At 37.4% G+C, this 288,358-nt stretch overlaps 1 protein-coding gene across 2 annotated transcripts; it reads right to left on the bottom strand.

Annotated features, from left to right (window-relative positions):
* Nucleotides 1–103,706: 103,706 nt before the first annotated feature.
* On the bottom strand, nucleotides 103,707–236,676 carry ADGRG6 (adhesion G protein-coupled receptor G6). Of its 2 annotated transcripts, none has more exons than XM_069487628.1 (25): nucleotides 235,851–235,883; nucleotides 229,002–229,102; nucleotides 172,990–173,331; nucleotides 170,086–170,709; nucleotides 160,359–160,427; nucleotides 157,742–157,825; nucleotides 151,197–151,282; nucleotides 149,057–149,109; nucleotides 147,844–147,906; nucleotides 143,870–144,012; nucleotides 141,330–141,441; nucleotides 140,203–140,267; nucleotides 139,060–139,270; nucleotides 137,723–137,894; nucleotides 136,181–136,321; nucleotides 133,944–134,063; nucleotides 132,423–132,468; nucleotides 130,888–130,994; nucleotides 127,454–127,581; nucleotides 126,476–126,744; nucleotides 124,992–125,088; nucleotides 122,542–122,825; nucleotides 111,753–111,854; nucleotides 110,856–111,008; nucleotides 103,707–106,223 (listed from the first exon to the last, which is right to left on the bottom strand). In XM_069487628.1, exons 2-25 carry the CDS (start codon nucleotides 229,099–229,101, stop codon nucleotides 106,045–106,047), a joined length of 3,750 nt encoding a protein of 1,249 aa, XP_069343729.1. In that variant the 5' UTR covers nucleotide 229,102; nucleotides 235,851–235,883; the 3' UTR covers nucleotides 103,707–106,044. The 2 variants fall into 2 exon arrangements, with proteins under 2 accessions (XP_069343729.1, XP_069343730.1); XM_069487629.1 differs by lacking the exons at nucleotides 157,742–157,825; nucleotides 235,851–235,883 and adding exons at nucleotides 108,602–108,647; nucleotides 236,263–236,676 and having other exon boundaries at nucleotides 106,167–106,223.
* Nucleotides 236,677–288,358: the final 51,682 nt, after the last annotated feature.

The raw sequence follows: 288,358 nt of genomic DNA, 5'->3' as shown, positions 1-288,358 counted from the left end.
CCACTTCTGGGAGATTGTCAATCTTCCAACCTTCAGTGATTCTCCCTTTGCCAAGTAAAACAAAATAGCTACCTCTTTGGACCTTTAATTTCCTTTCTATCTCTTTTATATTCTACCATGTTTTTTGATATTGGTGTACTTTTTTTTTACCCTTTTAGTAAATTATAAGTTTCTGGAAAAAAGGATGCATGTCTGATTTATCTTGTTATGGCCTAAGAAATGGGAAAGAGGGAACCAATATTTCTCACCCGTACTCCTGCTCAGGGCTTTTACACTTTCTATTCTTGTGCCTCAAATATTCCTACCCCAATATCCTTGTGGCTCTTTCCCTTAGTTTAAGTCTTTTCTCAAGTATCACCTCTCAGAGAAATCTTATTCCTGTTCTTATTCTATTGCCTTACTTTATTTTTCTTGACATATATATGCATATATTTCAAGTAGCTCAGATTAAAATTATTTATTGAATGAATGAATAATGAATTTAACTCCTAAAGCTTCAATCACTGAATCACTGAATCTTTAATGTATAGACAATTAGACCTACCTGTAAGAAGTTTGGGAAAACAAATTAGGTGACAGAAATACATCACACAGCACAGCATCTGACACAATGTAGCAGAAAGTAACTGAAAACTATTATTATCATTACCATTATTATTTCATTAATATATATTGTTTTGCCCTTTCTTCCTATTAGACTTTAAGATATCTGAGTGCAATGACTTTGGATAATTGACTTTTGTACATCAAAAAGTGGTATCCAGTAAATAATTGCTGAATGCATGACCTCAGTACATCATGTAGCCTATCTGATTGCAGATTCTTCATGTGTGAAACAAGCGAATTAGTCCCCCAAGTCCTATTCAGCAGTGACTTTTCACTAAACAGCTTATTAAAAACTGCATGATCTGATAGTTTGGGGACAGAGATTAGTGTATACAGACTATGCTCCTTTAGTAGTATATTCTTACTTCAAATCTTTACATTATCTTTAGTGAAAGATGGACACATTCCTCTTGGATTTGATGTTTACCAAAGGCCCTAAATATCCTCTCCTTCCTTTCTATATAAAAATACATGTGTATAATTTTCTCCATTTCCTCTTGATTGAACACAGTTCTTCTTTCTGCCTTTCTGGCTTCCACTCTCAATGCATTTGTATGATAAGTCAACCAACTTTTCATAAACCACTGAAATCTTGGTGTCATTTGGTATGGATTGTGTTGCACAGTGTTTCTGAGAAGCTATGTGACAACTGAGGTTCATTACAGCATTCTAAATTAGGTATCCTGAGTGTGAGAACATAAACAATTGTTCTCAGAGCTGGGCTTAGAATTCTGTCTTTGCTAGATCTAAATCTCTGCATGTCTCTTTAGCAAGCATGTGCTCCTCTCTGCTGTAATTTTAGTGAACTTTTTGCCAGTTCCTGCGGATTCTACATTCTGTCTGGCTGACTAATGATGTCGTCCCTTTTTTCTCGAGCCATTCTATGATTTCATCATATAAATGGTAGCTTGGTTTTTTTCCTTGGAATGTTACCTTTTATTTGGATTGCCACAAACACCAATAGAATGGGCTGTGAGTTGTCATTTATTTGACTTGTCTGAGGACGGAAAAGCACAGGCACATTTCTGATGAGTAGGTTTTGCTTCTTGGAAAATGAGTTATTCTAAGACTAACTACAAACATCATTGCTTCCGAATGACACAAAGGGTCAGAGATGCAACACCAAATGCCTATTTAGGTCAGGTAAGTAATAGGAAATTAGAGGAGAGGGCTGAGAGGAGGATATGGTCAAATGCACTGAAAGGGCTAATTGTGTTCGGCTTTGGACAATTATTGCCATGCTGAACCACACATACTTGTATTGCTAACACTTCTGATTTTTCAAGGGAAAGTAGAAATGTGGATTTTAATATGAATTTTTCTGATTTTCAAGGATTGACAATGAATTAAATTGAAAACAGCAATATTCTAGTGCTGAACGAAATAGGTCTGTGGCCAAAGCTATTAGTTTATAATCTCTGGTCTGTATATTCTAATAGTTTTTTTTAAATGAAGGTATTAAATAGAATATTACCATTGTCCCTTAAGAGTTCATGGAGAAATGCATCCCTTAGGATGATAGAATGTTCTCCAAAGATATTTCCATTTTCTTTGGAATCTTTCTTCAAAAGACTTGCATCAGTTGCCTATTATGTTCAACACAGTATAGGGGATACAAAGCTAAGACATTGTCTTCCCCTTTTTTCAATGAACTCATTATCGACAACAATGGCATTTTTAGACAGTAGTCTCCATCATCCTCATTTGCCAGAAAATTAATAAATCTCTTTTTCTGTTTCCTCAAACCACTTGGCCTCATTCTGATGTGGCCTCAAGGACAAGTGCCAAACTTTTGGTAACAGAATTTGGTGTCCCTGGTGTAATGGCACCCTGCAACTGCTGGAGGAAGCAGGGAGCAGCCCCAGGTAAAAGCTGTGGGTCTTTGAAGGTATGAGCACCTTCTCCTTGAGGTGAGAGAGCAAGGGAGGGCCCCAGCAGCTGTCAGAGCCTCTTCTAGTTCTGGGAAACTCCCATCTCTTTCTTCCCAAGTTAGACCAGCTCCCCACAACCTGAACTGAGTTGAGGAGAAGGAAACAGATTTGAGAAGCATGTGACAGCCACAGCCATTTGTAAATAAAGTTCCCTGGGGCTCCAAGGTCCTGTTTCCACCCATGTGGGGGGCGCTTTTCAGACCTCTCTGTTGGATTTGTTTTGAGGGTTCCAATTTGGGGTTGGAAGTCAAGAGGTCGAGTGGAACTAGGAAACCTGGTTTGGATTGAGCTTATTTGTGGTTCCCAGGGACCCAGGGGGAATTGGGAGTTGTTGATTCTTTTATCTGAGAGAATTTGGTTCTCAGTTTGTCCTCTTTTGCATTAGGAAATGCTGATTCTCAACTCAGAATTCAGCTCTCATGTTCTGGTTCCCATTGGGTCAACTGTGGCATTTTGTATTGGGGACTCCCTGTATTGTCTGTGTTTGTTTGACTATAAAGTTTGGTTGCAACATAGGAAAGCTCCATCTCAAAGTCCCTTGGGAAAAACTTTGGCTGAATGGTTAGTTTATAGCTAGCAACCTGTGTGTAAAGAGAATGGTGTTATTGTGATCCAATGTATGTGCTGGAGTATGGGAAGAAGTGCATGTTAAAAGAAAATTACCACTTGATTGATAGGCTTTGGCATTTTAGATTGTTTCTGTTGGGAATTCCCTATATTGTTTGTGTTTGATTGTGAGTTTTTGTCTGGTGAGTTTTTGCACCTATATCTAGAGATTATTGTGATACCACTTGTCTGGAGTATGAGGAAACATGGTGGTTGATGGTCTGTGGTTTATTCTGAGCTGTTTGTTCTTTTAAAATTCAAAGCTCAAATGGTCGACCTACCACTATAGAGTTAAAATGTTGAGTCTCAAGCTCTCTGCTTGAGATAACTCATTGTTTATGGAATACAAAATGATCTATGTTTGTATGATTTTTGATAAATGAGGTCCTCCTGTCTCCACTGGAACCACCATAGCCGGCCAGGGCAAGGTGCTAGGTGGGGCCACAGCCCAGGGGTGGACCTGGCAGGAGGGAGGAGCAGCACACAGCAAGGGGGAAGGAATGCCTGATGCTGCTGCCATCTTGGCACCATGGGAGGGGCTGGGGAGTTTAACAACTGAACTAATTGTTCAATCCCATGCCCAGTAAATTATAACTTGGGGTTTAGAATGGCCTCTCCCAGCAGCAAACTCAATTTGTGCCAGAGAGAACCCATAGGCAGGGTGGGCAATTTGTGGCAATATAAGATGGGAGCTTGAATGTGCAAGAACAACTGGCAGGGTCCTTTGAGACAGTCAATGGGTGAAAAGAGCCACCCCAGACTGACTTTTTATAAAGAAGAAGGACCTTGAAAGGAACATTGCCCAAAAGTTGCAAAAGCCTCCAGGTATCTTCTAGTCCTAGAATAGAAATTGCATGCATCCTGGAATTAATACAGGAAACCCATCTAAAGTGGGATGAGATATTGCCACTTGCCCTCCTCTGGATAAGGGTAGCCCTTCAGAAGCAGGCTTAAGTTAACCCCCTACGAAATAGTTCATGAGAGACCCTTCCTAGCACCCTGAGGTAAGTATGGTAATATAACTATGAGTAAAAGAAAAACAATATGTCAAATGAGTGGGTCAAGTGCTAACCGCTACACACGACTTTGCCTCCTTCAGGTCCCTGCCCCAGTTGGAAGCAGAGAAGTGGAGGAAACCCTATGAAGTGCCTCTAACAACTCACACCTCATTAAAATTGTCAGAAGTGAAACCTTGGGTCCCTAATACCAGAATAAAGAGAAATAAAGAGGTGTAGCCCCCAGTGGAAGGGCCGGCCTTTAGGCAATCTAAAGTATCTGTTTGAGAAAAAGAAAGAAAAATGAAAATGTTCATATTTTTGCTAAAGAAAAGGAACTCATTATTTAGTTAGGAGAAAGACAATACACTTTCCTCCTCATAAAGTGCAACTCCTTCAAAACATGACAAATTAAAATGGCAGGGAAGTATTTGTAAACATTATAATTATTTTTAGGAATTTGAAGTAAGGTGTGGAATATAAATATAATTCCATGTTGACCAGAGTAGACCTTATGAAGCAGAAAGCATTGATTAGATATAGATAAGAAGATAGGAGAGAAGAATTCCAGGTAGGGAGCAAAACTACAAAGATGGGGCTGCATATGATGTCATTTGTGAGTAAATAAGAAAACCAGTCTGTTGGTAGTTATAAGTTCATGCTGAGAAGTAAAGTGGGTGAAAATTTGCATTTTAAATCTGGCAAAAAAAAAAGAAAAAAAAACCCAAAACCTTGGGAAAATTTAAAATATGAAACCAAAGAATTTGGGTTGTCCAGTCCTGGCTATGAAGAGCCTTCTTAGGCCATTGCTGCCTAATACTTTAATCTGAAGTAAGTCTTTTTGTTTAAACTCTGTGCTCACCATGCAATTCTCTGACTCTTGTTTGACATTCCTGTGAGATTGGCCATAATAGATAATACTTGGGTCGCAGAAACTTTTGATTCTATTGTTTTCACTTAGCTGATTTTGCTCTTTTCTCCAAGGATGTTGACACAATTAATTACACACATATATAATATCTAATTACATTTTATATATAATATGTAATTACATTAATATATATAACATAAATAAAATACATATGTGCATATAAATATATAGTTAATGATAAACTTTTGCTAAAATATTATATTCTAGATAAAAATCCATTAAGCTAATTTATTTCATTGTTCAATTCTCTCTAGAGAGTAGTCAAACTGTTTTGAATTCTTATCTTTTTTTTGGTCTTACTAAAATTATTTTCAGTAGGATCAATTAATTTTACTATGGATTTTATTTGATAACTTTTGAAATCCAGATTAAGTTTTATCAAATATAAGTTCTTCCATTTAGAATCTTCCCTTTTATGGTTATGATTTCTGCCAAGTCTTATTTTCTGAGGTCAAAATTTGCCTCCCTAAATTTTAAGATGTTTTATTTTTCTATAAATCTTTCAAAAATAGCAAAATTTATAGGTTAGTCTGTTTATATTTTTATTTTATGTTATCTCCATTAAATCTTTTTGGATTCGATATTATTTGTTATGAATTGAACAAGAGACTATTAGCTATGTTTATTTCTTAGTATATCTATGACATAATGGTGAACGGTTTCCTTCAGACTCTCTTTTTATAAAAATTTAAAAATTCTATTATTAATCAATTTCTTCTATGAGCTTCTGATTACATGTATACCATGTAATCATTGTCCTTGACATTGGTGGAAGAAAGAACAAACAATGGGATCAACGTAGTAGGATTGAAGTGTACTGCTTTATGTCTAGCCACCTTAGACTTCCCGATGACTTTCTGATTTTATGTGATTGTCTTTCAAGCTTGGGCTCATTTGTTCAGCAAGTGTTTATTGAGAACTGATAGATGTCACACACAACACTTTGCAAATACAGGAGTGAGCATGTTCTCACAAGCCCTGTGCCCAGTCCAGTGGGGAAGACAATAGAGTGATTAATTACCATAATGTATGGGAATATCATGATAAGAAAAATGCTAAGTGCAATGGGAGTTTGTAACCTAACCTGAGAGTTAGGGAGTGCCTTCTAAAAGAATGATATTGGGGCTGAGGCCTGGATGATGAACAGCAGCCAGCCACAGGAAAAGAAAAGGGGATGTAGAGGAGGGAAATAGCGTTACATCAAGTTCAGTCCCTAGAGTGTGGAATGGGAAGAAAGTGTGTCAGGAGGTGAGGTAAGACAGAAAGGGAAAGATCAGATCATATAGAGTTTTATAAGCTATTTTAGAGTTTGAAATTCATTTAAAAAATCCTATGAATCCATTAAAATATTTTTAGAAGAAGAGTGACATGAGGAATTCCAGGAACAGTATGGGGAATTGGCTAAAGGTCTCAGACTGGAAGCAGAAGCCAGTGAAGGTTGGCTGCTATTGTGATGAGGAGAGAAATGATGTGGAAAGAGCAGTGAAGGTGAGGAGGGAGGGAGGTTTCTTGATTTGAGTAATACTTAAAAGGTAAACTTGATTTGGCAGTTGATTGGATGCAATGGGGAATGAGTGAAGGAAGGAAGAAGTCAAGAGTTGAGTTCCAGGTGTTTGCCTTGCACAATGGAAAACTGAGTGGAGTATTTGCTAATGTAGAAATCTCTAGAAATATCAGGTTTGGGGAATAATATAATATGTTCAGATTTAGAGATGCTTAACTTCCAATTTCTATAAGATAAGAGTATACAATTGGTAGATAATTGGAAATAAGGCTGTGGAACTCTTGAGGGAGAACTAGGCTGGAGATTTTGAGATTACTGCATAGGATTGGTAATTACAGCCATGGGTATAGATAAAGACACCCTCAGACAGTAAGTAGAGTAGGAAAGGCATTGGTCTCATGGCAGAACCCTGAGGATCACCAGTACTTGAAGTTCAGGTAGAAGAAAATGACTCTACAAAGGATAATGAAGTGTGTGAACAGAGGTAGAGAGAAAACCAGAGGAGAGTGATGTCAGGGAAACCAAAGAACAATAAAAGTATCCAATTCTACTGAAAGGTCAAGCAAAGTTGACGTCTAAGAGAAGATGTTCCTTTGATTTAATGATATGTTGTTGATAATGGATTTTGGCAGAGCAGGAAACCAGACTGAGGAGTGAATGGAATACGTGGAAGTAAAAACAATGAATTCAAGAAGTTTGCTTGAAAAGAAGCAGGCAAGAAATAGAGCTGTAGTTGAAGGACAGCTGTAGGGCAGAGGTGAAGATGTTTGTTGTTGAAAGATACATGAATATATTTAAATGATGATGCAAAGAAGTCAGTGGAGATGGAAGGATGAAGTTACAGAAGGGAAAGAGTAAGAGGTGAGACTCAGGGACCTGCAGAAAATGTTCAGAACCAGGGCACAGATGTAGGGTAACTCTTACATTGCAAACAAACAAACAAGTAAATAAATCCTTGCAAGTTTTCTTCACTGCCCCTGAAACCCAACTTGGAATTTTTTCTTGGTCTCTGTGCTTAGAAATTCCTAACCCTATTTTTTCTTTATTTTGAAAATACTGAAAATTCTGACTACTGCCTCCTCTCTCCGTTTGCATTTGTCATTTTTTCTCTTAAATTTGGTCTCCTCTTCCCCCATAAACATGTCACATCTATATATTTCTTATTAAAAAGAAGAATAGATGCTGGAGTCAAATGGCTGTGAGTTTAATACTGATGCCATCACTCATTTTTGTAGTTTCACTTTGGACAATAAGCCAACCTGTTTGAGCTCTGGGTTTTTTATCCTTAAATATGGATATTTTTCTGAAAATTAAATGAGAGAGATTATGGAGTTTTCAAAATGGCTGACTAGGCAGCTGAAGTTCATCTCTTCTTCAGAGAGAAATCAGGATATTCATCAAATACCCATACATCGAAGAGATCATCAGAGAAAGGAGCTCAAACAGCCAAAGCATCCTAAGCAAAAGGAACAGATCCGGTGGCATCACGTTATCAGACTTTAAATTATACTACAAGCCTATAGTAACCAAAACAGCATGGTACTGGTATAAAAGTAGACACAAAGATCAATGGAACAAAAATAGAGAACCCAGAAATAAAACCATACACATACAACCAACTGATCTTCAACAAAGCAGACAAAAACATACACTGGAGAAAGGATACCCTATTTAATAAATGGTCCTGGGAAAATTGAACAACCACATGCAGAAGATTGAAACTGGATCCCTATCTTTAACCATATGCAAAAATCAATTCAAGATGGATTAAGGACTTAAATGTAAAATCTGAAACCATAAAAATTCTAGAAGAAAACTTAATAAAAACTCTTTTGGACATTGGCTTAGGCAAAGAATTTATGACTAAGACAAAAGCAAGTACAATAAAAACAAAAACAAATAAGTGAGACTTAAACTAAAAAGTTTCTGCATAGCAAAGGAAATAATCAACAAAGTAAATAGATCATTTATTACAGAATGGGAGAAAGTATTCATGAGCTATATATCTGATGAAGGACTAATATTCAGAATCTACAAGGAACTCAAGCACATCAGCAAGAAAAAAACAAACAACTCCATTAAAAAGTGGGCAGATGGCCGGGCGTGGTGGCTCACGCCTGTAATCCTAGCACTCTGGGAGGCCGAGGTGGGTGGATCGTTTGAGCTCAGGAGTTCGAGACCAGCCTGAGCAAGAGTGAGACCCCATCTCTACTAAAAATAGAAAGAAATTATATGGACAGCTAAAAATATATATAGAAAAAATTAGCCGGGCATGGTGGCGCATGCCTGTAGTCCCAGCTACTCGGGAGGCTGAGACAGGAGGATCCCTTGAGCTCAGGAGTTTGAGGTTGCTGTGAGCTAGGCTGACACCACGGCACTCACTCTAGCCTGGGCAACAGAGTGAGACTCTGTCTCAAAAAAAAAAAAAAAAAAAAAGTGGGCAGAAGACATGAACAGACATTTTTCAAAAGAAGATAGGCAAATGGCCAAACATTAATAATCAGAGAAATGCAAATTAAAACCACAATGAGATACCACTCTACCCCTGTCAGAATGACCATTATTAAAAAGTCAAAAAACAATATATGTTGGCTTGGGTGAGGTGAAAAGGAAACACATACATTTTGGTGGGAATGTAAATTAGTGCAACCTCTATGGAAAACAGTATGGGGATTCTTGAAAGTAGATCAACCGTCCAATCTAGCAATCCTACTACTTGGTGTCTACCAAAAGGAAAAGAAGTCATTATATCAAAAAGATACCTGCACTGATACGTTTATTGTAACACAATTCACAATTGCAAACATACAGAATCAATCTAAGTGTCCATCAACTGCTGAGTGGATTCAGAAAATGTGTTATATATACGATGGAATACTATTCAGCCATAAAAAAGAACAAAATAATATCTTTTGCCATAACTGGGATGGAACTGGAGACCATTATCATAAATGAAGTATTTCAGGAATGGAAAAATAAATACCATGTGTTCTCACTTATAAGTGGGAGCTAAATGATGAGTATACGTGGTCATACAGAGTGGTATAATGGACATTGGAGACTCAGAAGGGAGGAGGTTGGGAAGGGGGTAAGGGATGAAAAATTATGTACTTGGTACAATGTATACTATTCAGGTGACAGATACACTAAAAACCCTGACTTCACCACTGTAAATTTGTCTATGCAACAAAAAACCACTTGTACTCCCTAAATCTATTGAAATAAAAACATAATAAATGAGAGAACACTGTAGGGTCTTAAGTGTGTTCATTTTCCATCCATTTCCTTATAAGAAGAGTTTCTTCTTTCAATTGGCAATCACCTGTGGGGTTTACAGAAGCATCTCTAAGGTTCTCATTCAGTTCTCATTCTTATTTTATCCTAATGTTTTTTTCTTCACAATACTGGTCATCTTAAAAGTCTCAACCATGTGGACCATCTGTTGCCATTCTTAAAATCAAACTTTTTGGAGCAGGAGGGAAGAAATGTTTGGGTGGGGAGGAAAGAATTAGGGCCAAGTTGTTTCTCAACTTTAATCTATACTCTTAAAACACAGCAAAGAATCAGAAAATAGCATAGTTCAGACACAAAACAGAAACTCTCAATCCTGATTTCAATACTGGAAGACATATTGACCATCTTAAATGATATTGTTCAATTCCATTGTTATTTTACAAAACAAATACGGTGAGTCTTTAACAAGGATTAGAGGGACTAGTGAATTAAAAAAAACTGTTGGAATAATAATTGTGAACCCATGATAAATTTGTTTCTGTGCAAAATATGTTGATTAAAACTTGGGAGTAGCCAAGGACCTGTTTGCATAAACAAATATCTCAGAGAAAACCATTTGTTTGTCATGTGGTCTAAATCAAATCCTCTTGTTTTTAATAGGAGTTTGCCTTGTGGTGGGAATTTTATACATGACAGTGAGCTTCCAGACAGTAAAAGCTGCATATAAATCATGTCTTCAAAAATGATTTTACAGGCAACAGAATTGACCACTCCTCCTCACTTAAAAAACCTTGGCTCATTTATACATGTACCAGATCATTATATCAATATTAACCTCAGTCCATAATACTTCTTTTTGGTCATTAAACCATGTTTCCATATAACTTAAAAAAGAGATCTTCAATAGCATTTTATGTGATATTTCGACTGCTATGCTATGGGATAAGCACTTGTGTGTTCATTACAAAGGTCTCTACTGAATTAGAAGCAAAATACAAAGCCTTGACTATTCCTCTGACCATTTTGTTGGTGACCATTGAAATGCCAGAGGGCTCCTTCTTTCTGGCCCTTTTATTAAGAGGAGTAACTATTCTGACTCTAGATAAATATAAAGTTGGAGATGGAAGGGAGAAATTAAACCTTGGGAAATCAGAAAAGAAAATATAGGAAAAGAAGCTGTAGTGCGTGACACTACAGAGCGCATCAAGCTGTTTTTGTTTTAAATAACACGCAAAATGCAACTTAAAAAAATATGTAGGTGTTGAAAAGCATTTCCTTTTTGGGGTGGGGGTGGTTGGCTTCTATTCGTTCCCTTCAGAGCTGTGAACTCTCTAACTTGGAGACTAGTCTCCTCTCGCTACATCTCATTTCCAAACTTCATGAAAAACGAGGTGTCAGACACTGAAGTGATTTCAATTTGGCTAACAGTTCAAGAAACTAAACTACCAATTGCTTTGTAAGTCTCTGTCATGAACAGAGCGATTGAACACTATGCCACTATTCATTTCAGAATAGAAAATTTAATCAGTGGCTTTAAAAGTAATTGTAAAGCCCTCAAATTGGCCAAACTCCATGCCGGTTACTTTTCTTATTGTCCTGCACACATTGCCATGTGAGATTGTTTCAGGATACCCAAGCTCTATTTCCCATTTCAGCTCTGATTTGTACTTGCAAACATGTTCTCTCTTTTCCTCTCATTTTTTTCCACACCTATTTACTTGAAGAGCTATCAATTCCTTCTGGATGAAAATGATGGAAAAGTGATCTTTGTAAGACAAAGAAGCTGCAAAAGGGCTGAGAGACTTTGCAAGGTAACTGAAAACAGGTATTCTTTAAAAAATGCAATTTTAGGGAAAGAGGGGGCAGACTTGTGGTCCAGATGTCAACTTGGGATTTTCATCTCTCAAGGTCTGGATAAATTTGTCCTGAATGTCCTCCCAAGATTTACGAGGGGGAATCTGTGCCATCTCACAATGACTCTCTCATTTGGACTTTTTGCCTCTACTGAATTATGATTCTCAGCTTTGCATCGTACAGTTTTTGTTTATCTCCATTTTGATGTCTCCCAGAGGTGCATGCAGCCATTGTTCTTTTTTTTTTTTTTTTGAGACAGAGTCTCACTCTGTTGCCCAGGCTAGAGTGAGTGCCGTGGCGTCAGCCTAGCTCACAGCAACCTCAAACTCCTGAGCTCAAGCGATCCTCCTGTCTCAGCCTCCCGAGTAGCTGGGACTACAGGCATGCGCCACCATGCCCGGCTAATTTTTTCTATATATATTTTTAGCTGTCCATATAATTTCTTTCTATTTTTAGTAGAGGTGGGGTCTCGCTCTTGCTCAGGCTGGTCTCGAACTCCTGAGCTCAAACGATCCGCCCACCTCGGCCTCCCAGAGTGCTAGGATTACAGGCGTGAGCCACCGCGCCCGGCCCATTGTTCTTTATTTCTACAACAAATCTATTCACAAAGGGCCTTCTTATACACAACAAACTTTGCTAGAAGTTAGAGATTTAAATTTTAGGAGCAGAAAAACACGACATAGACTGTTAGACATCTTTGTTCTTAAAGATCCTATAGCAAATCTCTTGTGTTTCTTGATCATTTCTTCTCCCTTCTTGCCACCCTCCCCTCACCTTTTGACTCTTTTCTGTTCCTTCTTTCTAAGGAGAAAAAAAAAAATCCTTCCATTTTAGGTATTTCCAGCCTTCATTCCTACATGCATGTGCCCTTTTGCATATCTAACTATTCAGCTGAATATTTAAAATTTCCAATTGGTTTTTAGACAAGATATCATCCTTTTCCCAGGTACTTAGTGGGAAACAGGATGGGAAGTAGGTTTGGGAGAGTGGAGACCTGCACATCTTCTTGTCTCTAATAACTGGGGACGTTGTGTTAGTAATGATATGGTGTGGTCTTTTGTCACCCTTCCCCAAACTCTCTAGACTCCAGCCACATTGGCTTTCTTCACATCCTTTATACTCACGGTGGTAGGCAGAGTCATGGCCCCAGAAGATGCCCACATCCTAATCCCCAAACCCTGTGAATATGTTGTGTTACATGGCAAAGGGGAATGAAAGCTGCAGATGGAATTAAAGTTTCTTATCAGTTGACCATAACAGGGAGATTAACATGGATTATCCAGATAGGCTCAGTGTAATCACAAGGATCTTTGATGAGGAGGAGATTATGCAGCAGAGCAGAGCAAAGTCATGTAGTTTGATAAGGATTTGACTCACCAGTTGCCGATTTGGAAAATGGGGGAAGCAGAAAGTGGGCAGCCTCTAGCAACTGGAAATGGAAAGGCAATGAATTCCCCCCTAGGAGGGAAAACAGTGCTGGCAATGCCTTGATTTCAGCCCAGCAAGAACTATTGTAGACCTCTGACCTTGAGAACTGTGAGATAATAAATCCATGATGTTTAAATCCACTACATTTGTGGTCATTTTTTAGCATAGATCCATGATTTTCTAACTCTGTGACTGCTTACGTATTGATTAGTTGGCTGAAAAGTCCAAGGTCAAGGGGCCACATCTGGTGAGAGTCTTGTTGTTAGTGGAGACTCTCTGAAGTGTCCTAAAGTGGTGTAGGGCATCACATGGTACGGGGCTGAGCATGCTAGCGTGCTCAGGTCTCTCTTCCTCTTCTTACAAAGCCACCAGTCTCACTTCTGTGATAATCCATTAATCCACAAATGGGTTAATCCATTAATCCATGAACAGATCAATCCATTAATCCATAAATGGATTGATCCATTCACGAAGGCAGCATGACCCAATCACCTCTTAAAGGCCCCACCCCTTAATACTGCTACATTGGGAACTAAATTTCAACAGGAGTTTTGGAGGGGACAAATATTCAAACCATAGCATATATATATGTGGCTTGGTGAAAAAAAAATTATATTTTGCTTTATCTTATGTAATTTTGATAAGCAAAATAGAATATCTAGATTCTAAAATAAAATAAATGCTGATTTGGTATAATATTTCTAAACTTAAAATATTTCCAAAATATTTTTAATGAGCATTTGAATTTACTTAGCTTTTATTCTCTGGAATTATATATACATGTAATTCTAACCAAGACTTTTTAAGGATATTTTCTTCCAATAATTTACCACTACCATTGACCAATAAACTTTGTTTACACAAATAGATAAAACAAATTTAAAATTTTCAAAACAGCCACTCAGAATTTTACAACACTTATAATTATATTTAATGAAACTAACAATTCTGTCTTCTATTTCCCAGACAAATGCATTCTAGACATAAATTGTGATAAAGCAAATGGGCTTATATGTAATTAAAGTTTTTCTATGCACATTTAAGACAACAATAGAGCTCTAATTTGCAGTTTGTATATACATGTTTAGAACAGTCACGTTGCTGCTGGCCACTGGCTTGAAAAGCACATCAACCTTAAAGGCACGGAAGTATCCTAAATATATGACAACAGAGATTTAGGGCTGCTTCCTAGGCATATTCCTGCTCATCTTCCCTAACTTTCAGCCACAGTCTTAGCTGCACAACTTACTCCTTGGGCACCACTACATGAACTCTTTAGCAGCTGCATGCATGGGCCTTTGCCTATGACAGGCAGCAGCAGATCACTTTTCAGGTGGCTACTGAGTCAGACGTCCATGTGGTAGAGCATTTCTTCCACCACGCTCAGTGTATTATGGCAGGGAGAAGAGAGTCAGATGTTACTATTGTATTCATTGATGCAAGAATTGTGGGCCATGCTGTCAGATTCCCCTCGTCTGGCTGTTCTCTGATGAGTCCCAGAAAAAGTTGCTCAAGGCTGGAGGTGACCCACCTGAATGTTCCAGCAACCCCAAACTCCATGAATGACCCAGGGCTTAGGAGATCCTAAGGCTCAAGGGTGCTTGTTGGTTGGGAGACTATTCTAAATACAGAAGTAGATAGAAGATTATTACTTCTATCGGCAGAAACTTGTGTTTAGGTTTTGGTTAATTATTCTCTAATTGTCTAAAATTTTTGCTTTCTGTATTTTGACGCTATATCTTTGGGCATGTAAATATTCTCATTGCTTTACTTTTGCTATTGATTACAACTTTCTTCAATTTATGAAAAGATTCCATCTCTCACTGTAATTGTAATTTCACTTTATATGGATAGAAATACTATAAACCTAGTCTCTTTTATATTTAACATTTGCCTAATATTCTTTATTTACACTTTTATGTTTACTATTTCTTTATAATTTTGATTTATATATTAGAAGCCTGGTGGCCCAGGTGGCTTTATGTTTACCCTGGGTATTTGCCCTTTGGAAAGGAATTTTTTCCTGTTTACTTTTCTTAGTGTTCTAACTAATTTACTTGCTTTTTCTTCTGCTATTTTGTTTTATGCTACTCCTTTTTGACCTTTCTTGATATTTACCTTGTTTTATTAAATCTTTGGCTTCTGTTTTATTCCTGCCAGTCACATATCTTTTTCTGGAACATATATTATTTTATGACTCACTTTCCTTGGCCCTCCACATTGATCATCAATCATCTTCACTCTCAATCATTTAAACTCTTTTATTTTGCACTTGCTACTCAGGGAGATACTTAAGGAGATACTCCACAGGCCCAATTCATTTTGTGCATTGTCAGTTCTATTCTCTAGTGCCTCCAATTCACATATTAATTTTGGTTCTCCATTAGAAGCTTTTTTACATTTTTAATTTAAGTATGCTTCCTTTTTATCTGTCTTCAACTTAATGAATTTTCTCCTTGTAATTTCCTGTTCTTCTTTCACAGTTGCCAAGCAGTCTTGCTTCTCTTAATGACATCAAGAAAATGTCATCAATAATTTTTCTTCTTCCTGGTTTAAACTTATTTTTCAAAGACAAGTGTTTTCTCTGAATCTTTGGAAATACGTTTACTTTCTCTTGTAATTCAGTATTGTTTCTCCAGATATTTGTCTGTTTGCTTACATATTCTTGCATGTGATCTATCCATGTTTGATCTATCCAAATCTAGGATTTGCCCACAAACATAAAACAGGTATCTTTAGTTCTACTTAGAGCTCACCTGAGAGTTGACAGTTTACCCACTTTATTAATATTTAATCTAAAAGACAGATCTCCACTAGAAATGCCTGAAAACACAAATGAAAGGCATTAATCAGGGAAGGTTTATCAGTGTAAATATTTGAGGTTAAGGGAATGAAGTAGGAAATGACTCAGGAACTCATCCATCCCCCAAATTCCTTAAACCTTCCTTCTTGCTCTAATTTACCAATAGACTTGTCCCCTCTCTAACACCAACCTGGTGAGTTCCAAGCACATAGAACAGCGTGTGCCTTTGACTAGCGGCTCTGTGGAAAATGCTGTTTGTTTGAACTGGATGACATCATTTCCTGGAGAATTCAAGGAATCAAAGTTTTTTAAAAAAATTTTCTTCTCTAACACTTTCAAAATGAGCAAGAATTTTTTTTTGCATCATTCTTTGCTTTGGGATTAGCACTGCTAAGACAGCTGCAATAGCAACAGAAATTTAAACCCCAACAAACCACAAAGTTAAATACCAGCTTTCTACTTTTCAAAACTCAGGGGAAAACTATGCACAAGTCACAGCTTGCCATGTGCTGCAATAACCGGAATGTAGTGAGGTGAATTTCAGGTAAGCATCCCACGGAAACAAGGTCAGATTTTAGGCTTCCATCAGTGTACTTAAGCTTAAATGAAGATCAATGGGATTGACAACATTTATCATAAGGCGATTTGTTTCCGGGGTGCTAAAATAAGAAACCTGGTAAAATAGACCCTGCATTTTAAATTTCCTTGGAAAGAGACTCCCCGCCCCCCCCCCCATTTTAATTTTTCCTCTCTGTTGTGTGAGGCTCTAAACTTGCAAACTGCTCATCCTGCATGAGAGTAGGTGTTTCTGGGGAGGGTGAATCAAGAGAAGCATGGATGTGGTTTGGGAAAAGAATAGGATGTGAATTTCAGAACAGCAAAATGACTGTCTAAACCCACTTCAGAGAGAAGGAAGTGGCTCAGTGACAAACATCTCAGGTGTGGGAAGTGAGCTGAAATGCCTTTGATTCCGTAGTGTGCAGAGAACAAAAGGGTTCTTTGCTTATCATTCAGCTGCTCAAACTCCACCCTTTCCCTCTTCCTGCCTCCCTCTCAGGTTCTGTAAGCGTGGTCCTTTACAAAGCAAAACCTTGCTGTTCCAGCATTTAACGTCATGCCATTGCTCAGCAACGATCGGGATCAGAAAAAAATATCTCATCAGCAATTTAGATATTAATCACAGGTTTTTGAAATTTAACTAGATACTTGAACTCTGAGGCAAATCTTGAGTTAGATAAATAAGAATGCGCACAAGAGGTTTCAGTCGTCGTTCAAAGGCTCCCTGTTTATTTGGTCTCTGAGGCTGTGCAGCCTGTCAGAAGGAAGGAATTCTTTGCATGTTGCTACTTCTGGGTAAAGGCAGGTTGCGAAGAATATGTAAGGTAACAGCTCATTATGCAGCTTCTGTGAATGTCAGGAAAATGTGATGTTGGTTTGATCCGTCTTCATCTCTCCTTCTGCAGCCCTAATTCACAGCCATGGATGAGTCAGAAGCGGACTCTCAGAAAAGAGAAATAAAGTGGTAGCCCAGAAGTGTTATTTAGTGTTGTGTGTTACTCTTATTAAAGAAGCTATAGTGCATTTTCTGAACTAAAAAGAAGACTACAATGTGATTGGCTAGAAACGAAGATAAAATGTTTCTCAGAAGGTAGGAGGCAAACTCTCAGCATTTCCTCACTGTTGCTAAATTATATAAGGAACAAGATCATAATCAGAATGTTTCTTTGGTGAGCATAGAGCTTAATTTAAGAAGGAATTTAGATGATCTCATAAAGAGTCCTTTAGCTGAAAGAGAAATAGCCTTACCCATGGATAAGGCATTTACAGCTCCAGTGAGCAAGAGTCCTCGTGCTGCCTTGTGCCGAATATACTCCACCCGAGTCCTACGTGCTATGCAGGTTATCTGTTGGCTATAAATCTTATTTGCTTTATAAACTCAAAATGTCATAGGCTCTTGAGCAAAGACATACTTCCACAATTTGATTTGATTTGTACAAACAAAGGAATACTCCCCAAAACCAGAACACAAAAAAAAATATCTTTTCAGAATTTTTTTCAGGAACTTAACTGTACTCAGTGTTAGATAAATGAATTCAGATTAGGTATCTAAGGAGCCTATAATGATGTAGGAAGGAGTTGAGAATGATGCCGGGTGACAGAGAAATTTACAGGGAAGGATAACTTGGTCGGAATCCACAAGAATTGATGGAGGTGCCCTCCAGCCTCCCCTACACACACAGTGCTATGCTGTACTGTGTCCCCATTCACGTGGTGCTCTCATGCTACCAGCGGCCTGGGAATGGCAGGATGTTCCAGGCATGATCTTTTCAATAGTGGAGGTAGATTTGAGCTACCCTTACCCTCTTGTTTGGTCCTCCTTGTGGCCTTTGCATAGGATTTCTGAATATCTAGGGCATAGCCATGGAGCAGCGTTAGACTAAGAAGTGTTCAAAGTCTTGTTTTTGGCCTCCATGGTGAGGGGATGCATCTAGCTGAGAGAAAGGCTGTACAGATAAAGTAGGTTTGGCAGGCAGGAGCCCAGCCTTTAGCGCAGAGGTTCTCAACCTTCAATGTGTATCACTGCCCCGAGGAGGGTATTCAAAGTACAGATATCTTGTCCCGACTCCTAGAGATTATGACTTAGAAAGTTGGCTACTGGGCCCAGAAGTTTGCATTTTTAAGCAGCAATCCAAGTGATAGCGAAGCAGGTGGTCTTCTCTGCGAAACTCTGGAAGTTCAGTTGCTTTTTGCCTCTCTTCCTTGGCTCAGGTCCTTTGAATTAAGCTCATTTACATTTTTTATCAGCTTTTATTTTGATGAAGCTGGTTTTAGAATCATAAATTCACTTCTAGAATGCCCTTGCTGTTAATCAAAATAGCATCATCTGGCGAAGTGGAAATGACTTTGAGAAGAAGGAACACAAGAAGCATTGAAAAGAAAACCAGATCCTACGATGGCCTGTTAAGCAGCGAGAATAGATGCAACTTTGCAGCTACAGAGAAGTTCAGCAAATGGGCTCAGTGAGGAAATGACTAATGGAGATTTTGGGAGCCAAGGGAAATGGGGAGAGAGTTGTACTCCTGTCAGTAGTTGGATCAAGAGTGTTTGTTCTGCTAGGAGACCTCGTGACATGGGGAGAGCCAGGTGACTGGGAGTTTAGTGTTCACATCACAGACTTTTATTCACTTATGTAGAAACCATTCCAGTTGAATTCTGGTTTCCAAGGCTGTGAAGAACATCCAGGAAAAATGTTGCCTGGATTTATAGGAAGTCTAAAAACCTTGGCAGCAGCGTGAGTGTTTGGATCTGAGGTGGGAACAGCTGAGAGATCGATTTGTGTTCCCCAGTATGAGAAGAACCCAGGGTGGTTAATTATCTACGGTGGGTCGTGGATGGAAACGGGCTGAGACGAGCACGTGGGAGCTGGTGAATAATTTGGAAAGAGCAACATGCAGGTACAGAGGCATTTGCCCTTCTTTCTCCACGGTGATCGTTTTCGTGAGAACAGAACAAAACAAACAAAACACACTCACGTAACTTGACAGTTGACCAATGGATGCCAAGAAGCACATTGACTAGCAGCAAAAGCAGTGGAAAACGCTTTGGTGTCGACGGTCACCATAGAGAGTGAGCACTAATACATAATAATAAAATTAAGGGGGAAAAAAAGTGACTGAGGCAGGCAGCCTGAGCCAGCTGTTGGTAACATCTGGAAAGAGGAAATTTTCCTTTTGGTAACCAGGGCCCAGGCTGCCAGTGTCTCTAGCCTGCTCTCTTGTGGTCACTGCTGATACTGCATGGCCTTTTCCAGGCCTCTGTACAGAAGGTTCAGCTGGGCCCTGGGGAAACAGACTGCTCTGCGCCCATTGCGGTCCTGCCCTGCTCTCTGTTAAATCTGACACGCCAGCGGTTTTCAAATACTTTTAGGCATGGTCTCTTTTCTTCAAATAGCATCTCATGCAGAAGCCAAATACACAAAACAGAAGACACAGAGAGAGAGCTGTCTAGCGTGCAGGGGTGACGCCTGTAGCCGTATCCATTTGGCCTCCACCTGGAGGCAGCCCCATGCAACACAGTGGGGCGACCGCTGTGATAAGCTCACTGTGCCCATAGGCTTGTGTTAGTCATCTTAAGGGATGTATTTGCGTTTAAACAGAGCCATCTTGAAAATAATAGACATTCATCAGAACTCTTTAGGTTAGAATCGACAGACACCTAACTCAAGCTAATTAAAGCAAAACTGAGAATCCTTTGCTTAGGAGTATTGAAGATGCAAGAATAGCAATATACATAACCTAAACTTTTGTACCCCCATAATAAGTGAAATAAAAAAAAAAAAAGAATGTGATCTGAAATAGGACCAGATGCAGATTCTCAGAGGATGTAAACAGAAATTGTCTCTTTTTTTCCATCTCTCAGGTGTTTGCTGTAATTTGTGGGCTTTATCTCCTGTAAGATCTCTCCACAAAGTTGGGAAAGACGACAGCCAGGTCTGTGTGGTAGATGTAGCTGGACTCTCACAAAAAGAAAGAACATCATCTTTTCACCTTTGGCCGGATCTCTGTCCCTTCCCATTGCCCCAAGTAAAAGGACACTGAGTGGCTCTGGTCAGGACCTGGACCCGTCCCAGCCTTGGGTACTGAGGTTCTGTATTCACTCCCAGAGCACTGAGTCCCATGTGGAATGAGTGGATCAGTAAAGCTCCCTATTATAAAACATTCAGCTCTTTTTCTTCTTTTTTCTTAAAAGGATCAGATCATCTACAGTGAAAGCCAAGGGGGGATCTGGAGGCCCACATTGTCATTAGAGCTGTAGCCCCATTTCTCTGGTGTCGGTTCTGCCATCCTCCTGTCTGCTCTGTCCTCATACTGACTTCACCCCGGCCAGTAACATGGCTGCGAGGTGCTCCCAGGGCTACGTGCTCTCTGATTTGTGTTATCCAGCAGAAGACCTGGCTTCAACTGAGCGAATATGTACAGATCAGCTGAGCGAATGTGCACAGCCCTGAGTTGGTCACTGCTGCAAGGGGCCAGGAAACCACTGACTGACAGCTTGGCCAGCATCTACTCCTGTAGCCAGGGAAGGCTCAATGGATGGGACAGTTCGGCTTCGGGAATACAGAGATGAGGGAAATGCATGTCCTGCCCCACACGCCAGGGAGGGAGTCAACTCTCCGTAAAGAACTGTCTCAACCAGTGTGTCACCAGAAAAGCAGTTACTGGGATTTAGATATCCAAGAGGATAGATTTTTTTATTCCCACATTGTGAATAAGGAAACCGAGTTTAGAGGAGTTGAGTGATTTACCCAAGGTGGCTAGAAAATCAAAGAACAAAGATTCCAACCCAGATCTCTTCGGCGGCAGATGCCATGAGAGCCCCATCCGTTATGCCATTGAGCCACACCCTGTCACCCTGGCTGTTCCCATCGCAGAGGGCCCACCACGAAGGCCCCTCCTCTCATGCCCTTCTGTGCACATTCTTGATCAAGCCCCACCATGCTCTCAGTGCCTTGACAAAAGCCAAGCCTTGAGCTCCCTGTATAGGAGACAATTTTAAGCACCTTTTTACATTTGTTGTGTTGACTTTTGAGGAGTATCCATAAGCCTAGAGAGCCTTGGGAGCCTTGGCCAGTTTTTGAGTGGACGAGCTGGGTAATAAACCTGGGAACTTTAGGAGCAGATCTTCCCTGCAGTTTTTCCCTTGGATCGGAGTGGGGAGCATTACCAAAGGGAAGAGGACAGAGGAGACCGATGCAAAATATTAGCAAGACCCCTGAATATCCGAAAGGGATACCTGGATTGGCAAGACAGCAAGAGGGACCTGCAGGTGAGACAGCAGCTGCCAGACTGAGGGAATTAGGAGTCCCCCAGGAAGCTGCAATTCTCCCGACACTGGGGCGCTCGCCAGTGCATCTGTGTCTGCCTTCGGCTTCTCCCCTCCATCCTTCATGGCTGGATTCGCCCTTCAGGTGGTTCTCCAGCTTCCTGGGGATTATTTATGCATAATTACTTGGTGATCCAAATAGTTGATTAGAGACCATGCCGTTAGTCCTTTCTTTGTCAACATGTTATCCTGGCTGCTGCCAAATACAACAGATTTTTTAAATTAAAATGTTTGCAATGGTAGCATCTAAAATAAATTTCAGGGCTGTGATAGTCACATAATGAGAAAGACATGTTTCTATGTGGGAAAGCGTTACCACATTGACGGCCCCTCTGTCCCCAAAGGCTCTTATTAGTTGGTTCCCTAAGTGTAAAGCTGCACAGAAGACCCTGAAGGATTCCGGGGACTGATGAGAGTGTGAGTGTACATGTGTGTGTGTGTGCACGTGTGTAGGACAGCCACTGCCCTGTGTCCCTGTCACTCTATATCCACTCTCCTTCAACTCCAGAGATTCGTCAAATGCAGAATCCGCACAGTACATGCTATGATCTGAATGTTTATGTACCCCCAAAATTCATATGATGAAATCCTCGCCACCCCCCTCCCCGAAGTGATGGTATTAGGACATGAGGCCTTTGAAAGGTGATTAGATCATGGGGGTAGAACCCTTATGAGGGAGGGCAGTGCCTTTATGAAAGAGACCCCTGAGAGACCCCTTGTCCCATGCGAGGTGAGAGTGAGGAGACAGCTGTCTGTGAGGACGCAGGCCCTCACCAGATACCAGATCTGCCAGGGCCTTGATTTTGGACTTTGCAGCCTCCAGAACTGTGAGAAATAAATTTCTGTTATTTATAAGCTACCCAATCTGTGGCATTTTGTTATGGCAGCCTGAACGGGCTCAGACAGCCCATATTACTATATCGGAAACCTTTCTAAGTAACCCTTTGGTATTTGAGAGAGCTCATGTTGCTCTCTATGAGCAACTCCATGATGGCATGGTAAACATTATTTCTAATTACATAAAGAGTCGCAGAGAGACTACCTAAAGAAAATTAAACAGAAAAATAGGCTGTTGCTCATTTAAAAAAAAATTTTTTTTTCCTGCCAAAAGAAATCTTGATCAAGGTAAGTTGATTCACAGACAGTAATCTATCTTTTCCAGATTTTATCTGTTCCACCTGGAGACAAAAACTAATGACTGGTCATAAATGGTTAGCTGATGCTTCTGTATTGACTTGTGGTTTGCAGCAATCTGACTTCCTTTGCTTTGTGACATCATTTTCCTGTTCATTTCCCACAGTTGCATATGTGGGTTTATGTGATGCACACTAACCCAGCAAATGGAAGAAATTATGTAGCATGTCCGAGAGCTTTCAGGAGTAGAATTTGGAACAAAAGGGTCCATACTTGAAGTAAAAAGGGTGATGAGATAACTGATGCAGAACGCTTCCTAGCCTGAGATGAAGGAATGCTGCTCACTGAATGTTCTGGATGAAGGGGGTGGGGGTTCTCTCCATCCCCCATGGTCTTCATGCTCCCTAGTGCACACTTTGAGGCTAGTGAGCATGCTGGGGTGCTGGACAGGAGTTTATCCCACCATGTCCGAAGCGTTGATCAAGATTGAATAGCCACCAGGGAGAGTCATTTCCATCAACAGGGGAGAAGAGGGCTTCTTTGAGGTCGTGCAGTTGGGGTGAGCTACAAGAAATCCAGGAACTTTAAGACACTGGTGCAATTCCCACGAAGGGAGAAAAGACGGTTTGGGATGTTCCATTGTGCCAAAAAGGCTTCACACTGGAAGCTGCTTCTCAAGGTACCATAGCTTTAGCTCACTATGAAATTCTCTAATCACTAACCCTAACAACGTTCCTCCCCCATGACTCTAGGAGCAGCTTAGAATTTCAAGGGAATGTCAGAAGTACTCCTTGAGTGACAGCTCTTGCCCTAAAGGAAGATACCATGCACTGTCCTTTGGCTGAATTTTTCTGTTATGAGGAGCACCTCTGGTAATTGATCACTCAAATTCTCTGCCATATTGTTGCCGTTTCAGCTTGACGGTCAAAAAATAAGGTACTCTGCAAGGTTTCATTGCTGTGTGATGTCTGTTCCTTTCTCATGTTCTCCACGTATGACACGCTGCCCTTGCAGCGACAGGAAACACTTACCTGACGAGCTAACCACTTACACCAAGCTGATTATCCAAGCAATTTTTACCCAGAGCTTACCTGACTGTAGAGAGGGGAACCTCTTTTGAGGAGTCTGAATTATATTCTCAAAATGGTATCTGAAGTAAGTCATTTTGCTATAACATGACATCCACAGAGACTCAGGGAAACATTAGAGTCACATGGTGTGCAGTGATGTTTGATCATGGAACAATCCCAGTTGTCAGCAAAGCCATCATTATACTCTAGGAGGACAGCAGCAAAAATGTGAAAACTAAAGATTTAGGCCCGAAGCTACTGGTATACCTATTTTCAGCAGACTCGGTTTCCCAGTGTTTGTGACAGTGCCTGGCATATAGAAAGTGCTCAGTAAATATCTGCTGCATGGATGCCTATGTGAATGGTTAGCTGGGCAGAGCCGGGGAGGACTCTTTACATCGGGGGCTGTTTTACTCCTGCCTATGACAGCAGACACCCCAGCAACTGTTAAAACAGATGCTGCTCCCACAGAAAGAGAGAGGAGCTAGATGTAGGGAAGAACGGCTTTGTGGTTACGCTGACCTAGCTTTTGAATATGGACTTTCAGAGCTTTGGCTTCCTATCAAATGGGATAGGAAGTCATGCAAGACCAACGTAAGTACTAAACAGGATCACTATAATTGTGAAAGCATCTAGTATACTGCTTAACACCACCTGCGGATATTCTATATACAATTTTGGACACTTGGACAAAGATCAATGTATCTTCATCATTTGGATCATTTGGGGGTGAACGATTCCAAGGGAAGAAAATAAATATTTACTGAGTACTTAATATGTATGCTAGGAGTGTCAAATGTTATCTCATCTCCTGTTTACAGTAACTGTGAGATAATAGTCTGTGACATATAGATTAGTTGAGCCTTAAAATACTTAAATAACATATCCAGCTAGGAAATGATGAAGCCGTAATTTAAATCCATGTCTGTCTGATTCCCCAGTTTATACTCTGTTCTCTGCAGGATGCTGCCTCCCTATGGTTAGTGCAAATTGGGTGAAGAGAGTTCGGAAGTGTTGAGTTTTCTACTTTTAGCATTCAGTTGATGTAACATAATTCTCTGCTTATTTTCAAGAACCTCATATGTAAAAAGGGCCTGGGTGAGCCTTGTACCTAATGTCTAGTAGACTGCACAAATTAATTTAAAGTCTATTCTTGTCTTCAAGAAGTTAAGTAACAACTAACGTTTATAATTCACAAACACAATTTTTCTCTGGTTTTAGTAAATTTCTACTTTAAAACATGGTTGCAATTGAATTTCATTTTTTTCTTTTTTGCACTATTTTCTTTTAAGTTTACATGTCTCTCTTTTTCCAGAGGATGTCTCTTCTCATGTTTTAGGGATGAATGTACCATCTATGGATAAATATACATGTATGTGTGTATATATGGAGGTTAAGGAGCTTATTTATATGACTCTCTTCTTGTTGTAGATGAAATGATGAACTCTGTGTGTGTGAGTGTGTGTGTGTATATGATATATGTATATATATAGTATTAGTCAGGGTTCTTCAGAGAAACAGAACCAATAGGATACATATACACAGAGAGAGAGAGAGAGAGAGAGAGAGATTATAAGAAATTGGCTCACTCACATGATTATGGAGGCCAAGAAGTCCTACAATCTGTCATCTGAAGCTGGAGAACCAGGAAAGCCGGAGGCATTTCAGTTTGAGTTCAGAGGCCTGAAAATCAGGGATACTGATGATGTGACTTCCAGTACTAGTCTGAGTGCCTGAGAATCAGAAGTGCTGATGGCCAAGGGCGGGAGGAGATGGATGTCCCAGCTCAGACAGGGAGAGTGAGTTCTCTTTCTTCTGCCTTTTTGTTCTATTCAGACCCTCAATGGATTGGAGGATGCCTGCCCACATTGGTGAGGGCAGATAGTCTTTACTCAGTCTGCCGATTCAAATACTTACCTCTTCTGGAAACACCCACACAGACACACTGAGAAATAATGGGGTTTTTTTTGCTTTTATTATTGTTTTAGATTGAGACATAATAGCTGTACATATTTATGGGGTCCATGTGATGTTTCCATACATGTATACAATGTGTAATGATCAAATCAGGACAATTAGCATATCTATCACTCAAACACATCATTTCTTTGTGTTGGGAACATTACAAATCTGCTCAGAAGAGGTATTTGAAAACATACAATAAATTGATATTAGTCAAAGTTACCCTACAGTGCCATGCAACACTAGAACTTACTCCTCTTATCTTGCTGTAATTTTGTATCTGTTAACTAGCTTGTGGCTATCACCACTCACCCACCTTTTTCAGTCTCCACTAACCACTATTCTACTCTCTGCTTCTATGAGATCAACTTTTTTAGATTCCATATATGCATGAGAACACATGGTATTTGCCTTTCTGTGCCTGGCTTATTCCACTTAACATAATGTCCTCTAGAGTCATCCATGATACCACAAATGATAGGATTTCATTCTTTTTATGGCTGACTAGTATTCCATTGTGCATATATACCACATTTTCTGTGTACATTCATCTGTTGATGGACATTTAGGTTGATTACATATCTTGTCTATTGTGAATAATGCTGCAATAAACATGGGAATACAGATCTCTTCCACACACTGATTTCCTTTACTTTGGATGTATAACCAGTAGTGGGATTGCTATAATATGTAGTATTTCTGTTTTTTTAGTTTTTTGAGGAACTTCCGTATTGTTTTCCATAATAGCTCTACTGATTTATATTCCCACCAACAGTGTGCAAGAGTTCCTCTTTCTCTGTATCCTCACCAGCATTTGTTACTTTTTGTCTTTTTGATAATAACCATTCTAACCCATAAGAGGTAATATCTCATTGTGGTTTTAATTTTCATTTCCCTGATCATTAGTGATGTTGAGCATCTTTTTCACATACCTGTTGGCTATTTGTATGTTTTCTCTTGAGAAATGTCTATTAATCTCTTTTACCCATTTTTAATGGAATTGTTATTATTTTTTTGCCATTGAGTTATTTGAGTTCCTTATTAATCCCTTGTTAGATGAATAGTTTGCAAATATTTTCTCCCATTCTGCTGGTTGTCTCTTGTTTGTGTTGCTTGTTTCCTTTGTTGTGCAGAAGCTTTTTAGTTTGATATAATCCCATTTGCCTATTTTTGCTTTCGTTGCCTGTGCTTTTGAGGTCTTCTTCATAAAAATCTTTGCACAACACAATGTCCTAAAATGTTTCCTCTGTGTTTACTTCTAGTAGTTTCATAGTTTCAGATCTTACATTTAAGTATTTAACCCATTTTGAGCTGATTTTTGTATATGGTGAGAGATAGGCATCTAGTTCCATTCTTCCACCATGTGATACCCAGTTTTCCCAAAACCATTTATAAGAGAGACTTTCCTTTCCCCAAGGAATGTTTGTGGCAGATACTTTTGTCAAAAATCAGTTGGCTGTAAATATATGGATTTCTGAGTTCCTAGAAACAATGTTTTATGAGCTTTCTGAGTAATTCTTAGCCCAGTTGAGTTGACATAAAAAATTAACCATCACAGTGTATATGTGCACATATAATATGTATATATATCAAGTATATGTATATGCACATATATCATACATATGATATATATGTAGATTATTTTCATATGTTCTACATATGCACATTCTATATGCATTGTGAACAGGATCAATGTGAAACAAACCATTATTTTTAAAACATTGATTTGCCTCCTGATTTCCACCACTTTTGTAACCACCCAACATAGTGTTTTTCTTTTCATTCTCTTTCATATTCATGAAAACTTCCTGAGAAATTGCTTTTAAGTATCAATTGTCATCTCACAACATGAATCATCTATAGGCTTCAACCCCAGAAAAATTCCTATATGTTGTTACCTTTAAAGACCTAGGAAAACATCCTCCTTAACTCTAGAGCTTTATAGTGTACAAATCTTTATCTTTTAAAAAAACATGGGTTCATCCATTTGTTAACACCACATCTGTCTCCAGGCAATATGCAAGCAGACTGCTGAGCCAGTGTTCTGGTTGTAGGTCTGTTGGGTGACTCTTTGCATCCTGGGTCAGTGACCCCTTATTTCAAAGGCAGGACAGGCTCTGCCAAACAAGTTGAGGAAGAGAACTGCTAGTTCTGATCTGTTTGACTGGGTACAACTCCTCAATCTGAAATGAAGAACACATGGGTGAAGATTGGCATAAAGGGGCTCAGATGAGGTAGCTTCTGTGTGCACAGTCACCCATTGTTCCTTATACTTGTGCCCCCTCTACAGCAAATGAATGCCATTCGTCCAGAGCTTCAGTGTGAGGGAGGGCGGTGACAACTGTGACATGCCAGCAGTGTCATTTTTGGGGTTTGACTGTTCAGTGGGCCTTCTATTCTCTGTCAAGGGCTCTAGAGGCTGTCACAGGGCCGTGATCACCAGCACTAACACATGACTACACTGAACGGTACCACTGCTTTTCCTCACTGGCCCTTATTCACTATCATCTCTGGAAGGATTTTGACAGCTGATTTTCCCATTGGATCATTAAGCCTAAGCTTTGACACTGCATCAGCTCAAGTTTATATGAACATTACCCCTTTCCACATTGTATATTTTTCTAAATTTTTTATCTGATTATTCATGAGTCAAAATAAATCAAAGTTGTCTTCTTATGGCAGGAATTTTTTTTCCAGTTGCTTCTGCTAGAAATAGAACAAGTTGGGGTGGTTTTGAGGCACATGGAACAGTAAGGAGTGGACTGCAGCTGATTCAGCTCCTCTGTCCAGATGAGTCTGTGGGTCTCAGTGTGAAGTCCAGACTTCATCACCATCATCATCAGACACAATTTGTCAGCACTGTTTGCATATGGTTGGGATGAGTGGCCATAAGGCTCAGCTCAGTGCTTCTGAGAGCTATTTTGGGTCATGGGGGTTGGCCTGCATCTTGCCTTAGGTCCAGCACAATGCAAGGTCAAGGATAGATTGGTCAGATGTATTAACAAGCTTATAGTACACAGTGAGGCTTCCTAAACTTTTTCAAGTCATGCAAACTTAGAAAATAATATCTTATGGCATTTGGATAAATGGATAAGATGCTGTGAGCATGAGGGCCCTGGCCCAGAACTATTGCAACTCCAGATCCCACGTGGCTGCCAGAAGGGCTGAAGAAAGCACACCTATGGCACACTCATGGCACAGTAGTGCACCATTGCCTGCCAGTTGAGAAGCACTAATCCAAATTCCTTATATTGATGAACTATCAATACAAATGTACCTGCTGACAAAATCCTCTGCCTATACAATGTTTGAAATATCCTCCAAATTAATGAGTGATTTAAATATTCGGCAAATGCTAAATTCCATTGCTCGTTCCTCTGTGAGTTCTAGCAGCTCAGTTGAACCTAAAGACACATAGACACTACAGGGTAGTGGAGAATCTGTCACAAAACGTGCCCAGGTTTTATGAGTACCAGATGTCTCAAACCATGGACCCACTTTTTTCAGAGTAACCAGAAATTTGGTAAGACTAGTTCTACTAAATTACTTCCAATGAGATAAATCCCAGTAAAGTCAAAAAGTAAATCAAATGGTCCATTGGACATGGTGGCATGGTAAGAGATTTGGGGAAAGGTAATTAGAGGTGTTGTCCAGGGGTTTAACGTCAGATTATAACGGCACTTAATAATTGTTTTAAATGGTTATTAAATAATAGACTCAAGCCCACCCTCTAAGAGAGTATTACACAAGGATTTTTTTCAGGAGAAGTATAATATCTTAGTCAATTGGTGCTGCTATAACAAAATACCATTAACTGAATGGCTTATAAACAACAGAAATTTATTTCTCACAGTTCTACAGGCTGGGGAGTCCAAGGTCGGGATACCAGCATGGTTGGGTTCTGGTGAGGGCCCTCTTTTGGGTTGTAGAGTGCCAAATTCTCACTGTGCCCTCACATGGTAGAAAGAGGCAAGTAAGCTCTCCTGGGCCTCTTTTCTAAGAGTGCTAATCCCTTTCATAAGGGCTCTGCCCTTGTGACCAAATTATCTCCCAAAGATCCTACCTCTTGATACCAGCATCTTGGGGGGTAGAATTTCAACCTAGGGATTTTGGGAGGACAGAAACACTCAAATCATATCATGTAATGTACTTGTCCTTTAAGATACAAATCTGGAGCCACTTTCTCCCCATACTTTTCTGTTATGCTCCCCCAAGATCCCCCTTCTCAAGGAAATGTCTTGTTCTTCCTTTTATCTCAGCCCTTCATTCATCAGATGGCAATTGCTTTCTTGGAATATGCACTCCTTAAGACCTGGTATTATAGAAAACTAAGTACTCATCCATGAGGCCAAACCAGAACAAGGACAAGTGGTTTGGGGAGGAGGAAAGAGAAGTTTTATTATTTTGCTGGCAAAGGGGAAAAAATGGTAGACCTCATCTCAAAGTCCAAATTTCCTGAACATAGGCAGAAATACAGAGCTTTTAAAGGGAGGGCTCCTCAGTTCTAGGCTACTGTAGTTAACTATCCCAATGGTCCAATCTTTGCCAAAGACAAAACCTATGAACTCCACCAGCCACCCACCTGGGGGGCTGGCACCTCTTGGGCTCTTTTAACAAAGGACTTAACCTGCTTCAGGGATGCAGGCCAGGCTGCAGTACCCAAAAAAAAGAGTGGGGGAAGTTTTAAAGGACAGAAAATATATTTTTTCCCTCAGGACCTTCCTTCTGTTCCACTAGGACCGTGTCTTACGCACTTCTGAATCCACAGCATCTAGCAAGTACCCAATAAACTCATCAAATACAATAAACAAGTGATAGATGATGTTGAATATGAAATTTGGGGAATGATTCTGCTTGATTATATGTATTTTATTCACTACAGGTGATAAGCCGGTATGTTATAGACCAGATGCAGGCTGTCCCGAATTTACAAACATTGCTTCCCAAAAGTTTATTTTATTAAGTCACTTGTAGAAAACTTGGAAAGGGTTTCTTGGAGAAACATTCTTATATGTGGCGAGTAGGTCCCCACCCAAGCTATAAAAGTTAGTGTAACTGAGAATGCCACCAAATCTTAAGATTCACATAACAAGCCTAAAATCTGGACCTGGGGAGTCTGAGTCTCAGAATGCAGAAATAAGGCAAAGGATCTGTCTGCTCCCACTGTGTGGGGTTGGCCCTTGGAAGTATTTTGGCAAAAGGAGTATTTGAAACTCTCCCATTTATCTTAGAACATTATTTGGCCTCATCCTATATCTGTCTTATTTTCTAAAATGCTGCACTTTAAAAAAATATCCCCTGTAACCTCAATCATAAGACAGATTTTCTTACTGAACAAGATCTCAAGTATGCAAAAGACAAGCTGATCAAAACGAATCCCACAAAAGTGAATGACTTATTCATGAGATGCTTGCTTTAAGTGGCGATTGAGGTTAATCCTCTAAACTGGTCTTCATTTCCACAGATTTTGCCTGGCTTTGAGGATCCACAGACTCTCTCCATGTTCTGTTATTTCATTCTGACTTTCCTGGAAACAGAAACACGAGTGCTGCCTTTAGCCTGGCAGGAGGGACCCTGTGTGTCACTCCTGGATCTTTTATTTATACACTGGGAATGGGCTAGTCTGGTACTGCCTGTGCTCAGGAAGGCTGACTAACGTTCCCTGCCCCCAAGGCAGCACTGGAATGTGGATTCTCTAAACCTCCAGAAAGCAGCTCCTGCCACGCCTTCGAACAGCCCCAGGGACCTGGGAGCCACCCTGGGGTTTGGAGGCTTGAGTTAATGACACACAACCGCCTGGCTGCAGTTACAGGCTGCTTTGCCAAGGTTGTACAGCTGGTTGCCTGTGTGTTGGAAGATGCTGATGTCTCCTGCTGTACCCTGGGTTGCCAGGGGGAGCAGTTCCAATGGGTTTTAAAGAGAGCACAATTTATCTTTTCTCTGAGACACTCTTGTTGCTTTGCTTCTGGCAGGTCCTGCTCAGCTCAGGTTGTGGTTATGTAAGTATTACATACTGAGCCGTCTGTCCTCCCCAGGGGCAAGGCTGATTTATAAGGGAGGTTATAGACAGTGGTTGGCCCAGGCATGGCTTGGATTTTGCTTCAGACTTGAACCTCCAGAATATTCTGGACTGTGTTTACTTCCTTGCATGGGGCAAGCATTCTGTGTATTTTTTTTTTCCCCTTTCCTTATTCCCTGGAGTGTTTGTTTACCATACAGTTGTATAGTACCATAGGCATTTCCTTAACTCTCTTAATCTCCTCAAATTAAGATTGTTTTTGCCTTCTATTCAGCTTTTCTCTCTACAGCTGCCAGAAGTTCTTCAAATTTATGCTTTTATTAAATATTTAAGAATGTATTTTCAGGGATGGAACATATTCGCTACTCAGAGCTGTGCCAGCAGATGTATCTCTTCCACCAGCGGGGAGCTGAGTTTGTGACAGGCTTGTGCAGTGACCTCACATAGTCAGTAGGAGAGAGATGCACAAGGCTTTATTTTATGTGACGCTTCAGACCAGCCCGTATTGCTGGAAGACACTTGGTACACAGCAGCATTGCAGGGTTATGAAATTCCAGGGTCAGCACCACAGAATTAAAGTGAAATGAATAATGCATGGTGATTTAAAGTAAAATGTGTACCTCCCAAAAGAAAATGGTAACATTGAAATTCTTGCAACCCAGGCAAAAATCTTTTATTCAGTGAACAGGCTCCCGCAAGTTGAGTTTGCAAATGAGAACACCTTTAACATTTGTGTGGAATGGTCTGACACCTGCCATGTGCTCAGCCTGGTGTGTGTGGGGGGTGGTTCTGCTGGTTTCAGAATAGCATGGAGAATGGCCTCTGTGATTTGGCCAGAACATTGAGGGCTGAATCCAAGCCTGTTAGGGCACTGTAGCTTTTATTCTGAACCCTGCCCTTTCTCCATACACAACTTCCAGAGTAAATGGTGTTTCCTTTTAAAAAGGAAAGTACAGCACAGAAGGTGTATTAGTCAGGGTTTTCCAGAGAAACAGAATCAAAAGGAGATCTCATACACACACACACACACACACACACACACACACGAGTTGACCCTTGAATAACATGGGTTTGAACTGAATGGGTGTATTTATATATAATTCTTTTTCAATAAATATATTGGAGATTTTTTTGGAGATTTGTGACAATTTGCAAAAACTTGCAGATATACTGTGTAGCCTAGAAATGTCCAAAAAATTAAGAAAAAGTTAGGTATGTCATGAATGCATAAAATATATGTTTATGCTAGTCTGTTTGTGTGCTGATGGACTGTTTATGTCATCAGTTAGCCTTCCAGGCAACAGTAGGCTGTTAGTACTTCAGTTTTGGGGGAGTCAAAAGTTATAAGCAGATTTTCAACTGTGCAGGGGATTGTCATCCCTAACTCATGGGTCATTCAAAAGTCAACTGTATGTGTGTGTGTACTAAGGTATTTGTCATATATTGAGCCATCTCATGATCAAGTATTGGCTTACACAATTATGGAGGCTGAGAAGTCCCATGATCTGCTACCTCCAAGCAGGAGACCCAGGAAAGCTGGTGATATAGTTGGAAGGCCTGGGAACCAGAGCCAGATTGTATAGATTCCAACCCAAGTCTGAAGTCCTCAGGACCAGGAGTGCTGAGGGCAAGAGAAGATCCATGCCCCGGCTCAACTGGCAGGCAGAGAGCAAACTCACACTGCCTCTTTTTGCTCTACTCAGGCCTTTGACAGACTGGATCATGTCCATCCACATTGGGGACACCATCTGCTTTACTCCATCCACCAATCCACACACTAACCTTTTTTTAAAAGACCGTTGCAGGGACACCCAGAATTAATGTTTAACCAGCTATCTGGGCATCCTGTAGCCCAGCTGAGTTTGACACATAAAATTACCCAGTACAAAAGAAAGACAGGTGATTTGGTGTCAAATGAGTAAGAAACCCCTGAGGAAATACCAGGTTACACATAGCAAGAAAAAGAGATATTAGATATAATTTACTTAATCAGTCTTATATGTGTCATGCATTAAAACTATTTAAAGGTAAATCAAAAGAGGTGGTCATGCTAATTGTCTTTGCAGCCTTCCTGCCCCTGTGCTGCTCTACTTTCTCATTACCTGAAGGTTTCCCCTTCTTCCTGGTCTGAGAGCCTTTAGCCAGTGGTTTAGTCCTCCAGTTACAGCTCTAAGCCTAACCTTGTGTTCCAGAAAAGAGTAAGCAGACACCTGCCTTGATCCTTATACCCAGTTTCTCTGGGACCAGCTTCCTGCTTGCCCCTTCTGGCGCCTTGAACAGCTATTTCTGGCCACTTAGCTCCCCTCCCATAAATAGGTACCCGGGACTTGCCCCCACACCTTCCTCAAGTTGCCTCTCAGCCAACCCGTCTGCCACCTCCACCTGTCATTACACTTCTTGGTACCGCTCTGCCTCCCTGACTTTATTTTCTCCCATTTTCTACCACTGGTTTTCACCCTCGGGCCTCTCACCACCCCCCTACCACACACCCCACAACCAAACCGGGCCCGCCATATGTTGTCCCTCTTTAAGCTATGTGATAACTTACCTTTGACCTAAATTCTCTCTTTGCCCCTGACTATTATGTTATTTTTCTAATTTTTCAGTCTTCTATTCTAAATGATTAAAATCTCTATGAAAATTACAAATTAATATTGCTTAGAATCCAAATGCCTTCTATCCCACTGTTTTGCCTATATTTTGTATTTCAAAGCAGTCAGTTGCCTCTTCTTGGAAGAATCTAAAAAAATCTTTCTAGACCAAAACTGCTACTCTCAAGTTATGGTTTCTCCTCCTGGAGCAGCCTCCCTTGCTGTAAGCTTCTTGCTCTTGCATGTGGCCACCCCTCCAAAATTCTGAGAGGGTTTTACGTACCCCAAGCCTGTGCTGACCAGCTTCCTATGACTTCAGTCTTGCAAATCTTCAGGTTTGTTACTAGGTGAATGATTTAATCACTTAGCATCTTTCAAAAAGAGCAGAATTAGTTTTATGCACAACATATGTTGAAACAAATTTAATCTCACACGTAGCTATATATATTTAAAAAAAAAAAAACTTCTCCTCACAGTCCCTGATGACAGTCTACTTGAGGAGACAAGACTAGCAAATGTATATTAATTCTGGAACAATATAAGGGTGCTAAGCTAGGTGCTAATTCACATGGTATTGTCAATAAGAAACCAAGGACTGCAGGGAAATATTAGACAAAGGAGATTGACTGAAGTCATAAGCAGCTGGTCAGCTTAGGCATCGTGTACAGAAGACTACCCTAGAATTTTCTGAGTTTTTCTCTGGACTGTGAAGAGATGATCTTTGAGGACTAGAAGCATTTAATTAGAAGGAAAGAATGGAGGGCATGTAGGGAGAGAGAACAACCAAATAGAGGCAAAAACCAGAAAGCAGGGATGTGTCTTATTTAGGGGGAGAGAGACATGTAGGAGATTGGCAGGAAGTGATGGAAAATAGGTTTGAATAAGTAGGGTGAGTTCCCGGTATGAAGGGCCTTAACAACCATACATCAGGACATGAACTTTAGATGCTAGGGCACAGGCCTTATGTGCTGAAAATGTTTATGAAAAACTGAATCTGAAGAACCTGAATTCAGGGGTTGGGACAGTTGGGAGGTTATTTTAATTGCAGATTTACAAGACAATAAGACTCTTTTCCAATGGTTTATTTTTCTTTAATAAAAGGTTTGAGAATATTTTTTGTCTCCTATAATTCCTCTTGATTGATATTAAATGTAGGGTATAGATATAATTGGAATAAGCTTTTTTAAAAAAGAGACCAATAAGGGGTCATTTACATAGGTACAAAGAAATCATGTTTATCCTCTGCCAGTTTTCACCAGAGGCAGGGTGGTTAGGGTAATGACAGGTTAGAGTTGCCATTTAGCTATCTAGAACCACAAAGCATGGATATTAAAATTCCGCTTCCTCCTCTTGTTCCTTCCTCCTACATTTCCCCAGTAGTATGGACCATAAAGTGAGCTGACCTCACAGAAAAGCTGAAAGAAGTGAAATGAATTTGCAGAATGGCTAAGAGAAACCATTGTCAAACATAACAATTCTTCAGAAATATGTAAGGAGATATAAAACCTTAATAAATATTCATTTGAAATTATTTTATTTTATCAATATGTCACATGCATATATTATTGTTCTGGCAGCTGGTATTTATTTTGAAAAGGTTCTGGAATGCTGTTCTTGACAGTTTTCAGAGTGGCATTCTACCTCATTGCCTCTTAAAAATGGCAGTCTTCTCGTAACTTTTGTTAGCAATAATATGGTAGATATTTTGAAGAACGTTTTGTCAGTTAGAATGTAAGGACCAGTAAATCATTAGATATGTAGATGAAAGGCAGGAATATGAAAGAGTCAGCACATCTTGGATGATGAAGACAATGAAGATTTCTATGAGAATAAGGAAATTGAGGAGAGAAATTATATTTTGAATAATGGATTTGGTCTTGATTACATGGAGTCAGCAGCAATGTCAGGAAACCCAAGCAAGTGTTCAGGATGCATACTCAGGACCCTAGAGAGACCAATTTTGATTTGTGCCCTGCTATTCCTGCGTGTGAAAGGGTCTCTCTTTCCATGTTGGATTGTTCTTATGAAGTAAGTGGTGAACTCTATTTACTTGAGTGATAAATGTCATGAGATATTTGGACTGGTCATTAGCACACATATCTGTATTAGTTTATTTATTTGTTTGTAAGGGAATATACCCATATTAAAAATAACTGGCAAACTTACTAGCTCTACTGTGTATATTTGTCAATAGCGAATATGCATACAATCAACACTTTCAGTACTACATTGGTGAGCCAACAACAGATTTCTGCTATCTTTTCTTTTTTAAGTTTTCTACTATCTTATCTACAAATCTTGATTCAGTGGACATGGAACTAGTATCAAATGGAAAATTTCGTTCCTGAAATCCTTCATGGAGCATGTAAGTAATGTCAGGGAGAAGGCCAGTAAGTGACAGGCTGCCAGAGTCTCCCTCTGTCCCCTAGGGTCCCCAGTTGGATTTAACTGTCATTAATGAAGGAAACCAATGACCAAGTCATTGCATAGAATATTGCACAGAATATTGGAGCTTCTGAGAATTTTGTCAGAGTGCAATGTGGAAATGCAGAAGGAATCAAAGATAAGAAGTTTGGAGATCCACATTTTCCAGCAGTAAGGGGGCTTAGTAACGAGGAGGGCTTCACTAATAGAGTTCCTCTAAATGTATCTGTGTAGGGAGAAATTAATACCAAAAATCTGAAGATTGAAGGACACTTGATCTGGTGAAAAGGATACACTAGATTAAATACCAATATGAGAAGATTGGAGTTTAGGCATCTCTAAAATAAGAAATGCTGAATTTACATTTTTGCATTATGCTTAGGTGGATTTGAGGCTTATAATTTAGAGGCAATTCTTGTCCATTCAAGAAATAATTTAAAGAATAGGAATTTAGCTTATTTATTCTAGAAAAATAAGCAAAAGTTTATTATCTATTTAAATATTTTAAATTATAGGGATCAAAACATGTGTTTTAGTAGCTATGAGGTAGAGTAGGGAACCCAATGATTAAGAAGCTAGTCTTTGAATGCAGGGAAGTGAATTCTTAGCAGAATATAGGACAATAGCATTATATCATAGAAACTTACCTTCTAATCTCCTTTCTCTAAAACTAATTTGTGAAAAGTGGCATAGCTATTAAGAGTGGAATCTAAACCCAGATTTTCTGATTCTGAAATATCAATATTAATTTTGGGGCTCTTGCTTGCACTTTGCTTCCATCTGTAGATCACATTGAAACAATCTGCTTCTGAACTATTCTATCATTGCTTGATCATCTTTCAAAGCAGAACTTGAGGTGTTTAATATTCCCTGCATGTATCTGTTTACGTCATTCAGAACAGCTATACTTGCTCAAATTTGTGACTTCAAATTCAATGATGTGTACCTGCCTTAAATTAATAATTGTCTTTTTAATCTTCTTCGAAGGCATGCTAATGCAGACACACAAATAAATAAGCTTCATTCCCAGCGTCTAGGGGCTAAGAGAAAGTGAGGAAATAGCATCATAGGAAGTGCAGCAGCTAGCCTGGGGGATCTCAGGCAGGTTAAATGAAATACCATATGGTTGGCCCCACCTTTTCCTTACACCTGAGTGGGTTCCTAGCATGTTCTGTATCTATAAGTGATGAATGGATTTAGTTCCCAATGAGTGGTTTATCTTCCATTCTAGATTCTGAGAAGGTATATATAAAGAATCAGGCCTTAGATTATGCTAAAGGACCAGTGTTTGTCCCAGATGAACACAGATAATTCATTCAAAGAGGGAATTAAAGTGAATATCACAAAGGAATTGGCAGGATTAATGAAAAACAACATGTTCTGAAGCATGCTGGCATGATCTCACCAATCCTAGGCCTAAGGGGCAAAGGGTTTAGGAGAAAAGTTCACTAAAGAAAATGCAATAGTAGTAACTGAGGTTTGCCTGGCAGGAGCTGCAGCCTTCAGCTAACAAACAAATGAAAAAGAAAAGAAAAAACTCAAGCAACACTAGTGATGACCCAGCAGTGACAGAGCCAGGCAAACATATCCTGAACTTACTCTCCTTCCTCACTCTGATCTCCTGCCAGCGCCTCCCATAGCGGAACCCAACCAGAAGCCAGGTGACAAGGGAGTCTCTGATGCAGACACGGAAGAGGTCAGTCTCTCAGGGAACCCAGGGCAGTCGAGGAGACTGGATCCGAGAGGTAAACAGAAAGGGCCTGGAGCAGAGGATGATTGTGAGTGTGTTAAGACAAAGTCATCTTTTTGTGGACTAGAGCTGGTTATATAGCTGATTGACAAATCTTTGATAATTATTCCCTAAAGTGAAGGTTCTTGGGAGGAGAGACCTGCTGTTAATAATACACTAAGAACCTGAACAGTAAACATCACCACCTTGAATCTGGAGTTCGAGCTGGGACCATTCTCATCATGGCTTAGACACAAACAGCCCTGGGCCCACACTGGTAGGGCACTCAGAGGGGAGACCAACAGGGGGTCCACAGCTTTTGCTTTCCTACAGAAATATTGAGGGGGGTGAAATAGATGAAATCATCCAAGAAAGAGAGGTTCTTTCACGTTCAAGCTTCTTCTAGGGTGTTGGAAACAAGAGTGAGCTCAAGAGTTCTTTTAGTTTTTATTTTTTTTTTTTTGCAAATGAGCTGGCAAAGTTTCTTTAAAGCCAATTAAACATACCTCAGATTGAAAGTGATTGTGAACAGTGGTTTTCTCATTTCAAATCAGTGGTTTAAGGTTCATTTGTGAGAAATCAATGTAACCACATCTATCCTTGGCCTAGTATTGAAAAAAAATATAGTTACAGTAAAATGATTTTAGTCTTTTGAAACTGTGGGTAACATGAGTGATTCTGACAGAATGGAAATTTCAGGCTAAGTGTATGAAATTGCAATTCAATAATGATGTGGAATTTTTTTGGAAGGTGCGTTTAATCTAAGGACATGTAGGTAATTTATGTGCAAAAAAAAAATGTAAATGTGTTCCAGTAAATGATGTGACCCTGAAATTTTCATGGGGTGGGCTTGATCACATTTTCACAACCCAGCACATTTTCAGCACTAGTTAAATCCTTGCAGAGGGAGAAGGACCGTGTTGTTGACAGCGAGCCCTGCGGAAACCAGCCCCAGCACAGCATTCCCCTTCTGTTTTCCTCCTTTCCAGAAAGGGCGTCAAGTGTTCATTTGAAATTTGTCTCTTAATCTGTTTTCCATTGATGGCAGCAACTGAGAAAAGTTTTCAGCCGGGAAAAGTCAAGTTAAGTCAAACCAGTTTTGTGTGCAACAAGCATACAAATTGGCTATTTTTTTTAAAAAAATCAGAACTTAAACATATGCTTTGAATTTAGAAGTGGGATCACAGACTAAAAGGCTGCGTTATCCTTAAATCACCCTGTGAGTGTGTGTGTGTGTGTGTGTGTGTGTGTGTAGGACTATTCTGTCAGCACCCTGCCTCACAGATGACCCTCACACGGGGACAGTGTGACAACTACCACATACTCCTCTACAATTTTCCACAAATATCATCTCTTAAGAACACGCGAACAGGCTCACTCTAATTATGCTCCGAGAGAATATGTAGCGTCCTATAACCACATAGACTTCAATAAAGCATCTTTAATAAGTAACACTTGAATAAATATGTTCTTTTAAAATAAAAGTATGAGGTTAGAATAGTATATCTAGAATCTTAATAGATTCACCATCAACTACTGACTGTGTTGGAGAAAAATGTTCTACAGACTAGAAATGAATGCAAGAAAAAGAATAAAGGGAGGTCTCCCCAGACACCTCTCAAACTGGTTGTAAGATTGGCTGGATTCAAAATACCTCTAGAAGTGACTGCTTTGTAATCTCAACCCCAGGAAGAGTTATACACAAGCTGAAGTTTTACTCCCCCCACCTGACCCGTAGCAGTGTGTGTATATAGTAATACATGGCACGAGCCCCGGCGTCCTTCCTGGAGTTAGAGCCCAGAAGCGTGTGGCTGTCCTTTTCACCTCAGTGAGCCCTGACTCTAGCAAGAGGCAAGCATGTTGCTGCCCCTTTGGTGTATTTTTTCAGATGTCAGAAGAGAGGCATATAGAGAACACACTCATTGGGATGTTGAAGGTGCCAGTCAACCTGTGCTGTTACCCTATTTTGTAACCTGGACTGTGGGGAGGAAAAGTGGTGTGCTATCTGACACCCCTGTCCCAAATTCTACCTTGTTTTTTGGAGGCCACTTACTTCTCAGTGCTCACAGGCCCTGGGAACCATCACATATTACCCTTAAAATGCAGGTGTGCTCTTTGCTCAATTTCATACACATGTTATAGGTAAGTGAATTACCTATAACCTGTCCTGAACCTGTTGTTTAACCCTGAGGCAGAAACATGTGCACCAAAGTTTCTGGTCTGGGTTTGCCTTTCCTGTCTGTAGGGTCTCAGCTGGCATTGCTGTCTGAAGGCTTAGAGAGTGACTGATCCATCAACATGGCATCTCACATAACATTCCAGCAACCCGAATAACCCACTTTACAGGAATGGAGGTGCCAGAGTAGACAAGTGAACTTATGCTCCACTGGTCCTATCACATACTGCACCATCCAGAAGCTGCCACACAAGCAGAGTGATGGAAAGGCCTGTTGAAGGCACAGCTGAGGGTCCAGCTTGGTGACATTACTTTGCAAGGATGGAACACCACCCTCCCAGATGTAATATACACACCAAATTAACAATGATTATATTATATGATGCTGCATTCTCAAGAGGTAAACTATATGATGCTGCATTCTCAAGAGGTAAACTATAGGGCACCTAAGGGGTGGAAGCAGTAATAGCCTTGCTTACTGTCAACACTGTTGACCCACTTGGGGAATTTGTGCCTAGGCTCTGTGGGTTTAGAGGTGCTGGTGCCCACCTCTAAAGCGCATTTAGAGATGCGCTTCCACCAGGGAATACAACATGCATCCAGTTTATTAGGAGGCTAAAGCTGCCGTCTGGAAGCATCGGGTTTCTAATACCAAGAGACCAGCAGGCAAGAAGAGGAATCTCCACCCCATGAGGGGTAATCAACCCTGATCATCAGAAGGAGCTGGGACTGCTCTTCCACACTGGCAGTAAAGAGGAATATGTTCAGCACCCAGCTAATTTGCTTAGAATTCCCTTGCCCAATTTTGATGATGAATGGACAAGTTCAACAGCCTCTGCCCAATAAAGGCATGACGATGAGGGGCTTAGACTCCTCACAAGTGAGAATCTAGGTCGCCCCACCAGCCTACTGGACCAGCAGAAGTGCCAGCAAGGATAGGGGAATCTAGAACACAAAGGAAAGATAGAAGATGATAAGTAACAGTTGTGACCCCAAGACCAACTGAATTGAAGGCGTATACCCACTGGCTTTCTTCTTAAAAGTTTTCTCTGGGCAGAAAAGACAATAGGAACCCTGGTGAAGCTGCTCCCTAACATACAGGAAGAAGTGGATGCCAGCAGCACCACAGGTAAGCTGTCGTGGAAGCTGCACTACACTGCCCACGTTCCTCGTCAGGACTGAAGGACCCAGTCCCCGCAGGCTGAAGACATTGCTTCACCCAATTCCATCCCCTCTTACTTGAGCAGCCTGCATCCAACAACTTGTCCGCATAGGGGATAAAGACCTCACTGCCCCCCTTGCCTAAATGAGGCAACTCCGAATGTACATCCCAGTTTCAAAGCTCCCAGGCACTTCAGGTTGACCCAGCCTCTTCCTCTGCCCTGTCTTGCTTCCTTCCCTTGCTTCCTGCAGGCTTTGATCCCAAGAGCACTCCCTGAGGAACCTCATGCCCACCAGTCTCCACCCTGGAGTCTGCTTCCTGGGATCCACACCTGGGACAGGTCAATTTACAAAGACAGAGGAAGGGTTTAGGAAAGCGAAAGGGTTTCTGTTACAACTTCTAGGCTTGAAGGGACAAGAAGAGGAACTTGGAACAAGAGCTTTATAGGAAAAATAACCCAACAATTTATAGGAATTCTGGCAGAAGCACAAGGCCATGCCCTGGCACTCCCCACATTGTATGGGTAAGTATAAAGTAGCTCTTGAGGTAAGTATAAATCACCATGCATTGAATTGTGTTCCTCCAAAATTCATATGTTGAAGTCCTAACTCCCAGTATTTCTGAATGTGAACTTTTTTAAAAATAGGGTAGCTGCAGATATAATTAGTTAAGATGGGCTCATACTGGAATACGGGAAACCCCTAATTTGATCTGACTGGTATCCCTATAAAAAGGGGAAATACGGACAAAGACACGCACACAGAGAGATAACCATGTGAAGATGGAGGCAGAGATCAGGGTGATGTAGAAGAAGCCAAGGAATGCCAAAGATTACCACCAAACCACCAGAAGCTCGGAGAGAGGTGTGAAACATAGCCTCCCTCACAGTTCCCAGAAGGAATCAAACCTACCAACACCTTAATCTTGGACTTCTAGCCTCCCGAACTGTGAGACAATAAATTCCTGTTGTTTAAAGCCACCATGTTTTTGGTACTTTGTTATGGCAGCCCTAGCAAACTGATACAATTACTTTCTCCACCTTATAGCTGAAGAAATTTAAGTTCAGATAGACGAAGTAACACGCTCATCAGATACTAAACAGAGTCAAGATTTGAACTCACATCAGTCTTATCCACAGCCAAGGTTCTTTTCACCAACCACACATCACTAATTCTGCACTGTTGCACCACTGGGTAATGTATGTGCACCACAGGAAAGTTCTTGCTTCATGGACTGTTGTCTGTGGAGCTCAAATGGGAACTCTGGGCTATGGATTCTGGTTTCTTATTAAGCAGCTGCAGTGTTGTTAGGATATACTTTTTTCTCTTTAGTATAGAAAATAATTCTGGATTTCTCAGGGGAGCACTTGTAACATGAGAGTTTATTCTAGCCAGGGGAGCAAAGAAAATTTCTTATTTTGGTTGATGTGTCAGCATCAGAATATATACAAGCTGCAAAGACAAACAGATGTAGCTGCAAACGCCAAGATTGGCATCAAAATATCTCACCCAATCTTCCAAAGGAATGGCCTCTCTGGCTGGAAATTTGAAAATGGCCAGAAATTCTGCAACCCTTTGACCCAGAAGAGAGGTTGTAAATTGAAAGCTATAGACATTGCAGATGGGCCTTTCTTAGTCTTTATCGTGTCTTCTAAAATATTTTCACTTATTTGACACCTTTTAAAAGTCATGGCTTTGAGATGCAAATCGGGGTCTACACTTTGCCGTAGACCATTTCCCAGTGATTTACACTGGCCTTGCCATACTCATTCAAGATCTGTGGACGTTTGATTTTATGACCCCTGGTCTACATCTTTCCTATAATAATTTCTTACAGTGTTCTGAGTTTCATGACTTCATGGCTCGAGTGCTCAATGTCCAAATGATTCCAATGCAAAAGCTCTTTCATTTACTTCTCCTTTTTAGAAAACAAAAAAGAAGACAGTCAAGGCTTAAGTCTATACTATATTTACACTTAACTCAAATGGGTTAATAATATTGCAGACTAAGAATATATCTGGAAAAAAATAGTTTTGTGATTAACTAGAGTGCAAATTTTACCTAGTAAAAGGTTTTAGATATTCATCCTCAGAGAACACCTACTTCTCTGCCTTGAGTGGTGCTATATGCCATTCAAACCGAAGGAAGTAGATGTGAGGATAATATTTAATTCATTCTTCTCATTTGCATGTCTTTGGGGCTTTTGCTCTAACACTTAGCTGTGATGCCAACAAACACTGACTTTGAAGATTCTAAAGGTTTTCTCTCTCTCTCTCTCTCTCTCTCTCTCTCTTCAAAACATCCCTCTTCCTTTTGCACATTTAAAAAATAAACCTGAAGCTAGCACTTCAAACTTCCTTTAGCAAGAGCCCTGCTTCTTTTTTAATAATGTGGCTTGTTTTAACTAAGCCTCTAGAGCTTGCCAGCTGTCTTCCTTTACTGGATTTGAGGTGGGAGGAAAGGGGATTCAGCAAATTGGTGATTGATGTGATCTTGTGGGGATGGCAGAAAATATTTCCAATTTTAATTTATTGGGTTCATATTGACAAAGAAACCATAACCTCTTAAAAGCTTACTTCATTCACATATTTTTTGGCCAATAAAAGTTTCACTGTTGCCAAGTAAAAATGCTTCCTTTATTTCTCTCACTTCTGCTGACATATAAATTTTTGGGGAAGACTTAATTAGAATCAGCAAGCAGCTGATCCAGCCAGAACTGTTGATGGAGACAAGGTGTTTGGTAGCTGGATCTTGCTTTTTGTTATTATTATTATTATTTTATTCCCCTGGTTTTGCTATAGACAGGAGTGAGGAGGCCTAGTCTTTGGCACCAAAGAACTCCCCTCACACTGGAGTCTTTCACTATTGGGGAAAAAGGAAAACTAGAGCTGTATGTGCTGTTCCTGCCAATATGGATATTGCTGACCTTGGAGGTTTCAAAAGAATAAATCTTGTTTTATGATTTCTGGAATAGCTGCTGCAGTGAATAAAAAGATTTGAATTCCTGATTAATCCTTTAGAAAAATGATTTTTGCAATCTGTTCATCTCTGTACTTGTATCCAGAAGTGAAAGAGTTAAAGATGCTGAGAAAATAAATACCTCCTATAATCATGAGTTTGGGGAAGAAGTGGGTGTATCTATTTGACGCTTGCCAACTCTTGCCTTTCTGTTTACTTCCCTCTTGTGTAATCCTTGTTCATGATGCTCTTGTTGATGTTAACATTTAATGAGTGCCAAAAATATGCTAAGCCCTCCATGGTACATAGAATGAGCAAGCCCCTTTCTCTGAGGACTCACATTAAAACACAAAAGGGGTAGAAAAATAATAGATTAAAATAGAATACATAACAACAGAATTATAAACCGAATTCCACCAACCATTGTCAAACAACACAAATACCAGCCCTCCCCAAATGTAAAACAAACCATCACACTTAATGAAGCTCATTAATTGATATTCAGACCATATATACTTAAAGATATAGAAAACGTATTTTTAATGGATATATATTCATTAATTTATTCTTTTATCCCCTCACTCAACAAATATTTAGGCTTTATTGTTAAGTCCTAGGATAGGCCTTGTGTGGGACGTGTTTTCATAATGTTACTGATCTCAAGAAATTTCTGATATAGTAAGAAAAATAAAGATAAAAATATACACAAGATATCTGTTGACTAGATAACCCTCACATACTCAGTAGTGGGAACTCAGTGACTCCTCCTACCCAAATGCATCTATTTCTCTTCATCCCCAAACCTTAATTTGGTCCATATCATGTCCTGACTGGTCTCCAGCTGTCAGTCTTGCTTTCTCTCACCCACTGTTTATTTAGTCACTGGTAGGGCTTTTCTCATCCAGATAAGGCATGAAGAACATGTAGGACTTTGATGCCAGAAAGGAAATAGGAATGTTATGGAAATTCACACATGAAGCAAGAAAGTCAAAGAAATAACAGTACATTTGAGGGAAGGAAACATGTTTCTGGGCCTGAATGATGGGTTATGAAAAGGAGGGAGTGGGGAGAGATGAGAGGAGACTTAGGCAGGGACTTATAGGTTACGGAAAGAGCTTCTGTTTTCTCTAATATGAAAATAATTGAAGGCATGGAAGAGTTTGGAGAGGTACAGGGTGTGCCTCCACAATTTCTACTTTCCACATCTCTCTGCCTTTTTGTGTCCATGGGACATTGCACTCTCTCTTCATAGCAGGCTGTTGTGATTTCCTTTCTATGGCTGTAAATGAGAATGAGATTTCAGGCTCTAGAGAAATATGGCAGATAGAATCAAGGCAGATATCTTTCCTCTTAGATACACTGGTCTGTGCTGGATAAAATATTTAAACAAAATTACAAATTATACTGTAAAAAGTCAGCCTCAGGGAAAAAGGAAACCCTCAAGGACCGGGAATAAAGTGGGATTTCAAAATCAAAGCGGTGAGTGTCTAAGCCAATGCCAAGGGGTATCTAACCCAGAAAAAAGCTCTAAAGGCTAACAAATGAAATTTTAATGTCCTCACTGGAAATCCCAAGCCAGGACTGTCTTAGTTTCCTAGGGTGTCATAACACAGCACCACAAACTGAGCAGCTTAAAACAATGGAAATTTATTCTGTCATAGTTCTGGAGGCCAAAAGTCTAAAATCAAAGTGTTGGCAGGATTTGTTCCTTCTGGAGGCTCTGAGGGAGGAGTCTCTCTCCTGGCTTCTGGTGGTGGCTGGCGATCCTTGGTGTTCCTTGGCTTGTAGCTGCATCACTCCCACCCCCACCTCCATCATCACAGGCCTTCTTCACTCTGTCCCTCTGTGTCTCCTTATTAAAATCTCCCTCTCTTTCCTCCTGTAAAGACACCACTCATTGGAATCAGAACAGCCCCGATCCTACATAACCGTATTTTAACTTGATTTTACCTGCAAAGACCCTATTTCCAAATAGGGTCACATTCACAGGTGCTAGGAGTTATGAATTGAACATACCATTTTGGAGGACACAGTTCAACCCACAACAAGGACATGAATATAAAATTTGGTCCCAGAGTAGTAAAATACCTAAATTGCCACATAAAAGCAAACATAAAATTTCTCACTAGAAAAATCTTCACCAATCAAGGCACATGGGACTTCCCCCTAAAGACAAGCTCAGAGTAAAAAATTTACAGAGCATACGGGGAAATCATCTATCATGAGAAAGAAGTAACAAGTTTAACAATAAGGAACAATAATTTGAAATAATAAGAAATATCACAAAGGTTTGAGATGATGAAAATAGCCCTCTAAAGTAGTTTGAAGTGTTTAAGACATAAAAGAAGAAACAGAAAATAAAATGAAAATATGGGAAAGGAATAATGTGGACTTGGAAAAGAGGAACTAGATATCCTATAAATTAAAAATGTAGTTATTAAAGCCAACACACTTAATAAATTGGTTAAGCAATAGATTAGACACAGCTAAAGAAAAGAATCAGTATGTTGGAAGATGAATCTGGTACGAGTACTCACAAAGCAGCACAAATCGATAAAGAGATAAAAAATATGTAAAAGACGTTATAAGGGGCCTGGAAGATGGAAGAAGAAAATCCAATCAATATATGGCCAAAATAATTTCAGAGAACAAGAAGAGAATTAATCTAAGTGAGGCAATATTTCAAAAGATAATGGCTAATTTTCTAGAATTAAGAAAGGTCATGGTCCTCAAACGGGTCCCTGATCATCCCAGATGCATTATAGGGAGACTGCAGAACATCAAAGATGAAGAAGAAATCTTAAAAAACAGCAACTTGAGAAAAGAGACATATTACCCGTAAAGGAATAGCAATTAGTCTGGCAGCAAAATTCCTCACCAGTAAAAGTGAAGGCCTGAAGGCAAAGGTACTTTAAAATGTGGAAGCCTTAGTAGGGGAAATAACAGTCAACCTGAAGTACACATAGGGGATCCATCATTCAAGAGTGAGGGTGAAAGACAAATACCAACAAAGGTAAGAGAATGAGTCACTAGCAATAGAAAAGCCATAATTTAGGAAGTAAAATGAAACCCAGAAAAAAAAAGAGTAGGAATGCAAAGCAGTAAAAACTATAGAAAGGAAAAATCACTAGCAATCTCACCTGATAAACATAGATACTAAAAAATCTAAGCACACCAAGTCTAGCAATGTACCTTAAAAATACATATGATAAAGGAGGGTTTATTTGAGAACTATTAAGGATGGCTTAATATTAGAAAAGGTAGTAAAGTAATTTGACACATTTACACATTAAAAGGGAAAACAAAATACTGTATTTGAATATCTCAGCTGATATAGAACAAGTACTGGACAAATTCAACATCCAGATGTGCTTAACCACTGCCGCCCCCAGACAAACACATACACACACACTTAGCCAACTATGAATAAGATGGGAACCCTTAAACAGGTGAAGAATATCCACCTAAGACTTATAGCAAATGACATACTCTATGAGTGAAACATTAAAAGTACTTCTGCAAAACCCCAAATAATAAAAGTGTACCAATTTACAAACTTATGTTTTTTAACTTTTTATGTTGAGCTCATTTTAAGCTTACAGAAAAGTTGAAAAAATAGTACATAGAGTTTTTATATCCCTTACTCAGCTTCCCCAGATGTTAACATCTTATAATATGACCATAATACAATCATCAAAATCAGGATATTAACATTGGTACAATATTATAAACTAAAGACCTTGTTAGATTTTCTCCAGTTTTTCCCCTGATGTCCTTTTCCTGTTCTAGTTTCCTGTAGAAAATTATACATTATATTTTGTTGTTTAGACATAACTGCCTCCAGTGGTTTGTGATTGTTCCCCAGTTTTCTTGCTTCTCATGATAGTGACACTTCTGCAAGTGTTGATCAGTTATTTTGTTGAATGTCCCTCAGTTTGGATTTGTTTGATGTCTTCTTCTGAGTGGACTGATGATATGCATTTTTAGTGAGACTAACTCAGAAATAAGTTTGTGTCCTTGTCGGTGCTTCATACCTTGGGTTTCAGTATGTCAATATGTACAAGTTATATTATTAATATTTGTAATGGAGGCCAAGTCAGACAAACAACACAACTGTAAGTCAAAAATTAAGGTTTAAGAATGGAAATGAATGCAGTTAATTGTCTTTTTTTCACAGGTAATGCTTGTCTATATAGAAAATCCAAGACAATACACAGAGCAACTATTAAACCAATAATATAATTCAGCAAGTTTGCTGGTCAAAAAATCCATAATATTTTTATATACCTGAATCAATTTGAAAATGTAATAATAATATCATTTAAAATAATGTAAAAACATCCAAGCTACCTAGTAGGAAATCTAACAGACACATAAGACTTAAGGATAAATTAAAACTTTGTTATAACACATGAATGAATAACAATACATAAGTAGATATATTACATCCATGGATCGAAAGACTAAATGGTTAAAATATGACAATTCTCCCTAAATTGATCTATAAATTCAATGTAATTTCAATCAAATTCATGGAATTAGATAATCTCATTCTTAAAAACTATGAGAAAATAGATTGTCAAGATGAGCCAACACAATTTCATAGCAGATTTTTAAAATAAAGATTTTTAAAATAACACTGTGATGTTGATGCAGGGATAAACAAATAGACTACCTGGAAAAAATGGAATTCCCAGAAATAAACTCACATATTTTGGGTTCTTGATATAAGACGGAGATGATATTAAAAACCCAATGGAAAGAATGGATCACTCAAAAGATAATTGAGGATTCCCATTAATCCCTACCTCACACCATAACCAAAATATCAATCCCAGATGGATTAAAGGTCTAAAGCTAAAAATATCAAAACTGGAGAATTTTCAGAAAATAAAAACGTAGGAGACTATCTTTTTGATATCAGATAGGAATACCTTAAAGGCTAACTAAGCCATATAGAAAAAAAATTTACATATTTGACTAATCTATGTTCTACATGACAAAATATACATAAAGAAAGTGAAAAGACAAGTATAAAAATGTTGGAAATTCATACAATAAAGAATTAGTATCCAGAATATTACATAACCTAGATTATAAAAAATATTTTTTACATTTTAATATCTCTAAAATGGATATATATTACTATCAAAAGAGAGCAATTTGGAAATATATAATGAAGTTGAAGATGTTCAGACCCTCTGACCAGCAATTCTGTTCCCAGATATTTACATTAAGTCAGTGTTTTTCAAACCATAGGTCCTGACTCATTGTTGGGTTGTGGAATGAACTTAGTATGTCACTCCCAGAATTTAAAAATGAATAGAATAGAATAGAATAGAATAGAATAGAAAATAGAGAATAAAATAGAATAAATATGAGAATGTGTCTAGTGTTTGCTTCAGTTAAATGAGCATGTGTTTATATGTGTTTGCTCCTGGGCTTGTGATAGTGCTATAAAATGTATTCTAACTGTAGATCCTCGTCCAAACAAAGTGGCAAAACACTGCCCTAGAAAAATTCTCACACACTTGAGCTAGGAGATATATACAAGAATGTTCACTGCAGAACAATATTTAATAGCAAAAAATTAAAAATGCATACACATATTCATCAAAATCAGAAAAGATAAATTATGGTAAACTCACATAACAGAACAGCATCCAATTGGTAGACTATACTGAACTAGTTCTACATGTATTGACTTGAATAAATGATGAAAACATTATTTTGAGTGAAAAATACAACACACAAGAGGACATATCAAGTATGATACTATTTTGGTATATTTTTAAAAAACAAAATAACTTTTTATGAATACATGACCACTAGGTAACTGGGCTAGTAGTTACCTTTGGAAAAGAACAGAGGGAAGGAGGGAGGGGAGGAGAGAAGGAGAGGAGGAGAAAGAGAAATTCAAAGGTTGAGAGAGACGTCTTCGACTCTGTTGATAACATTTTCTTTTTTACCAATGTAAAGTCTTCCAAAAATTTGGCAAAATGTTGATATTTATATATCCTTAGTGTTATATCAATTTCTGTACTTTTTGACTATTTGAATTGTCTTATAATAAAAATTTTAAAATGAATTTCTTGAGAGTGAAACAAAGTGACATGAGTTTTATGTCTGCTCCGTATTCTTAGCATCTAGGACATGTTTGGGTATAGTAGATGTTTAAATCGTTGGTTAGACAATCAAAGGACTTGGGGACATTTGATACTATTAGAGAGCATGTTGGAATCACTTCTCAGGCATAAAATGACCTGGTAGAGAGTTCAGGCACATAGCGGGCAAGGAGGTGGGCAGGGTTAGCAGGTGACAGGCTTACCACCAGCGGCTCAATTCATTCCAAGGTATCCTACAGGAAAGCAACAGGAGGGTTCAGACATTCCAGACAATGTATTCCTGATGATGATGACAAGTATGGAAAAAAATGATGGCACCCTTCCTTCTTTAAGAATGATAAGTCAGAACTAGAAAGGCATGTTCAGTTGCCAGAAGCTTTTCATCATTGTCAAGAATTTCCAGAAGGATATCTTGATCCCAAGAGTCTTGGGGAGAGGAAAGCCTTAGGGGCGCAGGGGCACCACCCAGGCTGCCTCAGACTGCTATGGAGCTGAGATTCAGAGAAAGGGAGCTGTGGGATGGTAAGGGGAAGCAAAACTGGTCTTTTGGGTTCAGGGGAACAGCTAAATCCCTTCCCTGACAAAACGTGGCTTTATAAATTCCTCTGCTTTTCTCCTGGTGCTAGCAGGGAAGGCAGCTGTTTGTACTCAGGATACTTCCCTCTCTGGCTGCAGCTGTGATGGATTCTTGCTTTTGGGGATAGGACAGAAATAGGTTCATGAAGGCATACAATTCCCTGATTTAGAGAGAGAGAGAGAGAGAGAGAGAGAGTTAGTTGACAGAGAGAGGAAAGATTGTCGACACCCATTCTTCCCTGTCTGAGATGCTGGACTGGAGAATACGCAGGTTTAAGCAGCTGGAGGTTGATCACAAGTGAAAATGCCTGTAGCAGCTGATAATGGCTATGGTATCAATTTGCTCCAAATTATTTTGTAGTGCACGTTGCTAAAAAATGGCCATGGTGACTGATTAGGGGAGGTAAAGGAGTAGAGGGCAGTTTACTAGGTAGAGTTTTATAATCTTCCCGGGTTATCATCTTTCAAGAGAGAAATCTAATTTATTTTGACAAGGAAGAAGAGGAATTTTCCGTTCTCCTTTCCCTAGCAGTGGATTTGTGGGGTTGGAGGGTGGAGAGAGGGGCTCATTTGGAGAAGGAAGACCATGGCGGACTAGATCAGGGCAGGCTGGACAGAGCAAGTCCAGGGCTGAAAGGGAGGTGATGGAGTAGAAAAGAGTTAAGGAAGAGGGACAGAAAAACACAATAATGTCTAAGAATAATTTAGAGTTTACTGTAGATCAATCACTGTTTGTAGCATCCTGTATGTATTAGTTCATTTAACCCTCTAACAACCCTAAGAGATGAGTGCAGTAGAATCGTTACAAATGAGGAAAACGAGATACCGGCAGTGAAATCACTTGCCTGTGGTCTGCTCACCACTACTACAGTTCCCCTCCTTCTGAGCGCGTTTTAGGACAGCAAGCCCCAGCTTCCTGTAGTTAGGTGTCGCCAACTGACTTGCTTTGTCCAATAAAATATGAGAGGAGGTGATATACGCCACTTCTGGACAGAAGCTTTAGCAAATAGTGCTTCCTCTGTCTTTGTTCCCTTCCCCTTGCCATGGCAAACCAGAGACATTCCAGATGGTGGAGTTGCCAACAGCCTGGATCCTAAGGTGAGGAGATACAGCACACTTCTGCATTGGTCAGGAAGCCCAGCCTAGAACCTACTAACAATTTGTAAGCAGCTCATTCAGTGAATTCAATCCCTTCTTTCTTAAAACACCTGCAGTGGTTTCTGTTTCCTTCCCTAATGGACACAGTTAAGTAAGGACTCCAGAGAATCCAATACTGAACCTCTTCCTCCTTCTTGACCCTCTCCCATTGCCTTTGATGGCACCATTCTTTTGAGTTCTCTCATTCCTTCTCAGTGCCCTTTACAGGTTCAGCACCCTCTGCTCATCCCTAAAATATTGGTGTGGTTCAGATTTGATCCTTGGCAGTCTTCTCATATTGCACATTTTGCCTATGACGTTATAAACACATATTTTGTTCATTTATTGCCTATATCGATGCCTCTCAATATATCGATGGTTATCTTCAGATTGGACTTCTCTTTTGAGCTCCAGATCTATATTTCCACTTATTCACCAGACATCTCTATCCAAGCGTAACAAAGAACTTAAAACAGGACCCATCCTCCTCCCAGACAAACCTACTTCTCTTCCAGTGTTACACATCTCAGTTCATGGCATCACAATTCATTTCATAGCCTCTACTAGAAAATAGCCTTCAACTTCTTCCTTTCACTAACCCTCAACCCTTATCTCCCAAATGTCAACTCTACTTCTTAATTGTTCCTTTTGTCCTCCTCTCAGTCACCTTTTCATTTGTTCAGAAAATATTTATTAAACACCTAAATGTATCAGGCACATCATGCCAGATGATGGTGACCAAGACGTGGTCCTCACTCTCAAAGAGTTTTAGTTCATACTGTCATTATTTGTCATCCAGCCTATTGCAATAGACTCCTAACTGGTGCATTTCTTCAACCCACCACGTTGTTGCCAGAGTGATTTTTCAGGATTCAATAATGAGTTTAGAATATGTCTTATTCTCTCTGGTGTTGAATGTATAATATGCTACTTATTTGTTATGAATCCCAGGCAAATATATTGAAAAAAATTTCTGTGTTAAAGTCCTTCTCTGTAGAATAGGCAGAGAGTAACTCAACAAATGTTAGTAAACACTATTATAATTTGATCAGTTACTATCTAGCTTATATTTCTTTTGTGAATATTTATTGGGTATAAGGTAAAGTTTAATCTCTCTGACATAGAGTATAAGAATCTTAATGATCCAGGTCTAAATTTTGCTTTATTTCCCTTTATCCTCACACATACACCCTGTGTTACTACACTAGAGGACTTGCACTGAATGTACATGTTATATTCTTTCTTGTCTCCGTGTTCTTGCACATTCTGTTCCTTATACCTGAAATATGCTTCTCTTGGCTCCTAATGGACTCCTGCCCATCTTTTAAGAGTCAATTCATTCAGCAACATTTAGCCATCATTTATAATTTTCAAGACAGTGTTTTAGGTGCTCATGGCTCAATATTTTAAAAGATTGTATTTGTTCATGAAATCCTTGTAGTTTAATGAAAGAGGCAGCCAGCAAGTAGGTCATCACAATAGAAAGCGGTGAGAGCCATGGATGGGTAGAGTCCAAGAGTAAGAAGAAGACAGGTAAAGGTTATCTACCTTGGACTCTGAGAGTTCTAGAAGATTTCTGGGTTGAGGAAATGTCTGAGCTGAGTTTTAAAAGATGAAATGAGGAGAGGAATTCGAAAATATAGTCAACACTTTTGAAGAATTTTGCTGTACAGGAGAAGAGAGAAATAGGGTATGAGCTCCTGGGTCAAGAGAAGGTTTTTTTATTTAAGATAGGAAATATAAAAGTATGTTTGTATGCCAGTAGAAATGACCCCATAGAGAAGCAGTCACTGATCATGAAGTGAAAGAGGAGAATTACTAAAGTGTCATCTGACTGTAGACTGTACTACCGTGTGCAAACCTAAAACACAAAGCATGTTGTCCAAAGGAGAGAATAACAGAATTACAAATTATTTTTGGAGTAAGGTGAAAACCACTTTTATGCATAAGATTGTTTTTAATATTTCACATATTTTGCAATTCCATATAAATGTTAGGATTGGTTTTTTATACCTGTGAAAAATGTCAGGGGATGAATGGACCATAATGTGGTATATATATGACACAATATACTCTGCCTTAAAAAAAAAAAAAAAAAAGGAAAGCCTGTTATCTGCAACAACATGGATTAACCAAAAGGACACTATATTAAGTGAAATAAGCCAGTCACAGAAAGACCATATTTACCATATGATTTCATTATATGTGGAATCTAAAAAAGTTAAATTCATAGAAGCAGAGATTAGAATGGTGGTTAACTAGTGGCTGGTGGGGCTCAGGGAGGAAAGAAGAGATGTTGATCAGAGGATACAAAATTTTAGTTAGGAAGAATAAGTTTAAGAGATCTACTGTATAATATGATGATTATAGATAACAGGAAGGTATTGTACACTTGAAAATTGGTAAGGGAGTAGATTTTAAGTGTTCTCACCAAAAAATAAAAAGCTACATATATGAAGTAATACATATGTTACTTAGCTTGATTTAGCCATTCCATAATGTATACATACTTCAAATCACATTGTACACCATAGATACATACAATTTTTGTCAATTAAAAACTTTTTTAAAAAAGAAATTACCTGAACTGAAAAAAAGAAAACTTTCTTTACATTTCTTTCTTGCAAACAGTTAAAGTTTTAAATAGATTTAAATAATTTTGCCACTTTTGGTGGAGGGGATTGCAAATGCTGTTTATAGAATTGTCCACTTTAAACAGATAATTTCACGTCATAGTGAGAAGCCCTCAAACTTTGATGTTTTGAACATTTTCTATGAATAGTTCCACTAAAAATATTTTTTAAATAGAAAGATTAAATTATATTATTGTTCATCACAGCACTGTTAATAAACAGGAAACAAAGTAACCTATAAGAATAAATTAGATTAAAATATTTATTAAATACTACACATCCATTGAAATTAATGAGTAAAAGTATATGCATACTTAATTATATGATGTATATTCATGATGTACATTTAAGTTAAAGAAGTTATTTACCACATGTTCAATATTTATTTTAGGAAAAATATAGATTTATGCATTGAAAAAATTCCTGGAAGGATATATATCAAAGTATCACATAATTTTTTCTACATGTTGGAATCATGGGTGGTTTTCAGTTTGTTATTTTTTTCTTGTCCTTTTTCACTTATCTAAATTTTCTAGTTTTCTGCAACAAAAATGTGTTACTTTTGACTTTAAAATTGTTATTTTTAATTGATTTGCTGTGTATTCCAAAAACTCCTACAGCAAACATTGTATCTACATGGCCCATAGTTCTCCATGACTAACATCCTACCAGAAAACGTTGGCCTCCACCTCTCATGGACAAAAAGCAGTTAACTCCAGTGTTAAATCTCTTCTAAAGTAAAATGCTGTTCATAGAGTGTTAGCAGTCGTCTGCAAGGAGTGGAATAGTGTGGCAAACATTTTTTATTTTCCATCCTAGAAGCAGGAAATTTACAGGTGGTCTGGGCATGTCAGCAGTAAACATGCATGATCAATGGATGTCCTGCCCATCCTGAAAAATGCTCTGGCAGCATGGCTTGTTTCTTCAGGTGGTAAATTATTGTTCATTTATCATCGCAGAATATTTCATTTTCTCCAAAGCAAGCATGATGTTTAAAATGTAGGCTTCAGTTTCTCAATTGAGGGAAGGAAAAATTTAAACTGGTGAGTGCAATGTATGTTTAATACAGAATCTATAACATCCTCAAAAGGCCATTGAAGAATTATTACATAACCGCTGTTAGTATTTTCCAGCGTGGCCACTGATTGGTAAGAGTGACATTTTCAATTTTATGTCCTTAATGCCCTCCATCTTAGTTATTCCTAATTTCCACTGTAATCTTCTCCAAAATTAGCCTCCAATAGAACACAAGCTTCCTCTCCAAATATAGCCTCCACTGGCACCAAAATAGCCAGCTTTTTTTTTTTCTTTCCCTATTTCTTCTCGGTTACAATCAGAGAGGAGAGAATTCAGTAAAATTCTTCCCTGTGAGGAGCATGTTAAGCATAATTTGAATCTCTTTGGGAAAATAACAACTCGTGCTAGATGTGTAGCTGCCAGGGGGTTGAATTACTAATAATTTTATATGGTCAGAGTTCCTTCCGCCCTAGAATGGATTTTGGTCAAGCTGTGTGGACATTTCTACAGGCCAGGTGACGGGAGGGAGGCTGTCAGTCCATTTCATGCTATATGTGTTCATTGGTATTGATGCCGAAGAGAATGCCAGTGTTTGTGAAATAAAAACATGCAATCAGAAAAATATCGGCAGAAAAATTAGCTTTAAAAATAGAAGAGAATGAGGAGGATCTGTACATCATAGGGGGGTGGCACAGAATTACAAATATTTGTGAGTATGTGTCAGAGAGAAAAAGATGGAGTAGGACAAGATTACTAGATTAATTAATGCAGGTGTTGAATGCCCAGCTAACTCAGGAATGTCAGCCCTGGTGAAACGGAAGTAGGTGCAAACTAAAGATTTACAGAGCTTCTTCAACACAGACAATTAAGAACAGCACAGCAGAGCAGGGAGACCTCTTGCATAATAAATGTTCAGATGTGGCACCTTTTTCCATATCAAAGGGAGGACTTTAGATTCAAGGCAGCAGAGAACATAAGCAGGAAGAAATGTAGTTTATTGAAGGGAACAAGGCTTTGAAGGAAGAAAACTTTGAGAGTTGCTTCCTAATTGTGCCATTTGGGGTAAGAAATATACCATCCCTCACTCTGAATCTTTGCTTTCTTTTATTTAAAATGGGCATATTAGCCCCTATCTCTTCAGAGTTTGATTATCCCTAAAAGTAGGTAGTATGATGCCTGACATAGATGACTGATGCTCAACAAATAACACTTATAATTATTTTAGGGAATGTTTGAAGCTTTAAATATAGCTTCCCTTGAAATGCTTGGTTACTATAACTTTAGGGTATAACATCATGATACCTGTACATGTTTGACTATTGTAGCCAATCTTCCTCACTCTTTTTTTTTTTTAATTTCAGAATATTACAGGGGTACAGATGCTTTGGTTACATAAATTGCCTTTGCACCACCCGAGTCAGAGCTACAGCATGCCCATCCCCCAGAAAGAGTGCACTGCACCTGTTAGGTGTGAATTTACCCATCCCCTCATCCCCCCTCCCACCTGCCTGACACCTGATGAATGTTACTTCCATATGTGCACGTAAGTGTTGATCCATCAGTTCCAATTTAATGGTGAGAACATGTGATGTTTGTTTTTCCATTCTTATGATACTTCACTTAGTAGAATGGGTTCCAGCTCTATCCAGGATAATACAAGAAGTGCTATATCACCATTGTTTCTTATGGCTGAGTAGTACTCCATGGTATACATATACCACATTTTATTAATCCACTCATGCATTCATGGGCACTTGGGTTGTTTCCACATCTTGACTATTGTGAATTGTGCTGCCATAAACATTCGAGTGCGGATGTCTTTTTTATAGAATGTTTTTTTTTTCCCTTTGGGTAAATACTCAGTAGTGGGATTGCTGGATCAAATGGCAGGTCTACTTTCAGTTCTTTGAGGCATCTCCATATTACTTTCCACAGAGGTTGTATTAATTTCCTCATTCTTTATAGGACTACACCAATGTAATGCACAAGTTTTTGGTAAATAATATATGCTCTCACCAAGCATCATGATTTGGTGTTCAATATTTTAACTATATAAGTATATTGTAAAGGCTTGCTTTTGTTATATAAATTTAGGCATTTGACAGAGACCAGAACAGAGAAATGGACAAGAGTCAACAATGGATGGCAGATAAAGCACAGTCACTGTCTGAGGTTCTCCTGTCAAACAGACCTAGTTTGGAAGACTGGCTCTTGCCATTTAAGGCTCTATGACTCTGAGCAACGTATTTAAATTCTATAAGCATCAGTTTCTTCAACTATGTAAATGAACATAGTAAATATTAATTATTATTAGTAGTAATTAAGGCATAAATCAGTGACTGAGAGTGGAAGGTACTGGGCTCAAGTCCTTGCCTGGGCTGGTGCAGAGCTGCAGGCTCATAAGAACTTGGAGGGTCCAAACTGGGACCTAAAAGCAGGCATTATGTTTATAGTTATTAACTTGCTTTTCTCTGACTCTTGATGAGGTATTGGGAGTTCATTTAACATTAAATACCTATCTTTGAGACTTACTTTTTAAGTTACTATTAGGCAAGGTGGGGTGACGAATAAAGCCACATGTTGCTTCTGTAAAGCATAGATCAACACAGGGGTCTATTCAGGGACGTGTGTATATTGATTGATATGAGTGAGAAAGTGATAGCACTATAATAGAGTTAGAAATAAAATGTTACGGGAGTTTAGAAGAAGATTATTTGCAATTGGAGGGAATAGAAATGTGATTGTTAAAAAAAATTCTCTGGATCCAGTTTTTTTTTTTTTTTAACAAAAGCTATATTTATAGATGATGTCTCTAAAACACAAACAAGCTCTATGTTCCAATTCAATTAAGGCACATTTGGTTATAAATTGGAACTGAGTCATAGATAGCACCATAAACCAATATCTGGTTTCTCTTCAACTTGAGATAGAAGATTAATTTGTACCATTGAGTGGAAGTTCCTATATGTAATGAAATGTATTGATGGAACAGATCAATCAGAAATTTTAGTTCTATTTCAGTTATCTCATGATAATCTTAAGTCTTAAGGAAGAATGAGCTAATGGTACCAGAACTTCCAAATTGTGATAATGGCTATAAACTAACTGTCATTACACAGAACTGTGCATCAGGCATTCCTATTCGTCTATACTCATTTGCCTGGAGGGCAAGTTGCCCCAAAGACTCAAAAAACACTTCTCTGCATCATATGGCATATACTCTGAGGAAGAAAAGTATCACCTTAGTTGTAAATGGGCTTACTACTCTCAGAGAAAGTATTTCTTATTTTGAATGAGGATCAAAATAGCAAGTTTTACTCTACTTGGCAAAACAAACAAAACAATGAAAAGAAGTCTTTTTCATGGATTCTATATTGTTCATGACTTGTAGATTCTCTAACAGACTAATTTTATATATCTGTCATCTCTATGATACCTTAGGATTTCATAAAATCCATAAAATTTTGTTCTATTTGAAGTCTCCATTTTCTATAATATATTACTTGTTTTCAAACTTTAGTGATGAAAAGAATCAGCTTATTACAGATTTCCTAGCCCCATTTCCAGATATTTAGATTCAGTGAGTCCTGGGTGAGACCCAGGAGTCAGTCTATATAAACATTACAACCTCCCCCGGGTCTGAGGCAAGTGGTCCATAGACTACACTTGAGGAACCCTGCTATAGATTTACTAAACTTGATATAACAGCTTTCTTTAATCAAAGGTCTAATAAGCATTTTCTTCCTGCAGTTTCTAGAACACGTTCTGTTCCTGTTTTCACTCTAAAAAAATGTCACTCATATCTGGGCCAAATCTAGGCCATGCTGTGGAGGAGAGAAAATGTTCTATCAGGAATATCTTTCTAAATGGCCAAAGCTAGTTGTCTTCCAAGTAGTTTGTGCACCATAAGAGTTACGCAAGGTGATCCACTAGAGTGTGGAAAAAATATTAGGTTTTCTATTTATAAGAGTTTTACATAAAAAGAAAAATTAAATTTTACTGATTTTAATACATTGAGATGATAGCATATGTGCGTTGTTTTTAGGCAAATAAATATATTTAGGCATATACACTCAAATACTTTTTACTTGCAGAATAAGTATGAAGAGGTTGCAAAACAGCTGCCCTAATCAGTAAAGTCCCCATTTTCCTCAACCCAGCAGCATTTATTATTGCCTTGTGTCACTGCTTCCATTTAAGGTACTTTTGTCTCCTTTTAGCAACTAGAATGTAAATGGGAAGGCAGGAATTGTTTAGACTGGTCCCTCTCCCCACACCAAGCACTTAGCCCAGAGTTATTCAATTAGTGGGCATTAATAATTGTTTTGAGATTGTCTGACATGTCTCATGTCTCTCAGCCTATTAACTCTCTAATGTCAAACTGATTGGCAGGACCATGGGCTTTCCTTCCTCTCCTCTTTGTTTCACAAGTTCTATCAGCCAGAACTATTCTTCATTCACGTTCTCTTTCTGCTAAATATTGGAGTTCAATTCCAGCGTTACCCATTCTGTTATGGCTTTCCTATTTCCCCAGCCACTGTCAGTGGCAGCTGTCTTCTGGCTTTGCAGAGTAACTCATACGTGGTATTTGCCATGCTACGTATAAGCCTGAGCTCTTTTCTGGATTCTGAGTTTGACAAGGGCAAGATGTATGATAGGAGACACTCAATAAGTTGGTTGAATGATTGAATAATGAGCAAAGGAACAAAAGAGTGGCCTTTATCCTTTGTCTATGGAGGTATACAAAATTTTAGAAATATGTTTACAAGTCTAAAAGAGTAGTTAGCATCATCTAATCACCTTTTCAAGGGGTATTTCACAGCATCTTTTCATTTCAACGTGAGAATACAAAATTGCTCTGCTGGAGCTAAAAATTTTAGGCAATGCTTTAGTTCAGTTCCTTTTCAAAGGTAGCAATTTATAAGCAAGTACAAATGATGAATTCTCTCAAGAACGCATAAGCATTCCAGAGCACTGGTGAGGTTATCTGGTAATTTTTAGCAAATAAATGGATGAAGTCTATTATAAATGAAAGACTAAGGAATAATCTTAAAGTTCTTCTTTTTGGAACAAATATTTTAAGTGGCTCTCCCTCTACTTTATTTAAATGAACATGTGAACACAGTTTTTGGAAATTTTCTATACATTTTATAAATATGCTAAAAATTCTATAAATTTTCTAGTTACCAAATTAAAATATATTTTTAAACCTCATATTTCCTAGCTGCTGAGAATGAGCCCATTACATTACGTGAATATTTCCAGAATGATTCCAACTTAGATGTTTTCTAATGTACTCAGGTTGCTATTACGTATCGTGTACCTAAATCGCTGAAGACATTATCAGGGAAATTTTGGGCCAGGAAGTAATTAGAAGACCTGATTTTATCCTGAAAAAGAGGGATGAAGTTAGTTTTCTGGTCTTTAAATTCCATTTTTACACTCATGTTTCCACTTATTATGGGGAAAATACTTTCTGTTTTGACAAATCTATTAATAATAATTGAGGTAATTAATGGGCCTGTAAAAAGTAACTGCTATTCAAAACTATTTGTAATGAAATTGGCACTGGATAAGAAAAGGACCCTCTTATTTCCATGGCCGAGTGTCCATTTCCTATGGCACAGAATAATGAAAAGTAGGTCTAGGCCACTTATGTTACTCAGGAACATTTAGAAGAGCAAAAATTGCATGGAAATACAAATTTGGTCACATCTACAGCTTTGATGTCTTGCTTCATGCTTTAAACATAAGGCATCTAAATCTAAATCAGTACACTTCAGTACTGCTGCCCATCCTCATTTCATATTTGAAATTAAAATGGCCACACAGTGCAGGAGGAGGGGAAATATGAAGTCACAACTATTTTTTTCTCCATACCAGATGCTGGAAACTTAGAAGTTAATAAAACAGAAAATTCCCTGTCTCCAAGGAGTTTCTTACCTGGGGAAGTAGGAAATTAACAAGTAAACAAATGAATGGACACACTCATTTCAAACTTGAGAAATGCCATGAAAAAAACTGGGTGATATGTGAGAAGGTAACTGTTGGGCTTGGGGATGGACAAGGAGGATGCCGCTTTGGTACTATGGTCGGTGTACACGGATCTGAGAGAACATTCACACAGAGACCTGAAGGAGCCAGCCCTACTGGAGTTAGGTGGAGAGAACATTCTATTACCAGAGCTCTGTGGTTGGAAGGGGGTTGGGTGGGCGGGGAAGTCAGATAACGTGGGGTCACTATATGTATATTTACGGTGATGTCATATTCCACCAACAACACACAACCTGAATCAAATCATGAGAAAAGAAATGATAATCCCAAATTCTGCAAAACAATTGATGTGTGATCTTTAAATATGTCAATGTTATAACAGACAAAGACTGAAGGACTGTTTCAAATTAGAAGAGACTAAGACAAAAAACACAATTAAGTGCCATGTATGATCTTGAGACTGGATGCTGCTTTGAGGGATTTGAGGTTGCTATGAAGGACATTTTTGGGAAAATTGGGAAATTTAAAATATAGAGTATTAAATAATATTATTATATCAATGCTATCGAAAGTCCCCAATATAAGGGAATATCCTTGTTTTTTGGAAACTAACACTGGAGTACTTAGAGAGAAAGAGACATGAGGGAAAGTCAATGTGGTAAATATCAGCAATTAATAAATTGGGATGAAGTTAAATGAGAGCTTATTGACCTATTGCAATTCTTCCCTAGGTTTGGAATTAGCTCAAAATAAAAAGTTTACAAGTGGATCACTCTGTCAGCTACATGGAGAATCCATTCTAAGACACCAGTTGGGGGGGAGTGAGATGAGAAGTGACCTAATCTGGGCTACAGACACTAATTGGGTGATGGTGACACAAAAAGCCCAGATTTCACCACTACGCATATATCCATGTAACAAAATTGCATGTGTACCCCCAAATCTATAAAAACAATTTTATCAAAGGAAGAGAAAAGTAGAAGCAGCGAGGCAGCCAGGAGGTTACTGTAGCCCTCTACATGGAAGGTGGCTGAGGCTTCGTCTAGGCTGAACGTAGCAGGAATGAAGAGACGAGGGCAGATTTAAGATATATTTTAGAGGTAGAACCAACAAAACTTGCTGATGAATAAGATGTGCAGGATACAGGAAAGGGGAAAATGTTTTCTAAATGTCTTGAGTTAGTAATGGTACCGTTTACTACTGCAAGAAGACAGCTGAGCATGACTGTAACTAATGCGATTGATCTCAGAGAGAACAAGTTGACAACACTGGAAAGAAGGGATAATTATAGCAGCCAAGTTCTCAGGGAGGGAGAGAAAATGGGATTGAGGATATATGTGGAGGGATTGTCCCTCTATGGGGGCGAGGGCTCTCCTTCTGCTGTGTTATGGGCTGAATCATGTCCCCAAAATTCATATGTTGAAGTCCTCACTCCCAGCAACTCAGAATGTGACTGTATTTGGAGATAGTTTCTTTAAAGAGGTGATTAAGATAAAGTGAAGTCATATGGGAAGGCCCCGATGTGGTATGACGGGGGATGAGGACGCAGACACACACAGATGGAGGGACAACGACATGCAGACACAGTGGGAAGGCACCATCTGCAAGCCAAGGAGAGAGCCTTCCAAAGAAATCACACCTGCCGAAGCCTTGACCTTGGACTTCTATGCTCCAGAACTGTGAGAAAATCAACTTCTGTGGTTTAAGCCACCCTGGCTGTGGCATTTTGTTATGGCAGCCCCCAGCAGACTGATACGCTGTCACAGAGAATGTGGATACACAGCGGGGCTGGCTGGTGGGATTTAGTTCCTGCCTGATTGCTTCTATTTTTTAATGAAGTATGAGTTCAGGTCATCAGGTGAGAATAAAGAAGGAAAGAGGTTGTAGAAACTTTAAGGATGTTATAATGAAGTAAGATACAACTGTCAATCTCTGAAAAAGTGAATGAACAGATGATTTAGACAGGAAGGATATATGTACCACTTTTGTGAATATTTTGTCCCCTTTTTGTCTGTATGCATAATAAGAGTGTGCCTATGGACTCAGAACAAACCTAGGTTTAACCTTGGCCTAACCACTTTCCAGCTGTGTGATTCTGATCTGAATTTCTAAAAAACAAAAATGGGAAAAACCTACAAGACAGTGTCGTCTCGTAAGGAATGCACAAGTTAATGTATGTAAAATGCTTACCACTCTTTCCTTCATATAGCAAATGACTCATACACAGTAGTTTAAAAATGAGAACCCAATATTTGAGAGCAAGTTGAATGGCACGCAGAGATTGTAAAATTATGAGAAATCCAATATCATTAAGAGAAACAGATCTGTTCATTTGTCCTGCAGTCTTTCTCTCAACAATTTATTTCATTTATTTTAATTGATATGTAAGAATCCTAAAAATATGTGGGAGCACATACATACTTCTGATTTGTGGACCATTTCCCAGCACTGTGATTTTTTTTCATAAGACTTGTAATGTGATCATTTTATATTTGTGTCATTGTTTTTGCGAATTTCAATCTTGCCCTCAAGACTTAATGCTGCACACCCAGAGTCTATTTTTGTTTTCTCACTATCATAATCTAGCACTGAGCATGGTGCTTTGAACATAACAGATGGTTCTCATTATATAGAATGAATGGATACATGAATAAAAATTGGTGACAATGTCAAAATAGATAAATTTAGGGTTAAAAGTCATGATAGTTTTGTATCCACTGAAATTCTACCATTATACAACATCTCTTCTTTATAATAATCTTATAATTGCCTATTATTGTCAAGGGAACAAAATGTTTTCCAATATTTTCATTCTCCTATTGTGTATGGCTTAGTAGTCCTCACATGCACTCAAACCAACTAATGAGGACTTGAATGTGAGTCATCATTAAAATTATGTAAACTTTCACTATGTGTATGCCTTGTTTCTTTTAGACCCGGTAGCTGAAGCCAGTGCTTGTTTACATAATTACATTTATTACAAGAATTGATTCCTCTAATTTTTTTTTGAGACAGGGTCTGGTTCTGTCACCCAGACTGGAGGGCAGTGGTGTGATCACAGCTCACTGCAATCTCCAACTCCCTGGATCAAGTGATCCTCCTGGGCTCAGCCTCTCGAGCAGCTGGGACTATAGGCACATGCCACCACAGCTGGCACCAGGCTAATTTTTTTTTAATGTAGAGATGGGGTCTTGCTATGTTGCCCAGACTGGTCTTGAACTCCTGGCCTCAAGCGATCCTTCAAATTCTCGATGCAATGTTCTATTACCAGTATTTGATTAACAAATATCTCAAAAAATGCTAACTTAAAATTTTACATGATCCAGTTAACAAGGTGTTTTCATAAACATGATCTCATTTGATCCTTACAACAATCAACTCCTTAAATAAGACAAATCATTTTTGTCTCATAGTTTATATGAGAAAATAAAGCCACTAAGAAGTAGAAGCTTGCCTAATATTCACAGATGGGCAGTGGCAGAACGGGACTTACCCTAGTCTTCTCATTTCTTATCTAGTGCTCTGACACTGTTCTTTTACACATGTAAAAGAGTGATGGGTACAGGGAAATTAATTATGAGGCCCCTCCTTTATATTATATGTAGTCAAGCAGAGGAGAGATTTGAACCCTACATCTGATAAGACTTCCATGATGTCAACCCAGCAGACAAGTACCAAATAAAACAGAATAATGAAGCAGAACATGTAATGCCTCTCCTTTCAGCGGAACGGTTACGTAAAGCTTCACGGAAGAGGTGAAGCACACATCAGGCAAGAAGAGAATAATATGTGTACATACACAAAGGTGGCCAAGCAGAATTTTAGGGCAATGAATTGATTACTTTGGCTGTAGGTGGAATTTCTCTTGTTAGGAAGTAGTTGAGAAATAAGGTGGTAAAATTATGGTGGGGTCAGAATATAGATATCTTTAAAGAGAAAGGTTAAACTTGTGACTATTTTCCAATCGTCAGTGGGGATTCATGAAGGATTAAAGAACTCTTGAATTCGTAATACCAGTCATCCATATTTGGTAAGTGTTTTATGGTCCATAGATTCTTTGCACACACATGCTTTTTATGTGATTCTCACAAAAACTCTGGGAGGTAGGGAGAGTAGAGGGTATTGTTATCAGTTCGTAGATAAGAAAGGATCAGAGATGTCACCTAGCAGAATGGGGCAGAGATGACTGGCCCCCCAACAATCACATTCTCCATTCCTCAAAGTGGAGTTGTTGCTAGGAGGTCAGCCGGGAACCTCAGTTCCCAGTCCTCCTACACCACAGTTCCAACGTAGCCACAGAATTGATTCTCATGAATAGAATGTGCGTGGAAATGCGTGGGCTTAAAAGTCTGGGGCTCTTCAGAAGTGCATCAGACACCTCCAGTTTGACTTTATGCTCCTGCCTGAAGGTCCTATGTGGTGGCTGAGCTATAAATTTGAAAGCGTTTGGGTGCTTGAATCACCTTATAAAGGAAAGCCACCTGCCTCCCAGTAACTCCTGCATGGAATGGGTGGGAAAGTAATACATTTGTAAGGTGAAATTACTGAAATTTTAGGTTTTGTTTGTGACAACAATTATTGTTGTTTTACCCAATATTGAAATCGATACCTTAGAGTGGGGTGCTAAAAAAATCTCTAAAATAAATGTCATTGGCTAAAAGTATGAATAATGGGGAAAATTAAAACTGATTTTGGAGGCTGGAAAGGTGGAGCCCCATGATTGGTAGTGGTGAAATATTTGGTAAAATTTTACCTGTGATCATTTGGAGGGTGGATCATGTGACTTCTGAGCCTGTGACTCAAGGGGAAGAGGAGGAGGAGGAAAGAGATTGTTAGAAGAATGAGCTTTTTCTTTTTTGCTCCGAGTAGCCAGATATTTAAAAAGATGCACTCAGGCAAGAATAGACTAGCTCGGCACAGAAATGAAAGGGAATAGAAGGGACATAGAAAGGGAGGGTGTCACAGACTTGGAAAAGTTGACTACCTCTGTGCCCCACCAGGAAGACTAAAGTACTTAAAGAAATTGCCACTAAAAGAGTGAGTTCCTTTTTAAGTTGCCTTTCCTAACACTCAGATTAAAGGTATGTCCTTCCTGACATAGACCACAGTTTCAATAGACTATAGCCCTTAAATTAAATAGCAAGGTGGAGGGTGAGAAAACAAAGAAATAATAAATCAGCTTTGAAAATTATGTCTAGGAAATAATTGACACAAAGGAACAGAGGCACTTATATAAGAAGCTACTAATTTTTAAGGGAATTTCAGTGCCAAAGAAATCGTAAGCCTGGTTTATAAGTATGAATATATGACTAACACCAGACCCCTAAAACATCCTCAGCAGGAAGCCCCCTGTTAAAGCTGTACAGGCCTCAAAAAGGGCTTTCTTGCCCCTTTGCCCTGGCTGAAAGTAGAGCTCTCAGAAGGGAGAGCAGGACCATTAGGAAAAGCTTGTGTTCTCAAATCACTAATGGTGTAAAGTCACTTGCAGCCAAAGAACATGTGTATTGAATGTTCATTAGCAAGAGACAAACTTTTATTGTATTTTATTTATTTATTTTATTGAAATGGTGAGTTTTATTTTAAAGCTGCTAAAGATTATTCTAATATTCAGAAAATCCCCCAAGGATGCTGAGTTTCAAGGAGAGCTCAAATCAGTTGTCCAGGGGTGCCAATAATCAGTGTCAGAATTAGGATTAGAACACAGTACTTTAAATGTTTAGTCTTTACTCATTTACCCTGAATCTCCAAATTCCAGAAAATCAAAAACAATGGCTCAGATAAGTTGATTAAAGATGGATTGAAACATTTCAGGATCATGTTTACCCGTTTTTATGATTGCCCCGTGTATCACTCTCTCCCCCAGCACCCACCTATCTATTCCTTAAAAGTCAATAATAGAAAAACAAACCCAACTTTTTAATAATGGGCAAAATATTTGACCAGACATTTCACCAAAAAAGACATAGGGATGGCAAATAATCATATGAAAGATGCTCAGCATCTTTTGCCATTAGGGAAATGCAAATTGAACAATAATTAGATACCTCTGGATACCTATTAGAATGGCTAAAATTAAAAAGACTGACCATATCAAGCATTGGTGAGGACATGGAAGGATGGGAACGCACAGTCCCTACTGGTGGGAATGTAAAAAGGCATGACCATTTTGGAAAAGTTTGCTAGTTTCTTAAGTTAAACATACACCTTCTGTATGATCCAGCCATTCCCTCTTTTACCCAGGAGAAAAGAAAGCTTTTGCCCTTAGAAAGAGTTATACACAAATATTCACAGCAGCCCTATTTATAATACCTAAACTCTAGAAATAACTCAAATGTGCATCTACAGATAAATGAATAAATACACTGGGGTTTATCCCTAAAATACAAAATTACTCAGCAATCAAAATAAGTGAACTATTGACACATTTAATGACATTGATGAATCACAAAATAATTATGCTGTAAAAGAAATAAGACTATAAATGTTAGACTATAAAAGAATACATACTGTTGATGCCATTTACAGAAAATTCTAGAAAGTGTAAACCATAGTGACAGAAAGCAAATCAGTGGCTCCTTGGGGATGGATGTAGAGCATAGAGTTCAAGGACAGAGTACAAAGAAAAATTGAAAGACTTTTGGAGATGAGGGACATGTTCACTATCTTGTTTGTGGTGATGATGTCATGGTTGTATACATATGTCAAGACTTTAAAATTATGTGTATTGTTTCAAAATTTTACAAACATTTTGAATATGTGCAATTGATGGCATGCTGATTTTACCTCAAACAAATAATGAGGTAGATGCACCCATTAGAGAATATTAAAGACTATATTAAAGCATTTTAGAGTTCTTAAACACAAAAATGACTACAAAATTTGTTTTATGATGTCTTTATTTCATTTTTCTTAAAAATGAATAAGTAAGATAAAAATAAGTATATCCTCAAAAGAAAATTCCTAGAGGAGCCGGTCATCTAACTCATTCTTAGGTAGGTGTTTTTACTTTCTGAGGCAGTTGGATCCAGGCATATATCTCCGCAGTTTATTCACAGTAAATTGCCTCTGGGCTAATTTCTCATATACTTCTACCTATTGTTAAAAGCTTTATCGCTTCCTCACCTCTGATTCTTTTTTTTTTTTTTTTTGAGACAGAGTCTCACTCTATTGCCCAGGCTAGAGTGAGTGCCGTGGCGTCAGCCTGGCTCACAGCAACCTCAAACTCCTGAGCTCAGGCGATCCTCCTGTCTCAGCCTCCCGAGTAGCTGGGACTACAGGCATGCACCACCATGCCCGGCTAATTTTTTCTATATATATTTTTTAGCTGTCCATATAATTTCTTTCTATTTTTAGTAGAGATGGGGTCTTGCTCTTCCTCAGGCTGGTCTCGAACTCCTGAGCTCAAACGATCCGCCCACCTCGGCCTCCCAGAGTGCTAGGATTACAGGCGTGAGCCACCGCGCCCGGCCTATCACCTCTGATTCTTGTTAAAATTTTGTTGCTTTGTACAACTATGATCAGTGACAAGTTCAGCCAAGTGACAGGAAGTCATGCTATGTGTCAGCCACTGTTTCAGTCAAAGTCCTCCCCTTGTTACTAATGGACCAAAGATATCCCTTTAAATTTAACTATAGCTTCTTTGTGGTTGGATCATCTTTAATCATTCATGAGGTAGAAACAAGAAAGGAAAGTCAAATCCCTTTAGCCTCAGCATTGTATCAAAATGAAAAATGACACTTAGCAAATTGTACTTAGCAAATGTACTTAGCAAATTGCCAAGCGTCGTGCAACCAGTGGTTTTTATAGTTGTCTCTTTGTGTGTCCCAGTGAGTTCCCATCCATTTGTCTGTCTATAAACAGCACTCTCCTTGATATGTGTTTCTAGGTGATGTTTACACTATAATTCCTGCCAGTCGAGGAGCTTCACAAGCTCAGGGACTCTCTTTAATTATTACTATTTTTTCACCCAGTGATGTAAAATAACAACATTGCAAGACATAACGATAATATTTATTGAATATTTTATGTGCCAGGCACTAGGCTAAGCATTTTTACATATTATCTCCTTTAATTCTCACAGCAGTCACAAGAGAATATATTATTATTGACCCTGTTTTACAGATGAAGGAAGAACTGAGGCAGAGAGAACAAAACTAACCTGTTCAACAAAAGGCTTCAAGTCCAATCACCAGAGAGATGAAACGCAAACAAGTCACCACTACATACCCACTAGAATGGCCAAAATCAAAGAGGATGAAAATGTCCAGTGTCAACAAGGATGTGGACAATCAGAGCTCTTACACATTGCTAGAGGCTAACTGTATGCTAGTTTCTAGTGAATTTAAACATGTGCCTATGCTTTATGATCCAGCCATTCTAGCCTTAGGTACATACCCAAGAGAAATGAGCGCATATATTGACAAAAACTCTTCTATTCATTACATCAGCAGTCTAGGACTGGTTTCATGCAAGACAATTTTTCCATGGATCAGGGTGGAGGGGGGATGTTTTTGGGATGATTCAAGCACATTATATTTATTGTGCAGTCAAACCTCTCTGCTAATGATAATCTTATTTGCAGCTGCTCCCCAGCACTAGCATCACCGCCTCAGCTCCACCTCAGATCATTGGGCATGAAACCTCTCATAAGGAACATGAAACCTAGGTCCCTCGCATGCACAGTTTACAGTAGGGTTCATGCTCTTGTGAGAATCTAATGCCACCACGATCTGACAGGAGGCAGAACTTATGTGGTGATGTGACCGATGGGGAGTGGCTGTAAATACAGATGAAACTTCACTCACTCACCCACCACTTACTTCCTGCTGTGCAGCCTGGTTCCTAACAGGCCATGGACCAGTACTGGAACATGTATAAACAAATTGTGATAAATTTATACAATGGAAAGCTATAAGGTAACAACATTAAAAAACAACAAATACATGGCAGCATAGGCGAACCTCAGAACAATTATGCTGAAGGACAAAATCCAGATACTAAAAAAGAATCATTCCATTTATATAAAGTTCAAGAATAGGCAAAACTGACCTATATTGAAAGAAAGTAGACTTGTATTTATTTATTTATTTTTAGGATAGTATTTTCTTCTGATAGGGGTGGGATTGGAAAGTATCGATTGAGAAGGAACACAAGAGAACTCTCTGAGATGATGCAAACGTTATGTATATTGATCTGGTATATAATCATGTAAAATATTGAGCTTGCTTAATAAATGACATGCAAGTTATATCTCAACTTAAAAGAGAGAAGGAAAGAAAAAGAAAGAAGAAAGGAAGGAGCGAGGTAGGAAGAGAAAGAGAGAGAAACTATCAAAGTTTCCCGTGGTAAAACAAAGAAACTAGTAAGTGATGGAGCTGGTTTTCAAACTCTCTCTGCCTGACACCAAAGTCTGTACTTGTCCCCATTCTGGTATACTGCTTCCCACAAATACCAACCAATATGCTTGACGTATAGTAGGTGCTTCTAGCTGGTGTCAATAAATATTTTTAGAATTGAATAAAATTGTAGCTCGTATTAGGAGGAGGGGACAGTTGCATTCCGATACCTTTTTGTGTGTGATGCTATGACGTGAACGTTGCTTCCTTAGAAAAGGGCAATGCAGCTTGATTCCTCTGCAGTTTCCTGAACAGTTTCCCACTGCATTTGACTGTGCATCCTCCCATTGCCAAAAAGCCAGATGCTCTTTCTTTAACCTATATTTGCTCAATAGTTGTATTGTACATGCTATTAATTAGACAATTGGGACTCATAATATTTATTCCTTCATGATCCAAACAATACTAACTTTATTGAGGGCGAGGAGCAGTTGATATATATTTTGTTCTGGAGACCTTATTCTGTAAAACATGTGCTTCCCTTTGCCCTTCAAAAACATTGCAAGTCAGAATCCCTGTCTCTTTTTCTCATTTGCATTGCATTCCACCAACCCACTGCTATCCCAGAGAAACCATGAAAAAATTCAAAGAATAAGTAAACATTCTTATATTTTACATAATAATAGCTTATGAGTGGCAAATGTATGGTGTGTGATTTGTGCTCGTTATAAAAATATTACTTAGTTGATATAAAGGCGTATTCACTTTAAAAGATCCAATTCTCCAAAAATATTTTTTTGGAAAAACAGCCAAGATAAAATGAGTGCCTACCTTTGTGAGGTTCTATGTTAGGGCTTTACATAGTATGGGTAATACTCTGAGAAATAAGAAAATTAAAGTTCAGAGAAATAATAAATTTGTCACATTCCAGATGGCCCAATCTGGATCATTCAGTTTTAATTGTCCCTGTTTTAACATTCCACACTAGAGTTACGGGGTTTAAAAAGGATTCCTATCCTGGGAAAACTGCTGCTTGCTGGTGGGCCTAACACCCTTCCTGTGGTCAAGCCTTCTGCTCTCCTCAGAGTTAGGAGAGGTCAAAGATAGTTTTAAACTATCAAAGTTTGATTCTGATGCCATGTTGACCCAAACGAGGCAGCAGAGTCAGCTAATCTCTTCCGTTCTTGTTACTTGCAGTGAAGCTCTGGTATGTTTTGAAGTAGACCAAGGTGCAGGTACTTTGTGAGGGCTCCTCACAAGCTCTCTGTGGGTTATATATAGCTTGGTGGCCAAATAGAAAGGTAGAAATGTAGTCAGTAGAGAGGAGACTCATTAAAAATAGAACGTGTTATAGTAATTAAAAAATAGCGAAATGCAGTGAGCACAAGTGTTGGAAGTCAATGGTGTGTTTCACTACCTTCTCAGAGCTTTTATTGGAATCTGGATTAGTTTGCTCTATAAAGGATGGTTACAGCCTAAGTCAGTGGTAGTGTTCTCCTTGCAGAATACATAGTAAAACTTGTTCTCCCATCATAGCTGATACATCCTCATTTTATAGTAAGGTAGCAAAAATGACACAGTAAATGTTTCAAGAAGATGCTTATGAAATCAAACTGATAGAACAACATGAGGGAATATGATAGACAAGTTTATGTATTTGTCTATTATATTTCCAGCTTTTGGGTAGGAAAATTTAGACAACATCACCAAGTGCTTTGGCCAAAGCCTTATGTACGTGTGCAGTGGACACACAGGTCTCTCAACTCCATGCATATCAGTTACTAGTTGGACTTAGTATGTTTCCCTCCCAGGAAATGCCATGTGGTTTACTGTGGTTTCTAGTGCTTGGCTGTTCTGGAGTCAAATTTCATCATTGTTTTGAATTATCACCATCATCAAAAAGTAGGTAGCCCCTAAGAGGAATAGTGAGAAAAGGAAAGGAAAGAAGGAAAGTGACTATTCCCAAATAGTCTCTGAATATTTAAGAATTAAATGACCTTGAAGGAGGAACTAAAGGTCCACAAGTGTCTTTATTGCTAGGAAAGAATTTTTACATTGAGAATTCCATGTCTGTCCCATTGGAAAGGGGAGAAATATATTTTTTTTACTGTTCAGCTCATTTATTAATACATGAGAAATAGACTTTTGGATGAACCTACCTGACCCATAATTCTTGCTTGAACCTCTCAAAAGATGTGCTGATTACAGCAGCTTTGAATTTTAAATTAACAGAAATTGGTGTGAGCAGGCTGCCCTGGGGTCTGGCAATGTCATATTGCCTAGTGGACATATTGAAAGAGGACCTGACACCTTGAGCAAGAGAAGATTTTTTTTCCCCCTCTAAATTCCTCATTTCTTGAATTTTGAAACTACAAAGGAATGTTAATTATTCCAGCTTTCCCTCCCTAAGAGAAGAGAAAATATTTTAATCATTATAGAATATGATTTAACAATCCTTCAGATCCAGGTAACTTTTACTCATTTGCCTTTTGAAACCTAGATGAAATGTTTCTACAGTGATCAATTTGTTAACCTGACCCAGTTTCTTGAGCTGAAGTAGAATAGTTTGTCAAGTCCCTGAGAGATGTGTGTGTGAAGTGGTTTGCACTGGAGTCGGACAGAGTTGGATTCAGTCTCCATCTCTGCCATACACTCACTTGCGCACACTGGACAACTATGTACTTCTTCCAGGGATGATTCCTAACCAGTGAAATTGATATAATCATGGGAAATAGACCATATTTATTTTTCCTTAAGATTATCTCATATAATGCCTGAAAGTTTGCAGCAAATGGTACACTCACTATAAGTGTTAGCTATTTATTGCTACTGTTACTCATGTTGGGAGAAGTGATAATGTTGCTAAGCCAGTCTTCTGAGGATGGAAGGAACCATCCACCTGTAAAGAGCTATAACATTTCTTGACTAATGTAATAGGAACTGGATTGGACAAAGGTATAAGAAAGTTCAAGATAACAACTGGAAGGGATTTGGGAGTAAGCTGGCCAAACCAGGGGTTGGACATGTGAACTAGGCAGGTTACCAAGAGCAAATGCCAGAAAAGACTGGTGGATGTAGCTCATGGAGTTGATGGAGACAGGCATGGGAGCAGGCGGAGACCTGGGCAGTTTAGGTGGGAGGATCCAAAATCACTACCCAGAACTCCCTGGTGATGCCACCAAGCACTGGACACCAGACATGCCTAGGAAGAATCCCTGCCTCTGCTGACCCTTGAAAGCATCTGGTGTTGTTGCTGCTGCTCCAGAATTGGATAAATTCTCACTCTGCCTTTTCTGCGTCACCATCTCCAAATGCAGAAGTCTGCATAGGTGGGTCTGATTGGTAAAGGGCCCAGTAAAACAAGCACACTTCTTCACTTTCTAAACGGGAGTCAGTTCCTCCCAGCATGACACACGGGCTGGAAGACGTCTAAATGTAGGAAGGATAAGGGGATGCTGACCAGCCAAAAAGCTTTGATTACTGTCTGTCCCCTGTTAGAGGATGAGACTGATGTGAGGTATATAAGGTACCAAAGGTAGCTGCATGGGTCATTCTGCTATAAGATTCATTCTTATGACATGGGATGAGAAAGACCATTGTTAGACCAAATGAGTTATCTAGTGCCTGAGCCCCTTACTGGTCATTTTGATCTGGGAGGCATCTGGCCTGTCCCATTATAGACCCTCAGCTAACTCTGTGTGCTCTCAGATTGCTTGTGCAAAGGGCTGAGGTTTGACCTGTTTGGGAATGAAAGCCCTTTCCCCAATCTTAACAGTCCCTACAATGCTTCCCAGGCTTGAATGGGAGAAGATAGTACAGGCTGTTGAAATTTGAAAGAAGTGTTGCCTGTAAGCATAGATATTGTTACACTTGTGCTATCACCTCCAGCCTCAGCCCAGCCTCTCGAGTTCTCATGTTTGGGGGAAGTATTTGAATCTCTTCCTTAAAGATGAAACAGTTTACCCAGATTTAGTACGAATATAGAACATAAAAATAATTCTACCAATTACTGATTTTTTAAAAAAAATAAACATATGATTTTATACAGAATAATATACTTTTGAAAAATAGAGAAAAGGAAAAAATTCATCATCCCACCATCCTAACAAAACCACTTTGGGCCTTTTGGCCTATTTTCTGCCACAGGTCCTTTATTGTTCCAAACCCTCTGGCTACTCCCCCATAATCTTCTTTATAAGATAGAATTTGAGGATCAGCTCCAGGTGTATGTATATGTATCTTTGAGGGTTGGGAGAAGTGTAGAGGGAATGAGTGCTGGGTGTTGGTAACAGGGACATGAATCCCAGCTCTAAACCCCTGGCACTGTGACCTGACCTATCAATTGAATTCTGTCAGCCTACCTTCTCAATGGATAACAATATCAACCATGCATGAATGGTGGATGCACACACACATACACACGTGTACACACACAGAGAAAGAAGAGGAATAACAAAGATCTCCACTTACTTCCATTAATCTCCATGGCATAGGTAACTCATGAGAAATAGCCACACTCTAATGGGGTTATGTCACTAAAGATAGTGGCTTTTACCCAACCAATATTTAAATATAGAGCTTTTTATGTGCCAGACCCTGTTCTAAATATTTTATAAATTTCATCTCATTTATCCTCTTAACAACCTATGGGGTAGTAGTATTTCTAATATGAGGCCATTGACTACAGAAAGCTTACATCTCACATACATGGCTCAGGTTGCTAGCTGGTAAGTGTCAGGGCCTGGATAGAGCAGCCTAGCCCCTAAATCCATGCTCTTAACCCTCATACCATTCTGCTATCCACTCAGTTTTTGAATATTGAAAACAGACAGCAATTGTCCTGTTCCTGCCCAGTACTCTTTGGAGTTGGCATAGTCACTCTTCCCCAGGAGGTAGTGTGGGCTGTTGTTTTCCTGAAGTCACCTGAAAACCAATTCTAACCTTGGCGTCTTTCCTAAGGGTGTAACAAAGGCAGGTGTCACAGTGCTGCTTTGCACTTTCTGTCCATACTGAAGCATACACTGTCCTCAGAATTGTTCATCCCCTGCAGCCATTTCCTAGACCCCAGCTAAAAGCAGATGGGTAATGGAATAATGTAAACGTTTCCCAGAAAGGAATATGAGATTAAAGAGTAAAATTTCACCAGTCAAAACAAAATTTCAATGGCAACAAACTACCACAAGTTCCTTTGAATAAAATTTAAAAATAAAATTTGAACAAAAGCAAAGGAGTAAGTATTGAGTCAAATCAGGCTCAATACAGGAAGTGGTTCTTATCAGGACTCAGGTGAGGGCTTCTGGTGGGTAGAATTCTGGGTTGGAATTTCTCTGTGTGTGTGATGGTTAATTTTATGTGTCAACTTGACTGGGCTAAGGGATGCCTAGATTGCTGGTAAAACTCTACATCTGGTTGTGTTTGTAAGGGTTTCCAGAAAAGATTAGCATTTGAATTGGTAGACTGAATAGAAAAGATCGCCTTCACCATTTCAGGACATCATCTAATCTGTCGAGGCTCTGAATAAAACAAAAAGTCCAGGGGTGAATTTCTTCTCTCTGATTGAATTGGGATGTTCATCTTTTCCTGCCTTCAGAAATCACCACTCCTTGTTTTGGGGCCTTTGGACTCAGATCAGGAGTTTGGGTTTGGACTGGGACCATACCACCAGCTCTCCTGGGCCTCCAGCTTGTAGATGGCAGATCATGGGACTCCTTAGCCTCCATAACTGCATGAGTCAATCCATCATAATGCATCCCTTTCTGTACATCTCTATGTCCTATTGGTTTTGTTTCTCTGCAGAACCCTGACTAATACATTGTGGGAGAAATGCCAACCTGAAAAATAAGTGCCTTCAGGTGAAATGTGCACAGTTTCCACTGGGGATGGGAAGAGAAGGGTACTAATCATTTAGCCCATAGAAACAACATACTCTTTTCCTCAAGTGGGCACCCAGGAATGGCTACTTCTCAAATATCATCCCTAGACAAAGGATGCTTTCATTTTTGTAGATTAAAATAATTAAGATCTCGAGAGGCTATGTCTAAATTTCCACTGGGAACAGAACTCATGTCTCCAGAATCCTAATAGGTTATTCTATAAATCCATCCCTCCCCTCCCCTCCCTTCTTCCTTCCCTCCCTCCCTCCCTCCCTCCCTCCCTTCCTTCCTTCCTCCCTCCCTCCCTCTCTCTTTCTTTTTTTCTTTCTTTCTTTCTCTTTTTTTCTTTCTTGTCCTCCCTCTCCCTTTCTATCTTCCTTCCTTCCTCTTTTTTTTATCTTTCAACATTTTCTCTCAAATCTTTTTGTCAATTGGATTGGAGAAATTTTTAATTCTCTTCTCAGAAATTATCAAGGGGTAAGCCACGTCCTCATGTATTAATAATCATAATAATTACCCTTGTAAAGCCCCTAGTTTGTACATGATATTTTATGTGCACTGTTTCTAATCCTAATAAAAATAGTTTAACAAGTAGTTGGTATTCATCCCATTTCACACACTGAGAGTGAGACTCTCCTAGGTAAGGAACTTGCCCAGGATCACACAGTAACCTTCTATTAGAGCTGGCATTGAAAGTGAGGGGCACAGGGAGGCACATTCCATGCTCCTGCCCCAATGCCACGCAGCCTGCACTGGAAACTTAGAAGACATTCATGCTTGGTGTAGATTTGGTGTTTAAAATGGGGTGCTCTTAGATAGGACCATTTAACTCAAGACCACATGGTTATTTAGCCTAAAGCATTTGGCTTAACTGAATCTAAGAAGGTGTTGCACATTGATTTATCTATCTGTGAGCCTTGATGTGATAAATAATTTTTATAATGTATGTGTTCCTGAAGCCACAGCTCCAAATGGCAAATGAATGAATAAGTGAAATGCAGCTTGCAGGAAAGTAGAAACAGAAAGCAGGATGACCTCCACCATTACCGGGTGTGAATACTGTTTACTTCAGCTTTCATCATTCTACACACAATGTTAGACAACAAAATAATTATGAGATATATAAAATTAAAAAGAGGGGGAAATGACCCATAGTCAAGAGATAAATCAACTGTAGAACAAGACTTAGAGATGATTCAAATGTTGGAACTGTAAGACAGAATCTTTAAAATAACCAGGATTGGCTTTGGGGTATAATGGAGTAAAATCCCATAGGATGGCCTGCCCTGGAGACAACAACTATAAAACTTAGGCATAATTTTAAAAAACAACTATCTGAAGGTTACTGGAAAATGAATAGAAGCAAAGAGACTCTGGTGGGAGTGCATGTTTGTTTGAAGTAAAGGATATGAAAACTTTTACAAGGGAATTCCTTTTACCCTGGGCTTGGTGACATTCAAACCATGAGCCCAGTGAAGACTGGGAAGCGTGTGGAAAAACCTGAGGTCTTTCAGGCCTGGACAACCAGAAACATGAAGCCAGGACAGCATGAATGCTGAAGAGAGTAATGGAGTTGTAGAAGGAAGGAAGTCAGGGAGGGCACCCACGTCTCTGACTGACCCCTGAACAGCACATGTGGGAACAGACTCAATATAACTCAGTAAGAGCAAAAGATCTAGATTGAAACTAGAACAGCTGCCCAAGTTTGAAATTCAAACCCAGCCACAAATTTCACCTTTTCCATGAGACATCAGTTCTCAAGGTGTTTTATAGACTAAAACGGACATTATATCATCACTGAGAGAGCATCCTGCTTTCTCAGTTTCCACTTTACTTCAAGTTGCATTTCATTCATTGATTCATTGGCCATTTGGAACCATGTCTTCAAGCATGTGTGCATCCTAAAACTTGTTTTTTCCCCCATGCTGCACAGATAGACAAAAAAAGCCAGTATGCAACTCCTCCTTTTTTCTTTTCTCTTGAGAATGTATTTCATTTTTCTGGTCCTTTTGGGGTGCATCCTAGACATGATAAATTATGGAGATTTTGGATTCTATTCCTTTTATCCAATAAGTATTATGTTCTTCAAACAATGCAATTCACAATATCAACAGATTTATAAATGTTTCCAAGCACTGACTAGGAGCTAAGGACATAACATAGAATAGGACATAATCGTTTTTAGCCCATGGAGCGAAATAGAGGAGACAATGAACAAGTAAACAAATAGGTGAGACATTAGCGATGTAATTAATGTTATGAAGGGCATAAAATTATAATATGCTAGATAGACTAAAGATTAGTAAACTTTTTCTACAGAGAACCTGATAGTAACTATTTTAGGCTTTACAACTATTCAATTTGGCCATTGTAGTGCCAGAGCAGTCAGAGATACTATGTAAATGAATAAGTACTGGTTGCATTCTAATAAAACTTTACATTAAAAAAGACATAAAAAAATGGAATCATGTCATTTGCAGCAACATGGATAGAACTAGAAGTCACTATGTCAAGTGAAATAAGCCAGGCACAGAAAGACAAATGTTGCATACATATTTTCATTCACATGTGGGAACTAAAAAACTTGATCTCATGGACATAGAGAATGAGTCAGATACTAGACACTGGGAAAGCGGAGAGAGGTGGGAATGAGAGGTTGGGTATGGGTACAAACATACAGTTAGATCGAAGACATAAGTTCTAAAGTTTGGTAGCAGATTAGGGTGACTATACCTAGCAACAATATTACATATACTGCAAAGTAACTAGTAATAGAGGAGAGGAATTAAAATGATACCAACACATAAAAATTATAAACACTTACAGTGATAGACACACCAAATACCCTGACTTGATCATTACACATTCAATGCATGTAACAAACACTCACATATACCCCATAAATGTATAAAATATTATGTATCAATAAAAGAGAAATGAAAGACATGGTGGACCTATTCATTCCAGGGGTCGAAATTTTCCAACCCCTGTGCTACAGAATAAAGCACACTTTCTTGTTGACACTTGAGATAGGGTGGTTAGAGAAGACCTCTCGGAGGAAGAATATTTTAGCTGAAACTTTAGGACATGACAGTGTGTTCTGGGGGAAAGGGGAAAGAGTAAGCATAAGAGTTCTACAGACTGGAAAAGGCTTGGGCTATTCCAGGAACTCCCCGAGGCCAGTGTGGCTGGAGTGTGGTCAGCAAGTGGCAATTACGGTCAGAGAGTTGACAAGGAAGATCATGGAGGACCTGGAGGTTGGTGTGAGGAATTTGGATTTTCTTTCAAGTGCAAGGGAGAGTCATTGAAGGGTTTTAAAGTGGAGTGACCTGATCTGACATACGTTTTAAGGGTCACTCAGTCTGTGTGTGGAGGATGGATGGGAAGGTGAAGGAGGTGCAGTGAGGAGCCCAGCCTGCAGGAATTCTCAGGCATCCTGTGCAAATGACTAAGACTTTTATTTGGGGTTCATACACTACTATTCTTTGCCCTATGAAGTCTTATCATTCCTCTGAAGTAGTTACTGTTACTATCCACAACTGAAATGTGAAAACCAAAATAACTTGTCCAAGGTGATGGAGCTGGGATGTAAACCCAGGAAAACTAATTCTAAAGTCAGTCTTAGCGCTCTCCGATAGTCCTTTGACCTTAAGTCGCCCTTGCCGCCACTGCCTATGGCTCTGTGGTTGAATGCCTTCCAGAGCTCTTTGGCCCCGGACGCCATGGTTCAGCGGTAAGCCCTGCCACCTTTGGCTTTTGGCACGTACTACAGCCAAAAGCCTGTGTCTGGTGCCAAATGCAGGGGAGCCAGTGTTCTCCATAGGCAACCTTCTCGTCTCTGAGAGCCTGTGCCAGAGGATGTTCACAGCAGAAACCTGGCTCAGGTGTTTAGGGGACTTGTAAAGCATATAGGTGATGTCATTATTCAAAAGGCATTATGTGGAAAATAGTGAAGATGTTTTAAATGCCAATGCCTATTTCTCTTTGTTATTAATGACTGTGCTAGTTTGTCAGGATTTAGGTTTTTTTTTTTTTTTTAGCAAGGAGCAAGCACTTTTGAGGTTATTACTATCTAATGCTTCACTCAATGCATTTGAAGAATAATAAATATGTAGAATTTGAAGGTGTTTGCAAGATCACCAGTCTGGTAGTTTTCAAACTGTGCTCTGAGGAAGCCTAAGATTCTAGTCTCCTTCCACTAAAGCATTTTCCTTTATTTTATGTGCAAAACTTCTGAATAAGATTTTTTTTTAAAACAGGGAAAAAATTCCCTTGGTAAAAAATGCTTGAACTTAGTCCAATGCCTTAATTTTTACATAAAAGTAAATTAAGGCCTAGAGAGATTAAATGATTTGCTTAAGATTCCATAAAGGGCCTGTGACAGAGGAAGGACTAGAACTCTTAAACCCTGAAATTGTCACCTTGACAATCAGCATGGTACCATGGATAGAGAAAATGTCAGGTCAACAGATTTGGATACAACCATTACTAGTTGTGTATTTGGGCAAATCATTTGCCATTCTTAAGTCTCCTCATTTATAAAAGGATTTTAGTCATATTTTGTTTTCCTTCCTTCTTTTTGCTATAATATTTCTCTCAGAAATGTGACTTTCAACGAGTGAGGCAGGGTGAGATGAAATTTAAAGAAGACAAGCTTGGGACAATTCTCTCTTCTTGATTGCTCATGTTACTTTACTAGGAACACTCTCCCCCAGAGCAGAGTTTTTGTCTGTTTTATTAACTAATGAAACCCAGAAGAACCTTGCACTTAGTTGCAGATCCATAAACATTTGTTTAGTATCTAGATCTACCAACCTCCAAAGAATTGGATAACCCACATTTCTCTAATGGATGCTGTGCTATTATTAATGGTGCGATGCCATCTGCTGGTAACGTGAATAATTACAGTTGCATACGAGAGAAGAAATCGTGGGACCATTTTATTGTTTTTACAATAAAATAAAAAAGATTATATGTTTATACCAGAAGACTCATTTTCCAAGTAAAACGACAGTAAATATATCCTCACCTGAGAAAAACCAAGCAAGCCAGGGAGAAGAGAGGCGGAAATCTGAACAGATGCTCCTGCCGGGAAAAGGAACAACGGTGCGGGCACCACCCTGTGGACGCTCAGCGCCTTAGCTAGCGTGAAGGTTGCGCTCCAGAGGTGAGGTGGGGACCCTTTCTTAGAGAATTGACAGCGAACTGAGATTCCTGAATCCCTAGAAAACTCCCAAGTCTCATTAGCTATCAGGCCTGCAATTTTAAAAACAAGATCTCACTCAGCATTTCTACATTCTCCCAACTATGTTTTAAAATAAACCCTTGTAGGCCTAAATTTTGTTCTTATTAGAAGCCAAGATAGGTTGCTGCAAGGTGAGTTTCTCTGGGCCACAATTTTGTTCTATGAAATACGGATTGTTCTAGAGAAACTCTAAGGTAATTGCAGCTCCGAAAACCATTAAATCTGATACGCATTTCAGCTTTCCTGTTCAAAAAGTGTCCTCCCCAGCCCTCTCCTATCTCAGATAAATGCCTGTGGAGATGAGACCTTGTATAACAAAAGGAATTTTCCAGATGTGATTAAATTAAGGATATTGAGATGGGCGGTTATACTGGATTATCCAGGAGGGACCAATGTGATCGCAAGGATCCTTAGAGGACAGGGACAGGAAGACCTAAGTCAGAGACAGCCATGTGACCATGGAAGCAGAGATTGGAATGATGCAGCCACCAGTCAAGGAATGTTGGCAGCCTCTAGAAGCTGGCAGAGGCAAAGAATGGATTCACACCTGGAGCCTCCAGAAAGAAACAGAAATGCCGATGCCTTCATTTTAGACCTGTAAGACTCATTTCAGACTTCTGATCTCCAGAAATTTAATAGAACAATTTTGTGTTGCTTTAAGTCACTAGGCTTGTGGTAATTAGTTACAGCAGTAACAGGGAACTAACACGGTATGTATCTTTAATCAATAAGGATTTTTTTTTACATAATCACCATGCTATTATCACATATCACAAAATTAATAATTTTTTAATGCCATCAAATACCACATGCAAATGTCCTTGATTTTGTAGTACTAATCACCTCGTATTGTCATCACCTGTTTAACACACCTGGTCTCCCCACTGGATCATGAGCTTATTATATGAGGGATTGATTACATTCAGCTGTGAATCCCCCTTTTTAATAAAAGCAGATAAAATCAAAATGAGTCACATCAATCATAGCTTTGGTGTGAAATTTCTGAAAATGCAGCTTCACTATTATGGCTATATATATTAAGTCAGAAACACATCACAATATAATGACAAGCCATAAAGCTTTTCCTTATGTTTTCTTTTGGGAGTTTTATAGTTTGCATCTTATATTTTAATTCTTTAATTCATTTTGAGTTAACATTTACGTATGGTGTAAGATAGGGGTCCAAATTCATTCTTTTGCATGTGGCTACCCAGTTTTCCCAATACTATTTGTTGAAGAGACTATCATTTCCCCATTGCGTATTTTTGGCACCCTTTTGAAGATCAGTTGACCATATGTGCTTGGTTTGATTCTGGGTTCATTGGTCTATATGTTGGCATTTATGTCAGTATAGTCTACCTGTCTGTTACGATTACCATAGATTTGTAATATGTTTTGAAATCAGGAAGTGTGATGCCTCCAGTTTTGTTATTTCTCAAGATCAGTTTGGCTATTTATGATCATTTGTGGCTCCATATGAATTCAAACTTGTATTTTCTATTTCTGTAAAAAATCTCATTTGGACTTTAATAGGGATTTCATTGAATCTGCAGATTGCTTTGGGTTGTATGGGCATTTTAACAATATTAACAATTTAATATTAACTCTTCCAATCCACGAACACAAGATGTCTTTCATTTGATTGTGTCTTTAATTTCCTTCATTAATGTTTTATACCTTTCAATATACAAGTATTTCACTTCCTTAGTTAAGCTCCTTCCTAGGTATTTTATTCTGTTTGGTGCTATTGCAAAAGAGATTGTTTTCTTAATTTCCTTTTCAGTTAGTTCACTGTTAGTGCATAGAAAAGCAAATGATTTTGTATGTTGATTTTGTATTCCGCAACTTACTGGATTCATTTATTAGTTTAATACTTCAGAGTATTCTATATATAAGATCATGTCTTTTGCAAACTGAGACACTTTTACTTCTTCCTTTCTGATTTGGATGCCTGTTTTGTTTGTTTGTTTGTCTAACTTCTCTGGCTAGGACTTTCATCTTGGCAATGATTTCCTGGATATGACATCAAAAGCACAGGCAACAAAAACAAAAATAAATAAGTGGGAGTATATTAAACTAAAAAGCTCTGCACAGCAAAGGAGACAATCAACGGAGTGAAATGACAACCTACAAAAAGGGAGGAAATATTTGCAAACCATGTATATGATAAGGGGTTATTCTCTGAAATATTTACTACATAAAAACCCCTACAACTCAATAGTGAAAAAAACCTAAAATTCAATTAAAAAATGAGCTAAAGACTTAACATAGATATTTCTCCAAAGAAGACCTACAAACGGTCAACAGGTATATAAAAAAATGCTCAGAATCTCTAATCATCAGGATGATGCCAATCAAAACTACAATGAGATATCACTTCACACCTCACACATATTAGTATGGTTATTATAAAAAAAAAAAGCAAGTGTTGATGAGAATGTAGAGACATGGAAACCCTTGCACACTCTTGGTGGGAATGTAAAATGGTACAGCCACTGTGGGAAAAAGTATGAATGTTCCTCAAAAAATTAAAAATAGAACTACCATATGATCCAGCAATACCGCTTCTGGGTATTTATCCAAAATAATTGAAATTAGGATCTTGAAGAGATATTTGCACTCTCATATTCATGGCAGCATTATTCACAATAGCTAAGATATGGAAACAATGTCAATGTTCATTGGCAGATAAATGCATAAAAAATGAGCTGTATATACACAATGGAATACTATTCAGTCTTAACAAAGAAGGAAATTCTGCAATATGAGACAACATGGATGAGCCCTGATGACATTATGCTAAGTGATACAAGCCAGTCATAGAAAGATAAATATTGCATGATTCCACTTATCCGAAGTATCTAGAATAGTCAAATTCAAAGAATTAAATGGTGGTTGCCATGGGGTATGGGTAGTTACTAAAGTTTCAGTCAATGAGATGAAGGAGCTCTGGAGTTCTGCTGTACGACACGGTACCTATAGTCAATGACAATGTATTGTACACTTAAAACGTTGTTGAAGGCAGATCTCATGTTAAGAGTTCTTACCACAATTAAATATATATATATTTATATTGTATAAATATATATACATACACACAAAGTCACTGTTTATTGGTTGGCCACTCTGTGACAATTCTTTTTATGTGAAATAAGTAGTATTATTTTATCATGTATTTGGCTAATGAAATTTAGAGGTCAGTAACTTGATAAACTTCGCCCAACAGGGGATTAGCAGAGACAAGATTTAACTCCTGGAAACATTTATGTTGAACCACCTTACATCCTTGAGAAATAGCTGCTGCTGAGAGAGCTGAAGTGTGATACAGTGTATAGGATGGGGAGAAGACAATGAATGCTTAGGCAAGAGGACTGCTAACTAGAATTCACGTGCAGAACTGCAGGTGGCAGGAGTAAGAGACTGGCAGACGTACAACCTGGGAGCCAGGCAAATTAGAATGTGATGATTAATATTTAATGTAAAATGTCATTTAGTTCCTGAGTTGACATGGAGTAAGCGTGCATGTCATTCCCACACACTAAAATATCAGTTGCAGTAAGAGCAAAATACTACCCTTAAAAGGCCATGGTGTGATACGGCTGCTGATGGTTGACTGGCTTTGTCACTCTGACTTGCTCGCTGTGGAAGGCTCAATTATGCCTCCTAAAGATTTCCAGAATATCACCTTGTACGGCAAAAGGAACTTTGCAGATGTGATTTAATTAACGATCTTGGGACGGGGAGATTATCCTGGATTATCTTTGTGGGCTCTAAACATAATCACAAATGTCCTTATAAGAGGGAGGAAAAGAAAGAGACCCACACAGAGGAGAAGGCGATGTGACTGAGGCAGAAAGAGAGGTGAAGGTGGTATATTGTTGGCTTTAGAGATGAGGGAAGGTTTCATGAGGCAAGGAGTGTAGCTGTAGAAATTAGACAAGGCAAAGACATGCATTCTTCCCTAGAGCCTCCAGAGGGAGCACCTCCAGTGAAAATCCCAGCAGGCTTGTGTGCATGTGTATGTGTATATATATGAAATATATACATATTTCATGCATACATATGCATGTGTGTATGTATATATATGAAAAGAACCTACTAATACAAGCAATGGATGAATTTCAAAAACATGCTGAGCAAAATAAGCATGTATGTAATAAATATGTAATAAGTACTATATGATTACATTTGTATTAAATTTTAGCATAGACAAAACAAATCTATAATAATGGAAATGTGGTTTCCTGTGGCTGATGGGAGAGGCTGATTGCCAAGGGCATGGGTCACCCTTTAGGATGATGGCGATGTTCTATATCTTGATTGTGTTGATGATTACACAGGTTTACACTTTTGTTAAATCTCATTGAACTATGCACCTAAAATGGACACAGTCAATAAAGTTGATTTTGGAAAAAAAATCAATAAAGTTTATTAAGGAAAAGAGAATAACTGATATAAGGAGAACAGGCATATGACTCCAAAAATGGAAGCGTAGCACTGAGAAGTGTTAGTTCTTCATCACAGAAGGTTTCCTTTTATGATTCCAGCTTGCCGTGGGGCTGTATAGCAGGTTTTTGATCATTGTATTGGGATTCAGAAATCATTAACTGGATTATTTTTCATCAGGACTAGGTTTCAGAAGGATTCTCTTAGGATATGGGTACTATAGTTGCAATGTTTTGTCCCCCTGAAAGTCATGTATTGAAATCCTAACCCCCAAGGCGATGGTGTTAGGAGGTGGGGCCTTTGGGGAGGTGGTTCTGTCATGAGTGGCACCCTCATGAATGGGCTTGGTGCCCTCATAAAATAGGCCTAAGGGAGCTGGTTGGCCCTTTCCACCACATGAGGACACAGCAAGAAGGTGCCATCTCTGAACTAGAAAGAGGGCCTTCACCAGACACCATATCTGCTAGCAAGCCTTGATCTTGGACTTCTCAGCTTTCAGAACTGTGAGAAATAAACTTCTATTTTTTATAAGCCACCCAGTTCATGGTATTTTGTTATAGCAGCCCGAATGGACAAAGACAATGGGTCTCCTTAGAAATCAGCCAGCATTGCTGTTCTGCTTAACAAGGTCTACCCTTGCTGCTGTCTTCCTAAAACAGAAAGCCCATCTTCATTTGAAACAAGCTCAGATGAACCAGACTTCCTCAACTCCATTCATTCTAACAGCATGCCACAAGCCACATGACATTAAGATACAAAAACAAGTAGTTGCTTCTCCTGAGATCCAGTAGGTTCTTTGGAAAATAACTCCCATCGTATTCAAATTCTATCCTAGAATGTTCCAGGACACTAAATACAAGGCACTGGGCTGTAACTTACATTATGCAAGGCTAAAGGGGTGGTGGGATGAGTTCATTCTTTCTTAATTTGGGGAGGGAATCACCTAATCCTATGAGAAGCAGATAAAATTTATAAATTCCCTCTCCTGACAAATGACCAAATGAAAACATTTGGAAATAAGTTTGGGGAATTACCAGACCTCTTAGAGCCCATGCATGGAACACAATTTTTAAACAGTGTCCTAGGGGGTCCTACCTGCCCAACAGGATAGTTTGTGATTTTGCAATAATCGGCTGCTTTCTTTGTTCGCACCACTCTTTTTCAACCTTTCACATAAGTTAGTGGCTTTTAGAACCAAGCGGTTTATAATGGGACAAAAGAAGGAGACCAAAAACACATGATTCACCTTTCTATGGAAAATGTTCATTACTGGTAGGATGAGTTTCAAAGGTCGTATAAAGAGTGTCCTTACTAATGAATCATATACTTTATACCATCTTTAGTAAAATTTTATTATAGTATTTAGTTTTTGCAGGATAAAGATTACTTTTATAAGAGATGTTGGCAAATACTGGCCAAGAAAATGCTCTAATTGCTTTCGGGCGAATGAAATAGTATTATTTTTTCTTAAACATGTCTACTTTCATTTTCTGCATAACAGAAAACATAATGGAAACTGTCATTAATTATCCCAGATGGTGAATAATTGTCCAAACATGACCAAGTTCCAATATTTACCTAAATTTTAATTTGAACAGCTTATGGTAAGTATTTCAAATTCTGCTTAGCCAAATAGAAAGATGTCTCTTGGAGGAAGAATGAAGGCTATTCCTTCTTTTGACTACTTGTGACATTTTCAAGGAAAGGGACTTAAAGTTAAATGTGGTCTGGTCATCTTATTGTTTTGTGTCAAGAAAGCTAACTGTACGTTCAGTCTCCATAATCTACAGTTTTGAGTTATTTATTTTCATTAGGTTGGTGCAAAAGTAATTGCGGTTTTGGACTGTGAATTTTAAATCATTATGTTAATAAAATTGGTTTTCTAGTAGAGTCTTCTTACATATTCAGTCTTAGATGTATTTTCTCTGCTATGCTTCTGCCAGTTTAGATCTGGCAGGGTTGGAATTTGAGGCGTCTGTCCAGATGCATGAACTAACTCTTCTAAATATCCAATGTGTGCAAGTTGAGACCCCCGCCCATCCTTCCACCTGTTTTTTTTCAATGCTGCCAGTCATGTCTTCAGGTTTCTCTTATGATTTAAATCATAAGTAAAAATATTGTTATCATACTCAATATAAGCATAGAGATGTCATCAAAACTGCACTTGATATTATTGTATGCCATGCATTTTTTTTTCTATCTCTTCCACTCTTTAAAAAAGATGTTTTTATGTAAGAACATAATAAAAGAATATGTCTGTTGTCTGCTTCGTGCCAGGCACTGTGCTAGGCACTGAGGATACATGATTGCTGAGACAAGGTCCCTGTCCTGAGGAAACACACAATCAAAAGGGAATGTGAGACTACAAAATCAATTGTAACATTGAAATGGGTATAATTAGCACACATCTTGCAGTTGTTTTGAGCAAGATTTGCTTCTGCCCTTGTTTGGCCTATTAGGAAATTCTCCTAAGAAAATAGCAAATCTTATAGGATCTATGAAATACAAGATATTGAGTACATACAGGTAAATGAAAAATCGTAGCCATTTTAGGAACTGTGTGCATGTCAGTAAAGGCTACAGTGGAAGACACAGTAGGATACTAGGCTACAAATGCAGGCAGAAGTGAGGTGAACCTACTGATCACTAGTGTGACTCATCAGGTTTATGTTTTAGAAAACAAAAATCATTCCAGTATTATAGAAATGAGATTGCAAAGAGGATAGAGAGAGAAATCAGTTAGAAGGCAAATGTAGAAATGCAGGGCAAAAATAACAAAGGCCACCACGGCATCTGGAAAGTTCCTCATGGAGACTTGAATCTCATATTGCCTAGTTTTATGTATCCTTTTTATAGGAAAATAGCATATTGATAAGTTTATGAGCATTTTCTATGTAAGTTCTGTCAATAATCAGTAGATGCTTTTTTTGTTTTTGCAAAATAGTTACTTACTTGCCTAATAAAGGTTGAAAATTACATTGAAAGTTCTTCTACCTGAAGTTTTGTTGTTACTGTTGCTTAGGGACCCTGCTGCCTTACTCTGCAGACCCCTAATCTATTTAGAAGAATTTGATCCTTTGTTTGAAGACCAGACAGTGCCTGGGCAAGGACCTTTACTCAGGAATGAATAATGGTATTAGGATCTAGAAATCTGAGTACATTTCATCTGCCTTCATAGACCCAGGAAAAAGCCTAATGGGGGAGGAGGATCAGAGCTTCCTTCAGCTGCTGCTGCACGTTCAGTGAAGCAGCAGCTAGACCTGTCCTGCCATCTGCCTCCAACAGGAACAGGTGACGCCAGCTCAGGTCCCAGGACCCAACTGGACATAGGTTGTTTCACACCTTTGGGAGGCCAACTGCAATCAGTGCAAGCAACATCTAAGCATAGTTTGCTCTTTGCGCTCTTGGCTCTTTTACTGGGAATTAAAAAGCGCTTGGGATCTGGCTGTATTTGTCTCTAGTGTTTGTACTTTCCCTCTCATTTGTTAAAATGATTCAAGGGACAACATAGTCTGGCACAAAAATGGTAGACTCTAAACTGGGTTAGTTTTTTTAATCCGTAATTCTCATGAATCCATTTCTCTTAAGAAATTTTAGCTTATTGATTTTACTTTTTCCCCATCAGATCATGCTGATGAAAATCTATTTTGTTGGTTTTAAGGATTAGTAACTAAATGTGGTAAGGGCTTGATGACATAATTGAAATCAGGAAAATAAGCAACTCTGAATATATTTAATTTTGCTTTTATTTTAGAAAAACTATTGCCACATAAAGAAGAAAGATTGCCAAGAAACATTAATATTTCCCCAAATAAGAGATAATTTATTAGGATACTTCTAGAAGAATTGTAGAGATAAATGGAGGGACTTAGTATTAAAAAACAGAAAGTAAAATATCTTTATACATTTGGAATAACTGTGTTCGATCTACCTTCATGGGAGGAGATCTTACCTCTCTTATAAAGCATCAATAAGAAAATCCTACATAGGAAGGAGATAGGAAGGAGAATTGGGCCGTATATGTAGAAATGAGTGGTTATTTTAAGATAATTTGTCAACTAAATCCCCATAATTGTATGAAATATTATAAAATATAGACGAGGAAAACAAAATTCCTTAGTTGTATAATCTTTTATAAGGAATAGAAGATTAAAACAATAAAACAACAAGAACATTTTTCCTCAGACTCCTCAGAACATGTGCCTCTCCCAGAAAATTCTAGAGCACTTTGATGCTGAAAGAGGCCTGACTCCTTCTGCTCTTTGAGCTGGGGGCAAGTATATCTGAGAAAGGATATGAAAAGTGAAAGAGGAGCTCAGCTTTCTGCTCTCGGAGGGAATCTCTGGAATCTGAACGTAAAGACGTTTCAGTGTTTGTACCTATTTATAAAATTCTCGTAGAAAAAACTAGTGGATTGGTTTTAAAAAAGTATGAAGAGAGATTAGTTTTGGATTATTTAAAAAAAAGAGCTAAAACCAAACTCCTTATTGTTATAAAAGTGATAGACCAATAAAAATTAATGAAAGAATTTAACACACATTTATTGCAGACCAACTCTGTGTAAGGAATTGTGCTAGTTGCTGGTTGGGATACAGAGATACACAGTAGCAATCATACTCGGGGGCCCTAGAACTTGCACTCTAATTAGCTTGTTAGTTTAATGTTCTCTACACTATCAATCAGCCATACCAAATTCATTGAAGTGCCCCAGTGACCTTGAAGCTTAATTTTGTATGTCCTTGTTGGTGAACTTCCTTCTGCTTAACAGATTCAGTGCCTGAAGGTGACGTTTCAAGACTCATTTCAAAGAATAAAGTCCTACCTGAAGCCCTTCTTGACACTCCCCAACCTAGGACTGCTCTTCCCTTTTCTGCTGCCACTGTTGCTTTCATGCAGTGGATTTGCACCAGAGAATCTTTTCACTCCCAGTTAAGTATTACTTAGCTGCACATGGACCCTGCATTATTTCCTTTTATCCCTACCAGAAAAAAAAAAAAAATCTACTCATACATATTAAGGTTATGGAGTCTTTTTACTAAAATAGAATTGTGTAAACCTTGAAAGTACAAGGACACTAGGGAATTTTAACAATATTTCCAGGTCCCCTGCACTCATCCTCTAAGAAATACTATATGCTCCTGAAATATACGTTGAATGAGTGAATGGTTAAGACACAGTTTCTGCCTTAGAGAAGCTTACAGACTGGTAACGCTCACAAATGACTATTTACAGGGGGAAATTAAAAAATTTAAAAATCCTATGATGTTTTATGAATGGAGAAATGGTATTTATTAATATTTGGTGACAGGACAGACTTCATGGAATAGGAGACATTCAAAATAGGGATCATTTGAAAAGGTGATAGCACGGGAGAGAACATTGCAAGGCAGAGAAAATAGGGCAAGACTACCGGGGAAACAGCTCAGCTGGATCATGGCTTCTATGCATTATGGAGAGCCTTGAATTCTAGGGAAGGGACTCTAGACTTAGTTTAGCAGGCAATGGCATGGGGAGGGTGTGACAGAGCCAGAACTTAGATTTAGGAAAATTAATCAAATTGCTATGTCTGTGATGATTTGAGGCACATACCATATGGTGCACTGAATAAAAGTTGGTTGCATAAATTGTAGAAAACATAGCTTCACAGATTCAGAAATGAAAACCAAAGAAAAAAAGGAATGCAAAATAGTTTTCCATTCAAGTTCATACGACAGTAACATTAAGTTCCAAAAATTCTTAGGACTTGTTATGCTATATAGTATTTGTGCTTGCTACGGGGACTAAAGAGAATGTGGGTGATTTTACAAATTCATAGAAATATATGTGCAGGATAAATAATTTTCCTATTATTTTGATTCCTTTAGTAATCTAGTTGATTAATATTTTGAGAAGTGAGGATAGAATACAGTAATGAACATTATGGAAGTGTGAAATTGCCTCTTACAGTAGTAAAATTGAAACATCTCTTATAGACCAGTAATAAATAAAAAGGATATCTCCCCCCAAAGATGGAGAGCTTTAGCCTAGCTAGGAAGCAGTATTCTGAAGGGAAAAAAATACTACAAACTTTGGAAATATTGTGCACTTAGGGTTTTTCCCAGTAACACTTTGGCAACATGTACAGACATTGTTAAGAGTTTATGTTTCCTTCAGTATTTGGGAACCTGGGCTTTCAGGGCACAAGATTGTCACTGACATCACAGACGTCTGTTATACCAAGAGCAACAAAGACTAGTGAAACTACCCATTTCTGCTTTTAGTCTCATTCAGATACGACAGAAGGGACATCTAATAATTTTATGAGAGTGTTGCAACAAATGCAGACGGGACTGGCTCTACTGCAGGAGTAAAACATTGCCTGAAGTTGACCGATTCCCCAATATGGAACTCAGCAGATTCCAGGAGGGAGACAACATGTTTACTGGGGCCACAGACACACTAGGTTGAAGTCCCACTACCAAGGTTAAGTTGTTAGTAATCTCATGTAGCTATGAGAGAGAGGCTTTCTTTAGTAACCACAATTTCCACAGGCATGGTAAGATAGCTGGGACCTTGAGTGAGGACTAAGATTCTATAACTGAGAAAATTTAGCTTCATAAAAACTGGTAATAATACTCAAGGCCATAATGCTGTATCATTTTTCAAAGGTTGCCACACGTTTTCTCTCAACTGATCTTTATAATCCAGTAAGTTACCTAACATTATCATCATCATTCCCATTTTACAGATGAGAAAACTGAGACTTTGAAAGGTTAAGATATTTCCTAGTAAGTGACCATTGAAAGTCCAAAACATATTTCTTAATAGCAAATCCTTTGTTTCTACAACATCATACCCTTGTCTTCTGATTTAAGGAAATTGCACTAGGGGACAGAAAGAACCATGAATGTTATTTTAATTTGAAATTAATGACATTTTGATATAATTTTCCTGGACTTTTGGGGAACACCTGTGGTTAAAATGATGATGAAGAGATTAGAAAGAAGAAATAGAGCCCAGAGAAGCTTGGAGTTGACAGCAGAGCCATACGACCTCTTTCCATTTCCCTTCTACGAGACTTTTTAGAGATGTTTTCCAGACACATGAGCTAGCACTGCCTCTTTTAAACCTCAGAGAGCACTGAAGTGTTTGCCTTCCAAAGTGTCCTTTCTTTACATGGGGCCAAGAATGGGAAGAGACAGATGAAGAGGTAAATATCACTCCATCCTACGAAAAGTGTCTTCTACATAGTGTCTATTAATATGATATGTAATTGCGATGGGATGGTGGATTTTATATGTCAACTTGGCTGTGTCCTGGTGCCCAGATATTTAGTCAAACATTATTCTGGATGTTTCTGTGAAGGTGGTTTTCAGATGAGATTAACATTTATACCTGTTGCTTTTGAGTAAAACGGATTACGCTCCATAATGTGGGTGGGCCTTATCCAGTCAGTTGAGGGCCTGAGTAGAACAAAGACTGACGTCCCCGAGCCAGAAGGAATTGTGCCAGCAGACTGACTGTCCCAGCCCTGGCCAGGACACACTCACACTCACACTCCCTCACGCTGGGACCACGGAGACACCCCAGTGAACCTCACGAGCACACCTTTCGGATGTGGGAGGAGACCAGGGACTCAGAGAGAACCAGCAGGCATGGGAGAATGTGCAAACTCCACACAGACGGGGCCCTGGACCCCTGCCCACAACCACCCTGGACTTACAGAGCTTTGTGGAACGAGAATTTCAAAGGAGGGAGGGATTAGGGAACAGTGGCTTTGTCCTGCCATTTTGTGGTGACTCTGAGAAAACAAGGTTTTGTACATAATTCTTTCAGGGAGCACTCAGTGGGGCAGGGAGTTACTCTCATACTCACTGGATTGGTGGATGTGAAAGAGGTGACCAAAAACAGGGAGAGGCTATGAAATACGTGTTCCCCAAATCGAGTCGGGGCCACTTTCATCCCAATACATGCCAAGGGAGATAGGGGAAAAATGCATCTCAAGGATTAGAGGAGAGAATGCTTTTTAAACGTCAAGTGCTTGTATTGAGTAAACACTGATTACAGAAAAATAGCAGAGCAAACGTTAGAAAAAAGATCTTTTGGAAGAAAAAAGTAGCCAAGCGAATTGGGAATTATTTGGAAGAATGAAAGCCACAACTATGTTAGCAATGCCTTATAGCTTTTGTGGATAAGGAAAAAAGAAAGGCCCACCAATTCATAACTACAAACTGATTTTCCTGTTACTGTGGCAAAGGTCTAGTGAAAAAATTTCTAGCTTTTATGTTTGGAGTACTTGTTTGAAATTATTCCTGAGAAGAAAATATCCTTTTTAAAATTCTGAGTACTTTATCAAAGAACAGTCTGAGTGTGTGCACATATGCACACACACAATATCCTTTTTACAATTCTGAGTACGTTATTAAAAAACAGTCTCAGTGTGTGTGTGTGTGCATATATACACACATACATACGGTTACCTACCAAAAACTTTGAGGAAATCAGCCTTTATTGCCTTTAGGTTAAAATGTTACCTAGAAATGGGCTAATAATCAAGGTAGTGACAATTTCTTTTCACAAGAAATGTATCTGTCATTTTTTAAAAATATTAAGTCACTAATCTAGCAGCTGTACTGATTTCTGAGCCATTCAAGCATCGCCTGTGTCCCAGTCCCTGTATTTTCACTGCCATAGATGACGAGCTCCCATTGCCATGATGTCTGCAAACTCATGTTTGATACAACTTATGAGAAGATTCTCGGGGCCCTTGAATGGCAATCACACGAAATATTACCGCTAAAGTGCTTCTTGGATCTTTGGCAATGAGCTCCATGCTCAAAACTGCCCCCCATAACTTACACGCACACAGCTTCCTCTCATTTGAATGCAAACCCGCCCAAGGCACCCGGGGGCAAAGACAAAGGCAGGCCTCTGTTGCCCTGGGGCATATCCATATGGGTTTACTAAATGGAGGCTGTTGGCTTTGTCTTTCTCACTCACCCAGCAAGAGATCCTGTATTGCACATCTGAGGACACTTCCTAGCAATTGTCAAGTCTGTTTTACTTGCTGTCTTCTTATTTCCTGCTGATCTGTTTTCTTCTTTTCCCCTGTGGACTTTGTACAGTGTTGTATCGCACAGTTGGGGAGAAGAAATGGGATTTTTGTACCCATGTTTGGGGGGTGGGGATCATTAATTTGACAGAGTTGTTAACAGAAAATTGAGCTTTTAGCTCTGCTTTTCACAGTGAATGTTGCCTTACTGTTGGGCCATCTTCTCTTTTGCATTTGAGAGTGAATCTTCCTACTAACTTTATCCCTAGAAGACTTAATCAGGGCCCTGAAAATACTAAATTGTGTGTATAGAAAAGGCACTTACTTCGGACATAGAAAGATAGAATACATATGTTCCCTTGAAAAATTCAGATTGAACAAGATTAAAAGTCTAGCTTGACATTTACCTTTTCATCTTTTGATTTTGCATTTAAATGGAAATTATTAGTATTTTAATATTTAAAGAAGTTAAAGGAAATTATAGTATTCTAGTGCTGAAAATACTTTAGCTACTACTCAGCCTCATTTATTCTACAGAGAAATAAACTGAGGCTCAGAGCACTCAAGTGACATAGGAAAGACACATAGCACAGACCATCATTAGCCAAATAAATATTTCCTAAAAATTAACCCCTTGAACTTTCTTTTACATTATATGATTCCTTAAAAGTGAAGAAAATTTGACTTTAGCAAAATGGAATCAATCCACCATTCTAAACCTTAAACAACAGCAATTCCATATGATTGCTTTTTCTAGTTCTTTTTATCCTAATTAGTTAACAATATCATAGCTTAGCAGCCTTACCATGAGCTATGACATAGTTTTCTCAGGTTAGAAACTGTTAGACAGATAGTATTAGAACCCAGGCTAAGTAGCTGGTTAAGACCTCAGACTTTTCTTTAACTGCAACAAGTTAACCAGAACAAAAACAGATTTAACAGCAGTTCACACAAAGCAATTCTAACAAATACTGGATTTTTGTTAGCCAAATTACAATTGTTCTCCCAACAACCTAAAAGCCATTCAGGCAAACTGATGAATTTACCAAATGGAGATGAAAAGAAATAATTTTGAAATGTTTTCCTCAAGGTCACGTCAATTGCTAAACTCATCATTGCTTCCAAAACATCTCTCCATTTTACACAGTATAATTGACAGAGAAAAATAGAAATAATTAAAGTTCATATTTAATGTCTAAATTTTACTTTTTATTTTTAAAATCCTTTTTCTTTGTAAACCTCTGGCTGCAGATATTACTCACTAGTATTCTGTTTTCCATACCTATATCCAGAAGCACTTGGAAGGTGCCTGGTAGAAATCCACCAGGGTGATCAAAGCCAGCTGCCAGGTTAATTTTAGGATTGCTCCTGGTTACGCAGCCTTCAAGCCAGAGTCTAGCCATCCTGGATTTTTCTGAATATGGCGGGGTGGCCATGGGGGTATGCCACTGGGTCTCTCAGAGTAAAAGTGCTGTAATGAGTGAAGTCAGCCTACAGCTTCCAGATTCAGTCTTTCGGGATCTGCTGCAGGCTTAGAGCTGAGGACATCTTATTCCCACGCAGCCTCCAGTCAATAACTGAGCACAAGGGGAGTAACAGGCCATTTCCATCCAACATGGGATTCCTCCATGAGAAATCTTCGTGCTGGAGCTCCCTGCTGGGCTGGCCAAGACTTTCTCAGAGATACACTGCAGTCTGAGGCTCTTCCTGCCCCATATCCTTCTTCCTACTCTCCTTCCACAGGCTTTCCTTGCCCACTCTCGTTCCCACCCTCCTTTACCTTTCACAAGTGTTATCCATAATAAACAGCTGGAGCTGCTAATCTGTCTTGGCATCCACTTCCTGGGTGACCCAAATTGACACAATGAATTAACTAACGCCCTTTAATAAATCACTTTGTTTCTGCACAATCTGATTGTTGTCGTTGAACATACTCAAAGCATCCTGTCTAAATTAGCAACTTTGTCCCTTCCTGCCTCCACAGCTCTGTTCAGTGGTTGAGTCTGGGCAGCCATATTCATGCCACTGTTCTTGGACCAGGGGTAGACATTTGGTGAAAGCTGAGTTAATTGGGGGATCTTTCTCAAAAATTTAAACTAAGAGATATCAAAACAATGGTTATATGGTATTGAGAACCAGAGCTGTATGTTCATGTTTAGGGCTGAGGCCAGAATTGGCACCATGGTAACTTTAAACCTCATATATAATGTAGCTATGAAGAAACAGCAACTAAAGGCTTTAGAAAGGAAGATAGTCTGCTGCAGATAAGGAAAAAAGCACAGATGAAAATGACAGCATCACCACATTGGAAGGCGGTTTGTCAGTTTATTAAAAAAATTAAACATAGCCTTAGCATATGAGCCAGCAATTACGTTCCTTGGTATTTACCCAAAGGAGCCGAAAACTTACATCTACACAAAAACCTGCACAGCAATGCACACAGTAGCTTTATTCATAATTGCCAAAGGTGGGAGCAACCGACATGGCCTTGAGTAGATGAGTGGAAACTAAACTGTGGTACATCCAGACAACAGAATATTATTCAGCACTAAAAAGAAATGAGTCACAAAGCCATAAAAAGACATGGAAGAAACCTAAATGCATATTACTAAGTGAAAGAAGCCAATCTGCAAAGACTACATACTGTATGATTCCAACCATATGACATTCTGAAAAAGGTAAAACTAGGAAGATAGTAGAAAGATCAGTGGTTGCCAGGGGGATGGAGAAAGAAATGAATGAATAAGCAGAGCATAGAGGATTTTCAGGGCAGTGAAAATACTCCGTGTAATATTAATACTATGATGGTTGATACATGTCATGTATTTATCTAAACCCACAGAACGTACACCACTGAGAGTGAACTCTAAACTATGGGCTTTAGGTCATATTGATGTGTCATTGCAGGTTCATTAATTGGAACAAATGTTCCACTCCGACAGCGAAGGTCGATAAATGAAGGTGGCCATGGTTGTGTGGGAGCGGGCGGTATATGGGGAATCTCTGTACCTTTCTCTCCATTTTGCTGTGAACCTAAAATCACTTCAACAAATAAATAAATAAATAAAGCCTCTTAAAAAACAAACCAACCATAGCCACATAAACGAGAGGCTGCTTGATGACCAAGGCCATCATCCCTTGGTCCCAGATCCCCAAAGTCTGGCTGCACACCTGGCTGCTGGGTTCCAGGAGGACCCTCTGTGCTCTTAAACTCTGAATAGTGAAGCCAGCCTGACCCATAAAACAGTTCCCAGGACAATTGCTCTAAAGCAGGTTTTTCTCCTTATTCATCTCAGACTTGAGTTGAGCCTAGTTCCTTTTCTGATACCACTAAAAATTATTTACAGTTAATATCAAACTGATGTCTTCTTGTTCTTATCCCATTTGCCTGCATCATATAAAATCACCTACAGCAATTGGGATAAATGGTATCATGGAAATTCAGTTTTTTTTTTCTTTGCTTTATATTTCTAGTCCATGTTCTTGGAAACCCATGAAAATCCAAGGTACTTTCATACCTACTTTTCTGAAATGCAAGTGGAATGGTAAACTACCAATTTCAATTGAATTCAATAAGCATTAACCAGGCACTTGTTACGTGGCTAAGCAGTATGCTTTGCTTATGGAAATGATGACTGCAAACAAAACCTAGTGCCTTAATAAGCCTTAATAAAATAACATCATTCAATAGAAAAGTCACACACACATGAAATAAAAAATCAACACAATGTAAGGTGTCAAATTTAAGTTTCTTAGACATTTCAGGTACTTAATAGATTTTTTTTTTGGCAGTTAAGTGTTATCAGCTCTAATTGGATGGCATTGATTACATTTCAGATCTTTGTAAATAAGCCAATTATTCTTTGAGTTTAAATAGTTTAGAGTGTGTCACATCAGCTCTGCTGACCAGTGAACTCCTGTTTTGTTTTGCAACCCCCAGAACCAACGCAGGGTTGGAGGCACTTAGTATACTTGGCCAAGGAAGCTGGAAGACACTGCAGAGTTGCAGAAGCCTTTCTTTTGCTCCTAGAGCATTTAAACTCTTTATTTTTTGTTATTTTCTCATACAGTGTGAACCAGACAGTACAAATGTCAATATTAAAATGTATTTATGAGAATATCGAATATTTTATTCTAATTGACATCTGAATTTATAAAAATCATTTTAATTAATTCAGAAAGAAAATAAGCCAAGCCAAACAAAACATGTAATTTAAAAGATTCAAAAGATCTTAGAGTACATCTAAAATTATTCATAATTCTTTTATATACAAGTATTTAAAATACATCCCTGACCAGAATATTGTTGAGCTATGACCTTGAAACAAACTAGCTTTTCCAAACACAGCACATAAAAATACTTTAATGATATGATTTGGGATTATACTTGTAAAAGCCACTCTGAGGGCAAACATTATTTATTAGTTTATTTAATCTAGTTTAGCCAAGGATTTGCATTCTTTATAAAACAACCTTGTAAGGTTGTTTCAAATCTTTTAAATTTTATTCAAGTCTCCATTTTGATAACACCTTCCCAAGCAGGGGAAATGAGCCTGTAATTATTTTACCAATAACAATAAGAAAACTCAACATATCTGCTCCTTTGTATCTCCTTGTCTCATCTAACAGTCGGTTTTGCGTCTTAGAGGAGAGAGGCCTCTTCTCCTTGCCAGGGCTGATGCTTCTACCTGTTTATCTCATCCCTTCTCCCCTCACCTTCAGGACCCAGCTATATATCAACCACCCACTCTCTTCTGGTGTCTTCTGTTTTTCCTTCAAATATTCCACCCATGAAACAAATGAACAAATGAAACTTCGTCAGACAACTTTCCTTGATGTTTACACTCCTTTAAACAACTTGTCCCCTCTTTCTTTTTCTCCCTCTCACATTTCTTAATGTAGCAGCTGCTTCTTCTCTTGAAGGCTTGCCTTCTTTCACAGGTCCTCTAACCCCATGGCTCCCGATACCACCGGGCACTCCCTGCTGTTCTGAACATGGTGAGCTAGCTCCTACCGATGCGTAGGCTCACTGCTGCTCTGAAAGCCTTGTAGCCGCGTCAACACTTCTCTGAGAACTGTGACTCCCCAGGCACAGATCCCCAAATTGCCTTGTTCTGTCTATTTCTCCAAGGGGCTCCTCACTGTACTCTCCAAGTCCAGTCTCTGTTCTTCCTCATTATGTCCCCACAGTCGCTTTCCTAAAGCCCAACTAGGACTGGGTCCCTTCCCTGCCCAGAAGACATTTTGCCTCTCTTGTGCCTGCTGATAAGGTAACACCTCTCCAGCCAGACACTCAGGCTCTTCATAAGATGGCCCCATCCCTCCACAGCCTCTGCACTCTGCAATCAAATCAGCCTCAACTATTTTCCACTCACTGCCTTGGACTTTCTAACCTCCATGTCTCGAGTAACTTTCCTTGCACCCCAGGGAGGGGCCAATGAGAATCTACCAGAACTTCAAAGACCAAATCATCATGGCTGCTTTGCTAGCCCAGGGCTTTCATCTGAATCTCACAGCACTATTCATCCTTGGACTGTCTTCCTTTAAAGGCTGTAGGTTCTTTGAAGGAGGCAGCCAGGAAAGCTGATGCAGAAGAATGAACAGAGAGTCAGGTGGACTTAAATTTGAATCCTGCCCTTGCTGTCTCTGTGGCCACAGACAGATTACTTACTGTCTTTAATCACCCATTTCTCCAAATGGAAGATTAGAGTAACAACACTTCATGGAACTGTGGCAAAAATTATATGAAATAGCAAATCAGCATCTGGCAAATATTTTTATGGATTTCATGGTTTTTATTTTTTCTGTCAAGTTCAGATTACTCAGTTTAGGTTGGAGCTGCCTGTGGTAACAAAGCATCTTTTTTTTTCCTTTTTTTTTTTTTTTTTTTCCTTTTTGGATTGGCTATAGAATATAAATGCAAACGTTTGAAAATTTCACATTTATTCTTATTTTTCTGTAGGGAAGCAAAAAGAAAAAAGAAAACTGTTACACTACTTATTCCTCCTTGAAATGAAGAGGAAGGGAAGGAAGGAAAAAGGAAGAGAGAAAGTGAAAGAAGGACAAGAAGGGAGGTGGGAGGGGCAGGGAGAGGGGGATTTCAGGTTTTTATACGAGAGAAGTGGAATGTTATTCAACTGAAAACACAGCAGGGCTTCCAAAACAATGTATTTATAAAGCCCAATTCCTTCAGATTTCAAAAATACTGTAAACACAGGTCAGCCTGCAAATTGCCCAAGTTTTCCTCATCTATTCCCCACACCCCTTCCCTGGGCTCGCTGAAGCCACCTGCTCATACACAACTGCAGGTGAGCCTCAGGCAACTGCTTGTCTGTTTCCTTAACAGGGCTTGGCTGGGAGTCCTGAACGTCGGATGGGAAGACCAGCTTTAGCAGTGACCTGTCAAAGTGCCTCACAACTCTGGGTGTGCACTTCGTTGAGCAGGGCTGTGAGCCACATTGGGCTTTTGCTCTCTGCAGAAAAGACTTATCCTAAATAACCACGGTCAAAGGATTTGGGGAGGTTCTGTTCTCATCATGCAAGTGAAGTTGGTTAAAATGTGTCATTTGCTACGCCTCCCACAACGAAAATAGAAACTTTAAATTGAGGAAAGTATTCCAAGTTCTAATTTCTACCTGTCACTGAATCGATTCCCTTTGGGGGTGCTGAAGACATCCCCCAAATGAAACCTGCATTACTTTTAATCTGCCACAGACCTTGGCTTTGCACCAGTCATCCTAAGAAATTCTAAGAACTTCAAAATGCACTAATCCCCAGCGAACTGGATCTCTGGAATATATTCATTCCAAGTGTTTTGGCAAAGTACCCCTATGTCACTAGCTTAATTGGTGGCAGGTTATTTTCCAGTTGTCAAATAATCTTTTCATATTTAAGAGTCAGAAATAAAAACATTCACTCATAAAGAAATTGAATAATTTGGAACATGAACAACGTAAGTATTTATTTGAAAAACATTTTCCATTTAAGTAAAATGGCAAATCAGCTATAGTAGCTTCTTACTACTAATTCTAATTTGCACTCACAGTCGCTTTTATTCATCATATTCAAAAGTATTGCTAAAGAAAACTATTTCACAAAGTATTTAGAAAAAAATATATACAGTCTCTCTAATAGAAAGTTAATTAAAACAAAGGTAGGCAATATCAAGCTAAGATATGAAACACATTGACATTTATAAACATAAATAAATAAATATATACAAAAGACACTATGCCAACAATAGACAAAGAAAATCTTTACAATGCAAATAAATGGTGACAAGAATAGAAAATATCTCAGGATCCTAGACTACAATTCTAATGCAATATAGTATAAAAAGAGGGAAGGAAAAGGAAAAAAAAAAAAAAAAAAAACAGAAATAGAGTCTGAATTGATATTCTCAAAGACAGGCTAACCAAAATTTTGGCTCCCAGCTAAATTCCTGCCCCTGTGCTCTGAGGCGGCTAACTGAAGGTGGAACTACATGCTCAGAACTGAAGGGAGAATTTGGCTCAGTCTTTTAATTCCATTTGCAAATGTTTCTATTCAGCAGTTTCTTCGTTTTTCCTCACCTTTTATTAAATATTTCTAAAATGGAGCTGACATTGTTGTCAAATATGGGGAAAACACTTTTTCTAGATCTGGATGAATATGAGTAGAAATTAAAAGCAAAGCCACTTTTGAAGCTCTATCTTAATTACTATTAACTAAAATAAGCACTTTGGGCAGAAATCTCACAGTAGAAAGCTAATTAAAATCTAACATGAATATCTAAGGTTTAGGGGAGAAAGTATATGAATATTCAGTGACTATTTAAGATTAACTTTCATCTATATGTAACCTCTGCCAAAATAAGCAGCCTGTTAATATATGCCTATTGAAAAGGATTTTGGCTCTCTGTAGTGAATCTCAGTGACCTTAAGATTTACCATTCTTTTCTACTAAATGCAACCCTCCCCTGTGAGAGGCAGGCTGGGCAGTGCTCATGTCTCCCAGGATGGTGCTCCAGGCTGCTGCAAAATGGAACGGTAATAAAAATCCACTACCTCATTATCTCATCCTCTGCTCCAACCTGGCAAATAGCTTCATGGTTGAAGCTCAGCAAAAGGAGAGAGGCCCCTTGAGTTGCTGCATCCCCTGAAAGCCCCCCCCAGGTCAAGTCTCATAGCCTGAGAACTGCCTGCATTTTGTGCAGAGGGATAGGCCTCCAGGTGCTGAGTTCTGGCCTCATCGTTTATGCTGCCGCCTCCCAGAACCTGATACTTCCCAGGTAACCCAGAGCAAATGTAAAAGCACAGCATGCACTGAGACCAGATTCTAGGAAAATCCGTAGGACTCCGTCATCTAAGGACAATTAAAGCATAGTCATCTACACATTCACCAGCAAGCAGGCATTACTCAGGACAGTCTGAGAGTTAGGTAAGCTGCTTAATTTTATGCATGGCTTGTATGCAGCAGCCTAGTCCACAAATAATACACCATCTATCTTGCCAGATCTCTGCAGGCTCTTATATACTACAGAGGACTTACATACAAATAATTTTTAGACTAGCAATTGTTGACCCACACGTTTATAAATTATATTGATTATGAGTCACCCATATGTCTCACTTTATTCCTTGGAGCACAAGGGGAAGTAAGAGGCTTTCCTTTGAGTGATTGGAAATATCTTGAAGTCTCTAGAGCAAGGACAGGACTGTGTCGTTTTAACAGTGTGTCTCCTAAAATGGAACTTCTGCTCACATCATGCCTAATGGAAATTCTCCTTCCTGCCCTGAGCCTGTGGGCTCAGTATTCACAAGTAGAGGAGTAACAGATTAATTCCTAAACAACTGCTAGGAGGTCCACATTGATGGTACATCCACACTAAACTTGATGCAAATGTATGGGATTAAATTATAACTAATGATGCTGCTTTAGCCTTGTGCTTTGAACAGAGTAAGTAAAATACTAGAAATTAACATAGCCTCACATTAACTAGGTCAAAATTTGGGAAAACTTTCTTTCATAAGCATCTTATGGTTCTGAAGGTTAAACATTTGATATAAGAAAAAAACCTTTTTTTAAACTTTGGATCAAACATTAAACATTCTTTTCTATCTGTGGTTGAAATTTCATCGAAAATGTGAAAGTGCTACTGCACTCATAGAAAGTAGCTCTGGGATGAGACTTGTGGGCATCCAAAATAGTTATAAATATTGGTAAGCTTTTTATTGTTGAGAAAGATGATGTAGAAAATGGGCACATCCAGAACTATTAGGTGGCATCTAAATGGGCTCTAAACTAAGGTTTGTCCTTAGCTTTGCCCCTCCCGTGTCTGTTAATTTTGATGTCTCCCCCTGAGTTCTAATCAGTCTGATTGAATTATATATTTAAAAAAAAATGTCTCTTTTGGCTACTGAGTCATATCGCTCTCAGCATTGAAGTTTTAGTGATGATGGAAACTCTCCCATGGAAGAAATAAACTGAAAAGATAAATTATGAATTTCACAAAAGCCTTCTTAACAAAATATATTCCTCATATATATGCAGTTACCTAGGTAATAGCACATTTACATCTGTTAGTTGTAGTCTTCACAGCTTGCCGATCTTCATGTTTCTGTAGACTGATTCCTTTTTCTTATATTAAAGACATTAAAACTTTGTGCTGTGGCTGAAGGTGTCTGACATAATAATATTTTTATAGAAGTTATCGGAATGAGCATTGCAATAACCCTTGACCTTATCAATGACCTGATGGACAGGGATGATTGATGTTTGTTCTCCATCAGCATGGGTCAGTTTTGACAAGGACTTGTCCATGGAAGCACTGTCTGCAAGAAATGATACAAGAAATTAGGCTGCAAGATGAGCTGGTGACATGCCTAAGGACCACCACACTGTACACTCTGTTTTGCCCATTAACTAAGTACACAAAGGACATGGAGCTCTAGTGCTTTCTTAGATTAGGTAATAGGCAGCACTAAAATTTCATGCTTTCATCTTCAAAGTACATTCCTAATAGACACTGGATGTCAATTTGCCTTCTAGTAATTTGTATTGTGGTTTTTTTTTTTTATAAGAAATATTCTTGAAGGTGACATTTTTCAAAAAGCCAATGAATAAAATAATCAGAAAGCCACTTTAAAAATACATGCACCAAATGGTTCAGAAGAAGTACCAGATTATGTAATAAAGGAATCGACATGTGCTGAAATATTTATGGAAGAAATGATATCTGAGATATGTTTTCCAAATAATACAGGGAGGGGAAAATGGGTTGGGGCACATGACCGGCTGTGAGTTGGGTACAGGGGATTCATTATAGTATCCTCTCCACTTTTTATATATGTTTGACACTTTTGGTAATGAAAATTGTTATAAAATTAAAGGATTTTAGAGAATAAAAGTAAATGAAAATAAACATAAAAGGTACTTTGAACACATTTTCCTGTGGGTTTTGGTTTGTTAAATGATTGGAATACAGTAAAAAGGCATCCTTTATGAATTTTTCTTTTAATTATAGAATCAAAATTCTCTTTATCAGAAATATCTTAATAGCAAATTATGTTTTTATTACTTATGCTAGAGTTTCAGAATGATGTTATTGCTGATAGTAGTAATATCAGAGCAACTAGTAGTAATAAAGGACTGCTAAATAAACTTCTGTTCCGAATTTTTCCATATCATATATTTAAAATATTATTTTCCTAGACCTAAAAACTTTCTAAAATTGGCTCAGATAGTGCTTAAGCTCTATTATCTATAAACACATATGGTGGTTTTCATGCATCCTATGACTACCTTATAAGGACCTCCCTTTCCCAATAGACTTTGGATAAAAATGTTACCCTCAAATTAACAAAATTATAGAGATTTTATACTAAGGAAAGAGAAAATATGAACAAAGTATTCAGTTTCCTACAGTAGTATTTTCTCTATGCACTGTGGAAGAGGCAAAAACTCTATCCTGAAAAATTGCTTTTAGAAATCATGGCTCTGAAATTGGAATGTTCACTTCAGGCTTTTTGTGTTTGAATAGGGTGGACCAGGCATGTGACATAAGATTTAAAATCCATCAATAATTGGTAAAAACCATCATCATGCTGTTGTCTTTAGAAACTGTTCAAATTGCTCAACTGTTGTCTTGTGTTGGAGCAGACACTAAATAAAATGAGTGCTGAAATAGAAATGGCACTCTCATCCCACACTAAAGGACACAGGAAAGAATAGGTGGCTCATGGAGAGAATGGGCAGACTGAAGCATGGTAGAACGACCCCCAACCCACACGAGGCTCTCAGCAAGCTGACTGATCCTCTGCTTCCTTTTAGTCCATATATTCACTAGCCATTGGTTTTCTGGTGGGGATTTTTCTGTTGACATAAATATCAATAGCGAATGATTTGTGCTTGATATTTTTAGAAGACCACACATTCTCAGAGAAATGTCAAGGATATATTCACTCTGCTTCCTTGGTAATTCCCAGGGGCATGCACTTTCAGAGATTTCAATCAGCTCCATTCCAAAGATGTGATCCAATTTGGTGGGTCTTCACAGCGTAATAAAGTAAAATTCTGAACGAGGGTTGTATTTTAATATATATATGTGTGTATATATATATATACACATACAAATATATATGCTATTCCCAGTCTTCTCGTTAGATATTACATTATGGGTAATATGGATTTTGATTATATCTGCAAGTCTGAAAACCAGGGGCTAGGGAAATGAACTATTATCTGACCTATGCTGAAATTTCAAGCAGATAAAAATCCTCACAAAGCAGGCCTGGAATTGACAACTTCATTTATATGGCTTCTATGAATGTACCATGACATACGCAGTGATCCATAAGAGCAGTGGGAAAGTAAAGAATTTCATGTCTCTGCTATAACAAATCTTCTCTCAAGTACTGCTTTTTGTCATTACTTCACATGATATGTGACCCACTCACTCCAGACCATGGTACATTTCCTAGAAGGAGCAGCTTGCAGACACCCCATGCAGAGAAGAGGCAGCACAGCACACTATCATTCCGAATTTCAGAAATTTCAGCTCAACGCAGGAATGTCATTGTGCTAGTGGAAAAGTATTGTAAAGCACAAGCCATTTTGCTGGTGCAGCAAGAATCTTAGCTTAATCCATGCACATATTCTCGTATTACCTTGCAAAAAAATTCATGCATTCAAAAAAGCAATAAAAGTTTACCTGAATGATCCACTTTTGTTGAAGGAATGCTCTTAGGAGACATTATCTATACCATAAACATATGAATGTCTAGATCAATTCCAAGAAATAAACCAACTAGATATTCATGATGATATGCAGTGACTTTTTGCATACCCTGAGTGATTCCCAGTATACCAGTTGTCCCACTGAGAACAGCAGACAAGGCTATTTGAAGTCAGTTGACTGGAAACCAGAATTGATTATACCATAGAAGTAATGCCATGTAACTAACTAAATTCTCTTGCCAGTTGACAAGAACCCATTTAGTCCCAAGGGTTTTTTTAATTAAGGGAAACAGAAAAACATTAATGCATGCCTTAAAAAACAAAACAAAACAAAAAACACACATTTTAAAATAGTAAAGTCTGCCTTTGTGGTACCTCCATTTCTGCACGTCCTCTTTTATCTTTCAGTTTCCCCCAGGATCCTACAGCCCTTTCTTTCCTTAATAATTTCCCAAATGCTCCACATCCTAATTTATCTACCTTATTTCTTCTCTCCCCATTTAAAAGTGGCATATTCTCAGCTGTGCTGAGAGGAAAGCAATTCAATTGCTCTAATTCCTATTCATTCACAACTGACTGACAATGCATTAATTATTTGCATTTAAGAAGGCGAGGTAAAGTGAGTAGTTTTAAGTTTGGTTAAATAAAGTGAAAAAATAATTTATTATAAGTAAAAGATATTTTGTGCCAGGGAACCACCAATTAGGCAGAATAATCTATCTTAGACCATATACCTGTCATCAATTTCCTTACACAGGTATTCTTCAGCAGGGGGCACAAACCACTTAATTTTAGGCAAAATTGTGTAGGTGACTCAAAGCCTGCAGCTTATTCTGGAAAAGAATCCACAGCTTTCATTCAATTCCCCCCAAAATATTCTTGAGTCCAAGAAGCCTTAAGAACTGCTGTCCTAAATTGCTCTGAGTTCTTAGATCTCTTTAATTAATTTTAGAATTAACAAACTCTCTAAACACTCTAACTTTTTTCCACAGTACTGTCATGAATCCAAGGCAGTGGCCACTCCAGTGGGGCAAGCAGGGACGTGTGTAAGGAATTAAATGTTTATAAGGGTCATTTATAATTCAAATATTTGCAATATAACAATTACAGACACATCACAGACCTTACTCCCTATTTGCAAAAAGCTAAGTATTAATCTTCTCTGCGTCATTCACCTCTGCTCATGTTGAATAGCTAAAAAAAGTAAAAAGTTATTTCCATTATTCTTTTAGAATCATCTTTAATTAGGAAAGTGCTGTGTGCTAAGTGTGAAAGCTGTCTGCCAGGGGTTTAATTAGTATTTAAAAGTAGCAATTCTATTATTTCCCTTTGAAATTATCAAAAGGTTACACCTTTTCACATCACTCCCTGATTATCAAGTACTGCAAAATATTCTCTTTTTTTTTTTTTTTTTGAGACAAGTTCGCTATGTTGCTCAAGCTGGAGTATTGTGGCTATTTACACAATCATAGCTCACTGCAGCCTTGAACTCCTGGCCTCAAAGGGTTTCACCCACCTCAGCCTCCCAGGTAGTTGGAACTACGGGCACACACCACTGCTTAAAATATTCTTTATCTCCATGTCATGAGGATTGTTCATATACATGCTCAGTGACAGAATGTGTAGTCATTGTAAATATCATGAAAAAACAGGATATGAACAAAGACAGTGTTTCTTACAGCCTTGTATTGCTTTCCAAATATTATGTTCTATATTCTTTCATGTTTAATCAGTGATTTAAATCTTTCATATTTACAGAGCAGGTGCCAATAACATTTCCAATGTTTAAGGAATTAAGTCTCAAATAAAATATACATCCTAGATGGTGTTTCTTCCTGTTCCCATGACAACTTGTCAAGTAACTTTCATACTATACTGAAATAATCTGCAATTCAATTTTCATATTTTTAAAATAAAAAGATATAGCTATTTAAACAAAGTACCATAATGTTTAAATAAAACTAAGTTTTGAATCACTTCGTTGACATTCAGAGTTAGTGATATTACAGTTATGTAGATATAGTTTGGGTTATATGATTTTAAAAAGGACAAAGTATTCATAAGGTATTGGATAAAGTCTTCAAACAGATTTTTATGTTCATAAATCTAAAATAAGCACCCTATCAGGCACTGTGTTCTGTCAGTCTTCATGATAGGGAAATTTCTGCAATGAAAATGCAATGAGAACTCTACCAGAGGACATCTTTATCATGACCACAATGACTCACCAGTGTGGCTATTCCTTTTGAAATAGGTGGTAGAGCTGGATTTAGATTTGGATGTAAGATAGGTTGAGTTGGAACCAATGGAGCTTGAAGACAAAGATTTTCCTAGATTATCAGAACTTTTCTTGATGATATTGGTAGCTGTTTTACTCCAATCTGAAAGAAATGACATCACTCTATCAATCTGCTTTACGGGAAATATGTTGTGCCCTGAAAAATCATCATTGTATCATTTCATTTATCTGGAGCATCTGATTTTCTGATATGCTGGCAATGGTTCAGAGAAGAGGCAGACATGTAAACAATAATAAACTGAAGACACAGAAAAATTTCTTACTTTGACTTTGTATTAATATATATACTGCTTAAAATCCCACTTCAGTATCCTAAGGGTGAGAAGTAACCACTGATGGTATGAAAGAAAGAAAAGAAAGAAAGAAAGAAAGAAAGAAAGAAAGAAAGAAAGAAAGAAAGAAAGAAAGAAAGAAAGAAAGAAAAGGAAAGAAAAAGTAATACTTTTCTTTGGATATTTTTTACAGTGAGAAAAATCTCTTTGCATAATAATGTAATTAAGGATCTCAAAAACATAGAAAGATGAGTCTGGAATAGTGGAACCTCTGGATATCCAGGTTGTTAAATTAGACATCAAACTTTGGGCAACTCATTTAATCTGCCTGGAATTCATTGCTTTTCCTCTGCAGAATAGAAGGGATGGGACCAAAGTTCTCAGATCGATTCTAGCCCTAATATTCTAAGATTCCAACTAAGGATCTCTTCATATGCTTCACTTTTATAACTTGCTACCATTAGGGTTTGGTTGCTCTGACAATGGAATATTGAATGACAAACATTTCCAACTACTTTTAGATGTAAAACCCCATCCACAACATGCTCCTTTACCTGAGTTGTCTGCTAACCGAAATCTACCACAACAGAGATGCCGTCTCCACTGTTTCTGAACATTCTCCTTCATAGCACAGTGGAAAATAAATATAAATAAGCCTGTGATAAAAGAAAATATAAATATTTAAGCCAGCTGATGCATTTTTAAAGATAAATCTTACAAAATACATGGATTCATTTTAATTTAAAATGTTTTACATCTAAGTCACTTGTGCTTTGGAAGAGACAAAGATCTTAAGGAAAGGAATCTTGCAGTATGTAGTCAAAATTTTAATCCTTTAGAACAGAACACAAAGTCTCAGATAAAACTAGAATAACTGCATGGGTCTGATCCTGTCTTTGTTGTTCTGTTCAGCATTCATAATGACTTAACCTAAAAACCAAGCTGAAATAAGCAGCATTCATTCAGTTTAAGAAGTATTTAATATTTCCCTTATATTTGTCTTAAAATAATATTAAAAATTTCCATAAAATTTAGAAAAAAAGAGAGAATTGAAAACAACTATAAGCTCATCATGCTTCAATTTGTATATGCTGAGCTATTTTACATATGCATATTATAGTTATATTCATGGTATATTAGGTTGGGTCATAGAAAAGTGGTATTTTTACAGGTTAAACATGGCCTCAAGACAGCAAGTCACCTGGCTTACTTAAGTTTCTCAACATTTTAACAGAAATGTTACCATAATGGGAAGTAGTCTTCATATTTATAGCCACTCCCTGTGCCTATCAGAAATTGTGTCACTTGTGCTTTGGAAGCCAATCCCTTTTCATTTTTCAGGGAATTTGCTCCTGCATTGTAACCCCCTCCTCACGGCCTCATCCTGTCTCTTCTGCTCCTCTACACCCCATTATTCACATTACCTTATGAGCATGTCCTAATAACTATTTAAAAAACAAAAAATTCCTCCCTTAACCTCCAATTGCCTTCTAGCTTCAACTTCTTCATTTCCTTTCCCAATAAAACACCTCGAAATGGTTAACTTTTGCTGTCTCCACTTTTTCTCATACTTTCTCTTCTCAGCCCGCTCCAAATAGGCTGCTATCCACAACCATGATCCACTGTGACTGCTCCTGTGAGAGTCACAGCGACTCCCATATTGCAAGGTTGTCATGGCTATTTTATTAGACCTCTCAGCAGCATTCAACACAATCAAACATTTCCTCATTCCTGATGCCATTTTTTCTCCAGTTCTCTTCCTAATTTCCTAAGGATTCCTTTTTGGCTTCTTGGTCTCCTAAGAAGATTCTTTCTTTCTTTCTTTTTTTCTTTTTAGAGACAGGGCCTCACTCTGTCACCCAGGCTAGAGTGCAGTGGTGTGATAATAGCTCCGTGCAATCTCGAACTCCTGAGTCCAAGCGATCCTCCTGCCTTGGCCTCCCAAAGCGCTGGGATGTGAGCCACCACACCTGGCCTGCTTTAAAGGTTGACATGTCTATAACTCAGTCCCAGGTTTCCATCTCTTCTATGGCTACACTGTCCCAGTGGGTAATACTACTTCTGACATATAAACTCCATATGTTGATATTTTGTATTTGGTCCCATTTCCTCCTTTCCCCACCATCACCAGGATTCCAACCCATATTGCCTACACGACACCTTCACTTGGTTTATCTCCATGTAGCAGCATCTCACACCCCAGATGTTCTGAACAGAGGTCCTCCTCATTGTGACTCTCAAGCCACACTCACCTTTCTTCTGTTTCTCAACACATCAAGCTTGTTGTTACCCAATACCATGCTGAACACTGTTCTTCCAGATCTTTCCATAACAGGTTCCTACCTATCATTCAGGTCTCAGACCAACTGTTAACTCCTCAGGCCATCATCAACCCTTAAGTTGTTTTTTTTTTGTGTTTTTTTTTTTTAATTTTAGCCTCCAGTTACTCCCTTTCACATACCTTTTTTTTTCCTAGCACTCATCAGTGTCTGATATTCTTGTATTACTCATTTATTCATTTATTTGCTTGAGTGTCTCTTCCTAGCACATAATAAGATCCAAGAGAACAGGTATATTTGTCTATTCAATGCTACATTGGCCATTCCAGGAATGATGCTAGAAATTACACAGGAATTTTCTGATGACTGTTTATTGATTGAATGGTAACCATGATCAGCCAATCTTCTGTTAATTGAATGCTTGCATGTACACGCTAATGTGTTCAACATGTTTGAGATAGGAGGTTAAAAATAGGTGTGTATAGCACACAAATTAAGGGATAACAGGAATACAATGAAAATACATTTAAGGCGAAAGTTTCTGAGAAGCACACAAATAAGTGTTGAGGAACTTCCCTAGTAATATACCATACTAAGCAGTATATCCACTTAAGGGAGGGCGTTTTAGGGGATCTAGGACTTGCATAATTGGGTAAGTTTAATAAGCAAATCCACTTTGTACCACCAGTAATGTGAATAAGCAACAGTGTATAAATAACTTGAATTGGTTACTAGATTCTTTTAAGTTTTGAAGAGGCGGTAGCAGTTGTACAGAAGAGTGGAGGAAAGGAAGCCTGAGATGAGGTCACTAGAGGCTACAGATGAAGGAGACCACGGTTCCAGAGCAGGAAGCCCATTGCTTCAGGCTTACTCAATTTTCCTTTAACAGGTCAGAATTTCCAGAATTTGTTCTGGGAGGTATTTTTGTCACACAGCTAAAAATATAGGTGACTGTGTATTCTTAAGCAATTTTTTTTTTTAACAGAATCATATATTAGACCTGGAAAAGATTATAAACTTCAATTTTTCAAGGACTTTTGTTCCTGGGCAATAATCCAGGTATTACTCACTATAGGGCCTCACATTGAGCAAATGATTTTCTTTTAGTTGAGGGTAGAAGGAAAATTTGCTAGATGTTGCTTCCCTTAATACTCTATTATTCTTCTGTAACACTCAGTAGTTTTTATACATGGCATATACACTGGAAGAAAAATTTCAGAGGTTGTGTCTGGTGTTTCAAGGACATTGGAAGAGAACTAGGTCACGGATTCACTTTTTCAGCCTTCTTGGGGTGCTAAAATGTGAATTATTTTGAGGATCAGCTGCTGACCACAGTCAGAGAGGATGAGGTTAAAGATAAAACTGACTTAATAAAACAATTTTTTAGATTGTGTAGTGCAACCCTGAATCATAATTATATAACATTAGATGATATTGCTTATTTTTAAGCAACTACATTTGCCTGTACATATATAAACACCTAATAAGTTTAAGAGACACTGGTACATATGTAAATTGGATTTAAAATCTGATACATCTCCTCTAAAATTAAGCGAGAGAGTAAAAGTCATGTAAATGTTCCATCTTCTACCATGAACTTTGATACTATGGGGATAAAATCAGATACTAGACTTAAGAAACTAGAATTCTTAGAAATGAATATGTTTTAAATTCCAAGGTATTGCATTATATTTATAATAGAAATACGGTAAATTTAGCCTTGAGATACATTTCCATTTTGAATCAGAATAGGATTCTCATAATAGGTTGTTTTATTATACTATTTGTAGTAACTTGCCCTTTTCCCATGAATTTAAGTCAGTCTGGCAATAAATATTATACCAAAATTCTTTCAGGACAAAATATCCCTTTTAAAAAGAGTTCAGCCGTGGGAAATGAGGTAGGCATCTCCATTTGGAACAGCATGCATAAGGAGTGTGGAAAGAAATTCTAAACACTTCAGGAAGGAGTAGCAGAAAATGTAGCCAAAGAGCCAAGGGCACTTGGAGGCTAACATGGGAAGACAGAGGGCTACTCCCTCTTAAATTTTGAAGGCACCCCCAAGCCCCCGCCAGCTACTTACAGATCTTGGTGCCAGAAGCATAACTAAAATCATAAAACTTTAATAGAGCTCTAAGTTAATATCCAAGGAAATAAGTCTGATTTCCCATAACAGTCTCTGCTTTCTTTCTACCAGGTTTTTTCCCTTTGCGAATCTTCATACCACCCGGGAAGAATATACTCTTGTAGCTTTCTGGAAAAAGCATTAAGCTGTGACCCGACCTCGGACCATGACAATCGGGCTCTACTCTTTAGAGTATAGCTTTAGTTAATTAAGGAGTTGGCAACATTGCCTGTAAAAGGTGTAAGCTAAAATGGCCCAAAAGACTGAATTCAGAGCTAAAGCTTTTACTTCACCCTGACAGGCTAGTGCTAGTTTCAGAAATCTTCCTATCTCATAAAAGAGAGTTGATGATGATCCTTTCTTGGTGAATTTTAGCCTGGAAAACTACCACTCTGATGAATCCAAGCCAGAGTTCCTTCACAATAGCTTCTTCGGCTTGATAACTGCCTGCATTCTTTATTTACCTATGTGAATCCATTTCATGCTAGGACAGCAAGAAAAACAAGAACTTACCACACTCTAGATGAGCAGATTCCTAACCAGCCACCTAACCTCTCATTCCAGACTGCCCTTCACCGCCATCTTTCACTAGCCAGAAGTATACGCTCACGTTTTTAAAAATTTACCTTTGATTTCAAGAGGTTTTCATTCTCAGTAATTTTTACAATTTTCTCATTCAAAATAAATGACATTTTTAATGGTGATGAAGGAAGAATGTTGCAAGTATATGGAAAAGTGGGCCCGTCTACAGGTGTTGTTAGGGTGGAAAATGTAATGAACTTCACCTTGTTAAATTCTCCTCGAGAAAGATTCTGTGGGCCAACACTGGTTCAGCAAACATAGTAAAGGAAGATGTTAAAGAGAAAGCTTAGAAGATGCCCTAAAACGGAGTGAGAAGCATTCTGAAAAATCTCATCAAGTAGTGGAATCGATTTTTGATAGCTAATCCTTTCATCTACCTCAGAACACATTCAAGTAGCATGTGTGGAAAAAAAATACTTAAACCTACTTGTAAGTACTGGCATTATATTCAATGTGGATTGTGAATGTATCTTGATCTTTGTAAGAGCTACTTAACTATTTAGAGAAAAAAAAAAAAGATATACTTAGATATTTTGGCTAGAAATGTGGTCCCCACATAGAACTCATTCCTTTGGCTTGATTCACGCAGTGATATGTGGCTTTCCAGGGTAAATGTAAAATGAGTAGCCTAAGGGGTGTTCTCAGATCTTTAGCATGATTATCAAAAGTTAAAAAAATTTCATCTGGGCCTGGTGGCTCACACCTGTAATCCTAGCACTCTGGGAGGCAGGAGGATCACTTGAGCTCAGGAGTTTGAGGTTGCCGAGAGCTACGATGATGCCACGGCACTCTAGCCAGGGAAAAAGAACAACTCTTTCTCAATAAAAAAAAAAATTCTAGAAACAGTTTCCTTAGATACTACTATATAGTAAAATTCAGGACAGCACACATTGTCATTAACTTCCTGCTCTAAGAAGTCACTTTCAAGAATCCAGGTGGAGGGGAAAGGAACAATCACCTTGGGTCCTCATCTCCTTGAGTTATTTAACAACTAAAGGCCACTGACACTTTCAGCAGAATCATCACCAATAAATTCAAACAAATAGCCTAAGTTGACTTTTTCTTCCCTTGGATAATAAAGTTCCAGAAATACAGTTAAGGGCAAGACTGTAGACACAGATAACTTCAGGGATGGGAAATGGAATCAGAGTGGGTAGTAATAAGTGATTTGTGTCTTAATTGGGTCATGAGCCATAAAGCAGTTCTGGAGTTTTGAAGGGAAAATCGGTCAAGAATTAAACCAGGTCTTTGGGCAGAAGAGACCATGTGCTCTAGGTAATTGATTTTTGACAAAAATGATCTAGATGACCTCTGAGCTCCATAGCAAGCCTGGGTCCAAATCTTCAAACAGCTCCTGTATTCTGTTGTCACATAGACACAGCCAGCTGGCTGATGGGCTGGAGATCTTTAGGGGTTTATGGCTCTCTTTGGAAACTTCTTAAATCCTCCTTTCATACTACCAAGGTGCCCCTTAGAAAATTATTTCTTTGTGGCACAAAATGCCCTGCCAAAAGATGAGTAATTTATTTCCTTGCAGTGTGTAATGTCTCAGCCAACATGATGTCGTTTCAGATGTTAGGAGTTGAAATGTGGGTCATCTCTTTACCTTGGCACCAATTCGATATGTGTATTGTACATGTGATTATGTAACAGCTCAACTTTCATGAGGCGTCTCACCTCAGCCTCCAGTGCCCAGGGAGACTTAGTTGACACTCAGCATGTTTTGCCTCATAAATTGACTTAATTTTCTTAGTTTATGAATATAATAATAATAATGATGCATTTCCCTAAGTGATTTTTTGCTGAAAAAGGGTAAGAGATTAAATTCTCATTTACTCATTAAATGTATATTTACTAACAGTGTTTTGATTTTTAATGGAAATAGATATTCACTTCCTAGAAACTTTGAAATAAAAAACTGAAAGGCCAGAAATTTTAGTTTTCTGTTTATGCTTTGTCTCCTAATAATGTGCTTTTCTATTTTCATATATTGCTATATTGTAAATATCACATTGCCAGATTCACATTGATCTTGGGAAAGTCATTAACTTTTCTTACTCTCAGTGTCTTTAACTCTAAAATGGAGAAAATATCCTCTTTTAGGTACCTACTTTTCAGACTCGCTGCAAGAATTACAGCAGATCACAGATGCTATGTGAAAGTGCTTGGTAAACAATAATGTACTATATAAATACGTTATTTCTGTTTCTCTGGGTATCTTAATGTTTTCAAAGTAAGTAATGGGAAACATCATCTCTGAGTAGACTGATGATACCTTTCTGTGTTCCCCATGGCAACTTCTATTTGCAGAACCATATGTTGCCTCTTATTACACTGTCATTTATCCTTACAGAAGATGGGCTGATTATAGGAAAAGGAATATTAAAGACCAAGCTGTTGTTATGGAGCTAGATTTTAGATCCTGATGAACTTGTCAGGAGAGTTAAACTTCCCTGTATACTAGAGAAACATAATCTAATAAATATATGAAATACTTTTGTACAGTTAATGAACAAAATGTACAGTCTGAGATACTGTTCATCACTTGTGTAACAAGCAGCTATATGCACGTGTTGTATCTCAGAGCAATAATTCAATTCTGCAAGCACATCAATGATATTGTCAAGGGACAGATGTCCAAAAGTGCTCTTGCCAAGATTTCAGTAACCAGGAAATTGCCTTTTATTTCTTTAGGATGAATTATTGAAGTACAATGTACTCAGGCATGCAAATTATGATGTACTTTTGTCAAACATTTGTTCTCTGTTGCATAGCAATTTGTACAAGAGAATTTTCTGCAGTTGTATTCTTGAGAAAAAATTAAAAATTTTAATACAATTAACTGCCAGTTTCATCTTGCAAAAGTGGCAAAAATACCAAAAGCAGATAGATATGTTATTTCACCATATTAAGAAAAAGTATATTTATCTTTTAATCTTAGCAGGGGAAAAAAATCAATGAAATGATTACTATATAACTTAACAAAGTGAAGTAGATAAAATAAGAAGAACAAAGCAATATATATGGAAAATTAGAAAATAATAAGCTTAGTTTTAGCCTTGATTCAATTCATGACTTCATTTGCTCATTCAAGTATATAAAATTTAAATTATAACCACACAGACTATAATAATTTTCTGGTATCCACTTAACATGAGTTTTGGCAATTAAATTATACAGTTACAAGTAAACAAAAATATATATAACTGAAAATTAAAAATGTATATTAAAAATAAACAAAACATGCAAATAAAAAATATAAAAATAAAATTTTAATATATAGACATAAAATTTTAATATATAGACTATTCAAATTTATGTGAGTATCTATATAAAGTATACCCATAATGTGCTCACACACACACACCTTCCTACATATATTTCCAAGAATCCCGAAAGATAAAATGGATTTTTTAACATGATTGAAACAAATTTTCGAAGAAATGAACAAATGTGAAGAGAAATCTCTCAAAAGCCTTTCCTCCATGTGCTCTGACACCACAGTAGACCCAGCTTGAACACTTGCTGCTCCCACAGGTCCCGTGTCCCTAACACTACATGGTGACACTGCTGACTTTTAGATACTCAAGTACAAGCTAAATCTCAGAGATGAAAATTTACTTAGTATAGTTTTAGTTTTTTGACTATTGTGTTGCATTCTAAATCTTTAGCCATATGCTAAATCTCCCAACGATAGGCATCCATTAACTATACTCTTATATTAACAAGAAGACCCTCTACCCTGATTGCTCCAGAAAGATAAGAGTTTACCTTAATGACCAAACCAATGATAAATATTAAGTCACAGCATACTTTCTAAATTTCCCCTGACTCTGGGCACATCTTTCTGGCTCCCCTGTCTCCATCACAGTCTAACACACTGGATCACCTTATCCCAGACCACTGCGAGAGCCTCCTACCTGCTCTCCCTACAGACACTATTGGGTGACTCTAATCCACTCTCCGCATTAGGTCCAGCTTTCTCTTTACAAAGTGCATATCTAATCATGTTACCCCCAGCTGCCTAAAACCTTGCAAAGACTTCCTAGGGTTTTTATGAAGTGCTTCCTACCTGAAATATTCTTTTCCCTACTCCTACTTTCACTTTTCACCTAGTTTTTTTAATTCCTGTTGATCCTTCAGATTTTGGCTTAGACATCACATCTTCTGTAATATGTTCTCAATCTGTGAGGTGCTTTTTCAATAGCCATGTATTAGAGTAACATCAGTCTCCCCTACTAGAATATAAGCTCCATGAGGCAAAGGGACCACATCAAATTTTTTGCTAGAATGAAGAATATCAAAAAGAAAAAAAAATAGATATATTGTAGCTTGCCTACATAGTAGCTGAGTTCATTTTGCATTCACTGAATTGTTTCTTCAAACTGTCTAAATTCTACATGCTTCTTCTAATAAAGCACATACTTCTAACAACAAAGCCTCTCTTGGAAGGTTCAGAAAACGACCCACCAATAAAAACCCATTACGTGACTCATCCATAGCATCCTAAGAAGTTTTGTACAAGCCTGGCCAGTAAGCAATTGTTAGTAGACTCATGTGCTCTGTCATCACTGCCTTTTAATTTTTCTTTTTAGGAGGTGTTTTTAATATCATTAAATGTGTAGAAATCTGTTCTGAATTTACATAATGTAAAATCAGTCTTAAAAGTCAGTGATTTATGAAGAACACTGACTTGCTGACGGTTTACAACATTTTTCCCTCCTGACAGGAGACTCATGCTGGGAAAAATAAAACATCCCCATTCTCATTAATGGAAACAGAGCTAAACAGACAACTGTAGCTGTTGAAAGTTACTGAAACTGCCAGGAAATTCTAAAAGCAAAAGCAAGTTTGGGCTGGCAGATCAGTGTGCCTTTCATGTACAATCCTGCAATATGAAACCATGCAATTTCTAATGTTAATGGACATTTTTGTCAATATTTATTTAGGCACTTTTATGTTGTATAGTATAGAAGAGATTAAATAGAGGAATACTCGCTTTACACAGCCAGACCCCAGTGAAGATGTATTGATATGCTACATACTCAGTTTCCAACTTTTGCAGTTGCACTTGAGGTTTGTTATTCTATTGACTAAAGATAATGAGCCTGCATATCTCCTCTGTTATGGGAGAGTGAACCTGAATAAAATTTGCTGAACTAATTAATGTACATTTATGCCAGAAGAGCCTCAGATTGGATTTAGGCCATCCCAGGGGCTTCTTTCTTCATCCAGCAATCCATTCATGTAACAGTCACCGAGCACCTAATATGTGACAGACTTTTTTGCAGTTCACAAGCTCCTGGAGGACCTCAGGGGATTAGCAGGAAGCAACAGTCCCTTGCAGGTAAGTACAGACTTTCCTGAGAACACATCTGAAGGTAGCACCCATCTGGTAGTAGCACCAACCTGCTTTCCCCTCCAGTTCAAGTTTACTCACCTGCAGTCAGCTCTTCTCCCCCACACACCTACAAATGCACGAACGATAGCTCAGATAAGCCATTCGTACTGCTCTGCTCGAAAACATTCCAAACTTTGTCACCTAACTTCTTTTACAGTGTTGGCCTCATAATGCTTCTGAATGTTAAGGAGTTTTAACAACACTGGGTGTATTCAACATCTTAAAAGAGATCATTTAATTTGCAAAAAATAATTTATATTCACTTAGGCTTAAAAGTTAAATTCATTAAAAAGTACACTAAGGTTATGTGCTATGGAATAAGAAGTATGACTGACTATAATCTCTTTGAAGGAGGCCTTGTATTTTTGTATGAAGCAGGCCATTGGCAAATGTCTGTTAAGTTGTTGAATTAATTGTGAAAAGTTCAATATAACTCACGAAAAGACAAAAGTTTCTGAATTAGAGTATTGGTGCTTATTTTGATATTCAAGACACCAAGGAATCAAGGTGAACTGCTTCTGTTTCTGCATAAAATCTAGAAATTCTTCTGGCCATGAATGGTAAATCTACATGGGACAAGGTTCCGTGAACAGCCCCTACACTCAGCAAAACTGCGAAGAGAATAAAAGTTGTCTGTGCATCCTTTTAAACTTCCCATTGGCCTCTCTGCTAGATACCTGGTCCTCCATATTCATACAATAATGTATTAAGCACTTACTATCTGCCAGGTACACTGATGTACTTGGGATACATCAGTGGAAAGGAAAAAGCAAAACTGACATTCTACTTCATTTATTCATTTAAGACATTTTTTAAGAGCGACCACCCAGAGAAACTATGCTCAGCACTTGGAATAGTGACATAGAAACTTAACGTGGCATCTGTCCAAAAGTGAAGCTGCCTGAAAATATGACAAAATCAGAAAGCAAAAATTGCCCAGGTACGATTTATCTTACCTTGTAATGAATTGAAGATGGAAAAGAGGTACGTGAAAGGGATATTTAAGGGTCCCCAGGAAAAGAACGCGAAACCCCACGTCATGCCCAGCAGAAACGTCAGGCTAACCACGCTGCGCAGGTTCCGCAAAACCTCTTCTCTCAGGGTCCGGTTGCTTCTCTTGCCGTTCCTCCCGCAGATCTGCACCATTACCACGATGAACATGGCAACGTTCAGAAAAAACATGACTCCAAAATACCCAGCACAGGTCACATAAAATACGACTGGATCCTGAATCCAACAGCTTAAAAAAGGAGAAGAAATGGGAAAGAAAGAGAGATTTACTACCATGTCCTGTTTACCTCATACTTTTCTTGACTTTGGATTATTGCAGATTTCTCTCTCAAATGCCTTTAGAAAGTTCCTCATCCCTCAGTGTCTTCTTTGATCTTTACATGAGTAGGTTTTTTTTTAATGGCCATCACCTTAATATCTAATTATTTAAGGCAGTGTTAAAAAGAAAGCAAGGCAGCTTCTTGAATTTTGAATTGTATGAAAATACTCTTGGTTGGCTTACCCCAAACCACGTCTAACTTCCTTTTCTCTTGCATGCCTATGCACTAAGAATGGGAAATTTAAGTATTCAGTTTAGGTCTTTGTATTTAAGGGATGGCAGTGTGACAAAATGATATGGAAGCAGAAGTCTGTGAAGGGATTTTTGGGAGACTTATTCTTGACAGACTCAACTGGCAAGGCCCTTATTCTTTCTTCTTGCCTCCAACCCAAAACTGAGTCCTGGAGCTGCAGGAGTCATCATCTGTCTGTGACGGAGAGGACAAGCGAGCTGCAGAATTGTTGGCTCTGACATTTTTAGCCATAAAATCAACGCCAGAGGTTGCTACTTCCGTGTTTCTTGTCACTTGTGAAGAGAACACTCCTACTTATTTAAGCCACATCTAGTTGTGGGTTTGTTACTGTAAACATAATAATTCCCATTGATATCACTGGCCTATAATAAGGCAGGACCTTATTAAGGAACTGTGAGATTCTTATACAGATACTTCTCATGCACAATTACAAAGCTTACATTGATTATAAAACATCGTTATGAGGTGGAGAAGGCTACACTTGATATTTAGAATGATGTATAGGTCAGATAATTGATGAAAGAAATTTTAAAACTGTAGTATGGGCAAAGCATGGTAGGAGAAAAGTTGACAAATACTGCAATTTGCAGGTGTCCTAGCGTGTAATCAATACTATGGAAATTATTAGGTACCTCAAAACTTGCATGAATGATTTAAGCCAAGGAAATTCATCTTAAAATTCTACTGTAAATGGTCATCGTTCTGGGTTATGTCTTCCACACTGGAACATTACCTTTGCAAAGGCAAAAGTGGTCCTGAAAATCTTTGAATCCTAGAACTTAACATGACTCTCAGCATACAGTAGATTCTCAACAAATGAGAGTTGCTTATGGCACAGCAATTTACTAAATAGTACTTTAAGTTCTTGTAAGAGTCGACTAACATACTTCTTAAATTCCCATAACATACTTTTAAAATTTCCTTTTTGATTCCCAATGAGAACTTATTGATTTCTACTTTTAAAATATATTATTCAAAAGGCCCTCACAATGATACTGCTTATCCCCGGAGCTAACTTTTCTTTACATGTGGAAGTTCCCCTAAAATCCTGGAAATCCCTGACCTAGCTCCATTATTTTGCCCTAGTTCTTGAGGAGCCTTTTGAGTGCTACTTTAGAAATACAAGAGAAAGGAAGACCATGACTTGGAGCACAGAGACTGGATGACTGACTGGATGTAAAAGTGCTATTCATCCATGAAATGTGCAGAGATATGTGGCATTACAGGTCTCATCTCAGGAATAAGCTCTTTATTCAGTAACTCTTTCCATCAACAGATATTTATTGAGCACTTCATGATGTGATTGAGAAAATATGTCAGAACTGCCCAAACTGAGCAATATAAAAACCTTCATCTCAGTGATGTCATAGTCCGAAGGGAACTTTCCAAATTATTTAAGAACTCACAGACTTCTCTATTCTCTGCATTTCTGCATAACACTCACATTGGCATGGAATCATTCACTGTCGGATATTGCTATTTCACTCTCTTGAAGATGTGTGTGGGTTTCAGGAGGTGGGAGTATTATGAAATCTCCTCAAATAGCACGGGCCTTCTGAGGCTAGAAGATAGTATCTCGGGCGCCTCCTGAATTCCCCCAGATGGCAGAGTACAATGTTAGTACGGAAAAGCGGCTCGAACATTTCAGGGCATTCAACTGATTTAATCTGTGGTGTAGCAGAGACCTTGGCAGAGACATACGAATAAACTTCAACCTTTTAAAATGAAAGCCTCATTACTGGCAATGGAAACTTACACTTTACTTCAGGAAACAAAGGACATATACTCACCACAAATATATTCCCAAAAAGTTTATTACTTACAATTCAACGCCTTTTTCTTTGCCATAGCTCTCCTTTCCATAGACTTCATTTTGGTTTCTGCTCGCCAGAACAACTGATACCACTAAGGCAGGCAAACCTGTTATAAAAGATGGAAACAAAAACAAGTCTTTTGGAGCATCTGGAACTGTTTTATAAGACCGATAATGGCAAGGAAAGAAGCAAAAGTAATTAAGCGCACGCATACGCATGCGCATGCGCACACACACTGTGTAGCACACAGTCAAACTTCTCAGAACGGTCAACTTTGTTAAAAACAACAAAATCCCCGCCTTGGTGCGGAATATGTCCAACTCCTATTGGCAGCCATCAAAACCTACTCTTAAATGACAGATATTTAAATATTCTGTTTGCTTAGTGGGACTCACTGGAGAACTAGAACCCAATTTGAACTGAATCCAGCACCAGTGAAATGTGGTTTCATTAATGATGCCTTGTTAGACTGCCAGAGTTCAGGCAGACAAGGTCACTGCAACCCATGTTGTCCCTTTCTATGTAAAGAAAAATCTTTAGAAAAAGTAGGAGAAAACATCAGGGTATAAAGTCTTTGTAGTTCTCTCTCTCCAGAGAATCGAGTGAGTGTTCCCATGTATATTTCAGTGGGGAAGTGCTATGCCACCCTATTTCTCTGAAAGATGTTTTTATTGCCTCCTGACGTGGTGTTGAATGTCTTGGAAGAGTCTCTCACTTCTGTGTTTCCATCTGAAAAAGATTTGTGAGAAGACTCTAAAATGCTTGGCCCCATATGAAACCCAGATAAAGAAACGTGCTCAATAAGAAGATCCCAAACAGTCTATTAATACAACCAACCATGTCTGACTGAGGACTCATGTTAAAAAGTTCAAGGCAAGAATTCTGTAAGTATTCCGGCTGCACACACAAAAATAACATTCTTTCTCTCATTTCCAAGAAATAGGCATGTGTCTAGGGATGAGTATACTAGGAGTCTGAGCTGGCCTTTATATTTTAAAGCATAATGGAAAAGCACCACTGTCTGCCAGCTGCTTCTTTAGACTTGGGTGGGCTGGCTCTGGGCTCAGGAAATAAGTTTCTGGTGACTCAGGAGTGAGGGCTTTTCCTTTACTTCTGAATTTAATGAGTGCCGTTGAAGAGTTTTGAAACACACAGTTCTGAAGATGCCCCCCTTCCTTAGGGTAAGTATACTCTAATCCACATCATTCACAATCTTAAAGTTTCTCTTAACAGTACTAGTCTTTAAAATAAGATTTTCCTATGAGAATGTGGCAATTTTCATGTCAGAAAAGGCCAAACCAAAACATTTTAGGAGAAAGGATGATGAGAAATTGGTGGGTGGGTACAATGCATGTTATTCGGGTGATGGATACTCTAAATGCCCCGACTTGGCCACTACGCGATCTATGTATGTAACAAAAAAAGCACATGTACCCCATAAATTTATACAAATAAAAAGTAAAAAAAAAAAAAAAAAAAAATGGGAGTCTTACCCCAGCCAACGATGCAAAATTTTAAAATATATCTGCGAATGTAAGTGTTAAATACTTTAACTAGAGCAATGTACATGTGAATTGCTTCTAGCCCCATCCAGGTAAATGTTGCCAGAAGGAAGAAATGTAACAGGGCAGCCACAGCAGTGCAAAGTCCGTCCACACCGAAGGACGTGATCCAGCTGTCTAGGAGGAAGATGAGATTCAGGAACAACAGGGCTGTACTCAGGTTCATCAAGATTTTGGAGGGATAATCCCTTCGCAATTTCCTAAAGAAGGAAAAAAGAAATATATACGGTTACTAATATTGTAAACAAATATTTTACGCACAGGTAGGAAATTCATATCTTATATAGCTCTGTAATAGTTTAGGTAGCACCATCTTTCTGACATGGTTCCACTAGAAGGACGGATAAAGATATTTATGAGTATTTGGCAAGTTATGAAGACTTTTTAAATATTAATTTTACTTCAAAACGGTTTCCAATTGTTTGTAAAATTCCCAGTTGGTTTCAAGACATTATTTTTAATTCAGGACAAATTCTAGAGTTATAAGAATGACATTTTTATTAAAAAATAATTTCTCTAAATTATTTGAAGTTTCTTGATTTTTAATGAGTTAAAAGATCCTTTTTAAAAATTTCTTGTTTCAGGACTAATTTTATAAGACTTATAAAGCAAATGTTTTCATCTTTTACAATGTAGAAAGCATCTTATATGATTTTTACTTACTTAAATGTTAATCATTTCTAACAGATTTGAGTGCATTTTATAAATAGAAATACAGTAATTATAAATTAAGATTCAATAGCTGGAAAATTCATGTTGTATGATCTATCTTTCAAGAAACCTGAACATTAAAATTGAACCACCCTACATGATTCACAAAGTGTATAAATGTTTTTAAAAGCCAAGGCAATTTTCTTATTCACATTTGGAATAGTTAGCACTGGGCTTGGCAGATAGAAAAATACTTACTCAAAAGCAACATATGTCAGGAGAGTTGCTGCTGAAAAAATAGCAGATATCCCACACCCAATATAGCTGATGAAAGTGAGGACTTTAGTGTTTCTTGCATCTATCTGTGAGGCACTTCTTGGAAGGTCCTACACAAAACATCAGAAGCAGCTGTGAGAATCTCTCTTTTCATGAGAACAGTTGTTACACTAGAAAAGTTCATTGCTAACATTAGAGCAGCTTAACCTCAGGGGCTAAAAACAACAATGTAAGTCAATATTGAAATTTCCATTTATTGTATTCTTTTGGATCAATACACGAAAAAATGCAGCATTATTTTGGAAAAGAGTTGCACATTGTTTTTCATCATTACCTTCTTTCCCAAGCTCTTTGCGCACCAGTATAACTTGAGGAGCAAAACTACCAAGTTCCCCAACAAGGGTCTTAAATGATAAAAAAAAATTCTCATGATTTTTTTCTTCTACATTAATTTTTACCAAAATGTCAATAAAATCTGTTACACACACACACAGCCCTTGAGTAAGTGGTGTGTGTGTGTGAAATGAACAAATGTGAGTCAGTTTCAGGTGTGACTGATTCAGTAAGGAACAGGCACAGCACCTCTGTGACATCAGGAAATGCACAGAGTGATGGAATTTAACAGAAACAGGGGCTCGGAGATCAAAGGGACTTGCCCTGTCTTCTTTCCTCAGGAACTCCTCAAAACACTGGGAGGACATGGGACATCCAGGACACATGGGATGGCGTTTGAGTCAGTGCCACTTGACTCACAGATAGGCTACCTCAATCAGCATTTCGGTCACTCCAGGATTTCATTAGGCCAGAGAAATGAGTCACGGTCTGGAGGGATCTCCAAGTGACGTGTCACTACCTCTTGAAAAACCTATGTTTCCTATCTGGGTAAGACAGTTGACTTGCAAACTGCAATTAAATCCAGAATTTAAAATAAAAACTAAATAATCCTGTTTACTGATACATATTTACACACAATTCTCATGTTTTATACTTTTAGAGAATTAAACTATGAAAATATTTCTCCTTCTGAACTAGCCAATATGAAAATGTACTAATGTTAAAAATATAAAAATACAAAGAAATGTAGCAGAGACGATTTTGTAGATTAGGAGATATGATTATAGGTATAGGATACATTTTTTTAACTTCTCAAGTGGTAACTGTGTCATGAGATGCTGTAGACTCTGGGAATATCTTATACAAGTGAATAAAGAGTTTGTAAATCAAGAAAAACTCTTAACAAAGTCTGGGATGGTCTGGAAAAGTGGAAAGGATATAGGTGCATCACCAGAAAGGATAAATTCTGGAAAGTTTTATACCAGCAGTTGATAATACTACAAAAGCAGCCAAGGTGGAAAACAGAAAGATAGCACTAAAAATGCATATCTCCACAAACACATAAAATTAACTATTTATCAGATGGCAACAGAAAAAGTAATACGTAATTACAACAACAGAAAGATAGCACTAAAAATGCATATCTCCACAAACACATAAAATTAACTATTTATCAGATGGCAACAGAAAAAGTAATACGTAATTACAACTTCATAATAAAATTTAAACAATATATGAAGGAACTGACGATTCAAAGTATTGGGCAGCCAACCTCTGGTTGTATATAAATCATCTCTCAACAGTAATATTTTTTTTAGAGACAGGGTCTTACTCTGTCACTCAGGCTGGAGTGCAGTGGTGTCATCATAGCTCACTACAGCCTCAAACTCCTGGGCTCAAGCAATTTTCCTGCCTCAGCCTCCCAAGGAGCTGGGACTACAAGCACGCACCACCAAACCTGGCTAATTTGTCTATTTTTTTGTAGAGACAGGGTCTCACTCTTGGTCAGGCTGGTCTTGACCAAGGTCCTCCCACCTCAGACTCCCAAAGTGTTAGGATTAAAGAAGTGAGTCACCACACCCGGCCTGAATTTTGTTACTATGATCTATTTAATATTTGACTCACAACACACACATCCTGCTCAAACACATACACGTACACACCTGGAATATTTAAATGAATTACGCTAAAGCTTATATACCTGAATGAGTAAACATGCAAAGTAAGTATTTTCTGAAAGAATGCCTGCTGTCACTTTTGGAAAAAAGAGAACATGGAAGGAAACTGAATTTTCCTTTTCAATTACTTAGGGAAAACATGCTATCGTTTAACTGTTCATTTTAATGCTCTAATAGTGCAGAAAAATATTTATACTTTAGAAAGTTAAACAGCTATTTTCTATGACTTGTCAGCTTGTAAAATGATTTGTTCTTATCCCTTAGAGCATTTATGCACTTGACTGTCAGGAAAATTACAACGTGCAGTGCTGCCACACGACAATGGTCATTTACATAGATGCAGGAGCCAAATACTACATCCCACGTCTCCCGGCTGCTTCCTCCCGGCCCGCAGGAGGAAGGGTGTAAGATTTAAGGGAGGTGATAAACACAACCTGATGTCTGGGATTCTAATTTGAAAAGCTTTATTGCCTCGGCTCACAGTACTCCCATCTCCCATTAAAAAACAAACGTGGTCTGGTCCCTTTGTGGGGACTAAACAGAACAATGGCTACGGTACAATCCGGAGGGTGCCCGGACCCCAGGAAGGTGTGTGCAAAGTCACAAGTTTACCGGGTAAAAGGTAAAGGTATAAGTCTATGGATGAATTCAAACACGTCATTGGATCTGCGGTGGGTCTTGAAAATTTGGTAGGATGAAAAAACACAGGGATGCGATCTAATTTTTATTTAAAACTGTTGGGCAAGCTGGCTAATGAGATAAATAAAACAGGGCCATGGGAAGGGAAGGAGAAAGAAGAGAAGGAAAGAGTGATATGGAGGCCTAAGAGTGAGAGACACGTCACACCTGCCATCTCTCCTGCAGGACTGAAGCCTCCACCCCAATCCTTGCCACCAGTCTGTCCTAGCAGGCTGCAATCTCCAGGAGGGAGATCACCTGGCACAGTACCTGGTACAACCTGACATTCAGACACAGAGTGATAACATAAGGAAAAAAATTTGACCTCACTTTTCACAGTTCCCTTCCATGTAAATAACACCTGGCATTTTCTTCTTTAACTTTCCCTCCCTCTCCAGCCCTCTGTCTCCCTGTCTGTCTCCTTGACTCTATTCTCTCTTAACCCAAGGGTTTCACAGGGATTTTCTTGTTTCCGGTTATTATTTATCATCATGGTTAATGCTATAAGAAGAAAAAAAAGGGGGAGAGTTCTTTTCTATAATTACTTTCACATATTTTTAATATATGACCTCTGCTAATTAGATTCTTCATTAAGAATCAAGATTCAGATGAAATGGATCAGGAAACAATTCAAAAAACACAAGCTAAAAAGGTGGACTCATAAAAAGGAAGTGTGCTTTCCAAAATTATATAAGGTCCAAACGAGCTTAGCAATGCCCCCCTTACCATCAGAACTCCGAAGTGTGTGAAGTGGTTACACAGGCAGACTGTCTCGCTGGCGTCGAAACCTGTGTGCGCAACACATCCTGACGTGTTCCACCGTCCAAGGCTTGCTGTTGAAGGAATCAAGAAACTGTGTGAAAATCACAGCAGGTCAGTGTCTTCTCAGTAATGGGTGAGAACTTCAGGGAAACTGGCCTCAGTCTCTTCTACCCTACAGAGTCTATCTGTAAAACAGACACCATTATTAAACATGCCTGGAATCACCGCATGTTAGTGCTGGGTGGGCAGGTAGAGATTATTTGGTCAGTGGCTTCAAACTGTGTACCACGGAGGGCCTCAGGGGTTCCAAATACATTTGATTCAAGTTTAATTTTTTAACATATCTTAAAATAAATTTCTATAAAAAGAATACTTTTTTTCAAATATGTTACATGCTAATGAACTCTCTGGAGACCAACACATTGTTTTTGGAGGGTCAGGTCTACATTTTCGTGAAGACGTAACAAAGAAGGTCTGCTTTCTTAGAATGTGCTGTTACGTACATAGCAGTCACGGATGCCGATAGCTTATTATAAATGGCTTGAACACATCTTTTAGGGTATAAAATGGAGTAAGAGCAATTCATTATATTGCTGAAGTTTTTGATCTATTTCTTTGAGTAGTATTTTAAGATACAAGGCGATATTTTTGCTATGTATGTGAGTAAATCAGGATCTTTTCAAAATTATGTGACTCAAAACTAAATAATTAAAAAAAAACTGTCCAGGTGTGATGAGGACTATCAATCAAAAAGAGAAGTTTTAGCCACTTTTAGGCTGTATTTTTTATCAGGAGAGCAAGCCTGCATTGACACCAGAATGAATTTGGCCACAATAATCCCAATGAAGGACCCTGAGGGAAGGTGACCCCAGGGGAGCGGCAATGGGGCTTTCATCCCTCGTACTTCCCCTCAAAGGGATTTCCACATCTTATGCCTAATTATTTGTTTATCCTTAATTTTGCCTTCCTTTCTTGACTGTTGAGTATTATTTTGGAGGCTGTTAATTTCTTTCAAGGAATACATGTTCATTATAACCATTCCTACATTCACATTCCTTTAGTCTGCTTCTCTATCCCCCTTATAATTTGAGGTCTGGAAATCTGGACTTCAAATTGTATGCCTCGTGTCTATGAAATAATCTCCTCAGATGTGTCCTAGAAGAATGAGATTAAGTGTATGTCTATGTTCATGTAACAGTGGCAATAAAAACGTGTACTGTATTTTACAAATAATTGAAATCAAACAGGTCGTTCCAATATTAATAAAAAAGAAAACAGGGTCAAGTCTGCCTATTTCTTCTTGCAATGACTAAAAAGTTACAGAAATTAGAATCGACTTCCCAAGCTACCTAAACTAACTTTTGCAGCTCAGTTGCCATTTTACACTTACATTGTGACTCACTCTGGTTTAGGGTGGAATGAAAGGAAACGGGGGTGTCTAACAATGTTTAAAATTCAGTTGTTATCTATATTAAGAGAACCAATATTTTAAAACTTACTGTTTTTGTTCATATCCCAGAAGGCACAGATGGGCCGATGCACTTCCTATATTAACATAAGAATAAACATGTGAAACTGTGTTTAAAATGCCATGATTTAAATATGGCAAAAGAGTTAAAATGCCAAGGGTTTCACAAAGAAATAGATCAGCGTGAGCTATGCCAATACAACCTGAAAATGTCAGGCAATTTAGAATCTAGGGGGATCTTCTCTCTCATAGAGACTTCAAGTGAAAATCAACTATAACCTCATGAGGAGTCATATTATCACTGATCTGTAGGTTACCATGTATGTCACATCATTAACTACTGACTCCACTCTCATTCTTGGCGTTTAGCAGAGCTCTTTACATTATAATTTCACATCATCTTCAAAATCCTCCTTTATATCTGGGTGTTTCCATTAAAAAATTGAAAAGAGAGACTCAAAGAGATATTTGTAGACCCATGCTCACAGCAGCATTAGTCACAATAGTCCAAACCCAAGTGTCTACCGATGGATGAATGGAAAAACAAAATCTGGTATATATGTACAACGGAATATTATCCAGACTTTAAAAAGGAAGGAAATCTGACACGCTACAACATGGATAAATCTTAAAGACATTATGTTAAGTGAAATAAAGACAATCAGAAAAGGACAAATACTGTATGTCTCCACTTACATAAGATACTCAGAGTTGTCAAATTAATAGACATGGAAAGTAGAATGGTGGTCACTATGGGCTGGGGAAAGGGAGACGAGGGAATTAGTATTTAATGGGAGCAGAGTTTCACCTAGGGAAGATGAAAAAGCTCTGGAGGTGGATGGTGGTGATGGCTGCACAACAAGAATAGAACTGTACAGATGATTAAAATGTTAAATTTTATGTTTCATATGTTTCAGCATGATAAAAAAAGATCTTCTTTTATAGATGAAGGGGCTGAAACAAATGAAGCCAAAGTGTAGCACAAAGAGGTCTCAGGGAGGTCATGACAAAGGAGGCGAGCTGTTCGGTGACTTAATTTCCAGTCCTCACTCCCTGCCTACCTTCCTGCCTACTTAATGAATGGAGAATCACGACAAGGACCTGCTACAAAAATGACAAAAAACCTCTTCCTAGGCCCTTTGGGACAATAAGAACCCCCAACTAATTTTATCAAATAAACAGATGAGAGCAAGGGTAATGAAGCAACAAGAAAAGCAATAATTGCCAAGATTTTAAACAAGCTAACCTCTCAAAAAATAAGTCAGACCTCCCATTTCTCTTTTGGCTTGCTTTATTTGAAGTAATATATGTTGTTTCTTAAACACAGTGAGTAACCCTTTTCCTTCTGAATTTTAAGTCCCAGATAAGACAAATTTCCCCCAGCTGTTGCCCTTTACTGTGGCTTCAGAGCACAGCCTGAGCAGCTGTTCTCCATTGTCTCTGCCCCCTCCCAAAAAGGGCCAGTTACTTTTTATCATGTAGGGAAAAAAGACCTGACCATTCCCTGAAATGATCTGCCTCTGTTCAGTTGCTACTGGTAGCGTTTTCTTACCTGAGTTCCTGTATGTTTGATTTTAATTTGAACAGGATTTGTCAGATTCTGGATGGTAATGTTTCCAATACTGCACGCCATCACATAACTCACTAAGGTTTTTCTTTGGGGTCCTACATCCTTTTAAAGAAAAACAAAATCGCGTGTGTTAGGACACACTTTTGTTTTACTTTGGTGCTCCAAAATAAGCAAACTGTCAGCAATTTTTACACTTAAGATCTTCAATTCTAGAACATCCTGTTTATAACATCCAATTGCTGGCTTTCCTGAAGGAGCTTTGCAATTTCCCTTATTATAATAAATACATCGAGGGGACGTTACGAGCCAATATTACAAGGCGATGTTCATAAAACTCCATTCTTGATTGCGGTGACTGATGTCAGCCACTTAACATCTGAAACAATGCAAACTCATAAATAATATAAACTCATAAAAACCTGTGAAACAATTAGATCATTTCCCCACTCTAGAAAATAGATGAAGTTGTTTTCCTTTACAGAAGTATGAAGGAAGTATGGTGTGGAAAATAAAAAGCAATCCATCTTTCACATCCATGCCAATAGTCTGACGTGTTTACTAACTTGTTCCTAAATGCAATTCTACTGGATTAAAGTCCCGTGCAGAACTTCTACCTTCTTCTATGATTGGATACTTGCCAGTTATCTGCAGATTCCATTTCAGCGATAAGGCTGTCAGGAAATGGAATCTGTGCCACACAATGATTTGGACCAACAGGCTTTCTCTCCAGCAAGTTCACCTCTAGTTTTTTTTTTCTTCCCCTTGTGTTTCTTGTCAAATCTCCTAAATTTCTCTCTACATCACAGCTTATGAATCAGTTGTTTTTGGAATAATTGCAAGATTTCTTGAATTCCAAACAAAACTCAGCATCCAAAATATAGCTTTTTATTATTTTTATGTGGTGGTCACTATCAGTAAAGTCACCTATTAGTTGGTGATACCCAGGCTTTTATCAAAAACTACTCATCTTATCCACTATGTTAGGAGACTACCATAGAACCCTTAACAATTTTTTCACTCTGCTACAAATTTACTTTAAAAACCAAACACACATTTCCTACCATCAACTTTGACTGGGAGATGCCAAAGGAGAAGGACAAAATGATGTGGAAAAGACTAAAAATAAAACAATGACAGATCTTTACAACTCTGAGAGTCGCCTCAAACTGGTCCCACAGGGCTAAACCTGTACTCTGAACTGGACCTCCTTTCTGTATTATTCATGTTTTGGGACACCTATTGCATTTTTTATATTGTTTTTAAAGGTGACATGGTTGTAAGCCTTGAATTACAATAATTTTAACAAATGCAGTTGTATGTGGTCATAGCTGTAAAATCTAGTAAATTACGTATTTTTATATAAAATATATAAATTACAAATTTTTTATATAACTTGTTCCTAAAGCATTTGTTAATAAAATTTTGGAATTAATTACCGTCAGTGATTCCACGGTGTTCCTTTTCCTTACCTGTAACCTACTTGAGCATTCCTCTACATGTGAGGTATAGGGCAGATCTATCAGAAACAATTCTACTTGGCCTGAGACTTGCTATTTTCTCTCGTATAGGTCACACTGTTTGATGTACACTGGTACCTTGAACTTAATAGACAATTTTTATTTTTTAAAAAGGGCTCAGCAAAATTGCTCTAGATCGGGTTGTGTTTACAAAGGCAATCAGAGGTTACCAGTGTTTGCTGGCTATGGACCTTCTAGTACCTAGAAATGATGCCAATAAAAATGATAATATGTGCTCAGCACAATGCCACCCAACTCTGCGGATGTGTGAAGGCCAAAGGTCGCTTGAAATACTAATGGGAAAACTGATTAAAGCCAAGAATGCTGTTCATTATGTAAACAGAGCTTCCTGCTAAATTAAAAAAAAAAATCCTTTCCTTTGGCGTACAATTTCTTTAAAGGTCTACATGCCTGGAGGACATAAAATATTTAACAAAGGAATAACAAATAGTAACTTCTTCACTAATTCAATTTCTAAGTTAGTCTCAGCCTAATATTCGATTTATTTTAAAAATTGGAATATTCTATTAAGCCTATTATCTGAAATAAAATATTTAAACAATTATATTAAAATTTTCATTTCTAAAAATACAGTAGATTAATTTTTCTAAACCTCCTGATATATATCAAAAGAATCTCAACTTTTACCTTTGAGCAAAGAAACTTCATTTGCAACTGAAAAATAATTCAGTGAATGTTTACCTGGAAAAGTCCAGTTTTGTTGAAGAAAGTAAACTGTGCTCTTCTAACTAATACAGAATCTTCTTGACTTAAATTCTCAAGTAAGTTTGGAGGTAAAATTACAGAAGCCAGTGGATCCATTTGTCTGTTCTCAAAATCCATCTGTCACACATACAGAGATATATTGGTCAGGTTATCACAACTACATGGCAATGAGAACTTAATCCACATGCTGAGTAAGTCGAGAGAACAACCGCCAAGTATCAAGTTAGTTAGGACTGGGGCTTCCCTTTATCTCTACAGCAGTCACTGTAACTCCTGGATAAATCCCCTACAAACAGAGCCATAGATCTCATTTGGGTTTTTCATGTGTAGGAAAGGAGAAAATGTGTTACTTTTAACTAAGGCAAACTGAGAAATTTATAAATCAGTCAACGTTTCCAAATACAAAAATTACATTTACTATTATCAGATTTTGAGGTTTTCTTAAAACACTTAGTGAAAAATAATAACTACCAGAAAAAAAGAGAGAGACTGAAATTAATTTGCTGATTGCAAAGGCTGAGTTATCTCTGCAAAGAGGCAACAACTGAAGTTTTATGAATACTTTTGGATCATTTTTCCTGAAACCATAGCTCAGGCCAAATAGAGCTTTCTTGCAAATGGTCTTGGAATGAGACTGGGGTTAATCGGGTTTCCACTTAAAATATGAAACAGAATTACCCAAAAGAGCCCCTAGTCTACAGGAGAAAAAAGGTCTTCTCTATATTCTGATTGCAGACTTTTTATGTTTTCAGTTTGGTCTATCTCTACAGCTAAAGAAGTATTATGCTCCACATACTCTGCCAGGTCAAAGACAATGCTTCATTCATTTTCTTTGCCCTGGTGGCTAAAGTTGTCTGGCACATAGTAGGAACTTGGAAATTACTGGCTGAAGTGTCACTTGAATATGTCAAAGAGACTCTCTATTAACTTGCCCCAGCTTCCTTGTCTAGCCTTGCTGTCACCTGCCATTCCCAGACTTCCACATCATTCCTTCCCAAAGTGTGATCCTCAAACCAGCAGCATTAGCAACACATGGAAACTTGCTAAAAGTGCAAATTTGGGGTACCTACCCAGGACTAATTAAATTAGAAACTCTGGGGTTAAGGCCCAGCAATCTATCTTAACAGGTCCTCCAAGGAGATTCTAACGCTCATTTTGAGAATAACTTCCTGCTTCTTTTTACCTTCAGGCACTTAGTAAAGCTCTCTCTTGTGATTGAACTGACCCTCACCCTTACCCCCAAGATGGTGGCCCCTACTCACACTCTAATACCTAGCTGCAGGATCACCTTTTGTAGAAGCTTAGCTGACCACCTCTGCCATCAAGATAATGAAAATATACCTCCTGTGTGCTTCCACAAGACCTTGTGGCTACTGCTATAGTTAAACCTAGCCAATGTTCAGACTTGATTGCCACCTCATGGACCAAGATCTCTTTGAAGTAGCTACTGCTAAGTGATCAGCAAGTTTTTATACTTTAGTTAATTAATCAAAATTAAAGAAAATACTGGTTCATTACCTGGAAATATGACTCATTATTGCTTGGAAGGCCAATGCTAAAATTTGAAATTGCGTTTGTTCCTGGGGACAGGGATGATACTCCAAGAGCCAAATTCCGAGTTGTAATATTCACATGTGGTGTGCTACTTAGGTCTATCTTGAAGGCCAATTCATCAATTGTTTTTAAAGCTCTAAAGAAATGACAACAGTACCACCGTTAAGTAACACAATGTTTTAGGTACTTGAATATATATGGTTTGCTGCATGGCAAAATACAAACCAAATAAAACTGTAGTAAAATTTTCTGATCTTAACGTGAATGTCCACAAAATTACCTCAAAACACAGTAATACCAGTTAAAACATAGAATCACAGTGATGGATGCATCCTCAAGAGAAATATCTGCCTTAAGGAAAATCAACAACTAAATTATTCTGAACAAATACTGTTTTTCAGCCTGGTGTGGTGGATCACATCTATAATCCCAACACTTCGGAGGCTGAGGGAGGATCACTCGAGGCCAGGAATTCAAAACCAGCCTGGGCAACATAGCAAGACCCCATCTCTAAAAAAAATGAAAAAAAAAATTAGCTGAGCATGGTGGCATGTTTATATAGTCCCAGCTACTCCAGAGGCTGAGGCAGGAGGATGGCTTGAGCCCAGAAGTTGGAGGTTGCGGTGACCTGTGATTGTGCCACTGCACTCTGGCCTGGGTGACAGAGCAAGACCCTGCCTTGCCTCTAAAAAAAATAAAATATGAAAAAAAAATACTGTTTTTCTTTCATCTTGGCCTCTCTTTCTTCACATGAAAAATACCCTCCCTACTTTATAACTTAGTGAGAATCAAAGGAAATAATGGGGTGTTTTGTGAATTGTAAGATATTGTAAAAATGTTCAAAATTATTATTTTGTAAAAAAAGTGAGAATACATTTTAACAAATAAAAACTTTTCATCAAAGAAATGTGGTTAAAGGGAAAGAATAAACAAAACATTAAACATCTTCATATTAATACACTAAATGAAGTAACTGTATACACATTGAATTGTATGACCTTGGTTAATTAAACTTTTAGAATTTTTCAAAAAAAAATGACAGACCGATTATGCTTTTGTGGGACTACTTATATATCTTGCCAGATGACAACTATAATTATTTTGCAAATTGCATTTCCCAAAAAATAAAAATAAAATAGAGAAGTTTTAAGTTCATCCTATTAATGACCTTGGGAATGCATGTTCTAGAAATTTAAATTATAAAGTCTGGGCACAAAATATTCAGATACATGAGAAATTATATATAATAATACATTTATCCAATAAATATTAATATTACTCTCCAGAAAAAAAATACTTACTCAGAAGAAGACTCAAGCAAGTCACTGTCTGAACTGCTTAAGATATTAGAAAATATATTCATTAGAGTTGAGCCAAGTGTTATATCAATGTTTTCTTCGTTATTCACAATCTTTTTGACCTGTTCCACAATGCTGGTAATATTGGCTGAGGTTAAGTTCTGCCCATCGGCAGTCAAATTTAAAATCTGATTGGCAACTTCATTTGCTTCCTCTAAAAAAAAAAAAAAAGTAGAAGACATAACATACAAGGTTTTACCTGCGTGTTTTGTACATTTCTAAGAATCCACAGTATAGTGTGATATTCCACTTGAATAGTTGAAGCAGGAAAGTGGGATTCCTGTGTGTACTCCCTTTTCACCATCTTCATATTTCATTTTTTATTTCAAAATATTAAGGGGGTACAAATGTTTTTGGTAACATGGATTGCTTTTGTAATGCTTGGGTCACAGCTATAAGTGTGCCCGTCACCCAAATAGTGTTCATTGTACTTGTGAGATAGGTTTTTGCCCATCCCCTACTCCGCCCTCCCTCCTCCCAGATTTCCACTGAGTTTTACTTCCCTCTGTGCAAGTGTGTGCCCATTGGTCAGTTCTAATTTAATACTGAGTACATGTGGTGTTTATTTTTCTATTCTTATATACTTCACTTAGGATAATGGTCTCCAGTTCCATCCAAATTGTCGCAAAAGGCATTAACTCATCCTTTTTAATGCTGAGAGTACTCCATTTCTTGACACACAGAGACTAACTTTTCTCTCTAGTAAGATAAAAATAACTTGGAGGGACCAATGATCACCTATCATTCTAAGAGAAATGTCCCCAGAATCACTGAATACGTATATATTTGCAATTTAAAAACAATACAAAACTACAAAACATTGATGCAAATATCAGTTTATATATTTGTTTTAAGTCTTCTCTAGGCATTCCTTACTATTTCCAATCTCTTTCAGAATGAACAGAACAGAAAGTTCGAATGAGGAAAAAATGTATTTTCTACCTTAAGTGAAACAATCATTTGCCTGACTTTTAATATTAAAATAGTATTACACAGTGGAAGAACAGATCTGAAGACAATGAAAACAATGAAGCATGAAGTCATTTCGCTTTGTTTTTGAGAACTGAAGAAAAATTGCTCACTTACTTGAACAGTTGGAGAGATCAAGGGGCCCCCAGTAGGCTACAGATGAGTTTGTAGCACTGTTATAACTATGAAACAAAAAAGATATTTCAAATATTTGGTGTACATGACATCATAACTGACAAAGTCTGTTAATATGTTTTAGAATTTGCCTTGATAGCTAGGTAAGTTTAATTTGTAAATAAAACTGTAATATGTTGAAATACATCTGATACTATTTATTCTTATTGGGGAAAAATTTGTAGCAGACATTACGGAAACAAAATACTAGCAATATTCTATATCTTAACCTAGGATGTACTGGTCAAGTACTGCTTTAAGAATTTTATAGGTAAAATCTGATTTTTCTTTCATATAACTTTGTAAAGGATATTATAATCCACCTTTTATAGATGAGGAAATGGATTTAGGTAAGGCAAAGAATCATCCACGGTCATACATCAGAGAAAAGGTAGAGTCATATTTCAAACTCAAGTCCATAAATCTCCAAAGCCCCCTCTTTCCTCCCTACTAAGTATCAAACTCAGCAGTAAATCCAAAGTATTTACACTTAGGCAGTTTCCATTTCTGAATTTCCTCCAAGAAAACTGTAATTGGGAGTGGGGAGGAGGGTGAAGAATTGGATTTGACTTGCTGTTCTGCAAATCCCGGCAACCATCTTGTCTCTGAGGTTTCCATTCAACATTTAGGGAAAATCTATACCCTGACATTTTCCATCAGAAGATTATCCCAACCTGGACCTTATCTTTATTTCCTCTTTGCCTCCTCTCTCACCTCCAACAATAATCACTCCAAATAGTTAAAAAGTTTTGGAATTTCAGGTGTATGTTCCAAGGCTTTAAGCTGGCTAGGTTCACCTAGATTGAAGGTGCTTTGCTCTGATGCCAACCTCTGGTTTCAAAATTCTTCAATCTTTCTTTGGAGAGGGCTCAATTAGCATATTGCTGGGAGGAAACATTGCCTTTCTGGGTAACCTACCTACTCCATCTTTATTTATGATTTAGGCATACATAGAATTCCTGCCCTTGTTTTCAACGAATACAATGCATGAGAACTACCATGCAGCACGTGTAACTCTGGGAAGGTAAATAACATGGAGCTTTGCTGGCAAGAGCCAATGAAAGTATTACCATATCCGTGAAACAGAAAAGCCAGGCTTGTCTGGACAAGGGAGGTTGTATTCAGAAGGTGTGATGGCTGGCCAATAATAGCCTTTGGGTTCCTCCACGGCAGAACATATACCTACATGAAAATAAGAACTAACATGAGAAATATTCATCTGTTTTTTGAAATTAGTGGTTAGAGTTGCAGGATGAAAGCAAAAATGACAACGCTGGTAATTAGGTATTTATTTCATGTAATGCTAAAATACTAGTGTTTTATGTTCACAATTTATAAAACATTAGAAATTAGGAAAAATATACATTTAATACATTTCAGGTATGAAAATTGTATCTTTCAAAACCATTAAATTAAAAAAAGTTATGCGAGTATAAACATGAAACATATATATTCTAATGCAAATCATTTGTAGATAATATTAGTAAAATAAGTTATTCAAAAATTAAACACTATGGAAAATGAAAATAATTCTGAAAAATTCAAAATATAATTTGAACTTTCTAAAGCTTATAAAATAGTGCATCAACAGTGTTATCATTGCGTTGTGAGCATATTTTATGGAAACGTTCCAGCTGCTCTGAGATCATCTACTGCCTGGAAGTTACTGGGGAAATTGCAAGAAGGCACCTGTGAGCAAATTCCATGTCTTACCCTCATTTCTTCATCCCCAAATCATCCCACTTTTTGCGTGAAACTCTCTGGGAAAGAGTCATGGCATAAAGGATTCAGATTTTACATTTAAAAAAGTGTCAAAGTAACAGCAATACATCAGCAACAACAATAAGACTTCGTATTTCAGTGACGAGAAACAGCAAGTTATGCTGGACTCCTGGGAACCAGAATTGCAGTCACCAATTGAAAATTCAAATAACTTTCCCATTTACAGTCTGAGCTTTAAAATTGTCAGGTTTTAGCCTTGTATTTTTAGATTGGTAGAAGGTAGAAACTTCTCTCCACAGACCCACTTGCACAAAAACAATAAAATGCAGAATTTAATTTAAATGGTATAAATTAAACATCTAGGTATGCAGAGAGAGTTGCCTTGGGATCCTCCAGCCTCTGAAGACAGGGAGGGGCTGGTCCTCCCAGGGTTCCTCAGTCACATACAAGCTACATTCATCAAGCTCCTTCTTTGCAGACTCCTGTATGGAAAAGGGTAGCAGGCTGTGCTTTCCCTACCCCCAAACAGCACTGTTAGGAAGCAAGTATTTTCACTCAGAGGCTCAGAATTATTATCATCATTATTATTATTAAATATCGCATTCATCCATCTCTACGAGTTCTCTGTAATCACGTACATCGACACAATGGAGATGGCTGGTTCCTCACAGAAGTGGAAATGCCTGGTTCTTTACTACGCTGTGATTCTGACCTCAGTCACTGTCACCCTCTGGGAGGCTGAGGAATACTTGCTTCCCCTACTTCAACCTCCTGAGCGTGAAATGTCAGTGTTTTCTCTTCTTTTGATCTCCACTGATGTATCTAATCATAATCATATAAAAATTACTAGAATAATTTTTTTGTTGTCCATATTTTTGAACATTTGCCTTCCTAAATTATTTCCATCAAGACTCATTCCTTCGTTTACTCGGGGAGTATTCAAGCCCCAGGGAATGTGCTGGGATCTAGGGGCGGGTGGGAAGTAAGGTTTTAAAGAAAAACTAACACATGATTTTAAGCCAGAGATTATCATTTAAAGAAAATATGCCTAAGAACATAAATACATCCAGTCAAACATTATGGTCTTCCAATGTGTATAATGCTCTAGGTATCTGGACAGTATGAAGTGGAGGCTCAAAGGCAGTGATGTCTATTTACACGTGATGATGTTAGAAAAGGCTTCATAGAAAAGGTGACTTTAGATCTGTCTTTAAAACTGGGTAGGTGAAAATTAGGTGGACAATGAGAGTAGAGAACAGCAGTGCAGGCAAAGACATAGAAAGGATGTGGAAAAGAGCATGGCCCGTTTGGGGAAGTGCAGACAGTGCCACATGTGTGGCTGGAGATTAGGATGTGAATGGTGTCCAGGTGAGAATTGATTCTAGGTCCAAGAGAACTCCCAGATTCCTGGCCTATTCCCATGAAGACAGTGCTATTGTTAAACAGACAGGGAACGTAAAAAAAGGAGATTTTTTTATAATAGGAAAGCGCCTTCTATAATATCTACCACATTAGAGTTCCTATATGAACATATACATACTCTTTTCATCCCTAAAGTTGAAGCCAATGGTGGGCAAGGTTATTCTGGCATTTTGCTTATATGTATATGTTCTTAATATTTTCAAAATATGTCCCTAAAATAAAGTATAAACTCTCTTCTGCCTCCTTCATTCCCTTGGATTCCTAGGTACTGAGCTAATTCCTTTTTTTTTGCTACCTCACTTAATTATTACAATATCACCACTATGATGAATTTCATCATCAGAAGAAAATATTTTTACATAATCAAATACCACATAAAGGAAGAATATGTCTGTTTTTTTTTTCACTTAAACCCACATATACAGTCATATAAAATGCATATTATAAAAAAATTAAAGTCACTTACTCAGTTGCCTCACATTCACTGTATATAGCCGCAAACCTTCATCCAGTGACTCATTATTTTTCAAGAGCTTCTGCTGGATGGTTTTTCCTTCTAAGTTGGTATTGTTGGTAGCATTGTAAACCAGAAGGGCCCAAAGCACCAACCTAGGAAAACATTTCAGATTAGGATTGTTGCTGGGGTTGTTGATTGGTTGGTTGCTATTTGGTGGGAAAAACAACATTTGGACATGGAGGGCTGACCATGAAAGCGCTGAGACTGAAGAGATGAACCAGGGTGCTCACAGGCTTTCTCTGCTGCTGTGCACATTATACCGTCAAATATACTTCAATATGAACAGATTCCATAGGATACTGCATGTATAATTCTATATCACCCTATTTATTTTTAGAAATATTTTAATACTAATATGAATATTTTATATTATCTTAATATTTTATAGGATACATACAAGAAAGGGCCATACTTGCGGTTAATTCTACATTGTTCCGTTATGGCCAAAAATAAAGTTTTTAAGGAAAAATTAGAATTTCAACTGATCATTTAAATTTTGGAATTATTGTGAGTGTTACACTGTTTACAAATGTGGAAAAATTTCTCCACGATAGCAACAAATGATTTTCCATCTCTGTGAAGCATTTGCAAGTATTTTGTATGGTGAAAAGTTACAAAATTAGTAGTCAGAATATATTCTGTGATTGGCCAGCCTATTACTGAAGAAAGTTATAGAATGTCTGACCTTAATGCTCTTTAAAAAGAAAATATTTCTATGGGAAGCAAAGAGATGTATCCTAGAAGCCCTGTCAAAACTTTTGGTTCTACAATTAAAGTAATATAATTTTCTGTTCAACTATAATCACTGTTATAGTCAACAGCAGAAATCAAAACTTAATTTAAATACTAAGGTAAAATTAAATGACACTATTTTGTCAGGTAGAGGAGAATTTTTTTTCTCTTATATGTGAAAGCTCTGGGTTTGCAACAAAACTTTTATCTTCTCCTTATTCTGAGGAGAAATGAATAACATGACAAAAGACAGGGCACTGTGTTATCAAGATCAGTTACTGTCCACATGCCAAAGACAAAGTGGCAGCATTGTTTTTAAAATAACTATAGAATACTCAGCGGAGAGGCAGTGGCATATTTTATTTATGAAATTCTGTGAATATGAATAAATATTAAATACAATAGTAATATATATGTGATACTAAAAAAATTAGAAGGATTAAGTGAAATATTTGCTATTTAAGGTTGGGTAAAATTAAATAATAACTCAGTTTTTTTCCCTCCTAAATATCTGTGCTAATTTCAAGGACAAAGTGCTCTACTGTTCTCACAATTAACTCCAAAAAACTACTTATCTTTCTGGTGATTTACTGCTTAACATTCATATATAAACCATATTTCAGGAGGAAGCAAACAGAGATGTGAATAGTAAACTGTGATATCTTAATAATTTTTTAAATGGCCTACGGAAAAGTATCTCTTGATTAAATTATTATGTGAAGATAAGCTTTGCCACTCCAGTTACTGAGAACTTAGAGTTGGGAATGTGACCTTTTACTTGTCTAGAATATTGAGAACATAATTAGTGCAATGTATTGTGGATGACATTGAATACCTAAACTCAACCATTGAAGAATAACCATGTATTTTCACAGGTCTTATCTGCACTGCTTTCCTCTCTCATCCTGAAAACTGAAACTATTTTATGGTTCTACAAAGTCAAGTTCTATCTGTTGTTACCATCAGCCATTCTTTATTTGAATAAGCCAGTCTCTGTGGCTTTGGTTTCCTGTCTGTCTAGGCGATAGAGTATGATAGCATTATCTGAAGCTACGGTCTGTGTTACGTGATACAATCAAATTGAAAGGAAAAGTTTGAAAAAAAGAACATGTGTAAAACTAGTAGACTGTGGTTTTGAGAAAAACTACGAGAGACTATAGAGGTTCATCAATGAGCATAAGAGCAGTAGGGAACAGAAAAAAGGAGAAAGAGGAAAGGCTATAAAATTAATATTAAAATGCCAAGAGTTCATACCCAAAAAAAAAAAAATTACATGTGTAGATTTTTCCCACATGCACTGTCGTAGTTTATTTTCCCTATAATTTTCTGTGAAATTATTCATTGGTATGACAGACTAGGAAACTGAGATTCCATGAAGTTAAATGTCTTTCAGGCAAGAGTTTCTGAGGTGCTGACATATTCTAATGGTGGCTGATTTTGGTATTACCAGGTAGTAGAAGAACCACAGGAAATAAACTAAAAAGAGAATGCTGACTTCCTGAAGAGGGGACACCATCGCTGAAACCCCAAACTAGGTTGTCCCAATTGCTAGACAAAGAAAGTATCCAGTAAGGGGATCCAGATTGCTGCTGTGTCCATTATTGAAGGCTCAATATGATCTAGCAGAGGGGGTAGAAGAGAAATTATTGGGCTACGTAGAGGATAAAAGTCCTATCACTTTCAAGAATACAATGCTGGCCGGGCGCGGTGGCTCACGCCTGTAATCCTAGCACTCTGTGAGGCCGAGGCGGGTGGATTGCTCAAGGTCAGGAGTTCGAGACCAGCCTGAGCGAGACCCCGTCTCTACTAAAAATAGAAAGACATTATATGGACAACTAAAAATCTATATAGAAAAAATTAGCCGGGCATAGTGGCGCATGCCTGTAGTCCCAGCTACTCGGGAGGCTGAGGCAGTAGGATCGCTTAAGCCGAGGAGTCTGAGGTTGCTGTGAGCTAAGCTGACGCCACGGCACTCACTCTAGCCTGGGCAACAAAGTGAGACTCTGTCTCAACAAAAAAAAAAAAAAAAAAAAAAAAAAAGAATACAATGCTGAAATATATTACTCTGTTTTCAGATCATAAAGGAAAAGGAACAATGTCAGAAATAAAAACACCTTTCCCTAATCAGATGGCTCAATCCAGTCTGTTGAATATATATACAAAAATAACATGGTTAAATATAACTTTAAAAGAAAAAAAAATAAGAAGAAAGCTCTCTGGTCAACTCTCATATGAAATTTTATTTTTATCTTCTCATAGCAAGAATATATCACCTGAAAAGAAACATAATCTATCATCAGGGTTGAATTAATATATCTATAACATCAATTCAATCAACTGAAACCCAGCAAGATTTATGGGCACTTTTGCTTTTCAACAGAGTTTAAAAAAAAAATTCTATGGAGATGCAATATACTACTTAAATACAACTAAATGTATTCCATTTAGGAGTTTAGATTGTTTTTCATTTTATAGTACTCTGAACATAGGATCCTTATATGCAAATTGGTTAGATATGCTGGGCATATCCATTAAATCAGGGGTCCCCAACCTATAGTGAGTTCTATAATTATTTCATTATATATTACAATGTGATAATAATAGAAATAAAGTGCACAATAAATGTAATACACTTCAATCATCCCAAAACCATCTCCCCCACCCCCCATCCCCGGTCTGTGAAAAAACTGTCTTCCAGTAGTTGGGGACCACTGCTAAATTACCTGTGTGGTTAAGTCATGATCCTGATACAAATTTTAAAATGGAGACTTCACAAAATTAGCTGATGGCTTTAAATGCTGAAAATATTTTGGCACCTAATATTATTACATGCTATAATATATAAACACTTTGCTTAAAATAAAGCTATTTTCTTTGGAGGTCTCTTTGCCAATTTCAAATAAGAGGTGATGGGTTATCATAAATAAACTGGAAATACTAAAAATAATAATCTATTCATTTTAAATGCTCTTCTTCTGAATTATTTTTCATCAGATGTACAATACTATTCAGTCTGTTATGGTTTTAAGTATAAGAAAAAAAGTGTCCATTAGTGCCAAAGAAATAACTCAAATGTGCTATGTGATTACAATTTTCTCCCTGTCTCATTGTTTTCATTTCTCTACCAGATAGTCAAAGCAGTGGGAAAGAGAAAAAATGTTTTATTTTTTGTAAGACTTTGTCAGTGATACCTTTGATCATTCGCAATGCTTCTCTTGACTTTAATCTTGTCCTCTCCTGTGCTCTGGTGAAAACTATAACAAAACACATATTCATTAATAAACTTCATCCACAGCATCATCAACAAGAAAATTTGGGGAGCTAAAAGAAAGAGGCAGACAGGACATTCTAAGCCACCATTTCCAAACGTGTGCTCTGAGGTTCTAGTTTCTTTCATAAAGCTGAGCCACTGTGTGCTCTTGCTGTTTCAAAGATTTACAATGCATGTGAGTACACTAAGGAACCTGAGATGTTCTGACAAGGAAACCTGCTTCGGTTTGTTGAATAAGGTACTTCCTGAACTTATCTGACAGTGTGACCCCTTTCCTGTGTTATTACCTCTCTTAGGTTTACAGAATGTATGTTTCAGAGTCATAAAATATACTTCATAAAATTAGTTTAAGCATAAAACTGTAAAAACAAGGTACAGAGGAAGATATTGAACAATATCAATTGCTGAAGATTTAGTAGAGAATTTAAATAGAAAAACAGTGAAAGGTAATCTTGAAAAGCCAGGTTGCAATCAGACTGTAGAGGTACAAGATCAGATCTTGCAGAAAAGTGGTCTCGAAACCGAAGTACATGCAACCCAAAGGGTGCTCTGCTGCCTCAAGGCCACACACGGCCCTCCAGATCCCCAAGCATAGCCCCTCAGCCAAATCCAAACTTTCACAGAACAAATCCCTTTATTAAAACCACTTGTTCTGTAAAATTTGGATTCAGTCACAAGGCTGCACTCAAGAATTCGGAAGGCCACGTATGGCCCCAAGGCCGCAGGTTCCCCACCCCTGTGGGGTGTGAGAAGGAACTGACAACTTCTATCTATGTTATACAATTTTAATTTTTGACACATTATAACATATATTGATTCAATTGGGCACAACACACACACTACATGAATACACTACATACGCAGCGTATTTAAAATAAATGCATATTTGGGAGTACATGCTAAAATATTTCAAATGACTGGAATGAATGCTCAAAAAAAATTAAAAATCATTGCTGCAGCAATGAGGCTTTTTGTGCAAATAATATATTGTTTTAGAAAGATTATGAATACAGTACATGTGTATTTGTGTGTGTGGGTACAGTCAGAGAGAGAGAGAGAGAAAGAGAGAGAGCACACTCAGCATTAATTAGATAAAACTTTTAGTTTCTCAAATAATTCATTCTGTCATTTACCTGATATTAACCACAAAAACAGTGTAGTTCCAATTCTGGAAGGTTGAATTGAGCTGAAAAACACAATGGAAAAGGCTGAGTTGTGGCAATACTTTTTTTTTTTTTAAATCTGGATCAAGATTTCTCCCCTCTCCAAAGATAAATTGTTATTAGAATAAGACCCCGGGGAAAATGCTGGACAGTTAGAGGATGAAAAATAAAGTAACAGTCATTAGATCACTGCATGCCAAGAACTTGACAAATGCTACTTCTTTCAATCCTCACAACCAATCAGATAGGTATTAGCCTACCCCTAGCCCCCACACAGCCTTATATATAACATAAAGAAACTGAGCTTCACAGAGAGGAAATAGTTTGCCTAAAATCACCCCCATAGGAAGTAGCAGATCCCAGATTGGAATCCAAGTTTGTCGGTCTGGAAACACTATCATTTCCTCTCCAGCCCATATTATAAGAAGAAGATTATCATCATAAATGCCTTCCCCATTCTTCATTTAACAAACACTGAGGTACACTAAAATATGTTCTCTAGTAATTTACATCTCATAAGTATATTAGGAACAAGAAAAATTATAAGTCAACAATATAAAGCTTAAAAAAAACAAATAAGTCCAACATTTTTGGAACTGTGATAATTATTATGTGGTTATCTAGCGGTCTTAATGGGCCTCAGCACCAGACTCTTTAATGAAGCAATGGATTCCTTTCAACATAAACAACAAGCTTCCAGGCCACAGTGTCTGAAACCAGTGCAAAATAGAATTTCTTCAGTGACATGAGATCCTCCTGTTTATAAATCACCTCTGAAGGGTTCTTGTTTCATACGCACATTTAGCCTTCCTTATAAGCACTTCTAAAATTGAATGTAAATTTTAGGAAATGCTGGCAAAATAAGTGTTAAATTATTTTTAATTGTAAACAGTAATAATAGGAATCAGGGACACCACTTATGTTTTCTCTCTTACCAAGTATCTGCTTTGCTATCTTGCATCTTAAATAAAAAGTGTCTGGTAAGGTTTTGCTTCAGAAGAGAATGATGCTATGTTACCTCTCAATAACTTTCTTTTGCTACCAAGGACACATTTATCAGACTTACTACATAAGAAAATCCATTTTTCTTACTTTAGAATGTATATGCTAATGACTTATTCACAAAAAAACAATTCTGAACTGTAATAGTATTATATATAAAAAGAAGTATGGTCTCACAGTATGCTGTAGGCAGGTAATGAAATAATAGAAAAAATAGAAAGCTATGAAAAATAACATTTTTGAGATGATTATTGAGAAGAAAATGAAAAAATCCACAGGTTGTATTTGTAGGACAATGAAGAAAATATTAATTTTTTAAAAAAATTGGAAACTACTTAAATACTGGTTTTAACCAATAACATATTGGTTAAATAAATTATAACTTAAACATCCATCAACAGAAGATATGTTAAATAAATGACAAGAAAGCCATATAATGCAATATTATGCACTGTGTAAAAAAAAAGAAAAAAGGAAAAAGAAAACAACCAGGAAGTTCTCCATGTACTAATGTAGCAAATCTGACGACAACAAAAATAAATACAGTGCAGAATGGTGTGTAAAATATACTACTTTCAGTGTAAAAGGGAAATAAGAATCTATAGTTTTCTTTTCTTTTATGTGTACAAAGAAATCTGGAAAAACCCAAGAAAAACTAACAGTGACATCCAATTCACTGTTGGTGATGAGGATGGTTCCAGGCAGATAAGCAGCAAAGATGACTGGATGACTTTTATAATATGTCTTTTTATACTTTTTGGGTTTAATCAAACAAATAAAAAAATCTATTTTTAAAAATGTAGGTGAAAATGTATGGATCTAAGAGTACATAAAAATACCTGCACCTACTAAAACCTATTTCCTTTTGGGTAGTCCTTTTCTTATTTAAGACACTGATATAGTCTATTAGTTTCATATCCTTTATTCAAATGCACCCTTTCTATGCATAAGCACAACACCTCACTTACTATTAATATATATCTTATGTTTATAATGAACAGTATCTGTGTTTCAGTATAATCTGTGGATTCAGTTACCCAGGGTCTTTTCCAGATTTCTAGAAGTTAAAGATTTAAAACAAAAAGAGAAATTTGCCAAGTTCACTTACCCATTCTGCCACCTTGCTCTGTACTTTTACCTCAGGGTGACGAAGGATGTTTTGAATCACTACAGATATTCTATAGATAATTCCATCTGCCCATTGGAAACAGGGTAAGTCCATTAATTACATTTGACAGAATTATCAAACAGTTTAAACTTGTAATCACATAAATTTTTATATCATCACATAATTTTATTCATAATCATATAATTTATAACACAAGTTAAAAGAAACACCTTTTACATAGGCACAGAAAATTTCTGATATTTTGATGTTAAGCTTATTGACCTCTGCAACTTCTCAGAAATGGTTATCAATTAGTTTACTCTTACAGATGGTTCATTGCTCCTAAATTACCACTTGCATATGCTTCTTCATAGTTTTTAATTCTATAGATTTCTCATATCTCCTGTCCATAAAATGAGGATTGTTTTCATGTACAATTTGATTTCTTATAACAAGAAGTTACGCTTGTTTGTGCATTATAAAGAATGATAAAGAGTTGGGGATATGAAAAAACTTGAGTGAGATGATGTGCAGGAGTATACTTGAAGAGGGAGCACAGGCACACACACATTCACCGCCCTAGACCTCTCTCCCTTCCTTCTCTTTCCCATCCCCACTAAAACATTTTCTTTTACTGAACCACTGGGTTGGGTTCTACCAGATTTTTTCATCAAAATTTCTTAAAAATAGTCATTCATACCAAAGTAGACGGAAAAAAGAAAGAATATTTTCAGGTAGAATTTTAAACAGACTGATTCACTTTTAAAAGAAAACCCAATTGTAAAGAAGGTTCTACTTTGGGAGAGGAGGGGCAATCTGAAATTTGTTTAAAAATGAAAATCAAATTCAACAGCAAGGGTTTGCTAAATCTCTCTAGGAATGTGCTAGGGGGCACTTTACTCAAAGTAGCTAATGAGAAAAATAGTCTCTTAAAATATGGCAGGTTACAGAGATAGGGAAATTTTTTGAATCTCAATTATTATCAATCATCTTTCTTCATTCTTATGGTTAGTTAAGTCTTCAGTAAAATATGCAAAGAAAATATAGCAATATATAATTAAAGCAATTTTGAGGAAAATATTTGATGAAAACTGTGAGGAAACATAGAAACAAACACAAAAGTATGCCTCTGGGAACTCCCAAATCTACCAAAATACCAATTCCAGTCCCACTAGCAAAGGAATGTCTTTCCAGTAAAGGAGTCAGAGTCTCACACTAAATAATGAAAGTTGCTACCCTTGATGTAATAATATAAGACTGGCACAAATCCAAGCACAAGTGAGTTTAACTTATGCAGGCTAGATTATTTCAATTTCTAAAACTCTTCAGGTATTTTACTGATCTTGATTTTAAATGCCTTTACAAAATGTTCTGAAGGAAAAAATATTTAGAGGAACATATAAAACAAAGGATAATAACTCTGATTAAAAAACTTTGACACTGTATATATCACCATATAAAATCGTGGATTTATCAACTTTATGATGGTATGAAAACAATAGGCACTCAGTAGAAATTGTACTTTGAGGACTTATACAACCATTTCATTCTTCACGTTCAGTACAGTATTCAATAATTACATGAGATAGTCAACATTTTATTACAAATTAGGCTTTGCGTTAGACGATTTTGCCCACCTGTAGGCTAACGTAAGTGTTCTGAGCACTTTAAGGTACATTAAATGCATTTTTGTCTTACGATATTTTCGAATTGCGATGAGTTTATGGGAACGTAACCCCACTGTGAGTCGAGGAGCACCTGTATACTGACGCTAGTAGAGTATCTGAAAAACTACCACTAGATGGAGACCTACAGCATGCTTTTGTTATAAGAGTAGTATTTGTTCCCTCTCTTAGGAAACAGTGCAAAATACTAAAAATCAGTAGTTTCAATCACTGACATTTTTGAAATTTTATGGAGGTATCCAAATATTTAAAACATTTTCTTTAAATTTTAAATGTTTCCTGCCCCACTTTTTCGGCCAGTTCACTGTTTTTATAAACGGGAATGATATCCAATAGCAGAGACAGCCTACAGGGAGAACTCTCCCTAGAATTATATTGCTTATAGCAAATAAGTATGTTAATATACCAAATAACCGGGATCTTTTGTTATAGATTCTCTCATGCTATGACTAATTTTCAAGTAGTTTTTCTTTAGATGCTTCCGAGTGAGAATATTTTGTAAATTTTGCCAAAAACTACTCAAAGGAACCTTGTTATACTTATTTAAATTTTTTGAAAAGGGTAGCCAACAAGTAATCATGAGAAATAGCCAAGAATAAACTGTCAAAACAAGATTTAAAAAACTGTCCATGGAAGGGCTAGAGAGAAGGGTTTTGGATTGCAGCAAAGTAATTGGCTTAAACATTGCTATTGGAGGAAAGGCACAATTAAGACCCACTGATGCAGGATTTTCCATGTTATTATAGCAGTCAAGTCATCTTCTCCTATAAATGTAACAACTCCTGTGGTGTCTCAATATAAAAGCTATTCATAAATCTCCGTGTGTTCCAGAGACTTCAAGACATGTACGCATTGTCCCAATAATGACATCCAGGCCAGAAGAACCCACGATAGATGCTTCTTGAAAAACTTCAGCCATGTAGAACTTCAAAGTAGAAATCACTGTCTGCCTTTACAGACGTGGTATTAAAACACTATTCCTTTCTGTAGGTCTCTCTCCAATTAATCTTGCCTTTTTTTTTAAATTGACTTCTCAACATTCTTTTCAGAGTTTCTTAAAGGTTATAAAAATGACACTACTCTATATTCAAGGATGTAAAATCTAGGTTTGAAATAATAGGTTTAAAATATGTATATTTAAAAAGATAGATGTTAAACTATAAACCAAATATTAATTAAGATTTGTGATTATTTCTTAGAACCGGTGATGAGGCAATTATGGTACGGCAGCGGCATTTACAACATGGCTGGCATCCTGCAGGTCCTACACACACAACTTCCTTAAGCTATTTGGTATGTTCAGCTAGAGGGACTGTCAGATCGAAACAAATGATCTGCAAGGGAATTTGTTATTTGAATAATTAAACATATGTGAGAAACTAGAAGAAGTGTCACAATTTGTACTTACTTGTAAGCTAGATTTTTAGAACAATAAGGACTCATGGAGTTAATTCCTTCCTTGGGTTGTCTGTGCTAACCTCACAGAAGTTTACGATTCAGTACTAGTAGAGAAATATTTCAAGCATAGAAGACATGATTTGGAATGAAAATAATTAGTCCAAGAGCTTTACTTGGGAATATAACAGAAAAGGTACAAAGGTTCATTATTTGTGGGACTACCTAGATTATCCATGAAATATGTGTCTGAAAAGTAGCTTAAAAGGTAAGACTTTTTTAGTATATATAGCAAGTCTTCAAATAACATTGTTCATTTAAGGTCACTTTGTTACAACATCGGTGAGAAAAAAAATATCATTTCCTGGCTGGGGTCCCTGTCTGTGTGGCATTGGCATGTTCTCCCCATATCTGTGTTTTTCTGTGGGTTCTCCGGCATCCTCCCACATCCCAAAGATCCCGGTGTGAGTATGGTGTATATATGAGTGTGCCCTGCGATGGGATGGTGTCCTGGCCAGGGCTAGTTCCTGCCTGGCACCCTGACCTGCCAGGAGAGGTTCTGGCCACACTCGACCTTGACTAGCATAAGTGGGATGGAAAATGAAGAAATGAATGAATACAAATTATTATCAAATAAAAATTCATCAAGTCCATGACAATCATACAAATGCACAGGGATAGAGGATGCAGTAGGAAAGTGTTCAGCGAGCTGCCACATCTGTGACTGATTGTGAATTGGATGGTGGGAGGAGGGGCTCCTCACAGTTTTCACTTTGCAAACATTTATTCTATGATTTAAGCCACCACCATAACAACTGCGTCACTCACTGATTCATCAAAAATTGGGTAAATAATTCTCTTGTTTTCATTAATCTTTCTTAAATGTATGTATAGTACACATTTATTTCAATGTTTAATATTAGAAGTGTTTTGGGTCTTTATTTAGAAGTTTGGTGATGTTTTTGTGACCAGGAATATGCTGATGGAACTTAATTCTTGTTTATATCAATTAGCCTGTGGTAAAATCAGTTTCGTTACATCATTTAACTTAAAGTTGCAGTTTCCAAGAACCTACAGATGAATTTAAGTGAGGATTTGGAGTAGTCTAAAGGATCAGACTGAAGTCCTGAAAATAACAAAAAGAATTTTACACAGAAAAACACGAACATTTCACAAAATCCAGGAAAACAAATTTTATTGATATACTAAGAAAATATATCTGATTACTAAACAATCTTGATCCCTCTCCTCTCCCCACACTAGCAAATCATTATTGATGAACTCAGGAAAACTCTGACAGACCAGAGTTAAAAGGACAGGATATGGTAGACAGCAGATTTGACAGTTGTACGTATCTTTCTTACAGTAAACAATGTGGGATTCTCTAATATTTCAGATCATAAACCTAAGAATATTTACTGTATCAGTTTCCCAAAGAATAAGAAATTGTTGATGGTATATGAATGATCTTAGTACAGGACATGATATAAAATAGCATTTATTCACAAGATGAAAAATAATCTTTTCAATTATTTCAAATTTGATTGCATCAAAGAAAAAATCCTAATTGTAGTCTACCCTTAATATTTTGTTACTCCTCCTTTTTAAAAAGATAATGAAGGCTTCAGGCTTTGAGATGTGAGAAGGCAATAGAATATAGGGAGAATTCAAAAAACACTGCTTACATTACATTTATTTTCACTTTTCACTTCCGTTTCATAACAAGCAGTACTGGTTTCAGTTTCTAATAGTGAAATTGATTTTCCCATGTAAATACAGATGTTTAAGTAAAAAAGGGAGTCAAGTTAGGAAAAAAAATCCATTAAGTAAATAGTATAGGTGGCTCAAGTATATGGTAAAAATGTTAAGATAGTATACAAATTTGAGTACATCATTTTGAGAATATTTCTACTACATAATGGTTTTTGAATATTTCTAAATGCTGAGATTACATTTTGGTCAAGAATCATCTGAATTCAATTTTTTTCCCATTAATGTGGTCAAGATAAACCATTTTAACTGATTCTAACATTTGCTTGCTTTGTTGAAACTCCAAATGAAGGTTATGACGCAGAGAGAGATGGACTGAACAAGGCTTTCTTCAAGAATGTCAGAAATGACATGACTGAGTGAATACAGCTTCACTCCACCAAGTCGAGGACTCTGAAGCATCATATAAATGTTCTTGGGCAGTGGAGGATGTGCCAGTCCTAGAGGGAGAATGCCACAGAGGCTCTTTGTATGCTCATACAAAGAGTGAAATACTTAGTTGGAATTATAATATTCCCATCTACTGGCTGGAGTCCACATGAAATATGCACTGGAAACTTCAGCTGCTGTTGCTTTCTTGGGGGTTGCTGAAATTTTTGCTCCATCATAAATCTCCTTGGTGTAACTACCAGAATAACTATAAACACTTCCCTGAATCGATGTCTTTATAACTCTAATGAGATTTATATCTGCGTTTTTATGTAAAATATTCCATACTCGAATTTAAATGTCCTTACAGAGGAAGTTGATGTAACCCCTGAAGCCAAAAGAAAAAATGAACTATGTGGGTTTCTTTTCTCTGGGTTTTGGGTCCCTGGTGATATATTACAGATGTCTTGGCCTCACAAGCTAAATGATTGGGGTTTAGAAAATTTCTTTGTTTCTAGTATCTCATATTTGAGAATATTATTGCCGTCAAAGCAATGGTGTTGTTACTTGATTGGAATTTATCTTTATTAGAAGAAACTGAAATCACTAAATGAATTACCAAAAGGCTATGTAGGTGGTCCAGGGAGGTAGCAAATTAAATAATAACTCAATTCACCTGGCTTTTCCTCTGTTCATTTCTTACCTTATATAACTGTATTTGCAAATTACAAATAATATAAATGGAAAAACATATATGGATAAAAAAGTCAAGAAGTATTGGAACTGACTTTAATTTTTGTCATTAAAATTAAGATTTAGTTAATATATAATCACATTCTAATCATTATTCTTTGACAAATATAAACAGAAATCAAAGGAAATTGATTTAAATGTTATAAATGTTTGACCATAAAGTTCACTTCAGTGAGAAATTAAATTACTAAAATTACTTAGTTTTTTGAAATTTATAAAATCCTTTAAACACTAGTTTCCTGAAGAGAATAATCTGACAAAATTTTTTTCTCAGATCTCTATTATAATGCAAGTAAATTCCTTTTAATTAAATATCTCTCTCCTAAAACTTTCTTTGAAAGACAGTTTAGCTAAAACTGCAGAAAAGGAGTACTGGAAATGTACTCACTTCACTGGTCATAAGAATGAGAAACTCAGGAAAAGTGATATTTATTTGTTTTACTAGTCTTGCAAATGTACAAATGCACTGATTGACTTCAATAAGCTTTGCTGAAACATTACATATTTCCACCCTTAGAACACAACTTTTTATGTTAAGACATACTGAAAATATAAAAGGTAATAATTTCTTACCATTCCTTTGTTTATCGAGTCTATTAGTAACAGGCATGTTAGTGGTGACAGTGGGTGGTGTAGTACTAGGAGAGTTTACAGTAGCTGGTAATAAAGACGAGAAAGATGTAATTTTGCAAGGAGCACACGACAGTTAATACGGATAAGCAATCTATAATTAATGCATGAAAATACACAGAGGAGGAATGGAAACCATCTCTTGCCACTAAATACTACAGACTCCCAAGTTATAATGCATAAAATGAAGCAATACTTTCTATGGCACATTAAGAATCAGTTCACATGGCCTTTGGTGCCATATAGCACAAAGGTCTGGAGCTGGCACAAAGGGACTGGAGAAAGGACACTCAGATGCTAGATTCTAGACCTAGGTCTGCCATTAACAGGTTGGCAATCACACAGCAAATTACTAAACCTTCCTGAACTCAGTTTCTTGAGTTTGTAAAAAGTTACAGAAGGCAGTCTATACAGACCTATGGCTTGAGAGTTATCTAAACTACGTCAGTCTGCCCAATACACTGAAACTGGTGAAATAAAATCTCAGAAGAAAATGTATCTCTTCTTAAGAAGATAAGTGTAAAGAAAAACAAAAAAGAATGAAATATATAAACTAGTCACTCAAAGATCTCAATAACTTTACTAAACACTGATGTTTAGTACCTCATAGGGAAGCCTTACAGCCTTATGTCATAGCTATGCTTCTGATATTATTAAAACTCTCAAAGATTAAATCCTTATGCAATGCTTTGATAATATTTTTCTAAGGGATTCTAGTGGAGCTATATACAAAATAAACTACACACATAATTTTCCTTTAGTTTATCTTACATGTACATTTGTATTAGATGTACATTCATATATACAATGACCATTTGTTATGTATCTCTAAGTTTAAAAAAAACTACCTAAATTTAAAACATTTAAGTATTTAAATGATTACAAAGAATTATCTTCTAAAGGCTCTGTATAAAATACTGAATTCCTTGATTCAAATATGCATTCTTAAGATAATTTTCCATTCTAAAGTAATATATAATACTTAAGAATAAAAATTTTTTTGAAGTCTTTATTTTTTTATTATGATCAAATTATGTTTATCTGAATGCAAGGTATTTCATGAAAATGCTTTTTAGTCACTTAGGACAAAGTGAGAAAAAAAAATCTGAGAATCTGGTCCTTTGACTCAAAGAATAAGTACTATAGATAAAACAAATAAAAAAATTAATTTTTAAAACAAAGCTTCAGATCTTGAACTAAAAAAAATTAAGGTTTTTTTGGTCTACTTCATATAACTATTTTAAAACTACATTGAAGTTAGGTGCAGTGGTCCACTCCTGTAATTCCAGCACTTTGAGAGGCCTAGGTGAGAGGATTGCTTGAGGCTAAGAGTTCAAGACAAACCTGGGGAACATAGCAAAATCCCATCTCCTCAAAAAAGAAAAAAAAAATTAGCCAAGCATGGTGGCTCACACCTGTAGTCCTAGCTACTTGTGGGTCTGAGGCAGGAGGATTGTTTGTGCCCAGGAGTTCTAGGACGTCACTGCATTCCAGTCTGGGCAACAGAATGAGCCATCTCTAAAAGAAACAAATAGACAAACAAAAAAACTACACTGACTTCATGTAAAGAAACTACTTAAATAACTTAATTTTCATAGGGTATTGATCAATAATAATATCAGAGAAATAACGTCTCTAAAAGGAAAACAAAGATAATAATGAGTTACCCATCCTACCCCACCCACATGCCCTACGCCCACACTGGAACCACAGGAGAGAGCTTAGGTTTCTATTTGTTTAGTCTCACTTCTAACTCTGTCACCTTTGTGCTATGATCGTCTTAATAAGTGATCCAGCTTTTACAAAATGCATGGACATGATTCTTAATGTGGTACATAGAACATGTACTTCATAAAGAAGTATTTAATAGAATAAATGGATGAAAAAGGGTCATGAGTAATTAGGAGGACAATGATAAAATTAAAGCAAAATATTTATATTATTATTTTAAAACTTGTATAACTTTAATTATATATTATTTAGCATGCAACTATTTAGAACATAAAATGTATAATTGTAATACTGACCAAGTTCTAGTCATTAAGCATAATAATTAATATAGCTACATTGACATCAGTTTAGTATAACCATTTTTATCCTAAGATTTAAGTTATATTGCACATCATAAATTGCCTCATTGCCCTGTCTTAAACTTAACTGAATATTCAACTTACTTTATCTCCTTGTTTTATGGACATGAATACTTTTTCAAAATATTAGACCATTGTATTTATTTATACTGGACCTTTGCAATATTATTGAGAAGAAATAGGGGAAAAATGAAACCAACCCTTGTTTAGTAGCATATAATCCATTCACATTTTTAAAAATGCAGTGCTTTATGGAAATGTGGTCATTCCGGGTGTGAATGCATTCTTTCTCCACACTGTATGTACTGTGCACCCACACAACTAAAATGCATCCAGAAATTCTTCTGTTTTGCTGGTTTTTTTGGCTTTGCAAGTGAAAATTGAGATAAAAATCAAAACAGTGACAACTACATTCCCTAAAACAGATGTAGGAAGCAGACAGACTCCAGAGGACGACGTTGCCTCCCTACCTTGACAGAGGGTCCCCAGATCTGCACAGTTGGCTAGTTCTGCTGCCGGGAGTGGGATAAGGTAGGAACCTTGATCAACACAGAGAAAATATACAAGTTTGATTTATGATTTACTGATATTATCCAGAAAAAAATCATAATCACATGATTGGTGTAATACGAGTAGCCCTAGAAGAGTCCACCAGTAATTCTCCAATAGCAAGTAAGTCACTTAAGGTCACTGTGCCTTAATTTTCTGAAATGGAAAATCAAGATATTGCAATCACTCTCAAAATCTTTAACTCAATATCAGCCATCCACACATGAAATGAAATGAAAAGAAGTGTTACTGCCCCTTAAAGTTTGTGCAAGAAGTTTGGGGCCTTTCTGTAGAATAAATTATAAGGCTCTGGTAGAAATTCACAAAAATGAATAATATAAACATTAAGGATAAGTTTCAAAAGTGGACTTGGATATTATGAATTACTCATAAAATGCATATTTTTGATTCATAGGCACTAGCATATGCTATTTGCCATTCCAGAAATATGTTTTTCTGACTTCAATTTGGTCTGTGTCTTTTTATTTCAAGCTTTTACTGACTCACCCTCAGCAGGAAACAAGTTTTGAGCTGATTTTCTAGTAGAAGTAGTGGATTTTTTCTATGGCTCTAAATCTCCCTTTGACAATTAACAGACTTTTACCAACAGGTTGAGGCTGGGGAAGATGGGCTAAACTTATCACAAAGTATATTGCACCATGAATAAAAACATAAAAATAAATATATATGATAAATGTATATGTGTGCATATATAAATGCAAATATATATACACATACATATATAATACTTATATATTTAATTTTAAGGAATATTTATATAATAGTGATTTATTCTAATACTTAAACATTTTCCAAACTTTCCTGTGGGAATAATGTTTGAAGGCACAGCAGGTGCATGAGCTGACAGAAGATATCTAAGTAGGTAATGATGCGCATAAGTAGAAAATATCCCAACAGTTCAACAGCATCTCAAGAGGCATGGTTTCTCCTTTCTTGACTGCGTTAGGCACCTGGCCCAAGGAAGAATTGTCTTACCTCAAAAAGGCCCAATCCGACAGGCAGGTCTATGACATGACATTGACTGGCAAGAAGCTTTCACCACAGACCTTTACGTGTTTATTCAACAAACATTTACTCATTGCCTACAGTATGTGAGGCACAGAAGCCAGAATGATGCTCTAAGCAATGTCACTGCTCTAAGAGAGGCATGAATGGGAGATGGCCTCACAGTTCCAAGTGCCGCAGGGAAATGGTTCGAAGGTGGTCGTAGCCCACAGGATGCGACAGCAGCGTAGTGAGAAGAGTGAACAGGAAATCCATTGCAAGGAAGAGGACCCAGGAGGCACATGAGGTTGGAAGAGAGCTGGGGTAAGAGACGGTAGAGATGAATATTGCTGGCAGATAGAATTCCTGAAACATATACCAAGGAGGCACTGCAAGGGTCCAGGAACCCAAGTACTGGCACTACTGGAGTAGGGTAACGGTAAAAAACTGGTAGTGGCCAGGCACGCTGGCTCATGGCTATAGTCCTAGCACTCTGGGAGGCCAAGATGGGAGGATCGCTTGAGGTCAAGAGTTTGAGATCAGACTGAGCAAGAGTGAGAACCTGTTTCGACTAAAAATAGAAAAAATTAGCCAGGCGTGGTAGTGGCACGCCTCTAGTCCCAGCTACCTGGGAGACTGAGGCAAGAGGATCACTTGAGCCCAAAAGTTTGAGGTTGCTGTGAGCTATCATGGTACTAGGGCACTCTAGCCCAGGTGACAGAGTAAGACTCTGCCGCAAAAAAAATAAATAAACAAAATAATAATAAAAAAAAGTGGTAGGGAAGATCAGATACGTAAGTAATGAGTAGCTTGTGGAGGGCCTTGTAGAATACAAACACCATGAGCTCCAGAACCCTGTGTCTTTCTTCCAGTGGGAGTCCCACATATAGTAGGTGGGTGTCCAAGCTTTACTGAATAAATTACTAAACACATTATGAATGACTACTAAAATTTGGAACTCTCTCCTAAAGGCAATGGGAAAATAATAATGAGAAGCTAGGTGAGTAAATTAGATTTACATTTGAAAACAATCATTTTTGAGGTCCTACAACCAAAAGGAAAATACAATAAGCAGGAATAATACTAATAATTCAGGCTTCATATCATGGGGGTAATGAAGATGGACAGAAAGAGATGGATACAAGAAATTTAAAGATAAAATGTATTGGATTTACTGACTAATTAGAGACAAGAAAAGAAAAGGAAGAATAGAGCACATTTTGCTGGTTTCCAACTTGAGAAATTGGTACACAACAATCCAGTAAAAGCATATAGGAAATACTGGAATAGAGCAAACTTAGGTGAGGTAAACACTAAGTACAGTAATAAAAACTGAGGTGCCCGTGTGACATCTAGACACAAGGGAAGCTGTATGTTTTTCTAAGAGGTCTAACCAGGAAATACTCAACAAAAGCTATAGATGAGTCTGGGACCAGAGCTAGATTATAGATTTGAGAAGAGAAAAAGGTGGAAGCATAGATACTCTTATATTTAAGCATCAGATATAAGAAAAAGAGCTATGGACTCTTGAGAAGCTCAAAACAGCTTTTGTATTATAGAAGGTGGTTTTACAGAATTCAAAAGAAGACAGTTTAATGGACGGTGTGGCAATATCAAGAACACCCGAAAAGCCAAGAATCATACATTCTGAGAAGACTTTTAACATTGCATTGGGATTGTGATAGTAGCTCTGGAGAAGTTAGTTTCAGTCGTGTAGGAACAAGGAACTCTCTGGACTGCCGAGGTTTGAGGAGTGAATGCAAGAAGAGGAAGCTTGGCTGTGAAGGGAAGCAGAAAGGAGGGGAGTTCTAAAGACTGAAACCCTAAGCAAGTGTCCTATGGAAAAACAGCATTTGAGGAGGCAGAAGGCGAGGCAGGACTGAGCTGGAATTTTATCTTGAATGCTCTCTGCTCATTATTCCTTCCCATCACACAACGCACACCCACTTTTTGCAGGACCTCACTTCTCTTGTAGGTACTTATATTTTAGTAAGGGACTTCTGGAAACTAAAAAGGCCTTTACAGCTCAAAGTGACTGATGAAATCCCAGCCACTGTAACATGCAACAGAGGAGACCGCTGGACGGAGTTCCTGTGGATCTCAAATTACACAAATGTTGGCAGCAAAGGCTCCTTAGGCCACTTCTGGCACTGATACAATATCTCTGGAAGACAAAGGGAGATAAGCACCCAGTGCTGTGGGAAAGAGGTCTTTAGACTAACTACATTCCCACTATAGGATGTTAAAAGTTAGTATGAAAATAAGGAAACAAAATCAAAAGCGCTACGATTTAGAGTAAGATACTTAACAATTTTCTTAGACATTTCATCAGTTTCACTGTATGGTGAAAGTATAAATTTCAATATGTGACATCCTTTCATGGGAAATTGTAACATTTACCTCTCAATGTTTTAATTAGTTGTTCCTTCTGGGGAACTTCTAGTTTAGCAAATTGACATTGCTTTATAAGTACTCAGTAAACACTGTTCTATAATGATCTAAGACAGCAATAGAAATTTAAATTAGAAGATTTTTTTAATGAAAAATGTTATAAATACAAATGACAAATTAGAGAAAATTAAATTGATAAATAAAATCCTACATTACAAATATACCAATTTTCATAAATACATGAAATATAAAAACTATACAAAACTTTTTTTTATTTCTGCCTAGTTCCATTTTCAGCATATCTGTGTAAAAAAGTCAATGTCATCATTTTCCTAGGCTGACGGATTTACAGACCAGGAGATTGTTAAGCAAGAAGAGACAATCCCCTCTGCTGGATAGTGATATATTTACCTTCAACAAATTGCTTTTAGAATGTGATCTGTATGTGTTCACTGATTTTTGAGGCTACCACAAAGGTGTTTGAAGGTATTTACTTAATATTAATGGCAAAATTTAGAGCCAAGTTGTTTTCCTTTTAATGTAATCACTGAAAATGGGAAGTTGATGAAAAGCTATAAAGCTGTTAAGCTTTCTTCTCTATTGTTGTTCTTCCAAAAACATGCTACTTGAAAGAAATCACTATATATTTACACAAGTTGTGCTAAAAAAGACTGATGTGTAGCCAACTGCTCATATCACACCTACTTAGTGATAATACAAACAACGGCAGAGTAAACTCTCACAGTAAGCTGCAATAACAGAAGAAGAATTCCTTTCAATTTTCTCTGCAGTTACTACTAAGATGAATCGTATAACTTTTCATAAGTAAATATGCTTAAAATGAAATTATTTCTGGAAGTCATCTATGCTCATGAAGAGTTTGGCCATCCTCAAAGAATAAAGTCCTTTGTAAAGATAAAGTGATTTTATCTTAATTTTATTATTTAAAAATGAGTTAGTAATCTAAAAATGCTAAACTCAATAAATTGTTAGGAATGGAAGGAAGGAACCAATAATGAATCAGAGTTTCACAGCTGTGAAGGACAAAACTAACAAGGTGAAAGGGTAAGAATCCAACAGTTAATGAAGCCTTAGCAAACTAGGTGCAAGATTCTGGAGATGAAAGGAAAAGTACAAATTGAGAAATTTCTAGAAAAGAACAACAATGAAGTTGAGTACTTATAAATTGCGTCTTATCTCTATATCCAGAGTAGCTAATAAATGGAAGTGCTTAATAAATGCTTGTTAAATGAATGTTATTTGTTTGAACTTAGACTATTCATTGAGTTATACTGTACCACTCCTCAGGAAAGAGCAGCAATCACTAAAATAAATAAAACTGGTAGAGAAGGCACTGTCTGTTCTTTGTGAAAACTGATGGACATTAGCCAGTCTAAGCTTGACTCATAACACAGGCAAATACTTGGACCTATAATTAAAGAGTCTACTAAAAAAATTATCTATCGATAGAGATAATAAAACTGAATATACTTAATAAATTGTTCTAAGAAAAATAAAGATGCTATAAAATGACAAATAATTATTTCTAAAAAAGCATGTCTTCCTGGAAAGGACTGACAAGATTAACCATGTTTAAAAAAAATATGCTGAAAATTTCATTAAGGTACCTTCTCCCAATATGCTTAGAAAAGTATAGGAAAACAAAAAAGTCCAATTTTAAAACTGTTGAAACATTTGTTAATAATATATTGATTTTATTAAGGCTAGGATGTTTAATATGTAAAACAAATGATAAGATTTTAATGTTGATTGTAGTCAATTCTACTCTATCTTACTTTCATATTAAAATTTCTTTAGTAATACACCTTTGGAAAATCTATTGATCTTTTCATCACAAGTTGACCCTGGGATAAAAGCTCATATTCATTGTCGTCAGTCCAGTGGAATGCTAGGAATGAAATTCTATTTTCCCATTGGTTACTGTACTGATTAGTAGTTTGTTGTAAATTATGATAACCATAAACAGAAAGCCCCATTATTTCCAGGAAAAAAAAAATGAAAGGTTAAAATGTTAATAGAGCATAGTTTTTTTCACTTACTGAAGTTTTGCTTAGCTAACAAGGATAGATATAATCTCTGTAACAGGTATTTCCTGTCAGTTAATGAGTGACTCGGGTTCTTCAACTCCCAAAGCTGATGATTAAGCAGCAGGAAATTCCCTCTCCCATCATTACTCCCGAAACACAGTCCAGGACATCTGAATGTCCGGAATGAGAGTGTTTAACGTCATCTCGGAATGTCAAGAAGACTGCTATAAAAGTTGAAGAGAGTCAAATTTGACTGTGTAAGCTTGTGCTACTCCTTTGATGAAATCATTTTGAAAACTTATGGATGACTAGAGTAAACGAGCACGTCTGCGATGCACTCCGGTAATCTTGAGGCTTGGGAAAGGAGTCTCAAAGACAGTGTTTAAGAAAACATGAAGACTACATGATCTCACTTACATGTGGAATCTAAAAAAGCTGAACTCAAAAAAGCAGAAAGTAGAGTAGTGGTTACCAGGAGCTGGGGGGTGAAGGGTGGATAAGAGTTGAGAAGATATTGGTCAAAGGATATAAAATTTCAGTTACACAGGAGGAATATGTTCAGGATATCTACTGTACAACACGGTGACTATAGTTAATAACAATGACGATATACTCAGAAATTGCTAAGATGGTAGATTTAAAAAGTTCTCCCCACAAAAATATGGTAAATATTAAGACATGATGTCATGAATGTTAATTAGTTCACATTAGTCATTCCACAATGTGTACATATAGCAAAACATCATGTTGTATGCCATAAATACATACAATTTTTATTTGTCCATTAAAATAATGTAAAAATAAATTAATAATTTTTTTTTAAAAATGTGGAGACTACTAGATACAAACCCTGGAAAAGGAGACAGGAGATGTGTTTTAGCCCACAAACTGCCTCAGACATGTATTTTTTTTAAGCTTCAGTTTCCTGCCCTGTATAAAGTGAAGGCAATGGCCTAAATCAGTATCCCAAACTCAAATGCCTACCAGGGCCAGGAGGCAATCTATAAACAAAACAGGGGGTGGATTGGAAACAATATGGGGGGTGCTAAGGGCTGACGTGAACTGGGAAGACCCTTCGAAAGGAGCAGCCACCATTTAGCTCTAGCTGTGTTGGCGATGAAGAAACACTAGCCTGGTGATAGTATTTTGCCTGCCAGAAGAATCCAAAAATTCATTTTTACGTGGAATCTAATTTTTTAATGTTGGATATAATTCATCATTTAAAAGCATTGTGTAGAACAAATGTAAATGAGCACGAACAAATAAATGCGACCACTAGCACACATGTCTAAGGGCTAAACTAGCAGTGGGGGATTGGTTTATTCCCTCTGGCCCAGGAGATCTAGCAGGTCTTCTCTAGTGTTGTCCAAAGTATGTGCTTCAGCAAAGTGGACTTTTATGATTCTGTGGACTAGTTTCAGGGACTGGCAAATGTTCTCTTAAAGAACTAGGCGGTAAATATTTTAGGATGGTGGGCCGTGCTGTATCTATGACATTCAGTCAACTGAGCCACTGAAGCACCGAGGCAGCCATAGACAGTACATAAACTATGGGTATGGCTGTGTTCCAATCAACCTTTATTTACAAAACAAGTGAGCCAGGCCTGAGGTGCATGCCTGTAGTCCCAGCTACTCAAGAGGCTGATGCAAGAGGATTGCTTGAGCCCTAGAGCTCTAGTCCAGCCTGGGCAACATAGCAAGACCCCATCTCTTAAAAAAATAAAAAGAGTATTAAAAAAACAAGTGGCCTGTCACAGTCTCTCCCAGTTTTCCAACCTCCGGTCTAGAGGATTTCTTAGTGAGGTTTAGGAATCCCTTTAATAATATATTCCTCATATCTTATCATATGAAGGTATCCAAGAAGCATTTTAGGCAAGAAATCTCATTACATTTGTTTAAAACAAATACTATGTTACTCTCTAAAGCTACTGTTTTCCCATAGAATGCACAGCTGGCCAGAAGAGATGGCTCTTGGTCCTTCCTCCCCGGGCAAGAATTAGCTCACATACCCTTGTACTAAGTCACATCTTCTAGTCCTGCCTATGCTGAAGCACAGCCTAATTTATACTGGTTAGGAGAGCACAGCTCTAAAATCAAACTTTCCAGGTTCAAGTCCTAGCTTGGCCACTTACATTAAGTGACATTGGGTAAGTTATTTAATCTCCTTGTGCTTCAGATTCCTCATCTGCAAAATAAGGTCAATAATAAAATGCACATCATGGGACCTATGATGTGGGAAATGAGTCGATATATGTAAAGTGCTATCTAGTACACAATATGTATTCAATTTACATGTAATTTAAGTATTAGCAATTATTAATATAACTAGCAAAATTTGTTTTGGTTGCTGTAGTCCCGAAAATACTGTCCCATAACAAGGCAAATATTAGAATGGTCTATATTGGGACTTTTTAATAACAGCCAAGTATATGGTGAAAAGAGACCCTAGACTAAAGACAATCATGTGGAACGTAGGAAGTGTACCTCTCTCCTCCCCATCCCACACCAAACACACACACACTTGACCTCAATTCTTCTCTGAGCGAAACACTTCTCAGGAGTCCCTGAAGCTCCTTTCTAATCTCAGACTGAGAAAGGATCTTGGAGAACACCATGAGCTCTTATAAAGTCCCTCAGTCTCCTTCTGGAACAGGGATGTGGTTTACCCTCTTTCCAACATCCCACAAGGAAATCGCTCTCAAATGACGTCACTCAGTAGCCTTCCCACCATCTGCAGGAGTGCCACGGACCACATGGAGACGTGGGTGATCCACTCGGAAGGGTAGGTGACGGGTTTCCCAGGCCGGAAGGGCAGGCACAGGTCTTAGAAACTAGAGAGGTGGCCTCAGGTCTTCACAATGGGTCCCACTTTGTTCAAAGTGTGAGAACAGGCCAGGCGCGGTGGCTCACGCCTGTAATCCTAGCTCTCTGGGAGGCCGAGGTGGGCGGATCGTTTGAGCTCAGGAGTTCGAGACCAGCCTGAGCAAGAGCGAGACCCCACCTCTAAAAATAGAAAGAAATTATATGGACAGCTAAAAATATATATAGAAAAAATTAGCCGGGCATGGTGGTGCATGCCTGTAGTCCCAGCTACTCGGGAGGCTGAGACAGGAGGATCGCTTGAGCCCAGGAGTTTGAGGTTGCTGTGAGCTAGGCTGACGCCACGGCACTCACTCTAGCCTGGGCAACAGAGTGAGACTCTGTCTCAAAAAAAAAAAACAAAAAAAACAAAAAAAAAAAACAAAGTGTGAGAACAAATTCCTGGTAAACTTCCTTCCAAAGTCACATACAAATTATCTGCAGATACAAGGCAGATAATTCTTCCCTCCTCTACTGAGTTACCTCTGTGACTAAAAAGAATATATTATCAACACCTTAGATTTAGTCACATGACATTTATATTTGATAATCAAACTTCCACTTTTTGTGTTTGAATCAGTCTTATAGTAAAATAGGGACTTCTAGAATTAACTTGTATACACGAAATAAACTTGATGGAAGTTTAACACATTTTTTGTCACATAGAATTATTTCCCCAAAATTTTGCATTTAGCCACTCCCAATAATAGCACATTTACAGTCTCTTAAAGAAAAATCAGAAAGAGAAGAATATTTGAAAAAAAACTACAAAGGCTCAGTTTTAAACAAATAGAGAAAAAAGTTCAAAGAGAAAATTGATAATTCCTGAATATCAAGATTTTCCATAAAATGGACAGTTTTGATATTTAATACTGGTTGAGTAAATACTATTCTTTTAGGTGGTGGCTGTTTATTTAAGTAATCTAAATTGAAATTTTATTCCGGGATGATAAAGATCAGCTTATTCCTGTATCACCTGGTGACTAAAAACAATAACTTATTAATTTCTTTTGTGTCAAACCTAGTGTTAACATTTGTATTTGAGATGCAATAATTACAACTATTGATATGTTAGTGATAAACTGTGTGATATTTTATGACACAGGGAAAACTAAATAACGGTAAGACCAAGTGTTTTGATTGAATCTGCATGGCTTGTAATCAAATGTATGCTATGAACAGCTGAGCATAGAGTATAAAAATTAAAAGAGCTCTTTAATGGCAATTCTATATATATGTATATATGTGTATATGTATACACACATGCCTGTATGTATAAATTCTTACTGACAAACACATTCATCAAACAATGCCTAAAAAAAATAAAAAGTATGCCGCAGACTCACCACAGCTTAGGTTACTTTCCGCTTTCAGAGCTAGGGTCGGGACGTTCCAAAAGTCATTTTGCCAGTCGACCACATTCCCTTTCACATTACAGCTGAGGTTGGAGAGGATTTTGGAATTCATGGTAAAATTCCAAAGTCGAAAATTGTAAATGTCCCCTTTTAGAGAGGCAATCTCATTTTGATTGGAGCCCAACGACAATTTCCCATTCCCAGGAATAACTTTACTAATAGTAGAATCACATGGAACTGTTTCAAAGTTTCTTTTGAAGTTGACACCAACAGAGCCCAGAGAGTTATTCCACACCACGCAGAGCTGCTCGAAGCTTTCTGAGAAAATGTCTTCTTTTTCTGTGACAGGGAAGGCGCTGTTCAGCGAGCACTTTGAGCCAGAAATAGATAGAAAGTAGCCGCTCTCGGCCTTTCCAAAACTGAGCAAGTGTGTGAAGGTCGCATCTGAGTAAGAGAAAGCTGTCCAGTCACTGTCGTCACTGCCAGCTTGGGTGGCTTCAAAGCAGAGTGTGAAAGCGCTGAGCTCTGGAATGGAGACACTTTTTGCCACAGATACCTGGTAAGCATCTGGTGTCTGGGGTAAAATGACCTTTTGATTCCTTAAGGACACGGCAACTAGGACAAAACGTAGAGATAAAACATGTTAACTCCCAAACCCTGAGGAATGAGATGCAAAACATCTGACAGACTCAAGCGCCCCATCCCTCTCCACTAAGTAATTTCTTACCTACCATTTGCCCCATCCCTCCCCTCTTTCTGGTCCATCCTCTGTCACCCACCCGTAATCAGTTGTCTCACACCAGTAATAATAACAATGAGAAACTCTACCCATTTTAACTCTAAGGATGATTGGATCTCACACCTAAACCTCTGAGTTATAGCCAGCCACGTTGATAACTATTTTTTAACCACTAAATTAAAAATTTAAAAAAACCCAACTACCTAATTAAGGAAAGAACTGGTTTCAGAAAGGCTCTGTGTATACATTAAGATTCTCACAAATATGTTATTTTTCAAATAATTCCTAAACAGAACAGTTTCATTTTTCATTAACAATTGCCTTTTACTCTTCCCAAACATCCCTATACTACCCGCTCCCCTTCAGACACTGCGTATCCTTCTCTTTTTCCCCACCATCAGGCTATTTTAGGAACAAATGCGAAAGGAATTCTATTGAGAAGGGATCTAGTGAAACAAAAATGGAAATCTAAGGTATAGTTGCTTTACATCTGGGCATGTGAGCTAGTTTTTGAAGGATACTAAGGAGCAGCAGTTAAAAGGGCAGACTACGGAGCTTGCTATTCCAGCTCTTCCATGCAGTAGCCCCATGACCTTGGGTGTGTCACTTTACCTCTCTCTACCTTAGTGCCCTCATCTGCGAAATGAAGGGCAATGGCACCTATTGCATAGATGGTCAATGAGCATAAGTTAATATGTATAAAGCACACAGCCGTGCCTACATATAGCAATAAACAGCAAGTGGCTACTACTATTATATGCATAAAAAATTCAAAATAAAAATGCATTCACCTAATACTTCTGTGATATATGTGAAATTAATAGTATAATGAATTTAGTCCTGTGCTAATATACATTGTGAAAATGATCTGAGAAGTAGCTCACCTCAAAAATACTATTTAATACTGGTTTCATATGAATGACAGATTGAATATATTTTATTATACCGTACACCAAGAGTAATTCTACAATAAAACATCATTTTAATATAAATATTCTAGTAAAAATCCATGATAGAATTTAAGACAGATTGAATATATTTTATTATACCGTACACCAAGAGTAATTCTACAATAAAACATCATTTTAATATAAATATTCTAGTAAAAATCCATGATAGAATTTAAAAGAATTATGGATTTCAGTCTACTTTTTAAATATAGAGCAGTTCATAGGTCTATTTATGCAAAGGGATACTTGTATAATATGAACCCAGTATTCTATATGTATCGTTAAAATAAAAAGCCTGGAAGGAAATATACCGATAAACATTTTATTAGTGGTCATGGCTGGGTGGTGGATATACAGGTAATTATAATTTGCTTCTTTTTTATTTCTAAATATCCTATATTTTCTGATTTTTAAAACATTATTTTGAAAGATTTTTAAGCACACATGTACCTAATGTCAATAACAAACAATAAATAACTCCACAATCAAAAAACACAATTTATAATAATGAGAGTCAGCCATTTTCATAGTTGTGCCTTTCTGTTTGTTCATTTTTATTATATATGACATCTTCTTAGGAAGCTCAGAAGAAAAAAAAGTAAAAGTAAATCTCTCTTAGGCAAAGATAGGTTTTAGAGAGAATGAGATTATTTAAATATTATGTTGTGCCAGAATATGGGAAAATATTTAATAAAAATGTGCTTTATTTCCTTCAGTTAGCCATTTTCAGGGGATATTCTCAGGTTATTTATTTACTTTACGTTACTACTGGCTTTTTAAAAATTTAAATGCTAATTTTCTATATTTGTCCCTAGCCTAGTTCCTTAAAAGGGCAACATCTTAAAAGCCTAAAATAAAATGATTTCTAAATAGAGATGTTTTAAATTATTAGTGGAGAGATATTAGAATTACAGATTTTAATTTTTAGCAGTGGAGTATCTACAGTGTCTTCTAAGCAGCCTTTAAATGTTCTACATACGAACACTATAAAAGAATGCAGCTCTACTGTAATCAGATTTTGGATCTGGTAATTATATTTTGCTAATGAGAATGCTCAGAGAATATTAACAGATTCTTGCCCTTAAAGCCTAATCCTAATCATTCACATCCACATAAAAGAGCATAACTCTGTCTTCAGGTCCTTGTGTTTATTGTAGAACATGTTAAATGAAAGCAGAAGGTTGGCATCGCCTTTGGTTTACATACCTCTGATGTAGCTGGCATTGAAACCTTTCTTCTGGATGCTAAAGTCACTTGAAAAGGACACATGCATCTCATTCGCACTTGAGTTAAATGATAGGCCTTTGGCAGTTGCTCCACAAAATTTAGGCTGGCTCTCTCCATTATCAAGGGATAATGAGTCATAAATGCAATTGGGAGCTTCTTCAATGTCGAAGTCATTAAACGTTATCTGAATGATGTAGCCGGTGGGGGCTCGGAGGGTCCACATGCAAGCCTGGCTGTTAGGGTAGTCGTTAGGGTAGCACGGAGAAGTAAAGGTCCCAGAAGGGTTGGATAGGACAACCCTGCAGTTGGCACATCCCCACACTGTTGGCCAGACAAAAAAGAGACAGAGAAAAGAGAGATCAGATGCATATAAACCAAGCATACCACACACTAGGGACAAGTAGACAGTAAACATTTAAAAACACCAAAATACAATCATGAAAATTAAAAGGAAAACAAAACCATCTTGAAGAGAAAAAGAAATGCCAATAGAGCAACAAAAAGTAAAAGATAAATAAAAATTGTTAAAGCAATGATTTTTAAACTTGGGGGGGGGGTCATATACTCCGAGAATCTAAAGACAGTTATGAAAACTCTCTCCAGTAAAATACACAGGGGCCAGTACACGTTGCATACAATTTCCAGGATTACAGGAGGCCTCAAGAGCCAACAGTGGATTTACAAAGGTTCATCAACCCAGGGTGAGCAGCTCTACTCCCGAGAGCAACTGAACTGGGGAGGAGGAGGTTACAGAACCATAAAGACAGAGCTCAATATTACAAAGCATGGATACAAAGGAAGAGCAACTCTTAGGAAATAAATGTTTAAATAGAAACCTACCAATATAAAAAATAAACAGGTTTTCTTCTGGCAGATTGCATTTTTTTCTGAAATTCAAATAAACATCTCCTTGCATGTAGGGAACATTTATAGTTTTGAAAATACTCTCACTCATCCCATTTGTTTATCATAGTTGGTAATTATATGACTCTGTGATCATCTCAGTTACTCATTCATTCAGTAAATATTTATTGAGTGCCTGTAATATGCCAAGCACTATTCTAAATAGTGTATATCAATGAGCAGGAAAGACAAAGCCTCTGCGTAAAGGATTGTTACACTTAAGTCTTAGACCTAATGATAACCAATAATATAATACAATGACAGATGGTGATAAAAGGTGGGGAAAAAAAGTAAAGCACCTCCAAAGAGGTGACAGTTGAGCAGAGACCCAACTCAAGTGAGGGGGCATGCTGTGAGCACAGTAGGGAACAGCCGTGCAGGCCAAGGGCAGAGCAAAAATAAAGACTCATGATACATGCATGTTGGTCTCTCTCACTGAACTGTAAGTTCCATGAGGTCTAAGATCATGTATTCTTTGCTTATCATTATATTCCCAATATACAACAGTGGGTTCACAATAAATATTAATTGAATGAATGTATGTGAAAAAAACCTGCCCAAGTAGACAGGAAAAATGCTATTATCCCATTTTCACTAAGGTAAACAGAATCTTCTTAATTATTATTTATCCAGGGCCTGGCCACCCATTTGAATCAGAAACCAGGGTCTTACTATCTTCCTATCTAGAAATGTTTTTGCAATTAGTATTCTTGTTGCCTTTAAGTACTGTATAAATGACAGCAATAATCCCATTTATCCAATACTCTGGATAAATTGCCATAAAACTGACACATAAACTTTCAAACAAAAAATACTTTAAACATGTTAATGGAAATCACTCTAAATTTATTACGTTGCCCACTCTTTTACTGAGTTGAATAGAATGAATATGCAATAACTTTTCTTGAAAAATTTGTAGTTATCACAAATATTGCTATTCTTCTAGGATAAAGTGATAGATTCAAGGACTTATCAAATGTGCTACACTGCTCAAGTTAGGTTTTTCTTTCTTCTTTTCCCTGTGGCCATCTTGTGTTGTGCAACACTTTGCCCTGCCAACTCTGCTCCTCTCCAGTCTGTCTAATTTGCCCTCTCTGTTCTTCCTAAGTCTTTCACATCTTGTACAAGGCCAAAGACAGACAACAGAAAACAAATTATGACCACCCAACATCTGCCAAATGTGTGTCTTATCCATCCCTGGAGCACCATGTTCCTGTCCTTTGTGGCACTAGTCAGAGCAGTTGTGTTTTCTATTTGCGAGATGTTTTTCTTTTTTGTCTTTTCCCACCAGTGTGTAAACTCAACAAGCAGAGGGTATGTATCTGTCATATTCACCATCCTACCTACTCTCCAGCACCCCATAGCATCCCTGGCACATGGGACATCTTCAGTAAAATGTATTAAATTTATGAACAAATAAGGGAGTAGCTTAAATGAATGGCAACACGCCTAAAGAATGACTGCGTGCATTATAACCAAGTCAAACAAATTCTAAATCTAAAAGAAAAAAAAAAGAGTGCATGAGCTCTGGAACATTTCTTTAGGTGGGGCTTTGGGGCTCCTTCTACCAATTATTCTCACTCATAGCACAGGACTGAGACGACTGGGTCTTTCTGACAAGTTCAGCTTCCTGTTAGTATACTTTGGGCTCGGGTGAGAGAAGTAGTCCTAGTAAAGTAACAATAATTTATCCAGTACTAAGCACTAGAGATAAAAAAAAAAAAAAAGTAAATAGGAAACCATCTCTGTATAATCCCAACATGCAGATAGGCAGCATCATTTTTCCAAAATGAGATGCCATCCTTTATATCCAAGACCCAAGTAATGCTCATGACTTCCTTTATCCTGATATATTATTTCTTAAGAGCTGAAGGAAGGGTATAAGAAAGTTAAATGTGCCTGGTAATACTGACTATGTAATCTTAAACAAGTTCATTTCTCTGTGCCTCAGTTTCACCACCTTTACACACTGGTAGGAATAATAGCATTCACTTCCTAGGGTTACTGGGAGGACTGTGTGGGTTAACACTAAAAAGTCCTGGGAGTTGTACCTGGCACACAGTTAGCAATATTTAAGTGTTGGCTATTATTAGACATTACTGTAATACAAAACCTGTACGTTGACAATTAGGCAGAGGTAAAAGAGCACCCACCTTAGTAGAATCTCCTTTTCCCTTAGGCACTTATGGGGATAGAAAAGAGAGAGAAGATACCCAGAACGTGCTTTTAAAAGAACACTCAATGCATTATACTATATGAGTCATATCTTCAGGGGCTTAGACAGCATTTAAAAATAGTGCTACCAAATAGTAATTATCTTAATTGGATGAAATGTCAATTAAACCAGGGATAGTACCATCACGATCATTATATTTACAGATCGCTTCACAGTAACGGGTTTTCACAAATATTATCTCATTTAACGTCATAACAATGCTCAAAATTATTACCTCCTCTATCTTTAGATGAAACAAATGAAGCCAATATAGATTAGGTAACTTGCCAAAAATTATACATCTAATTGATAGGGAGACCAAGATTCAAGCCAGCCCTTCTGAATATAAGTCTAGTATCTTTCTAGGAAATAAAAGTTGCCACAATTAAACAAAAGACACAGAGAAAAGTGGTGAGCTCAAGCACTGCTTTAAAAGACAACATTTTTTTAATGGGCAATTTCTTAAATATAGTGTCATCACCCTAAAATTAATATATTTTAAGAAACCAATTTAGAAATATTTAAGTAAAGAATGTTAGAGAGTATGGAATACAGTGCTTTGGATCTGTCATTTGGAATAATCAAATATCACTGCTAATTGATTCCTACACTATAAGCTAGTCCGTTAAGTAATAAATTTGTTCTCTCTTAAAGAAGCACAGGTACTTAAAAAGATGGTTACTAAAGTGGTCACTAAATGAGGCCTTGGTAAAACCAGGATTAACATAGCTTCTAAAACCTACCCAACTTAAAGCACCTGGCTCAAGGTGTTCCCAAACACAGATATAATAAAATATTCTCATTTATAATTTATATAAAAAGCAAAGTCTCCAAGTAGTACAAACAACAAACCAAATTCTACCCTTGGTTTTTGCCCATGCCTGCAAATGTTTAGCAGTAATTTACTTGTGCATATTTTCACAAAAGTTTAATTCTTCAATGAAACTCAAATCTATCATGGAAAACCTTCCAGTCATGCCAAAGCCTGATAAGTACATTTCAATATAGGTTTAATAACCATTATCTTAACAGGTTTTTTATCTCAGAGATTTGGATTCTTACTCCACCCTTGCTATTTAAGTATGTCTTTGTAAAATACAAATACCATGTTTCTAAAAATCTCTTTAAAACAGGAATGTCAGATCCCAAGAGATAAATCAAAATTGAGCTAAATTTTAGCTGCTTTCAACACAGATCTGTGGATGGTATTGAATAACCGTTTTTCTAAACTGTCTTAAATGGTGAACAACATGAATGCATTAAAATTAAATCTTGTTCTTTATTTGAGAGAGAGAGCGCCGAATCCTAACCACTAGACCACCAGGGAACTCTTGTTCTTTATTTGAATGTGTGTCAAACTGTAGCTAATGAATTTGTTGGGAAACCTGGCCAGTGAAAATCATCTCCAGGAAATTTAGCTTGAGTTCCCTGCTCAGTTTGCATCTATTCAAAGTCATTGTTTGAATTATCCATGTGAATATATGAAGTTCTAATGAGTGAAAATCTCATTTGTTGCATTAAAAAGTTTAAAATGTTTAGTTGACTTAGTGGTTTCCAAAGATTAAACCTAAGGGCTGGCAACCAAGAATTTTCTAGAACCAGTTCTAATACCTAAATCATTAAGGAGCCATGATAGCCACATTACATTTCTCCAGATCCAAGTAAATTACTGTCAGATGTGACATCGTTGAAATGTAAAATATCAATAACATTTTAGATGTTGGCTTGTCGCAAACGATAATATACAGAACTGGATGACTTTACCAAAGTAAGTATTTAAATTTAAGTGATTTCAGACCACTGTGTAGAGTTTTTAGGATGGCAAGGAAGCCAACGGCAATCTGGCTGTGACATCTGTGATTCTGTTAATGTGACAGACTTGGCAAGCATCCCGCAGGCCTCGCCACGTCTCAAGCTCTGCCTTCGAAGACAGCATTTCCATACTGCGGAGGGCTGCTCTTAAACCGGGGTCGCACTGATCATTCGGATCTCCTACTGGAACTTTCGGCAGCCACGCCAGGATATCAGTTCATTCCCACATTCCTCCTAAAACACTGGTTTCCCCGGAGTTAACCAGATAATTATTTCATTTCCCTCTGTGATGGTTCAACCCCAAAATGTTCTTTGGAAGCACCATGAATATGAAGCTACCGTAATGGCCTAAGCATGAGTTCAAAAGGGTACTTACTGCTTTACTTGAATCGGTTCAATTAAGTTTGACATAGCTAGAAAACTAACAAGATACCGAGCTGAAATTTCCCTGATGAAGTACCATTAAACTTGACAATTTTTTAATCTCCAAAAATATTCACATGCACCGCACCCTCAGACACGTCTCCGACTTCTGTAATATTGTTACTGTCTACATTTTGAGCCTTGTCTTTCCATAATCACTTTGGCAAGAAAGCATTCCATATTTAACGGCAAAAGCTAATACTTTCTGAAGATCCAAACAAATGAACTGTTATAAATCCTTCTGGAGTCAGCTTGTTATGCAGATATACATTCCTTGCAAGAGGATTAGATCCACTAGCACATGTGCATGCATATGCACACACACCGATACACATTTTCATGGGAAATTGTTCTCTCTTAAGCCGTGGTTGAGTCTTTTCCAGCTCTTAAAAAAACAATCTAAAGGCAATGAATAATGTGAAACAACCTAAACTGCACCTCCTGGTTAATATATTCATTCAAGTCCCTTATTCCCTTCCCCATTCCTGCCCTGCAAACCCCCAACTCTGGATTTATCTAGCTGTGGACCTTCTTGCTATCTGACCCGTAGGCTTCTGAGCACTGCTGGAAAGAATTTACAAAACTATGCAGATTGTTCATACTAAAGAGGTTTCCATTCATTTCACACACGCTGTAACATTTGATGCCACTAAACATGCCCTGCCCCTTGACAGTCTCTCCCCCACGGTTCCTCCACTCTCCCTGTTCCCTTCCTGTCCTCTCAGCCCTCCCGGCTTTCCCTCTGCTCTGCCTGCCCTGACAATCCTTTTCGTGTGATGTGTGGACCTCAGACCAGCAGCAACAGCTTCACCTGGGAGCCTGCTAGACATAATCACCCACACCTACAACAAAATCTGCATTTTTTTTTTTTTAACAAGATTTTCAGATGGTTCATAAGCATGTTAAACTCTGAGAAATGCTGCCTTACATAACAACATACTAGGGAAGCTATTAATATTACACACCTTCTCCCAAGAGGACTGATCCCCTCTCACAACTCTTGCAGTCATATTTTTACTACTTGACCCAAGGGACGGCCCCTGACCTGAAGGCAACCAATCACCGGCTTCACTAATCAATCAAATTCTCTCTTTCTCTGAGAATTTAAAGTTAGAGACACAGATAATTTCCTCAAAGAATGATGAACAACGGAATGATGAAGTTATCTAAACTCAAAGGTAGTAGCTGCTTTGGCCACTTGCAAACAAGGGAAGCTGATGGGCTGACAAAGAAAAGGGTAAGAGAGAAAACGTAGAGAACAGACACGCAAGAGGAAATTGGACCTCTGAGAAACAGAGAGGCTTTAATTCCCGACATTCCGTGTGAAGAATGGGAGGAGCTGTTCTTGTGGCTTGTCCTTGAATTCTATGACAAAAATTCTTATGCCTCCTGCCCCACTACTTCACTTGATCCACCTTTAGTGGGTTTCTATTCCTTGTAACGAAGTGTGCCTCAAGCCAGTACTCTACAGAGCTCTCCTCTTTCTTCAGTTCTTCTCTGTCCATACTCATCCTCTCTGGGTGATCTCATCTGAACCAAGGCCTTCATTATATCCAAATGCTGATGACATGTATGTGCTACTGAGCACCATACCCTAGCTTGCAAGTGTCTACTCAACATCTCCACCTGGGCCGGGCACGGTGGCTCATGCTTGTAATCCTAGCACTCTGGGAGGCTAAGGCAGGAGGATTGCTTGATGTCAGGAGTTCAAGAGCAGCTTGAGCAAGAGTGTCTACTAAAAATATAAAAAATTAGCCGGGCATGGTGGCGCATGCCTGTAGTCCCAGCTACTTGGGAGGCTGAGGCAGGAGGATGGCTTGAGCCCAGGAGTTTGAGGTTGCCGTGAGCTAGGCTGATGCCACGGCACTCTAGCCCTGGTGACACAGCGAGACTGTGTCTCAAAAAAAAAAAAAAAAAAAAAATCTCCACTTGAATATCCCATAAATCTATCAAGCCAAACACCATTCCTCAAATAATTTGTTTTTATCTTCTTTATTATTTTTAGTACCATGAGAGTCACCTTAGCTAGGACTCTGAACATCCCTTCTTTCTCCCTTTCCCTATATTATTTTAGATAGTCAAAGGCTATGACATTTATTTTATTAATAGTTATTAAATCTGTCTCCTCATCTCATTCCCATGGCCATGTTGTTTAAACTTCTCATCTTTTCTTGGACAAAAACTCAATATCTAATCTCCTTGCCTATAATCTTGTTACCTCCAACTCATTCTCCATTTTAAGACCAGAAAGATCTAAAATGCAAATGCAAGTATGAATGCATGTTTTCTCTAACGTCAAATCTTCTCTGGGATCCAACAAGACAAGCCCCTTTGAATGGCACACACAGCACACCATATCTTCCCTGTTCACACTTCTTAACTCATCTCTTACTATCCTCCCATATCCATTCACTCAATAAATACTTATTCAGCATCTATGTGTGTGGCACTGTGCCAGGTTCTGAGAATATAGTCATGTACAAAATATAATCTCTGATTTTATGGAATTTATAGATTATTGGAAATACAGATAAATAGATAATAATATAATGTGATAACTGCTCTGATAGAGCAGGTAGATGAGTACAATAGCCTAAGTTTAGACTTCATAGAAATGGTACCATTTCTAAGAGATGAAAAAGAAACTGAGACCTAAATATGAAGCTTGGGAGTGGGCCAAGTAAAGGAAGAAGGCAGAGGAGAAAAACAAGAGTGTTCTGGGCAGTGAGGTCAGCAGGTACGAAGGCCTGCAGGTAAGAAAGAGTGTGGGCTGTTCTAGCAACTTATGATTTAGTTCAGCTAGAGCATAGTAGGCAAAGTAGGGAGAAATAAGAGATAAAGATGACAAAGTAGGCAAAGATTAGATTATGCAGGATTTTGCAAGCCATGCTTAAGAAAATAAAATATTATACTAAGAGCAGTAGGTAAAATAAAAAGGTTTTAATTTTGGGAAAGTAAAATAATCAGATTTGTGTTTAGCACAGATTTTTTTTTAAAGCTTCATCCTTTTATATATAAACAACACAAAACTACCAGTAAACAAAATCCTTATAAAAATCACTGCAGCCTAATTCCAAGGACATGACAGATGACAAGAAGAAAGACAAAAGACAGCAGGCCACCCTGTCAGTTTGTTTGTGGAAAGAGCACAGCCATCACAGTGGCAGGGCAGATTAATTCTACGAGGACTGAGCTCACAAAGCAAGGTCCAACTGTTGACTAGTAAGATATAAAAGCAGCAAAGTGACCAATCTAGTGTGCATCAAAGATCTGTCTTATCGTGGTCTTAGGTGTTTTATTACCTCTAAAGAAAGACCAATGAAACAATTTAAAAAAACAAAAACAACACTCACCTAATGTTCATTTCACTTGAGAATGTTACAAAAAATCTTTCCATATGGATTATCTAGGTAGCATTGCAGGGTAAAACTAGTTTATGTTGGCATTAACTGGTAAAATATCACTAAATAATTCCAACATAAGTAAAGAATATCTTAGCCTCATGAAAGCTAATTATAGTTCTAATACCCAGGAAGGCAATGATGTCATTATTGGCTAAACAGTACATAACTAACTTCTTGAGCACACAAATGTAGCTAATGAGATATCTATATAAAGTTCTAGGACCATACTTGGCTCACAGTAATATGCTCAAATAATGTGAGTTTTTAGCATTGCTGTGCTTGTGGTTGTCATTTAATAGCACAGCACATTAGTTATATTTCAGTTTGTTCATTAACTTATTTAATTTTCTGGGCTCCTACTTCCATTAATTTTTAGTTTTCTTTTAGATGTCTTTACATACGGTTCCCAAAGGGTGGTTAGAAGGAGAGGTAGGAATAAAACAAATTTTAGGAGGCAGGGAAGGTTATTGCTTCTAATTTATTCCATGTTATGTGGTACAGGTGAAGAACCTGAAATTAATAGCTAGAGAAAATTTTGGGTTTACAAACTTACCTTCCCAATAAGTTCGGAGTATATATTGGGAAGAAGATGGTAGTAACAGGATAAGTGTGCATGCTAGCTCAAGTTTTCCAAATAAGTCTTTAATTTGAGGGCATAAAAAAAAAAAAAACACCCACTCAGGTTTGTGCACATAAATGGAAGCAGTTTAAATAGTCAAGGTTTGGGGAAAAGCAAATTATAGATGCAACTGGCATCATTTTGTCTTTTTATGGAATATCTTTTTACATAAACATCTTAGTAATAAGAAAGAGCTGATGTAAAAATTTCATAATATTGATTTTTTAAAAATAATGTCAGTAAAACTTTCCATTTTATACATGAACAGCTTGTTTAAATATGCTATTCATCTATCTGCCTTAATTCACCACTGGAATTAGTTTTCAAAATATTTATATAACATTAACTTTTCATATAGGTCTCAAGTATAATGTGTTAGGGGAGTGTGCATGAGAGAGAGAGAGAGAGAGAGAGAGATTATCTGAAGGTTTTTTCCCAGAAAACTCTAAAACTGAACATTGAAAAGTTTTCTTCTATTCAAACTATCTTCTGACTAGATCACAAGATCTAGCTGATAAGAAAATTTTTTTATTATTTTGGAAAAAAATCATTGTTGGAAGGACAATATGCTTATGAAGCTGAACTAGAAGCTCTCTTGAGAACCTCTCCAGATCTAAAATTATACGTGTCAAAGTATTTTAACATTTGAATACAAGCCATGGAAACCTGTAAATATATTATTGTGAAACAACAATATGTGGAGAGGAAGAGAAAAAAATAAAAACTAGCATTTAGTGAGTGATTACTTTGTGCCAGCTGAGAGAAGACAGACTAAACCACCTTCCTCTTAAAGTAATTCATGTTTATGTGAATATTTGGCTATATTACAAGTGGGATCACAGTGGCTTCTGGTCTTAGCTCTTCCATCAACTAACCATGTGACCTCAAGCTAGTCACTAGCCCTTGAGGTCTCGGTTTCCCCATCAGTCTCTTTTGGTTCTAAAATTCTAGTATAGGTGACAGACTCAGGTCTTCACACACAACAGAGCTTCAGTTGTTCCCCTTTACTAGAAAGAAGTTTCCAGGAGAGTTATGAAGACATCTGATGCTTCCCTAAGGAAAGGGGTGCCCTAATGTACAGTTCACAAGGTTATGAGGCAAAAGTGTCTTCACGAGTGCTCATGAGACTGTTTCTGGTCATTTGTCCACTTTGGAGCCATAAGTCTGAGTCCCTAAGGGACAGCCAATACAGGCTGAATACAAGTAGAGCTAATGGTCAGTAAACATCCTGCCTTCTGGGGTACATTTCTACTGCTCAAGAAAATTTCCACATCTTGCTAACAGTACTTATTGTGCTATTTTGAATATTACCAGCTTAGAATTATAGAGCAAGCTGTGACAGATTGTGAAGATTTAGAGTGTGGTTACATTAGGAAAAAAAAAGTCACCTTCTACTTAATATAGCTACTTTAGTGTGCTCTTGATGCCTAACAGCTTACTTTACAAAAAAAAATAGTTTATTACTTTTATAAAGTTAATAGAACTATTGAGAAGCAAGGCTGAATTTTGGTTTGCCACACCACTGCCAAAATGTTTATCTAACTTCAAATTGCACTGGGCTAGGGATGAGGGGATGTAGGTGCTAACTTTGCATAGCCCCTGGCAGGTTATGTACACGGAGGCAACCCACGCAGCTTCCTACCTTTCAACTGTTTTCCCTAAGCCCCAGGGATCCTCCACATCAATCACAAGTCTGCAGCAAACACATGCTAGAAAAAGTTCACGAAGTTCACCAAACTTTATAATTATGAGTTTCCAGGATAGTATAAAAATCGACTTGCTTACTGTCTTCTTTTAGCCAGCCATATTTTTAAACTCCAGAAAAACGGCAGTGACTTGTTCTGGGTGGGTGAGGAAGGTCACACCTGCATGCAAGCCACAGAGAAGGCCAAACCACCAAAAGTGGGTGGGCTGGGTGGTCTACAGAGCAAACAGTGCAGCGTGTTTCCAACAGGAGGCACAGGCCTAAAAACAGAAGTTTGTCAATGACTGAGAGGTTTGAACTGTGGCAAACCTCACTCACTGTTACTAGAGAGTAAGAGAATGCCCAGCTGCGAACATCTGTCCCACTCACTGTTGGGGGAGCTGAACGATCATTCAAAATTTCTGCAAAATTGTTTCTATGTTCTGGATTACCATTTAGCTTTGTAGTGGTGTTTGAGAGAAAGACATTTTAGGTAGATTAAGTAGATTCCTTTTATGAGCCCACTTAGAACATCAGTTAGCGAAGTTCTGTAGGTATAATCTCAGAAAGTTATTGTGAAACAATAGGTAGAATAATCATTTTGGTTCAGTACAAACCATAACACAGTTTAGTCTCCCCACCTCGCCATGAAAATAACACTGATAATTAGGCAGACTGGGCCCCAGTGATTCCTGAAAGTATATAGGGAGGTCCATCATACTGAAAGGGAAATTTCAAACAATGTCAATTTGGAATTCCAATATAAATACAAAGCCTTAGATATATGTATATTGTTCTTCTAAGAAAGGGTATCCAATGGGATGACTAGGCGCCATTTTGCCATCAAATCTCAACCCCAAATAGATGAGAAGCCATAGGTTTCTGGATTCTTTAATAATAAATGAAAAGTAAATAGGAGATGTTTGAATAACAGATCTTTCTGAAAGTTATTAGCTAAGATAATTTAAATTGAATCTATCCTCAAATAAATCAAAATGATTTTCTTCTCCCTCCAGTACAATTATCTGACTTTCAGCTTTTAGAACAAGCAAGGCATCAACCATTTTTGTAAAGAACCATTCAGCGAATATGGTATATTAATAGTTTCTAAATGGAGGAACTGCTAGCTTCACTATGCAAAATGGGCCAAAAAATGTTAATCAAAATTTTAGCAAAACTTAACATCTGCTTGAAGTTTACATATACATAATTCTGCTTGAAAGGAATAGTTTTTAAACTGTCAAAAATATTTTTTCGCTAATACTTCTCTTTTATGGATATTATTTTATGATGTTTTACAAATTTCTTTTCTATAAAACTAAGTCATAATTCAAATGCAAACAATGCAGATGAAGTTCCTTGGTTACTATTTGTTTTATACAAATACAACCAAAAGGAACTATATGTAGCACACCGAATTTAAAATTCAAGCCAAATACTTGGCAAAATCACAAAAGGAAACGTTAGAAGTGATTGCATGTAAGACCTAATGTATAACTATCAAACTGGGGATTATATTTGGTCATTAACATCTCAGACACAGCAAAGTCCTTTTTAAGAGCAAAATCTTCAAAAGGGTAGCCTACCTTGTCATTTCTGTTTACATTTAAATATTTGCTCACAGGAGAAATGAAAATTAAACATATATAGCTCATACAAGCTATTTTGGACACAAGTGTAAGTTTCTATTTGAGCTGGCTTCTAAGTTCCTCCCATACCGACATCTTTACAGCTGCTCTCGGCATGTAAAGTCTCCATATACTTGACTGGAAATAGCACATTGCCTGGGTGGAACTTACTGCACAGCGTTTCAGTGAAAGACACTACTGTCCTCTAAAGCACATTATTCAACAATTAGATTTGGGCTGTTCAAGCAAAGGACAAAGACAGTACTATATCCTGCCTAGTTCTACCAATTTGCTTCATGACATCATTTTTAGGTACAGCTTTTCAATTCAAAGTTTGATATATATTTTTTTACTGCTTCTAGTGATGTACCTACTCCTCCTGGGGCACACTCTTTTCATAAATATAAAAAATAAGGGCTTTAGTTTAAAAATCTCGTATGTTAGATCAGCTTTCTTAACAAAACCATTATTAAAAAGGGCAAATTTCAATGTTAATGAAATTTTAATTTAAAAAGTACATCAAATTCTACTCCACTTGGTACAACAGCCAAATAATATTAATGTGGTGATCCTTTAGCTATCTCTGGTGGATTAAAAAAAACAAAAAAGAAATTAAAAAGAAAAGATAATGTCAAGGGTCAATTGATTTGATGCAGGATTTTAGGGGGAGGCTGAGAAGGGGGACATTCTACACCAAGAATGTTTGACATAGCTTATGATTAAATCATTGCAAGATGAGTGGCATGTTCCTATATATAATTGAAATAACATTATGGTACATTCAAGTATCACATTTTCCTCTTGACCTCCTGTGGTAATTGATGGGGAGGAACACAGAGAAGTAAAATAAAACTTAGTTTGGACATAGCTTGGGTGGGAGCCTTTAGCTGTCTGGCTTCCTCTTTGATTCTTTGGGGTTTATCCAATAAAAATGGAAGTAGAGAGAAAAGAAAAAACAGCAAGTGGCTATCTCTAAGATGACCCACTTATCTTGAGTTCACACTGTGACATTGTGTAATTCCAGTACACAAAGTTACAGATTTCCTTCATCCCACATAGGAAAGGCTTGGGTTCTTTTTGGGGGGGTGGGGAGAGAAGAGGAAAGTGGAGAAGATGTGAATATCTTGTGGTACAGCCTCTGAAATTTAAGTCTATTTTCCTTGGCACTCTTCATCTAATTTTATTTGTTTGCTTTGTCAGGTATTTTTTTCTTTTTCCTCTTTCCTTTTTAATGCTTAGATGCAGGTACACTGTGGTTGTTTTACAAAAATTATATGCTAAATCCACATTTTTAGATAGCCTAATTCTTTATTTATTTTTATTTAAGCATATTACAGGGGTACAAATGTTTAGGTTACATATATTGCCTTTGCCCCATCCAAGTCAGAGCTTAAGGCGTGTCCATCCTCCAGACAGTGTGCACTGCACCCATTAGGTGTGAATATACCCATCTCCTCTTCCTCCCTCCCACCTGCCTGACACACGATGAATGTTACTTCTAGAAAACTACAGACCCATATCCCTTATGAATACAGATGCAAAAATTCTCAACAAAATCCTAGCAAACCAGCCTGGTGCGGTGGCTCACACCTGTAATTCTAGCACTGGGAGGCTGAGGCGGGAGGATCGCTCAAGGTCAGGAGTTCGAGACCAGCCTGAACAAGAGCGAGATCCCGTCTCTACTAAAAATAGAAAGAAATTATACGGACAACTAAACATATATACAGAAAAAATTAGCCGGGCATGGTGGCGCATGCCTGTAGTTCCAGCTACTTGGGAGGCTGAGGCAGAAGGATTGCTTAAGCCCAGGAGTTTGAGGTTGCTGTGAACTAGGCTGACACCACGGCACTCACTCTAGCCAGAGCAACAGACTGAGACTCTGTCTCCAAAAAAGAAAAAAAAACATCCTAGCAAACCAAATTCAGGTGCTTATTAAAAAAATAATCCACGACCAAGTGGGCTTCATCCCAGAGATGCAGAGATGGTTCAATATATGCAAATCTATAAATGTAATTCACCATATAAATAGAAGTAAAAATAAAGACCATATGATCCTCTCAACAGACACAAAAAAAGCATTCCATAGATGAGGCCTACCTAAAAATGATAAAATCCATATATGACAAACCCACAGCCAACATCATACTGAATGGGGAAAAATTGAAACCATTCCCTCTTAGAACTGGAACCAGACAAGGTTGCCCACTATCATTGCTTCTATTCAACATAGTGCTAGAAGTCCTAGCCAGAGCAATCAGACAAGAGAAGGAAATCAAGGGCATCTAACTGGGGGAAGAAGAGGTCAAACTATCACTCTTTGCTGACGATATGATCTTATATCTAGAAAATCCCAAAGATTCTGCCATAAGACTACTGGAATTGATAAACAAATTCTGCAAAGTCTCAGGTTACAAAATCAATGTACAGAAATCAGTAGCATTCCTATATGCCAACAACAGTTAAACTGAGAACCAAATCAAAGACTCAATATCCTTCACAATAGCAACAAAGAAAATAAAATACCTAGGAATATATTTCACTAAGGAGGTAAAAGACCTCTACAGGGAGAACTATGAAATACTGAAGAAGGAAATAGCAGAGGACATAAACAGGTGGAAAACCATACCATGCTCATAGGATGGCAGAATCAACACTGTTAAAATTCTACACTACCCAAAATGATCTATAGATTCAATGCAATCCCTATTAAAATACCAACATCATTTTTCGCAGATCTAGAAAAAATAATTCTACATTTTGTATGGAACAAGAGAAGACCCCATATAGCAAAAGCAATCTTAAGCAAAAAGAACAAATTGGGAGGTATCAATTTATAGGACTTCAAGCTATACTACAAGGCTATAGTAACTAAAACAGCATGGTACTGGCACAAGAACAGAGACATAGACCAATGGAACAAAATTGAGAACCCAGATATAAAACCATCCTCATATAGCCATCTAATCTTTGATATTTTTTCTTGATTAAGTATTACACATTTATAAGATGAGTCAAGTTTTTTTAAAAAAAAAGCAAAAAACAAAAAAGGGATAACTGTTACATGCATATACATTATGTGTATATTTTGGGGATGTTTATATGATATACATGGACTCAGTTTCCATGGGGTCAGGAAGCATGTCTGCTTGACATGTGTATTTCAAAATATATATAATATCAACATATACACATATGTATGTTTAAATATACAATATTCTAAGATAGTTTTTGGAAAATAATCAGGATTTTTCCATGGTAGAACTGATCAAGTTGCTTGCTCCTTCTCCCACAGGTCATAATAAAAATTAAACTGAATTCCACTGGAGGATAAGATTTTATGTGATTTCATATAATAGACCTGCCTCACTCTAGTCAGTTTGTACTTATTCAGCACATACTATGTAAAAGGCACACATTATAAATATTAAAACAGGAAGAGGATTTCAGAGAAGACAGGAAGCCAGGGCAGAGGTGCTGTAAACCTCCTCACACAGGAGGGTCACTGTACTTAAGGCCAGTTGTTGGCTTTCTGTGTTGCTTCATCTCGAACCACCTGGATCTATATCATCAACAGCATTTAGGAGGCTACTATTGCTGGTAGAAACCTTATAATTCAAATGCCACATAAAAAAAGAAACCTTATAATTCATTCACCTCACGTCCCTCATTTTTAAAATTTAAAAGCTAAGGCCCAGAGATACCAATTGACTTGCCTGAGAGGACACCACTAATTAAAATCAAAATGAGAATCACTTCTATTTCCCAAGTATGATCTATGCAAATATTCTCTAATATATCTGTTTATACTAAATATAAACATAGAAAATAAATTTTAGGTTGCCTAAGAGATCTCAAGCCATGTACTATTATCTTTCCATATATAAATTTTAAGTTCTTATAACCACCTTACAAAGTAGGTAGTGTTATCACCATTTTATGGATGAGAAAACTGAGATTTCTATATATCATTTTAATGAATGACTTTACTTGTGTAATCCAGTCTTTAAACTGCTAAATGTCAAAGATCCCATCAAACTTGGTTTAATCAGTATTACGTGGAAAATCTATCTCTAGTAGCGGTAGTATTGGTGGTCATAGTATTAATAACAATTAATTCAATCTTCACATTTTCTCCAGAATCAAAGGACTGTGAGGTGCCTTTGAGTTTAGATAATCCACCCCACTTTCTCTCTTACTTTAAGAAGCTTTATGAAAAGACTATAAGCTTTTGAGTCAGGCAGACTTGCCACTTGTATGTCATCTTGGGCAAGTTATTCAACCTCCCTAAATCTGAGTCTCTTCTTAGAAAAGGGAAGACGTCACCACCTTTTTTGTGGTTTCCATATGGATTAGTGAATTACACAATAGCTGACACAGTGTCATTATTTAATAATGGTGGTGCAGTGGATGCTGTGGAACACCGACCAGGTGCCCCTTCAAAACTGTACTCATTCTCTCAGCTGCTGAGACCGTGTTGAGTGTCCCTCCGAAGACTACTGTCAACTAAAGAGAGACACCTCACACAAATTCATGCCCCCAACCTGGGCAGTTTCCATCCAGTGACTTATCAAAGTGGAGGTATAAGGCCCAGTCCCTTTGTGCCAGTCTAGACAACTATGAAGGACATTCCAGCTACATAGGGTCCTGTAGTATCTGCACAGGCCATTGTTGTGACTGTGCCACAGTCCAACTTCTTCCTCTGCCCTATCCTTCCTTCACTTTCCACACAGGTGTTGGTTCAAGATTAGTCCCTGATAAATCTCCTGCATCTTAATCTCCATCTCGAATTTGGCATTCCAGGAACTTAATGTGCAACATCTGGCTATTTCATTGTCTTATGTTTGAGTGAAACAATAGGCTTTATAGAGGATTCTCAAAAAATCTCTATTCAAACTGCAGAGATGTCATGGAAAAAGTAGTGAAGTGAGAAATAGAACATGTAAATTCTGACTCTAGTCACTCCCTAAGTAGGTTGGGCCACTTATTTGGTACTTCAGCTTTAATGCTTTAAAATGTGATGTCTTAATAACTTGGACACACAGTTTAGCATCTCTCATTTTGGAATGCTCTTTAGGCTCAACAGTGCTGGTATTTCCATAAAGCCAAGAAAAAAATTGCCTGTACTGAAAGAAATCAAGAATTACATTTCTATCAAATCCCAATCAATTCACAGACCAAATATAACTAACTTAAAGATCATGATGTTTTCTCAACAGATTTGGAATACAGAACTTGCCAGATACATCTAACCAAGTAGAAATTCATTATTCATCATGGAATCATCATCAATCCTCAAAGTAGTCTTCTGAAAAATGAAATTTCCTACATTCCCATTAAGATTTAAAATAAATTTTGGTAAGCCAGTTTTTTTCTATGAAGCCTAAATACCTCAAAAAAAAAAAAAAACCCCTCATGTTCAAATGTTGCTTTGCTCATGATCCATGAATATTTTTGAAGCAATGGAAGAAGTGATTTAGTTACTGAAGTGGACTCTATAGTCACACGGAAGAAGCAAATGTTCTCAAATGATGTTAGGAATGAACAGAGGATGGGTACTTTTAAATAATGTAGGAAATTTTAAAATGTCATTTTCCCGTTATCCTATTTTTATCAATCTAAATATACACATTATTCCCTCTGGATAATTGACCTATCTCATGCCTGTATCTAAATTTTGCTCTTCCATCTGATCTTTTAATATTTGATACTGAGTTCAATTATAAGAAGGCTCAAAGTTGATCAAAGTTGGATTTTCATATTCCCTTTGATGTATTCCCTAGAGGGCTTAACAAACACCATTTTAAAAATATACTGTACTAGAACATAAACCTATCACTCATGTTTGTTTTTTATTGAATTTCTGGTAAGCGGGTGGTGTGATGATTCTCAAAACCTTAATTCCACCACTCCATTACCATGTAGCTAATGGGTTCAGAAAAATCCAACCACAAAAACATAATCACAGTAGCTCTCTGTAAAGAGGTACCTGAAACCTCATTGATTACGACACTTAAAATGTTCCCTGTGAAGGTCAAATTCAAAACATATTTATGAAAAATAAACCTTTATGTTTAGATTTTAAATCTGTTGGCCAGAAAAAACATGGTAGTTTGGTCCAGAATATAAAAAACACTAACATAGGAATCCAAAAGAATATTTAGCTACTTTATTCAAATAGAAACTCTTGTCAGTCCTTGGGAGCTATGATGAAGAGTTCCTCAGGAACTTGGAAATCAGATAGTTTTTTAAAGTGTTAAATTTTAACTCTTTTGCATTGACACCAAAACACATGGTCATCTTCAATAAAGAGAATCTTTCTGAAAAGAGTAAGACTTGACTGTTATCATATCAAATGTAGAGAAGTGCATTGACTATAGTAAAAGAAAAGTCCAAAAAGAGCTCAATAGTAATATCCACCCAAGCGCTACTGGGCCAGCTAGAAAACCCCAGCAAGTGACCCAGAGTCCTTGGGCCACTGATAAGATCAAGGCTCTCATCAGATGGCTATGTAAGGCTCATTTGGTCTGATAAGGATTAAACACTGGATTCATCATAGTATTCTAGTTCATGCTCAGGTCACTGTTTGGGTTTCCACACAGGTGGACCATCTACTCTTCTAGTTCCTCTGATAGATATTACTCATTATATATCAACAAATTGGTTCATTAAAATTTGTTGTCCCAAGTAGAGCAATAGCCCCATCACAGTGATGTAAACGTTGTGGTAATATGAAAAATATTTAAAAATCTATAATAATTAGAACTAGGGCCCTGACCAATGGAGTCAATGCTGGCTGGGATGGCAGACCACTAAAAACAGCTGAATATCAGCTCTGACTGTGAGACTGCTATACTTTCCTCAACTTGTAAGTAAACTTTCACTTGCTCATTCAACATCTCTCTACGCTCTTCAACTGTAAGGTCCTTGAGCACAGGGACTATGTAAGTCTCATTTGCTAGTGGATCTTCAAAGCCTAGGATAGTGCCTGTCCCTGGTCTCAAGAATTCATAAATAAATGAATACGTACACATGTAAACAAATTAAATAAACAAACAAAGTATATTAGTTTAGATGACTCTATCTTTAAGAGATGGACCCCCTCTCACAGTGGGTTCAAAATCAAGCTTTTGAGCCTCCAAGGCTGATGGTTCAACTATTCACCAAGGTGAGGAACAGCCTTCAGTAAGGTCTTTGGGATGGAGTTTTATCAGCCTTCCTAAAGGTAGCCCCATATCCTGACCCAGCCTGAAGACACAATTGGGATTTCACTCCACAGGACCTAAAGTGAGATTAGCAACATAAGGAATAGACCTGGAACAAACCCTAAGAATCCAACCCCCCAAATCAAAGCCATCTACTGATGTCTTTTCCTAAAAATAACTTTACATTCTTTGAGTACTTAACACAAATCTAAGACATAACAACTAATTTAATATAAGCCAATTTTGCCACACATTAAAGTCTGGCTAGTAGTTACAGGTTTAATTATTGTAACAATCAACTCCAATCACGTAATAGGAATACAAAACTTTCCTTTTCAATTTGTAATGCCTTAGCCTCAGACTATTAGCCGTGCTGCCATTGGGAAAATGTATTTTTAGTTGATGAAATTATTTGATCATAAATTTACATGAACCATAAAACATCTTAGAGAGTATACTCATAGCATGCTTCTAGGGGAAAGGGGAACCTAATATTTACGATACTCTGTTCCCTTCCATTTTGCATGTCAGAAACACCCACTAAAAATTCATGCATTTCACTGATATGTAAACCAGAAAGACTATTTTTGAATTCAAACACAGTTGATCATGATGTGAAAAGAACTTCTAAACAAAAAAGCTAGAGGCTTAATATAGTGTTTAACTTTATATTTACAAAGCAAACTTTAGTTCAGTATTTTCATTATGCATACAATGTTTATAGTGATCAGCCAACACGTACGAACAGCCTTCGCTATGACTGCCAAAATATGAAGATATTTTTTCAAGTTACTTATATTTTCCCCCTAGGCTATTTCCTAATTGAAAATTTAAAAAAGACTGGAGAAAATTACATGTTTATATCAAAAATTTTATCAATTCATTAATGAATCTATAGCACACGTTTCTTTACTTCTTTGCTACTCTATAGGAAACTTTTTAGTCATGTAAAACTTTAAAATATGAAATGGATATTCCTCAAGTCTCTTTTGACTTTCACAATCAATGATATTCTACAATTCAATTATTGAATGACCCACAATTCTCACCTTTATTGGGCTGGTTGGAATCTCAGTTCTCCTAATCTCCCATCCCACTCTTCCTATGTTCTTTTTTTTTTTCCTTTTCTTTTCTTTTTTTTTTTTTTTTTGAGACAGAGTCTCACTCTGTTGCCCTGGCTAGAGTGCCGTGGTGTCAGCTTAGCTCACAGCAACCTCAAACTCCTGGGCTCAAGCAATCCTTTTGCCTCAGCCTCCCAAGTAGCTGGGAGTACAGCTATGCACCACCACCATGCCCGGCTAATTTTTATATCAGGCTGGTCTCGAACTCCTGAGCTCAAATGATCTGCCTGCCTCAGCCTCCCAGAGAGCTAGGATTACAGGTGTGAGCCACCACACCCAGCACTTCCTATGTTCTAGCCCTGGGTATTGGAATAATCTGTATTTAAAGTAAGAGTAGAATCAGTTCATTTCCTAATATTCCCAATATCTAAAAATATATTCAAATATCCCTGTATACATCTATCTATTTTCTTACAAAGACAACTTGATAGCCACAATTCTAGACTCATATGAATACCACTATATTATAAATGTTAAAAGGGGTGTGTGTGTATGTGTGTGTGTGTGTGTATGTGTGTGTCTCCTCTACGAATCCTTTCCATAAACTATTACTTGCTAATTATTGACTCAAACAGAATGGAAGTAGAAGTTTTTCCTTACAGCTTTAAGGCATCTAACTACTTTAACAAAAATTTTTGGAGGAGGAAGTACATGTTAACATACCACATGATATCAGATGTCTAAAAAAATCATTTGACCAGTTAATTGCAGAAGTTATATTACCTGGCATCAGTATTTTCCCTCCCTTCAATCCTAGCAATCAGAATCCTTTAAGTATTCTTCTTACTGTTTTCTTTAAGATATGTTTGTAAGCAAATGTCAAGTTAATTTTGAACATATTCAAGAAATCAATCATGTCACACTTTTTCTTTTAAGGTTGGATATTTTGTTATGAACATTTAAAACACAGCAGATAAAACCTGGAATAGCTCTGTGTGATGTGCCAAAATTCATGTAAAATATTCACATGGTTTTAATAAAGCATTTCAAATATCCTCTTACTACAAAATTATAGCATAAAAAACTTATACTAATCATCACATTGTTAGACAGTGTTTTCTCAAGTATTTATTACTTCTTTTACAATTTTGAGCTCACGTAATATTTTTCTTATCGCTAATACTTTGGAAACAAAACAATCAGTGACACCATCTAGGGAAGGATTTTTTTTCACGTTTCACAGAGTAATAAATCCAGAATAATAAATCATTATTAGCATGTGAGCTGGATCTTTCTGACTTCTCTCTGAGCACCCTTTCAATCTTCCAACCAAAAGAAAATCCAGTAGGAATTATAACTATTGTTCAACAGAAAGATCTTTCATGCATTTCGTTTAGCATTCAGATAAGCTTTAGAAACAGGAATTCATGTTGTAAACTTTAAGCACTAGTTAAGTATATCAAATTAAATAATATGGAGTGTTATGAATCTTACTATTTTAATCCAGAAGAATATAAATTGAGAAATTTCCACTTTTGAATTTTGTTTTCTTTTGCCAGATAATTCACACACACACATACACAAAGTCCTGATTTTTTTTTGTAGTATATGAAAATAAATAAGGCTATGGCTATGGATTTGGTTGATCTAAAAGTTATGGATGAATTAATGTTATGCTTGGAAACTACATGTATTTTTCAATTTGATTGACTGTTGCTCCCCTTTCCAATGGTAACTAAAATATTAATACTACTTTTATATTGTTCTAATTTTAAAATATGTAATTTAGGATCTACAATTTTAAAAATTTATAATTTGATAATCTCAAGAACAACTTGAATTTATATATAATCAAAATATGTATCCCTAAATACTGTTTATCTTTTTATCTTTCTTAGAACAATTTCACTAAATGAGATGAGGAAAAAAACATAATTTAAAATAAAGAGTAAATATAGGCCTTTAGTCAAAGATGTTGATACCCCCACTAATTATTAAAAAATAAATATAATTTGTTTTGCTGAATGTTGTTATAAAAGTAGAATTTATTATTTATTTGTTTAAATATGATTTGCCATCTCTGGCTATTGAATTTTTATAAGATGTTATTTTCTTCCTTCCAAATGTTCTCTTTAGCTCAAGTAACTAAGCAAATTTTAAGTTCTTCATGAATATGAAAAATGTGCAGGGACTTACGTAATATAAAAATTACTGAATTAAAAAAATCTAGTTCAATATCAAAAATCCATTCATTTATATCTGGGAATCATGTTACAAAAGTAATAGTAACATGAGTAAACTAGAAGTCAGAATTTCATCTATACTTTTACAGAAATTTTACTAATTCAAATATATTTAAAAATAAATAAAATCTTTCCCATTTTTTCCCTCATTTAAATAAATACATATCTATGGTAGGGCACTAATAATTTATGCAGAGGATTATAAAAAAAACCAATTTCATTCATTTTTCAATTGTATGATGGCTTTGTTGTATACTTTTGATAATTTTAAAAAATTTTTTATAAAGTTAGCCAAGTTTTAAAAAGCTCGTAAGAGAGCAGTGGAACACCACTACCAGCCTCGTGGCTTGCTAATTTTGATCTGGGTAAAACACAACTGAAACAGCTAGTTAATCATGAAAACTTCTACATGCTTTATTTAGGTAGTAAAGCATCCATAAGAATGCTAAGGAAATTAGGGGCTTCATAATAATTTTCTTTGAGGTTGGGGATAGTTATCCTATCTCCTAAAATTACTTTTAAAAGAATATATTGCATTCCATGGAACAGTAAAAACCATTTAACTTTTCCTTGATTATTCAGGATATTATAATTTCTCATTTTGAATAATCATCATCACTGCATCAAAGCATAAGTATGGATTGAGAAAGCACTGTGGAAATTTGTCTCCTCTGGAGTTAGAGTTTGGAATAAATCCCCAAGATAAACTTAGTTTCCTATGTTTTTTCTTCCAACAATTTTCTCCAGCCTCTGGAGAATTTTTTCCCATTCCATTATACTGTGCTTCTCTCCACTTGCTATGTCTCTCCCACTCTCCTACTTGCCTTCCACTCCACTCCATTTTATTCCCTTTGTGCACACAGATCCCTGTGTTAACCAGCTGAGTTGCCAAATGCTGAAACTATGGGTACCTTAAGAGGAGAACTGCACCTAAAACCTATTTCCTAGATTAACCCTAAATAGCAAGGCTTCTTGGCACAAGGACTGACTCTAGGTTCCACTTTTTACATTCACAAAACAAAACAATTTGGGGAGCATTTCAATTAGTGAAGTTTCAGATTGATCAAGTTTTTTTTTTTTTTTAATTTGGTATTCACTGGTAAAATACTCATAGAATTACAGAATTCTAACAGGAATAGAATTAGAGAGCATATAGGCCATTATTTCATTTTATAATTTAGAAGGGGGTGGGGGTGGGGGCAACCTGTCCAAGGCTGTGTGGTTACTCAACGGCACAACTATGATGAGAATCGTGCTCTCCAATGACGTCTCCATTCATGAAAACACGTGTACTAAGTGCCTACAATATACTAGGCAACCCAATGAGGCCGAAGTTACTAATAACCCAGCTGAACAGTTAATACAGCCAAGGCTTGAAGAGAATTAAGTACTTGCCTGAAGTCATAAAGCTTGGAAGTAGTAGAACCAGGATTCAAACTAAAGGAGTCGAGCTCCAGAGCCTCCTCTCTTAAATCACTTCATTAACTGCTCCCTGTCACGCCCTAGAAACATCATTATTAATTATTTTGAAATACAGAAGTTAATTCTAGGCTATGTAATTTTCCATTCAGAAGAGCTCTTTTATTTGCAATCTGCTAACAAGCTCTCTTATCACATTCCTTTTAAATGTTTTTAATTTTTAAGACATCTTTCCAAATGGCTTCCTGAACCAATTCCTACCCCTGCATTTAATGAGACTACTATTTTCTGCACATATTAAAAATGCTGGCCGGGCGTGGTGGCTCACGCCTGTAATCCTAGCACTCTGGGAGGCCGAGGTGGGCGGATCGTTTGAGCTCAGGAGTTCGAGACCAGCCTGAGCAAGAGCGAGACCCCATCTCTACTAAAAATAGAAAGAAATTATATGGACAGCTAAAAATATATATAGAAAAAATTAGCCGGGCATGGTGGTGCATGCCTGTAGTCCCAGCTACTCGGGAGGCTGAGACAGGAGGATCCCTTGAGCTCAGGAGTTTGAGGTTGCTGTGAGCTAGGCTGACGCCACGGCACTCACTCTAGCCTGGGCAACAGAGTGAGACTCTGTCTCAAAAAAAAAAAAAAAATGCTACAATCTAAGCAATACTGCAACACTTTGAAGTCCAAGATGACAAGAGAAAATGATGTAAGCAAGGCAGTACTCGACTCACTTAACCATGAGAGTATCCTTAGAGACCTTAATAACAACAGAAACATAGACTACACAGACTTCCAATAAATTTTCTAAGCTTGTAAAAATTACCCACTTGGAGGCTCAGCACCTTCACTGATTAAAATTTAAAGAGTTCTCTGATTTGTTTTGGAATAGGGCACGGGAACAAGGATGTTTCTCTCTCTAGGAAAAATATATTATTAATAAAAGGGCCTCAGAGTAGACAGAGAATGGAAATCTCTTTATCTCTTCATTTTATTCTTAAGAGTAAGGATATATTCCTTTGAACTTTCTCTTAGCACATCCAAGTTTTTGTTACATCGATTTACATAATGTGTATGTATATACTTATGATTACATGCTCTATAACCTTATATACCAATAGATATATGAGTGTGTCTGAATTCTTACAAGTGACCTCATTACCATAACAACCTCAAATAGTGAGCTGAATTCATACACTGGTAATTAAATAAGGTTACTCATGACCAGGTAGATTTGTACACAGTAGATAATCAATAAGTATTTGGGGCCGGGCGCGGTGGCTCACGCCTGTAATCCTAGCACTCTGGGAGGCCGAGGTGGGTGGATTGCTCAAGGTCAGGAGTTTGAGACCAGCCTGAGCGAGACCCCGTCTCTACTAAAAATAGAACGACATTATATGGACAACTAAAAATCTATATAAAAAAATTAGCCGGGCATAGTGGCGCATGCCTGTAGTCCCAGCTACTCGGGAGGCTGAGGCAGTAGGATCGCTTAAGCCGAGGAGTCTGAGGTTGCTGTGAGCTAAGCTGACGCCACGGCACTCACTCTAGCCTGGGCAACAAAGTGAGACTCTGTCTCAACAAAAAAAAAAAAAAAAACAACAAGTATTTGGTAATGTACAAGTTGCTATGGATGGGCATTTATTCTTGGGAATACATCTGCATTCCACGTTGTCTTCCTTGCAAAATAACTTGTACGTCAGCATAACAACACTTGTTAAGCTAACTCCTACTTCTAATGTTTCTCTTATGAGAGAGACAGCCTGGTTTCATTGTGTACATAAGCTTCTGTTAATATGCAATATTTATCATTAATAAAACAAAAAAGTTAACTTTATTAAACAAGGATGGCTTAGCACTAACTCACCCTGCATCTAATATTTGAAAAGCTTTTTTTCTGTGAATCAGGAGCCAAAATTTCCAGTGCCAACTACACACCTGCAACACACATGTATAACAATGGGACACAGAAGGGAATACTTATCCTATTATATTGAAGAGCAATACACTAGAATAAAGGGCAAAAAAATCACTTCGTTTCTAAAGTTTGTGTGATGCAAAGCAATCTAAAAACAATTATCTAGCATTAAATATAAACAGCTGCAATGAAAAGATTAAACAGGTAATCTCATAGTAGTATTTATTCAGTACTTGTAGTAAGGCACGTAGTAGTCCTTAAAGTCCAAAGCTCCTAGGAGCATGCATAGTGTAGAGGAAGGCCTGTTCATCAATGCCAAGTGTGACAGAGTACTGCATGAACCTCGCCCTTGAGACCACAAAAGGATCATGCTTTTAAACATAAGATAACGTTAGCAACAACACAGAATGTCAAATCTGGATACTCAAGCAAAGCAGAAGTAGAGAAAAAGAAATGGCCAAAGTCTGCATCAGTACCCGTTCTTGACCCTGGGAGGGTTAGGAGGGGTTCTGATTTAGTGTGGTTTTTAGAAAGCTGACATCTGCCCTGGCAGAAGCATGCTTAGTAGTTCCTAAATCAAATCCTTAATTTCAGTGTCTCATGTCAACTTCTACTGTCTGTTGGTCTCCAGCTTCTCTGGAGGCATTCGTATTTTTGTTATGCCTCCTAAAGCCAACGGACAGTCGACAGGAGAGAAGGGATTCTCTAGCTGCCTGGTCCTTGGAACTGCTTTAAGCAGTTTATTGACCTATGGTAATGTGTTTGTACGTACCTAACATCAGATTCCCAATAGGGCCTCTTAGAATATTATTTATGTATACAAATGTTTATATTCATATCTGAGATTTGCCCAACAGTTGGCTAAGACAGGTTAAAAATTAATAACTATCCTGGATGTAAAGATTTAAGAACATAAAGATTTAAAAATTCTTACATTAATTTAGAGATTAATACAGTGCCAATCACATCCAGTGAAATGTGGAATGTGTCTGGGAGAAGGGGGGAATTGGACAAATTTTGTAACCATTAGTTAGCTACTGAAAGAAAAGTCAATTTATATTTTGGTTGTTTCCAAGTTTGTCGGCGGGAGGGGTTAGGGGGCTAGTGGTGATAAATGGATGCATAGAATATGGATAGGCATCACTATTTGAATTAGAAAAAAAAAATTAAAGTGGTTCAGATACGTATCAGATGAAATTAAGGATTACTCTTCCTTTAGATTATCACAGGATAAAATTATAAACCTAATGTTAATTAACCACAATATAACTATTTATGAAATGACAATCACTTTAGTAAAATTTTTGCTGAGAACTCTTTGTATTAAAATGTCAAATTTTAACATATTTAGCATCTTATGTCTAAAACGAATTTGATGATAAACCAATTAGATATTAGTCATTAAATGCCAAATATTTATTTTATGTTGCTAAAATTTATGGAATATAATACTCATATTTATAACCTTCATTAAAAAAGAAATAATTTAACCAAAACCAAAGAAAATTAGGTATTCTCAACATATTTTAAGAAACTTTAATATTGTTAAATTCAAAGATTTATTCTTCTTAATTTCAATATCATATCATAGACACAAGGCATAAAAAAGATATTGTCAGGGCATTTGTTCATTTTCAACACAAGAAGTATATTTTTTTAAAAAAAGAGGTGTATTTGAATTCAGTGTCAGATATAAAATGATCAGATACTAACTATTCACTAATAATATTCCTTTTGTATACATCTGTAGGGTCCCTGTAGCAGTCCATCTTCTTCCCTGTCAAGATCAGGATAGACAGAGAAATAAAATCAAAAAGTAAATATACAGGTTAAAATATCATTGTCATTCCTGATAGAGCTGGACTAAACCCTACAACCAGGCCCACTGATGCACATGGACTGAAACCAACACTTGCAAACCCACCCCTCCACTTTTTGGAGCAAACCTGGGGAAATGCACTAAAACCCAAGTATGCCTCCTCCTTCACTTAAGCAATTGCCCCCACAGTGGAGGAGGAGTTAGGCTGAGCATCCCCTATCATGCTTGCCACAAATTACCATTCTTTCTTTTCTTTTCTTTTTTTTTTTTTTGGAGACAGGGTCTCACTCTGTCACCCCAGCTAGAGTACAGTGGCATCATCACAGCTCACTACAACCTCAAACTCCTGGGCACAAGTGATCCTGCTGCCTCAGCCTCCTATGTAGCCAGGACTATAGGCATATGCCACCATGCCTGGCTAATTTTTTTCTATTTTTGGTAGAGATGGGGTCTTGCTCTTGCTCAGGCTACAAACAGGAGCCTCAAGCAATCTTCCCACCTCGGCCTCCTAAAGTGCTGGGATTTCAGGCATGAGCCACCGCGCCTGGCCACCAATCAATTTAAGCCTCTCCAGGAATACAGTGAGCCTAGAGCTCCCTTCATAGGAAGGAACCATTAGAAAAAAGACACATTTCCCCCAATATGCACCTCATTGCTATTTTCCTGGTTTGTTTTAGTTTAGTGGCTTGAGTCACATTGCAGCATTCACTAATACAGTCCATACAAGATTAATATTGAACTACAATCGACTTTGTTTTTTTTTTTTTTTTTTGAGACAGAGTCTCACTCTGTTGCCCAGGCTAGAGTGAGTGCCGTGGCGTCAGCCTAGCTCACAGCAACCTCAGACTCCTGAGCTCAAGCGATCCTCCTGTCTCAGCCTCCCGAGTAGCTGGGACTACAGGCATGCGCCACCATGCCCGGCTAATTTTTTCTATATATATTTTTTAGCTGTCCATATAATTTCTTTCTATTTTTAGTAGAGGTGGGGTCTCGCTCTTGCTCAGGCTGGTCTCGAACTCCTGAGCTCAAACGATCCGCCCACCTCGGCCTCCCAGAGTGCTAGGATTACAGGCGTGAGCCACCGCGCCCGGCCGACTTTGTTTTAATTATTACTTCAAAAAGGCAGAATACAAAACTCGAATGCCATTTGGCCACTTCCAATAAGTGGGAACTCCTTGTTCACCCTAAGAGTGGAGGGCTTTTTTTGGTAACACACAACTCCAAACTCACAAAGAATATCAGATTACATGAAATTCTTGATGATGCAGAATATTGTAATAAAATGCCAGTACTTTATCCTAAAGAATGCTAACGGCTAGAGATTTCAAATATAAAAATTGGATAGAGTGTGCTCTGAAATTTATTCAAAAAGAGAAAAAAAAAATGCACCTGGCGAAGTACCTTGTATTCGAAGGGACTCTGGACTGGTATATGCAGATCCAATGCCAATCGGCCTCACTGGTGCCGAACCCTCTAGGTCTAGGCTTTAGCTCCCTCACTTGCACTTCAACACTGAAGTCCTCTGGCAGACTTAACACCTCCATATTCTAGAAAACGCAGCATTACACGGGGATGGAGAATATCGGATTTGAAAACAAATTGCCCCAGGGACATTTCTCAGCTCAGTTCTCAAACCCTTCTGAGTTTGGGCACTGACAAGATCTCACAAACTCAGTTTGCTCCTCTGAATAGTGACACTACCACCCCTCTGAGGAGGCTGTCATAAAAGAACATAATAGATGTATGTATTGTATGCATGCACATATGTGTGTGTGCATGCATATATGTATCTATATATACATCATGCCCGGCAGAGTACATAGTACCTTAGAATATGCCTCAATATATATTTGGTGGCTGTTACATTTATATTAGAATTACTGTATTTGATTACCAGGGGCATATACTACAGCTGCTACCATGTAATAGATGAACTATTTGAACCAGGGATGTAGTTATTTATTTTCATAATCCCAGACAGCAAACCATAAAAAAGGACACCTTTAAGTACTCCCCAATGACAGTCTTATCTGTATGTATGATGAAACTATTTGTGACCAAGAGACTTTCCATTTCTGAATTACTAGGTAGACCAAAGTCAGTCTTAGAACAAGGCTACTGCACACATGATAGTATTTCAGAGATAACTAAAGTTCCATGCTAGCATGCCCTGATCGACTCCTTCTCCCTAAGAAACAAAATAGAAACAGCATTATCATCCAGTAGAGCCCAATACAAAATGACAAATTTAGTCCCACTTCAAGTCTTTATCCCTGAGAGAAGTCTGAGCTGCTGTGCAGGGAAGAATACCACCCACCTGGGCACAGAGAGACATTGCTGTCACCCAGAAGGAAAGACGATCATAAAAAGTTGCTTTGAGTAACAGAGAAAACTTTCACTAATTCCTCATTTTGCTGTTTGCTTTTTCACATTTACAAAATTACATAGCCACCCCAGTTCCAAACCACTTGAAGGGTGGTTAGCATCCTCTCTGTTGTTTCAGATTCCAAGAAAAACCAACTTTTGGGTTTTCTTCTTCTTTAGTATTCTTTTATTACCACCTTCTCTGATTATTTTTTTCTTCTTTTTCCCTAAATTCTACTGTTCCCCACAGTTCAGCTCTGAGGCCTCTTTTCTTTCGCCCCCAAGAGTCTTTCTCTTTGGAATTCCATCAGATTTCATGATTTCAGTTCCATCATCTATGTAAACAGCTCCCAAATCTGTGTCTCAACTCCTGACCTTTGTCTCAAGCAGCAATTCTGCATCTTGGACCACCAGTGGACAAGATAACCTGCTTTCCCATGGATATCCTCCAAAACCTTTCTCCTCACATGTTTCCATTTCAATGAAAGGTAACTCTTCCCTCCCAGGGTTGAATTCTCACTACTTCTAGCCTTAAAAGGCTCTCTTGTGCTCCCGTTATCCATCTTAATTCTCAGTACTTATATTCTGGCCTGCGATTTTTCTTACCTAACTTTTTACACTTCTCTTCCAATGGTTCACTTTTTAAAACCTTCATCCCCACCATTACCAAATTAATAATTAAGTAATAAAGCTCATATCATGTCCATCTTTATTTTAAAAGCAAACAAAAAAAAAATCAAAAGAAATCAAGTATCCACCAAAGTCCAAACATCTTAACCTGAAATTGAAGCCCCTCCATTACTTGACCCTGTTTTTGACTACACTCTCCTCAAGACTATCCTCCAACCACCTATACTGAAGTAGAATATTTGCCTGAAACTCTTATACATATCTTTCGCTTTCTTACTACTGCACTCTATGTAAGCTCTTTCCTCTGCCAGAATAATACTAAATGCAACAAATAAACTCTTTTCTAGATGTGTTTGTGTCCACTACCAATCACCTTTATTCACTCTATGGAGATTTACAATCACTCCCACAGGTTTTAAACAATATGGCTTTCAAAAGAATGTTTTGTTGTTGTCGTTGTTGTTGTTTTTGAGACAGGGTCTTGCTCGGTCACCCAGGCTAGAGTGCAGTGGTGTCATCATAGCTCACTGCAACCTCAAACTCCTGGGCTCAAGCGATCCTCCAACCCCAGCCTCCCAATTAGCTGGGAATACAAGTGCTCACCATCAAGCCCCACTATTTTTTTTGTAGAGATGGGGTCTCGTTCTTGCTGGTCTCAAACTCCTGGCCTCAAGGGATCCTCCTGCCTTGGCCTCCCAAAGTGCTAGGATTACAGGCATGAGCCACTGCGCCCAGCCCCAGAATTTCATATTTTATTATTTTCCTCTAACATGTTATTTTGAATTTCATTTGATTAATTTTTTAAACGACTGTCACAGCTAATCTTATTTCATAAGCCCAAGCCCTATCCTCTGTATATGAAAGGATATTTATGAAAAAACAGTAAAACTTTGAGTATGAAAGAGAAATAAGGTGTAACCAAAACAGTCATAGAACATCACAGAATCTTGGCAAGGGACTTTCAGGTTCATCTTATTCAAACTCTGACCTCATGCTGGAACCCTTTATAGCACCCTTGCCAGACAATTTTCTAGTTGCTACCTGACTCTCCCAGTGAGAGGAAGCTCATTACTTTGGGGAATAGGACATTCCATTGTTGGCAGCTCTTATTGTTAGAAAGTTCTTCCTTATTCTGGGCCAAGACATACTTCCTGGTAACTTTTCCTCATTACTCCCAATTTCACCTCTACAAATAGTTGGGCTTCTGTTATTTCTGAAGAGCTAGGTAATAGGACTCCTATAATCTATTAAGGTTTACAAATCTTATTGTTTTATGGGCTTTGTGATGGCATAGATAGACTGCATCCCCTAGCTACTAAAGAGTGTAATTTATCTGGCAATGTGTAGTAGTTCTGTTTTTCTTTCGCTTTATCACTTTTTTCCTTTAGCTAAACTCACTGTTTTGATTCCCTGCTTTTTACATGAAATGCTATTCTCTCTAGCTTCCTCTCTGAGTTATTTCTTCCATCTTTTGTCTAGAAATTTTGTATTTCCTTTAATGACCATATTTCTAGAATTTCAAGTTGGACTGTCGTACCTTGGGGCTCACCTTGGAAACACCTTGAAACTACCACAGAACAGAGTGCCATACCCATTCCCCAGGAGTTACTGGAAAACCCACTTTCCTCTCCCAGTCAATAATCTGATATCATTAATTAGTGTAACTGATACCAGGCCCCCTTGAGCAAACACCACATACTGTATTTAATAAAAGATTTCATTCACCAAAATCCATTTGAATGAGGACAATGACAGTGTGGACAGGACATGGAACTAAAGACAGAAGGCCTGGAGTGAATCCTGCCATTAAGCCCTGATGCAATGATGGGCAAATCAATGAACTTCCCTATGACTCAATTTCCTCATCTCTCTATAATAATGAACTATAATGTACCCAAGACATCTATTGTATTGTTTCAGCCTCACCACAGTGTGACAAAGGTATTATTGATCTCATCTTCAAAAAATGAGAATATCAAGTAATGTTTCCAAATTCCCAGAGCTCAGTCTGCCTGATTCTAACACCCTGTCTTCAGAACACCACACTCAACATTCTACAATGAGGAAGACGGACTAGCCAATATTCTAGGTCTGTCCTACTTTATGATTCTAACATTATATACAAACACTTAGGGAAACAGTGAAATGCTTCAGAGAGGATATAACCCTGACAAACCAATAAATGTGGTGATGAGTTAAAACAAATGAGTCAACATACAGAGTGCTCTTTTTCTGACCATGTGGGTCTTCCATACTGTCCAAAGTTGTTTCCTGGGTAAGTTTGATCACTGAGATGCTGATTAATTGACAAATTCAAGCAAAAAAATAATTTAACATCCCAATCAAGTCTTGTGTCATATGTTCTCTTTGCTCTGAAATTTAAGGCACATGAAAAGATCATACTTTTCCATCATTATCACCCTTTGCATAGTGGAAACCTGTGTCTATCTCCACTTGTAGCTTTTCAAACAGTCCAAAGACCTCTCAGTCAGTAAGGTGAGTGCCAGGCTATTTTTATGCGCAGTACATTTCCCAGTGTAGCTAGGCTAGGATGATAACAAGAGGGCACAGTGGCACCTCCATATGCTTAACTTTCCAGGCATCTGGACAGAGGCTCTTCCCTGGAAGTTTCAAGAACTACTGGCCTGCTCTTGCTGCCATGATACTTCCAACTATATTATCATCCTTTACTTGTTTCTCTGGGAGAGTGAAGGCTCAAGGGTATCCTCACTAATTTAAAGGCCAAAGATAAACAAAATAGATGTATATAAAATAAATATAATCTATTGTCTTTTATCTCTCTTGCAAAAGCTATCATACTTGTCTTGGTAAATAATGTTTTATGTCCACATGACATCCATGGCCCACAATAAGATTTGTGAGAAAAGGAAATCATTTCCTAGATAAATTGCCTTGGAATGAGGTAGCTCATTATCTAAGCCAGCAGAATGTCAACTCTGCTTAACCCAGACTTCCTTCACAAAAGCAGCAAAAAACACCCTGGTTAAAAACATTCTAGTTTAGTGGAGAACAGACAGCCAATTAAGGTCATCAAGCCAATAATTTACAAAATTTACTTATATTAAAAATAAAAAAATGTTCAACATCTATGTAAATACAGCTAATAATTAAATATGTTTAAATTTCTTTGTGAATTGAATTAGAGAAGATGTCATTAATAGTCTACCTACTCATCACTGTGTGTCTAGTACAGCGTCCCTGCTACAAAAATTCAGTACCCAAATCTTTCATAAGCATGGAAACCTATTATATACTACAATGATATAGTTACTTATAAGTAATCAACAACAGGTGACTGCCCATACTATGATATTAAATTCTGTTCCATCTACTTTAGGAATTGTGTACCACATCTGTATTTATGTATGCTTTTTCTTTTTCTGAAACACCAATGACACATAATTCAGATTTGACAGTATTTTACTCTAAAGAGCTAAAGATCTTCATTTAATTGTCCCATTGTAAAGCTCTTATTACCACGAGATGCCATACAGTACTAAATTATAAAATGCAGTTAACTTTTTTAAGATAACATTTCTTCACATCTCATTAAAAGATGGCCTAACAACTAGACAAAAAAGCTAACATGAAAAAATGCCAAATTCCACAAGCTGTGAATGAAGATGACTAGTTAATGGGGGGGAGGGGGATGGAGAGCAGTGACACATATTTTCCTTCTTGGTCACAAGTACACTACAAAAAAAAAAAAAAAAGGAGGAAAGGGCAATAGTTTTCAACTATTCTGTTCCTTAACCCTGCCAACAGTAATCAATATATTTGCTTGTAAAAAAAATTTAAAAATATAAGAATCTAGATCCATAATCTGTAAATAACACTGCATTTCAGGACTATTTTCATCAAGGAAACCAAAATGAGATCAAGTTAAGAACATTTCTAAAAAGTTTTTTTTAGCATGCTTTCAGAGGGTCATGGATTCCCGTTGCATTTTCGTCATACAGCGTGATGATTATACCGGCAAACACAGAACAGAAGAATCTCTTTTCATCTCTGACTCTGCAAGATGAGATCACAGAGAAACTCACACAAAGCCCATGGGCTGCAGGACACGTCTCACTGGGCCTAAAAAGACACAGCTCTTTCACTGTGGTGTTCCTTTGAACTACACACTTTAAAGGAGCCATAAGTTTGGGGGCCAGGGGGCAAAGGGAGGCGAGGGCAGTGAAGAAAAAGAAGAGGCAGTACAGGTCAGACCTACAGGCATAGGGATGGCAAAGCTTAGATCTTGATGGGAAAACAGTAAAAGTCCCGGACAACTGAAAAACACTAGTTTGTCAGTTATTTTTTTACTCTTCCATTAAATACCATTCTGTATTTTATAGACTATCCATGTCACCTACAGCCGTTTCTGACCTCAACTCCAAAGGAGACTCAGCTTTCCTGGACCCCATTGGTGACTTCTGAGCTCCCACAGACAAAACTATTGATCAAGCCCAGTTATATAAATGAAGCTTTAAACAGCTTTTTTGGAAGCAAATCTGAATTAATTTACATGGGCAAGAATTTTATACTCTAAAAATACTAAGCTATAGTTCCTCTGATGTATAATAAATTGGAAATAGATTTTTCATGCTAGAAAGAGCATGTTTTTATACTCTAGTACTGAAAATGGAAAATAGTAAGCATTAAATTCCTCCTCCTCAAATCCCAAATTAATGACCATCAGGGAAAAAGGCATATTTTCAACTTTCAGCCTACTGAATACATTCGATACTACAAGGTTATAGTAAATCAAATCTGTCTTCTTCTCAAGAATATTTTTATTTCTTTTCCTGGACGGAAAGGCAAGACATCAAAATTCTAACACATCATCTGTTTCTTGATTCTGAACAGGGAACAGTAATTTCTGTATCCAAAAATGGATCCGGTGACCTAGTATATTACATTGAGGGTTAGGGGAAGCCCTTTTCTTAATATGGTTTTCATGATTAATGAATTACATTACCATATTTACTCCCACATCCTTCCGGCTTGCATGAACACCTTTTGCTGAGAATACCATCAGGAAAAAATGTTTTCACCACCTAATTCTTAACCACCCCCTACCCTGTTTTTCTCCTTTTAAAAATATTGCAGTGGCAAATAAAAAAATTTCTTCCAGCAGAATATGTTTTTGTCCTTGCCAGAGCCTATTAGAAACTAAAATAAAGGAGCACACAGCTGCAGGCTATGTATGGGCTGCAGTGAAGAGTGAAGTTCATGGGCAGCACTCACAAATCTAACCTTTACACAGCTGCCTTTCCCTGGCTGCCTTCTTTTCTACCCCCTTCCTAAGATAGGCGGCAGATACAGGGCTATTGTCATTGCATTGCACTTAACGCAAACTTAGAGAGGACCAAGAAATCTTAAGCAGTAAGTGGAAATGCCTCAGCTACTGAAGTATTTGAGCACCAATATTTAAACGCAAAAGAAACCCTTCAAGCACAGAAAAACCTATTCAGCACTTACAGGTCCATTTACCTTTTGCGTAGATCACAAAGGAGCAATGACTCAATGATGAGAGCTTTTTCTACAAACAATGATTACTCATCTGAAGTAAAGAGGAAATGCTAGGAGTTTATCTTAAATTCACTTTGTGAGAATTTTTTTCTTTTTAGTAAGGATCTTGATAATCTTATAGTTAACAAAAGTAAATAAAAGTTGCAGAAGATGGATGATGCTTATACAATTATCTTCCCTTTTAAAAACGAAAATATGAGAGAAAAAAATGCGGAACGTTACCTTCAAAATTTTTTGCATAAATGTTCTCTTTAAGGCTACTTTTAGTTATTAACAAATTAATTAAGATGAAATTGCAAACAACATTTAGAAAGGAAAAAAACTGGCTGATGAGCCATGAACATTATACACTATCCCTGGAAAGTCTTTTAAATCAGCTGTTTCCCCAAAAGTTCATTTTTAAGGTCCTTGGCTGAAACTTAAAATATTGCTTTACAAAACAATATTTATTTCATTATTCACTGTGCAAATCACTGTGCTGAATAATAATAACAATTACAGCTAACATTTCACCTATTTCATTACCACAAAAACCCTGGAAGGTAGGAAGGATCATGACCTCCTCTCACACAGAAGTAACTTTTCCTGAGCCTATATAACTTACAAGTAATAAAACCAGTATTCCAACGCATAGTTTGCCTTCAGAGCCCACATACTGAACCATTACACTCTAACATCTCAGGCAGCCAGTGCGGCGATGCAGACATAGTAAGAAAAGTATTATAACTGCTGGAGAGACATTTTAGGTAGCTTAGGAAAAAAATTAAACTATAGTTAACCTGAATTTCAAGTGTGGTAATTAAGAATTTAAAACAGTGATTCCCCAACTTTAGCTTGCATCCGAATCACTTGGAGAGCCTTTGAAAACCTGGGCTCCCATCCCAGATTTTCTGACCTAGTAGTTCCGGGATAGCACCCAGGAATTTGCGTTTCTATTAAGTTCCCAGGTGTCACTGTACTGTGGATCCCAAGGCCAGGCAGACCACACTTTAAAAATCACTGGTATAAAACATCACTCTGGTAATACTCATTACTGAAACATAGTGGAAGAAATTTTGCTAAGTACAATTACTGAACCGAAATTAGGTTTAAAAAACATATTCCTACTCCTGGTTATCAAGACGAAATAAACTTAATCAGAAGAGCATAAGCACATAGAAGTATGTGAATCTTCAAAGTCTTTGCTTGATACTGGTGGGCCCTTTGGGCATTTACCTCTAGCCTCATGGAAAAAATGATGACTAGGGACTAGGAGTCTGAACTGTGTTCTTGTTCTTACTCTATACAGCTGTCACTTAACTATTCCTAAATTCAGTCCCCTCATCTGTAACATGAGAAAAATGATTCCCTTCCCTTTTAGGAGTTGGGTAGGGGGAGGAGGTGGTGTAGGATCTGATTAGATTACAAAATAAAAATATTTTATATACCAAGAAATAATAAAGTAGCATTACTGTGATTCCAATTAAGTTTGACTTTATCTCAAAATGTATGAATTTTGTTTTCTTTCACAAAAATAAAGTTTCAACACATTTATGATTATTAATCATTATAATGAGTCATGATAAGAGACATATTTTATTAACTCAAAAATTTCCTAAAGCGTTAGAGAAGGAAATGGAAGGGAATTCAGTGGGAAAATTGGTAAAGAGTTTACCCTTTATATAAACTGACTTCTGAATAACAAGACGAATAGAGATTGGTTACATAATCTTCTTGCAAAGAAAGAGAAATAGAAGGAAAGATCAAGGGTAAGAAGTTCTTAGAATTCATCACCAGGACGTAGGTAAAAGAGTGTTTGTGTTACACAATCATGGAAAAGATAATATATATTTCCTACACATATCTAGTAGCTTATCTTTAAACTAAATTAAATAACAGTGCTCAGCCCGGAAGTTTACTATGTCTGTATTAATTAAAATGTGTTTCTTATTAGAGCTGATTTTCATACTGTATGAGAAACAATGTTTCCTAATATAAAAGGCAGACTCTCCATTTGTTAATTTTGAATAAGGAAATTTTCCATTTTACACAGAAAGTTGCTGTTATGGTACTTCCAGTTCCTCCTAGTCCTCAAAGACTTATTTAAAAAGAAAAAAAAAACTAAATTCCTCTTTTTCTGTTTTTGTTTATCATTATTTAAGTTGAAGTTATGGTTCATCCACCTCATCCTTTATTTTATGAGGCTTTAAAAATTAAAACATTTTTTGGAAAAGTCATAATATCCCATTGGCAATTGCATTACATCTGAAAACAATTTAATTAATAAAGTATAAATACCCTAAAAAAGTATTAGAGCAAGATGGAATTAATATTCCATAATCAGATCAGGATGATAAATTGTACTTTCACAATACCCATGATTTGATACTGAATCACTAAATAATGTACTAAGATTTTTCTGGATGCTATCAGTTTCTGAAAGAATGATCTATGTCAATTAATATAAAAAGGATTCTGAAAGTGAAAAGTTTTTTAAATAAAAAGCAAATGTATGGAAATATTAATACAAATCCCATAAGTCTACAAAAAGGGTTCATAGCCAACTAACCACTCACCCCCCTCCACACACATATACACACCCTTAACTCTCACTCAACATGACTGTCCGGCCCTTTCCGCAGATGCTTCTGTGATCACTTCAGCCATGAGGTCTCTGTCTCCACCTAATAATGGAGTTTTGATAACAGATGATCTCAGTCTCATAGAATGAGTTTGTTCTTGCACCATTAATTTAAAAGAACAGCGAACAGTCAAGGGGTACATAAGAACAAAACAACTCTGTTCTGTAAAAGGAGTCAGCATTCAGCGTGACACTCATCTTGAACCATATTCAAGACCAAAAAAGAAAAAGAAAAATCCGAGAATCTGAAAAATGCTGATCACATTGTATATTGTAAATAATTAGGTCCAATAAGATATGCCAATTATCTTTGTACATTTCTACCTAATTTTTATTTCCATTTCTTTTTGTATGAGAGTTTTGAAAATTCACAATTTTGAAGCAATGACCAGAAAGGGAAACATAACAACTGGGAATCACTTATCAAGAATAATCATTTTTTGTTAGGAAGGAGCGCAGAGAAACAAAAATTAAAGCTTTGAATTTGCCTTGATGCAGACTGCTTAAAATCTGCCTGTATATTGTTCCAGAAGCAACATCTTTAAAATCAAGTATAATTATTTTACAGACACATTTTGAAAAATAAAGCTATTATTCTTAATTCTCTCATCCCTGTTTACATATTTGCAAACATAGTATGCCTAATATTTAGTGTTGATAATTTGTTTATCATATTAAACCTATGTGTATTTTTAGATTGTAACTATAGTCATTTTGGCATAATCCATAAGATTATTCTGCATTAATGAAATTTCAGGTGTTTTTTAATTTTTTTTCTACCATACACAGTATTAGGTAAACATTTTTACATAGGAAGCATTTGCTTCTGTTAAATTATTTTCTTAGGTAAATCTTCCAACAATTAGTCAAAGTATAACATTACCCTCCTGGATGAATCCAGCATGGACTATTTTTAAAAAGCAAACATCTATATTTAATTTTAGTATAATAAATCAACTCATTATCTACAAGTACTTATTTAAATGGAAAACATATCAGATAAATTAATAAAAGTGTGAAACACTATATCATGTTTCTAAATAATTCATCTAATACAGCTATGGATACAGGTATTTCAATTTTAAAGAACAGGGCATAGATACAATGAATTTAGAAATATTCAGTCTTTAGAAAGTAAAAAATCACAAGTCTAAAATGTACAGTTTCATTATGTTGCAAAAAATAAGTTCCAAGTTGGTTGTATAGATTTTAGAGTTCTTTTTCCCATGGAAATAACATTATAAAATTCAGTTAAAATCCCAGGCCAACTCATAACATAGCTAAAACAAAATTAATAGCAGTCCCAAATCCCAAATCCACTTAATACCTTAGAGCCTCAGCCCAAGATTCTGCTAAGCTATGGGCCTCACGGGATATGTAAAGAATAGGAAGAAGGTGGAGCTGGGTGGAAGCTCTAGTGTGTCTCCTTCTCTCCTATGGGAAGGGCAGGAAGGTGGGCTACAGTAGAGGGATATGCTGGAGCATAAACCCACCACAGGGATTGTTCAGTCAAGAAAAGACAGGAAAGCCGGGAGCGGTTGGCTCACGCCTGTAATCCTAAAACTCTGGAAGCTCAGGAGTTCAAGACTAGCCTGAGCAAGAGCGAGACCCCATCTCTACTGGAAAAAAAAAACAAAACAGAATACATTATCCAGGAGTGTAGTCCCGGCTAGCTACTAGGGAGGTTGAAGAAGGAGGATCACTTGAGACCAGGAGTTTGACGTTGCTGTGAGCTAGGCTGACACCATGGCACTCTAGCCTGGGCAACAAAGCGAGACTCTATCTCAATCAATCAATCAACGAAAAGACAAGACAAGACAGGAAGAAGTAAATTCCATGGCCTTTTAGACGTGTTGTCTGTAAGTCCAGGGTTCTTACGTTATCAACTGCTTGGGAAGATTTTCTTAGGTCCTATCTAATTTTAGGTATACAGCAACAGAGACAAAATGACTGAAATGCACAATAAGCCACCAGGGTATACAGCACTCTGAATCATTCAAGTAAATATGCTCCCAATATGACAGCTAAAATGCATGGTTGTGCCTTGTTCTGTTTGTTTACAACACAGCTTCTCTGTCCTTCATATCATACCTAGTGAATGGGTTACCCTAAATACAAATGTCTCCCTTTAAATAACATGTTTTAATTCATTTTATTGCAGTACCTTTACTCTATTGGTTTTATGCCAAATATAAAATTAAAGATAACATATCCCTTACCTTTAGGCACTAATAATCAGTGAGAGAGAAAAGGCAAACATATTGATTATAAAACAAAATATGGCAACAGAACATAAAATAAGCACAAATTGTTATGGAATTTCAAAGGAGATAGAAAAATTGGAGATTTAGAAAAGACTTTTGCTACTCCATTTCTACCTTTAAAATACCAACCAAAAGGTGGTTACATGGGTATACACATAGATGGAAATTAAGAAGAAAAAAACTATTTATCTTCCTAGCCTTATTTTAAATGCTCCCTACATGATGAAGCAATTGAGATAGGTCTTGAGATGGGTAAGCACTTTATTAGGTAGCAAAGAAAGGAAAAGGAGTTTTAGGCTGAAGAAATGATGTGGAGGCAGAGAAGTCCATGAAATGTCAGAGGCAAAAAATGTTTTTCAATTTCTTTTATTTCTTAGATTAAGTATAAGGAAGTAGTGGAAACAGCTTAGAAAGTACTAGTTGAGGATATATGATGAAGGACCTTGAATGTCAATCATAAAGGCTGTGCTTACTTCAGCAACTGAAAGCTCTTCGAAGTTCCTGAGCAAATTACATTTTAAGAAATGTTTATATGAAAGCAGTTTATTGCTAGATTGCAGAGGAAGACTGGAGGCAACAGCATCAGTTTTTCTCTTATTACAAAAGCTGAGGCAAGAAGCAATGATGGTCTGCATTAAAATGAAGGACATTTAAAAAATACAGGTATACAAGAAATGCCCCCATATTTAACAATGGATTAGACTTCAGAGAGGTGTGGAGGGAGGGAAAATGGTGATACGAATACATTAAAACCAGGAAAAAGAAGCTTAAAGAAGAGCTCAGATTGCTACACAGAGGTCCATGAGAAGCTCTCTTAATCAGCCTGTAGCACAAATACAATATAACACTGTGGCCCCCAACCCCTGGGCCGTGGCCCGGTACTGGTCCATGGCCTGTTAGGAACCCATCTGTGCATCACTGCCTGAGCTCCACCTCTGCTCTACCACCCCTGTCCTCCACCCCCATGGAAAAATTGTCTTCCATGAAACTTAGGAACTGAACGCACAGCAGGCGGTGAGGTAAGCGAGCACCACTTGAACTCTTCCCCTTCCCACTTCCCTGTACCTTCCCCTCACACCCCAGTGGAAAAATTGTCTCCCATGAAACCAGTCCCTGGTGCCAAAAAGGTCGGGGACTGCTGGTATAAAAGATAAAAATGGTATACCTGTATAGAACAGCTCCAGTATACAGTTATATGCCCTATAATGACGTTTCCATCTATGGACCACATATATGAAGGCGGTCCCATAATATTATAATACCATATTTTTACCGTACCTCTTCTATGTTTAGATATGTTTACATACACAAATACCTACCATTGTGTTACAATTGCCTACAGTATTCAGTACAGTAACTTACCGTACAGGTTTGTGGCCTGGGAGCAATGGGCCATAACACTTAGCCTAGGTGTGTAGTGGGCTATGTCATCTAGGTTTGTGTAAGTACACTCTAATGATGCATTTCTCAATGTATATTTGTCATTAAGCGATGTGTGACTGTAATCTTATGGAACCACACTTGTATATGTGGGTCTGCCACTAACCGAAATGTTATGTGGTGCATGACTATATAACTATTAACATAGGTCCTGCATAGTGAACCATTTGCTAAATCAGCTTAATTTTAGATTTGTATGAAACTCAGGAATGAGCACCACAACTTTAAGATATAAAAGTTGAGCCTCACCTTCTTGTAATACTTATTGAATTTCAAAATTATACCACTTTACAACCTTTGGATTTATATATAGTACTTCCTCAAATTATCCAGAATTTTTTTATATAACCTATGAATCATTTGGGATCTTAATATTAACAGTTGATGATTGTGGGTCCTATTATTTTGCTTCCATCAATAGCCCCATTCTCATTATACTCTTCAAAGGCAAAAAAAAGCGACATTTGTCCAGGGGCACAGTTATAGCAGGTGCTCCTTCAGAAATGAGACTGTCTTGACTGAAGCTTTCAACTCACTACCTACCCAGGTAACCTCTCAAGTCAGTAAGCAGGGCAGAACAAACAACACCCCAGCAGCCGCTCACCAGGTGTTGAGTCTACGCTCAAGTGTTTGATTAAAATTTACTTTCTGGTTCATGCTTTATATTTGCTGAGCAATCAAATTTGTAAAGAGATTTAGTGGAGTTTTTCAAAAAGATCATGAGTCTGTGAAAGGAGGACAAATCACTTTACAGTAAATAAATGATAAACCACTCTTAAAGTAAAATAAGTAAACAAAAAGACAAATACGCACAGAATGATGGCAACAAATGGAGTGAGTTTTCCTGAGCCACCCATTATTTAATCTTTAATTTTTATTAATGGTCACGAGCCAAAAATATCAATAAGTCTCCCATAAAGTCCTAGTTAAAATCTGAAATCCAATATATGTATGAAAAATATAACTAACAGAAAAATGATATGCTGATTGCTGCATTCGTTTTTAGTAAATGTAGGACAGAAGCTCCCAAGGAAAAGAGCTGCCAGGCAAAGGTATAATAACCCGAACTTTGAATGCGTGTAGAGGCTAAAGAAAGGCGAGGTGGAAGTTTACACTTGAGCTAGGCAAAGTTTATATCTTTGCAGAAATGGGTTCTTCCTCCACCCTCAAAAAAATTCTTAACTACTGAAAATATCTGAGTAAATACAACCAATACAACTAGAGTAAAATTAAAAATTCCTTTCCTGCTGGTCAAAAATACTTTAGCAAATATAACAAAGAAGTTGTGTGTTAGAAAACTGTTATTTAAGTCTTGATTTAGTGAGTAAAATCCCTATAGTTCTGGGGACATTGGAATTCTGTTTATTGTGTCCTAAAACTATTACCAATATTTTTTTAATTAGATGAGATTGTTTTAATTGAGGTGTAATTTACATAAAATGCACAAAAGTTTAAGTGTCCGCTTCGATGAGTTTTGATAAATGTACATCTCTGAGTAATTACATTTCAATCAAAATTTGGAACATTTCCATCAACACAGTGTATCTTACTGTGTCTCCTTCCAGTCTGTTACTGTTGCTCGCTGGAGGCAACAACTGTTCTTATTTTTATTATTATACCTTAGTTGCCTCTATTCCATAACTCCATATAAATAGAATCACAGAATACTCTATATGTCCCTTTCTTTGTTCTACATGTTTAAGAGATCCCCATTCATACTGTTGCATGTATCAGTAGTTCATTCCTTTTTTTTGCTGAGGAATATTCTATATTATGAATACCAAAATCTGTTTATCCCTTTACATGTTGATAGACATTTGGATTTTTTTTCACTTTGGGGAAATTATGAATAATGATGTTATAAGATTCCTGCATAAATCTTTTTGTGGACAAATGTTTTCATTTCTTTTGGCTAAATACCCAATAATATGATTATTATATCCTAGTGTAGATAGATGTATACATAAAACTTTGTAAAACTATTCAGCTGTTTTCGAAAGTGGTTATACAGTTTTACACTTGCTCCTGAAATATGTGAAAGTTCCAGACAACTTTTCACCAACACTAGTAATTTTTAATCTTTTTAATTTTAGCCAACCTTGTTCAGATACAGTGGTATTTCCAGTTTTCAGGGCAAGATTATCACTATCTAAATCAGTTTTCTTATGCAAAAATATTGACCACTAGTAATAGATTTTATACACACATACAATCTGTAAGCACTGTATGTATACATTATGTGTAGGTATATACATATAAAATCAAAGAGTATTATAATCCTATCCATATCCAAATCATAAAAACAATTAGTATACATTGATTTTTATATTATAATTAAACCAATGCATGCTTATTGTTAGAAACAAAGATATGATGAAAAAGGAAATAGCTGAATCTTAAGAGCATGGAGGTTACTATGTTGCTTTATTTTATTTAGAGTATTTAGAACCATACTACTCATTGTTTTATGTCCTGATTTTTTCAGTTACATTTTAATCTTTATCCCATTTCACTAAACAGTTGAAAAAAGAAAGTTAGGAATACGTCTACCTTTCATAATGTAAATATATCATAATTATCAAATCCCCTCCCACTGGATATTTAGGTTGTCTTTAATATTTAATTACCATAACTATTCTGTAATAAAAAATCAATATGTGTTGTTACCCAAAGGCACCTACTGGTCAAAGGGTTTGAAACGCTTGAGACATATTTTAAAATTTATAAGACTTTTGAATTTACAAGATTTTTGAAAATGTCTTACTACTCTAATATATATTTACTTACAGAAAGAGACAGATAGAAAATAGCAAATCAAGTCATAAGATCCCTTTCTCAATTTACTGGAGTATTTCAAATAGAGCTGTACCTCATTCATCTAAATAAGAATTGAAGCTAATTTTTGACCAGGTGACAACTGGGCTATGCTGCCAGAAAATCAGAAATCAACCATCCACTATAATCACTTCTAATCACTCTCAGCCTGATTTTGCTAGAATCCAAGGTGAAAGAATTTTAAGAGAGTAATCACTGTTTTCTATTTTCAACAAAAATGGATATAAAAAAGAATGAATATCTTAATAGTGATGAGATTAGCACTAAATCAAAAAAAGTGTTTCCATGAAAAGCTCAGTTCTTGGAAGAAGCAAAATTTTTTTTAAAACATTATTTTAAAAACTATTCTGCCTGTTGCACTCATTTAGAGTGACCACTTTCTCCTTTTGGCACAAATAATTATGGTAAAGTTTTATGAAATTTCCTCTTCCAAACAGCTAGTCTTTTAAAAATCAACATTGTACTTGGGCTAAGCACAAATGTCTTCTCTTAAATAATTAAAGATCTATGGCAATCCTATTTTTGCTAAGAAAAACAATATAAATTCTTTAATTTCTAGCATCATTAAATTTTTAATTGATACCCTACTATTTGGCAGGGATTTGATAGGACATTATAAAGGTAGTGACCCTGGAAAGTAAGTTAAAGATATGAACTCCATCCTGTGGGCAATGAGAACCCTCAAGGCAACTGATTCAGGGCTGTGACATGATTCCAGTTGTGGTTTATCAGAAACACTGGATGCAGGGAGATTACTTAGGAGCTCTTACAATATGCCCTACGGAGATGACAGCCTCTGAGGCAACAGTTACAAAAGACAAAGGAGATATTTCTGATCTAGATTCAGCAACACTTGGTCACTACTAAATACAGGTCTCAGCAAGGAAGGGAAGGCATCAAGGGTGCCTAAAGTGCTATTACTATCTCCAGCTTTTTGATATATATATCAATGCTGTTCACCAATGAGGAAACTAAATCTCCCATTTCAGAAGCACAAAAGTATGACAGAAAGAAAGCATAAAGCTGCAGATTCAATAAACAAAAACTGATTCTGTCACTGAGCAACCTAACCACAGCCTTAGGGAAGTTCTTAGCCTCTGTGCCCTTCAGCATTCATCTTTGAGTGTACTTATCTTACTGAATTATAGCCAGCAGTAACACATTTATCTCCCTGCTGGGCTGGAAGTCCTCATTCAGCATGACATCCTCCAGTCCGGCCTCCCACTTACCTGTCTAGCCTCATTCCTTACCCGTTAGTCTAGTAACATGAAGTACACATGCTCCATGACTGAAAAGTCATTTTCAGTGCATCTGTGCATTTGTCCTTGCCCTTGCCCCTTTCTCTGCCTAGCTCACCCTCTCCATTCCCCTACCCATTCACCATCTTCTCATTTTCTGGTATCATCAGGGCCCACCCACTACTCCAATGGCTGCATCAGTATCACAACTTGTCATTCAATCTTACAGCAGGAAAATCTGTTCAAATGGTCAAAGACAAAGCCATACCAGTTTTAAAATATTTTATTCATCACCCTGCTAGAAGATGCAACTTTAACATTACCTACTCTGTAAGAATTCTTCTGAGATCTCTTCTGTTATCACTTGATATCATATTTGCGATTCTACTAAATGACATATCACACTGCATCCTACATTTTTCTTGTGTCAGTCTCCCCATCCAAAACTTCTTAACATTAAGGAATATGATTTATAATAGCTTTGCATAACCGGGACTTTAAAAAGAGCCTGAGATATATACATACACATACACACATGCACACATATATACACACATACATGCACACACACGATGCTCATATATTATGATATTATGGCATAGCCCTTAGCTTTTAAATAAGTCTAAGAACAGAATATTAACTTTATGTTCCCTGTAACTCCTTTAAGTACTATAATACTCTCATAAATGTTGAAAATACTTTAATAATAGTGAGGAAACAGGGAGGCTCTGATTAAGAATGTTTAACTCTCTGATCAGCTAGACTCATCCTGCTACGGGAAATGCAAAGTCTCAGTAGGACAGCTTGGAAAGCAATTTATTATAATTCTTTCACTACACATTTCCTGAACACATCTTCTGTGGTGGCAAAATCAGTAGTATCACGTTTGCAAATGGACACCACCTTAAATATAAGAAATGGCTTAAAGTTCAGAGAGAACTTTCTTTTGAAATGTTTAATAAAAGAACAGTCCTCTCTAATGCATGTGTGTGGAAGACATGTAAGCAAGGCAGATGATGAGAAGGAGAGTCCTAACCAAACGAACTAAAAGCATCAGGGCTTACTGAACTGGAAGAAGAAAACCCTATGTCAATTTAGCAAAGGCTCTGAGAGAAAAACCACAAACCCTATGGTTTAGTGAAATATTAGGTCTTCAGCAGTACTGAAACAGAAATTTTGTGGTCATGAGCTGAGTAGTCCAAATAAAAGATGAAGATTAGTAGTCCAAATAAAATACTAATATTGACCTCCAAAAAGCCAACCAGGACACAATTGATCATCACAGTCTGATTAAGAGAATTTGAAAAAGGGGGATGGGGGAATATTTCCATAATCTTAGTGTGCATACTTGGAGTTCACCTTCTTTAAAACAAACAAACAACTCCCAAGAGCGAGGCAAATTATCTATAAACGTCTAGCCCCCATAGCACCATTATTGGAGCTACTGAAACCAGTCATCAGAAACTCTCATTCTCTGTCTTAAAATTCTGTTCAATGAAGCCAGTAATCCCTCAAAACTATCACTTACACTCAACAGAGGCCAGTATCAGTTGTACGTAATACCTTATTTCTGAACATATATTTAAGACATAGAATAAAAGAACTGTGAATGTGTATAAAAAAGGTGATTAATATTCCCAGAGTGTTTCCTTTTCCAGATCCGTATTTTACTTCAATAATAGTCTTTAATCTAAACTTTTGACCAAGTAAAAAATCTTCTAAAGAGATTGTTCTGTTGGGGATCTGCAAAAATTATGAGCATTCACTCATTCTTATAGCTTTCCCTAAACCAACAGTACCGATTAATCTTATAATTAATGAGAAGAAAGAGCCTGATTTGTAAATGGGTGGATACAATCCATCTTCTGGGCTCTAGTGCACTTTCTCTCTTTTATCTAAACTGGCAGCACCAAACTTGGAGGAGAATGTATTAGAGGGAGGCATATTTTTTTATTCCCAACAGTTGATTTATTGCAGAAATTTTGTAATATTTTAAAAAGCATATCATTTCTAAACCACAAGTTTAAGGCGAAGCAGGTTTAGGAATGACCATAAACCAAGATATTTTGATATGAAATTCATCATAATTCAAACTATTTTTCTGAGAAAGGATCTCATTCTGAAGATTGTTTGCAAATATTTTTAACTTTTTAAAAAAAATCAAGATAAATTAGTCTTAATCATAAAAATATGGTAATAACATGGCCCCATTGGGCTCCCTTATTCCTGAGTATATTTTCTTGGTAGATGGTTAAGAAGGTTAACCTGAACTGGTGACAGCTACCACCCATGTGCTGGCAACTGACCTTGTTTTCTTTTCAGATGTTTAATCGTCTTAGTTCAATGGAGGGGAAAAGATATGTATGTGACTTCATGTTCATTGTAGGATTAATATACTTTTCTCATCTAACCTCCAAACCTTCCTCCCCCTGCTGTCCCACCCTGTAAAATGTATTTACTCATTAAGTCTGGAATACTTTTGGTTTTCTTTCTCTCTGGTTCATCTCCATTTTGTTCTTTTCCACATTCTTTACTTACTGAACACTATGATATTGCAACTTTAACAAGAACAGTGCCAAAAAGCACATATTCTACTTGTTGAAAATAAAAAGAAATGTCTTTGCTAGGCGTGGTGGTTCCCAGCACTTCCAGCACTTTGGGAGGTGGAGGTGGGAGGATCGCTTGAAGCCAGGAGTTCAAGACCAGCCTGAGCAACACACCCAGACTCTGTCTCTACAAAAAGTAAAAAAAAAAGAAAACATAGTTGGGCATGGTGGTGCACATCGGTAGTCCCAGCTACTCAGTAGGCTGAGGCTGGAAAATGGCTTGAGCCCAGGAGTTTGAGGCTGCAGTGAGCTATGATGACACCACTGCACTCTAGCCTGGGCAACAGAGCGAGAACTTGCCTCCAAACAAAAAAAAAAAAAAAAGGAAAAGAAAAGAAACCCTTTAGAGAATTAGTCATTTAAAAGTGGTGGAAAATACTCTACCTGCTAAAGTCTCAGAATTGATATGCCCTATTAAAGTCTAGAGTTTCCAGGTTTATCTTGCCCAAGAAAGTTACCTGCCCAATCTCTAGTTCTAGTTCAATATAAAAAATAGCTGCTAAAATTGAAAGGAAATGCACACAGGTGAAACTTTTAAGGTAAAACAATTAAACTATGTGCATGTTAAAAAAAAAAAAAAACAGACTGTATAAAACACACACACACATATTCCATGATTAAAGCCTTCAAGGTTTCCAGTACACACTCCTTTCAATACTGAGATTCCTTTGTGTCCCGATTGCCAGTGATAGGGAATGTGAAGGACAGCCGGTTTTATTTTTGGCAACCAATCACTAGCAGAGTCATTCTGTACTTACAGTGGCCACTCACTGGTCCTAGCTCTGCTCTTTGAGACATCTGGAATAAGTCTGTTATCATTTTCAAATGACCACTCTTTAAATATCTAAAGACCAGTTATCTTCCTACTGACTTCACTACTTTACAGTGACTATGCCATTTCTCTAAATCAGTTTTTTTTTAATTCAGTGAGATTTTTACTTTAAAAAAATTGATACACAAAAGCAACAATGTTATGGTGGACACAAAGGAATGGAGCCCCACGCTGCAGCCCATACTCAGAGAGGTTTCACATACTCAATGTAGACAGAGACTGCTCTGAAACAGCCCTCAGACTGCTAGGGACACATTACCACCCTGGTCAGCCTGGTCTAGATAGTCTATGTCCATCAATTCTAAATTCTGACAGCCATTCCTGGAGACAAGTGTGATCTGACCAGTGAAAAGCAGCACTCTATGTTGAAATCCCCCTCTTCCTCATATCGTCTAAATGGTGTCTGTTTCATTAGTGGCCCTGTTAGGCATTTGAGACTGTCACTGTGGTGTCAAGGTAAGTCATTTCCATTCTGTAGTCATGTAATTGACTTTACGACCCCCTTATGTGGAGTTTCATATATAACTACATTTGAAATCAAATGATCCAAAGGTACATGAGGAAATTACCGAGAAAGATGCCTCAGAGAAACATCTACATAAAACTTTCTAGGTTTTATTTATTGAATCACATTGCCTCCTTTTAATCTCAGGTCTGGAACGGGAACACAGCTTTTTAGCTGAAAGCTTCAGATGCTAATTTGTAACACTTTCACCTTGACTGAAACACACACACACACTTATCATCATATGCAAAATAGTTTGCACAGTTAGAGCCTTATGTTTGACCTATAAGATACATTTAGTAATTTTAAGCACACATTAATACTCAAATGGCTAAAAAAAAAAAAAAAAATTTTGCAGATTTAAGAAAGGATTACTTTTACAGACATTTAAAAGCCTTTTGATCAAATATAATGATATGTTAAATATGCCCATTTAACACTTAAATACAGGTTGCAATGTAATTGATGCTAGCCAATAATTGCTCATTCTATGATCATGGGAAAAATTAACACAAAAAAGTACAAGATTCTTTCTACCCAATCACCTGCCTTCCAGAACTATGATGTGCTCTAGGTTAGAAAGTACACAATTCAGGCCAAATTATACTTTCAGAAACATTTCCCCTTTTAGCTGTTGATGTCTCATAGATATCAGAATAACACTCCACTTTGAAACAATCTGCTGATATCATTGATTTTTTAGGAGAGAAAGGAGGCTCCTCCCTCAGTACTCATGACTAAGACTATGTGTGGAAACAGGCTTCTGGTTGCTTAGGAATTTATTGGCTCTTGGCTGTTTGTTTCCCACTCTACTTGAAGCCATAACCCTCTGTCTGCTTGAGATATCATTCATCTTCAGAGTCATGGAGTGTCACGCCACATAAAAAGCGGTTATTACTCAAAACACCTTTTAGAGATTCTTGTCAAGTGAAGAAAGAGCCAAAGTAACAATTAAGTGACTAACAAAAAATTTAAATATTCATACACTTCAACAACTTCTCTGGTCACTTTTTAAATATGAGTTTTTTTAAAAAAAGAAAAAAAACACCTTATGAAGTTCATCAGGATTTTTTTTTCAGATTACTAAAGTAACACATGCTCATTGTAACAAGGCAAAAAATTCAGAGGTGTATTTCCACTGTTGTCCCCCCTCTTTCTCCAAAGTGTACCTCTAAGATAACCCATTTTAGAATTCTGGTGTGAATCATTCCATGTTCTTTCAATATGTTTATATAATCTTACACAATCATATACACACAATTCAACCCACTTTTGTAATACTGCCCATTACAAACCTTCATTCTACCCATCCATGAGCAAGATATGTTTTTCCATTTGTTTGTATCATCTGTGATTTCTTTCTTCACTGTTTGTAGTTCTCTTTGTAGAGATCTTTTACCTCCTTGGTTAAATATATTCCCAGGTATTTTATTTTCTTTTTTAGCTATTAAATGGTATTCAGTCTCTAATTTACTCTTTGCTTGACCATTATTGATGTACAGGAATGTTACTGATTTATGTGCATTGATTTTATACCCTGAGACATTGCTGAATTTATCAATTCCAGGAGTCTGTTGGTGGAATCTTTGGGTTTTCTAGCTATAAGATCATATCATCAGCAAAAAGTGATAGTTTGACCTCCTCTTTCCCAATTTAGATATCCTGAATTTCTTTCTTTTGTCTGATTGCTCTGGCTAGGACTTCCAGCACTATGTTGAATAGACATGGTGACAATGGGCATCCTTGTCCTGTTCCAGTTCTTAGTGTTTTCAGCTTTTCCCCACTCAGTATAATGTTGGCTGTGGATTTGTGATATACGGCTTTTATAATTTGAGATACGTTTCTTCTGATCTTTGACAAAGCAGACAACAATATACACTGGGGAAAAGAATCCGTATTCAATCAATGGTGCTGGGAAAATTGGATAGCCACATGCAGAAGAATGAAATGGGCTCCATATCTCTCACCACTCACAAAAATTAATTCAAGATGGATAAAACACTTAAATGTAAAGCATGAAACCATAAGAATACTAGAAAAAAATGTTAGAAAAACTCTTCTAAATATCGGCCTAGGCAAAGAATTTATGAAGATGACCGCAATGGCAATCACAGCAACAACAAAAATAAATGAATGGGACTTGATTAAATTAAAAAGTTTTTGCGCAGCCAAGGAAATAATCAACAGAGCAAACAAACATCCTACAGAATGGGAGAAAATATTCACAAGCTATACATCTAATAAAGGGATAATAACCAGAATCTACAAAGAACTCAAGCAAATTGCAAGAAGAAAATCAAATGACCACATCAAAGAGTGGGCAAAAACATGAACAGAAGCTTTTCAAAAGATAGATAAATGGCCAATAAATATGTGAAAAAATACTCAACATCACTAATCATCAGAGAAATGCAAATTAAAACCACAATGAGGTATCACCTTACCCCTGTTACAATGGCTTTTATTAAAAAGTTCAAAAATAATAGATGCTGGTGTGGATGCAGAGAGAAAGGAATGTTTCTACATTGTCGGTGGGAGCGGAAATTATTAATAGTACAACCTCTATGGAAAACAGTATGGAGATACTGCAAAGAACTAAAAGTAGACCTACCATTTGATCTGGGAATCCCACTACTGGGTATTTACCCAAAGGAAAAGAAGTCATTTTATCAAAAAAACACTTGCACTCGAATGTTTATTGCAGCACAATTCACAATTGTAAAGATGTGGAATTGACCCAAGTGCCCATCAATTCATGAGCAGACTAACAAAATGTGTTATATGTATACCACAGAATATATATGGTATTCTTCAGCCATGAAGAAGAATGACTCAATGCCTTTTGCAACAATTTGGATGAAACTAGAGACCATTATTCAGTTATCCAATGGAGAAATAAACATGACAGGTACTCTCTATTAAATTGGAACTAACCGATGAGCATACACGCTCATAGAGGGAAGTAAAACTCAACAGAAATCCAGCAGGGGGGTGAGGGGAGGAGGGGATGGGCAATAACCTACTTAATGGGTACAATGAACACTATCTGGGTGATGGGCACACTTATAACCATGACTCAAGCATTACAAAAGTGATCCATATAACCAAAAATATTTGTACCCCTGTAATACTTTGAAATTTAAATAAATAAATGGATGAACAAGAAAATCTTGTGTGAGAGAGTAACTTAAAAAATTTAGCAGTAATACTTTGATTCCCACAAATCTGAGAATGAATGCCTCCTTAAATTTTGCACCCTAGGTGCTTCTATTACCGCAGCCTCGTCCAAACCCAGTTGATTCCTTTCAATTAGCCTAAAAATATGTGTTTCATTTCATTTACTCAGATGATTAAAATTCAGGAATGTGCACATATTAATTAAAATGTTGACATCTAAAATAAAAAGTCCAAATTTGAGGTGCTTTGAAGAAGAATTTTGTATAAAGATATACAAATGCATGACCTAACAAAAATGAAAGTAAATAGACCTCAACTAATTTTAATCTCATAATTTATCTTACATCACAAAATTGGTTCTGGGAAAACCACTTTTGGAAGTTAAGAAATAGTTCAACACTGTCCATCATAAAATCCAATTTTCTGATCTCTTTACAAGCTTGTTTCTTCTTTCTGGCAATGATTTAGTAATAGAAAGAATGACTTTATAATGAAAGTCTAACAAATACACACAAAAATTCACTCAAAGATCAGTTTTGTTTTGCAGGCATTAAATAAGTGCCAGGGATTTTCCAAGTAAGTAGCTGAAACCCCTAAAATACTTGGTGGCTTGGAAAAAAGTGTTTACATATTAAATACAAGTTGAATTTCTTGATCCAAGAACAAGCAATTTTAGCAGATAATCTATTTCCATGATTCTTTAAATGTATTATTCATAATACATTATAAATATGAAATTTATAAATCTTGATTAAATTCCAAGTAATAAATACGTAAGACTTCAAGAATAATGATTTTCTTGACATTTTGGTTTTACTCTAAAGAAAAATACACACCAAGAGAAAACAAAGAGTAAAACAGAATGGACTTAAAAGAAATGAGTTTGTTCAGCGACAAAAGCAGATAATGAAATGGTTTACTTTTAACTATCATTTATATTCCCCAGCCTCTGATTGGCTTGTTCACATAATTAGCTGATTCTAGAAAATTTTGTTTTCAACAATCAAAAGGCTCTTATTTCAAAGTTCAGGAAAAAAAGGTAATTACAAAAAAATGGATATTTTAATTCCAAAAATACTATAATTACAATTAACTTTTTTATATCAGGTAAACTAAATTAACTACATAATCAAAAAACTTAATTTCCAATTCCTATTTCATATTGCAACATGCTAATAAAATCCGAATGAATGAAAATAGCAGAGTTTGTACTTTCCATAAATAACTATATGAAAACTTGAAAGGAGAAGTGCTGTATATTTATTCAATAGTGTAGGAAACAGCTAGCGCTTTTTTAAGAGCATTTATGTAGTTATCTCATCACTCAATATGGACTAAATAAATAAATAGAACTAGAAGAAAGACAACAAAGATTAAAGAAATAAACTCATTAGAAAATAAAACAATGATCAAAGTAAGAGCACTCACGCAGAATTCAGAGAGGATAGACAGATCATAGGGAAAAAAAACCCTATAGGGACAGAAACGATAAAAAATGGCAACAAATAAAGATCAGGTTACTTGAGTAAGTAGCACACTTATACTGCAGACAATGGGATCATAATGAAATTTGGGGTTTGAAAGAGGAAGAGTCTTACCTGAGTGAGGAACACTTATGATATATAAAGTAAGTAAGAACAGGAGAGGACTTGGCTTCCATTTCCAATGGCAGCTCCACATTCGACCTGAATGAAACATCCTACAATGAAAGAAAGTAGCAATAAGGACACTCAACATTCAGTAAAGCAAATTATGACAAATAATGGAAAAGTGTAGGTTTCCAGCATGGATTGGAAAATAGAAACCTTTGTCAGCCTTGCTTCCAAATAAAGAAGGAACTTAAAAGATGATGATCTAATCACCTCCTTCAAACTAATCAGCAAAAGAAAAAAAATCCACACATTGTATTTGCCACTTGGTGGCACCTTCCTTATCAGAATATATATTTAATATAATAGGTGATTTCTGCACAAAGATGGGTAAATATTCAAACAACTTTTAAAAATCATTTATTAAAAAATAAAGCAATTTCAGCTTGAGCTTCACCAGACACATGCCCATCTAGGTAGCAGGAAGATGTTTATAGCAACCTTCCCTATAATCTCCCAGAAATTTAGACTTTAAGGAAATGTTTTCCTTAACAAAATGGAAATATTTAAAATAAAACCAAATTGCATAAGCTCTCTTCTTTCCCCTAAAATGAAACATTGAAGCATTAACATTCTAAAAATATTAAATTCCTTATATATGAAAATAGCTATCAATGTTTTTAAATGGCTAGGAAACACCAAGTATTACAGAAACTAGTAAATGACATTAGAAGGGTGGGTACTTTGAAAACTCTCATATAATCCTTTCTGCACGATTGTCTCATCTTTAAACTGAAAGTCATATTTAATAATGATTTAGAAAGGAACATACATATTATATTGGCTCAAAACAATGGTATGATACATTGCATTGAGTCAGCACCATCAACAGAGGCAAGCTAGCAAAGGGGGAAGTAATTATAAAAGTCAGTCACCAAAAGGGACCATAAATGGACTGGTGACCAGGAGAGTCAGGAGGCAGGAAGGTAGGTAAATAACAAAAAGAAATCTCCAGGAGATCTTAAAATCTCCAAAGAGAGAATTACTTTGCCTATAAGTAGTAACTCAGAGTCATTTCTAAAAAGAAGAGCAACTAGTAAGATACTTTAGGGTCCCAGTAATAACTTCCTTAAAGCCTGAAGGTTGCTTACCTGGGTAAAATGTGTAATACTAAACAGAAAAGCAGGAAGAGAGAGAAATACTTGAATGAACAAAATTAGAAATCAAGTAATTCCTACACTGGCCTCAAGCCTGCATTTTGAATCTTTCTTTTACTGTAAGAGACCATGTTGTGGCAAACAGAACAAGTATTAGTGTCAGATAGACCTTGTTTGCTACTCATGGGTTACTATGAAAAGTATATCTGATCACCTTGTGCCTCCTATTTCGCACCTATAAAATAAGGAACAGCAATGTAACTAGTCCATAAAGTTGCTGAGGATGATTAAGATAATGTCTTTTAAGAACAGGGCCTAACACTCAGCAAGTACTCAATAAATATTAGCTATTATTATTGTTACTGTCATCCTAGGCATTCTCATATAGCATGGTTATTCTGTCCAGAGTGAAAATCAAAGGAAATAGGATCAAGAACGGATAATAGGATCAATCTTGTATGTCAACACTAATTAATTGACTTTACAGCCACTTCTGGGATCACCTGGGAACAGAAATGAAATTGGTTATTTCTGTCTTCTATGAAGACAGAAATTTTAAGTAGTGTCTGAAACTCATACCATATTTTTGTATTCACCAAATTAGAAGTTCTTGCATCATGCAGTTCTCCTGATGGAAATTCTAAACAAGGAAAAGCTTAAGACGTGAAGAGTATTTCTTGTATGGAAGGTTTGTTGTATATACTTTTAAATATATCCATCTAAAATATTTGATATGAAAAGAAGTTACTGATAATCAGAAGTATGTTTCAGTTAGTAAGTAAGTAATGTTAATGGACATGGACTCTGGAATGGCACTGATTTACATTCTGAATCCTCTATTAGCTGTGTGGTTTGTGGGGCAAGTATTTAAACTCTGAGCCTACTTCCTCTTCTGTAAATAGGATATTATCCACCAAAAAGAACTCGAGATACCAGGGCATGGCACTTAGTAGAGGTCTTTAAAATGCTAGATGACAAACTTCTGTCACATAGAAAATTCACTTATTTGGAAGAATGTGCCTATTTCTTGTTGATGCTGGATGAATGAGTATGCTTCTAAAACAAAAACACAATTCTACATTCAAAGAAGTTTAGCGCTCCAAGGACCAAAGATGAAGTCTAATCTAATCTCCTCATTTCACAAAGGTGGAAACTGAGGTCCAGAAAAATAACGGGGCAGACCAATCAAATCTGGCTGCCAGCTATAAAGATATTAACAGAAAGGAAGTATCAGTCCAAGAGAACTCCCAGCTTCTTAATCTTTTTGGCATATGACAATTCCCCTTTATCAATATGTGAATAATGATCCTCTCTTAAATTCTTGTAACCTCTACATAATAGTGATTCATGCTCATCCACTTGGTTACACTCAATACTGTTTTATTCTAATGTGCTCATGCAACTTCTCCTTTGCTATAAAAGGTTTCAACATTTAGGGATTCCATTTTCAATCCTGAAGTTGTTTACCAAAGCTAGGTGCAAATGATGACCAACCATGGCCTGAAACATTCTAGGTCTCAAGACTCTATCACTTCAGATGGAAAAGGAACCCAGGACAAGGCAGGCACTTATAACCAAACATGAACCATATGATATGCCAACTTTCATCCACTTTACTGTTTACTGAAGAACAAACAGAAACAAATAAAGTAAGAATAGAACAGAGGAAGGAAAGCACTGTGTGTCTTCTCAGGGGATTACTTAGCAAAGACACATCCCTGAGATTTAAACAACTTTCTCACAAGAATGGAAAATCCCAAACAGGGTTACTAGGGTTCTAAATAGGAACTACAAAAAAAAAAAAAAAAAAAAAAGTACAGTCTCGCACCATTTTGATTATGGCCTCAAAGTTCTCTTGATGAGAACAGGGACATTTTTAAGTAAAAGAGAGTCATAGACTTCTATATCTGGAAGGAATCTAAAAATTATGCAGGAAAACCTATCATCTCACAGGTGAAAAAACTAAGATACTAAACTACTTGGCCAAGATCACATAATCAGCAGTGGCAGAGCCAAAGACCCTTTACGTCACCTGGTTTCCAACCCAGCTGTCCTTCCTGAGGAACAAGCTACCTCATCGCAAAGTTGTTCCTCTTTTCAATCTATATAAGCTACAAAATAAAATTTGCTTGAGTCCTGTTTCAGGAAGAATGTAACCCTTTTATAGGAATTGTTTTAAATGTGGATATGATCCTTTATAGATGTGATTTTTTCCAAATGCGTCACTGAAATAATCTTAAAAACTGCCATTTTCCATCTCTCTACTCCTAGTGGTTTCCCCAAAAGTCACAATTTAGAGAAATTAGTGAAGACATTTTGAAATTAGTAGAGAAATTGATATAGTACTAACTCTATCAATACTAACAATAGTTAGAATTAACTTCCTTCTCCATCTCCCAACTCTGTTTCTATGGCAAATCTTTTCATAAAGGGGTTTGGGGAGTGGCAGAGAAGAATACCTTAATTCTTTCATGTAAAAAGAATGGTAATTTGGTTTATTCAAGTCTGCTCATAATAGTATTTCTTTTTCTGGGTAAAGATCATGTTCCTGAGTCAAAGCTATTTACTGAAAAGAAAGTGCTACCCTATTACTCAATTTAAGTTCTTTCATGAAGTTGGGTTCACCCTCATTTTAAAGGGCTGATTTAGTCTTCAAATCTGCACAAACCTTAAACCTTATTTGACCAGTAACACTCTTAACTGGCTTGTACCACAGGTCAGATTAAAAGTCAACCTTGAGAATTACACATACACATACACACAAATGAGTGCATGTAAAACTCGGGAAATCTGAAAAAGAGAGGTAGATTCTATCAATATTGTACTATAGTTTTGCAAAATACTACATTGGGAGAAACAGGTAAATGGTGCTCTGGATCTCTCTGCATTTGTCTTCAACTGTATTTGAATGAATATCTCTAAAATTTCAATTAAAAAATTAACCCCTGAAGTCCTCATGTACACAATTATTCTCAGATGGTTCAGTGAAAAAGTATCTCTGTGTGTACGTGTGTACGGCAGGGGTGGTGGGGAAGGAGTAAAGGGAATGATAAAACAAATGGAGTCAGTATTTATAATAGGTGATTCCGCGTAAAGGGTAAACAGACATTCTTTGTTATTATTTTTATTCTCGCAAACTTCCAGTAGATTTAAAATTATTTCTAAAAAAGTTAAACGCACACACATTTACACTAAAGCGTATCAGTGTTTTTAGTTCATGACTCATCACTGTTGAGTATTATTGCTTTAATCATTACCATTTTGATAGAAGTAGAGTCTCTTTTAGATTTCCATTATTTGGATTGACATGTTCAAGTCATTTGTATAGTTTTGTATTACAAGATAAACATTTTTTCTTACTGATTTGTGATTTTTAACCAATACTATATTAAATATGTTAAGCCCTTTTCATATTTGCTCTGTTTTAAAGAAATGAATCTTGAAGTTTTTTAAGGCATTTCAAAAAATTCCATTTTGAGTAATGCTTATGAAAGAAAGAAAGATGATACTCAGACAGCCACATTGAAGCTGTACTGGCATTTTTAGTTGTTATTGATATATCCTTTAAATGGTATTGCCCCACTCAACGAGCATGCACCACAATGTCCTCCAATGTAGATAATGTAATAATGTCATCCAATTAGAAATGAAAATTGTAAGATATAGTTTTTGCCCATACATATCACACACATTGAACAAAGTCTTTTTCTATTTAGTCTAAATTCTGAATAGTCTGTAGAAAGTTTTAATCATCCCATCAGAATTGTAAACTCTGTAAGATATATGGGCAGTTAGAAAAATGGTCAGGTTTACGGAAGCATTTGTTAGTTTATTTTTAATATATAAACTGATTCTCTTTCAAATCATTATTTCCAGAAATCAGAGTGACATGTCCAGTTAGGCTGTAAAACTACAGGATTCTAATATTTCCCATAAGCCAACAGACAATAGCCTCATTCACCATTCACATTGGAAAAGCACAATGTCATGTAATTTATATAAGCCATAAATGGAACAGTAGCTTCATGCAGTTTGAGACCAATGAATGTAAGTCTTACTAACTCTACTAAATTTCTTAGGGTATGAAAAATATGCAGTCACTACAATTATCAAATATATTTATATAGTCTATAATTTCAGAACAATATACAAATGTTCTTTCTCCACAAGAAGTAGGCAGAAAATACACTTAAATAGTTTGTGTATTTATATCTCTTCAAATTTAAAAAATAATATAGTTTATGTTCCCCACTAACATTTTTCAACAAGATAGTAGGAATATGTATCTTGGAAATTTTGATATTCTTTACATACATCCTAATATACCAACATTTAAAAGGAATCAGAACATCTTAAACCATTCCATATGAATTGTAAATGTTAAAATGGAAAAGAAAATAGTTACAATCTGGTAAGAAATGAAAAAGCTTTCAGTCAAAATAGCTTAATTAAAAAACCTCAAATCAAGGTACAAAATCCTATTTTCTATATGATTTAATATTCATGCTTTACACTATAGTGACATGATTTTTTAATCACGAGGAATTCAAATGGACTATATAACAACTTCATAATCAGGATACTTTTACATTACCTGTTGATCAGTTTCACATCTTTTATTTTTAAAACTGATATTCATATTTTTTGGTGTCACATGCTTTTTTCTTATAAGATCTAAATATCTAGGAAAGCTGAAAGGAATCTGGACAAATATCTGCTGTTTAAAATCCTTACAATATTTTTAAGAAAAACTGAAGTTGAAAACAAACTCATATTCATTCGAAATGTGTCAACTATATATAAGAACAAGCCTTATATGAAATTGTTGGCTGTATTCCAAAATAAATTCTTTCAAGTTTTACCTTGCTGATTCCACTGGCATAAATAAACCTTTAAAACTCGCAGGTGTGGAATTCTTTCATTATTTCACGTGCAGTTTTAGCAAAAATAAGTCGTTCATCTCTAATTACACTGCACGCTACAAGGGACAGAGCTGCAGAGTGCTGGGTTTGCGTGTACTACTCTTTCTCCTGTTTCAAAAATGTGTGTTGCAGGGTGAGGAAGAGGAGGATGGAGAGGGAAAGACGGGGCCTAACTAAGGGGGAGGCGTTTGTCCAGGTATTAAACTGAAAGAAAATTCATGAGAAGACAAATAAGGATCCAAGAGTCGGGGAAGGGGAACTGATAATCAATTTCTAGAAAATCTTGTACATTAGTCAGTGGAAGTGGGTAAAATGTCTGTCAGGGTGTCTGCCCAAGATTAAATAAAACACCAGAAGGAAAATTACATGTTACAAGAAAAAGTAACTTCTCAGTTGGCCACAAAAATAAGCTTGGCCCCTGTGAGTCCACTCTTCCTTTTTCCATTCTGGAAGGCCAGGCAGTGCTTGGCGGCCCTTCCGAGGGGTCCCTCAGAGGCACCTCACCATTTAGAAGACAACTCCATAGAAGCAAAACTTTTAGGTTTCTCTAACCGTTTCAGCGCTCCAACCCCCCCCATATAATGCTATAGAAGTCCCCTCACAGACCCTAGAACGTAAAATGGCATATACCTTAATTACTTTGTAATCTACAAAGTACACTGAGAACATTTTCTGCGCGCTTAAAAAAAAAAAAATCAAATATCCCAAAGATCCAAGAATAACTTCTATAGTCAATGGAGACAATGTGTAAAGTCAACATTTTCTCGGCATACCAGTACCTTCCAAGCCCCCAGGTGTTGATCCCGGAGAGCGAAAAGCGCTTTCTTGGCAGGGCTAAGGCCCCTGGACTGAGGAACGGGGCCGCTTACTCCTTGTTTAATTTGAATCGAAAACACGTTTTCCCCATTCTTGAAGCCCTGCCCTTTTTATTATGCTTTACGCCGCCCAAATGTGAGGTTTACCTCTCTGGAGGAAAAGAGAGAGAGAGAGAGAGAGAGAGAGAAGGAAGCCGCACACACATGTCACAGCTCAGTTTGGCAATATTCATTCTGTGCCCCGAGGGGCAAACTGAAGACAAACCGGTTTATTCCGTCCATGCTCTTGAAGTTCTTACAAAATCATTGAGTTGGGGGTGGGGGGCGGGTACGGATAAAGATGTAAAGGAATTCTGAACTGAAAGGTGAGACTTACATGTTGACATTACTGCGCTGAGGTCCCCCGAGGCCGCACGGTCATTCTCCCACTCTCCGCGGCTCTGCTGCTGCGGGCTCCACCACGGGGACCCCTGGCGCCCGGGCCGAGCACCGCGCCGGCCCCGCTTCACGCCCTTTCTGGACAGATCATCAGGGACTCCCGCCCGCGCTCAGGGCGGCGCAAGGTGGACCCCGGGCGCGGCGGAGTTCAAGTTCCGCTCCTGTGGGCGAGGGGGCGGGCGGCACGTTCCTCCTCCCAGAGAAGTTGAGGAGAGTTAGGGCGAGAGGCTGAGCACGCCGGGGCTGCCTGTTAGCTGGTGTTAGGGTGCTCGGGGTCCGGGTGGGGCTGCGGGTGGAGGGGTGCGATTCCCAGGTCCTCGCCCCGGCTGGCGCGAGGCGGGACTTGGTCACCCCCTTGGTGGCTCTGGTTCCCCCCTGCACCCCCCGCGGGCTCAGGCTGCTCTCCCAGGGCCTGCGCGATCCGCCTGCGCTTCCGGCGCCGCGCCTGGGCCGGAGCTGGGGGCTCAGGTGCGGCCGTCCCGGAGGCGCGGGGCGTCTGGCCGGCTCCGCGCGGCCCTGGGGCGCCCCACCCAGGATCGTCAGCCCGAGGGCAGAAAGGGAGAAGTCGCCCCGCGGGGCTGGACAGGGGCCCCGGGTGCGGGCAGCGAGGATAAAGTGGCGGGGGCCCGCTGCGGGTGGGAGATTGGCGCTGAGCCGGGCTTGGCTCCCGGGCGGGAAGGGGACGGGGCAGACCCGGAGGTCGCCGGAACGCCGCGAGCGCTGAACCCTGGAGACCCTCGGCGAAAGAAATGAACAGCTCGGAATGCAGGCGCTCCTGTGGGCATCTCCTCCCTGCCCCAGCCATTCCGCGCTCCCAGCCCACCCGAGTCCCCGCGCGGGGCCCCTCCTCCAAGCTCCCGGGAATTGCTTTACTTCTCTTTACTTTTCTGACTCTTTTCTTCTCTTTTCTGTCTCTCTGCTGGGTCGCTCGCTCAAAAAAAAAAAAAAAAAAACATGAAGGGATATTAACAGGGGGCTGGGAAGATGTTCACACATCTTTTTATTGAGCGCGATTGATTTGCAAACGCAAATCCAGCTACTCACTGGGGAAAGTCCGCCGCGGGCTCTCCAATGCTCCTGTAAAGTAGCTGCCTGGTGAAGGGATCTGGACACACCTCCTCTTTCCAAGTGTGAGCCCTTCTCACTTGGAAAGCTGGTCCTTTCCCATTGTCTACTGCCAGAGTTAATCCACAAAATGCTAAAGACAAACCTTCCAATGTCAAAGCTGTAGGTACCTCCGGAGCCAAACAGCCTCGCACGCGCACACAGACACATGCCCGGGCCACACGCAGAAGTGTCATAAAAATGACTTAACGCTGATTAGTTTATGATAAAGAACTGTTGGGTGGGGGTAAAAAAGGAGGTAGAGCAGGACTTACGCATAGTTACAGGCAGAAAGGAAGCTGGCACGCTGCCACCAAATCTGGAGGCCTGAACATCCAGGGTGTGTTCTACTTATGACCTCTATCAGTATTTATTTTGATGAATAAACAGTATGATTAACAGGGACACTGAACTGTAGTATTTAAGGGAAGCTAAAGGTTCCCTGCCCAACCCTCTCATATACAGGTAGGGAATGAGATCCTGCGATGTGAGGTCTGCACAAACTAGCTAAAGGTGACCAGGGGCTAGGACCAGGTCCTCAGCCTCCCGGCTAGCCTCTATAACACCAGATTGTCTCGAGGCACTTGAAGTTCCATTCACTGAGGTTTTTTTTTTTTTTTTTTAGCAATAACATTTATCATTTCAGTTTTGTGGGTCAGGAATCTGGGTGCACCTTAGCTCAATGTCTCTGACTAGACTGCAGTCAAAGTGGTGGCTGTGGCTGTGGCTGTGGTATGATCTGAAGGCTTGGCTGGGAAAAGATCTACTTCCAAGATTATACATGGAGAGTTTTAAAGCTAGAAGAAACCAGGAAACATATGGAAAAACAAATAAATATAGATGAGTGCATTAGCCAGTGTTTTCCCCAGAAACATAGAACCAAATGATATGTATATGTATGTAGTTTTTTTTTTTTTTGGAATTGGCTCACACAATTGTGGAGGTACAAGTCCAAAATCTGCAGGGTAGGCTGGCAGACTGGAGACTCAGGGAAGAGTTGTATTCTGAGTTCAAAGGCGGTCCACTTGCTTGAGATAGGTCAGTCTTTGTTCTGTTAAGGCCTTCAACTGATTGGATGAGGCCCACCCACATTATGGAGGATAATCTACTTTATTCAAAATCAACAGACTTTTTAAAATAGTTTGTATTAAGATTTTTTTGAATTTTATTTTTATGTTTAATTGACAAATTATGATTATATATATTTGTGGGGTACAATGTGATGTTTGGGGATTATAATATGTGGAATGATTATATTAAACTAATTAACATATTCATCACCTCACATATTTATCCCTATTGCAGTGGTAAGAACATTTGAAATTTACTCTCTTAGCAATTTGGTAACATACAATGCATTATTGTTAACTATAGTCACTATACTGTGCAATAGGTTTCAAAACTATTGCTCCCGTCTAACTGAAACTCTGTATCCTTTAACCAACATCTCCCTATTCCTGCCTCTCTCCTCCACCACCTCTGGTAAACACATTCTATTGAGTTCACCTTTTTAGATTGCACATATAAGTGAGATCATGCAGTATTCTGCACATATAAGTGAGATCATGCAGTCTTTCTGTCCATCAACATGTGAATGGATAAAGAAAATACGGTATATATACACAATGGAATACTATTCAGCCTTGAAGAAGAAGGAAACTCTGTCATTTGTGACAACATGGATGAACCTGGAGGACATAATGCAAAGTCCATTGTTTAAAATGTGAATCTCATCCACAAAACACCTTTGCAGAAACATCCAGAATAATGTTTGACCAAATATCTGGGCACCATGGCCGAGACACATGGACACATAAAATTAACCATCACATTAACCAAAACAGATGGTCATACATCTAGAACACAGAAGAGTAGTTGTGTACATGTGCTATCATATGTCAAAATGTTCATAATTTATGCATTGATGTTTCTATATGTTAGTAAAATCTGTGTATTTTAAAAGTTCTGCCCTAAAATTAAGGATTTGTTCTTTTTCTTTGAAAGAGCAAGTTCGGGAAATGGAGTGTACTATGGAAAGTACTTGGTCTTTTAATGCAGTAGACCTGGGTTCTAGACTTGACCCTGCAATTTAGCAGCACTGCAAACTCTGGCAGTTTACTATGTGAGCCTGATTTATAAAATAATAATAATACTTATAATGTTTAACTCACACAGCTGTCAGGCAGATGCAGTGGGCCCATGATACATAGAGCACTCAGCATATTTCCTGGAATTTAGTAATATCAGTTGTCTCCACCTGCCCCACATATCACATTATCCTAAAACTGAAAAGTGCCAGGACCACATTCCTCAACATACAGGAATCTTCTGACAACATTCCAGCAGAGATGAATATTGAACATCTGTTTCAATCCCTTAACATTGACAAACACTCAACTATGAGAAACTTCCTCTTTCTGTTGATTGAATCAAACATTCATGCCTTCAACTTCCATTCAGAACAAGGACATTCTATATTCCACAATAAGCCTTTCAGATATCTGAGGACAGCTATCATTCCTCTCTTCAGCCTTTCCTTATGTAGGTTTCACAGCCCTAGTTATTTTAACTATTCAGTGTCTGGCTCCTTCCCCTATCTACATGTGAGTCAACATTAGTTCTCTTTACAATGTACTCAAAGTGGATTGCAAACCTCAGCCCTGGTAACAGTGGGATTCCTACTATTCCTGAACTGGATCTTACTCTTGTGTAAATAAAAGTTAATATTGACTTTTTCAGCAGCCCCATAAAATATTTATAGTAGGAATAGCAGTTATAATAAATTGATCTTCTACTATGTGCCAGGGACTATATAAATTTTATTCCACAAATCAAGTTAAGAAATATATCTTAATTTGTAAATAATTTGACCCAATTGGAAATTTCTGATTTTGTCTCCTATTCTGCCTTAATCATTCCCAGTCTTTCGTTTTCACCAGGCTTATTGCCTTCGTCAGCAGGGAGGATAGAGAAACGTGGTCCTTGACTTACTCATGTCAGTAGATATCAAGCTGTCTGGTCCCTGGTCATTGTTCAACATAGGATGTCTGTTTGGTCAGTGAAGTTTTTCTAGGCTGTCTCTTGACTCCCTTGATAACTCTTCACATCAGCCTAATCTTCAAGCAGCTTCTCTCTCTCTCTCTCTCTCTCTCTCTCTGAGGCCTTGCGTCCTCCCTGGGCCTCCATCTGAGGGGCCTGAGGGGCAGGGTACAGAGCCTCCCTTAGAAACCACTCAGCTCCCTGATCTCTCTGCTCTCACAAACCACCCCTCCCCCATCACAACCTCTCTTCCTTCCCTGTCTAACCTGAGAGAGGGGAAATAGCTTTTCTTTTTGTCTTTCTGAGAGAGTACAAAAGGCCAGCTTATGTGCCTTGTAAACAATAGAACAGGCTTGGAATTTTATCGTAAGGTAAATTAGTGAAGGGGATCAGAATATGCCATGATATGACACATTGGCATAATGATTATTTTGAGCTGAAGGTAATTAGGAAGCAGAAAACACAGAAAGAGTTCTTTGTCCTCTCCCTATTTGCCTAAAACCAGGACGTAAGTCTCCTTTTGTGAAGGTGTTCCCTCTTCCTTCTCCTATACCGGGAAGAGGAAAACAACTGTTATCACTGGAGATGGAAATTCTGGGTTTTTTTTTTCCTGTTAATGTCCTTTTAAAGTCTAATTCACAAATCTGAGCCACTGAACCTAAGAAGTTAGAGAAACACCCTACAGAAGTCATTGGAAGTTTTCAAATAGACAAGAACATGATCTGACATATGTGGAAAATAGAATCTAGGGAGTTCAAAAGTGGGAACAGGGAGAATATTTAGCAGGCTGTTGCATAATCCAGGTAAGAGAGAATAATGGATGGTATGAAGTAGGGTGGTAGAAATGGAAGTGATGAGAAGTAGATTTGGGATATTTTGAAGGCGATTTGCTTATAATTGGATACTGAGTATGAGAGACAGCAGAGACAAGGAATACTCTGGAATTTTTCACCTGTGCAACTGGGTAAGTGGAGTTACTGATAACTGAGTTGGAGAAAAGTGGGGGAGAAACAGGTTTGGAAAGGAAAACCAGGAGTTCAATTTTGGACATGGTAAATCAGAGTTGTCTATTAGACATTCTAACTCATGCAATTACCACACTGCCTAGAACTTATTAGGTGTTTGATAAAAAGTTATTAAATAATTAAGCAAACATCACACTCTAAGTTTTTGTCTAAGGTCAATGTCAAACTTCTAGATGATTACAGAATTAACTTTCATGGTGAACTGAAGTTTTAAATAAGTCTTAAAGAATAAGTTTGATTCATGGTGAAAAATCTGAACCAGTGGAACTATTGTAGCAAAAATGTAAGAAAGAAATGAAAAATATTTGAGGGAAAGTTAACGAACAGTCTGGACGCAGGGGTAGATCCTAGAGGCTGATGGGGAGAGAAAGACTGATTGATGGTAGATTATTGAGGGAGGGTCAGGCTAAGAAGTTTGGCTTGATCCTATAGGACCTGCAGAACCAATGAAGTCTATTCTTAAATATTTATCTTTTGTTTCTATTTAGCTTGTTGACAAGGAAGCCACATAATTAAAGCAAAGGTGTTGAAAATGAATCAGAATGGACTATAGCAGAGAAGACTTCTGCAAGGAGAAAAGTTAGCAAGCTACTTCAATAGTACCTGGGTGAGATAATAAATACTGTGGCACCAATGGAAATGTGAAGTCAAGGAGACATGTGAAGTGGAAATTTGAAGTCTAGGGGACATGAGTCTTCTCTAGTTCAATCCTCCATAACAGATATCTAAGCTCTTTTATGCCTGACATCATGCAGACAAAGTATCATTGGCTGCATTCTTGTTAGTTTATGCAATTATACGTGAGTTTTTGCTCTTTCCACATGATATAGCTATGAGAATCATTAGGGCTATTTGCCAGTGGGGTGGTTCTCATTCTCAGCACTTATAGGATTGTTCTTCCCTTTCCTTTGAATGTTAGACATGGTAATGAGTTGCTTTGGCAAACAAGATCTATTTTATGTGGGAAATCTTGTCTTTTTGTTATTCAAAAGTATTGAACAACATATGCACCACTGATGTAAGTGATGTTCATAAGTCTGGCCAGAAAGACAAGCACAAACAGAAAGTAATATTTTTTATTAAGTATTTGCTTTATTGAGTTGATTCTATACAAGTTTTCTGTGATCTGTTTTTTAGAAATCAAAGTGAAATAGTTTTCTAAAAGATTTGACAGAAAATGGAAATTGTGTTTGTGTGTGTGCATGCACCTGACAGAGGACAAAATCAAATACCCCAAGGGAAGATGACAAACCTGGAGTAAAAGTAAACACTTTGTGAAGCCAGTACAAATATCCTCAATATGAGGGCTCTTGGTGCAGAATTTAATATCAAAGATTTTTCTTACAATTGGAGGAAAAGCTGATTAATTTAAAAGTATAGACTAGGTGCAGTAGTTCACACCTGTAAGCCCAACACCTTGAGAGGCCAAGGTGGAAGGATGGCTTGAGATCAGGAGTTCGAGACCAGCCTGGGCAACATAGCAAGACCCCATCTCTAAAAAAAAAAAATTTAGCTACTTGGGAGGCTGAGGCAAGAGGATTGCTTGAACCCAGGAATTCAAGTTTGCAATGAGCTGTGAGCACACTCTTTAATACAAAGGACTGCATGCTATTTTATTTAGAACTATGCAGCCAAGAATATATTTATAGAGGTGAACAAGCAACCAACTTTAGATTTTAGACATATTAGAGCACATTTCAATTATTTCTTGAAAAGGAAATGCAATGGGAACCCATAGAGGTATTATCTAAACTAAACTAAGCAGCCAGTATTTAAAATAATGGGAAAATAATTCTGGGAATGGAATGTGCTAATTTAGATTGAGTACCCATAGAAAGCACCTTCAAGAAGGTGACACTTAAGATGTCATCTGATTGACAAAATGGAGCCAGCTATGCCTAAATTTAGGGGAAGAACATTCAAGGCAGAGGGGTATACTTACTATAAAAATCTGAGACAGGAAACATTTAACATATTCGAGAGGGGAAAAGAAGGCAAGTGTGGCTAGAACATAGTGGGCAAAGGGGAGAGAATAGGAAAGGAAAGCAGAGATATAAGCCAGGTCAGATAATGTGGAGTCTTGTAAGTCAGGGGACAGAGTGAAATTTTATTTCAAGTGCTGTGTATGCTAATAAGGGATTTAAAGGGACTTGGCAATTGGATGCTAGGTTGAGGATGGATTAGAGAGGTGCAATAATGAAAGCACGATGTGATCGTTAATTTTATGTGTCACCTTAGCAGGGCCACAGGGTGCCCAGATATTTGGTCAAACATTATTCTGAATATTTCTGTGAAGGTGTCTTTTAGAGGAGATTAACAGTGAAATCGGTGGACTTTGAGTAAAACAGATTGCCCTCTTTAATGTGGTGAGCCTCATTCTGTCAGGTGAAGGCCTGAATAGAACAAACAGACTGGCCTTCCCTGAACAAGAGAGAAATCTCCAGCAGACTGTCTCTGGACTTCATCTACAACCAGCATCAGCTCTTCCTACTTCTGTAGTAAACAGCCTTCAGGAATGAACTGAAATATTACTTCTTTGGGTCTCCAGCACACCTGCCCACTCTATAGATTTTGGGCTTGCCAGCCTTCATGCTCACATGAGCCAATTCCTTATAATAAATCTCTTTCTCTCTATACACACACACACACACACACACACACACACACACACATCCTATTGGTTCTGCTTCTCCAGAGAACCCTAAATAATACACATGGTGAACTGGTGACCACCTGGATAGGTACTGCAGTAGTCTGGGGGAAGATAATGGTGACTTGAATTAGGGTGTTGGTAGAAAAGATGGGGAGAGAAGTAGATTCAGGAGAAGAATTGGAAATTGGGGAAATGGGACTTGTAATGGTTTAGATGTGGGAGACTGAGGGGAGGAGAGGGATCAGGAGGACACCCAGGTTCTAGACTTGAGCAGCAGCTGGATAGTGATGGATAAAAATTAACGCTGAAGAAGGGGTAGTTCTGAAGGAAAAGGGGTATGTTAAATATGAGATGCCCATAGATGCCTAAGTAGAGATATCACATAGATAATCGGCACATGTATCTGGAGTGTAAGAGCAGATTTGGGAATCATCAGCAAATAGGTGGTATTTAATGCTCTGAGAATGAGTCAATTTTTAAAATTGCTGAAAGAATAGATCCTAAATGTTCTCACTACAAAACAAGGACAAGTACATGAGGTGGTGGATATGTTAATTAGCTTGATAGAGTAATTTCGCAACATATACATATATCAACTCATCACATTGTACCCCATAAGTATAAACAATTATTCCATCATCAAAGAATAAAATTTAAATTTAAAAAAATGTAAAAAGAAGAATGAGCCCTTGGCCATATTCAACTTTTACAAGAAATTTAGCTCTGAAGAAGGGAACAATGAAACACAATGTTCTTAAAAAGCAGTGTAGTACAGATGTTTCTTCCTTCAAATGGAGGTCCAAAGTATGTTTGTAGGTTGACAGAAATGATTCAGGAAAGAAGAAGAAGAAGCTGATGACGGAGAGGTGGAGGGGAATTTCAGGAGTGATGTTCTAGGGAAGGGAGAAGGAATGATGAGGGGAAACAGTGCACGTGGAGGACTTGGTCTCTGAGAGATCCCGCCACACTCTCCTAGAATGGTGTCTGCAAGATTGTGATTATACTGACAGATCCCCAGTATATTCCCATCCTTGAAATAGTTTGTAGCCTGCATTCCTTGAAACTGTGGTGTAATAGATTTTGCCATTTCAGATTTTCATGGTTTGGCTGACCCACAATGGAATAAGGACACAGATCTGGCTCTGTGAAGGTGCGGTGTGAGCTCTAAAGAGAGGATCCGCTTTTGATAGCTTGTGTTTCCATATTTACAGTGCAAATGTACAGGCCAGGAAAACTGGATATTTAATGCACCTGAATCGAAACCCTCAAAGCACAATAGTGACCAATACCATCATCAGAAACTAGCTTTTCTGAATCATGTATAAACCAGCCCTGTTTTTGATTGACAAGAAACTACAAGACTCTTGTTCTTATGACATCTCTAAAGTGCCATTTGTGTATATTTGCCATCTGTGTTACAGATAATTTTTTGGTAATTTCTTATTTATTTTATTGAAATATTCCAAAATGCCTTTTCAAATTACAGTTAAAATGGTTTATTGAGACTGTATTAATTTTTTTATTGTAGTAAAATGTAAATAATATAAATTTACCATCTTAACCATTTTTAAGTATACAGTTCAGTGGCATTAAGTATAATAATTCATATTGTTATTGACCATCCACTATCCATCTCCCTAAACTGAAACTATCGCATTAAATAACTTCCCCCTTTCCCCTCTCCAAGGCCCTGGGAACCCCTGTGCTACTTTCTGTCTCTCTGTGAATTTGTCTATTATAGGTACTTCATATAAGTGGAATCATACAATATTTGTCCTTTTGTGTCTGGTTTATTTCACTTAGCATAATGTCTTCAAGGTTCATCCATATTGTAGCATGTATCAGAATTTTACTCCTTTTTAAGGTTGTGTTACTTATATTTTTAAAAGTTTAATTCTCAGAGTTCGGACGGTATCCTGCTGGAATCACACACAAGTTAAAACAAGGCCAGTGAGCCCGGGGGCTTTGTAGTAGAGTGAAAGCGGGCGGAGGCCATGCTTATTTTCAATACAGGTTTATGACTGTTGGGCTTACCTAGCGCCAATTCTGCTACCAGGCCAGAGAATTGTGGATGTGGATAATTTCACTATTTCAGAACTTAAATTATATCATTGAAATCTTGCTAAATCTTTTTTTGGGAACCAAAAAATATACACTTTGAAGGAAAATAGAACAAATTCAACCTCCCCTCCCCCACCTTTTCTCATATTCCCTTCAGCCAACATTAAATATTTGCACAAAAACAAAAACAGAAAAAAGATTGGAATGATGACAATGCTTACCTGGTAAATGAGAGAGAGGAAAAGTAGAATTCTGCAGAGTTAACAGCAAGCAAAATCTTACTTTTAATGAAAACTTTTGCTTTGCAGACTATTTTAATATGCCACAGAATGAATAATTATGTTTAAAAAGTGGCAATAAAATTAAAGGAGACAAGAAGGAGGTGCCTACCATGAAAGCCAGAATTGAAAACTTCTTTTGAAGTTATAAAATGTCATTAATCTTTGAGTGAAGTAAAAACAATCCTCCCTCTATTCTCACATAGGCAGCTGCTAATAGTTAGGTAGTTTCAGGAAAAAAAATATTTTGACATGGAAAATGCTAGTGCATTTGGGCATGGGCAACCATGTCTAGAATCCAAACTGATTCAACTAATAAAATATTTTTTAAAAACAAATGTCATTAAAAATATTTTATCAGTGTATTAAACATTACCCATAATAATTTTTTCTTAATTATTTCTGTACCATGTAAATAAATTTTATAATCTGTTCCTTATCACTCATTCTAAAAATTACGGCTGGTATCACAGAAATCATCACCATTCATTGCCACAAATGGATTTTTTATTTTACTTTATCAGCATCCACAGATGCATATGTTTAGTTTAATATAGCTAATGTTTAAATGCTAAATACCACTTATGATCTATGAAGTTGCACTTTGGCTTATATGGTTCTATTTTTATATATGATCATTGATTTAACCAAAATTGATAAGGTTCGTGTCTGTGAGCACATGATCACTTTTATGGTTTCCCCAAGTGAACATGAATTGCACATTTCACACTTTTCCATATTAGCTAGACTCAATAAACCTTTATTCTTTTAATCAAGGCAGGGCCATTGCTTTGGGTTAAAGACTGATTCCAGTGCAGCTCAAGAGGACTATTATTCTATTCCTGGAGGACATTGTTTGGTCTTCAGTCTTTTTCATCACACTAACACAGTTAACACAATACAAAGTCATGTTCTATAATGACTAGATTTATTCTTCAAACATACTTCAAATGGCTACTGTCTCTTAAAGGATATATTTTCCTTTCAGGAAATTATTGTAAAAACAGGGAAAGAAATATAAAATTATTTGCTGTACATCTTTGTTTTTAAATCTCAGAGCTAGAATAATAAAGAAATTGGAAATTTCTTTAATTATTAGGAAATCAATATTTGCTGAGTTCTAAGCTCAATAAGAGGTATTCTACAATATTTCATAGAAAGAATGATAATCCCTGAATAAAAGGCTAGTTTTTGTTGCATGTGCTCATATTTAAAACTGATATTCAAATGTATTTAATCAGCTTTTGAACATGTAATAAGGTTTCCTTTTTAGATCTAACTGAAAGAGGTAATACACATAAAACACCTACTAATTATGCAGGCTGGCACAGAGTATGTATAAAATGAATTACAATTATTATTACTGTTAACAAAAGCATTACAATTAATCTTTGTCATGTTATTTTGTCTTCAAAATAGTCTTCAGTGCCTGTCATTACAATAAAGAATTGACTATGATGTTTCCATAAATTTCCTATTCATTCTTTTATGCATCTAAATTTCTTCCTAATAAGGTAAGCATCTCTCCTTCAAACCAAACTTAATCCTGAATTTCTGCCTAACATTATAGAGAATTTATTAATATAGTCACAGCATATTTGTTTTTCCTGTTTGGCCATATTTCACTTTGTCTATATTATGAAGCTCATAATTATTTACATTATATATTTTCCTTATTGTTCATGTGCCAAGTAATGATAGAATAAAATTAATATTTTTGCTTAAATTGATTAACTATATATTATATAGATATAATTGTGAGTTATGAACTTTATAATTATATATAAATGTATTTGGTTTGAATTTAATCTCAGTTTAAAGTTTAAGAATATATTTTCATAATTTAACTTTCAGATTGAATTGTTAATTGTATTTCTAAAACTAACATTTTTAAATAATCTCTATTAGTCCTATAATATTAGAGCTATGGAAGCTTAGTATAAATGAAAGAAACATTGATTCTGGAGTCAAAATGAATATGGACGCTTACCATAGTTCCAGAGAAGCTAAATTGAGTGGAGTATGGCATGGTCCGTGGGGACATTAAAGCAGGATTGTCTCATTCTTCCTGTGAATATACATCATAACTGCTTTGAACACTTAGCTTAATTTTGGTAAAACTGGAATTACAGCAACACCTGTTCCACATATTGTGTGGATCACATTAAATAATAGAGGGGACAATGCCTTAAAAATTGCCAAGTGTTGGCCAGATGTTTGTTGTTATTTGAATTTCTTCCGTGTGATTTAAATTGTTTTCAGATTTCTGATTTTAAGATGTCAGAGGTAAAAACCCTCTACCTTAGATGACAGTAGCAAACAGTTATAATGTTGAACCATGATAAGTAAAGGGTCCACAAATATGGTAAAATCCTAGCCACTATAAGAGAGAACACAAAGAGAAGACCTTGGGTCAGAGTTGGCAGAACACAGAGTTTTTCAAATTAAAAACCTCCAAAGTCAAAATCAATAAAGCATTGCTTGGGACAACAAGATTGGGGTAGATTGCCTGATCTCTGAGGCACCTGAACTCAATTGGCATCATGTTCTGGACTGGGAGCCAAGACTGAATGAGGAAATATAAAAACACAGCATCTTTGCCAGAAACAACCCATTGGGGTGGCAGTGTGATGGAGAAACTCTCAGTGCATAACAGTCCTACAACTGTCAGTTTTCATCAGCAAAATCAAGACATATGTGCACATGCATGTACACACACATACATACTCATACATACATACCTTTTGTCATATGAATTTTTTCTCATGCGCTATCAAGACTTCCAAGATGCCAGCTAAAGTAAAACCCCAGCAACTAAAAGCCAAAAAACTGAGCAGACACATTAGTAACCATGTACTACAGGGAGACAATTTTCCCAGTCTGAGTCCAGGGAAGTTACAGACCATTAGACCAAAAAAACCAACAATCCTCAGAAGAACAAAACAGATTCCAGGGTAGCTACAGTGTCCATTGTTCAACCAAAATTTATAGGAAAAAATCCAGTTGTACAAAAAATCAGGGATCAAAGCTGTCACTAGAAACTAATTTGAAGTGGGGCCAGGTGTTAGATATAACAGACAAAAACTTCAAAATAGTATTATAAATATTTTTAAAAAACTACAGAAAATTTGTTCAAATAATTGAAGAAAAAACATCACATTAATAAGTAAATATATAGTGATACCAATAGGGAATAGAAACTATAAAAACACTGATAATTCTAGATCCTAAAGTATAATGGCTGAAATAAAAATCTGCTAACAAACTCAACAGCAGATTTTAAATGGCACACAAAAAAATTAGTGTACTTGAAGATTGAGTAATAAAAATTCTTCTACCTGATAAGCAGAAAGAAAGAAAAAATTGAAGAAAATAAAAAGTTTTGCAACAATATCAAGTGGTGCAGCACAAATGTAATTAGAGTCCCAGAAAGAAAGGACTGAAATAAATGTGAGAAAAAAATGTTTAAAGAAATAATGGCATAAAATTTCCTAAATTTGAAAAAATATAAACTTACATATCTAAGAAACTCTGTGAAACCCAAGTAGAAGAAAAACAGACATCAGATTCAAAGTAATAAAAACCAAATCTAATCAGAAAATTAGAAAGCAATAAAAGAAAAATGACATATTACATAGAAAGGGATAACAATATGATTAACATTTGATTTTTCATCAGAAACAATGGAGGCTGGAAGGTATTGGGATGACATGTTCAAATGATGAAAGGAAAAAAAAACTATTATTCAAGATATCTATAGTCACTGAAATTATCCTTTTAAACTAAAGCTAAAATACATTTTTAGATTAAAATAATTGAGATATTTAGGTCTTTTATTTTTTATTTTTTTGAGACAGCGTCTTACTCTGTCACCTGGGCTAGAGTGCAGTGTTATTGTCACAGCTCACTACTACCTCAAACTCCTGGGCTCAAGAGATCCCCTTGCCTCAGCCTCCCCACTAGCTGGGACTAGAGGCACACGCCACCAGGCCTGGATAATTTTTCTATTTTTTTGTAGATACAGGGTCTCTCTCTTGCTCAGGCTGGTCTCAGACTTCTGGCCTCCCACCTCAGCTTTCCAAAGCGCTAGGATTTCAGGCATGAGCCACCATGCCTGGCAAAAATAATTGAGATATTCAATGCTAGCAGATTTGCACTATTTAAACTACTATAGAAAGTCCTTCAGATTAAGGAAAATTGCACCAGATGGTAATTCAAATACACAGGAAAGAATGAAGAGCACCAAAATGAATACATATGTGATATGTGAGTTATTATATATATATGTATATATACTTTTTATTGACTTCTTTAAAATTATATGCATATTTAAAGCAAAATTTATGCTACTATATTGTTGGGATTATAATTTCTATAGATAAAAACAATCCAAAGAATGGAAAAATAAATAAAACCATTACTGTTGAAAAACTACTATATTCATCTGGAAGCAATTCAAAACTAATTAAGTAGATTTTGATAAGATAAAGTTGCATGTTATAATCCCTAGAGCAACCACTAATACATTGAAAAGACATGTGTTAAAATGTCAATACTGTATTTATAATAATATACTGCAAAATATTTGCTTAACACAAAAGAAAGCAGGAAAAGAGGGATGGAGGAATAAAACAAAAATTAAACAAATGTTAAAACTCAGCAAAATGGCAGACTTAAAACCTGTAGTATAAATAATTTTATCAAATGTGAATTGACCCAACACACAATATAAAAGGCAGAGAATGTGAAAGTGAAATTAAAAGCAGAACTCTACTTTATGCTGCCTGATAAAGACACACATTAAATACAAAAACACAAATAAGTTAAAAGAAAAACAATGGAAAATCAGTGTAAATTCAGACAGTAAGCATAAGAAAGCTAGAGTTGTTACATTAATATAAGACAAAATAAACTTCTAGCCAAGGAAGATTCCAACAGAAAACATAAAACATTTTATAAAGTTAAAAAGATCAATACAACAAGAACATACAAGAATTATATGTGTATATGCACCTAATGACAAAGCTCCTAAAATCAGTAGAACCAAAAAGAGAAATAGATAAATTTGAAACCATTGTAGAAGATGTTAATACATCTTTCTTAGTATATGATAGAAAAAGTAGACAGAAAATCATGAAGACTAGAGAAGATTTGAGCAACACTATCAACTAACTAATTGACATGTATAGAAGACCACATACAACAAGATACACAATCTTTTCAAGCCTACATGGAATATTTAGCAACATAGACCATAGGCCATACAATAATTCTTAATAAATTTCAAAAGATTGAAATCAAAGTGTGTTAACAACACAATTGAACTCAAAACAGAGACATAACTATAAATTCTCTCAAAGAATCAGAAATTAAACAACATATTTGCTAATAACCCATTGGCCAGAAAAGAAATCAACAAGAGAAGTAGAAAACATTTTGAGAAGAATAATAATAAATACGTGATATATCAAAATTTGTAGAATAAAACTAAGGCAGTGCTTAAAGGGAAATGTATAGCATTCAATGCTTATATAAAAAAAGAAGATCTACTAATAGAAACAATGATGTAAGTTTCCAATTTAAGAAGTTAAAAAAGGAGCTCAAATTAACCCCCATCTGAGCAGAACAAATGAAACAAAAAGGAGTGGAAATCAATGAAATAGAAAACAGTGGAGCAATAGAGAAAATAAGTGAAACAAGAAGCTGGCTTTTTGCATTTGACAAAATTCAGCACCATTTTATGATAAGAATGCTTAAAAAAATAGGCATAGACGGGGCTTACCTAAAAATGATAAAAACCATATATGACGACCCACAGCCAACATCATACTGAACGGGGAAAAATTGAAAGCATTCCCGCTTTGACCTGGAACCAGACAAGGTTGCCCACTATCATTGCTTCTATTCAACATAGTGCTGGCAGTCCTAGTCAGAGCAATCAGACAAGAGAAGGAAATCAAGGGCATCTAAATGGGGGAAGAAGAGGTCAAACTATCATTCTTTGATGACGATATGATCTTTTATCTAGAAAACCCCAAAGATTCTGCCATGAGTCTACTGGAATTGATAAACAAATTCAGCAAAGTCTCAGGTTACAAAATCAATGTACAGAAATCAGTAGCATTCCTATATGCCAACAGCAGTCAAACTGAAAACCAAATTAAAGACTCAATATCCTTCACAACAGCAACAAAGAAAATAAAATACCTAGGAATATACTTAAGGAGGTGAACAACCTCTACAGGAAGAACTATGAAACACTGAGGATGGAAATAGCGGAGGACATAAACAAGTGGAAAACCGTACCATGCTCATGGGTCGGCAGAATCAACATTGTTAAAATGTTTATACTACCCAGAGTGATCTACAGATTCAATGCAATCCCCATTAAAATAGTAAAATCATTTTTTGCAGATCTAGAAAAAATAATTCTATACTTCATATGGAACAAGAGAAGACCCTATATAGGAAAAGCAATCTTAAGCAAAAAGAACAAATTGGGAGGCATCAATTTACCAGACTTCAAGCTATACTACAAGGCTATAGTAACTAAAACAGCATGGTACTGGCACAAGAACAGAGACATAGACCAATGGCACTATAGAAAATGGATATTTTAAATATTTGTGTGTTTATTGCAATAGTCTAGGCAGGGAAACTGGCAGTAAGGTATTTCCAGTGAAAATGAATGTTTTGAACATTCTTGAAGTAGAATTGAGGGAGCTTGGATTCTGGGAATGAAGGAGGAGATAAAATGGTTCTGGGGTTTGTATCTGAATGAACAGAAGAATACTAATTCCAATATGAGGTAGGGAAGAAAGTGTAGGCATTCTTTTCTAGAATAGGTTCAGTAAGGCATTTATGATATTAAAATATAATGATCCCACTCTCACTTTTTGGATATAGCATTCTCAGCACCCATTGAAACTTTATGTTTTTTAGAGAAGGCATTTAGGTTCTCTTAGCTTTAGATGATTCATTTCTTTTTGAGGCAGAAAATGTGTGTGTGTGTTTGAGAGAGAAAAAAGAGAGAAATTAACAAAAGCCTAACATGACATCATCACAAGAATTGCTATATTGCAGTCAGAATAAAGAAGAAAACCTATGCAAACATGAATATTACTGTTATTATTCAAACAACGCATACTCTATTTACACAGATTATTTGCTTAAGCTATGCTGCTATCTGGTTTTAGAGCATGTTTTTCCTATAGCCAAAAGCAGCCTCTACGTATCTCCAGAATGCTTTTGGGTCATAGTGCAGGAGAACATCATTTGTTCTCATGAAAGAAGACAGTCCTTGTTCTCCATTCTCACCTCTCACTTCAGAATTGACTACCGTATAAAATGACTTGCCCCAGGTGTAGGTAAATCTGTTTACGAATAAATAGGAAAAAAAAGAGAATCAGAGAAATTTTTAAAAGAAATTTACACAAAACAGGAGATTAAACATTTATAAAAACTACTGCGATGCAAGGTAGTAGTTAGGGATCTCCTGATACTGGTGCTGAATCCTCCTAGGGTTGATAGTAGCGAGGCAACATTCTTGCTTTCTACTGGGGCACACAGGGAAGACCTCAGGGAGAAAGTGACATTAAGTTGGCTCTTAAAAATGTGACCCTTCATGCCTAACCTTTAAAGTTACCTCCCCCTTTTCTTTCTCCCCTTTCTCTTTACAGTATCTCCCCCATTCCTTCAGGTACCAACTCCCTCATGGTTTTTCTTTCTCTCTAACCCCTATCAAAATGACTGCCAACTAGAGAGTTAAGAAAGCTATAAATAGGTGTTACAGCTAGAAGTGTTACAGCTACCTTCTCCCCTGGGTATTTGTAGTTTAATATGTAGGGAACAAAATTAATAAATATCCAATGGTAGAATTTCAGGAATTCACAATAGTAGTAAAGGTAATTTCCAGCAGACGGCCCTTATCAGCAGCTGGGAAATCAGCTCTGCCTATTGATTTTAAGCGACCCATAATCCACAGCTACATCCAAAATGTATGAGTCAGAAAAATATCAGAATGGCAACTGAAACATTACATTTTTTTTTTTTTGTCATCTTTAAAAAGATCAAAAAGAGCAATACCTTATTATTGGGCAACACACCAATGTCAGGACAGAATCCAAAGAATTTTTAGGAGGATGTGAAAAAAAAAAAAAAAGACTAGAGAGGGCTTCCCTTGAATTGCATCTGAAAGGAATGCTAGTCAAAGAAAAATATCATTTATGTACCTCTTAGGTGTACAGAAATGTAAGTCAGGGACCCTGGATATTTGGACTGTTGAGAACCTGAATATTAAATTGGAAGCCCCACAGCACACATGCCATTGCCAAGTCATTATTAAATTCCTCCTCAAAATATCATTTTAGTTTAGTGAGGAGAAGATTTTGGTTAAGTACTCAGAACTCCTCTAGAAATTTTTGTACTGTCTCTGCATTTGAGACTAAGAAATATACACCCCCTGAAAGGTCCCTAAGTAGAGTTTTTCTGGGGTATCTTTGTGTTTCATTTTATTTTGTTTACAGGAAATTTTATTCTTGGAGCGCCTGGACTTCATTGCAGCACTTGTTTCTCTGCATGCATCTAAATGACTATGCCTAGTGGTCAGTTAATAAATCAAAAAGAATAGCTAATTTCCTCCTGTTGAGGTAGGAATTTCTACCAGAAATGTTGGCTGAAACATGTGGTTGTAAAATTTATTATGCATGAAAAACAAGGAACTGGTGGGTGGTCAGTACAATGCAGTGATCACAATGGAAACCAGAACACTTGAAAAGATCCTTGTGGAAAACACTATGTGTATGTTTAGAGATAAAAATATGTAAAGACTCCTATTGGGCAGTGAGCATCTACATCAAAAATAAATTTAATGTAGCCTCAGAACAGAGTTTTCAGTCATTTGGCTTAAAATGTAAGCAACAGCAACAAAAGCTGATAGGAGAAGGCATAAAATGTCATTGAACTAAATTTGTAAATCAGGGAAGTGAACTAATGATGAAAGTAGAATAATGTTCTTGTTTTTAAAAATAAGAATGATGAGCTGGGTAAAGATCATTCTCCAAGTGTAGTTCTACTCAAAGACAAAGACATGAAACCCACGATCCCTGTTCACATTTTTGTTTTTCTGGACTCGATTATCCTGTGTTCACTGCTGAGTTAAAGTAAGAAAGAAGTCTGAGCTCTGACTGCCCCTACCTCGGAAGCTCCGAACTGAAACAAATGAAAAGTGTGAATTATCCCGGAGTTATTGAAGATACGTCCCTCATGAGAGAGGCTGACGACATATTGGGATGTTATACAGGTAGCTCAGGAAGGTCCCCCAGTTTCTGAAGCAGGACATAAATAAGTAATGACCACCTCCACGGCCACTCTGATCTCTGTTCCATGAACACTCTGACTAAAATTGGTGGAGACATATTCCAGCTTGATTTGCTTTAAAAAAGAAAAAGCTCAAAACAATATTGAGTTTTTGAACTCCTTAAATATAATTCTTTCTTGATTTCTTTCTCTTTCTTAGTCTCTCTCTCTTTCTCAAATTTAACTGAGTTATTGAGGTTCTACTAATGCACCTAGCACAGGCCACGTCCTGTGGAAGGATAGAAATGAAAGCTGTGGTTCACGTGTGTGCTTTCTTTCTGTGGTCACCCTTCTGACCGGAAAGCCCTTCCTGCTTGCTAGGTCCTTCCCCAGCTCTCACCATTATCTTGATGAGGAAGGGAATTGTCAAATGCTAACTTCTCCATGCAGTGGACTGAATGTTTGTGTCCCTCCCTCAAATTCACATGTTAAAATCCTAACCCCCCCAATGTGATGGTATTAGGAGATGGGGCCTTTGGGAGATAATCAGGTTGTTAAGGGTGCAGCCCTGGTGAGTGGGATTAGTGCCCTTATAAAAGAGACCCCAAGAGCTCTCTCACCCTCTTTCTGCCATGTGAAGATACAATGAGAAGATGGCTATCTGCAACCCAGAACCCAGCCATGCTGGCACCCTGATCTTGGACTTCCAACCTCCAGATCTGTGAGAAATGAATGTCTGTTGTTTATCAGCCACCTAGTCTATAGCACTTTGCTATAGTAGCCTGAACTAAGATAAGACATCTACAAAGCCTTCTCGTCTTTAGACTGTACTGATCCTTGTCTTCTTACCTGACTGCAAATTTCTTGAGGGCAGGACCAATGTTATTCATCCCTGAAATCTCTGAAGTATCTAGCACTATGCCTTGTGCGTACTAAATATTGGCTGAATTTTACTGCCGATTCCCAGATATGTAAAGCAACCAGTAAAAATAACATTACAAAGTAATGGATGAGTAGGTCATAAAATGAGTGATCCATGCAAAGAAAATGCAGGAATTCTGAGAAAAAGGAAACCCAATTACAGGGCTGAGGAAAGCATCATAGAGAAGAAGAGGGATGAGCTGGGCATTAATGGAAGGTGGGAATGGGATAAACATGAAAAGGGAAGAAGGACGCTACATTTATAGGCTATAATTTAAAAACTTTTTTTAGCAGGAATAATTAGGAATCATGAGAAAATTTCCTGGCTTGAGTGGCAATTCAACCTAAGGAGAATAGGAAATAATGATGATATTTGATTTTATAGAGCATTTTAAAACAGGAAGAAGTTATTGATCTACTCTGAGAAGTCTTTTCCAGTGCCTTAGAAAATAAAAAAATATATTTTACCTATGTCCTTTGACCTGCCTAACAAATCTATTCAACACAACTATAACAGCACAACTAACATTTTCACTTTTCCAGGCACTGTTATAAGCTGTTTTTTATTCATTGGGCACTAGTTACTGATTATTTACACTTAAGAGTTTAGGAATTTGAGACTCAAAGAAGTCAAGGATTTTTCTAAATTTGCACACCTAGTAGAGAATGAAGATTCAAATCTAGGCTTCCTGACACTATCACCAGCTCTTTCTAACATTGCCTTTTCCTAGCTAACCATAATTGTTCTCTAGAGCTTCATAGCACATGTCAGGGGTTACTCATAGCCAAAGAATAAACTTGGTATATATTTCTAGAACATCAATTTTAGCCCCCAAAACAATCTGAAAAAAAAATCACAGATATATTAAAATTAATGTTAATTTTAAAAATAAATTAAAAATTAACCAACACTCAGCCTTTAAGAAGACTTTAAGATCATTCATTAAAGAAAAATTCAGGCTTGCTTTCAATAAATGACTAGCTATGGTGAGTGGGTGCTGGTGTTGACTGCTCAATGCCCAGGCTCTTTCTTTTGGGGTATTTAATTTACGTCTCCCAGTTTCCTTCCTGCTTCTATTGTGTGCAATCTTGGAGTACCAAAACACTAGGAATCTTTCCTCTACTGGCCAAGAGGAAGCATAAAGCCAAAGCCAAGCTAATCAGATTTTCTCTCTAGGATTTTGGATCTTGAGCCAAAAGTCAGAAAAGAAGGTTGTAAATCATAACTTCTAGTTCTGACAGCTCACTGATGAAGGCAACAGGATTTTTTGTTGCCGTTGAAACCCCTGGAGCTAGCTGCTCCCTGAACTTTCATATTCTTGTGCTTTCCCTTCAACTATAGGATCTCGCTCAGCAACTTAAAATAAGCTCCCTTTTCACTTACATTACCCAGAGTCTGTTTACATCGCTTGCAACTGAAGAATCCTTATAAATGCATCAGTTCTAGTGCCTCTAGAGTTAATATAGAAAAACTCTTTAAACACATCTTGCATGTGATGTACTACTGTATATCACCAGTGTGTTTGTATGTGAGATATTTATATATATGGATTAAAATAATAACAAATAGCAGTTCAGATTGGGGAGAAGAAGTTACCAGTCTCTTCTGGGAGGTCTTTCAACTTTTTCCAGTGCAGTAAAAGGTAGAATACGTAAAATCAATGGCTGTATCTAGGCATTCTTATCTTAACTTTGTTGGCCCTCTGTCAGAGCATTAACGCTTCTGTAGGATAGTCAGAGATCCATGCTGGATGCACCTCTAGTTTCCTCTGTAAGTAAGCCCTCCTTCCTAGTAAGCCCTTATTCACAAGATCCATGGCTCACTCACTCTTCCACACCAGCAGATATGGTGCACAGTGCTTAGTGGCTCCTGAGGACAGTTTTTTTGCCTTGATTTATATAATCTCCCCTTAGATTGTAGAAATCTATTTCTGAAAGAGACTAACAGATTATTTAATCCAGTCTTTATGAGCAAAGAAATCAAAGGCTAGAATAAATAAAGTGGATTAAATGGTCTGCAAAGTTAGGGACAAACTGGGACTAAAAGTCCAAGTCCCCTGACTTCAAATCCAAGCGACCAGTAGTCTAAATGCCTGGCCGGGCGCGGTGGCTCACGCCTGTAATCCTAGCACTCTGAGAGGCCGAGGCGGGTGGATCGCTCGAGGTCAGGAGTTCGAGACCAGCCTGAGCAAGAGCGAGACCCCGTCTCTACTAAAAATAGAAAGAAATTATATGGACAACTAAAAATATATATATATATATATATATATATATATATATAAATTAGCCGGGCACGGTGGCGCATGCCTGTAGTCCCAGCTACTCGGGAGGCTGAGGCAGGAGGATCGCTTGAGCCCAGGAGTTTGAGGTTGCTGTGAGCTAGGCTGACGCCACGGCACTCACTCTAGCCTGGGCAACAAAGTGAGACTCCGTCTCAAAAAAAATAAAAAATAAATAAACAATAAATGCCTTTGGTTTTATAGTAAGTGCTATCAGTTTTTCTTGATGAATAATCCTTATAAACCCAGCATATGGATAAGTCACTCCAATTCAGTTCAACTGGAGTATAAACCATTAAGGCATAGTCAATCGTTCCCTTTCTTTCTAGTCTCCAGCTCACCAAACAGCCTGCTGGGAGCAGGTGGGCAGCAAATAAAAGATCTGTTCAGCATGTACCTTATGAACTTGGACCTGCCACCTAACGAGATGAGAAAGCACATGCCCTTTACAATACAGCACACAGGCTCAGAACCTTCTTAAAGGAGATCCTCCTGGATTTCCAGAGCAAAAGAGTTTGCAGGCAACCCTTTGACCTATTTTCCTCCCACATCATCTGAACATCTGGCAGCCACCGTCTCACTTCCCCACATCTCCATATGTCACTGGAAATACTGATGTCTGGTCTCAGTTCCCACCCAAGAAAAGCATCTTCGGGGCTGAACTTTGAAATTTGTAATCGAAAATCTCTGAATTAGGTAAAATTATATACAAATCCTTTCAAGCTTACCAAAATATTCAGGAAAAAAAGAATGTGGCTGGTTAAAAATGTCACCCAAAGCACTTTCTTGATTAAAAATTGAGTTCTTCCCATGCCTTGGCATTTGGGATGAAGCCATGTTTTTCTTTCCCCCAGAGAAATGTATTTTTTAAAGATGTCTGACACATATTTGATCAATACCTACAGCTAAGAGCTTTTATGTTTTTGGTGGCCTGGCTGAAGAAGAAAAGAATAAAATAAAATCACCATGAAAAATTGATATGGAGAATTGTCAAAACTGTCTACAAAGATGCTTTTTCATACGGCTAAGATTATAACAGCACTCCTGAGTCCTCGCAGGACTGTTATTTATGAGGAAATTATCTTTTCCAGAAGAGACAGAACTATTCGCAGGGAAATTATGACCTTTTAAACACAGAGAGGAGTAGGAAAGAGCTTTTTTTATAAAAATCAGAATGAGTGCCCTTGGCAGGGAAAGTTAAATAACGGTGGTGCCTTGACTTATGCACAGGCTGTTCCAAGTAGACTCACTCACTGTGCTTACTACCTAACACACTGTGCCATGATTTTAGATACGTTGTTTCTTTAATCCTTGGTTACTCCATTAGTAGACATTGTTTTTATCCCCATTGTTCAGATGAGAAAATGCAAGCTAAAATCACATGAATGGATAGTGATGGAACCAGCTTTTGAACCCAGATCTTGTTTGACTCCAAAAGGCATTATTTTGATCCATATACTTCACTATCACATCCAAGAGAAACAATGGCAGGCTCTGGAAAAGATATGTAGTGCAAAATATATAGTCTCAGGCCTTGGATAGATTTAGGTCTGGATTCTGTTTTCACCACTTCTCAGCAAATGTGACAGTACAATGCACTTAACTTTTCTGAGCCTCTAGTTGCTCATTTGTAAACTAATGGTAATAAAAATAATAACATGCAGTTGTACTGTTAGGATTGAATGAGAAAAGTAAAACTTCTAGATTTGATTCTAATAATCTGAAAGCAGGATAAAGTAGAGGCACATGCTGACAATCCAAAGGGCAAGAAAAAGATAAAGTCACAGTCCTTGGAGAGGCACAGCTTTGCTGTTCCTCCCCTCCTCCTTCCGTGGGCATGGTGAAGAGGGCATGGCCTGCTACTCTGATATCCAAGACAACCCCGTTGTCATTTTATGATGAAGTATGGTGGGCACTGATAGCACAGGAGGTATGTGGGGAACAGGCCTGTTTAGAGTCTGTTGCCATAGCAACAAGAGCAGCAGAGATAATAATAATAATAATAAAAGAAATTTGTGGAACCCTTTCACCATGTCTTTAGTGGCTGGCAGGACAGGAATAAAATCTTATTTTTGGAGTCCAGAGCATGGTGCAATTTTTGTGGACATCACAGTGCTCTTGCCTTTCTCTGACTCCATTCCCTTTTCTTTCTGTGCCCCATGGATGCACTTATTTCTTCTCCAGGTTTTAGCTAATGACTGGGAAGTTCCAACAGGCTTTCCTTTTGATGAAGAAATGGATGGAAGAGTGGACTATAGGTGTGTCAGATCCTGTGTGAATCCAGAAGGAGTGACAGAAACTGGTTTTCTTCCTGGAATCTTCTGCACTAAACAACTTCAAGACAAACTTTTCTACTTGCCCATTACAGCTTCTCTGATCTTTCATTATGCCAAGACCACCAGCTCTATCATTCCAGTCACTAAAGGGGATAAGACAGCCCTCTTATCCTTGTTTAACCTACCTTGGTCAGGGCCTCAGTAGAAGGGTAGGGAAACTCCATGAAGTATGAGGAGTGGGGAATAAAATTTGTCCTGCGCATTTGTATATAATTTTATAGTTGATGAAGGAATTTCACATATTGAGATCAGTGGACAATCTGAAAATGAATTCCCTGAAAACCCAGACTACATAAAATTCCTTTTGAAAATAGAGACCCAAGGGTGGGGCGAAATGGCCAAATAGAAACCTCCAGCAATCGTCTCTCCATATGAATACCAAATTCAACAACTATCCAAACAAGGAAGCAAGGAAACATCTTTAGAAGAACCAAAAATCAGATAAGCTATCATACTACCTGGTTTTAACATTATATCAAGGAAAGAGGCACTGAAGAGGGCAGAAAAGACAGTCTCGCATTGCCTATGCCACCCCGGCAGTGCTGTGGCAGTGCTCCGAGTGGAGAGAGAATCTGTGTGCCTGGGGGAGGGGGAGGGAGAGTGGAGTGATTGTGGGACTTTGCACTGGAACTCAGGGCCACCCTGGCACAAGGGAACATAGCACAGGGCAGAATTCTGCCAGTGCCCACAGAGGGAGAATTTAGACCAGCCTGGCCAGAAGGAAATCCTCTGCCCTAAAACACAGCTAGCCCCACCACTGGCAGACAAAAAGCAACCTGGGGCCTGGACTACATTTGTAAGGCCGTTGGGCCACAAAGGCTGCAGTCCTTGGGCAAATCCCAGAGCCAGTGGACTTGGGGTGCACATGACCCAGTGAGACACCAATGGTGGCAGCCAAGCCAGTGCCTGTGTCACTCCTCCCCCAACTACAGGCAGCCCAGCTCAGGGAGTGTCTTCTTCCACTTGGGGAAAGAAAAAAGAAGAGTTCAGGGGACTTTGTTTTGCAAACTGGGTACCAGCTCAGTCACAGTAAAGTACCAAGCAGATTCCTAAAGCTCCTGAGTCCAGGCCTTAGCTCCTAGATGGCATTTCTGGACCCACCCTGGGCCAGAGGGAAACATGCTGCCTTGAAGGGAAGGACCCCGTCCTGGCAGGATTCACTACCCACTGACTAAAGAGCCCTTGGGTTTTGAATAAACATCAGAAGTAGCTAGACAATGGTCACCACGGGCTTTGGGTGAGGCTGGGCTGGCTTCAGGTATGACCTGGTGCTGGTGGCCATGAGGGAGTGTTCATGTCACTCCTTCCCCAATTGCAGCAGCTTGATATAAAATGATATGGATGGAAACCACAAACTGCTAAAAAATGGTGATGGGATAGAGTTAAAGTGGAAAATTTCTGTTAGATGTCTTTTGCTTGTTTGTTTGTTTCCTTGTTTGTAAGCAGAGTTGTCATATGTTTAAAATAATTGGTTACAAAATGTTTTTTGCAAGCCTCATGGTAACCTCGAATAAAAAAACCTACAACAGATACACAAAAAATAAAAACCAAGAAATTAAAACACACTACCAGAGAAAATTACTTGTAACAAAGGAAGACAGGAAGGAATTAAGAAAGAGGATCATGAAACAACCAAAAATCAAATAACAACATGGACAAGTCCTTATGTATCAATAATAACACTGAATATGAATGGACTAAACTCTCTAATCCAAAGACATAGAGTGGCTGAATGGGCCAGCTATATGTCGTCTGCAAGAAACACACTTCACCTATAAAGACACACATAGATTGAAAATAAAGGGATAGAAAAAAATATATATTCCATGCAAATAGAAACCAAAAAAGAGCAGGAGTTGCTATACTTCTATCAGATAAAATAAATTTCCAGACAAAAACTATAAAATGAGACAAAGAAAGTCATTATATAATGATAAAGGGGTCAATTCAGCAAATCCAAACTACATTGAGATATCATCTCATCCCAGTTAAAATGGCTTTTATCACAAGACAGACAATAACGAATGTTGGTGGGGATGTGGAGAAAGGGAACCTTTGCACTCTGTTGGTGGGAATGTAAATTAGTGAAACCACTGTAAAGAACATTATGGAAGTTCCTCAGAAAACTAAAAATAGAACTGCCATATGACCCAGCAATCTCACTGCTAGGTATATATCCAAAGGAGGGGAATTCAGTATATCACAGAAATTTCTGCACTCCCATGCTTATTGCAGCACTATTCACAATAGCCACGACTTGGAATCAGCCTAAGTGTCCACCAACAGGTGAATGAACATGGTATATATACACAATGCAATTACTACCTATGCCTTAAAAAAAAATTCTGTCATTTGCAACAACAGCGATGAACCTGGATGACATTACGCTAAGTAAAATAAGGCAGACACAGAAAAACAAATACTGCATGATCTCACTTACAAGTAGAATCTGAAAAAGTTGAACTCCAAGAAGTTGAGAGTAGACTGGAAGTTACCAGAGGCTGAAGTGGTGGCGGTGGGGGAGGAGGGAAGTGAGGGAAGTTGGTCAAAGGGGACAGTTTCAGTTAGACAGGAGGAATAAGTTGTTGGGATTTATTGCACAGCATAGAGGATATAGTTAAAAATAATGTACTGTATACTTGAAAATTGCTAAGAGAATAGATTTTAAATGTTCACATCACAAAAATATGGTAAGTATGTGAGGTGATGGATATATTAATTAGCTTGATTTAATAATTCCACAGTGTATACCTACATCAAAACATCACATTGGGCCGGGCGTGGTGGCTCACGCCTGTAATCCTAGCACTCTGGGAGGCCGAGGCGGGTGGATCGCTCGAGGTCAGGAGTTCAAGACCAGCCTGAGCAAGAGCGAGACCCCGTCTCTACTAAAAATAGAAAGAAATTATACGGCCAACTAAAAATCTATATAGAAAAAATTAGCCGGGCATGGTGGCGCATGCCTGTAGTCCCAGCTACTCGGGAGGCTGAGGCAGTAGGATTGCTTAAGCCCAGGAGTTTGAGGTTGCTGTGAGCTAGGCTGACGCCACGGCACTCATTCTAGCCAGGGCAACAAAGCGACACTCTGTCTCAAAACAAACAAACAAACAAACAAACAAAAAAAACAAAACATCACATTGTACCTCATAAATAAATACAATTATTACATATCAATTAAAAATAAGATTTTTTAAAAAACAAAAAACTTGAACATATCTCTTTCCTCTCAAGACGCAATACTGATAGGGACTTTTCCTGAATATATTATAAGATGATTATTCACTTAGGTTTGGCAGCTGCACAGAATCTGGTAGAATGTAAACTATGAATGGCAGGGGTTTTGTCCGCTGTTGTAGCCAGCTACTAGTACGGTAGGCACTCAATAATTTTTTGTGGAATGAAGAAATAATTTATAAGCTGGTACTTCTCTGCTATAACAGTATGTATCTCTAACCACCTATCTCTGTTTATTCCTCTATCCCTGTGACCCAGTCCTTTCCCTTTGCACCCTCCTCTGTCTTTACTTTCCCTTTCCTGTCCCCATTCCCTCCCTTGATTAGACCTCTCCTGCCACACACACACACCACTCCTGACATTATTCTTTTCATCTGCCTAAACCACAAGAAATTTTGGTCACTCTGTCCGTAAGCATTTGACAGAGTTTTGATTTCTGTAAGCCAACTGATTTCAATGTCCATATAGGTGATGACTGGATAGGATACCTTCCTCAAAGATTATAAACCTGTAACATGAAAAAGACAAACTCCAATTTGGTGAGATGGTGCTCCCTGTTCCTCCTCCATAATTTTCATACTTGTCTGATGTAGCTGTAGTGAACTGAATATTAGGCAAGGCCATGATGAGTTTGTAATCTGAGGGTGCCAGTTGGGATAGTAATAATCACTGAAGTACAGTTGGTTGATAATGTGAGAAATAATCCAGGAAATACAGCACTTACACATGTTTTCTTTCTACATAAAAACCTCTCTTATCCATTCAAATAAGTAAGATAAAATCTACAGTAGGGCTGCTTCTCAATTTGTTTTTAAATTTCACAGATATTGCATTTAAAAACAATTCTTTGAAACCTTTGTTTCTTTTATGTTATCCACCATGGAGTAGTAAGGAAATGATTTAAAAATGGCATTTCCTCTCAGATATATTTTATTTATAGTTCATAGTACATGATAGCAATGGAAGAATAAAGCTCAATTATTTTAAATTGTTACCAATAAGTGGAAGAGAAGAAATAGAAGACACAGGAATGGGAGCTACATTTCTTTGACTGTATCTTATACTTGTAGATTTGCTATTTAGACTATATATCTATTTAACATAATTATGAAACAAAATTTAAATTAAAAAAATTTCTAATATCAAAAAATTTTAAAATGAACCTATTTTGTCCCAGTTGATGGCACAATGACACCAATGGAATTATTTCAAATGACTTTAAAGCACAAGAATTCATATAGTTTTAGTGGGGTATACAGGGACAAAAGAACTGCTAAATGTTTAGTTCTTTCAGTAATTATACTGTTACTGTAATGTTATTCTAGAGCAGTGGTCCCCAACCTTTTTGGCACCAGGATCTGGTTTCATGGAAGTCAATTTTTTCTCGGAATGGGGCAGAGCTCAGGCGGTGATGCACAGCCCTGTTTTCGTAACAGGCCAGCCCAGGGGTTGGGGACCGCAGTTCTGGAGTGTTCTGTGAGTCAATAGTACTAAATCAAATGAACAATTACATGATACTTAAATTTTAGCTTCACCATTATCCTTGAAAACCAGGATTGTTGGCATTGGAAAAAAGAAAAACAAAAAGTTTTGTATCTATAAGATAGCTGAGCATATGTAAAAACAATACAGTTCTGAATTTGCATTGAATGTATCAAAACTCATTTATATTTTATAATCCTGTCCACTGCAAAGGCCTAGAAATGATCAGCAGTAACAGTAATACCCCTACAGCATGGATTGTGGCTCCTAAATAATATTTCCTACTAAAAAGAACATATCTTAGAGATATGTATAATTACGAGGTGTGGGGTAGGAAGTGTATGAGATAAGCTTGGAACACGTTATCATCCCAGATGCAGTGGACTTATGAAATACTAGAATTGTATCAAAAGCACACAGGATCCAACCTAAAGTCCCAACCAAAGATGGGACATCTATTAATATAATAATTACAATGCATGAAAACACATCATATATACTCATACAGGGGTTATAGTAATTCTGAAAAAGATTTAAAAAACAATAAGCTAATGCTTCCCTTTAGAGGATGTTGTGGAACTTATTATTCCGAGAACTGGTAAATAAAGGAAAAGAATCAAACATGTTTTCTGCTTTTCCTGCAAAACTACACCTCTGAGCAACCACATCAAAAGTAAGGGGAATTTCTCCCTATAGATGTGCTCCAGTTAAGCAATGAAGTAAAGACGGATATTGTAACCTGTGATGAATTAATGGATCTGGGTTTAGAGCATCAATAGCTGTTAATATCACAAAAAAAAAGAGAAGCACTGATTCATTAAAATGAATTTTAAAAAATGTTTAAACATCTCTGCACGTGATTCTAATGTGCAGCCAGACGTGACAATCACTACATAGTGAAACTCCTTCTATAAAATAACTGATGGGTTAGATCACAACTTCCCTATAGTGTACTTCAAATGCGTTAAGAGAGCTCTGGGACTGAAACCGATTCCATCATTCCTCTGGGCTGCTGGAGCCTCTGAGCCTCTGCCTCTGAGCCAATAAGTCTATGTCCCACAATGTGCTGGGGGCTTGCTATCATGCCTTATGTGTACCGAAAAGCCTGGGAAGCACAAAGGTAAACAAGAGCAGAGCTTTGTTTCCAAAGAGCAGTAGAAAATGCCCATTCGTTACCAGGGCAGGGAGGGAAACATACAAAAAGCACTTCTAAATTCTTTTCCTGTGGCGGTCGTGAGAATGCACCACCCAGACCCTGCTGTGGAAGGGGAGGGCATCTGACTGACGGTGCCAGCTGCTGCTTCCCACCCACCCCAGGCATCCCAACGGACCCCTCAAGGCTGCTCCCAGCCAACGGCTGAGCACTGCAGCGGGATCAGAGCCAGATCATTCATTCCTACCTGACTGGGGTCTCCTCTAAGGGTACCTGTGTCTCAAGGACTCCCCACTGGCCTGGCTGAAGTCTGCTGAGAGCTGTACTGGTATCTGAGCCTCTTCCCACCAGTCCGCCTTCCTTCACCCTCTCCTTCTCAGGCAATCAGACCTGCACTGCAGACGGAAGGCTTTGCCCTCTCTCTCCCTACCCATTTCCTTCTCTTTCCCCGTCATAAGCGTTCCCCTCAGCATCTCTTGTGCATTTCTAATCCCATTTCGGCTTCTGTTTCTCAGAGGTCTGTAACTAATATACTCCCATCAGCTGATTAGTAATCAGTACATCAGACATAGTACCTGTTTCCTTGAGAGAGAGAAAAAGTCTGGCTTTGAGAGATAGGGTAAGAAAACAAATAAGTTGCTGGAGAAGCTAAAGGAAGTCATCTTTCAATGGGTTCAGGAAAGAGATCTTCAACTCTGGATAAGAACAGAGCTTCAGGAGCTGTCCAGCTCTGAATATAAGGAATGAGTTCGAAAAAAAAGACTTACAAGCTCCAGAGAGCAGTATTCTCAGTGAGTTCCTGGCAGGATTTGGGCTTAAGGTGGAGGGGCATACATTTACTCAAGAATTAATTTAGCAAATATTTGAATGTCTACTATATACTGGATAATTTAGATATATTGCTGAAAATTAAAAAAAAAAATCAATGTTCTTCACTGGTGGAGTTTCAGTCTCATGATAGACACTAGAAGTAAACTCTCTACCTGTCAATGTGGTGTGGGACCAGTCCTAAATTTTACATTTCTGACTGCCTGCAATAGAGATACTTTACTTTCCACTGCCGCTGTCCTCCTAACCCAGAGCCAACCTTGAACTAAGCCTATTGTATAATAGTTTGTTTGCATATCTGGTTTTCCAACTAGACTTTGAACTTCACTAGATCTTCAGCCTCCATCATAGTATGAGGTATGCAGCAGGAATACAATCAATAAATGTATTCTGAATGAAAAACAAGACAGGGCATTGAAAGGCAGCTTTCAGAGGCAGAAGCATTCTGCAATGTATGATCCTGGAAACATTCCTCCAGTAAGAGAGTCAGAATAAAATGGGGGAGTCACATAGTCATATACAGTAAATCCTTCTCTTGAAGAATCGTTAATCAGAATAACAGAATAAAGGCTCTGGGAACTCCTGTAATTGAGAACACTTAAATTTGTTTAGTTTGAAAGTCTGCAAAGTTTACAGTATTACTATTTACGTGGATCTATGAATTTATAAAGAGGCAGTGATTGGCGATCTCTTTTTTGATATGGCAATTTTCAGGTATAAAATGACCTTTATATTGACAATAGTGCTATTAATCTTCAGCTTTCTTACAACGATCCTCTGGCTGCTCTGTCGTATTTTATTGATCATAAGTTTTTAAAATCTAAATTTGTCTTTATGAACTATTCTCATTGATAGATGTGCTTCATGAAAGAACAGGACACTCTTTGCAAGATTGAATTTATACTTGGAGAATATCAAGATGGGCAATGAGTCCTCTAAGTCAACTGAACAGGAGAGACTATAACCATCACTTAAATTCATATGAGCAAGTGTTTTCTATCTAGCAGTTACAATAACTCTTTTTTAAAAAAATCCATTACATTTTTGTTAGTATTCAAGAAGGGAAATTAACTTGAGAACTTCACGCACACACACAAAATAGCTTCAGCACAAAGTTTTGATAATATGCTGGTCTCTTTGAATATACTCATCTTTCCGGTTTAACAGCACACTCTCAGATAAAAGTGAGCCCGTACAGATACATTTGTATCAAGACTTTGGACAAGAACAAACAATCACTATAAATTAGTCAATGGGAACAAAAACAATCATCCACTTTCAGAAATTATAATGTATCTTTCTGATGATTTTCTCATTTAATCATTCTCTGTTTTAAAGGTAAGGAAATTAAGAGAGTATAGCGTAGTATTTAATAGTAAAAGTTAGAAACAAGATAAATCTGGATTCAAATATCAATTTTACCATTTCTTAGTTGTAACTCAAGTACTCTAGTTAGTCATGTGAATATTTAGTTGACAGAATAAAAATTGGTACCTCACATTTTTGCTGAAATTATAGATTTTATTTGTCAAATATATTTAGAGATGAAAATGTAAGTATAGATATCAGCCATTTTGTTAATATGTGGCAACTGTTGTTTTCGTTTATTTTTATTCATGATCTTGTATTTTAAAGGATCAAATTTTTGTCCTCAATATTTTCTATGGCAATGATCAGATATTCTTGTACATAAACGTTTAAATATGGGAATATTTAGGTATATTAATGTACTTTTTACTACATGTAGTCTAGTATAGAGTTAGAAGAATATGCTACTTTAAGATAATAAATATAGAATAATTTTCATTACAAAAATAATGTTTAATTTCTTCAATTAGCTATAAAAGCTTCTAAAGCAATCTACCTTTTATAATGTGATATATTCCTATCAATTAATTGTTCATCTACTTTATCAATTATTAAAAAAGGTGGGCTAAAATGTCCTACTATGATGGAATACGGTATTTATAAATTTCATATGCATGTAATTATATAGTTTGGTTTTTGCATTTGGGGGCTATGTTTTTAAACACATACAAGTTCGGCTATATAATATTTTCCCATGAATTTTCCCTGTAAGCAATATATAAATAATTCCTCGGCTTATCATTATGCTGTTTGCATGTATATTTCATCAGTAAGGCTAATAATAGCTTTGCTTGATAGTATTGCACAGGTCTGCCTTTTTCTGTCTATTTACATATGTTCATTTCATTTTGGTGTGTCTTTTATAAACATTTTAATGATTTGTTAAAAATCCTATTAAACAGGGATGGCTTTGACTTCCACCCTTATAAAACACAGGGCTAAAAAGTTGGGCAAAATATATGAGGCAACCATTTTCAGACATTGGACTTTGGACATTGGTGGTGCAAGCCTGCAATTCCTAAGAGAAGAGAATCTCATGAGATGAGCCCCACTTCATCCTGGCTCTGTGTCTGGAGAAAATTTTCTGAGCAGAGCACAGAGGTGGAACGCAAACAGAAAGAAAAGTGTAGCCCCACTGAGCCAAAGAAACAGAGATCAACCGTTTGGGGAGTGGTAACACTTGAAGGTGCTGACTCGGGAAAGGGGGGGTGGGGAAAAAAATATGAAACTATTGTTTTTAACTTGCACTGTTCACTTAATAATTTATCATGAAAAAAAAAAAAAAATCATTCCCCCAACCAATAATTAAAAAAGTTAATGTCAAAAAAAAAAAAAAATAAAAAAAAATAAAAAAAAATAAAAATAGAAAGAAAAAAAAAAAAAAAAAAAAGAAACAGAGATCAGAGTTCTGGGCTGCTAAAGAAGCTGGAATCAGAAAGAACAAATAGCAAAGGTTGCAAATAAGGACCTAGATCCTTAGTTTGGAGCTGAGCCTCACACATGCGCAGTGAGGCTGGTGAGACCAATCAGAGGAGGACTGCCACACAGTCCACAGCAGAGGAATGTGCTCGCGGCCAAGCCACCACGCCAGATGTGTTAACAACTCTTTATGGTGAATTGTGAAGGACAGCCAGATATACTCTTTGGTGTTGCAAATGGTCACACTTTGATTTCTGTTGGAATCTTCTTGTTAATTTTAACTTTCCTTCTGTTTTCATTTTGTGTTTTATTCCTGAACCTTTTCCACTCTCCTATCAAAATGCATGCCAGGGCTCTCTGAGACCATTATCTGAATGAAACATAGAAACGTTTTCTTTGCCTGTTTTTTAAAGGAATTGATCTACAGTGTCGATAAAAATATAAAACTGATTTTGAGGGTAGATATAAGACCTAAATGTCCTTAACTAGGTATTTAATTAGGAATTATTTCATCAGATAAACCCATTTTCAATACATACTGTCAAACGAAAACTCCTTTGTTGTGCAGAGACTGATGCAGGCAACTCCCTGGTTCTGGAATAAGGTAAGGAATGGAGGCAAAAGAACAGTCCTGAGGAGTTAATAGCACAGGTAGCCATCTACAGAGTGGCATGTTCTTTGGATGGAGTATGGTATACAAGGAGATGTGGATGGGGGCATAAACTAGAAAGGTCCATTAAAGCCAAGCAGGACATGAGAAATAGTGTCAAATGCTGTTTGGTGGCTGAGAATAGACTATCATGCCGTAAGTCAAAGAATTAAAGAACTGGTTATGGATTTCTAAACACATGAAAGAAAATGTAGGGTCAGGAGAATATTCAATGGAGTCAGACAAACCTCTGGATTCTGCCTCTACCCCTACTGGCCTGTGAAACCTCCCGAGCAATAGGTAAGCCAGAATTGGGGAGACTGCAAGCTACACAAATAGACCTCACTAAACCCAAACTAAATATATCATCAACTCAACTCACCCTTTGTTGTATTTAAAAACTGATATGTTTACTCCAGCTGTACCTGGCAAGGGGAAAACATGATGGATCTGAAGCTGGAATGAAAACAGAGAGTATTCTCAAGTAATAGGTCACAATGTCTGACTTTTACAAATTTTACAAGAACACATGGCCATGTGAAGGTATTACTGGGGGCCCACTGAGACCCTTGGTGTGGTCCATGCAAATGAGAAGTCTCAAAGTTTAAGCATCATTAGCTTCTCTCTAGAGTCGGTTGCCTGCGTTTGAATCCCAGTTGTGCAACCGTACACAAATGACCTAATTTCTCTGGGTCTCAGTTTCCTCATTTGTACAGTAGGAATAATAGTCTCTACCTCATAGGGCTGTCGAGAGACCTGATTTACATATGTAAGTGACTAATAACAGGGCTTAGCACGTATTAAAGTCTTTTTGTTTTAGAAGTATTGTATTAATAATAGATCACATCTGTATGACATTCTTCATTATAATATGATTCATCTGATCCTTTCAATATTTCTGTGGTATGGTTATTCTTGTTTCCATTTTTGTGGTGAGAAAATCCAAGTCCCGGCAGTTTAAGCAATTTGCCTCCTAGTGTGTTTTAGATGTCTTTCCTTAGAGCTTTTTTGCATGCCTCTCTTACTGCACAAATTGTACGGTAGTCTATGTATTTGTCTATGTCTGCCACTCAAGCATAATCATTGACGGAAAGGCCAAGGTCTTGTTTCACTCCAAATCCCCAGGGCCCGTTAGAGGGCAATCAAAGCAAGCGTGCACCTTATGTGCCTACATTTCTTAAAGGACAAGTACTTATTGCCACCATCTGGATTCACTTGTAAATTCCGTATATGTGTTCTTCAAGATAAAGAAATATGAACCTTTCTAGACACAGTAAGGGTAATAATTGCTTGCAATTCCTATTCTTAAAGACTAAGGCCCCCTTTTACATTGTGGAGGAAACACGTACATTTTCTTACTATGTTAAAGCATGGGAACTAGTTGAAATAAGGAAGTTAAAAAATAGTTCTTCTAACTGAAGCCAGTGGACAGAAACAGAGGCCTGCATGTTGGAACTAAGGCCCTCTCCACCTCTTTCGTTGGCCTTTTTCTAACAATCGGAATTTCCTTTGGAAATCATTTATTGTAGGTAGTTTCCCTCTTCCAATTTACTATTCTTAGAACATACTTATTGGTTATAATTTCTTGCCAGCTTGCGAGTTATTTGTAATGTTTTCCACCATCAAAAATGCCTGTTGTGGTTTATTTTGAATGGACTTATTGCCTATTTCCACTGGAAAACTTTTATGATGGAATTTATAGCTACTCAATTACTTTTTTTCATGTGTTTTATATGTTTAAGACTCGTGGGGATTAGTGTACAGAGGACACGGGGATTTGGTCTGGTCTCTCATGTTTACTCATTTCCTTGGCAGGATTCCTTCAGCCTACGCAGTGGCCAACCTCACCTCTACCTTCTCTCATGCTGATCAATCAGGAATTGGAATAAAAACAAACACTGGAAAGTTCCTCTTTCCAATCAACAACTTTCTCAGTTCACCTCGATATTATTCTCCACTACAGCTTTGCAGCATCTCAGCCATGTGGGGAAAAAAACAAACAACAAAACCCCAAATTGAACTGGAACTCTTTTAAGACCTGAGCAGGTTAGAATTAAGTTAAAAATGTAGATTTTCTTTGTCTTTTTTAAAATAAAAAAATCACACTTTGGTCCCATCGAGAAAATGATTCCAGATTTATAAACTGAATAATAATAAAAATATGTGACTGCTTTTTGAACTAAGAAAATTTGCTTTGTGAAAAATCTAGGTAATCAGAGTTGTCCTAGGATGGAGACATACCAAATAGGTGTTTGATAACTCTGCAAGGAGCAAATCTCTCCCCCTCTTTCTTTATTATTTTATTTCTGCCTCCACCTAAATTTAACGAGTTTTGTTGTTTATCTGATATTTATCAGTGAACATTGACAGAAATTAAGACTTTTGAGCAGGTTAAAGCCACTGAGTTGGAATGGAAAGTTAATAGGTGGCGTGGAAGTTAGCAGGGTAATAGCAATAATAAAAATGATGTAAATAATCATAGTTTCAACACTGTTTACATCTTTAGACTGTTTGAATCCTTCATGTCTTCTCTGATCCGCATAACCTCCTAGAGGGGCCTAGAAATAAAGGATAGGAGGACTCTACTCACACTCCTTCCACCCTAATAAGGAGAATGAGAGAAGAAAAGGAAAGAAAAATACACTACCTAATTAGTAACAAATGAACTGGTCTTTTTAAGAGAAGATGTATCTTAAGGCCCCATTTCCTAGAAAATTTTAAAAAAGGAAACTTTCTTCACTATTAATGGAAAGTTACAGCCACTTAAGGGACTTAAAGTTTTGAATGTATCATTTGGGAGAACTTTAATAAGTAGGAATGTCTTACTCATTCTTCCATGAGCTCACTATTAATAGCTTAATTCAAGCGTGCCATAAAGGTTTAAAGAATGCTCATCCACTGGGAGTTAGATCCTATTTTTCTTGTACACTGAAATGGATAATTAAAAGCCCAGAGGACATGGGGTAAAGGACAAAGGATATTACTTCAAGTTTTTATTTTTTATGAATCCACTTATCCTAGCATTCTTAGTTTTCTCCTTTTCCTTGATTTTCATTAGTAATTCTGAACTCTTTGTAAAGCATCTGATGCTCTCTTAAGAAGGAACTTACAGGAAGAAGAATGGAGCTAATGGCCCAAATACTGGCCCATTCTGTGCAGCTTCTGATGACCTAGGTAGAGGTAAACAACTGGAACCTTGAGATTATTTAAAGTCACGATACACTCCTACCCCACACCTCGTAATTATACATATCTCTAAGATACGTTCCTTTTAGTAGGAAATATTATTTAGGAGCCACAATCCATGCTGTAGGGGTATTACTGTTACTGCTGTTCATTTCTAGGCCTTTGCAGTGGACAGGACTATAAAATATATATGAGTTTTGATACATTCAATGCAAATTCAGAACCATAAAGTCACGATAAATCAATTCTCTTCACACTGAAGGACCAGTAAAAAAAAAAAAAGTCCATAAAACTTTCCTCAGTCAGAATGTGATGCTGTATAAAACTTGCCTTCACTAGTTCTGTGGGCCAGGTGGCATTTGGCCCAGGGAGGATAAGATAGAGCTCCTTCCAAAGGTTGGTGAAGAGTCAGCCCAATGCCATGGCCAGAGTTCATATTCTCCAACCCTCAGGCATTCAGTTTAGTTCGGGTCAATAAGTTTACTGAAGGCCAATTATGTGTCAGTAACAGGAGCTGTTACAACAAATCAGGCGTGGTTTCTTCCCGCGAGAGCTTGGCAGTTGGTCACCTGATAAGCTGAATCATGGATGCTTCCCAACATGACTGTCAATACAGCCATGCTCACTTGGAGCCTTTCCTCGTGAAAATAAAACAGATTCAGTTTCTTACTTGCCTAATTGGATGTCTTAGTCCCCTGTTTGGGTCACCTGTTGGGTAAGGGTCAGTTACTGAATGTTTGTTCAGTATATAGCCCTATGTGCATTTCTCTTCCAACTGCACGATGTCAGTGGAGACTGTCTCTCTGGCGTGGCTTCCTCGTCAATAAAGCTAGTTGTGCCCTACAGGTCTGTTTATTACAGTGTATGATCTGAGCATACCTGATTTGGTAGTGATTAAACTTGAGACATAAATATTCTAATTCGATATATCACTAAACATTTTCTTCTTGAACTAACTACTTTTTAGGCAGAGGAGAAAAGCACTTTTAGACTTAGGTGAAATTCATTTCTTTATCAAGTCAGTGTTATCCTGATAGCTTCAAGCCTTTGGGAAGCATTTCAGACAGAGCCACGTCGGAATTTGACTCTTCTTAGGCACAGTGGAAGTTATCAATTCTAAACCAAATACATTTGTGATTCCACATAACCAAAACCAAAAGGAAATTAAATCTTTCAGGGCCTTGCTTTCCAAACTCTGCCCTTGGAATGGTACTTGGCAGCTGAAGGGAAGGATAATTCTAGAAATCAAAGCTATTATTTGAGAATAATTCAGAGCTTTAAGATATAAATTTGTATATGATGTGTTCTGTAGAATTCTGATAGTCATAATATATGTCAATCACCAGTGCTGTCTTTGTCTTATGATAATTACTCAATATTTTTAACATTTTACAAAATAAGGTTTAGCTTTCATTGGGTTATGATTAACTAAATTAGCTATGGGCAGCCAAAGTTTTTTTTCTTTTTCTTCCAATGTAAAGCTAAGGTACTGCTGAATTTTTTTTTTCAATCTGTGGATTCCTCAGGAGAGTTATGTGCAAATCTTTTGTATTTTGAGTCATTTTTTGAATTTACTAGTGAAGATAATATTTATAAGGAACATGATTTTTGAAAATAAACTTTTTATTTTGTAGAAAGTATACCTGGAGAAAGATTTCCTTCAGGATTTATTTTCAACAACCCCAATTCTATGAAAATTACCTTCCCTATTATGTATGGAAACCTGATTTCCACCCGATGTACAGGATCTTACAAAGAAATAAGTCCAGATGGATGCTTATCACACACTGTACATACTTGTTTTCAGATCTCTATCCTGTAAACTAGATCCCACGCCCCTTGTGAAAAGGTATTGTGTCTTTGCCTGGCATTTGGTACAGCAGCTATAAGGTACTCAATATATATTCAAAGAACAAACTTTATCTCTAGGCTGCAAATATAAGGATAAAACCAATTCTAAGATCCAGATTTCAGCAGCAGTGCTAAAGGGTCACTGGGCAGTAGTGGGTAGTGGTTGTAGTTAAACATTCTCCATAAACTCTTCCACCACTACCAAGGCCACCCCAAATGAAATCCGTGTACAGGGTAAACAAAGCTCCAAGGCAAGTCCGTCTGGCCCTTCTTCCAACCAGACAACCCTAGGCTCCTCCTACATAGCAATTTTGGAGCTGATACTGCTGAATTTTATTTTAGGGCTTCCTGTATCCAGCAAGTATTCCATTTTGTGAACAGTTTGTTCATAATCTTTGAGAATGTGTATTCTTGGAGCCTACATTCATTCAATTAATTCAATTTTTTAAGAACAAATACCCTGGGGGTTTCCTGCATACTTACTGTTTTATCCCCCTTAGAGATGAGCTCCTTAGAAGTTAGGAACAGCAATTTTTGCCCCCTTTATAATTTATCCTTCGATTGTATGCTAGCCCTCTGCATTCTATAGCTAGTACGATGCTTTTTTGCGTAATGAAAACTCAGTAACTATTGGTAGATAGATCTATATGCACACTCACTCTAATGGAACTGTAGCCTCATTGTTTCGTAGGTAAATAAATAAGTTGTTCAAACTTCTCTGGGCTATTTAGTGGCCGGTGCACACCGTGATCTGTGTTTACATCTAGAGAAATGCATGTAGATAGACATCAATACAATGTGTGTCAAGAATAGTATTCAGACTATTACTTTTTACCTTGTCTCAGCTACACATTGTTCCCTCAAAATAAAACCCATTATTTTTGATCCTTTAAACAACTCTTCATTGTTATTCCCACTTGTAGATGAAGAAATCAGGGCTCAGAGCAGTTAAATAACTTTCCTTAAAAGAGGAAATGGCAGACTCAGTTTTAGAATACATTGAACGCAAAATCTTCATTCTTTCCATCATGTGACTAGTTTCCTAAGATCAAGGTTGTCTCTGGTTCCCTTGAATAAAAATCTTAAAGCAGATAGCTAATAATTTTCCCAAAGGATTGTTTAAATAGTGGCTCATCAATATCACTTTAACTTCATAGAGCTTGAGGGAAAAATTATCATTATAACTAACTACTTGAATGCTGTTCAAGGTGATATGTTCTTTCCCTTCCTACGTTAATTTATCCCTTGGAGATAATTCCCTCAACATGTCCATAGATTGTAGACAAACCCCTGTTCCCCTTCTGCTTAACTGGTGGTGTGGTAGAAAACTTTCAAACACACACGATGAACCTTGTCATTGAGATTTTAAGGACATTTAAAAATAACAGATATAAAAAATAAGATGGTGAACATAACATTTGTATGAATAGTGAAGTTATTTCTCATGATTTCAGAGAAATGTCATATATTTCCGCCTTACTCCAGAACACTTGGCAGGTATCCATTCATTCTTCTTTGACTTCTTGAGGAAAACATGTGAGAATTATTTATCTACTCTATTTAAAAGCATGTGCTTACTGGTTTAATGGACTGGATGTGGGGGATAAGAGAAAGCAGGCACCAACTATGATTCCTAGATTATACAATTGAATGAACTGGGTAGATGGTGTGGCCATTCCCTGAGACATTCACTGGTGGATGGTGTGAGAGAATGTTTTTTGAAATGTTAAATTTGTATACTTTTAGAGTCATCCCAACAGAAATGTCAAGTAAAGTCTGGAATACAGAGGAAAGAGCTGGACTTGAGTGATAAAATTGGAAGTCATCAGCAGGTAGATGGTTCATCAAAGCATGGCTGGCAGATGAGACAGAGTGGAGAGAGAGTTAGAAGAGAGCCCAGAGGGGGAGGGACCCCACTTTTAATGGCTGGTAGAGGAGGATCCTGCCTAGGGTCCCTGGTGGGGTCTTTTGGAAAATCTAAATAGTTCACTCAGTGTGTATTGGGTACTTACAATGTATAAGGCAGCAATTTAGACTCTAGGGATACAGTAGTGAAGGAAACAGATAGACAAAATCCTTGCCTTCGTAGAAAGGACAGGCGTCTGACAATAAATGGTAAGCAAAAGTCTGAACTAATGAGAAAAGTGGATCTCTCTTCCTCCATTCAGCAAATATTTCTTCCTGAGGCTGCCAGAATGCTATACCCCTCTTCATGTAGGTTCTTCTCCTTGTATGTCATGTCAGAAATCTCAAGTCCCAAAACACACAGCAAAAAGTAGTCATCAGACATTACTGGGGTCAAGCTCCAAGTTCAATGCAGTGGGCAGATGAGGGTGGCAGGAGGCCTCATGGGGAGGAGACAGGACAGCAATGTACAAGGGGGGTTATGGCTTTGATGATTTCCTTCTACCGACATACCTCAGAGATACTGGGGGTTCAGTTCCAGACCACTGCCATAAAACAAAAGTCACATGAAATTTTTGGTCTCCCTGTGCAGATAAAAGTTATGTTTACCCTATATTTAGTCCATTACATGTGCAATAGTACTATGTCTAAAAAATTTCCATACTTTAATTTAAAAATACCTTAGGTAATGATCATCTGAGCCTTCAGTGAGTTGTAATCCTTTTGCTGGCGGAGGTCTTGCCTCAATATTTGTTGACGGTCACTGACTGATCACGGTGGTGGTTGCTGAAAGTTGGGGTGGCTGTGGCGATTTCTTAAAATAAGACAACAATGAAGTTTGCTGCATCTATTGACCTGGCCTTTCATGAAAGATTTCTCTGAAGCATGTGGTGCTGTTTGATCCCATTTGACCTACAGAACTTCTTTGAAAATTGAAGTCAATGCTCTCAAACCCTGCAGCCGCTTTATCAACAAAGTTTATGTAATATTCTAAATCCCTTTGTTGTCATTTCAACAATGTTCACAGCATCTTCACCAGGAGTAGATGCCATCTCAAGAAGGTATGTTTGGCAGGGCGCGGTGGCTCACGCCTGTAATCCTAGCACTCTGGGAGGCCGAGGCGGGTGGATCGCTCAAGGTCAGGAGTTCGAGACCAGCCTGAGCGAGACCCCGTCTCTACTAAAAATAGAAAGACATTATATGGACAACTAAAAAATCTATATAAAAAAATTAGCCGGGCATAGTGGCGCATGCCTGTAGTCCCAGCTACTTGGGAGGCTAAGGCAGTAGGATCGCTTAAGCCGAGGAGTCTGAGGTTGCTGTGGGCTAAGCTGACGCCACGGCACTCACTCTAGCCTGGGCAACAGAGTGAGACTCTGTCTCAACAACAACAACAACAAAAAAAAAAAAAAAAAAAGAAGGTATGTTCTTTGCTTATCCATAAGAAGCAGCTGTTTATTCAAATTTTATCATGAGATTGCGGCAATTCAGTCACATCTTCAGGCTCCACTTCTAATGCTAGTTCTCTTGCTGTTACCACCATTTGTGTAATTACTGAAGTCTTGAACCCCTCAAAGTCATCCATGAGGGTAGGAATCAACTTCTTTCAGATTCTTGCTCATGTTGATTAGCAGTATTATACATTATATTCTTAGAATAGAGTAAGCTAGAGAAAAGAAAATGCTATTAAGAAAATCATAGGGAAAAGAAAATATATTTATGATTTATTAAGTGGGAGTGAATCATCATAAAGGTCTTCATCCTTGTCATCTTCATGTTAAGTAGGCTGAGGAGGGGGAGGAGGAAGAGGAGGGTTTGGTTTTGCTGTCTCAAGGGTGGCAGAGGCAAAAGAAAATCCACATGTACGTGAACGTGTGTAGTTCAAACCCGTATTGTTCAAGGGTCAACTGTATTTCTTAAATAAGACTTGAAAGTCAAAATTACTCTTTGATGTATGGGCTGCAGAATGGATGTTATATTAGGAGCATAAGAAAAACATTAATCTCCTTGTACCACTCCATCAGAGCTCTTAAGTGACCAGGCACATTGTCAATGAGCAGTGATCTTTTGAAAGGAATCTTTTTTTTTCTGAGCAGTAGATTTCAACAGTGGGCTTAAAATATTCACTAAACCACGCTGTAAACAGATGTGCTGTCATCCAGGCTTTGTTGTTCCTTTTACAGAGCACAGGCAGAGTAGATTTAGCATCATTTTTAAGGGCCTTAGGATTTTGGAGATGGTAGATGAGCACTGGCTTCAGTTTAGTCACCAGCTGCGTTAGTCCCTGACGAGAGAGTCAGTCTGCCCTTTGAAGTTTTGAAGCCAGGCATTGACTTCTCCTCAATAGCTATGGAAGTCTTAGATGACATCTTCTCCCGATACAGTATAAAAGTGTTTCATTTACTTTGAAAATCTGTTGTTTAGTATAGCCATCTTCATCTACGATCTTGCCTAGATCTTCTGGGTAACTTGCTGTAGCTTCTACATCAGCATTTGCTGCTTCACTTTTCACTCTTATGGTACGGAGACAGCTTCTTTCCTTAAACCTCATGAACCAACCTGTACTAGCTTCCAACTTTTCTTCTGCAGCTTCTTCACCTCGCTCAGCCTTCATGGAATCAAAGAGACTTGGGGCCTTGCTCTGATAAATTAGGCTTTGGTGAAGGGAAATGTTGTGGCTGGTGTGATCTTCTATCTAGACCACTGAAACTTGCTCCATATCAGCAATAAGGCTGTTTTACTTTCTTATCATTTGTGTGTTTATTGGAGTGGCACTTTTAATTTCCTTCAAGAACTTTTTCTTGGCATTCACAACTTGGCTAAATGTTTGGCACAAGAGGCCTAGCTGTTGACTTAACTTGGCTTTCAATGTGCCTTCCTCACTTATCTTAATCATTTCTAGCTTTTGATTTAAAGTAAGTGGCATGTGACTCTTTCTTTCACTTGAGCACTTAGAGGCCATTTTAGGGTTATTAACTGGCTTAATTTCAACTTGGTTGTGTCTCAGGGAATAGGGAGGCCTGAGGAGAGGGAGAGACCGGGAAACAGCGGGTTGGTGGAGTGGTCGGAACACACGCATTTATTAAGTTTGCCATGTTACATGGGCATGGTTTCTGTCGTCCCAAAACAATTACATTAGTAACATCAAAGATCACTGCTCACAGATCACTATAAAAGATATAATAATAAGGAGAAACTTTGAAATATTGCAAGAATTACTTAAATGTGACACAAAGACACGAAGTGAGCCCATGCTGTTGGAACAATGGCGCAGATAGACTTGCTTGACTCAGGGTTGCCACAAACCTTCAATTTGTAAAAAATGCAAGATTTGTATGCAATAAAATGCACTAAAACAAGGTATGCTTAGGCCAGGTGCAGTGGCTCATGCCTATAATCCTAGCACTTTGGGTGGGTGTGGCAGGAGGATCGCTTGAGACCAGGAGTTTGAGACCAGCCTGGGCAACATAGTGAGACCCCCATCTCCACAAAAAATAGAAAAATTAGCCCGGTGTAGTGGTGTGTATGTGTCATCCCAGCTACTCAGGAGGCTGAGGTAGGAGGATTGCTTGAGTCCAGGAGTTTGAGGTTGCAGTGAGCTATGATGACGCCACTGCCCTACAGCCTGGGCAACAGAGCAAGACCTTGTTTCAAAAACAAACAAACAAAAATGTATGCGTGTATTCACAGTGTTATGGAACCGGAGAGTGGAGGGACAAAAGACAAACTGGTGCAGACAAGAGGAATTTTACTAGAGAAAAGCAGGTGAGACCAACAGGTTTTGGCACCTTGTTTCTACTCAGAAATAGCATGAAAATGTAACAGAATATCCTCAGCAATCTCTCTCCTTACACAGAGGGATCTAAATGAGTTGCATGGATGGGATGAGGTGGGAACTATCAGAGTTTCCCGGGGAACAGGGCTTTTCTTTGCAAACCCTCATACCGCGCAGCAGCCACATGCTGTCTCCCTGCCCCCAAGCGCCTCCGCTGTCCTTAGAGGGCTGTGGTCTGGCTGCAACCTGCCCTTCCTCCTCTAAGTCTGAGAAGAGTGGACAATGATGTCACCAGGGAATTTCTCAGAGTAGTGGGATTACGGGTGATCTTTACCTTTTATATACTTTTTCCCTACATTTTCTTAATTTTGTAAAATGAAAAAATGTAATTTTATAATCAGAAAAAAACTTTAAAAATTTACCCAAGGCACATCTCACACACACACACACATTAAAACCCAAAATAGTTAAGCTACAGCAACTTTTCAGAGAAATTTCAATCTTGCGATCTTACGTCTTAGAAGAACCGAAGTTGTTCCTGAGACTGATGACCATGCCATGCCCTCATTGCCCAGGAAATATTGATGGCACCAAGTGACAAGGACACAGAGTGGCATAACAGTGAAGTTTAGACTTTGAAGTCACAGAGATGTGGTTTAACCCCTACATCACGTCCTTGCTAGCTGTATGGTTTGGCAAGTTACTCAGCCTCTTTGGTTCTGATGTCCTTTGATGGAAATAGAAACCAACATGCACCTTATAGAGTTGTGAGATTATGAGAGAGAGAGCATCGTGTGTTTTGTGAAGATCCTGTCATGTAGCAAGGGCTTACCATGTACTAGATACTGTGGAAACCACCATTGTTTTCCTATAGTTCTTTGATCCAGGATACTTTGTACTGACCATTGAAAAGCGGGAGAGAGGAAGATCTATTTCACAAATATGTAATAAGAAAAGCAGGAGATCTAACTGGATCTTGTGGGTCCCCAAAAAACAGAAACACAGGGAGCTGATGTCATGTGGCTCACGGTGGCAGAGTCTGGATTAGGAAGCACAGTGCTCTCTACACCACGGCATTGTGGCAAGGTGACACCTTGTTTTTATTTAGTATATTCAGAGAATTAATATTCCCTTGATTTTTTGAACTATTTTAGCTGCTAATTTAAAGTCCAGAATAGTCAATTAAAATTAGTAAAATTATACCATTATGGACAATATTTTCTTAGAAGATGTCCTTTTAAAAATAAATTTTTTAAAAAAGTTTCCTCATTGCTTAGTTTGATTTTAGTTGTATCTCATAATTAAAAGAGAGGACATTGTCTACCTGAGAATATAAGTTAATGGGGTATGCCTAATTTAACCATTTTGCATAGATCAAATTTACCCATGTTTTAGATGCATAATACAGTATAGATGATACGTCCGTTATTAACATCATTTTTATTAAACAAATGGCATTAGAATAATACAAAATGTGTATTTTATTTTATAAATAAATGCCTGATCAGTTCAAAGAAATAGTAAATTAAACTGGGTGTTCGTCCTTATGGAAACAACAGCAAACTGAGTGAACATTCCCAGCCCTGCCATGTTTTGGAAAGTCCGGTTTAATAAACTAGCTGTTAGGCTTAATCTCTCCTCTCACAGAGGTTCAATTGCTGAAGCAATGGGAAGAATGAACTCTGAGGTCTCTTACTTTGTTCTGTTTTTGGCAGTCAACTAAGTTTAAACATTAAAAAAATCAAATATAAAAAACAGTTGTAAAAATTTTTTTTTATAAATCTCAGCTAGGGAAGGCTTTCTAGGGATGTCATAAACCTAGCAACAATAAAAGAAAAATAAAAATCAAATTTGGCTCTTCTAAAATCAAATTTCTTTCTTAATACGTACATATAAAAACATAAAATACGAACTGGAGGCACATTTGCAGTATACATAACCAACAAAGAACTGATAGCCCTATGCAGAGAGCATGTGCAAATTATGTAATAAAACTAAATGCACATAGAACAATTGGCAATGGACAGTAACAGGGAATTCAGAAGACTTGAAAGACAAATGGCTCCAAAAGAACTAAAAGGAGCTTCACTAATAATAATAGAAATGTCAATTAGAAATGAGGTGTACTTCATGTGATATATTGCAAAGGTGAAAACATAAATAATACCAAGTGCTGCAGCGCCTGAGGCACTGGGAGAGGCGCTGTCACATGCCACTGGTAGGACTCTGACTTGATCCAACCTCTTTGGGGAGCAGATGGACCATATATTTAAAATTATAAAATTTGTAAATTCTTCAGCAATGTCACCCATATAAATTTGTGCCAAAAAAATAACCACACAACTGCCAAATGCTATATACACAATTATGTTTATTGAAGAAATGTCAATAATAACAGAAAGAGAAGAGATTAAATTATGGCATATACATAAAACTGAATACCACATTGGATAAAAATGGATGATACAGTTTTATAGTGTTGATATGCAAGAATATGTAATAGATGTTTCTAAATGAGAAGAATCAGGACATAGAAATATATGAGTGGTGTTATTACCTGATGTAAAACCTTACACGAATTAACATATAAACATGTACTATAGTAAGGGAGCATGCTTATCAAAATGTTTACAGTGATTACTTCTGGGCTTGAGGGGATTTTCTATTTTTTTTTTATTCCTTCCTACAGTGTTTGGATGTTTTTCCCACTGAGAATGAATTATTTTTCTAAGATAAGAAGCTATATATCTCATTCACATCCATGAAAATCAACCTGAAATGATTTGAATACTAACAATTACTCCATGCAGATCTTGCTTAGAAAATCTGATTCCCCTTATTCCCGGGCACATGGCTGTGCTACATTTTCCAAGCCCCTGTGCAGGTAGCTGTAGCCATATGACTATTTCTTTCCCGTGAAAGTTGAGTGGAAGCGATGAGTATGACTTCTGGGGAAAGGCTTTAAGAAGTTGATGATGTACCACCTCCAAGTTCTCCTTCCCATTCTTCCCGCTGGATGTGGATGAGAAAAAGGCTTTGGGTGATGGTGGAACCACGGGATAGAAGGAACCTGTTCCATGATCACCACCTGCAGGAGAGCCACCCTCTAACAAGATACACCCACCCTGGACTTTCATATGAGTAAGAAACATATATTGTGTTTGTGCTATTATGTACTTTGGAGTACGTATGTTGTAGTGGTGTAATCCACCCTAGCTATTATAAACCCTTACTGATTTTCTTTAGTAGCATGAAATTGTATAATTGTCTCTACTAGATTAAAGTTAATTTAAAAAAATCAGATCTGCTAAGTGCTAACTGTTTGCATCACCAGTAAATATTTTCTGCCTTTTTTTTTTTTTGCCACCCCCCTCCCCCCTATTTTCTGCCTTTTGTTACCATTTACAACAACACATAGCATTTATGAATTGTTTGGTTATATGAAATAAACCAATAAAATGCTGGTCTCAGTTGAGAATTGCTATTAGAGGTATGAGATGTTTTCAGGTGTGGGAATATGAAATTGCCTTAGTGAAAACTATGATGCACAACTTAAATTTTTAGGATTTTAGCATCACTTAACTTTTTTCACGTTTTAGAAAACTCTCTGCAAGACATTCTGAAAATCTCCCATGTAAAAACAGATGTCATTTGACACAACTTTATGTACTTGAGGCCAGAAAAACTATGCATCCTAAGCAATGAGAAATATTAGTTTTGAATTCCTGAAAACACATTGAGGTTTATGAAGTATGGAAAGCAGATTTATCAACTAAATTAGACCTTGCACAGTGGAAAGCTGGCAACATTCTAGTTTTGGCAGTGCGTTTTGTCTAAGGTCCAGATATCATACTTTATTATACTGTATGTTCTTGACCTGGATGAGAGACAGACATCTCCAGCACATCTGTCTCTCATTACCCGAAAGAGCTAGTCCTGGGAAAGACTGATTATATTCCTTCATGCTTATTTTCAAACCAAATTGATCAATAATTTAGAATTTTATAATGTTTCCATTAGCAGCTTTAATTTTTTTATTTTAAGCTCCAAATGCACACTTTTAACAAAATTGCTCACTACCAGAGGAAGTGGATATTGTGCTGGTGTCCTGCAAATTATGCCTAACAGCAGACAGGCTGAACTGCTGCTGACAAAGACAGATTCAGGTTTGGTTACTTCACAATTATGGCTGCTCCCAAGGAAAGAAACATCTCTTTTATAATAGATTACATAAGACATTTTTTGTTTTCCTGACAGGTTCCAAAATAACAGATAAGAATGCACTTTTCAATTCTATAAGCTGGCCAGGTGCAGTGTGGCTCATGCCTGTGATCCTAGTATTTTAGAAGGATGAGGCAGGAGGATTGCTGGAGGCCAGGAGTTCGAGATCAGCGTGGGCAACATGGCAAGACCTCTTCCCTACAAAAATTTTAAAAATTAGCTGAGTGTGGTGGCTCATGCCTATATTCTCAGCTACTTGAGAGTTTGCGGTGGGAGAATCACTTGAGCTCAGGAATTCAAGGCTGCAGTGCGCTATGATGGTGCCACTGCACTCCACCCTGGGTGACAATGTGAGACCCTATCTCAAAAAAAAAAAAAAAAAAATCACATTAAGGCATTTCCCTAGAACTTTACAAAACTCAAATATCACTACCAATTTTAATTAGTCAGATACTTCAAAAGTGCTGTTTACATTTAATAGGTAGGAAAATGGAAACTATTTTAAAAATTATTTGGCACTAACATATTATAACAGGATGAGGAATTGATCTCAAGAATTCCAGTCAAGAAATTTCCAGAGACCCTATTACCATTGAGGTGATATTGGGAATACAGTTCCTTTGGCATATGTCCTCTTTATTGGGCTTTCATTTTCCTACAAAAATTTCCCTAGCATATTTTAGTAGCTGCTGAGTTCATTTGAAAGCTCATAAAGTGATAATATTGATTAAAAGGATTAAAATCACTCTTCCCTTGGCTCTCATTCCTGCATGAATGAATTGCCTATATGAATGTAATCCAAATTTGGAACTGGTGGAAGCCAGAAAAAATAAGAACCACTGGGAAAGAAAGTCAAGGCAAAAGCCAAGCTTGAGTGAGAATTATACTTGTGATTTTGCTACAAAAAATTTTGCTGGAACATTTGGATAACTGTGAAAAAAAAAGTACATAGTTTTTCCTTTTGGGTCCCACTAGAGAGTGACTGGTGTCAATGTCAAACTACATAGGGTTTTCTTTTTAACTGTACCTGTAGACACAACCAGATGAGGATTTTTAAACTATTAAAGGTTCCTGAACACCTTTGTCTGGTGAAGTTTCTCAGAATAATATTTTTAAATGCATAAAATATAGAATGAATAGCATACTAGTTTCCTATTGCTGCTGTACCAAATTACTACAAACTTAGTGAATTAGACAATACAATTTTATTCGTCACAATTGGTTCTGGAGGTCAGAAGTCTGATAGATGTCTCACTGGGCTAAAATTAAGGTGTCCACAAGGCTGCATTCCTTTTTGGAAGATCTAAGGGAGAATGCGTTTCTTGGCTTTTTCCAGCTTCTAGCGGCCACCCACATTCCTTGGCTCAGGGTCCCCCTTTTCCATCTTCAAAGCCTGCAAAGGCAGATCGAGTCCTTTGCACAGCCCCTTCTCTGACCACAGCCGGGAAAGGTTCTTTGCTTTTAAGAACACATGTGATTAGACTGAGCCCACCTAAACAATGCAGGCTAATCTCCGCGCCGACCCCCCCACCCCCCAGATTCCTTAACCTTAATCACATTTGCAAAGCACCTTTTGCCCTTTGTAAGATATATTCACAGGTGCTCGGAATTAGGGTGTGGGCTTCTTTGGAAGCCATTATTCTATCTACAAGAATTATGGATTAAATAATTATGTGGAAATCAGTAATAAAGATATATTTAAAAAAATTGTGATATAGTAACATATGTTTGTCTTTATTAACACATTAACAAAACCTAGAATGGGTCTAAAAATGTCCGTACATTTGAAATAGTGATGAGAATAATGATTTTTCAATATATCAGTAACAACTGATAATTGTGATTATCAGTCGACTTATTACAGTGACGACTGTAATAAGGTATCAAAATACCTGTAATTACTTTTGGTTGGTGACAGATCACAGAAATTGAAACTATTACTGTAGTTTGTTGTTTATATTTGTAAATGG

Source organism: Eulemur rufifrons, chromosome 15 (assembly GCF_041146395.1).
Source record: "Eulemur rufifrons isolate Redbay chromosome 15, OSU_ERuf_1, whole genome shotgun sequence".
In the NCBI taxonomy this organism is placed as follows: domain Eukaryota; kingdom Metazoa; phylum Chordata; class Mammalia; order Primates; family Lemuridae; genus Eulemur; species Eulemur rufifrons.
This window is presented reverse-complemented; position numbering and strand designations above follow the sequence as displayed.

Bases quoted from the DNA above. Each gene is read 5' to 3' on its own strand.
- ADGRG6 (XM_069487628.1), bottom strand. From the start codon at position 229,101: ATGTTTCATTCAGGTCGAATGTGGAGCTGCCATTGGAAATGGAAGCCA. The intron at 147,907-149,056 runs GTAAATGACAGA...GTTTTGTTATAG, and splicing joins GTTTTTGTGGTTAATATCAG to TTTTCACCAGAGCACAGGAG. The intron at 141,442-143,869 runs GTAAGTGACTTT...ATTTTCATGTAG, and splicing joins AGTGAATGTGAGGCAACTGA to GTATATGTTCTGCCGTGGAG.